This window comes from Melozone crissalis, unplaced genomic scaffold, assembly GCF_028551555.1.
Source record: "Melozone crissalis strain CALT ecotype California unplaced genomic scaffold, PUWL_Pcris_2 ptg000056l_1, whole genome shotgun sequence".
In the NCBI taxonomy this organism is placed as follows: domain Eukaryota; kingdom Metazoa; phylum Chordata; class Aves; order Passeriformes; family Passerellidae; genus Melozone; species Melozone crissalis.
The window spans coordinates 10,059,258-10,347,615 of record NW_026535834.1 but is presented as its reverse complement, the minus strand read 5'-3'; the positions used below and the strand labels follow the sequence as shown (position 1 = coordinate 10,347,615).

The 288,358-nt window shown below is 46.8% G+C and overlaps 1 protein-coding gene across 1 annotated transcript; it reads right to left on the bottom strand.

The window, feature by feature from the left end:
• Positions 1-51,624: 51,624 nt before the first annotated feature.
• MDGA2 (MAM domain containing glycosylphosphatidylinositol anchor 2) lies at positions 51,625-268,031 on the bottom strand. Its single transcript, XM_054286873.1, has 17 exons — positions 267,923-268,031; positions 200,481-200,620; positions 181,834-182,008; positions 170,487-170,683; positions 165,809-165,941; positions 148,909-149,178; positions 133,126-133,455; positions 121,820-122,113; positions 102,065-102,334; positions 89,972-90,120; positions 78,274-78,451; positions 75,675-75,695; positions 68,674-68,829; positions 65,694-65,852; positions 61,978-62,108; positions 57,847-57,952; positions 51,625-57,390 (listed from the first exon to the last, which is right to left on the bottom strand). The coding sequence occupies exons 1-17, from the start codon at positions 267,993-267,995 to the stop codon at positions 57,302-57,304; spliced, it is 2,871 nt and encodes a 956-aa protein (XP_054142848.1). The 5' UTR covers positions 267,996-268,031; the 3' UTR covers positions 51,625-57,301.
• Positions 268,032-288,358: the final 20,327 nt, after the last annotated feature.

Below are 288,358 nucleotides of genomic sequence, written 5' to 3'. Positions count from 1 at the left end.
TGTTTGATGTGGTTGTTGGGATGGATATTGGTCCAGGGTTTTGCTTTCTCTTCTTCCTTCTCCTGTCTCCCTCCCCATCCAGATGTGTTTATTTATAGGTTTAAAGTATGTAGGGTTTAGATGTAAAATGGTTTTTCCTCCTTGTGAAGCCTCTTCCAGGGCCTGAAGGGGCTCCAGGAGAGCTGCAGAGGGACTGGGGACAAGGGATGGAGGGACAGGAGCCAGGGAATGGCTCCCAGTGCCAGAGGGCAGGGATGGATGGGAGATTGGGAATTGGGAATTCCTGGCTGGGCTGGAATTGCCAGAGCAGCTGTGGCTGCCCCTGGATCCCTGGCAGTGCCCAAGGCCAGGCTGGACATTGGGACACCCTGGGACAGTGGGAGGTGTCCCTGCCATGGGATGGGATTTAAGCCTCTTCCACCCCAGCCCATTCTGGGATTCTGTGGGGAAGAGGAGCAGTTGTGCCATCCCAAAAGGTGGAAATTGGCCGTTTCATTTCCCCCTCAGTTTCCCAAAGCTATGACTTCTCCTGCAATGAATCCTTGGAGAAAAAAACACCACTCACCAAGGCAGGAAAAGCAAATTTCCTTCCTACCAAACCCTGGCATGGCCCCATGCAGTGGCAGCGCTTAAAAGGTTAACACCCCCATATCTCCCAACATCCATTTAATGTCATTTTCCAGCCCGTTTTTGGAGGGAATGGCAGGGAAATTCCAGGAATCCCGGAGGTGGGTGCAGTTGCAGGGCTCTGACGAGGGAGAGCAGCAGATCCATGCTCAGCTCCTGGCCGGGGGCACCTGGAGCAGCCCCAGGGCAGCATTCCCATCCCTCAAAACTCACCTTCGTTTCCCTGGAATCTCAGAGCTGTAAGGAATTGTTAAGGACTCTGGAAAGCACATTTGAGAAAGCAGAAGGAGGAGGAGATGTTTGTAAATCCAGCAGGGGGAAAAAAAATCCTTTATTTAGCAGCCAGCCTAATGAACGGAATCCTTCTGGAAGCAAAATCCAGCTCCAGGCTTCCCAGTGGGAATTTTGTTTTTATTGGCCCTCCTTGAAAGGTTTGAGGATCCTTTTGTGGGAAATTATAACTCTCATCTCCAAAGGGAAGCTGCTGGCCTTTGCACGGGATTTGTGGTGTATCCAGCAGATTTTGTCTCACTGCCTGCTCAGTCTCCAAGTTGGAAGCCTGGGAATGCTCAGGGACAGGAATTTATCTATCTATCAGACCAATATTTACTTTGGTCTGGCCAAGTATTGTCATTTTTATGTTTTCATAGAAATTTTAATGTTAAAATATTAATATTAGGTTAATATTCCCTAAAGGTTTTGATCAGTTGCTGATAATTTAATGCTTTTTATAGAACATTTCCTAGGATTTTCCAGCAGCTGACCTGGAGATGGAAATAGCTGGATAACCCTGACTGGTCTCCCAGGATTGGAAAAGATGTTGAGGGTGGTTGTTTCATAATTAACAAATTAATTTGGACATCAGGAATTCCCACTCTTCCGTGCAAAAAGAGAAGATTTTTTTAAAATGAGTGATTGGGTGTTTAGGCACCAAAACTCCTGGAAATTCAGGAAGGTGATCCTCATGGGAGCTCCAAAATCTTTATTTGAGTAGAAAATCCATTTGGATTTTTTGATTGAATGTTGGTTTTCTTAAAAACAAACAAACAAAAAAAAAAAAAGCAAAGTGAAATCTCCAGCTCCTCATGAACTCTGAAATGGTGGGATGGAGAGGATTTCCCAGGAATTTACCCAGCCAGAGTTCTCCTGGTGTTTCCTTCTCAAATAAATCAGAGAATTCCAGGCTGGTTTGGCTTGGAGGAGACCAATCCCACCCTGTCCCAATGCTCCTGGAGATGTGGAAAACTTGGGAATTCCTTCGGTATCCTGGTCAGTGCCCACCACCCTGTGGGGGAAGAACTTTTCCCTGAAATCCAACCTAAAAGCCTTGAAAATTCCCCACAGCTGATCTGGAATTGCACAAAGAGAGGGATGAAGCTTCCAAGGAAAAGGAGCATTGAGTAAATTCCATAAAAATCCTTAATTTTCAAACTCTGGATGCTGAAATTTCCAATTATGTCCCTCTTGGTCTGATACTGGAAATGTTTAGGATTTAATTCCTTCCTTGCTGTAATAAAAGGTGGAGGAGGAAGAAAAGCAGCTCTGAAAAAGTGGGAAGAATTTTGGCAGGAGGAATAAAATCCCTGCCTATTTTGGAAGGGCTGATAGGAGCAATCAGCACTTGGAAAGGAGGTGGTGGCAAATAAAAGTCACTCCTGAGATGTCCTGAGCAAATCCCTCCAGGATGGGAACTTCTCCAAGGAGCATCTTAACAAAGAATTTTTATGGGAACAATTTTAAGGATTGGGATAAAAACACACTGAGCTCTTCCAAGCTGAAACCCTGGGAGTGTTAAAGTAACCCTCAGCCAGTGGAAATCTCAATTATTTTTCCTTTGTAGCTTAAGAAATCAGCCCAGGGGCTGCTCCAAGGCCTGGAAAAGTGAACGGGGGATTTCCCAGAACTATCCAGAGAGCTGGATCAGTGCTTGGGACTCAGCTGCAAAGCATTTGAGTTTGTTATTTTTGAGACGCGCCAAAGTAAGATTGAAATATTGGAAAATTGTACCTGGGAGTTACAGCTTGGGGCTCATTTTGATAAGATTTTGATAAGATTTTTGGGACTGATTTTGATGAAATATCCAATCTAATCTGAACATATCTTAATAATGCCAGGTAGGGTTTCACTCCAGGTTTTCCATTGCATTGTTGATCCTGGGATGTGATTTAGGACAAAAGTTCCTCTCTGGAAGCAGGAATTGTCTCCCCAGCAGTTGTCCTGTGTTATTTAGTGGCTGCCATTCCTGAATTTTGGGAATGAATTGTTGGATTTTTCCATCCAGAAGAGAGGGATGGATCTGAGCTCTGCCTCTGTCTGTGCTGAGGGATTACGGGATATTTGCAGGAGGAATTGTTTCAAGGAGAAAATGGAAGTGGCTGCCCAGGGAGGGTTGCAGTGCCCATCCCTGGAGGTGGCACTGAGAGCTCTGGGCTGGGCACAGGGTGGGCATTGGCACAGCTGGGACTCTGATCTTGGAGCTTTTTCCAACCTCAGGGATCCTGGGATTCTGGGATTTTTTGCCTTTAACGACGAGATTTCTTTTATTTATTCAGTGAGTGTGTTAGGGTGGAGTTTAGGGATTTTCATCCAATTTAGGGCTTCAGGGTGGTGGGAAATGTGTGAAGCCCCAGGGAGTCACTCCCTGCCCTAAGGATGTGCAGGAGGAAGGACCCGGATTTTAGGGATCAGTTGGATGAGCACAGATTTCAGAAGGAATAAAGATACAGGGTTGCTTTTGCCAGCTTGGTACCAGGAGGCCCAAAAACTCTTTGCTCCTGAGGATTTTATAGAATCCCAGACTGGTTTGGGTGGGAAAGGACCTTAAATCCCATTCCACTCTGGATGGGCTCCACTGTCCCAGGCTGCTCCAAACCCCAATGTCCAACCTGGCCTTGGGCACTGCCAGGGATCCAGGGGCAGCCACAGCTGCTCTGGCAATTCCAGCCCAGCCAGGAATTCCCAATTCCCAATCTCCCATCCATCCCTGCCCTCCTTCAGCTTCAGACCATTCCCTCTTGTGCTGCCCTTGTGAAAATGTGGGATTTATGCCCTGCTCAGGATGGCTTCTCCTGGTCAGCACTAAAACCATTCCCAGGCTTGATTTTTCCCTTTGTTTTCTCCATTTTTAAGTCATTGACTCCATTAAAATATCTTCAGGAACAAGGGGAAAGGCAAACAGAAAAAACCCACAATGGGAATTAATTATCTGTTTGAAAAATAAGGTGAACTATTTCAAAGGATGAATATTTAAGTGCAGATACAATAAACACCAACTATTAATGCAGGGGGGAAAATCCATTAAAATGGCATTTTTCCTTTACCTGTTTGAAGAAAACTCTCTCCTGATGCCATTCCCAGTGGGGACAGCACTTCCATGGTTTGATTTCCACCTCAAAGGAATCTCTACATCAAAGGTCAAAATCATCAATAGTTAAGCACAGTAATTAATTAGCTCTTAGGATCACTGCTAGTGCACAATTTTAACATCATTTTTCTTTCACTCCCTCATGTCCAGCAGCTCAAGCAACTTTTTTTACAAGTTCTGTGTTCCAGAAATTTAATTGCACTTTTATTGTTGTGTTTGGAGTTAATTATACAGCAAAGCAGGTTTATCTCTTCGATATTAAATCAAGCAAGTGCTCTTGGAACAATCAATTGATATTTAATTACAACAGAGAAGCTGCCCTATTAAATCTAAATTAAATGCTCATTGAAGACTATTAAAGTGTTACCAGACCATCAAACAGCAAATGCAATCCAATGTAGCCCAAAGCCTTCTGTGCTTGCTTTTCTTTGGAATCTTGAGGAGGAGAGCTGACCTGAGATGACACTTCCTGAAAATTTTGGTGAATAAAGAAGGAAAATTTCCTTCTCCGAGTTTGTCTCATTTAATGAAAGGGACTGACAATACTGAGGGTATTTCATGTATTCCAGGGTCGTTGTAAGAGTTTAGAGGGGAAGGATTTGGGAGAAGCTCAAAGAGGAGCATGGAAAAGGCAGGAGACACCTCCCCAGGGATGGTCATGTGTCAGAACCCAGGACATTCCTCTGGCTGCCCTGGGGGACTCCAGACCCTGGCAGGGGCTCAGAGACCTTGGCATGGAGTCACAAACACCTGTGCCTTTGATTTTAGCCCATGGAAACAATTCCCAACTTTGTGTGAGGAGTTACCAGCCACAAGGGTTTGAGTAGAATGACAGTGAATTTATCACAGGGTGAAAATGGAGAATTTTGGGGATCTAGAATGGGGGTTCAGGAGGCAAGATGGAGGAATCTGGGGGTGTCCTGTCCTTCTCCTTCTTCTGGTCCTCCATCTTCTGCTGTGATGGTGGCACTTCTGGATTGGTTTAGAGCAGAGACAAACTGTCTAACATAGGCGATAGGTATTGGAAAATTATTGTAAATAAAGTACACGTAGGTTTTAGTATAAAAAGCCAACACCACCCCAAGTGCGGTCACTGTGCTACAACCCGATCTGCTGGACAGATCTCAGCAGGTCAGAGAAAGAATGTAATGGATAAGAGAAAATAAACAACCTCGAGAATCAGAGCTGAGGCATCCCAACTTCTTCTGTCGTGGGGCTGGGAAAAAAGAGACTCTTTAATACCTCGGGAGCCATTTCAGTAACAACAAACCTGAGAGTCATGAAATCATGGAATGGTTTAATGTCACAGACATCTTTTAAAGGGAACCTCAAATCCCACCCAGAGCCACCCCTGCCATGGCAGGGACACCTCCCACTGTCCCAGGGTGCCCCAATGTCCAGCCTGGCCTTGGGCACTGCCAGGGATCCAGGGGCAGCCACAGCTGCTCTGACAATTCCAGCCCAGCCAGGAATTCCCAATTCCCAATCTCCCACCCATCCCTGCCCTCTGGCACTGGGAGCCATTCCCTGGCTCCTGTCCCTCCATCCCTTGTCCCCAGTCCCTCTCCAGCTCTCCTGGAGCCCCTTCAGGCCCTGCCAGGGGCTCTGAGCTCTCCCTGGAGCCTTCTCCTCTCCAGGGGAACATTCCCAGCTCTCCCAGCCTGGCCCCAGAGCAGAGGAAATCCAGAGCAACCCTTCCTGTTCTCCTCTGGACTTACTCATCATCTCCATATCCTTCTAACTTGGGATCCCAGAGCAGGAGTCTCAATCTCATTATTCCTTCCTCCTTCCTGCATCCACAAGGTCCCAGAGCATCCAACTCACCAGAGCAATGATAAATTGTTAAAAAATCCTTTTCCAACATCCCAGCTCCCATGGCTGAGCCCATTCTCCATCTCCACCCCTGTGAGGGGATCCTGCTTCATTTCCAACCTTTCTCCTGGTTAAGGGAATGGGATTCCTTCTCCCACTCTGGGAGAATTCCTGCTGAGCATTGACAAAACTGTGACAGCAAACCAAAGGTGATCCAAGGAAATTTATTGGTTTATCTTAGTCTGAATTGAAGGCATGATGATAGTTTATGTTTGGACTCAGGTGTTTATTATTTCTTATCAGTGAAACAGTCTCATTACTGTGAGTTCTGCAGCTTTTCATTAGAAAGCACAAAACGGCCAACAATCTCTTGGTACAAGGTCTTTTAAGACAAAACCATCAAATTAAGAACTGACACCTGGATTATTTCCCCTTTTAACCCAATAACTCATCCCAAAGATCTCCCAATGGGGACTTTTCTGCCCAATTACAAAAAGCCACCCAAACCCACGGAGAAGGAGGCAGAAGAAGCATGAAGAAGAATCTCAGGATGACACCCTGTGCCCTCCATCTTGCTTCCATCCACAACACACTAAAAATCCCAAAACCTCAATTTCTCACCCAATGATACACCTACACTGTTCTCTATAATCTATTTCACACTTTTGTGGATTCCAGTCTATCTTGAAGTTTAGAAAACTTTCTCCATGAATGAGGGTCAAAGTCAGTGCTGCCTTGGGGGTCAGGGCACCCCAGAGCAGACAGAGAAATATTCCCAGTGCTCTGGGTTTGCACAGAAACTGAGGGTGCAGGGTTGATTTTGATTAACAGGGCACCACATTTAAACCTGAAAGAGGATTTTTTTTTTTTTATATCCTAAAGCAAACAGTGCTTAAGTTAAAATGCCCAGAGGTTTTCTTGGTGGACGTGGAAGGCATTTAAGTGACAAATGTTTCATCTGGAAAGAGAAACTTCATTACTCAGTGTGAGCCATTACTTGGGTTGAGTTACGGGTCATCCATCAGTCAATTCCATAATGGATCATCCATATTCATGCCTGGTCCTCCTTACAGCAGGGATGTTAATTTTGCTTTCCTTGACTTGTTTTTTATCTTCATTTGCCTCAGCTCCTGATCTGAAGTGAGTGGAGATTCCTGTTTGCTCATTTCTTTAGGATCAGTTCAGAGTGGAAGGAGCTGCCAGCCCTAAGGAACATCTGGAGAACTCTGGGAAGGTTTTCCCTCTCATCAAAGTTGGGATTGGGGTCAGCCAGTTACCAAGGGCACTGATAAAGCACATTCCAGAGATAAGAGAAGGGAACTTCCAGTTTGAGGTGTATTTCCACTCAAAATTAATCTGATTCCAGCAGAATCTTCTGTCTGGCTTTGGGACATGTTGTAGGAATAGGAAAAGGACATAAAGAGTTGCCAAAATTTCCCCTTTCATTTCCTGCCCTGAGATCAGGTTGTTGTTTCATCTCTCACGCTGTGTCAGGAGGGCTCAATTTCTTCCTGGAAAGGGTGGTCAGGCCTTGGAAGGGGTCATCCATCAGCCAATTCCCTAATGGACCATCCATATTCATGCTCGGCCCTTCTTACAGCAGGGATGTTAATTTTGGTTTTCCATCTTCATTCCCCTGAGCTCCCACTCTGAAGTGAGTGGAGATCCCTGTTTGCTCATTTTTATAGGATCAGTTCAGGGTGGATGGAGCTGCCAACCCTGATGAACATCTGGAGAACTCTGGGAAGGTTTTCCCTCTCAGGAAAGCTGGGATTGGGGTTGGGCATTTGTCAAAGACACAGATAGAGCCCATCCCAGAGACAAGAGATGGGAACTTCCAGTTTGAGGTGTATTTCCACTCAAAATGATTCCAGCAGAATCTTCTGTCCAGCTGCAGGTGTAACACAGACGTGTTGTAGGAATAGGAAAAGGAAATGTAGAGTTGCCAAAATTTCCCCTTTCATTTCCTGCCCTGAGATCAGGTTGTTGTTTCATCTCTCACTCTGTGTCAGGAGGGCTCAATTTCTTCCTGGAAAGGGTGGTCAGGCCTTGGAAGGGGTCATCCATCAGCCAATTCCCTAATGGACCATCCATATTCATGCTCGGCCCTTCTTACAGCAGGGATGTTAATTTTGGTTTTCCATCTTCATTCCCCTGAGCTCCTGCTCAGGGAGTGGATGAGTGGGTGGAGATCCCTGTTTGCTCATTTTTATAGGATCAGTTCAGAGTGGATGGAGCTGCCAGCCCTGAGGAACATCTGGAGAACTCTGGGAAGGTTTTCCCTCTCAGCAAAGCTGGGATTGGGGTCAGGCAGTTACCAAGGGCACAGATAGATCCCATCCCAGAGATAAGAGATGGAAAAATACAGGGACTGAGCTGCTGAGCTCAACCATGAGACTCCTGTGCCAATCCCCTTCTTAAACTGAGCCTAAAATGACAGGACAGATTTGGGAGTTTATTGCGTTTACTGCCTTGGCTCTATAGAAAAATAAATTCTTACCTGAGGCTGTCATTACCTGTCTCAATCCCTGCCCCTCCAGGTGTTTCCAGATATCCCAGGAGAAAATTCCCAGTTCCTTGCAATTATCTTGGAGGAATGGTGGTTTCTCCACTCAGGTGTGCAATAACCTCTGCGTTTTTTATCAAAACAGTAAAAATGAAACTTCTTCTCCCAGCATCATCATTTTGAAGTGCCCTGGAATTTGTTTAATGGAAACTGAATGTGGTAATGAGGAGTTGAGTGGGAAAAGAACCCACTTGGGTGAAACAGAAACAGTTTAAATCTTGTGTCTTTCTTTCAGATCTTCTGAAATAAAAAGGGAGATAATTGACAGCAGCTTCTATCATGAAGAACAGGTATTTATGTGTCTACTAATAATTTATGGGATGGAAAATCAGGCTCTGAAAGGGAAGGTGAAGGAATGAACTCCCACTCACTCCAAGAGTTCACACCTTGCTGAGCATATTTCCTTCCAAGCCTCTGTGTGTGTATAAACCTGATTTTTTTGAATTACAGTCACCTGGGGTTTAAAGTCTCTGTGTCACATTCCCCTGTCCACAGCAGATGAAAATATCCCCCTCAGATATTGCCACCAACTCAGCTCATTAATATTCATCATTACCTTTTGCATTCTGTCTTGCAATTAATTTCCAGCCCACATGAAAGTGATTGTGTCAAAGCCCATTTAATTGGTTTTCAGGGTAGACATTCCCTGAGACATTTCTGCCACTTCCCTCTGAAATAATTCAGATTCCTTGAGTTTGCTTTGATAAATCTATTGGACGAACAATCAAGTTGGATAGCAAGGTATCCTTTGGATAAATTCTCCTGTCAATGCCTTGCTGAGCTGCTTAAGAATGAAAATATCTCAATTATTCCGGGTGTGGAAGGAGACTGCCCCAAAAACCTGGTTTGGTGGAAAAGTCTTGGTTGTACTGTCACCCACAGAGCAGGAGGGTTAAATGTTGTCTGAGCCATGGATTTGCCATAAAAACTCATTTTAGATCCCAATCTATGTTTGGAAAAGGAGCAGGCAGAAGGGAAGGGATGGGGAGAAGATCAAAGTGGAGCATGGAAAAGGCAAGAGGTGGCACACCAGGGATAATCATGGAATCATGAAAAAGGTTGGGCTGGAAGAGACATTAAATCCCATCCACTGCTGCCCCTGCTGGAAATGGATGATTCTTAAAATCCCTTCCAACCCAAATCATCCTGGAGTTCTGGGATCAGGTGTGTGTGAGCAGCCATAATGTGACAAAACCATGGAATCAGGAATTTTTTGGGACTTGAGGTGGCTCATAGTTTGGAGAGTGGCAGCAACAGTAAACAAAATCAATAATTTACTACAAATTTCCTTTTTCTTTATTTATTTTCTTTCCAAGTGTGGTTTATTCCAAGTTACAACTTCTTTATTGAGCCCAGTGTGAATAAATTTTACACCCCAGCAACAACAAACTCAAAGCCTGTGGCCTTCCCCAGGGAGCCCAGCCTGGGATTTGCTGAATTGTTGGGATTATTGGAAAAATCTGATGAGGATTTGGCTGGAAATGCAGTAAAAGTTCCTGGAGCTCACTGAGTGATTGTTGCAGAAATAATCCAGGTGGGGCTTTCTTCTGAAGTGTGTGTTTGCTCCTAATTGTCCTGCCCTTCTTCAGCTGGGTTTGATGAGATTTCTCTGCACAATTAAAAGGCCCTCAAGGAAAAGGAAAATAAAATAGTCAGCAAATTAATCTGTAGGACAAGGAAACACTGATCATTCCTAGCACCTTAATTCATTTAAAATTCACTTTTCTTTAAGGTTTTCCCTTCATCACTGTAAGCTAATTAGAAACCACTTCAGTCCGGTATTAATGCACAAAGACTTTTTAGCCCCATCCTGAATTTCTTAATATTTTAGGGAAATTTCCTCAAAATTAGGTTTAAAATTAATTGAAAAATTAATTTCTTATTTCCTTCAATTTTAAGGTAGGGAGTGGTTTCTTTAAGAAGCATGGAATGATGTGGAGGCTGAATCCTCTCTGTTGTGTCCTCACATTTTGGGAAAACAACTGGATGGGGCTGAGGGACTCTCACCAATGCTGCTGCTGCTGGCTGGACATCCCACTGGTTTTTCTGGGATTTGGAATAAGCCTCTCAGGAAATATTTTATTTCTTCGTTATTAAAACCAAAGTGCTGCTAATGTGGGGGGGAAATGGGATTTAAAATCACCATCTCACATGTGCCAAGGGAAATACAGGTTGGATATGAGGAGAAGGTTTTACAGACAGAGTGATAAAGTTCTGGAATGTTCTGCACAGAGAGGTGGTGGAATCACCATCCCTGGGTGTGTTTAACAAAGCCTGGATGTGGCACTGGGTGCCAGGGCTGAGTTGGGGTGTTGGGGCTGGGTTGGACTCAATGATCTTGGGGGTCTCTTCCAACCTGGTCATTCTGTGAATTCTGTGATTCTGATCTTCAGGATTAGAGGATCAGGGATGGATGGGAGATTGGGAGTTGGGAATTGCTGGCTGGGCTGGAATTGCCAGAGCAGCTGTGGCTGCCCCTGGATCCCTGGCAGTGCCCAAGGCCAGGTTGGACACTGGGGCACCCTGGGACAGTGGGAGGTGTCCCTGCCATGGCAGGGCTGGCACTGCAGGGGATTTAGGATCCCTTCCAACCCAAACCATTCTGGAATTCTGTGATCCTGCCTCCCAAGGCTCTCCAGGCCACCAGGCAGGACCTGACATGGGACGGGGATGTCCCTGTGGCTCCTATGCAGGGCGTAAAAGGGGAACTTGGGAAGATCCAAAGGACATGGGACGGTGGGAGCAAATCTCTCCAGGAAAGATCTGGAGATCAGAGGGACAGCATTGGCTGGAGACTCTTCCCAGCACAGAATCCCCTTGGAAGCTGCTTTGCCTTGACCTGCATCCCACTGAGTCTGAGGACATCCCTTCACATCCCTTCACATGTGATGCCATCACATTCAGGGAATGCAGGTCAAGGCAAAGCATCCAAAATCAGTTGAACTCAATGATTTGGAATTCCCAGTTTGCTGGGAATTCAACCGGACACTGGTTATTCATTATTTAATATCAGCTCAATGCCTGTGGGTGCATGAAGAGATGATTCCATCACCGCTCAGCAGGATATTGTTCCTTACAATAAAAAGAGGATTTTAGGGTCTTGATTTTCCTTTTCCCCTTTCCTTGCCCACTTTAACCAGGAGCCAGCACAGTTCAACAATCTTGAGACTCTGAGAACTCTGGCTTTTATTGAGAATTTTCAGCTGCACTTTCAATCAAGCAGATTAGCCCTGAACACTGGTTTGAAAGCTTCAAACCTGGGTTGGTACTTCAGCCCTTGACTAACAAAGGAATTTTGGTTGTGCTATTCTGCCCAGGTGGCTGCAAATTTAACTGATCTATTACCCCGTGTTAATCAGCAGATAATTACACCTGCTCTTTGGCAGCAAAAGGGATTCCTAGGGGCAGAAATTCCATGTTGGTATGGAGGAAAAAACCCCCAAATAGATGAAAAAGTCATGGACAGGCTGGGTTGGGCCCTTTCTTTGTGTTTTGCTCTGACATGGAGAGGTTTTGGGTGAAGAGTGTTTTATTTTCTCTCTGGAAAGCCACTAAAGGTGCAAGAAATCCCTGGCAGTCTATTAATGAATGGTCAGGGAATAAAAATTTGCTTTAAGGGAAGATCCAAGGAAGAAATGACTCCTAGCAGGATGTGGAAATCACTGAGGAGCTCATAGAGCTCAGCACTGAGCTGAGCCCATCCCTGTGAATAAAGGACAAGTGCTGAGCCCCATTCAAATCAGAAATGCTGCCAAAATCTGGAAATACACATTCCCTGAGCTCTAAACATGCCCAGGATGTTTTCCAAGGTGTTAACAACACCGATTTCAGCTGTGGCGCTCATTAGAGAAATAAAGGTGATAAATGTTAAAAAAGCAGCGACCAAGGCTGAGGGCTGAGCGCCCACAAAGCCCAGAACAAGATTTGCACCTTTTCACAGTTCTTCCCCACCATAACCTTGGCATTTGAGATGGGTCAATAGATGCAAAATCACATCGATCCCCTCATTTTTTAAAAGCAAACTTTGCAGAGCAACCGAGCCGCGTGTCTGAGCGAGCGGCGTCGTTAGAAAGGTTAATTGTTGTTTCAAGGCTCTGCCTGCAATCAATAGGACTGGAGCTATAGCTCCAATAGCTCCAATAGCTCCAAGGATTTTGTGGAGAAGCAGCTGATGGCTGCAGCCCTCCCAGCTGGAGTTTTGTTCCTCAGGAAAACAAAGCAGGGACTGTCCAGGGATTTGGAGAAAGCTGGATCAAGCTCCGCAGCCGGCATGGAAAACAAATTATTGTTAATTTTGCAAAAGCCAGAGGAGGTTCAAGGAGGCTCTGTTTACACGTGTAACACCCAGAGCTGCTGGAAAAGCTGCTGCTGGAGGTGACAGGGACAATCCCTCAGGAAACAGGGGCAGATTAATGGATTTCAGCTGCTTCTCCTGAGGGATGGGAATTGTGGCACAGAAAGGGAGGTCATTGCACCTCCCTCCTCGCCCAGGGCCCTGGAAGGGAGCAGAAGCAGCAGGGCTCACTCAGCACAGAATCAGGGAATTGTTTAGGTGGGAAAAGCCCTCTGGATCATCAAATCCAAACATTCCCCAGCAATGCTAAGGCACCACTGCCCCATGCCCCCAAGTACCACATCTCTCGGTTTTCTGTGGTTGAGATGACCCCTGAGGTATTAGAGAGTATTTTTTTTACCTTGGTCTGCGACCAAAGAAGAAGTCAAGATTTGTCGGTTCTGCTTTTCAAGGTTGTTTTGTTTTCTTAGCTATTACATTCCTTCTTTGACTTGCTGAGTTCTGTCCAGCAGGTTGGGTTGTGGCACAGCCACTGCCCTTGGAGTGTTGCTAACTTTTTATACTATGAACTACGTGTACTGTATTTACAATAATTTTCCAATACCTATCGCCTATGTTAGACAGTCTGTCTCTGCTCTAAACCAATCCAGAAGTGCCACCATCACAGCAGAAGATGTAGGACAAGAAGAAGAAGGAGAAGGACAGGACACCCCCAGATTCCTCCATCTTGCCTTTTTAACTCCCATTCTAAAAACCCCAAAATTCTCCATTTTCACCCTGTGATAAATTCACTGTCATTCTACTCAAACCCTTGTGGCTGGTAACTCCTCACACAAAGTTGGGAATTGTTTCCATGGGTTAAAATCAAAGGCACAGGTGTTTGTGACTCTGTGCCAAGGTCTCTGAGCCCCTGCCAGGGTCTGGAGTCCTCCAGGGCAGCCAGAGCAATGTCCTGGGTTCTGACATCATCCACAGGGATTGTAAATTCCCCCAGGGATGGGCACTCCACCCCTGCCCTGAGCAGCTGTGCCAGGGCTGGACAAACCTTTCCATGAAGGAATTCTTCCTAATATCCAAATTAAACCTCCCCTGGCCCAGCCTGAGGCCGTTCCCTCTGCTCCTGTCCCTGTTCCCTGGAGCAGAGCCCGACCCCCCTGGCTGTGCCCTGCTGGCAGGAGCTGTGCAGAGCCACAAGGGCCCCTGAGCCTCCTTTGCTCCAGGCTGAGCCCCTGCCCAGCTCCTCAGGGATTCTGCAGCCCCTGCCCAGCTCCCTCAGGGATTCTGCAGCCCCTGCCCAGCTCCTCAGGGATTCTGCAGCCCCTGCCCAGCTCCTCAGGGATTCTGCAGCCCCTTCCAGCTCCTCAGGGATTCTGCAGCCCCTGCCCAGCTCCCTCAGGGATTCTGCAGCCCCTGCCCAGCTCCATTCGCTTCCCTGGACACTCTCCAGCCCCTCCATGTCCTCCTTGCCTTGGGAAGCAGAGAGCCTTGATGTCCCGGAATCTTTTCCTCACCTTTGCCACGTCCAACAATGGCTGGAGATTCTCCTCATCCCTCCCTTTGTTGCCGAAATATTTACAGGAATATTTTTAAGGTCCTTTCTGGCAGTATCCACATTAAATTCCAGCTGTGCTTTGCCCTTCTGATTTCCCCCTGCTTCGTCTCCTGACATCCTTGCCCTCCTGACTTACCTGCCCTTCCTTGCAGAGTTTAAAAACCCCATATCCTGACTATTTCATGCTGTTTACACAGCCCATGGCCTCAGTGTTCATGAGAATTCCATCCTGGCTCGGGGTGGAAAACAGGACACCATTTCCTGGAGCTGAAGGGAGTGCTGGCTGCAGGGTGGAAGTCACTCATAAATGAGTAAACTCTGAGGGGAGAAAAGCAAAATTTTTTTCCTCTCCTTTGCACATGAAGAAATGGTGACTCAAAGACTCAAAGGGATCCCAGGAAAAGCATTCCCTGATTTTGGGTGCTGTTTTTGACTCTGATTTAGTTCCTGTGCTCAGGGCTCAGCTCCTGCTAGTCCCTTTCCCTTCCCTCAGTGCCAGATCCAGGAGAAAAATGTGACAACAGCTTTGAGAATTCCCAGATTTCAGTGCTAAACCGTGACAAGAGTTTTGTTCAGAATACAAGTGTGACTCTCTGGAAAGATGAAAATTAATTAATTATAAAGTTAATGCCAGCAAAGCAGGAAGAGGAGATTCTGAGAGACTCCCAGTCCAAAGCAGCCTCTTGGAGCTGTTCCTTTGTCACCCTCCCACCATGGGGCCATCATTTGAGCGGTCCCAAAACTTTTCACCCCAGGAATTCCCCTCTGAGCATCCCTTTAACCAGGAATCCAACCTCCCCCTTTCCCACACTGATCTCATTGAGCTGGAAGGATACAAAACTCCATTTGCCTGAGCTAATCTAAATAATCAGAATTATTTAACACCATTTTTCTCTCTGGACTGAGCACATGCAGTGACTTTTTATCCCCAGGTATCTCCCAAGGACACCTGATGAAAGCTGCTGAACACCAGACTGAATTGCAATAATTGCTAGAGCCCATTGAAACCTCAAATAAGAGATTTAATTAGATCCTGCTGATTAGAACCAGTTCTGGTGTCCCTGCCTTTATCCCTTTCCCCTTGGGATTTAACAGTAATTTGTATTTTAATAGACCAATATTGTCCTTTTTTACAGCTCTATAAGCTCTACTCGGATTTCAGCCATCCCCCTTGGATGGCAAGAAAAATCCCCCAGGATTGTCTCCATTCAGACAATCCCTGGATTTCACTCCTTGTCCAGGACATCCAGCTGCCCCAGGAATGCCCTGAGTGAAGATGGGGCCTTCCCAGTAATCCCAGATGTTCTCTGTGGGAGTGAATGTGCTGCTCATGCAACCATGGAATCATGGAGTCCTGGAATCCTGGAACCATGGAACCAGGGAATCATGGAATTGTGGAACCATGGAATCCTGGAATCATGGAATCATGGAATCATGGAACCCTGGAATCCTGGAACCATGGAATCATGGAATCCTGGAACCATGGAATCATGGAATCATAGAACCATGGACTCATGGAACCATGGAATCCAGGAATCATCCTGGAACCATGGAATCCTGGAATCCTGGAATCCTGGAATCATGGAATCATGGAACCATGAAGTCCTGGAATCCTGGAACCATGGAATTCTGGAACCATGGAACCATGGAATCCTAGAACCATGGAATGGAATCATGGAAACAAATAATCATGGAATCATAGAACCATGGAAGGAGTCCTGGAACCATGAACTCATGGAACCGTGGAATCCTGGACTCATGGAATCATGGACTCATGAAATCATGCAGTCCTGCAACCATGGAACCATGAAGTCCTGGTATCCTGGAACCATGGAATTCTGGAACCATGAAACCATGGAATCATGGAAACATGGAAACAAAGAATCATGGAATCATAGAACCATGGAATTGTGGAATCCTAGAATCATGGAATCATGGACTCATGGAACCAGGGAATCCTGGAACCGTGGAACCATGGAACCGTGGAACCATGGAATGGTTGGAATGGTTGGAAAGGATTTTAAGGATCTTCAATCCCACCCCTGCCATGGCAGGGACACCTCCCACTGTCCTAGGGTGCTCCAACCTGGCCTTGGGCACTGCCAGGGATCCAGGGGCAGCCACAGCTGCTCTGGCAATTCCAGCCCAGCCCCTCCCAGCCAGGAATTCCCAATTCCCAGTATCCCATCCATCCCTGCCCTCTGGCAATGGGAAGCCATTCTCTCTTGATCCTTTGGGGTTTCCTCACTTCTCTCCTTTGAGTTGTCCATATTTTTTTTTCTCTGGACAATTTCCATGCCCTGGATACCTCAGGGTGCTGTCACTGCCAGAACAGACCTGCCCCATTCCTGGCTCTTTTCCCTCTCCCTTTTGCTCCCATATTTTCCATCCCTCTTCCTGCTCCCCTGGTTCCTGCACCTCCAATACAAAATATTTTCTTTTCTCTCTATTTTCACCTCTGGTCTCTCTCTGTTGGCCTCCAGCCCACTCTGCATTCCCCTCCTGCCTTCCAGGCAGGAACAGAAAGCTGGGATTTGCTGCAGGAATGTTTTAGGGGCTTCTCTGCATCTAAAACACCTAAAATGGGACCCAGCATCTTCCCACTGCCTCAAACTGGAGTTGGAATAAACATACCCATGAATAATCCAGTCCCCCAAGTCTTGGATGCTAACTTTGGGAATTCCCAGCTCTGGCATGGCCTGGAAACCCCATTTTTTGGGTGTCACCATGCACAGAAGGTGAATTATTCCCTTCAGTGCACACCTGAGCCAAGCAGCAGCTCTGCAGGAGTTTGGGAGAGGGTGGGGGTGGGAACAGTGGGATTTTAGGAGCCGCCTCAGGCAATGTCACCGGGAAGTGACTGCAGCTGAAAGTGGAGCAGAAAACACGATGGGACTTGGCCACTGCACACGTCTGGGATCATCTTTTCTCCTGGCATCCGCAGCCTGCACCTTGTCCATGTTTCCTTCCAGTTCATTAAAGGAACACCTGAGCTCTGTCCTTGTCCAAATCCCTGTTATCCATCCAAAATCCACGGCTGCACCAGAGGTGAGGTTTCCCTCCCTAATTCCAGTTTAATAAGCAACTACCTTTGAGTTCCTGCTGCAATTCTGTGGATTTAGACAATCTTAATTATGTTCATGAAGGAAAAATCACTAATTTGTGGTTTGACCACAGCACTTAATCAGTTTGTACCAATTAATTCCCAGTTATTTCCACTATAATTACACATGTAAAAAACCAGATAATTTTATGTATGAATATATATTCCCAGAACTGTCATTCCTGGTAAAACAAAGGAGTATATTTATATATTCCCCAGCCTTGCTGAGGTGTCTCCGAGTTAGGAATATGCTGAGTTTATAACTGTCTGCAGCGAAATTCCTCTGGGAAATGGCTCAGAGAGAAGTGTGGAATCATCAGCTGCCTCCGAGGCTTGTAAATGTGTCACCTTGTTTTCCAAGGCTTGTCTTACTGACACAGGAACAAAGCAGCAGCTGGGAAAGCGGAATATTTCACTCCCACATAGATATTCCTTTGAAAAATTGGGATTTCACCAGTGATGCCTTGTTATCCAACAGTTAGCACTGGGCAGTGTGGGATCGTTGCTGAAGGATTGGTTGAAAAAGTCACTTTTTTCTGCAAATATTCTACATGGCAAAGTAGGAACAAGAGGATTTTTTTGGTCAAAAAGCCTGGAAGAAATTGGATTTTCTCCACAAACAGGCTGTCTTCAAAGTGATTCCTTCCTGGCTAATTCATGGAGATTCCAGGTAAATGGGTGTGTGAGGAGGAAGGAGCTGCAAACTGAAAGTAGGGTTGGATTACATGGGATATCGGGAATTCCTGGCTGGGCTGGAATTGCCAGAGCAGCTGTGGCTGCCCCTGGATCCCTGGCAGTGCCCAAGGCCAGGCTGGACATTGGGGCACCCTGGGACAGTGGGAGGTGTCCCTGCCATGGCAGGGGCTGGCACTGGGTGGGATTTAAGATCCCTTTAATCCAAATTATTCTAGGATTCTCTGCTGATCTGTACTGTCACCATGGCAGAGCTGCTCCTTTGGATTTATGGTATTTTCAGGTCTCCAAAACAGACCAAGAAAGAGACTCAAAATTAAGGAACCCTCAGATCATGGAAAGACTTTCTGGAGGATCACCCAGGTTTCCTTTGCTTCATTTCTTTCCATTATTTCCTTTTTTTACACCATAAATTTTTCAGGTCATCTCTGCCTTCACCTGGGTGTGGGTGAGCCCAGCACAAAGCAAATGTGGCAGAGGCCTAGATACATTAAAATGGTCCAAATTATGAATAACCTTTTGTCCTGGTTTAGGGCATATGCAGAACACCTTTATAAAAACTATATTTACCCTCAGACATAGCAAATCCATCACATCTGCCCTTGTTTTTCTGCGTGCATTTCAGGAAAATTTTAAATCTTTCCTAAATTCCCTCTGACCTGGTGTTTTCTGTGGGGCAGGCTGTGGGTGCAGCACTACAGCGATGCAAGTTATACGTTGTGTTTTGGGCTGAATTCCAGCAGGTTTGGCATGGTTTGATCCAAGTGGAAAATGCATCCAGAGCTCTGCTTGGGGGATATTTTATTCATGAGGCCTCTGCTGCTCCCAGGCACAGCAAAGGTCCCTCCCCATCACTGATAAACACATTCCACCTCCTCTGAAAGCTTTGTTGGGAGCTCTGTTCTTTCCTTTTCTTCCCTAAAGGTCTCTCATCGATCCCCTCTCCCGGGAGATGCTGCAATCCCAGATTTCAGCTGAGGCAGCAGCAAATTCCAGCTTTTCTTGCAGCATTTGCAGGACTTCAGGTTCATTGCTCCAGGTTCATTGCTCGGGGGGCTGCAGAGGGTTTGCACGTTCCTCAGCACGTGCTTTGCTTCCAGCCTGGAAAAATGAGTGATTCCCGAGCTCTGGGGCTGGATCCTTCTGCTGAGCTGAGCTGGGAGTGCTGCCAGGAGTTTGCTGGGATCTGGGTTGGAATAAGTGGAATAAACCCCACCATGAGGGCATTCAGAGGCAGCTGGAAAAGTCCAGCTCTCTGCAAGGCAGGAGCTCCAGGAGTGCTTTGGAGAGAGAGGGGAAGGGGTTTGAAAAATCATGGAATATCCAGAGTGGGAATGATGCCTTGTGCAGGCTGCCCCAGAGCAGAGGCTGGATGGAGTTCCAGAATAAAGCAGGGATTTATTCACAGCATCTCCTCCATGGATCCACCTTGGGCAGCACCAGAGCCCAGCCAGGGCTGCACCCAAGATCAACCAAAATGGCCCCAAAATGCACGGCCGGGCACGGGCTCTGTCCCTGGGATCAGTTCTGCTCCATTTGCACCTTGCAGTTCATTGTCCCATTCCAGCTTTAGCCCAGGCAGTCCCACCCTGCTTGTTTTTCTCTCTGCAGCCCACGGTGTTTGTGCTCTGGGGCTGAGATTTGGGTCATTTGTCCTTGGTGCCCAGCTGGAGCAGGAATTGTTTTGTCTCCCTGCTCTGTGCACAGAGCTCACCATCCCATAATATGAAGCCCAGATCCACACACTAAAGCAGCACAGAATGTGAAAAATAGAAAAGCTGAAACTGAGGCATCAGGAAGGGACCACAAGGATCATCCAGCCCAGCTCCTGGCCCTACGCAGACACCCAACAATCCCACCTGTTCCTGGAATGTTTTCCAAACTCTCCTAGAGCTCTGGCAAGTTTGTGGATTTAGGCCTCCCCCTTGTCTCCTGTCATTGATTTGGGTCCTCCTGGATTTCCCTGGGTCATCCTGCTCTCTCTTTCCTCATTCTCTCTTGGTGGAGCATCTCATTTCGGAACCATCTGATGGGTCATCAGTTGGTTTTTTTGCCCCCTTTACAGAATCCCGGAATTATTTCTTTTGGAAAAGCCCTTCCAGCCCATGGAGTGCCAGCTGTGCCCAATGCCCACCTTGTCCCCAGTCCAGAGCTCTCAGTGCCACCTCCAGAATTCCTGGGACACCTGCAGGGATGGGCACTCCCAACCTCCCTGGGTTGTTCCAAGGCCTGAGCCCCCTTTCCATGGGGAAATTCCTGCTGTGCTCACCCTGAGCTGCCCTGGCCCAGCCTGAGGTTTAATGGATTGATCCTCCAATTCTCTGGACTCACTAAAATCCCTTTGCAGACAAAAGCAGGACTGAGATGTTTTGTGGAGTAAACCATATCCTGCCTCATCCTTCCACAGAAATGGGATCTACACAAAGGGAGTGGCAGGAAAAGCAGAAATAATAGGGTTATTAGAATTCCACGGTGAAATTTAATCTTTTTTTCCTGAAAAAAACCAAAATAAAAACATTGGGACACTGTGAGACCACAGAATTAATGGAGAATTCCCTTATTAAATGCAGGAATTTATGGAGGACCACAGCATTGAGCACAGATAAAAACACATTCCGAGCCAATCACAGAGATGTGTGGAGCTCATGGAATCAGTCAGAGGCTTGGACTGGGCAACAGTGCAAAAGGAAACAAGGCACAGGGAATCCTGGCTACTCCTGGACTGCCTGGAGCTGAAGCTGTGCCCAGGGAACAGGAGTCAGCAGAAGGAGTGACCTTCACTAGCCCAGTGCTGACCAGGCATTCCTGGGGCTGCTCTCCAGAGAGAAACGTCAGGGAAAAACCTGTGCTTGGAATAAACAGCGATTCCCAGCCTGTGGGAACGGGCTGGGCTCAGAGGAGGGTCCTGGCAGCCTCTGAATGACAGAATTTGCACTTTATTGCTGACTCCCTGGCACGTTATTGACTCCATTTAACCCCCAGCTCTCGAAGGGGAAAATGGGTGGAATAATTCTATTTTTCTCACAGATTCTGTGCTATCCATTGGGCTTGACAGGATTCAGTGCAGCAATAAATGGTTTTTCTTTTTTCCTTGTACTGGGCACATAGAGAAATTCCTTGTCTCGGGTGATAAATAATTGTCAGGTTTGTTTTTCCCTTGCCTGACCATTGATGTGGAGTCATTTTGGGGTGACAGGCATGGCCCTGTCTCGCTGTCAGCGCCACCCAGAGCTCCCAGGGATGCAGAGGGTAAGTTGGGAATCTCTCTGGGATAAATCCCCTGGAATTAGAGCATGGATCAACATGTTCATTGAGGTGGCAATGCAATTATTGCTGATAGGGAAGGAATTTTATTCCAGAATTTATTCCAGCCCAGCTGTACAATCTGAGGACAAGGGAAGGGGAGCTGCTTGGGGAGAATTGCTACAGGTGATTCCCAAAAAATGGTATCGGGGCTGTCTGTCAGGACAAGGGAATGGAAGTGGAAACTTCCCAGAAGGGCGCTGGCAAAGGGAACGCTGGAATCTCCCAGGATACTGGGGGTTGTGTCCAGATCACTGCCTGGAACAATTGGAATTATTCCACAGGTTTGTGCTGTGCATTTCATTCCTCACTTTCCATGGAGACCTGGAGCACAAAATCCTTTTTATGAAATTCTTTCACCCTTGAAGGCTGCAAAGGCTTCTCTGTTTTCCCTGTTCCCAGTGAGGAGGTCCCTGGTGGTGGCATATCTTGGACAAATCATGGAATGGTTTGGGGTGGAAGGGACCTTAAATTTATCTCATCATGGAATCATGGAATGGACCTTAAATTTATCTCATCCCGCCCTTGCCATGGGCAGGGACACCATTCTCTATCCCAGGTTGCTCCAAGCCCCATTTAGAGACAAGCAACATTCCTAAACCCCTCCCCAAGCATAAACCCAAAACACTGCTGAGTTTTGAAACTTCTTTATGCAAAAATATGAATCAGTAATTTAAAATCATAGCTTTGCTCATTTTATTTCTTCCACAGATACCAGAATTTTAGGATCAACAAAAAAATGAAGGGTGAAGAAGCAGAGTTCCATGGATGGCGAGTACCCCTGGATTTTCAGGAATTCCTCATTAAATTGAATTTCTGACAGTGCCTCCTCCCCAAGATGCACATCAAGGACAACATGATGGGAGTATAAAGATGTGGGTGAACCATGGAATTACCAAGGTTGGAAAAGCCCTCCATGATGGAGTCCAACCCTTCCCCAGCATTGCCCCATGTCCCCAGGTGCCACATCCACAGGAATTTAAATCCCCCCAGGGATGGGGACTCCATCTCTGCCCTGGGCAGCTGTGCCAGGGCTGGACAAACCATTCCATGCAGGAATTCTTCATAATATCCAAATTAAAGCTCCCCTGGCCCAGCCTGAGGCCGTTCCCTCTGCTCCTGTCCCTGTTCCCTGGAGCAGAGCCCGACCCCCCCGGCTGTGCCCTCCTGGCAGAAGTTGGAACATTTCTTATTCCCATTTTTCCAACTGTCACGGACATATTTTATGAAAAATCCTTTTGCTAGGATCCTTTCTCCTGAGAAGCTGGGAGGCCTCAGGAACAAAATGTAAACAATGGTTATCTGCTGCTGTGGAATGCAGCAGGTGCATCTGGGATTGGTCTCATGTGGTTGTTTCTAATTAATGGCCAATCACAGTCAGCTGGCTTGGACTCTCTGAGAGTCACGAGCTTTTGTTATCATTCCATTCCATTCCTTGCTAACCTTCTGATGAAATCCTTTCTTCTATTATTTTAGTATAGTTTTAATATATCATTTTCTTTTAATATAATATATATCATTAAATAATAAATCAGCTTTCTGAAACATGGAGTCAAGATTCTCATCTCTTCCCTCGTCCTGGGGCCCCTGTGAACACCCCCACATCCAACCTCCCTGTTTCTCAAACAGATCCATTTATGATCTCCGAGACCTTCTAGAACCAGCAGCGCTGTTCTGTGAGCACTTTCAGCCTGGTACAAACACCAGGCTGCCTTTCATCATGGAAAATGTCTCATCTCTCTCTGCTGAGTGCCATTTTTATCTCCCTAAATGTTTTATTTCGCAGCCTGGGCTGTTGCATCCGATGGCAGAACAGCTGCTCAATTATTTCCTGCTGTCAGCAGCGATGTGAAGGGATTCAGGAACTGGACATTAAACAAAATCTGGACAATGCAGGATTTGGCTCATTTGTGTAGAGCATGCCAAGAACGAGCCCCAGCTGCACTGAGCTGTTAATTTAGGTTATTTTAATGAGGAGAGGGAAGAAAGGACCTGAGGTGCAGCATAAACGTGGGAAAAAATCTCCTCCAGGTGATGCCAATGTTTGGTGGCCTCAGAGCTTCCACCTGGAGCTTCTCCCTGTGCTGGTCACGGCCTCAGCTGGCTCTGATTTGGCAACTTTGTTTGGCTTTTAGCTCATTCCCTTCCAAATCCCACATAAGTTCCTCTGAAAAGGCCAAGCAGGATAGGTTGGGGAATGGGACAAGAGCAGGGTTGGCTGTGGTGGGATCAGGACCAGTTTCTCGTCATCTCTGCAATATCAGGTTTGCTCTGTTGCTGCTTCTGCACTTTTTTTCCATATTTTTCCCAGTGTGTTCTCATCAGTCAGGAGCTAAAAAGCCTGTTAGGAATGAAAATGAAAACAGAATTTGATTATCTTCCATGGTTTCCCTCATGGAATTTGTCAGGAGCTTGCAAAAAACTCCTGAGCAAGGAAAGTCCTGAATTTAAAAAATTCTGCTGTGCTGTTGTGTTTTTCAGCTGCTCTGAACACAAAGATCTTCCCAAAAGGGCTTAAAAACATAAAGCTACCTAAAAATCCTCTTTTAAATACAAATAAACATACATTAAATCAATTTTCATTTCAATTTTTGCAGTTTCCATCCATAGAAGGTTAATTGGGGATCAATGGGGTTTGATTAGCTCCTGCTCACTTTGGAGTGTCTGTTTCAGGCAGATAGAAGGATTTGTAAAAACTCACATTCTCCAAGGTGGAGCCTGTTCCTGAATCCTCTGGGGAGGCTCATGGGTCATGAGAGGTGAAAAGGGAGGAATTTGGTTGTGTTTTGATGCTGGGGTGTCCATAAACCAGGAATTTTTGGGACAATTATCCATCTTTGTGCAGGTTGTGTCCCTTCTGTAGGAAAGTACAAAGCATTGGCCGGACTTGGAGCAGGGATTTAAATATCAGAGGAGAAAGAAAGTTTTTCACTTAGAGGGGCTTGGATAGAATTCCCAGAGCAGCTGTGGCTGCCCCTGGAATGTCCAAGGCCAGGTTGGACACTGGGGTTTGGACAGTGGGAAGTGTCCCTGCCATGGCAGGGGTGGCACTGGGTGGGATTTAAGGTCCCTTCCCAACCCAAACCATTCCAGGGTTCTGTGCTATCAAACCCAGGATCAGATCAGCAGCTCCTGATCATCTCTTTTAAACTAGAAATTCAATATTTTTTTACTTAATGGGAAGATTTCAGCAATGATGGATTCAACGTTTCCTGTGCTGCTCCTTTTTGGGGATGGTTCTGTGCAGGGCTGGGAGTTGGGCTCGAGGGTCCTTTCCAACTCAGCTGATTCTGGGATTTTGAATGGAAATTGGGATTTTTGGAATGCAAGAAAGGCCATGCAGGGGCACAGGTGGGATCTGGGGCTTCCTCTCACGGCTTGGCCCCACTCCAGGAGCTGCTCAGGCTGAATTCTGGGATTTTGTGGGATCTCAAAGCACAAAACTGTGAGAAATTCTGGATTCCAAGTCCAAACCAGAATCCCAAAGATTTTCCAGGGGAGAAGCTGCAGCCAAAGGTGAGGCTTTGGTTGCTCTAAATTTACCTTCAGCAGCTGCCCCCAGAGGTGCCCTGAATTTTAATTCTGTACCTAAAAACCTCCCAAAGCTTCATCAGATGAGGATTTATTGCTCTTGGCTCATGTTCCCACCAAGAAGTGCAGGATGGATGGGAATCTCTGCATCTCCCAGCCCCACAGGAACATTTTTACCCCAGAATTTCCATGACACCCCTCATTTCTTTCCATGAAGAATAACATTTCCACCCCGGAACATTAAAAATTAAAATTCATTAGCTCAGGCACCCATTCCATTACCAATATTTCCTCTGTGTGAACTAGGGATTATTAGGATTTTTGTGGGGAACCAGCAGCTTTTCCATTCCCTGCTTCCCAGAATTCCCTGTCCCTGCAGTTCCATTACAATCCAGTTTTTGTGCCCCATTTGTCACCATGGGAACAGCTTTGAGATCCCATACCTGGGCTGTGGCATTAATGAATAAATAAGGTGGAAAGAGCACTGATGAAAAAAAAAATAAAAAGAAACATTCAAAAGCTCTGCAATCAGCAGAGATAACAACAGAAAAATGCATGACAGGTGATAAATGAGAAAAATTCTCGTCTGCAAAACTCAGCTCAGGTTCCTGTGCATGAATCCAAGAGGAATTTTCATGAGGAGAAAAATAGCTGCTGATCAGATCTTCATTTAGAGGCTGAATTCTCATAACATTTACCCAATATCAGCTTCCAAAATCTCCCCGAGGAAAACATAAACCTGGAAATGACCATGAACAGAAATATTTTCCTTTCCCCGCTGCACTTTTCAATACTTAATTTTGTTATTATTATCACTTGATGGAGTGAACAGAAGCCAAGGAGCAGCCTCAGGCTAAAATGGTTCCTTACCTCAAAGAAGTTTTATAGGATCAGATTTCTGCTGGCTGGGAATGTGTCCCTTGTTGGGGCAGGGGTTGGAGCTGGCTGGGCTCTAAGCCCCTTTCCAATCTGTTCTGGGATTTTAGGATTCCCTGCTGTCCCTCCAGCCCAGACCTGTTCCATCTGCCTGTCATTCCAAAGTCCAGCATCCAGTGCGGGGTTCACAGCATGGATTCAGCCACTTTTCCCAGCTCTTTTTAGGGATGAAGACTTCAAATCAAAATTTGAATCTGGAAGTTGGGCAGGATAAACCATAAACTAAAATGTTTGGCTGCCATGGCAGACTCCAAATGGTGTCCCTTGGGAAAGGCCAGGGATTTCAGGAGAACATTGAGGTCAGCAATCCTGAAACTCAGAGATGCCCAACCAGAGAACAGGAGAGCAAAAGCAGCTTCCAAGATTCTGTAAGAAGCACCAGGAACATGATGGAATTCTGTCTTCCCTGAGTTTCATTAACAGTTGGTGTTTGTGCTGGTGTTCACAGGGGTCTCAGGTTGAGGGAAGAGACGAGGATCTGACTCCATGTTTCAGAAGGCTGATTTATTATTTTATGATATATATTACATTAAAACTATACTAAAAGAATAGAAGAAAGGATTTCATCAGAAGGCTTGAGAAAAGAGCAGAAATGGAATGATAACAAAGGCTTGTGACTGACCGAGACAGTCCGGACAGCTGGACTGTGATTGGCCGTTAATTAGAAACATCCACAAGAGGCCAATCCCAGATGCACCTGTTGTATTCCACAGCAGCAGATAATAATTTTTTACATTTTGTTCCTGAGGCCTCCCAGCTTCTCAGGAGAAAAAATCCTAAGGAAAGGATTTTTCAGAAAATATCATAACTACAGGTGTTAATGAGAATCAGGCGTCCAGGAGCTCCAGGAAGTCTTTCCATTATCTGAGGGTTCCTTGATTTTGAGTCTCTTCCTTGGTCTTTTCTGGAGACCTGAAGGTGCCACAAACCCAAAGGAGCAGCTCTGCCATGGTGACAGCACAGATCAGCAGAGAACCCCAGAATAATTTGGATTAAAGGGATCTTAAATCCCATCCCGTTCCATAGCAGGGACACCCCCCACTGTCCCAGGGTGTCCCAATGTCCAACCTGGCCTTGGGCACTGCCAGGGATCCAGGGGCAGCCACAGCTGCTCTGGCAATTCCAGCCCAGCCAGCAATTCCCAATTCCCAATCTCCCACCCATCCCTGCCCTCTGGCACTGGGAGCCATTCCCTGTGTCCTGTCCCTCCATCCCTTGTCCCCAGTCCCTCTGCAGCTCTCCTGGAGCCCCTTCGGGCCCTGCCAGGGGCTCTGAGCTCTCCCTGGAGCCTTCTCCTGTCCAACATCTGGAATAACTCTCTGTCAGTATGGCAGGGAAGCAGTGATCTCTCATGGTTTTTTGCTTTTCCATGATTTTTGGGTGAAGAAAGGAACAGGAACGACCTTCAGCTCTTGTAGGGAAAAGCATTTCCCTCAAATATTTAAACACAAGAGAATGTTGAATTATCAGCGCTGGACAGAGGGAATTCTGCAATCCACAGGCAATTATATCAATCAAATATGCAAATATCCATATTTTAGACTTCCCTTTAAAGAATCCAGCCTTGGATCCTCCTGGGAATCCTATCACTGAGAGAAGAAATGGGACTTTAGTTCCTCTTACTTTACACTTGATTTGTTTTGAAAAACTCTGATTTTTTTCCTCCTGAGGGTTCATTGTTCTTGGATTTCTTGTGGATTTTTTTCCCAGCTTCCGCAGAGACTCTGCTCTCTGCCAAAGCTCCATTCTGGGCTCCCCTGACAAGTGCCCTTGGATAAAGGAATTTTGGATTTCAACTGGAAATGCAAATAAAAATTTCATTATTTCTCTTCCTAACTCCTTCCTCACCCTTCAATCAATTCATTTCCTCTTCTTTATCAAGAGGTTCCAAAGAAATCCAGGAATTTTTAATTGCTCAGAATTTGTAATAACTTTAATTTGGCGTAAAAATCTGTCAGTGATGAAAAGGAAGGCTTGGAATTTTCAGAGATTTGGGAGGAGCTTTCCCATCTCTCAAATATCCTGGCATGGATCATGGAAAGGTCCCACTCCCTAAATTACCTGGAAGGGACCAGCTGAGACCTTTTGTCCATGAACTTTGAGGGTAAAATATGACTCTTGTCAATATTTTTTCAGATTAAGAAATTAAGAAACAGGAAAACCACCTTAATTTTTTCCCTATTTTAATTTCATGGCATATTTTTTCCAAGGAGTCATTTTTCCTTATACTTCTAAATTATCTTTTTGGCATGAATTTTTGCAGGTCCAGTACATAAGAAATCAAACTTTCCACTCTTCACAACAGCAAATTCATCTAAATTAAATTTATGTGAAAAAAGGAAGAAATTATTCAGATCGAAATAATAGTCTTTAAGTAGAAACCTTGATGCCAAAGATATTTTAAGTTACAAAATGATTTCTTTTCATTATTTACAGCTGAGCCACGAGTTTGAGTTGCATAAATTTCCCCCAAATATGAGTTTATAGAACATCCATCACAGCAGAAAAGATAAAATCAACTCATTTGACCATTATTAAAATGTGAATTACAAGCAATCCCCTCTCTCTTTTTATTGCAGTTCTTTTGTATTTCTCAAGCCACACGGAATTTAATAAATCTCTGAGGGACTTAATAAAGAGCAGGAGATTTATGCAGGTGCTGAGATATTCATTGAGTCCCCACTGCCCGTGGAATTGATTTTCATGGGTTCCTCAGCACTTTCTGGAGTTCTGGAATTCTCCAATTTTTTCCCAGAGCATGTCCAGGGAATGTTCTGGTTGTGCTGTGTGGAATTTTTCTTCAGTCGGGGTCACCAATTGTGATGGTGTTCACGGGGGTCCCAGGATGAGGGAAGAGATGAGAATCTTGACTCCATGTTTCAGAAGGCTGATTTATTATCTTATGATATATATTACATTAAAAGAAAATGATATATTAAAACTATACTGAAAGAATAGAAGAAAGCATTTCATCAGAAGGCTTGAATGGAATGGAATGGAATGGAATGGAATGATAACAAAACTCATGACTCTCAGAGAGTCCTAGCCAGCTGACTGTAATTGGCCTTTAATTAGAAACAGAGACCTTGGCCTTTAATTAGAAACAACCACATGGACCAATCAAAGATGTGCCTGTTGCATCCCACAGCAGCAGATAACCATTGTTTTTCTTTTCCTCTGAGTCTTCTCAGCTTCTCAGGAGAAAAATCCTGGCAAAGGGATTTTTCAGAAAATATCATGGTGACAGTGCTGCTGTGGTGTCCAGAAGATAAATCATGGAATTATGGAACTGGTTGGATTGGAGGGGCCCCAAAGCCCATCCAGTCCCACCCCAAGCTCCCACTGCTCCAAGCCCCAATGTCCAGCCTGGCCTTGGGCACTGCCAGGGGTCCAGGGGCAGCCACAGCTGCTCTGGCAATTCCAGCCCAGCCAGCAATTCCCAATTCCCAATCTCCCATCCATCCCTGCCCTCTGGCACTGGGAGCCATTCCCTGGCTCCTGTCCCTCCATCCCTTGGAAATTCTCTTTCTCTCCCCGCCTCTTTCCTGGAACTCCTCCAGCCACACTGAACTCACCCCAAAGCTCCTCCTCTCCAGGGGAACGTTCCCAGCTCTCCCAGCCTTTCCTCCCAGCAGAGCTGCTCCATCCTTTGGATCATCCCAGTGCCTCTGGACATTCTCCAGCAGCTCCAGGTCCTCCCTGTGCTGCGATCCCAGGGCTGGACCCAAACCCAGGAGCTCAGCTGGGACATTTGAGTTTCAGCAGTTGAGGGGTTTGTGTTCCAGTCCCTGCTCCTCATTGTGACACAGCTCCTGGAATGTGCCTTTACTTCCCTTTTTTTTTTTTTTTTTCCAGGAAGAGCCCTATTATTTCCAAGAATAACCAGGAATTTCCTAGATTGAAAGGGTCTCAATTTCAGCAAGGTACAAGATACTTGCTTGTACAAGGTGCAAGGTGCTTGCTTTTCTATAACAAAGGTGATTTGTGATGATTCACTCCCAGTTTGTCATGCCCTAATTCCTCAACAATTCCCATGGGAACATTTGTCCCAAAAGGATCCCAAAAGGAAAGAGTTTCTGTCCCAAACCGCTTCCAGCAGGGCTGCCTGTGGGGATGGTCCCAACCTGGGACCTCTGGGAACTATCCAGGGATTTCCAGGAATTAAGTTTTTTGAGCCTGGAGGCTGATGAGGATCTGAGAGATCTCCTTTGGTTTTGAAATTCCAATATCTCCTTAAAACGGGACTTCAGGATAGTCTGAACTCTGGGATAGCCCCTGTGCTCTGCTAACTCCACAGGGAATGGTTCCATTCCAAATTTATGGAGCATGTTGGCAGCAGACACTGGGAGCTCCAGCCTGGCTCCACTGACTGGTTCTTTGACCCTTCTGACCAAGTGTTCACAGAATCCCAGCATCCCTGAGGCTGGAAAAGAGCTCCAAGATCAGAGTCCCAGCTGTGCCAATGCCCACCCTGTGCCCAGCCCAGAGCTCTCAGTGCCACCTCCAGGGATGGGCGCTCCAACCCTCCCTGGGCAGCCACTTCCATTTTTTTTCCTTGAAACAATTCCTCCTGCAAATATCCCGTAATCCCTCAGCACAGACAGAGGCAGAGCTCAGATCCATCCCTCTCTTCTGAATTCCAAAATTCGGGAATGGCAGCCACTAAATAACACAGACCAGCTGCTGGGGAGACAATTCCTGCTTCCAGAGAGGAACTTTTGTCCTAAATCCATCTGAGGATCAACAATGGAAAAAACTGGAGTGAAATTCAACCTGTGCCAGGGCCTCCCCACCCTCCCAGCCAGGAATTCTTTCCTAAATATATCCTGGACTAAAATCTTTATTCCAAGAAGCTGGACCACCTTCCAGTGAAGAATTCCCTTGGAAATACACAAAATTCTTCTGATGGCAGCAAAGAGCGCGGAAGTGACACCACACTTGATCCAAATGCCATTCACCAGTTTTAAAAGGAAATATCCCATTATCTCCATCTCTTTTCCAGACGGATGAAGCCAAGGAAATGCCAACAACACCCTCCAAGATCCCCTGCCCCTCAGGATCTGGGGTCTCCTGTCAGTATTTTCCTGGGACTGGGTGTGAGTTCAAGGGAAGAACATGTAAATCTCTTTTTTGGGAATGCCAAAGTGTGGGATGGTGACTTCCCTTCAAAAACCTGGAAAAAGGAAAAATCCCAGCTAGTCCTAGGGTGCAGAAGAGCAATTTTTGCTAGGGAAAAATCATAATTTTGGAGTAATATTTTTAGTAGATGTGTGTCTTTCTAGGATTTTTTTTGTCCTATTTTTAATTGATGGTCTTGGAGGTCAGGGAAATAGACATTCAGAGGGGAAGGAATATCCAAATGAATTGCTGAACTTGGGGTGTTTTTATGGATCCCATCCATGGCCACATCTCTGCTTTATGGACCTTTTCATTTCAGCCCTCTCCACAGAGCCCAGAAAAATAATGGAAATTATTTTATCATATTTATTTTATCTATTTTAAAAATATTTTATTTGGTATCTCTTTCCCTTCCCCATCTCTTAATTAAATATTTTAATATTTTATTTTTTGTCTCTTTCTCTTCCCCATCTCATAATTAAATCCTGCATTTCCATTAAAAAATCAAGCCAGAATCCCCACAGCCTGCACCTCAATTATTACAGAACTCTCCCCTGGTTTTTCCATTCCCAGCTTTAAAGGTGAAAGGAAAGGCAGGATTGAGAAGAAGGATCCACAAGGTCATTTGTCACCAGCCCTAATTAGTTTGTTCTCCATCTTAACACCTGAAAAACTATTGAAAATTGCTTTGAAATCAGCTTTGTTAAGTAAAACATGAGCTGTAGTGGGGTAAAAGCCACCAAAGCACAAAAATTTCCCTTTTCATCCCTGCAGCCTTCTTCCTTTGAAAATACTTGGAAAAAAATGCAGAGGGAACTACAAAAAAATAGGAATATTAAAATTAGGCTGACCCTGAGACCAGGCTGGACATTTGATCCACTCCTAAAATTCAGCTCCTTCCTGATTCCCTGCTTGTGGCACCTACAAAGGATTAGATTTTTGAGGTTATGGTTTTTTGGTTTTTTTTCCAGGCATTTCATTCCAGCTGAATGAAAAATTGTTTCTCCAGCACTGAAATTATCTCTGGGAATTTCACCCTTCTCCAAATATCAAAGATGAGCTTATTGAGATAGTTATTTTCAGGTCATTGAGAACTGAAATGGAAGATTTAGATTTTTACTTTTCAGCCCAGTCATGGGCTCTGCACCATTTCTGCTCCACGCAATTCCAGAAGTCCCACCAAATTCCCACCAAAATCCCATTTTCCCTCTTTTCCCTGCAACAGAGCCCATTTTCTCTGCCAGATCCCAGCCCTGCTGGGGGCAGCTGGGGAGGGAATCCTGCCTGTCTGGAATGCTGATCCCATCTTCATGGGGGTTGATTTATGTACAAAAAAATGTTAATTTCTAAAGTCAACTCCATCAAAATCCCTTGCTCTGCACCTGAGATGAGTGAGCAGAATGTGGCACCTCATTTATGTACAAAAAAGTTCAAATTTATGAGGTCAGCTGCAACAAATCTCTGTGCACATGAGATGAGTGAGCAGAATGTGGGGGTTGATTTATTTGCAAAAAATTATCAATTTCTAAAGTCAAATCCCTCAAAACCCCTTGCTCTGAACCTGAGATGAGTGAGCAGAACACGAGGGTTGATTTATGTGCAAAAAAATGTTGATTTTCGAAGTCAGCTCCTCCAAACCCTTTGCTTGGCATTTAGGATGAGTGAGCAGAATGTGAGGCTTCATTTATGTACAAAAATTAACAAATTTCTAAGGTCAGTTCCACCAAAAACCCTCGCTCTTCCCCTGAGATGAGTGAGCAGAACATGGGGTCTGATTTATGTACAAAAAAATCAATTTCTGAAGTCAGCTCCACCAAAACCCCTCACTCTTCACCTGAGATGAGTGAGCAGAATGTGGGTGTCGATTTATGTCCAAAAAATATCAAATTTCTGAAGCCAGCTCTACCAAAAACCCTTGTTCTGCACTTGAGATGAGTGAGCAGAACATGGGGCCAACTCCTTGGCTGAGGTTCCCTGGGAAAACTTCAAGCATAAATTACTGAAATTAAGGAAATTTGGGAAGTTTTACAGCAGAACAGGTCTGGGTTGTCTCCTCTGGACCAGCCAAAGCCTTGTGGCTCCTTGCACTGACTCCAAGCCTGGGATCCAGCCTGGAGACTCTCAAATTCCAGGTTGGTTTTATCCAAGCTCTGCCTAAGCACCCCTCAACCACTCATCCCCATCCTCCAGCTCCTGGTGCTCCAACTGAAGGGACTTTTCCAGGGATCTACCTGGGACGGGGTGAGGGACACAGATGGACACCAACCAGGGATGAAGCCAAGAGCTGGCTTGGGATTCCTTGGGAAATCCTTAGGAATTTGTGCCTTGTTGAGGCTTCTCTCAGGATCTCCTCACCTCCACCTTATCTATTATAAAAATATTTTATTTGTAATCTCTTTCCCTTCCCCGTCTCTTAATTAAATATTTTAATACTGTATTTTTTGTCTCTTTCTCTTCCCCATCTCATAATTAAATCCTGCATTTCCATTAAAAAATCCAAGCCAGAATCACCACAGCCTGCACCTCAATTATTACAGAACTCTTCCCTGTTTTTTCCATTCCCATCTTTAAAGGTGAAAGGAAAGGCAGGATTGAGAAGAAGGATCCACAAGGTCATTTGTCACCAGCCCTAATTAGTTTGTTCTCCATCTTAACACCTGAAAAACTATTGAAAATTGCTTTGAAATCAGCTTTGTTAAGTAAAACATGAGCAGTAGCAGGGTAAAAGCCACCAAAACAGAAGGAGGATTGAGGTGCTCCCCACCCTCACCCCAAACTCAGGATGGGAATTCCCAGGATTGCCTCCTGTGTGCTGAATCCCTGTGAAAAATAAACTTTCAAATAAAGCAGGAATGCAATCCCACAAATCTGAGAGGGATTTGCTCCACTCATCTTTTGGTTTTGGGATCACCAGCACAGTACCAGAGCTCCTCTTCCAAGGAAAAACAGCCAAAAAACAAAAGGTGTGCAGGGAGGGAGAAGCCTCCAAAGGTGATTTTCCAGCTTGGTGCTGAGTGATCAAGGATCATCAAGGTTGGAAAAGTCCTCCAGGATCATCAAATCCAACCTTGGACCAATCCCCCTTCTAATCCATGTTGGGAGGCGCCACATCCACTCATTTTTTGGTTTGTTCAGAAGGAACTGCCTTAATTCCTGCATTATTTCCCTCATTCCATTTGCTCTGATTTAATTTTAGACTCAGTCTGAGGTTGAACAAGTTTAGTCCACTGTACCCAGAATTAAACTGGGGTTGCACTGGGGTGTGTTTGTGATTTAATTCCAGTGAAACCTCTTCCCATTTTCCCAAGGTCTGTGTGTCCCAGCGCAGCAGCACTGGAATAATTCCTCACTTTTCCCCAGCAGTCGGAATTACTCTGAAATAAAAATAATCTTCAGCTTGTTCCCATGCTCCTGCTGTTTCCAAGATGGAAACGCCCAGGGAAGCGATTTCCAGTGGCAGAACACTTTTTAATTAAAATAAAAATATTGGGTTTGGAAGCCTGGGGCATCAGCTGAGTGCTGAAACTCAGAGAGGGAAACCTTGAGTTTGGGTTTAGTGACATCTCCAGTGTGGCACAATGCAGTGAAAATATCCCAGAGATCCACCAGGAATTGGGAATTCTCCACTCAATTAAGGCAGAGCATAAATCAGGTTTTTCCAATAAATATTTCAATATTTCAGACTTTTTTAATATTTCTATCAGAAGTGCCCAACTTTCAAAGCTCTGTTTTCTTTGGTTTTGGGATTTTTTCCCCCAGACTTCCTGAGATTTTTCCTGATACAGAAGTCTCAGTTTGGTCTTTTCCCAACATTTTGTGGCTTCCCAGGTGTAGTCACATCCCTGGAAGTGTCCAAGGCCATGTTGGACAGGGCTTGGAGCACCCTGGGATAATTGAAGGTGTCCTTGCCATGGCAGGGATGGAATGGGATGAACTTCAAGGTTTTTCCAACACAATCCAGTCTGGAATTCCATGATATACAGTTAAACAGGAAAAAAAAAAAAAACAAAAACAAAAAAACCAAAAAAAAAACCAAAAAAACCCCCAAACAAACAAACCAAAAACCACAAAAACTGAAGGACTTCTGTTTATAGAAATGTAATTTTCTGTCTGTTGGAACAGATTTTTGGTGAATTCTCTTTACCAGCTTTGCCTGTGCTTTATTCCAGACCAGGCAATTTGTAAATTCCAGGGTTTTCTTGGGAAGCACAGCTTCCCAAGTCCTGTGCTGCTTAGGCTGAGTCCAGCTGCTTTTCCAGGACCTTCCTCCTTTCTAAATCAATACTATAAATACAAATAAAAACATAATAAATAAACCACATATTTTTTACTGAAGTATTCCCAGCTTCATCTTTGTGGAAAAATTCCCTGCTCAGGCTGCAAGGTTTGAGGTTGGGCCACTCGAAGGGATCTGAGGGAATACAATGAATCCATGAGCTGAGGGACATCCTGGCAGCTCCCAAGGATCAATAACATTTATTTCCAAGTGTTTGGAGATCTTCATTTGCATTTGGGGAGGCAATAAACCAACGATTGAATTTTAATTAGCATTTTCATGCTCTTCAGGGAGAAATTCCACAGATATTTCCAGGGGATTTCAGGCAACATTGGAGGCAAAATTCTGACTCTTTTTTGATGTTCTGCCATTCCTGAAGCCACCTCCAAAGCAGAGATTTCCATAAACTTCCCACTGGCAGGAGTTATTCCAGCAGCCCAAGAGCGGCTCCATTGTACTCAGAATTGTTTTGTCATTTTACGTTCCTGGGAGCTGCTGAGAAGGAAAATGGAATAAATAAAAAGCCCAATTTTCTGGGATGAAACCACAGCTTCAGCTGGGAAAATGATTTTATTTTTTTTTTCCCTGCACATAATAACGTTTGGATAAATAGAGCAGCATTTTCTCTGGAATAAATAATTGTGCTAAATGTCCATGTAAATGTTTGAGGTGGGAAAATACACAATGGGAGACAATAAATACTGGGAGTCAGAGTGCTCACGGAATGCAGGATTGCTGTTCATTCCCTGGAAATGTCTTTTCAGGTGAGAAAGGGAGGGAAAATAACCCACAAATATTTTAACCAGACCTTCATAAACCCTCAGCCAGGTGTTTGTGCCCATGGAAAATTGGAATGGCTCCATTTAATGGGATGTTGGAAATGTTTACACAGGATTGAGATATCCAGATTCCTTAATTTTGGCTTTCCTTCCTTCAATCAAAAGTTTTATCTTTATATTCTGGTTGTGGCTGCCTTGCCCTTGGAAATTGTCCCTTTCCATGTTTCCTGGAGGATCCTTCAGGTCCTGGAAGGCCACACTGAGCTCACCCCAAAGCTTCTCCTGTCCATGTGACCAATCCCTGCTCTCCCATCCCTGCTTCTCCATCCCTCTGCCCTGCCCTGGTCAGATCCCACCTGGATTCCACTGGATGGAATTCTGCATCCATCCAGTCTCTTATACCCTTAAGCTCCTGGCTTTTAGCCTCTTGCCCTTGGAAAGGGTCTCTCTGCATTTTTCCAGTGGGATCCTTCAGGCACTGTCACTCCAAAGCTTCTCCTCTCCTGGTGAACATTCCCAGCTCTGCCAGCAGAGCTGCTCCATCCCTTGGATCATCCTGGAGCCTCCTCTGGGATCTCTCCAGCAGCTCCAGGTCCTCCCTGTGCTGGGCCCTGTGGCATTCACATTCTCTGGAAAAATCCCTTTGGCCCAGGATTGTTCTCCTGGGAAGCTGAGAAGCCTCAGAGAAAAAGGAAAACAATTCTCATCTCATTTGCTTCTCCTGTGTTGTGCTCATGTGGAATGTGTTTGGAGATTGTTTACCCACAGGTGATTGTTCCATTGGATTCTGCTGGGAGTTGTTTTCACTCTTTGGCCAATCAGGGCCAAGCTGTGTTGGGGCTCTGGAAAGAGTCACAAGTTTCATTATTATCTTTTTAGCATTGTGTAAGCATCCTTTCTGTGTTCTTTAGTATAGCTTAGTTTAGTATTCTTTAGTACAATATAGTATAATAAAATAATAAATTAGCCTTCTAAGAACATGGAGTCAGGTTCATCATCTCTCCCCTCATCAGGGTTTCCTGCATTTACAACAGGGCCCCAGGGCTGGATGCAGAATTCCAGGTAGAATCTCACCAGAATCCCTGAAGTTCTTTAATTCCTCCATTAAAATCCCACCCAGCTCCAGCCTCCTCATTGCCACATCCCATTCCCCATCTCCCTCATGCTGCCCCCAATAAATCCCATGGTGCTCCAAGGCAGCATCCACCCTGGAAAAGAACTGGAATTATGCAACCAGGCTGGATAATGCTGCTGTGGAGAAACTCCCACCAGTGGGAAAGAAAAGGAAAAATGGAAAAAAATCAGGAAGTGGAAATAGGATTAAAAATATCCTGGTGGATTCTGTCCTGTGGAAAGTAGAGTGACTTCCAGCTCATTTTTAGGTGCTGGAAGGTGCTGGGACATCACAGAGAGCAGGAATGATGTTCCTGCTCCTTGTGCTTGTCTGGAAATTCTGGATTTATTTTATATTTGCTGTTTCAAGGCAAATATTCCATGGCTGGCTGAGACTTCTTCCTTGGAAAGCTCCTTCCTACCCTCCTAGCCAGGAATTCCCAATTCCCAATCTCCCATCCATCCCTGCCCTCTGGCACCAGGAGCCATTCCTTGGCTCCTGTCCCTCCATCCCTTGTCCCAAATCCCTCTCCAACTCCTCTGGAACCTCTTCAGGCTCTGGAATTAAATTGGAACTTTGGGAATCTCGCCCCTTTTATCCCTAATGTAGGACAGAAGCCACTCTACTTTCCCCAGGAGTCCACCAGGATATTTTTAATCTCATTTCCACTTCCTGAATTTTTTCCATTTTTTTCCTCACTAAACCCCCATAGACTCAATTTTGAGCAGTGATGACATCACAGTGATGTCATAATCTCAATTTAAACAATCCCTAATGGATTCTGTAGGAGATCTGGCCTGACATCCTGGGCCTTGGAAAGAGCTATTCCCAAGAATTTTTGTTAGGACTGACTTGGCTGTTTCATGGTTATGGTTTTTTGTGCCACTGGGAAAAATCCCACTGGAAACCATTTTTCCAAGCTTGAAATAAACCCCTGAAAAGCAAAATTTTGCCAATATTGTTTCCATAGTTTTCCTTGGAATATATTCCTCCAATTTTCTTACACAAATATCTTGGAATTTAGGATCCAAAATCTTGGAAAATCAAAATCTGAGATGATTTTTTGTCTTCTCCATCATTTGCGATGTCAGAGAAAGGAATTCAATCTTGCTCCCTACAGTTCCTGACAGAAAGTTAGATCCAAGTGGGAATTGTTCTCCAGGAGCAAGCACCAGTCTTTAACCTCCTAATTATCCCATGAATTCTTTTCCTTGAATCTTTTAATTTCCTTTTCTGAGAAGCTTTGGACTCAGAGCTTGTCCTGGGCTGTGACAAAATCATCCCTTGGATGTTTTTGTGCTGAGAGGGGGATTTGAATTCCACAGGAAGGCAGAAATACTGGGAATTGTGTCATTCTGAGAGAAGACTTGATCCTTTATTTAGGGGACAATTTATGGGATGCTGTGGAATGGAGAAATTTGTGTTGCTCCAGGTAGCACCAGGAAACAGCAAGAATTAGGAATTATCCATAATTTTTTGTTTATTTGTTCCAGGTCTAATCTGGAGTGATAAGAAAAAGCCAGGAATTCCGATCACACCATCCTGGCCTTAGGAACCCTAAAAAACTGGAGGAATTTCATCAATATATGGAGGAAAAATCACATTTTGTCTTCTTGTTTCTCCTTTTAACTTCCTCTGCTGAAGTCATCACGGGGCTGAATTAAGGGCTGCTTTTATCCCTTTCTTTTCGATTTAAAAATTAAATCTCCAGCAAGTAAAAAAAGGGGGAAAAAATCTATTTTTTAATAAAAATCCCATTCAGTCCTGCTTTATTGATGAGCCCTGCAATTCCTGCTGATCCATGGGCCTGTCTCCAACCCCAGCCCCCTCAGCAGAAATAAAAGCAGGAATTTGTCATTAAAACATTTTGCTGAGTCCCGTTGAAAGTTGGCTGGAAAATCTTTCCCTTGCAGGTATTTTCCTTTGGGAATTAGCACAGGCAAGGGAAGTGCTGAAATACCTCGAGCACACAATCCAATAAAACCTTTGGAATATTGCTCCAGACTGCAAGGCAAGATGTGTTCTATCACCATTGGTATGGCAGTTGTCTTCTGTCAAGTGGGCAGTTTGCCTTATCTCTCTCTCTGAGTGACCACATTCACTCCTCCCTCGGGAGGGGACACCTGCTGATAACAGCTATTGAATGTTCCTGCATGGCTGATAAGAACTGCAGCATCCCATTGGCAGATGTGAGCTCAGAGGGAGGAGCCAAGCATTCCTACCTGGATATAATCTGGAGATTCTGGAACACCAGCACGGCTTCTCCACTGGATTCCCCAGAGGAACAGCAGCTGCCTCTTCTTCCCCTGGATCTTCAGAGGCAGAGACTGCACCCTTCTCCAGGATCCCTGCTCCAGCAGAACCAGCCCTGACACTGCAGGAGGGCTGAGCCACAATTCCAATGGGACTGCTGCCAGCAGCCTGACCCACAGGGTGTCAGGTTGGGTTCTGACTCTGGCAGTGTTGGTTTGGTTACTGCATTGTTTATTTTATCCTTTGATTTTCTTCCCTATTAAAGAACTGTTATTCCCTGCTCCCATATTTTTGCCTGAGAGCCCCTTAATTAAAAATTTAGAGCAATTGGGAGGGGTGGGGAGGTTTCATTTTCTCCATTTCAGGGGAGGCTCCTGCCTTCCTTAGCAGGCACCTGGCTTTCCAAACCAAGACAAATATGAACCTTCACCACCAGATCCATTTGTTGGTGGTTGCTCCATGGATTTGCTGGGTGAGGGATGGGAAGCTCTGGACACTCCCGAGGAGGGAAGGATGAATTTCCTCTTCCCATTCACTAAAATTCCCCCTCTGGCTCTGCTGGGCTATGGGAGATGTGCCCGTTCCAGAGCTGATGGAAAGGATTCACGGCCTTCCTGCAATTCCGAGGATTCTTGGGCTCTCCTCCACTTGGAAGATCCAAACTGGAGCAGTTTGGGGGTCCCTGCTTGGGGTTCCTGCTTTTAGTGAAGAGAACTTTGGGGGCAGCACTGAGCAGGGAATATTCCTAAATCCAGGATTCATGGATACCATGCCAGGAGCAGCACCTGTGTCCATGACAGAATTCCCAATTTTCCAGCCTGTAACCGTCCTCTAAACCCCTCAGAGCTGTGCAGACAGTGAGGAATCTGTCCCCAGTCCCTGAGGATAAACCTGGAATGTCAAACCCTGACTGGGACATTGGAGCAGCATCACTGCCTGGAGTGGGGATGTGGTGGAAATTTCCAAGGATTTTATGTTGGGTTTATCTGGGAATACACAGAGAGCTCTCAAGGAGCTCAGATTCCCAAGCTGTGACTGTTCCTCAGGGCCAACAAATTGTCCCTCTTCCAGACTGCAGGGTCATTCCATACTCTTAGTAATAATTTAATTATTTATTGATATAATTCTTATTATTTAATAATAAAAATTAAATAAATAATTATTTAATTATTTAATGGTATAATTTAATTAATTATAATTATGTAAATATAACTAATTTAACTAATAAATATCAATAACACTGATATTAACATCACTAATAATTATAAAGAACTCTAAAATCTAAAGTAATAGAATAATATTGTAATAGTTAGAATAAAATTATAATAAGTAGATCTAGAATTCTAATAATTTTAAGAACTGACCTGTGCTAAGCTCTTCCCAATACACCTTTTCCATACTCTTTTCCAATGTAATAATTCAGTTTTGAAATAATGGAATCATTAAGGTTGGAAAAGACCAGGCAGGGACACCTCCCACTGTCCCAGGGTGCCCCAATGTCCAGCCTGGCCTTGGGCACTGCCAGGGATCCAGGGGCAGCCACAGCTGCTCTGGCAATTCCAGCCCAGCCAGGAATTCCCAATTCCCAATCTCCCACCCATCCCTGCCCTCTGGCACTGGGAGCCATTCCCTGTGTCCTGTCCCTCCATCCCTTGTCCCCAGTCCCTCTGCAGCTCCCCTGGAGCCCCTTCAGGCCCTGCCAGGGGCTCTGAGCTCTCCCTGAAGAACATTCCCAGCTCTCCCAGCTTCTCCTCTCCAGGGGAACATTCCCAGCTCTCCCAGCCTTTCCTCCATCCCTCTCCAGCTCATCCTGGTGCCTCCTCTGGACTCTCTCCAACAGCTCCAGGTCCTTCCTGTGCTGGAATAGCCTGAAATAACTTGTCCTAAAAAGAAACTATTTTCCAGCACAATCCAGAGTCATCCCAAGGCATCATTGGAAAAGACACATTGGAGAAAAGCAGCGAATGCCCTGTGCTGTGTGCTCTGGGATGGCCCTGCTGGAGCAGGGAGCTGGGACCAGATCATCCACTGGGATCCCTTCCAAACTCAACCATTGCACGAATTCTCCTGCCATGATTTCACCTCCTGGCACCAGGATCCCTCACTTCACCTCTTCTCCCAGGAAGATCCATCTCACCCACAAGAGCAGGTTGGAAATGTGGTTTTCCACCTTATCCTCCTCAATCTGATCAGAAGGGGTGAGGAAAAGCTGGATGAAGCTCCCAACAGACAGATTTCCCAGGAAACTCAGGCATGGAATGATGGGGGCAGAGCTCCAACCCAGATATGAGCTGGAGATCTCCTTCATGGGGGATTTGGGTCTCTCTGGGCACCGGGTGACCCCAGGTTTGGGCCATCCACGAGGAAAAATCCCATCTATCTATGGGGAAAAATCAGGTCAGGAAAAATGCCTTGCATGAACTATTATCCTTGAAAATAGTAGAAATAAAAACTTTTCCTTTGCATGTTGGAATTGTTTCTCCAGAAAAAAAGTTAGACTACAATTATTTTAATTAGAAATATTTTTTCTGGCCAATGTCATCTACTGAATTAGTTACAGCTATTTGAAAGATTTTAGAAATTGTAGAAATAAAAAACTAAAAATAGAGTAAATAGTAGAAATAAAATAGTAGAAATAAAAAACTAAAAATAGTTGAAATAGTAGAAATAAAATAATAGAAATAAAAAACTTTTGCATTGCATGTTGGAATTGTTTCTCAAGAAATAAAGTTAGACTACAATTATTTTAATCAGAAATTTTTTTTCGTCAATGTCATCTACTGAATTAGTTTCAGCTATTTGAAAGATTTTACTTCAATCACGTGCTGCTTATTGTTTATACAGTGTCAGCAGTAAATGAAATGTTTGAGTTCTTCACCTTGTGGGATGAGAGCATAGTAAAGAATAATTTTTTAAATCAAGATACAATATGTTGCCTAAAGTAGCTTTTTATCCATCAAAAACTTTAGAGCTTATGAAGAAATTCCTCCTGGTGCCCAGCCTGGAGCTCCCCTGGCACAGATTGAGGCCATTCCCTCTTTTTCTGTTTAAAAATCCCACCCAGAAAAGTCTTCCCTAGGCAGGGCCTCGTGTCAGAGGTTTCTAAAAGCCAGATTCCCATTGGGAATGCATCACACGTTCCCTGACAACATCCCTGCCTTCATCCACCACAAATAAAAATTCCTGCCTGGTTGCTCACATGAAAAATAAACTTCTGCTGGGAGGCAGAGGAGAAATCCCCACTTTGAAGTGCAGATTGAACTCTCCCACCACCTGGAAATCCCGATCTCCTGGCTGGGAGGACACGGAAATCTCATTCTTTGCAGGAGGAGAAGCTGTTCCGTGGCATGGGAGACCAAGAGGCCGTGGCTGCCTGGGCAGGAATTGAGGAGCTGCCCTGTGCCAGGCTGGCCCAGACAATCCCGATTAGTTCCACCTGGCCAGAAATTCCTGCCTGACCTGCAAATCTGCCAAAGCACCCGGAAAATGGGAACAAGAGAGCCTGGCAGGGATCCCAGAGGAGCTGCAGCAAGGACAGCCCATCCAGAGGGGAAATTCCTGCTGCTTCAGCTTTTCCCAGGCAAATCCAGGCAGGAGGAGCTGAGGCAGCTGTGTCTGGAGGGGAATTCCTTCCTGGCACCTGCAAGCAATTCCCTGGAACCAGGAGATGGGATCCTAATCACAGATTGCACATGTTCAGAGATGTTTAGGGCAAGGAAGGCGGAGATCTGTCCTGTCCATGAGGGGTGGGTGAGAGGTCATGGAGAGGACAAATCTCAAGTCAAGGAGGATCATGGGATGGGATGGATTTCAACAGAATCACAGCAGGATTTGGGTTGGATTTGGGATGTGACCCAAGGTACACCATGCACCTTAAACATCATGGAATCATTGAATGGATTGGTTGGAATGGAAACATGGAATGGTTTTGATAGAAGGGACCCTGAAGTTCCATCCTCTACCATGGCAGGGACACCTCCCACTGTCCCAGGCTGCTCCAAGCCCTGTCCAGCCTGGCCTTGGGCACTGCCAGGGATCCAGGGGCAGCCACAGCTGCTCTGGGCACCTGTGCCAGGGCCTCACCATCCTCCCAGGCAAGAATTCCCAATTCGCAATCTCCCATCCATCCCTGCTCCCACACATTCCCTGTGTGGAATGGAAATCTCTTCCTCTTTCCTGCAGCTCCTTCAGGCCCCACTGAGGTCACCCCAAAGCTTCTTCTCTCCAGGTGAGCATTCCCAGCTCTGCCAGCAGAGCTGCTCCTTCCCTCTGCTTGTCCTGGTTCTCCTCTGGGCTCTCCCCAGCAGCTCCAGGTGCTCCCTGTGCCGGGGCCAGGATTGCAGCTGGGATCTCACCTGAGGGGCAGAGGAGCAGAATCCCAACCCCTTCCTGCTGGAGCCAGGATTGCAGCTGGGATCTCACCTGAGGGGCAGAGGAGCAGAATCCCAACCCCTTCCTGCTGGAGCCAGGATTGCAGCTGGGATCTCACCTGAGGGGCAGAGGAGCAGAATCCCAACCCCTTCCTGCTGGAGCCAGGATTGCAGCTGGGATCTCACCTGAGGGGCAGAGGAGCAGAATCCCAACCCCTTCCTGCTGGAGCCAGGATTGCAGCTGGGATCTCACCTGAGGGGGTGCAGGAGCAGAATCCCAACCCCTTCCTGCTGGAGCCAGGATTGCAGCTGGGATCTCACCTGAGGGGGTGCAGGAGCAGAATCCCAACCCCTTCCTGCTGGAGCCAGGATTGCAGCTGGGATCTCACCTGAGGGGCAGAGGAGCAGAATCCCAACCCCTTCCTGCTGGAGCCAGGATTGCAGCTGGGATCTCACCTGAGGGGCAGAGGAGCAGAATCCCAACCCCTTCCTGCTGGAGCCAGGATTGCAGCTGGGATCTCACCTGAGGGGCAGAGGAGCAGAATCCCAACCCCTTCCTGCTGGAGCCAGGATTGCAGCTGGGATCTCACCTGAGGGGGTGCAGGAGCAGAATCCCAACCCCTTCCTGCTGAGCTTGGCCCAGGCTCGGGGGGCTCTGGGCTGGGGCAGATCCAGCTCTGCTCCTAGCACCCCCAAATCCCTTCCCAGCTGCTCATCCCAGCCTGGAGTGATCCCAGGAGTTATCCCAGCCCAGGTTCAGCACCAGGACATGGACTGGGACATTCACTCCCCTCAGGCTGTCACTTCTGGTGACAATGGGGGTTGTACCCTGCATGTCCTTGCTCCTCTGGATATTTTCAATATTCCTACCAGGCTGGTCTTCCCATTCCCTTGGAAATTGTCACTGATGGTCTTTTGCACCTTCCCCTCATTTTGTCAGCCTTGGATACACCCTTCCAAGGGGTTGACAATGTCCTTTCCAAGGATTAATAATGTCACTTTCTAGGTTTTAGAGTGCCCCTTCCAAGGGGTCAATAATGTCCCCTCCAAGGGTTAATAATGTCCCTTCCAAGGGGGTAAAAATATGCCTTCCAAGGGTCAATTGTGCCCCTTCCAAGGGGTTAAAAATGTCTCTTCCAAATGGTTAAAAATGTCCCCTCCAAGGGTCAATAATGTCCCCTCTGAGGGGGTAAAAATGTCCCTTCCAGGAGTCAATAATGTCCTTTCCAAGGTGACAATAATGTCCTTTCCAAGGGGACAATAATGCCCTGAACCTTCTTTCTCCTCACAGAAAATGGAGAATGAGACAAACACAAATCCTTTTTTTTTTTTTTTTTTTTGCTACAATGGAGAAAATATTCCCAAACTTTCTCCTAAACCATCTTCCTTGCTAATGGATGATGATTGCAGGCACAGAGAGAGCCCAGCTGGGGCTTAAGCAGCCTCTAAAGCTCTTCCTAATTGGAATTATGGGTCCTGCTGCTCACCCAGCAAGAGTTTTCTCCCTGCTGATCCCATTCCCTGCTGTCTTGGAACACACAGGAATACTGATATGGAGCTAAAGCTGGGGGATTGACCACTCCAGAGATAAGAATGCCTCTGATCTGATTGCAAAAGAAATCAAGAGCCAGCTTTAATTAAAAAGATTTATTTATCAGGACACCTGATGGAAAGAGCAGGGCTGGCATTTCCCATTGGATTCAGTCTGGGGAACATCTGGGACAGCATCGTGTGGGAAACATGGATCCTGGGGAGTTTGCTCAATGTTGGGAATAATGAGGCTGCCTGAGGGGAGCTCAGGATGCAAATTTGGGAACAACAGTGCTGTGAGAATGATGCAGAGCTCGGTGGGACATGGGGCTGCCAGGGGGGAGGCAGCAGCTCCCAGCAGGAGCTTCCACTCTGGGTGGTAAAATCTTCCAGAAAATACAGGGGAATAGGAGGATTCTGGGATTTTACCTTCCTTCTCCAAAGTGGGGTTGTCTCTGTGGGCTGCAGGAGTCCAGGTGTCCCAAAGCCACATGGGAAAGCTGCCAGGGACTGCTTGTGGAAGCAGCATTCCCAGCAAAAAGGGCTTAGGATGCTCAAGGAGCTCGTGTTTCTGCAGGTGTTAGCCTTGGAAGGTTTGAGTGGTGCCATGGCTGCATCCCAGAGTTTAAAATTCCTATTCGGAGCCAATGCAGAGGCACCGGGATGATCCAAGGGATGGAGCAGCTCTGCTGTGGGAGAGCTGGAAGAGCTGGGAATGTTCAGCCTGGAGAGGAGAAGCTTTGGGGTGACCTCTGTGGGGCGGGGAGGAACTCCAGGAGAGCTGCAGAGGGACTGGGGACAAGGCATGGAGGGACAGGAGCCAGGGAATGGCTCCCAGTGCCAGAGGGCAGGGATGGATGGGAGATCGGGAATTGGGAATTCCTGGCTGGGCTGGAATTGCCAGAGCAGCTGTGGCTGCCCCTGCATCCCTGGCAGTGCCCAAGGCCAGGTTGGACATTGGGACACCCTGGGACATTGGGAGATGTCCCTGCCCATGGAACTGGATGGGATTTAAGGTCCTTCCAACTCAAACCATTGTGAGATTCTATTCTCTTCCAGTCCATTCCATATTTTATACAAGAAGATGTCTGCCTGTGGGATTTTCTAGGAAATAAGTCAGGAAAAGCAGCCAGGCAGCGCAGAGGGCCGTGGTTTGTGCTGTCCATTGAGGCAAACTTGGGAACAAAAATCATTCTACAGCTGAGGGATCCCTTCTGGTTCGTGGGAAACATGGACAATCATTCCCACACCTGTTCCAGACCCTTCCAGATTTCCCAGACCCCTCACAATTCCTCTTCTTCAGGTCTTTGTCCTTCCCTGTGCAAAATCCCTTTGGACCCTACCCATGTCCCTTCCCCCCTCTCTGTGCAGATGCTAAAGGCAGAAAATCTCTGGAGCAGGAACCCTACCCGGATTCTGGAGCATGGAGTGGTGCTGGAGTCATTAGGGTGCCTGATTAGCACCTCATTAGCAGTGTAATTAGCTGTGCCTGATCCTCAGCTCCTGATGGATGCTGGGCACTGATTCCAGGAGGCTGAAGGCAAAAAAAGGCGGGGTGGTGGGGCGGAAATGATAATAAAATTCCAAGGGATTCTCACTTTTCCATGGCCACTGTTCCTTCATATCCCTTAATTCCGGATTGGAGCTTTTAGCATTTTCAGGGCATTCTACAGAAATCCAGACTGCTTTGTGTTCAAAGAGACCTTAAATCCCATCCCCATCCCCATCCCATCCCATCCCATCCCATCCCATCCCATCCCATCCCACCCCCCTCTCCAAACATTTTTCCTGGCTGGATTTTTGGTGACCACTAAAAATCCTCCCCGCTCAGGAAATACTCCCTACAAACTCACATTCCCTAGGAAGCAGGAAAAAAATTCTCTTCTCTAATGCCTCATTCCCAAATAAAACCACCCCACCTCCAAATTGTTCTTGTGATCCCAACCGCCCTTCAAGCCCCTTGGAAATGGGACACATGTCCCAAGATTTATTAAAATGAAAGGCCTGAGATCCTGCAAAAATCGATTCCCAGGAGGTTTTGTAATCCTTGTTCCCTGAGGAATTAGGCTGGAAATGTCAAGGATTACTGAACACAGTGAAAGTACAAATTTTTGCTGCATCCCAAAGAAACTGGGATTTCGATCCCTCCTCAAAATGTCATTTTACAGCTATTTTTTATTAATTTTCACTGCATAATTAAGCAATGTGAGAGAAGCATTGTGTTGTGGTGGGATTAGAGGGAATAATGGGGATTAGGAAAGGCCTGGAGCCACTCCAGTAATACTTTAATCCTTGCAAATACACCCCTGGCCTCCTGGCAGCAAAAAAAAAAATAATAAAAAAAAATTTAAGCAATGTGCCAAGAAAACCTCCAACAGGAGTAAAAAATATTCCCTAAGGAGACAAATCTGACAGTCCTGGCACTGCTACATCCAGAGAGCAGGCGTATTTTAACTCCACAAAAATAACCAATGGATTAGGAGCAGGAATTGATTTATCCAGGCATTTTTCAGGCCAGGCTCGATCCCAGTTCATTTTGTCCCAAATTGGTCCTGGTTCTTCACATAAAGTTTCCAAAGATCTGTTAAAATTTATCCCAAAGACAGATTGGATAATTCTGGCTTGGCTCAGAAATTTTTAGGAAAGCAAGGCCAAAATCAAACATATTTTCTGAGGTGTTTCTGTGACCCAACTTCCAAAACCTTTATGGAACTGTCTGGTTTGGGAACACAGAGGTTCAAGTCTTGGGATTAAATCCAAATTATTTATTATAACTCCAAGGGATGGAAAAAAATTTATTAGTTATAATTGGATGAGGCTTGGAGCAACCTGGGATAGTGGAAGGGATCTCTGCCCATGGGCAAACTGAGCTTTAAGGTCTTTCCTAACCCAAACCCTCAGGGATTCTGTGATTCCAGCAGAAATATGGATAACACAGGTTGTGCTTATACCCATGGGATATGTCCTGGGGTCTCTTCCAGGTGGAGCCAAAATCCAATTTGTGTGAGGGAAGGTGAAGCAGATCAATGGGATGAAGAAAGTTTTCCACCCCTGAATATCCCAGGGATAATGGGAAAATGTCCTGTGGAATGACTTCAGGCTGTGAGATCCAATGGGAAAATGGGATATTTTAGGCTGAAAAATAGGAGATGGGAAAGTTCCTCTTTTTTAAGGTGTAAATTCCAGCGTGTTGCTGTTTGTCACCACCTGTGGAGCGCAAGACTCATCTGGGAACTCTGAGTTTTCCCTCAGGAATCCGTTTGGATATGTGCTTACACTGATGGGTGCTTTCCCATGTCTCCTTGTTTCCTGTTTCCCTGCCCTTTTCCATCACAGAAAAGGCCTCCATGATTTTCCACAGGATGTCATTGATCCAATCAGCAAAATGATGGAGGCCATTTTCCATGGTGGAGAGTCATGGAGGCATTTTCCATGGTGGGAAATCATGGAGGCCATTTCCACGATGGAAAATGATGGAGGCCATTTCCAAGGTGGAAAATAATGGAGGCATTTTCCATGGTGGAGAGTCATGGAGGCATTTTCCATGGTGGAAAAAGGCAGGGAAAACAGGAAACAAGGAAACACAGGAAAACAGCACAAGGAACAAAGTGTGTTTTCACTTACATAGTCTCATTTTACCCACAGGAAAAGCAGTACTGGGGGCAGATTTGGCATCTCCAGGTAGAGGACAAAGAGAGGCTGGAGCAGGGAAAGAAGCAGAGCTGGGAAGGGGCTGGAGAATTCTTGAGGGAGCTGGGCAGGGGCTGCAGAATCCCTGAGGAGCTGGGCAGGGGCTGCAGAATCCCTGAGGAGCTGGGCAGGGGCTGCAGAATCCCTGAGGGAGCTGGGCAGGGGCTGCAGAATCCCTGAGGAGCTGGGCAGGGGCTGCAGAATCCCTGAGGGAGCTGGGCAGGGGCTGCAGAATCCCTGAGGGAGCTGGGCAGGGGCTGCAGAATCCCTGAGGAGCTGGGCAGGGGCTGCAGAATCCCTGAGGAGCTGGGCAGGGGCTCAGCCTGGAGCAAAGGAGGCTCAGGGGCCCTTGTGGCTCTGCACAGCTCCTGCCAGGAGGGCACAGCCGGGGGCGTCGGGCTCTGCTCCAGGGAACAGGGACAGGAGCAGAGGGAACGGCCTCAGGCTGGGCCAGGGGAGGTTTAATTTGGCTGTTATTGACAATTTCTTCATGGAAAGGGTGGAATGTCAGGGCAGGGGTGTAGTGCCCATCCCTGAAGGGATTTAAATCCCTGTGGATGTGGCACTTGGGGACATGGGGCAGGGGTGGCCTTGGCAGTGCTGAGGAATTGTTGGACTCAATGACCCTAGAGAATTTTTCCAACATAAACAATTCCATGATTCTAAGGTTTAGTCCCAGTAGAAGAGCTGGACAATACCAGGAATACCCAGGCCACGCCTGCAGCAGAGAATGGATGTCAACCCTAAAAGTCCCGATGGGCACCCTCCACCCTGGGGCCACGTATCCAACAACCAGGAGAAATTTGGGATCATCATGCAGTGATCCAGGCTAGATCTGGGGGTGCTGTTAGAGCTCCATGTGCCCATCCCTCTATTCCCACATGGCACAGGAGGAGTTCTGGGAAACACCCTGCTCTGGCAGGGCACATACGTCTTCATTTTTGGTCACTTCCCAGGGGTTAAATGGGAATTATGGAAAGCCAAAGATTTCGACCCTCAACTGTCCATGAAGCTGGAAAAACTCTGCTGGGACCGGTCAAGGGAAGGCCTGGCCCCAGTAGGGAAGAGGGTGGCCCAGCCTCTTCCTCTCTAATTAAGACCTTTCCATACTTAACAAGAAGTGGAGGGAGAGGGAAGCACATTCCCACATTTTTAGACCTCCCAGGAAGGCAGGGACACATGGAATGAGGAACATCCTCATCCCCCACCAAACCCCATCCCTCCCCTCAATCCCGGTGGATCTGGGAGCAGAAAAAAATTGAAAAGACAGGAAATACTGCTGGCAATGGAAAAGGTACCCAAAAATCCAGAGTGGTTTCTTTTTTTCTTTATAAAATGTACATAAAGAACATGAAACCCTTGAGGTAAAAGTGAGAGCAGTTTGGAACTCAACCAGATACAGACCCAACAATGACCCAAAATCAATCTACAGTGGGGGTGTAGGAAAATAAGAGCGCAAGTTTGGGTTCTGTACAACAGTGGAGATCGTTAAAATGTCCTCGTTATCCTATTTACATTAAATACATCCAATTACAGGTATTTATAGGGTATTTACAGACACAAATACCACGTTTGTCCCCTTTGCAGTTGGAGTGTGCAGCAGATCTGAGCGTTCCTGAGAAGGTGCTGAGGCTCTTCGTCCTTACTCTCAACAATTTGTGTTTCTCCAATCCCTTTTGTGGTCATATCCATCCAAAAATTCCTCAGGCATGGTTGTTGCAGTAATCCCAATTCTCCCTCCTATGTGTGGAACGTGAAAGTTTCCTGCACAAATCCTGGATCCCGAGGCATTGGCAGGAATGTTTCTCCACTTGTAGCCGTGACCTTGGAGGTGAGCAAAGCTCGAGATTCACTAGTCCAAGCAATCAACATTCCAGTCTCCTTCTCACTGGGGAAAAAAATCTTTCAGAGACTGGAAAAGGAAATCAGTTGTAAATCACCTGTCATAGGTCCCCTAAGGTGACATCCAACCTGAATGTGTCACAGAGGAACCAGGCAGGAGAGGCACAGATCCATCCATCCCATCCATCCAGCCCATCCAGAAGGAACACAAATAGTCCTGTTTAGGTTTCAGTTTCTTACCAGGAATCTCAGATGGATTCTATCATTATCAGGTGTTGCTCAGGGCAGTAGGGAATTGCCATTCCTGGAGGGATTTCAGGGCCCTGTGGACGTGGCACTTGGGGACAAGGATCAGTGGTGGCCTTGGCTGTGCTGGGGCATGGTTGGACTCGATGTTCTTGGAGCTAATGCCCAACCTAAATGATTCCATGATTCCATTATGGTGCTTCCAGTGGAAAATGACTGGTGGGTCATGGCTGAACTGGCATGTTTTAGGGAATTTGAGGAGGGGTGCTCAGGGAAGAGGGAATTTCTCCTCACACCTACAGAGTCCATCGAGTTCTCTGGTTACTCCCTCAGTCTGTTCTCACTTGAGTTTTGATGACACACAAGATATCCAGGGCCAGACTGGATGGGCTTGGAGAAACTGGAATAGTGGAAAGGTCTCTGCCCATGGAAGGGAAGGACTGGATGGGATTTAAAGTCCCTTCCAACCCAAACCATTCTGGGGGGGATGCGTTGAGTACAAGCTCCCCAGTCTGACAGATCCAAAGGAAAATGAAATAACATTTTAACAGGGAGCAGCAGGATGTACAATCCCAATTTCCCTGTGTTTGGGATAATGATCACTCCTCTCTTTTATCATACAGAGCACAATTCCCTGCCTACACCAACATTCCCATGGGATCTGGGGGTGACACAGTCAGGGGTTTAGGGACAGATGACAGAAAACTTCTGCACACTCTAAATCCCAAGAATGTGGGATTGCAGGAGCTGCAGGCCCCTAAATTCCTTTGCACAAAGGATAGTCCAATAGTTTCATTCCTTCTGTGCTGACACTGGAATCATGGTGGAGCAGGCAAAAAGGGGAGAACATTCCTGCAGTGATGCTTATTTTCCATAAAAATGTAAAAAAGAATTTGAAATGTAAACTTTTTTATAGCTTTTGATAGTTTTATGGGAAAATCCAAGAATTATTCCAGATGGCTCCCAATCTCTTTATTAGCATGGGAGAGGCAGGGAGTGCTTGTAACTCCAAACTGGAGCCTTTTTTTAATGGAAATGCTCCAAAGAGCCATTTTCCTGATGGATCACACACTTCTGGGGGAGGAAGAGAGTCTCAATTACCCTTCAATATACAAAATAAACATTCCCAGCAGGTAAACTCTCCCAGAATAAAACCAGGAAAGCCTCTTCCACTCAGCATGGAAAAAAATCAGATCCTTCTGCCTGAACTGCTCCCTACAAAGGGAATTCACTGCCCTGACTAGGCAGGAAAAGAGAAAATTAACAAGAAGCTGAAGATTGACTTTGTTTTAAAGTTTGGGGATGCCAATCACCCCAAAACTGATTATTCCATCTCCATGGTGCATGCAGCAGGAATTCCAGTGCTGGATGTCAAGGAAAGCTCTGGGATCAGTGGAGGTTGGGGCTTGCAGAGCCTGGATGGTGCAGCTTCATCACTTTAGGAGGAACCAGCAGTTCCTGTCCCAAATTAAAAGGAAATTTCACATCCCCAGGCATTTCTGGCCTTCAAATCCTAATTGTGCATCCATGGTGTCATTGGAATGGGTTTACTCCCTTCTAATCCATGGTTTTATCCCTCCTTGTGTCCCATCCAGGATCCAGGCCAGGCTGCAGAAGAGGTGGGTTGGTAGCATGGTGAGATCCAAGTGTTGTTTCATGATTTAATGTGGGATTCAGGTTGTCCAGAGAAGCTGCCCCTGGATCCCTGGGAAGTGTCCAAGGCCAGGCTGCACATTGGGGCTTGGAGTTGCCTGGGACACTGGGAGGTGTCCCTGCCCATCCAGGGGTGACACTGGGTGGGATTTAAGGTCCCTTTCACCCATAATTCTACATAATTCTACATTCCATAATTCTGCGATTCCATGATTTCACATTCAATGTGCTTTGTGAAACAAAAAATGAAGTTCTCCAGAGCCATCCTTATGCTCCCAGATCAGCCTGAGAAAGAACTGAAAAAACCTGGAAAACTTATCCTGTGCTCCACCGTCCTCTGCTTTTGGGAACAGCCAGATAATTCCTGCAGCCATGCCATCAAACCCAGCCGCTTTTCCCAACATCCCAGGGCTTCAGTTGCTGCACAATTCAGTATTTGATGTCCATTTTAAAAATCCATCAAGGACATTTCAAGGTTGGATACCCCAGAACTGAATCAGAGGGGTTTCAAATTCCAGGGAACTGCCAGTTCCGACTGCTTTTGATGGCTGATCCAACATTTTCACATCCATTTTCAGTCCAAAATGTAACATGAAATAAAAACCAAGAGTAGGAAATTTATATCTCAATTTGTTCTTCTTATTCATGGCCTGGAGTAAAATCCCATTTCCTTTTCGGTGCTTTATTTTGGGAATGTAAAAGAAGATAGAACTACTCCTACAATCAACATTTGGAAGAGAAATTCTGCTTTTCTTAGCACCTCCTGCAACCCAGAGTAAAATGGGAACAGGCATGGGAATACATTTCCTTTCCCACAAAAACCTGGGATTTTCAGGACACGCAGATTATTCTGCCCTAAAAAAAGACATCTGTGGTCTTTGTCAATTGAAATTCTTTATCAAACATTCCATGGCAGCAAGGGAAAGGAAAATCCAAATGGAAAGAGGAAAGATGGATTTCAGCCTCCAGTTTTGGCTTGAGATCTAAACAATGGAGCAGGATCTCCTGTTCCTTATCATCCAACTCCTTTATCAAAGAGGAATCACAGGGCACTTCCCAAATCCCAACTTCCCACAGAGTTCCCATCATGCCACCACCAGCAGCCCTGCAGCCAGGGCTCTGCCCGGGAAGTTCATCTCCAATGGGCACCTAAGGTTCAATTTGGATTTTTGAGGGAAATTCGAGGGAAAAGCAGGGAAGTATTTTAGAGGCAATGGAATTCTTCCTGTTTTCCTTTCCTTCCTGGTCTGTGGAAGGTGTCCCTGCCCGTGGGGTTGGAATGGGATGAGATTTAAGGTCCCTTCCAACCAAAACCTTCTGGGATTTCCTGTGGAAATGACTGACAGACAGTCACTCTGGCTCCCAGCAGATCCAGCTCTTCCAAAGGGAGTCCTGCCAAAATCACCCATGGAGAAGCCTCTTGGATCACCCCTCAGTTACGTGGCTCTCAGGAAACATCCATGGGAAGATGCACGGTAAGGTTTGGATCCTGAGTTCCAGGACACACCAACCTCCAAAAAAAAATTTGCCTCAGGGTCTCACCATGCCTGACCTGCTCCTCCATCCATCCACAATTGAAATCCAGAGCTTCCAGTGGGAAATTCAGTGATTTGTATTTTTTAAGGGTGTCAAACCCCACAGTTCATCCAGACTCAGAGCTCCCACTTTCTTCCAAATCCCATGGTCCATCCAGATTTGGAGCTTCCACTTTCTTCCAAACCCTATGGTCAATCCAGACTCAGAGTTCCCACTACATTCCAGACCCCACAGTTCATAAGACTCTGCATTCCCATTGTCATCTGAACCCCACAGACCATCCAGACTGTGAGTTCCTAATTCCTTCTAAATCTCACAGACCATCCGGAGTTGGAATTCTCGCAGTCTTCCAAATCCCGCAGTCCATCAGACTCGGAATTCCCACTGACTTCCAAACCACAGAGTCCATTTAAATTTGGAGCTTCCACCATCTTCCAAACCCAACAGGCCACCAGGCTCAGAGTTCCCACCATATTCCAAATCCCATGGTCCATCCAGACTCAGAGCCACTATTTTCCAAATCCCATAGTCCATCTGGATTTGGAGCTTCCCACTTTCTTTCAAACCCCATGGTCCATCCACACTCAGAATTCCCATTGTTCTCCAAACCACACAATCCATCCAGACTTGGAGTTCCCACCATCTTCCAAACCCCACAGTCCATCCAGGCTTGGAGTTTCCACCATCTTCCAAACCTCACAGTCCATTCCAGACTTGGAGTTCCCACTTTCTTCCAAACAGAGCAAGGTGCTGATAACCCCAAGGTTGTGGTTTCGATCCCCACAGGGACCATTCAGTTCAGATTTGGACTCGATGATCCTTGCAGGTCCCTTCCAGCCCAGAATATTCCATGATTCCAGGGATGAGCTTTAATGTCCCTTCCAACCTAAACCATCCTGGGATTCTCTGAAAATGTCCTGACTTGGAGCTCCCACCATTTTCCAAGAACAGGAACTTAAAGACACCAAAAATGCCTAAAAATCAGAGAGCCAAGAGCATCCTGGGAATGCTCCAGCCCCCAGGCACCACCAGTATGGACCAGTACAACTCCAGCTGACACCAGTTGACCAAGGAAAGCCCTGCCAGCGTCTCAACAAACACACGCACCACGGGGCTGCCTTACCTGGAAAGAGGCTTTATTGAACAGAGCTGGAAAATTATCTCTTCAGTGGAATTACTGAATTTGCACAAACATTTCTCTACAGAATAAAAAAAATCAAGCCTTGTCATTGTTTTACTGCATCTCGTTGTGCTTTTTATACTCATATTTGCAATTATTATACTCATCTTTTGTTTGTTTTCACATTTGTACTCCAATTATTTGCATATCAGGTTTTGCTTTTTAATCCTAGGGTGTCGAGAGAACACAGAATAATAATAATAATTATTATAATTATAATAATAATAATACTCTTCTTTAGACAAAAGTCTTTTTTTTTTTTAAATGAAGTTAAAAGCTGAGCTAATTTAAGGAAAAAGGTCTTCAAATTTCATAACCAACTGGAAGGGAGCTTTACAATGCAGTGGAAAACCGGCACGTGTTCGGGTAGGTCAAACCCATTTTGTACAGCTTTTATTTTTTTTTCCTTGTAAAAGTGGATTATTTTTATTTTTTTTAAACTTTTTTTGTTTGTTTGTTTTTTGAATTTCGCTACAATAACAAAATAATCTTTCGCCCTCTGCACCGAGTCTGGCTCCAGGGCAGAGGCAGAGCCCCCTCGGAGCGTCCGGAGCTCCAGATGTCGGGAGCCATCCCAACGGAGGGGGAGAGTAAGAAAATCATCCTGTGTTTCACCACCTTCTGCACCAAGTGTGTGTCTGAACCACCTTTGTTCCTCTGGTTGACCCACTGGAGAACCTGAAACGATGACGACAACGACAACAAAAGGTGCTGCTCCCACGGGCAGCACTGCCGGGAGCTGTTTCGAATGGATAAGAAGTTGAAAGGCCATGGCTGTCTGCAAGGTCACACAGCACGGATCTCATCCCAAAGGCTTTCCACAGCAGCTTAGGTCCATCCATCCTTCTCCAGAAGCGGCTCCATCTCCTTGCCTGCACATCCAGGCTCCAGAGTTTGTTTAGAAAAGACTTTGCACAGCCCACGTTTTCAGCGGTGCAAAGCTTCCGCATTGAAATCATCGTTATTACATTTATTATAACTTTTTTTTATTTTTTATATATATATATATTTATATATATATATATTTTGTTCGGTTTTTTTGTTTTTTGTTTTTTTGAAATCAGGCTTGTTTCATTGAAGGCACTTGGTTTCCATGGCAATTTATAAAAGACGGTGGTTTGGTTTCTTCACTTCCATAGAGCTGATGACTCCGGTGGGGAGGGGAGAGGGATCTTCCAGCGGCCGCGAGCAAACTCCCAGTGAAGCCTGTGACAAATGTAAGCCCAGGTGGCACGTCCTGGGTGGGAATGCATGCAAAAGGAGACGGCACACAGTCACCAAGCAGAGCCGTGAGGAATGAAACGGGAATGTCTGCAAACAGCTCCGATTCCGGGTTGTCCCCGAGGGGAGGTGACAGCCGAAGTAGAAAGGGCCGACATTTGTTTAACTCTACGCTAAAAACCTTCGGGAAGGGAAAATGAATGCCAGCTCTTCACGTACCCTGTTTACAGTGAGGTGTTTCTCTATCTCTCTGTGTTTGTATTTCCTCTCTCTCTCTCCTTCCTCTTTTTTTTTTTTGGCAGGCCATTCGGTTTCCATGGTAACAAGCAAACGATTCATTTGAAACAAAACCAGCCATGACTTTGTGCTTTGACAAGGGTTTCTAGAGCTCTTTGCCGAGAGTTCAACCAGATGATGCTGAATTCATCAGTGACCACAAAAGCACCTGAAGGTCTCTTCCTTACTTAGGCCAGATCTCGGTCTCAAGCTTGGTTCTTAGTGAGTTCCACTCCCGTGATGCCTTTTCAAGTCCCCAGTGCTTTCTTAATCCGCTTTTTTTAAATTTTTAAATTATTTATTTACGTATTTATTTAACTTTCGAGTCAGTCAGTGGAGGAATCTTTGGTAGTTTGTTTGGAAATGTCCATTTTACAAAGACTCTTTCTTCATGCCAGTGCCTGGTGAATCTTTTGTAGCCTCTGCCAGGATAAGGTCACCTCTGATGACTTAAGACAGACATGAGGATGAGGAGTGTGAGAAGTCGTATATGTGCTAATGGCCCAACAGCACCTGATCGTAGATCTACAAAAAGGGAAAAAAATAGAATTAAAGAGGTGCCCAGACCCCCTCAGCATTGCTACAGTGTTCCAACAAGGACAACTCTCATCAATGGGATAGAGCAGGAACTGGGATGAAAATCCACCTGGCTATGTGGTTACCTCTGTTTTAATGGGTGGAGGGGTGAGACAGAGCCCTCAGGGAATCACAGCAGAGACTTCCATGGATTCCACATTTTTTGGGTCTCCTGAACGTTGTTTTGATGTTGTTTTACCTGCCAGAGTATCTCAAATCCAGCCCAACCCCACCCACCAGTCTCACCTCTGCCTCACACCCATCAAGCATCTGAGCAAAGCATTCCCCAGGACAACATCCCACTTTAAACCTTCCAACTGACCTAAAGCAGGGATTGTTCTGTGGGGAAAAAACCCATTTGGGAAGGGGAAAGATAGGAAGGAATTGTGGGAAAGGAGCACTCACTGTTGGCCGGTTGGTCTGATTTCATACACTCTCCTTCCACAATGGACACGTCGTCAATAGCAATGTCCCCTTCGATTCCAGGGCCACGGATCCCTTCAAAGATGAGCTGGGAAAAAGGAGATCAGGGGGTGGTAAATTAAAAACATCCAGCGGAGCAGAGGGGGATGAATAAAAAATGTCCAGAAGATCAGATCTTAAAATCAAAACCAGCACAAAAAAAAAAAAAAGGACTTTTCTTAAAATTAAGACATTCAGGTATCTAATTTCAGATTGTGGAAGTAAATTCCATGCTAGGATCTGTTTTTCCCAACATGTGGGTTCTCATCAGGCTTTGAAGCTTTGATTCCATCTAGGAATGTTTTTTTCAGAAGAATTGGGATGAGTTTTATCACAGTGAGAGACACAGTAGAGATTTTACTGCAATTTATGATGAACTTCAACCTCTGCTGAGTGGATGACTGCGATTTTAAAGTCCTGTTGGCACTTTTCTCTCTAATATTCCTTGTCTGAAACCAAACTGCTGGAAGAGGAAACAGTGCTTGGATCTCGAGAGGAAAACCTCTCCTCCCCCAAAATCCAGCCCCTGCTCCTTGGCAGCAGGAACAACACCAATCAGTGGAGTTGAAAGTCCAATTTTTCCTGACAATGGAAAACAATTTCCAGTCTAAAGGGCTCTGTCCAAACACAACAGGCAGCATTTAATTAAAAGCTGCATTTGGCAGCGATTTTGGTGGCCCTCAGAGAGGGGTTGCTCCACACTCAGAACAAATCACAGCACAGGAGTTGGCAGGGCACGGAGCAGAACCCAGCCTGCAGCTCCCAGGGATGGCAGGAGGTGCCAATTGAGCAGAATTCCCTATCAGTATCCTGAAAAAAAAAATCCCTATTATGCTTTTGGACAGCTGTTGTTAAAAACACTGCATCAGACTGGAGAATGGGGGTTACAGGAAAGGTCACTCTGCTCTTAATGGAATGGAATTATGATCCTAAAGAGCCAATCCTGAGGGTTTTGGGGGGATTCAGCTTCTGCCTCACCCCTGGAAGTGTCCAAGGCCAGGTTGGACAGGGCTTGGAGCAGCCTGGGATATGGAAGGTGTCCGTGGCCATGGCAGGGGTGGAATGAGTTGATTTTAATCCCTTCCATCCCAAACCAGTGTGGGATTCTCTGATTTTTCCACAGAATTTCAGGCAGATTTGCACCCTCCCTGTGAGCTCCCCTCACCCTGCTCCCTTTCCTGCTGGGCACTGGGGGTGTCCCAGGACAATCCCACCAGGTGGGGGGGTGCAGGAGGGGCTTCAGGGCATCATTAACACCCCCAAAAATGGGGAGCTGAGAGGTCTCAATTTGGTGCACATCGACCTGAAAAAGGAGTTAAAATGCTGCTGGAGACTGGGCCAACTGGGACAAACAGGGACAAACTGGTCTCCTGATATCCCCTCTGTCAGGGAGACCTCCAGCCTAAAAATTGGGAATATTCCCTTTTGGATGGGGGAGTGAAAGCACTGAGATCATTCAAACACAGAGATAAATCCCAAACAATCCACAAGAGTTTTGTGATTTGGGATTGGGAATCCTGCAGGGCCAAGGGCTGCAGACCTGGATGTTCCCAGCCCATCCTGCTGATGTTGGAATTCTTTGGACACAAAGTGACCAAATCTGGGTGGGCTGAGCCCCACAACAAGGGGCTGGCACTGACCCAAACCAGAGGGACCAGAACCTGCTAATCCCAATACTTTGGGATAAATCCTGGAAATTTTATTTGGATACTCCAATATTTAGATCCGAAATTAGCAATAAATCCAATCCAAATCATCCATACCATCACCATGTCCTGCTGCTCAAACCTGAACTAAAATTGACATTTTCTGGATCACAGAACCAACATGTCCCTCTCTTTTTGGGGTTCTCTATTTTTGGGGTGTTCATTCTTTAAAAATATTGAATATCTGAGATAGATTTATGCACTTTTTTGAGATTTAAAGCACTGCAGTCCTTCCAGATCCTCATGACAAAAGCTTTGTTCTATATCACAGGGACTGACAAGGTATAAAATCTTTTATCCCTATAAATTACCCTATAAAAAGTTTTAATTTCCATGACACTGCAGTGTTTTACTGCAAAGATTCACTTCAATTCCCTCTCCTTAAATTTCACTTGGAGCTTTATATTCCTTCCTACTTAAACTCCTAAATGGAAAATGAAATTTGCTGTGATGCAAGAGATGCTAAAAAAAAATAAAGATAATTTAAGGCTCCAAGAGTTCTGACATTTATTTGTTATATTTGGTCAGAGCTTTACATTTATTTTATGTTGAAACCTTTAAACACAACAATGTAAAAGGTGAAAAGCAGCCAAGGAGAGGAGCTTCCTTCTGGAATCTCCCTCCTCCACTCCTCTGGATTGCTGCTGCCAAATCCTTTGCATTTCCCTGCCCAAGGGTTTGATTCTTCCCTGATTTTCTAAAGCCCTTCCCAGATCTCCAAAACCCCCTCAAATCCATCTCTTCCTTCCCTTTCCCAGGGCATTTGTTATGTTCAGACATTAAATTATTTCTCTCTCCTTCACTCTTCAGAATTCTTCGATTTATCTTGACTTCACCAATGAAAAACTCAACCACTCTGATTTCCCGTGCCTGACCTGGGCTCTGAGCGTTCCTGAGGTCTGCAATTCCTCTTTTCCCCATTCCTGACACTTTTTTCCCATCAAACCTCCCAGACTCCCAGCCTTGAACCCTCCCACTGTCCCAGGGTGCCCCAATGTCCAGCCTGGCCTTGGGCACTGCCAGGGATCCAGGGGCAGCCCCAGCTGCTCTGGCAATTCCAGCCCAGCCAGCAATTCCCAATTCCCAATCTCCCATCCATCCCTGCCCTCTGGCACTGAGAGCCATTCCCTGGCTCCTGTCCCTCCATCCCTTGTCCCCAGTCCCTCTGCAGCTCTCCTGGAGCCCCTTCAGGCCCTGCCAGGGGCTCTGAGGTTTTCCTGAATCCTTCCCTTCTCCAGGTGAACATTCCTAGCTCTCTCACATCCCACCGTATTTCACATCTCCCTCTCCCTCAATTTTCCTGTAATTCCCATCATTGGAATTGCTCTGCAATCCCACAGACCAAACCATTTCTCTCCTGCCAACGCCTCTCATATGTGGAAATGAAAACAAAGGGTCAGGATCAGGAATTCCCTGGAAATACAGGAAGTGGAACCTAATGTAGGGTTTTAGAAGAGCAGTTTGGGTTTGTGCTGAAGGAATCTTCCAAGGGCAGGTTGGACATTGGGGCTTGAAGCATCCTGGGATAGTGGGAGGTGTGGAATAGGATAGGGATGGGATTGAATGGAATGGGATTGAATGGGATGGAATGGGATGGGATGAGATGGGATGGGATGAGATGGGATGGGATGGGATGGGATGGGATGGGATGGGATGGGATGGGATTGAATGGAATAGGATTGAATGGGATGGCATTTAATGGGATGGCATTTAATGGGATGGGATTCAAGGTCACTTCAAACCCAAACCAGCCTGTGACTTTTTCCCAAAAATACATTTTCTCCCCTAGGAGAGCTAGAAGTGACAGAGGGCTCAGGGGAGAACCCTGCACTGAGGGCACGGCTCGTGACTCCCACATTCCCTGAGGACATTCCCAGCCTCACCCACAGCAGGATGTGCTGGCAGCAGCTGCTGTTTTGGGAGTGTTCCAGTTCCAAGCAGCTCCCAGTGTGCCTGGGAACTGCCCCTAAAGGTTCATCAGCACCTCCCTGTCAACCCCAGCAGGAAATGTGTGAAAAGCCTGTCACAGCCCCCTGTGTGTCATGCTCCCAGATCATTCATTTCCCACAGAAAGTCCAGATATTTCCAAAAACCTCTAACACAGGGGCCCTAAGTAATTTCTCCCAGTGAATGATTTTATATTCCCCTTGCTAATCTGAAATCAAAACCTGCTGGAATCTCTCCCAGTATCTTTGGGAGGCTGGAAGGTGTTTTGAGTTCAAGCATTATTAAGCTCCGTGGTGCTCAAGGAAAGCAATGATCTGTCCATGAGCAGCCTCCAGAGCCGGGAAATCCCAAAGAAAAGGGTCAATGTTCCCAGTCTCCCTCCCAGCCCTGAATTCCCAGCTCCTGGAGGTGCCAGCCTTACCTGGAATGAGGTGGGGGGGTTGATGTTCACCCGGGCTTGGTTCCAGTGCTGTCCCTTATTCCCACTCGAGGACCACAAGGGGTTCTCTATGGCAGTCTGGCCTTTGAGCCTCAGGTAAACGTTCAAACTTCCTGGAAAAGAGCAGGAGAACTGCAGTTGGGAGGGCTCTGCCTGGATGCTGCAGGACCCTCCTCACCCATTTTCCACGGATTTGAGGTGTGGAAGTTTCTTGGTGTAAATTCAAACCCTTTTAAATTCAGGAATTCTGGGAAGTGGTGATGAGAACTCCCAGCAGAGGGGAACTGAGCACCCACCCTGCAACTCAGGCCAGGCATGAGAATTCCAGGGAAAACAGGCAAAAAGGAATTTTCTGTGGTTTAGAGCAAGAAATTTGCATTAGACCCCCTTATCCAGGACAAAATCAGCAATTTGGTTGTTTTGTGCTGAATTCTTGCTTGTTAAACCTGCCCAGCTTTCCTCTGCCCATTGCTGAACTCTCGGAGTTCCCCAGAACCCGGCAGATCCATCTCAGGGAGAGACCTGATGCCATTGGGAATATTTCTGGAGGACAACAATATCCTCAACATCTTCTGAGTACAAAAACCTCCAAAATCTTTCCCTGTGCAGGAAAACCCCCCAGAGCTGCACCTTTGCCCACACCCTTTTTTCCACCTTTGCCAGCACAGACATTTTTGACACCAGGATCACCTGTAGGCATGAACAGAACCAGATTCTCTTGGTGCACCAAAAAAATAACAAATTTCATTTCTCTGGGCTCATTAATTCACAGGACTTGGGGAGTTTTGGTGCTATTTGCCACCGTGGTTGCCTGCAGGTGTGTGGGGCAGTGAGGTCTCTTTGTGCTCTGTAAATTCAGTGTATTTCTCTTAATCTGAGACTTTCAGACTGCCAAATTCCCACAGGAGCAGTGTTTTTTGGGATGCCTGGCACAGCAGATCCCAGAAATTCCAAGGGAAGCTCCCAGATCTGAGGCAGCTGCACATGCTCTGGAACAGTTCTTACTTCTAGCAAAAGTCAAACTTGGACCCTTGGAAAACATCAGGCTGGAGACTGAATGGAGGAAATATTCCCCTGTTGGCCTTTTCACCAGGGTGAGAGAATAGGAGTGGAATGGGACTGGAATGGGACTGGAACGGGATTGGAATGGGACTGGAATGGGACTGGAATGGGATTGGAATGGAATCATCCATCTTCCCTGAAGGAGCTGGGAAAGAGAATGAGGAGCAGCTCCATGATCCCCCCATGAATGCAGGGAATGGGCACAAAGGAAATGGAATCTGGAGGGGAAAGTCTGGCTCTGCCTCCACACAAAGCAGGGAGAAACCTAAACCAGAAAGGGATTGCAAAGGGATTCCTTTAGCCCAGCCCAGCTGTTCGGAGCAGGGCTGGGAATGCTGCTCAGCCTCATCCCTCCTCCAAATATTTCTATTTATTTCTATTTATTTCTATTTATTTAAAATATTTGTATTTATTTTTAATTTTTATTTAATTTTGTTTTATTTATTTATATTTATTTATATTCATTTCCATATTTACATGTGCAGAGGTTTTGGTTTGTTAATTTGAGATTTTTTGTTGTTTTTTTCTTAATGAGTGTGGGGGGTTTAGTGCTGGTTAATTGCTAATTTACATACTTTTGCTGCGAGGTAGGATTAGGAGAAAGGTAAAGTAGGCTTAAAACTTTAAAAGGGTATAAAGAAAAATTTATTAATAGTAATTAAAAGGAGGAATAATAGGAAGTAGAATTAAACTTTTAGAATACTTTCTAACTTTTAGAATACAGAAACACTCTTTGACCCTTGATGTTTGTAATTTGTTCTTCATAATTCACCACAAATAAATGACCAGAATATGACCGGATATTGCAATTTCTAGATTTTCTCTCAGCACTGAGTGGCTGAATCCCTTCCTTCCAATAAAAAACCCAGCACAGAGCCAGGAGAATTCCAACCTGGAGCTGCATCCACCTTCCTGCAGCACAGAGACAAAAAAAATAATAACCTGAGTGCTCTTGTCTGCTCTGCTTAAAATCTGAGCTCTGCCTGGGGGCAGGGGGAGCTCGGACAAAGCAAGCACCAGAACTCTCTGGGAGGATGGGTTTGCCCTTGAAACAGAGATAAAAATACATCAAACCAGGTCACTTTGACATTGGAAAAACTCTTGGCACACTGGGAGCAACGAGAAACCCGCAAAGGACTTCCAAATTATGGATTTTTGTTGTTTGGGCTTTTATATTTTCCCACTTTTTTTTTTTTTTTTGTACCACAAAAAGAAATTAAATGTGGGTGTTGAAAGAGGCAGGATTAAAAGTAGACTGGCAGGTACCCTTTGAAAATTCGAATTCCTGCTGTGTGTGAGCAGATTTGTTGTGATTTTTCCACAGGAAACACGTGAGGAATGCAGCGGTTCCCTGCCTGATCCCAAATCCATCAGGAATGCCTAAAACACTCACATATATTCCTTGAAAATCTGCGTTCCTGTGGCTTTAAAGCAAATTTGCCATGAATTTTCCATGGGAAATGTATGAGGCATGCTGCAGATCCCTGCCTGATCCTGAATCCAGTCAGGAATACCTAAAGCACTCACAGATATCCTTTTAAAATATACATTCCTGCAGTTTGAACAAATTTTCCTTGACTTTTCCATGGGAAATACATGAGGGATGCTGCTGCTCCCTGCCTGATCCTGAATCCAGTCAGGAATGCCAAAACCACTCAAACTACTCCTTGAAAATCTGTATTCCTGCAGTTTGTGAGCAAATTCTCCATGGCTTTTCCACAAGAAATATATGAGGAGTGCTGCTGCCTGCCTGATCCTGAGTCCAGTCAGGAATGCCTAAAACACTCACAGATACTCCTTGAAAATCCACATTTCTGCAGTGTTTGAACAAATTTTCCATGACACCTAAGAAATGCAGCTGCTCCCTGCTGATCCTGAATTTAGTCAGAAATACCTAAAGTACTCACAGATATCCTTTTAAAATCTACATTCCAGCAGCTTTTGAAAAAATTTTCCAGGACTTTTCCATGGGTAATAGATGAGGAGTGCTGCTGCTCCCTGCCTGACATGGAATCCAGTCAGGAATGCTGAAAACACTCACAGGTACTCCTTGAAAATCCAAATACCTGTGGCTTTACTGCAATTTTTTCCATATGTTTTCTATGGGAAATGTATGAGGAGTGCTGCTGCTCCTTGCCTGATCCTGAATCCATCAGGAATACCTAGAACACTCACAGATGTCCATTGAAAATTCATATTCCTACAGTTTTTGAGCAAATTTTACATAAATTTTCCACAAGAAACACGTGAGGAATGCTGCTGCTCCTTGCCTGATCCTGATTCTACTCAGGAATGCCTAAAACATCCCGTTAGAATCAGGAAAAATCCTTGTTAAAATCAACTTTTCCCATTCCAGGCTCTAAAATTCCCATTCAGATCAATGGGATTCGCATGCAATTCCCTGCCCAAAACCTCACTCATGCAGGAAACACTTTCCAGCTGCAAGAGGGAAATTCCTCCTTCCTAAAACTCCCTGATTAGTGGAAATCAGGATGTTGCCACAATTTGGATGCCCTCAAGCACCTCCCTGAGTTATGCCAGGCTCTCAGAGGAACTGGCACTTTTCCCATGCTTTTCCTCCAAACAGGAGGATTTTTTTCCAGCTATCTTTCCCAGAGGAATTGGCTTTCTCTCACCTATGTGCTGTCCATACATGTGATAGTAGAAGCTGAAGCAGTAGGCCGTGTTGGTGGCTCCGTAGGGATTTTTGGGAGCAACGCTGAAAACGGGACTGACGAGCCGGGCCTTCTCCCCCTCCAGCCTGGGCCGGGACGTCTCGATGTACATGTAAAAACCTGGGAAAACCAAAAGAGAAACCATTGGGATGAGGCCCTCAACACCTGTGTGCCTGTGAAAACCTGGAAAAATACAAAGGGAAACCATTGGGATGAGGCCTTCAACACCTGAGATGTCTTCATGTACATGTAAGAACCTGAGAAAATCCAAAGGGAAACCATTGGGATGAGGGCTTCAACACCTGTGTGCATGTAAAAACCTGCAAAATACAAAGGGAAATCATTGGGATGAGGCCTTCAACCCCTGTGTGCATGTAAAAACCTGGGAAAATACAAAGGGAAATCAGTGGGATGAGGCCTTCAACACCGGTGTACATGTAAAAACCTGGGAAAATCCAAAGGAAAATCAGTGGGATGAGGCCCTCAACACCTGCGTACATGTAAAAACCTGGGAAAATCCACAGAGAAATCAGTGGGATGAGGCCTTCAACACCTGAGATGTTTCAATATACATGTAAAAACCTGTAAAAATCCAACAGGAAAACCATTGGGATGAGGCCTTCAACATCTATGTACATGTGAAAACTTGGGAAAATCCAAAGGAAAACCCTTAGGATGAGGCCCACAACACCCAACACAGAAGAAAATCCTTAGGACGTGACTTTCAGCACCTGGGACATCTCAACGTACATGTGAAAACCAGGAAAAATCCAAAGGCAAATCCTTAGGATGAGGCCTTCAACACCTGTGTATATTTGAAAACCTGGAAAAATCCAAAGGGAAATCATTGAGATGAGGCCTCCAACACCCAAGATGTCTCAATGTACATGTAAAAACCTGGGAAAATCAAAAGGGAAATCACTGGGATAAGGCCCTCAAAACTCAACACAGAAAGAAATCCTTAGCGTGAGGCCCTCAACACCCGGGACGTCTCGATGTACATGTGAAAACCTGGAAAAATCAAAAGGGAAACCATTGGGATGAGGCCTTCAATACCTGGGATGACTCGATGTACATGTAAAAACCTGGAAAAATCCAAAAGGAAATCACTGGGATGAGGCCCTCAACATCCAGGATGTCTCGATGTACATGTAAAAACCTGGAAAAATCCAAAGGGAAACCCTTAGGATGAGGCCTTCAAAACCAAACACAGAAGAAAATCCTTAGCATGAGGCCCTCAACACCTGGGACGTTTTAATGTATGCAAGAAAACCTGGAGAATCCAAAAGAAAATCATTGGAATGAGGCCTTCAGCATCTGGGATGTCTCAATGTACACTGAAAGATGTGGAAAAATCCAAAAGGAAATTATTGGGAGGAGGCCTTCAACATCCAACACAGATGGAAATCCTTAGGATGAGGCCAACACCTGGGACATCTTAATGTACACATAAAACCCTGGAAAAATCCAAAAAGGAATCCTTGGGATGAGGCCTTCTACATCCAACACAGATAAATGCAGGAAGACCGTGGAATTATCAAGCATCCTGATAAAGTTCTCACTTCCATCTCTGACCATGTCATTTTTGGGACTCATTTTTTCCCTCATGAAGCCCCTGTGTTTCCAAAAGCTGTTCCAAAGCTGTGTTTTCCCTGAAAACTAAAATCCAGGAAGTAGGCCAGTGCTGGAAAACATCTCCAAACTGATGAACCTTTGCACAAAGTCTGAGGGGGTTCAGCCTTCAGTCCTGAGGGGGAAATTTATCCCTGGAAACATGACTTGTAAAATAAAGGGAAAATATCATGATGGACACCTTTCAAGGAATATTTTCAACTTGCCATGTCAAACCCAGAGAAGACAATATCCCTTTATTCCATTCCTGGAAGTGCCAACCACAGAGATTTTATTGAATTAATTCAACCAAATGAATATGGTGCAGGATGAATTTTTCCCCTTGGAAGTGTACACAATAAAATAGCAGGAATTACTGCAGGTCTGGATAAATTCAACTCCATGTGTTGGACTTCTCAAATGCAAATCCCCACTGCAGTCAGGAGCACACGTTAGCAGGGGTAGCAGATTGAAAATTGCACATTTGAAAAATAGCTAGAGCAAAAATGGGGCAAAATCCCCTCACTGAGAGAGCCCAAGGGAGAATTTAAATTATGTAAAGCAGGAGAATGTTTTAAGATGAGCCAGATTGCCCCAGTAGAGTTTAATGTGAAGGGAATCACTTTGAAAACGGCACAATAAAGATGAGGCAAGGTGGGAATGGCACCATCAGGGGTTGTGTTTTGGGACCTGTCACTCCTCAGCACCGGTAATTCCTTCTGGTAGTCCTTGAAGGATCTTGGTCTGAACTCAGAGCCCCTGGCAGGACCTGAAGGGGCTCCAGGAGAGCTGGAGAGGGACTGGGGACAAGGGATGGAGGGACAGAAGCCAGGGAATGGCTCCCAGTGCCAGAGGGCAGGGATGGATGGGAGATTGGGAATTGGGAATTGCTGGCTGGGCTGGAATTGCCAGAGCAGCTGTGGCTGCCCCTGGATCCCTGGCAGTGCCCAAGGACAGGTTGGACACTGGGGCTTGGAGCAGCCTGGGACAGTGGAAAAAGTTTTTCATGGAAAGAGTGATAAAGTTCTGGAATGGCTGCCCAGGGAGGTGTGGAGTCCCCATCCCTGGGTGTGTTTAACAAAGCCTGGATGTGGCACTGGGTGCCAGGGTTGAGTTGAGATGTTGGGGCTGGGTTGGACTCAATGATCTCAAAGGTGTCTCCCAACCTTGAGATTCTGTGATTCTGTGTTCCTGCCATGGCAGGGGTGGGACAAGATGAACTTAAATCCTTTCCTATCCCAATCCATCTGGGATTCCATGAGCAGGAAATGGCTGAAGTGCCTGTCCTGGACAGTTCCTTTATCCCACATTCCTCACTGCTGGACCTTACCCTCCTTGGAGCCGGTGCGGTCAGCGTTGGGCCCTGTGTTGGGCGTGTATTTTGTGTCCCTCGTGGCAGTGCTTTGTTTTGTCCAGTCAAAGTTGTCGGTGTCATCTTGAGTGAAAAGGCAAATGTTCCCATCCTCAAAGCCACAGTGGAACTCTCCTGCCAAAACAAATAACAGGAATTTACTGGCCAAGGTTTGCCATCCGATCCTTATTTTTCAAACTCCTTGTGAATTACCCGCAGTTTTCTTTAGCAGCAAGCTCAACAAAAAAAAAAAAAAAATTAAAAAAAAAAAAATCAGGGTCATCGATTTGTGCTGGTGAAATTGAAATTATATATATATCTTTTTGTAGAGCTCCTCCCCATCTATTCAGATTTATACAGTGGTTTTTAGAGGTGTTGTCTCTTTTCACATTTCTAAAAAGCTGGGGAGAACAGAATCATTCTCATAAAACATTAAATATGGCGGGGGGGGAGGGGGGGAATGTGGGAAGTGGGTTAATGTGGTTTAGGAATAAGAGACAGCAGTTTTTCAAATTGTAAACATTATCTCCAAGTGGCACCTCCTAAATTATCCTTCGTTTCAATAGGGATGGAAACGGAAGTGGCTAAAATGAGGCAAAAGTGCTTTGGGATAGACATGAAGGAAATGTCTAAAAATCAGGACACTGCAGCACATGGAGGGATACCAGGAGGAGAATTGAGTCCCCATCACCAGATTATTGTAACAAATTCCTGAATTCCTGGGAGGAATATCTGAATCCATATGGGAAGGAGAGGTGACTGTATGATGTCCTGGACACACCTCCTGGATTTTCATTGAGATTTCTGTGATGTATTTGAAGAAAGTGGTAAACACGTAGGTCTAAAGAATAAAAATTGCCAAGAACCCCAAGGAGGATTCCTGGGATCCTCTCCTGCATGGAATTGTGAGACCCCAGTGATCCCAGTGATCTGCCCTGCTGGGTGATGATGGGATGAGAAATTCCTCCTGTAAATTAAGAACCAAAACAAAGCCCAGCTTGGAGGTTCAGCTCTCACTCAGAGCATTACAAGGCCCCGTGGAGTAGAGCGTGCAAAAGCTGAATTTCACTGCATGAACAATTCCTGCTGAGTTTAGTCTTTCTGCAAAGTCCATTGATTTATCTGAGAAAAGAAGGAAATCTCCCTTCTCCAGGGAGAAGGCAGCTGCCTGCACACGGTGTCAGCTTGGAGGGGTGCAATTTATATTCATTGCTAGGAGAAACTCAAACCCCCCGGTGTCGGGGGATTGTTCGTCCCTGTTAAACTGAGAAGGTGGATAAATGTTTGCAGGTTTGGGCTTTTGGGGAGCTCTAAATCCACTTAAGCCACTGGAGCTTCCGTGTTAATCAGTGAGGAGAGAGGGACCTGGAGCTTAGTGCTGCAACACTCAGGTGATGCTGCAGGCTGAGAAATAAGCTTGGAAATTTCACTGCAAACCTCTGAATGGACTCGGAATGATTTCCAAATATTCCTGGTTCTCCTCCTGCCTTTAGAAGGAACAACACAAAGCCAAAGGGGTCCAGGAGGGAGCAGGGAGGAGACTGGGGGGATCCTGCCCCTCTGCTCCGCCCTGGGCACATCTGGAGTGCTGTGTCCTGCTCTGGGATCAGCAGGACAGGAGGGACCTGGAGCTCCTGGATCTGGTCCAGAGGAGGGATGTGAGGATGAGGAAGGGCTGGAGCATCTCCATGCCCAGGAAAGGCTGAGGGAGCTGGGGCTGCTCACCCTGGAGAGAAAACCCAGCTGAGAGAGGCCTCAGTCCTGTGTGTCCCTGTGTCTCCCTGTCTGTCCTGTCAGTCCCTGTCTGTCCCCGTGTCCCCCTGTCTGTCCCTGTCTATCCCTGGCTGTCCCTGTCTGTCCTTGTCTGTCCCTGTGTGTCCCCCTGTCTGTCTCCCAGTCTGTCCCTGTGTGCAGAGGTCAGAGCAGGCCCAGGCTCTGCTCCAGGCCCAGCAATGGCCCCAGAGCCAGGGGCAGGGATTGATCCCAGGAATTCCCAGGCACAGGAGGCAGAACTCCTGCCCTGGGCAGTGCCCAGCCCTCAGCAGAGCCCAGAGAGGGGCTGGAGTCTCCTCCCTGGGATATTCCAGAGCCACATGGACACAATCCTGTGCCCTGGGCAGGGACTGGCACCAGTGACCCTCTGTGGCCCCTTGCAGCCTGATCCATCCTGGCATTCTGTGTCCCTCCAGGACCATCAGTATCAAACACAATCCTATAAAACCAGGTTAGCACTGGAATGCAGTTCCCAGAAACCTCCTTGTCTCTCAGCACCTCGAGCAGACTGGTTTGGCTTCCCAGTAAATCCATCAACATCATCAAATCCCCCAGGAGAATTCATTCCCCAAGAACAGCTCCTTCACTGCCGACCTGAGCAGGATGTGGGATTCTGGTTATCCCTGGGAGCTCAGCATGGTGGGAGCTGCTCTGGGCACCAGGGAGGGAATTCTGCCTGGGAGGGGCTGGGCTGGAATTGCCAGAGCAGCTGTGGCTGCCCCTGGATCCCTGGCAGTGCCCAAGGCCAGGCTGGACATTGGGGCTTGGAGAATCCTGGGACAGTGGGAGGTGTGGGATGGGATGGGATGGGATGCGATGGGATGGGATGGGATGGGATGGGATTCAAGTCCCACCAACCCAAACCAGTCCCTGATCCTTTGATGGTTCCATGATTGCACCCAAACCCTTCAGGAGAGACGTTGACCAATCGACATCTCCTCTTTATCCCAATACTGGGAAGGGAATTCCAAGACCCCGCCAAGGCTCTTGAAGAACGTTTGAAGGAGCTGGGGCTGTTTATCCTGGAGAAGAGGAGGCTCAGGGGTGCCCTCATTGCTCTCCACACCTTCCTGCAGGGAGGTGCAGACAGGTGGGGTCGGTCTCTGACAGAACCACAGCACACAGTCTGCAGCTACGGCAGGGAGGCACAGGTTGGATATCAGGAAGAAATTTTTCACCCAAAGAGTAATAAAGCACTGGAATGCTCTTCCCAGGGAGGTGGTGGAATCACCATCTCTGGATGTGTTTAATAAACAGACTGGACAAGGCACTGGGTGCTATAGTCTGGGTGAGGTGTGAGGGCACAGGTTGGACTCAATCTCAGAGGTCTCTTCCAACCTCATCATTCTGTGATTCTGTGAATGTCCCAGGACTCAAACAAAGCTTCCTGAACAAAGTGCCAGCTATGCCTCTCCAAGAATTCTTTTTACACCACCTGAGCTCCAAATTCTCTTGGTTTACCCCACAATATGTGGATTTTGCTTCCACCTCCACTGTTGCATCTTTCTGCAACATGGAAGTTGCTGCTTCTACACAAAGGGATGAAATTAAAAGGCAAAATTTGAACGAAGGAGAAAAGTTTTGATTCCCAGATCCAGTCCTGGAGCAAAGTGAACAAAAGAAAGAATTTTCAGCCATTCAGCACTTTCTGCACTGCCCCTCCAGTGTCTTAAAAGCTGCATAAATGTCTTCTGCCCTCAGAGCTTCATTAAAAAATTCCATATCAGCAGAACAAAAGATTTTTTTCCTGAGGTGAAGAAAAAAAATAAAATAAATATTCAAGCCATGTGGGGAAAAAAAAAGAAGAGTCAAAGTTTGCCATTTATTTAATAGTCAAACATTGATTTCATGTGGAATACCTTGGAAAAGGTTAGTGCTAAATGTTCTTGGCACTGAACACTCCTTAAAAAATGACAGAAGAAGAAAAATGGGAAAAAGCTCCTCAGGCTTTGCTCCATACTTTTGTGGGAGCATTTAAACAGATTGGGATGCTCTGGAGCTGTTAATTGCTGGGCAGGAGGAACGAGCAGCTCTTCCACAGGTGCTCCAGCCATGGCCCTAACGATGGTGCTAATTAACATTAATGAGAGTGGTGGTTTTTGTCAGCGCACATGGCAGCTCTGGAAGTGGATTCAGGTCATTAATAATTTCCTTGCCAATTAGAGCAAAAGCTGAAGCTGTTCGGGAGGTGAAACCCTTCATTGTAGCAGGGATTTGTGTCATCCATTCCCATAAAATCCAAGCTGGATGTGACTCCCGAACATCTCCTCTCTTCTATTATTCAGGCGTGACTTCTAATTGTACAAATTGATCTAAAATCCTTCTGGTTTACATTAAATGGTTTCTGTTAGGTGGTAAGAAATGAAGTGGGGAAGTGAGACTCCACCTCAGAGTTGAAATCTTTTGATGCTTTTTGTGGAGATTGCATCCAAAGGCAGGATTTAGGGAATGGGATTATTCCAGAATTGAAGCAGGAAGAGCATTACTTCAGCTTCCAGTCAGGAATCTTGTCCTGGTTGGATACAGCTCCTCCTCTTTGTTTGCATAAATAAAACCAGAAATCTGCCCAACAGGTTTAGGGACAACAGGGATTTTGTAGGAAGCGTAGACAAGGGAACTGGGGAAGGGTCTGGAGCCCCAGGAGAGGCTGAGTGAGCTGGGAAGGGGCTGGAGAATCCCTGAGGGAGCTGGGCAGGGGCTGCAGAATCACTGAGGGAGATGGGCAGGGGCTGCAGAATCCCTGAGGGAGCTGGGCAGGGGCTGCAGAATCCCTGAGGAGCTGGGCAGGGGCTGCAGAATCCCTGAGGAGCTGGGCAGGGGCTGCAGAATCCCTGAGGGAGCTGGGCAGGGGCTGCAGAATCCCTGAGGAGCTGGGCAGGGGCTGTAGAATCCCTGAGGGAGCTGGAAGGGGCTGCAGAATCCCTGAGGAGCTGGGCAGGGGCTGCAGAATCCCTGAGGAGCTGGGCAGGGGCTGCAGAATCCCTGAGGAGCTGGGCAGGGGCTGCAGAATCCCTGAGGAGCTGGGCAGGGGCTGCAGAATCCCTGAGGGAGCCGGGCAGGGGCTGCAGAATCCCTGAGGAGCCGGGCAGGGGCTGCAGAATCCCTGAGGAGCTGGGCAGGGGCTGCAGAATCCCTGAGGGAGCCGGGCAGGGGCTGCAGAATCCCTGAGGAGCTGGGCAGGGGCTGCAGAATCCCTGAGGAGCTGGGCAGGGGCTCAGCCTGGAGCAAAGGAGGCTCAGGGGCCCTTGTGGCTCTGCACAGCTCCTGCCAGGAGGGCACAGGGACTGGAGGAGAAGGAACAGCCTCAGGCTGGGCCAGGAGAGGCTTAAATTGGATATCAGGGAAAATTCCTTCATGGAAAGGGGGCTCAGGCCTTGGCACTGCGCAGGGAGGTTTGGAGTGCCCATTCCTGAGGGATTTCAAGCCATATGGAGGTGGCACTTGGGGCTATGGGGCAGTGGTGGCATTGGGGAATAGGGATGGGATACAGACCGGGATTTCTTTCCTACCAAGAGATTGCAGTCAAAAAGTCCTCAGGGAAAACAAGCAAAGCAGAATTCTACCATGGCTTTGGGCACCTGAAAGGAGTGGCCCTGGGGACCCTGCAGCTTTGGTGGAAAAATTTTCCAGTCCTTCCCTTGAGTCAACACATTCCTTATTCCCATCTGGATGCCACCCACATTCCATCATGATCCTACAAGACTCTTGGAAAATTAGTTTGAGATCTTAAAATCCTAGAGGAGCGTGAAGCACTTGGGATTGTATTTTTCTTCCCATCAGAGCCTAGATTTAATATATTAATTAGCAAAAGTCTCATTCCCTGCTCGTTAAGACTTCATGGGAGAGGTTCCTGCAGATCCCGGCAGTTTTGAGCTAAGCCCTGCTTAATTATTAACATGTTGGACAAGATCTTCTGCAAATAAGTTTAAAATTTACACAAAGGCTTAAAGTTAAGTCTGAGGGAGGGAGCAGGGTCTGCTCCTTGCCTGATGGCTCCACCTTGCAGCAGGAAAAATGGGAAACCCGACCTAATTCCTTAGGTAGGGAATAATTTGGGATGTGTTATTAAAAACAAGAATATGTTGTCACAGAAAATATGGATTTGTTGGGGTTTGGGAGAACATGATGGAGTAGGGATATGTGGGACTGTGGGAACAGGGTGGTTTTACTGGGATGTGCCAACTCTCCAGCCCAGTCTCCTTCCTGGATGTTTGCAGGGATTTGGTGCCCATGGAAAAGTGGAAGAACAAAGTGTGACTTTGACATTTCCAGCCTGGGACACCCCTGTGTCAGAGTTTGTATTCCCAGTCACGCCTGAGTGTCCCGAGAATTTGGGGAGAACCAAGATCCTCTTGGGCTCTCCCCATTTCTCTGTGCAATGATTCTGTGATTCCTGGATCTCTGTGGGGAAGAACTTCCTTCTTTTTGGTTTCCATCTGCCCTAAAAAACATGCAAATAACTCAAGAACCACAAGGAAGGCTCTGGGGAGACCTTAGAGAACCTTCCAGAGCCTGAAGGGGCATCAGGAGAGCCGGAGAGGGACTGGGGACAAGGGATGGGGGAACAGGACGCAGGGAATGGCTTGAAGGGGAAGGAGGGTGGATTTAGGTGGGATATTGGGAACTGGGAATTCCTGGCTGGGCTGGAGTTGCCAGAGCAGCTGTGGCTGCCCCTGGATCCCTGGAGGTGTCCTAGGCCAGGTTGGACATTGGAGCTTGGAGCAGCCTGGGATGGTGGGAGGTGTCCCTGCCCTTCCATGATTTCCCAAGGCATCTCCAACACCTCCTGAGCTGCTCCACCACAGCTGGATCTGAACTTCAACCCATGAATATTTTCCTTTGGATGAACTCTCTGGGGCAATGAGAAAGGTGAGCTGGAGCTGTGATTTTCCTTCCTTTATCCTTGTTGGAACAAGAGCAATCCCTAATTACACCTTCAGGTTGTTCCTGTTACCCATGGGCTGCAACTGGAAGTAAAATACTTCAAATTCAATTTTCAACTGGAAGCAAAATACTTCAAGTTTAATTTTCAACTGGAAGCAAAATACTTCAAATTTAATTTTCAACTGGGAGTAAAATACTTCAAATCTACTTTTCAACTGGAAGTAAAATACTTCAAATTTACTTCTGAACTGTGAGGGACAACCGATGCAAGAACTGTTCTTCATGGCATGGAAGATAAAATAATAAATAATTAAAATACTTACGGAGATGTGGATTCACCGGAGCTGGAAAACATAGGGAAAATAAAATTATTACAAAGAAAACATTCTAATTCAATATTCAGATTATCCTAAATTTCCCCTTGCTGCATATTGAAATTCATCTACTTTATTCCTTAAAAGGCTGGAAGAGAATGAAATCCAAACCTTCACAATGTCCACAACATCCTCAGCATGGGAATGGCTTCCCAGGTTAATCCAGAGGAATCTGTGCAAAGCTAAAACCTGGGAATGGGATTGAAGGAGGGATCATTCTGTGGCTCTGTTTGCAGAAGGAGAAATTTGAGGAGGGATGATTTAGGAAAAGGCCCTTCTGCTACAGCCCCACACACGTGGGAAGCAGAAGGAGGCTGAGATCGGGGCTGGAATTTAATTTTATCCACAGAAAATCCAAAATTAAATTTTATCCCCAATTAACGGGGACATCTGACAATGCCAGAGCATCACTCCAGGTTTTCCTGCTGCCCTTCCTTGCTTTAAACCCAGCCTAAAATTCAGCAAAATCCCAAATTCAATCTGGATTTTCCACACCAGCTCTGAATCAGCACCACTTTACCTGAAACACGAGCAGTGATTTGCTCCAGTGTCATCTCCCCGAGAAACCCAATCTTTACATCTTTTACCTACAAATTACCTCTGATTCTCCAAAAAAACCTCAATTTTACAGGATCCCTGAGTGATTGAACCTGGAATTAGCTGCACTCGCTGGCAGCTGCATTGACTGAGGCTTGATTTGTAACTAAATGCAGGGCTTTGGATGGAAAATCTCATCAGGTGTCACCTCGAGTCACACGGTTTGGATTGTTCCCAGCAGAGCAAAACCAACGCTCTGTGTCACACCCAGGCACAAAAGCAGACAAGAAAACGAAGGTGGTTAAGCTGAATTTATTCAGCATCATAAACCTGGGGAAAAAAGCCCTCCAAAACAACCAGAAAAAAAACCCACAAAAATCCCACTTTTGCAGCAGCACAGCTGCAGGACAAAGTGTAAAGGAGGTTGAGGGATCCTGGAGCAGTTTGGGATGGGAATGGGATGGGTTTAGGGGAAGTTTTTTACCATTTTGGTGAGAATTTTGTGGCAGGAAGATGGTGATTAACAAGGAATTATGGAAGCGTCACATTTAGGGATTCTTCAACCTCCTCTTTAAGGTCCTTCTTGCTCATTCATTGCAATTTTTACAGCAGAAAAAAAAAACCCCAAAAAAAGAAATTCAATTATTCATAAAATAAACACCCCAAAAAAGGTATTTGGATGGATTTAACAGAGCATTGAATTTCTGGGAATATGGGAAACAGGATGTATGGGTATTGTGGTTTTCTTTTATATGTAAGTGGATTAATCTTTGTCAGAGTGACCTTTTAGAGGGAAATTTATAGAGCCCTTCCATTATTCCTTATATAAATTTATAGATTATATAATCTTCCAAAGGACTACAAACAGTCGCTGTTTTTTCAAAGACAATAATTCACATTAAAATCAAAACTGCTCATTCTGGGGGAAAAACCAACTTTGTCTGCAGATTTTTCTTCAAAGCTCATCCTTCAAAAAAAGAATCAACTCTAAATTTGCCATTTGATGAAGCTGGCATTAATTTATTCCAATTTTTCCTTATTTCCCACAAAAAAATTGGATGGGATTTTGGGGTTTGGCTGTTCAGAATTGTTTTGTTTGGCTGATTTTGTTGTTATGAGAGGTGAAGATTTTCCTCTCTCCCCATTTCTCCCCTTCATTTTGGGATGATCACACTCATGACGTGGGAAATTCATAAAGCCTTTCCATTATTTGTTATATAAATTTATAGATTTTATAATCTTGCATAGGAGCACAGTCACTTTTTTTAAAGACAATAATTCACATTAAAATAAAAACTGTTTGTCCTGGGGAAAAAAAAACCTTTGTAGATTTTCTTCAAAACTCATCAAGGATCAACTTGAAATCTCCAATTTCATGAAGTTGGCATTAATTTATTCCAATTTTTCTTTATTTCCCACAAAAAAACGGATGTGATTTTGGGGTTTGGCTGTTCAGAATTATTTTGGTTGGGCATTTTTGTTGTTATGAGAGGTTGTGATTTTCCTCTCTTCCCATTTCTCCCCTTCCTTTTGGGATGACCACGCTCATGACGTGGGAAATATATAAAGCCCTTCCATTATTTCCTATGTAAATATATAGATTTTATAATCTTGCATAGTAGCACAAACAGTCACTGAGTTTTTTTAAAGACAATAATTCACATTAAAATAAAATGAATTCTGCTCATTCTGGGGGGAAAAGCCTTTGTAAATTTTTCTTCAAAAGTCACCAAGAATCAACCTGAAATCTCCAATTTCATGAAGTTGGCATTAATTTATTCCAACGTTTCCTTATTTCCCACAAAAAATTGGATGGGATTTTGGCTGTTCAGAATTTTTTTGTTGTTACGAGAGGTCATCATTCTCCTTTCTCTCCATTTCTCCCCCTTCCTTTTGATGACCACTCTCATGACCATGCTCATGACATTATCCCAAGGCTGGGAACAGCGGTGCCATTCCAGGTGACCCGGAACATTCCCAACCTCCTTTTCCTTGGGTTTGGGGTCCTCACCGCTGTATTTGATGACCCGGATGGTGGAGTCCCCCTCCCCAAACCGGGTGATGGGCGTCAGGCGGACCTCGTAGGCCTCGGGCTTGATGAGCTCCGTCAGGTTGTAGGTGATCAATTCCCCCTTCTGGATGTTCCCGTTCACCGTGATCTCCTGCTCCCACCAGCGCTGCTGGCCGGCCTGCAATCCAAAAAACCCAAAAGTCAGACATTTGGGGATTTGGTTTCACCTTAGAAAGCAGAGCAGACCTGGGAAACCTTCAAAATTCCAGAAGAATCAACAAGGAATACAACACAGAATTCAACAAGGGATGAACTTGAACTGTCGCACCATGGAGTGTTTCTGTAACAAACCACACCAAAAATTGGGAATATTTGTTCCAGAGGCCACTCCTTCCATGTCAGCTGCCCATCCTCTCCCCACAGAAATCAAACATCACTTGGATGGATTTTGGGGCAGGAAAAGTGTGTGGGAGTAGAAACTGGGCAACCTTCAAAATTCAAGAAGAATTAGAGAATGAACAAGGAGGAATGATCTTCCTGAGTTATCCCACTGTGGAGAATTTGTGTAACAAACCACACCAGAAATTTGAAATATTTCTTCCAGAGATCTGATGGCCCACTTGGATGTGTTTTGGGGTAGGAGTTCCCCCAGTTCCTGAGGATTTTGGATATTCAGCAGGCAGGGACCACGGCCAAGGACCAAGAGCCAGATTGTGGTGACCCAGAAACACCCAGTGGGTTTTTTGGCATTTTTAAAATTTTAAATCCTCATTTTTAAAAAAAAAATCTCTGTTTTACACTTAAAATTGGCTTCTCAAAATCTGAAATAGCTTTCCTTTTGAAAGGAAAAACAATCTTTCTTTTCAAAATTGTTGTCCAGCCCGGAATCCAAAGGATTCAAAGGCCAGAGATTTTGGGATTCATCTTCACTTTAGAAAGCAGAGCAGACCTGGGCAACCTTCAAAATTTGAGAAGAATTAGAGATGCAACAAGGAATGAACTTCCTGTGTTGTCCCACTGTGGAGAATTTCTGTAACAAACCACACCAAAAAATTGGGAATGTTTCTTGCAGAGGTCCAATGGCCCTTGGATGTGTTTTGGGGCAGGAGTTCCCCCAATTCCTGAGGATTTGGGATGCTCATCAGGCATGGACTACACAGCCAAGCAGCAAGGGCCAGTTTGTGGTGATAAAGTTTTAAAAAATAAATAAAATTAGGATTTTAAGGCCAAGTTTTATGTCATTATGTTAATGATATCTGTGAACACTGTAGGACAAATATTAAAATATTCCCTATTCCACCTCATCTTTGGATAAGGAACCGCAGAAACAGAGATTTCCCAAAGAATTTCAATAATTAACAAGGAAAATTTCCAATTACCCAAAACAGACATGAATTCCTATTAAATTCAGCCTCTGCTTTGAATTCTTGCCCTTCTTTCCAGAAGCAATAAAATCTCCATCATTTTCTCCTTTCAGAAAGGAAAACAATTATATTTTTCCTTTCAGTATTATCCCTCCAAAACCAGGGTTGGGTATTGATATTTCTCCATAGGAAACAACACAGATTTTGATTTTTTTTTTCCCCTCGCAATCAACACCAGCTCTAGTCTAATCCTTATTTTTCACCATGGAAACCAGAGGAAAAAAAATCCAAAACAACAGAAAATTTTCTCTCTGTTGGATGGAAAATAACCCTGATTTTCCAGCTCTGCTGTGGAATAAATAAATATATTAAAATAAATAAATAAATAAATAAACAAAGCTACAGATATATAGATTATACAAAAATAAAACATACAAATAAAAATAAAAACAAATATAAAAATATGCAATAAATGTATCAATACATCAAAATACAAATATATAAAAGTAAATACATAAATAATAAATATATAAATATATTGATGTAAATAAAGAAATTCAGGATCTGCCACACCCAGCTTTGGTTTTCCCACTTGTAAAACCAACCCAGCATTAGAAATGGAGCCATAATCCCAGAAGCTGCTTCCTAAACTTTGGAAACATCAACAACCTGGGATGAAAAATATGAAAATAATTGAAAATAAATGGAGCTCAGGATGCCCTAAAAGTAGGATTTAATTCCTACAATGCCTTGGGGTGCTGGAAACTCCCAGCACTGAGCTAATTTCAAGCTGGAAGCAACCAAGACTGTTTCCCTTGGAGATCTGGGAATCACCTTGGCTCCCCAGGATGGGAAAGAGTCAAATCCTCATCACCACTTCCCAAAATTCCCTGTTCAGCCCATCCCTAACGTTGAGCCTGTGCTTTTTTCCAAGAAAAAAACCAAGATTGAGGCTCCCAAGAGAAAATCCACAAGGAACAACCATGAAACACAACGCTGTACCTCAATCCCTGTGTCCAGAGCTGGAATATCCATTAGAACCAGGATTTGGTTGGAAAAGGAATTTTTGAAAGGAAGAAAGTCTCATAATCAAAGCCCATTTTCTCACAAAGATAAGGATGAAAATCAGGTGGGGAATAACCTCTGGCCAAGCTGGAATTACAGTTTTCCAACAGTGAGGAATTGACTTTGACCAAGCTGGAATAGCAATTTTCCAGTGGTTTGGGAATATTTATGAAGCTCTGAGGAAAAATGGAAGCAATCCTGGAGCATTTTTTCCGTTATCCTGTAATTAATTAAGCAGAGAATATCCACACTCTGGCAACTTGGAGCACTGAAAGTTTGTCTGGGACAGGACTCCTTGTTTCCTTGGAATGTTTAGGAATCTTTGTTCCCAAGGGAGACAGAAAAGAAAAAGGGGCTGTAAATGGGGCAGATTTTCATTCCAGAAGGTTGGAACCACCCTGGTGTTTTTTATTGTATTTATGTGGTACTCTTTTATTTTATGGGGTGTTTTTTTCTTTTATTTACACCAATAAAAGGAGGTTTATTCCATGGTTTTTGTCGGAAAACTCTATTCTCTTAAAGTCTTGGAATTCTGGATTTCCTGAGGAGTTGATCCTCTGGGATGATTAAAGATTGATTCCTTGTGTGCTCAGATATGTTCATAAAAAATAAACAGCTCCTCACTCTGTTGTTCATGGCCTATTGATTCTCAGCAGAAATTCCTTCACTGACTCCTCTAGCTGGACAAAATATCTTTAATTAATGACAACCTTAATTGAAGACAAAAAAATTAAAGATTAAGTCAACTAATCCATTGGATACTCCATAAAAAACTGTGGCAGTGTTTACAGTCATTTCTTTGCCATTTATAACCACACAGATTGATTTTCCTGAAAAAATAAGAGATTTCTTTGGAAGTTTTATAACTAAAATTGGGCTGCTCAGTTCATGGACAAATATTCCATTTGCACATCACAGAGGGAAAATTCCTAGGGAGTATTTGTGTTATTCCTGCTTTTCTTTCATGATTCTGACTGGAATAAATTCAGAGTTAACCAGGTGAGAATATGAAATTAAGGAGTGGCTCTTGTGTCATTCCCAAGGATGGATTTGGAATGATTCAGTGACAAATATCTGGGATTCAGGCAAGCTGTAAAGGATGGTCTGTTCTTGCTGGCAGAGAATCAGGGAATCCTGGAATATCCTGAGTGGGAAGGCATCCCAAGGATCATCCAGTGCAGCTCCTGTACCTGCCCAGACCCCCAGCGATCCCACCCTGGCCATCCCTGAGGGTGTTGTGCTCTCTCCTGGAGCTCTGGCAGCCTCAGGCCGTGCCCATTCCCTGGGCAGCTTTTCCAGTGCTGATTCCACCCTCTGGGGGAAGAACCTTTCCTAAAATCCACCCTGAACATTCCCTGTCCATTTCCTGGGTCCTGTCCCTGTCCCAGGGAATGGAAATTGGAGCGGCCCTCAGGAGGATGTTGAAGACCACAGCAAGGTCTCCCCTCAGTCTCCTCTTCTCCAGCTGCACCATCCCAGTGCCCTCAGCTGATCCTCACACAATTCCCCTCATTTTCCCTCATTTATCTCCTTAATTAATATTTTCACAAGCAGCAGAACCCCAAACCCTGGCTGTGTTTCCGTGTGGAGCTGGTCCTGCCTCCCTGCTCTCCTACAGAGGAGGTTCCCAGCTCCTGTGGATCCAACAGGGACCAACAGCTCCAACCCAGCCCAGATTGGGCAGGTGAGCCTTGGCTTGAGCCAGGGACAAACTGATCCAAAAGTGTCCCAAGTGGGAGTTGGGCTCTGCTTCTAGGGAACAGCAACAGGACAGGGGGAAATTCAGACATTCCAAGGGAGGTTTAGGATGGATTTCAGGGAAAGGTTCCTCCTCCAAAGGGTGGAATCAGCACTGGAACAGCTCCCCAGGGAATGGGCACAGCCCCAAGGCTGCCAGAGCTCCAGGAGCTGCCAGGGATGCCTAGGGTGGGATTGCTGGGGGTCTGGGCAGGGAAGGAGTTGGGCTGGATGATCCTTGGGATGCCTCCAACTCAGGATATTCCATGATGATATTCCAGCTGCATGATAAAGCTCTTTCCCTGCCTTTTCTGCTCTAAAGCCCATTCAACAGTGGGCACAGTCTTTCCCAATTAAACCATTCCTAATCCAGGAGAACAATCCTGGGCATGTAATCGAATTTCTTCTTGCAGGATTATATCAACAATCCTCCTGGACTTGCTCCTCCCATTCATTTTTATTATTTCATTACTTTACAACATTTATCATGTATGTAATTGGCTTTGTGAGACACATCCATTAAAAAAATCTCTTTCCCCCCCTTTTTTTAGAAATTAAAACTCTCAAGTCTTTAAGAATAAGGAATCTGAAGCCCAAGGAATGCAGAATGTGTTAAATACAGATTTTATGGGCTACAAATTGACAGCTGAGAAATTCAGGTGTCAGAAACAGCTGGTCCTGAGCCAGATTTATTGTCTGAGATCTGAGGATGAAAGGCATGGGAACACTTCAGGGAAAGTTGAAAAGTTGAGGAAGCCACAGAGCCAACAATGAAATCCTCTTGAAATGTGGAAAACAGCTCTGGGATTGAAGGCAGAGTGGGAAATGGTCACTGAGAGAGGGATCCTTTTATCAGAGTGAAATCCAACTCCAGCACCAAGATCTGCTAGAATCTGGAGAATTAGGATAGAAACCACTCTGCCTCCTGGATTTCCATCCCAAGGGATGATAATAAATGATTTTGGAAGTTCTGGGTTAGAATATTTCAGTCCATTTGGTAAATAAATGGGAATTTGGGGGATTGCAGAGCTGGGATGGGGATGGTGTTTCCTTGCTTTGAACAACTTCAAACCCAGAGAGAGAGAGAGTTTGGATAAAGGCCTGGAGAGCCAGGACAAGGAGAATGGCTTCAGACTGTGAGAAAGTAGGGATAGATAGGATATTGGGAAGGAATTCCAGGCTAGGAGAGTAGGAGAGGGGCTGGGCTGGGATTGAGCAGCTGTGGCTGCCCCTGGATCCCTGGCAGTGCCCAAGGCCAGGCTGGACACTGGGGCTTGGAGCAGCCTGGGACGGTGGGAGGTGTCCCTGCCATTGAAGGGATGGGATGGGATGGGATTTGGGCTCCCAAGCCACAACATTTTGGGAATCTGGGATTCTTTAATAAGAAACAAAATAGATGTACCCCCACTCCCTTTATCCATAGCCATTTATCCAAGGCTGTGGGATCTGTGCCATGGGCAGAAAATTCCCGTCTCTGTTTTCAGGCAGTGACTGCTCAGCCTTCCCAGGAACCTTTCCCAGGATATTTGAACCCACCTGTCCCTGCCCACTGCTGAGTGACAACAGAAGTCAAAAATCCACTCAAATCCAAAGGGTGACCAGGAGGAAGCACCAGAGCCGTGCCCTGCTCGGGGCTGTTTGAAGAGATCCTCATTCCCAACCCACAGACACCGCAGGCTCCTGGGGCTGGGAATAAAGGAAAGGTGGGAGCTTGAATCTTTTATGTAACAAGCTGGAACAAGCTGCTCTCTGGTTTACAGGGACCAGCTGAATTTTTATGACTCCTTCACAGCGGAACCGCTCCTTTTCTAGGTCACCGTGGCTGCGGGGACGCGGCTGTCACCCGCTGTCACCTGCTGAGAGCAGCCACCGCGGAGATCAGAGCTGCACGCCCTTCCTGGCTGCTCTGGAAAAGTCTCCCTGGTTCCATTTGCTTTCATCCTGCTGACAGGAAATATCAGAGCCAGAGGCGCCCACCTGGCCCTGCTCGGATGCTGGGAGTCACTAAACGTTGGAAGAAATGCGAATGTGGCTTTGGGGAAAGGCAAAGTGTGGGAAGGGAACATCTCCATGTGTTGCCAGAGGGAGCCAGAGGTGGTAGGAGCAGCTGCAGGAATGGAGCCGCTCCAGAATCTCCAGGTGAAACTCCTGGAAAAGCACAAGGATATATCTTCCTGGTTCCATTTGCTTTCATCCTGTTGACAGGAAATATCAGAGAGCTGGGGGCACCTGCTTGAATGCTGCGAGTCACTAAACATTGTCGTTTATTGGGAAGAAATGGGAACGTGGCTTTGGGGACAGGCAAAGTGTGGGAAGGGAACATCTCCATGTGTTGCCAGAGGTGGTTGGAGAACCTGCAGGAATGGAGCTGCTCTGGGATCTCCAGCTGAAACTCTTGGGAAAGCACAAGGATATTCACAGCTGTTCCAAACTGAACTCCGTGAGGCAGGAGCTGGAAGGGGAGGTCCAAAAGTGGTTTTGTCTGGGTAGATAAACTTCCAGGAATAGAGAAACCCTCTGAGGGACATTTGGGACCATTTTTTACATGCTTGGAAAACATTTTCTTGGAACTTCAGCCCAGGGAAGTGCTGGAGTTGCCATCCTGGAAGTGTGGATGTGGCACTTGGGGACGCGGATTGGATTTGCTGGTCTGAGAGAGCTTTTCCAACCTAAATATTCCATGATTGAAGACTTAATAAAATCAATTTCTGGAGTGTAAAGGCTGGCCAGGGAATACACACAGGGATGCTTGGAAAAGGAAAAAAACCTGGATGAACCTGGGTCACTGATTTCAAAGCCATATCAAAAAATGCATCATCGAAATGCAAAAATGCATCCATGAAATGCATTACTGTTGGAATATTCTTCAGAGGGCTCTTAAGGAGATGGAAAAATGTCCCTTCTGTGCAGGAATGTCTTGGCACACCTTGGCACATTCCCAAGGAAGCTGAGGCTGACCCGATCCAGGCAGTTCCCCTGATGGGACACCGAGGTTGTCTCCATCCTTCAGCTCCAGATGATGGGCTGTGCTCAGCAGTGCCCCGAGGAATGGAAATGCCCTGTGCTCCACACTCCATTTTCCATCAATGCTCCACTCAGGAGGATTTGGAACCTCCTGAGCTGCTCTAGGATCCCGAGCAGATGTCCTGACAGTGCCACATGTCCCAGTTTTATGGCTGATTCCTTTGGCCACCAAATGAATCCCAAAGCAAATCCCAGTGTGCCAGTGGCAGAAGAAGTGAGGTCCCAGCAGGAAACTCACAGAGCCCAAAGGCTCCCAAAGACAACTCCAGACTTGGACTTGATCCTGGTGGACCCCTTCCAGCTCCTTTTCCATAAATGCTCCATGCAGGTGGACTTAGAACCTCCTGAGCTGCTCTAGGATCCAGACCTGGGATTCTGATGGTGTCACATGGGAATTTTACAGCATATTCCCCATGGACATTTGAGGAGACCTTAAATCCCATCCTGGATGGGCAGAGACACCTCCCACTGTCCCAATGTCCAGCCTGGCCTTGGGCACTGCCAGGGATCCAGGGGCAGCCACAGCTGCTCTGGCAATTCCAGCCCAGCCAGGAATTCCCAATTCCCAATCTCCCATCCATCCCTGCCCTCTGGCAGTGGGAGCCATTCCCTGGCTCCTGTCCCTCCATCCCTTGTCCCCAGTCCCTCTCCAGCTCTGCCTGGAGCCTTCTCCTGTCCAGGGGAACATTCCCAGCTCTTCCAGCCTTTCCTCACAGGAGGTTCAAGTCCCAGCTCTGAACTCCTTAAGTCAAAATCAGCAAAAATTTAATTTTCAGCATGATCCATAAATATTTCCCTGATCCACCTGAAGCTTAGAACCTGTTTTAAGTGGGCGGGAGCAGACCTGGTCCAAACCTCACCTTGCTGTTTGCAAATGCAGCCTCAGAGCTGTGAAGAAGCAGCACAGGAAGAATCAGCCCTGAGAAGTGGAAATTGGGAATCACAACCATTCCTGTTCTAATTTAATTTCCCAATGCCAGGAACATCAATGAAAAACGTGTCCCTGCATGTCACAATCTCTTTTTTTTTTTTTTTTGGCAAACTTTTTCTCCCTCATTCCACAAAAAATCCAAAGCCTCTTTAGATTTCCAAAATCAATGCGTGCAGGGAAATCTTTGGGACATAAAATGTTCCCTTGGAGGAGAAAAATTAAAATCCCTTATGGGAACAACATGAAGAATATGCCAATAAAAATGTGGAGTTCCAACTCTCTTCCCTCACTGAATTAATTGCTAGAATTGTAATTTTTGTGACTAGTTCTGAAGAAAACTTTTGGTATTTTTCATGTCCTAGAGCAAATCCAATGGATTTGCTGGAAATTCCCAGCTTGGCAGCATCTTTCCCTTTGGAGCAGATGTGATCCCCGTGATCCTGAGAGAAGGAATCTGCAGAATTCCTGCTCTTCAGGTGGGGTCTGAAATAAAATGAATAGTAAATAAATCCATTTCTCCTGGGGCACCTCAGTTCCCACTTTCCCATTTTTCCATTCATGTTCCATAAGTGGAAAAGTGACAATTCCCTATCTTTGTGACTTCTTTTCCCTCCCCTCCTGGCTTCCCTGATTTGTCATTAAGCCAAGCTTCATTATTTTATCAAATAATATTTATAACATTATCTGTGATTTTTTTTTTTTTTTTTTAATTCTCCTTAACCAATGCTTGGAATGCCAGAGGTTTTCCCTGTATTCTGCTTTCCCAGCACTGAATCTTTCTTGGGGACAGGAATTTCTCTCAATTCCAGTGACAACAGAGAAGCAGGATGTGACAGGAATGTGTCACAAGGTTCTGTGACTCAGCCAGGATTTGTGGGATATGGGGAAGGAATTCCTGGCTGGGAGGGTGAGGAGAGGCTGAGATAGAATTCCCAAAGAAATGGGGCTTTGGAGAGGAAAAATGGGAATATTTGGATTAGTCTGACACAGAGTAACTCTGTTAATTACATAAACAGATAATTCAAATGAAATCAAAATTGAATGGGAAAAGCAGCTATAACTCCTAATGCAGTTCATTCCATCAGAAATTTCTTTCCTGCAGCAAGTTCCTTCCAGAATTTCCTGATTCCTCCCAGGGCCTGGGACCCCCAGAGCTCATTCATGCCCAGCAGTGCCAGGAGTTGCACAAACACAGATTAAACATCCCTTGATGAGGTCTCTGGTGTCGAGATGACCCTGAGGTGTTGGAAAGTCTCTTTTTCCCAGCCCCAAGACTGAAGAAGAAGGCAGAATTCCTTGTCTCTGGTTCTCAAGGTTGTCTATTTGCTGTTATCTCTATCATTTTTTCTCTAACCCACTGAGGGTGTTCCAGATTGCAAGGCAAGATGAGTTCTATCACCATCTGTATGGCAGTTGTCTTTTGTCAAGTGGGCAGTTTTTCCTTATCTCTTTCACATTCACTCCTCCCTCTGGGGAGACACCTGCTGATAACAGCTATTGAATGTCCCTGCATGGCTGATAAGAACTACAGCATCCCATTGGGAGATGTGAGCCCAGAGGGAGGAGCCAAGCATTCCTACCTGGATATAATCTGGAGATTCTGGAACACCAGCACGGCTTCTCCACTGGATTGCCCAGAGGAACAGCAGCTGCCTCTCCTTCCCCTGGATCTTCAGAGGCAGAGACTGCACCCTTCTCCAGGATCCCTGCTCCAGCAGAACCAGCCCTGACACTGCAGGAGGGCTGAGCCACAATTCCAATGGGACTGCTGCCACCAGCCTGACCCACAGGGTGTCAGGCTGGGTTCTGACTCTGGCAGTGTTGGTTTGGTTACTGCATTGTTTATTTTATCCTTTGATTTTCTTCCCTATTAAAGAACTGTTATTTCCTGCTCCCATATTTTTGCCTGAGAGCCCCTTAATTTCAAATTTATAGCAATTCAGAGGGGTGGGAAGGGTTCATTTTCTCCATTTCAGGGGAGGCTCCTGCCTTCCTTGGCAGACTCCTGGCTTTCCAAACCGAGACAGTCGGGTTGTGGCACACTGACCACCTTGGGGTAGTGTTGGCTTTTTATACTAAAAACTACATGTACTTTATTTACAATAATTTTCCAATACCTATCACCTATGTTAGACAGCCTGTCTCTACTCCAAACCAATCCAGAAGTGCCACCATCACAGCAGAGGATGGAGGGCAAGGAGAAGAAGAAGAAAGACAAGACACGCCCAGATTCCTCCATCTTGCCTCTTCAACCCCCATTCTAAAAACCCCAAAATTCTACTTTTTCACCCTGTGACAAATTCTCTGTCATTCTACTCAAACCCTTGTGGCTTGTAACTCCTCACACAAAGTTGGGAATTGTTTCCATGGGCTAAAATCAAAGGCACAGGTGTCTGTGACTCTGTGCCAAGGTCTCTGAGCCCCTGCCAGGGTCTGGAGTCCCCCAGGGCAGCCAGAGGGATGTCCTGGGTTCCAACAATCCCTGATTTCATCTCAAGTTTCTGGGATTCAGGAAGATCCCAGCTCCAGTCCCACCAGGCACCAGAGCCCTTCCCTGGGCGTGTCTCAGGAACTCCACAACTTCCAGGGAAGTCACCCATGCCCAAATCCCAGTAAACAAAACACTAAAATTGAGGATTTGTTTTCCACAGCTCATCCTAGTGGGAAATCTGTGGGATAACAAAGGATTTTCTTCCTTATATTTTTCAGAATATCCCTCTGCAAAATCCACTGGAATCCTTCCACTGGATGTCCCACCCAAATTATTTTTCCAGGTGCTGCATATCCAAAGAAAGATTTTTGGGATCAATCTGTTGGGGGATTATTTGAAGGAAAAACTCAGTGGGAGGCTGGCAAAATTCCTGAAAATTATCAGCTGGATGCTCCCAAGGAAGGAGGCAAATGGAGAAGGATGACTTAGAGGAGGATGGGTTGTGGAAATGGACTGGTGAATAAAGTAAAATAAAACTTAAAGTAGAATAAAATAAAAAAATATAAAAACATAGAAAGTAAAATGAAATAAAAGGAAGTTTATAAAGAAAAATAAAATTAAATTAAATAAAAAATGAAGTAAAATAAAATAAAATAAAATAAAATAAAATAAAATAAAATTAAAATGAAGTGAAATGAAATGCAATGAAATACAAAAAATAAAAATAAAATAAAAATATAAAATAAAAATAAAATAAACCTAAATTAAATAAAATAAGATAAAAATAGAATAAAGAAAAAATAAAATAATATAAAATAAAATGAAATAATATAAGATAAAACAAAGGTAGAATAAAATAAAATTAAAAAATAAAAAAGTAAAATGAAATAAAATGAAATTTCAAAAGGAAAATAAAATAAATTGAAGCAAAATAAAATAACATAAAATTAAATGAAACAAAAAATAATTCATGTAAAATAACATGGAATGGAATGGAATGGAATGGAATGGAATGGAATGGAATAAAATAAAATAAAATAAAGTAAAATAAAATAAAGTAAAATAAAGCAGAGTTCCCTACCAGCCCAGCAGCTCTCCCAGAGCCCAGAGGCCCCAGATGCAAACGCCCCCATGATCCCGTCTCACCTGGCGGATGCCCAGGCGATAGGCCAGGATCCGATCCACGGCGCTGGGGTTCATCTGCGTCCACTGCAGGCTGTAGGAATAGACCCGCGGCCGGTTCTGCCACAGCGGGTTGTAAGTGTCGTAGTAGAACTCCGGGGCGTAGGCTTTTCCTGGGGAAAAGATGGAATTAGGGAAAGCACTGATGCCTCACGTTTGAGCTTTTCTATTTTTCACATTCTGTGCTGCTTTAGTGTGTGGGTTTGGGCTTCATATCAGGGGACAGTGAGCTCTGTGCACAGAGCAGGGAGACAAAACAATTCCTGCTCCAGCTGGGCACCAAGGACAAATGGTCCAAATCTCAGGCCCTAAACTAAAGCTGCCTGCAGCAGCTAGGACCCTGCAAGTCCTTAGAGCCCCAAAGGCCACCTTTCATCTGATCCCCAGACCCAGGGGAAATTACTTCTTTTTCCCATGGTAAATGGTCTCTGGTTGTGGCCACTCGCAATGTCCGACTGCGATATTCCATGCATTAAATTTGCAAACTTTGCTGAATTCTCCAAAACTAAAGCTGCCAGCAGCTAGGACCCTGCAAGTCCTTAGAGGCCCAAAGGCCACCTTTAATCTGATCCCCAGACTCTGGGGAAATGACTTCTTTTTCCCACGTCAAATGGCCTCTGTGTCCACCTGCCCTGACCGACTGTGGATGCCAAGCGAGAAATTTGCAAACTTTGCTGAATTCCTCAAAACTAAAGTTGCCAGCAATGAGGACCCTGAAAGTCTTTAGAGCCCCAAATATCAACTTTAATCCGACACCCAGACCCTGGGGAAAGGACTTCTTTTTCCCATGGAAAATGGCCTCCGTTAGCAGCGACTCGCAATGTCCCTGCGAGTGGTTGCTAACTGCGACATTCCATGCATTAAATTTGCAAACTTTGCTGGATTTCTCCAAAACTAAAGCTGCCACCAACAGGGACCCTGCAAGTCCTTAGAGCCCCAAGAGCACAAACATATCAAAACAGGACGACCCCTGTGGTGTAGGAGTGTGCCCCTTGTTGATGGAGTGACAAAACTCTCCTTTGTCCCTCCAGAAAGGAAAGAAGTCCACAAGTTTCTCTCCTCAATTAGGTGAAGAGACATCTCATAGGCCCAGGAGACTTCACCACAAAACTAAGGATAGCAAATTGGACAAAAGCCAAAAAGTCCTGCCTGGGCAATTAACTAGAAAAAGGAGTGAACAAAGAAACCAATCACTTTTGTGAGGGGTTTTACTAAGAGCAAGAATGGTTGGCACTTATCTCAGTTTTTATCTGTTTGTTATTTTGCCTTTTATTAAACTTTTTTTGTTTTCAACACCGCAACAGAAGACATCCTGCTGATTTTTTATGCCTCCAAGAGCAGCTGAGTTATCTTAGGTGTGTTATAGGCCTCAGAGAGCTTATTAAACCCAGCTCAAGAGGTTGCTGTATCACCATGGCAGGGAGAAAATGATGCATCTGACTCCATCTTATCAGAAGGCTAATTAATTACTTTATTATACTATATTATTCTATACTATATTACACTATATTATATTACATCTAAACTGAATCTGCTCACACTGCCTAGAATCTCATGTGTGTCCCCCTCAGTCCTGACACACACACACGCACACACACCTGGCCCTGACAGGCCAAGGAACCAAAACACCATCACTGTGGGTAAACAAACTCCACATTGCATTCTGCTGTGGCACAAACACAGCCACAGCAAATGATAAGAATTGTGTTTTCTTTCTCTGAGGTTCAGAGAAAGTGAGTCTCAGAGATATTCTTGGGCAGAATTGTGCCTTGCTTTCCTCTGTGAAGAGAAATGTGGCTACATAGACAAGGGGGACTGAAGAGAGAAAAACAAGCAGGGTGGGACTGCCTGGGCTAAAGCTGGAATGGGACAATGAACTGCAAGGTGCAAATGGAGCAGAACTGATCCCAGGGACAGACCCCCTGCCTGCTCGTGCATTTTGGGGCCATTTTGGTTGATCTTGGGTGCAGCCCTGGCTGGGCTCTGGTGCTGCCCAAGGTGGATCCATGGAGGAGATGCTTTGAATAAATCCATGCTTTATTTTTTAAATTCATCCAGCCTCTGTTCTAGGGCAGCCTGCACAAGGCATCACCAGAAATCACAGAATGGCCAGGCAGCCAGGGAATAACTCAGCCAGCCAAGAATTCACCCATCCATCAGGAAAAGGAGGGAAAACACACAGAAATTATCAGGAAATAACTTCAGTGGGGCATTTCCAGATCCAAGGGTTCCAGCTGGAGCCACCCCTCATTCCTCGGATCCAAAGGCTGAGATCCAACTGCAGCCATCCCTTCATTCTCAGGATCCAAAGACTGAGATCCAACTGCAGCCACACCTCATTCCCAGGATCCAGTGGCTGAGATCCAACCCCTCATTTCCAGGATCCAGGGGTTGAGATTCAACTGGATCCAGCCCCTCATTCATGTGATCCAAAGGCTGAGATCCAACTGCAGCCAGCCCCTCATTCCCAAAATCCGGTGGCTGAGATCCAACCCCTCATTCCCAGGATCCAAGGCCTTGAGAGCTTTCTACTTCCATATGTGCTTCTGCAGGGATTCGGCAGTGGGAATAATTGAGAAAGGGCTGGAAAAACCTGGGAAAACATGGCCTGCTTGTCACATGGAATATGGGAGGGATATGGATTCATTACTCCCTTCCCTCAACTTTGATTTCAGGAGTTTGTGACAAAACAAACACTGAACTTAGGGATTTTCTCCTCAAAACTATCCCTGAAGGTGGAAATAGAGAGGGATGAGAGGCATTTCAAATTCCAAATGGGACAATTTCCATCAGCAGAAAAGCCGTGAGAAGAGGAGGAAAAAATGCCTTGAAAGCCCCCCAAATGCAAAGGAACAAAGGCAAAATCCTGGGAATAAACAGCAACACGGCACCTATTGATCCAGCTTTTCTCTCCAACCACGCTTTTTTTTCCCAAGCATAAAAAGCCCTTTTAGCTAAGATATTTTTCCCAATTGCCTGGGGAAGGAGGACCTGGAATTAGCCTGGAGTGGTGGAGCAAACAGCAATATTCCAAGGAGAGGGAGCAAAGCAAAACCACTGCTGGCAAAAAGGAACTGCAGCAGGAATAAAAAGGGAGCAGCGGTCAAGATGATTTGTTTTCCTTGTTCCTGAGAAGTGGGAATAATGGGAAAAGCTCATGCTGGATGCAAATTATCCTCTTCCCACTCCCACTGCTGTTGGATGTAATGGGATCTCTGGGGGGGACTGAGAGGAGCCATAATGAGCCACTTGTCACAGGAGGGGCACTTGAACAACACCGGCACCTTTGGGGCAATAATGAGGCTCCTGAAGAGCTGCATTATCCCAAATCCCTGTGAAAACAACCCCGGGAATGGAGAGGCTGCAAATTCAACAGCATAACACTGAGAGCTTCCCTTGTAAACTTCGGGAAGCAGGGATGTGGTTTGGAGTGCAGGGAAAGCAGAGGTGGCTTCTGTAAGTGTGGGAGTTATGTGGAAAATGGAAATGTCCCTTGTCCCCAGATCCCTTGGCTCTGGATCTTGGGAGAGTGTAGGAGTGCCAGGGGGTAGGACAGTCAGGAAGGACGGAGATCAGAGATCTCTGCAGCCAGGTCATGGAACTTGTGGTTTATTGCACAGGGCCTGGGTGCAGGGCCCTGCTGGGATTTGGGGTTTATTGCACAGGGCCTGGGTGCAGGGCCCTGCTGGGATTTGGGGTTTATTGCACAGGGCCTGGGTGCAGGGCCCTGCTGGGATTTGGGGTTTATTGCACAGGGCCTGGGTGCAGGGCCCTGCTGGGATTTGGGGTTTATTGCAAAGGGCCTGGGTGCAGGGCCCTGCTGGGATTTGGGGTTTATTGCAAAGGGCCTGGGTGCAGGGCCCTGCTGGGATTTGGGGTTCATTGCAAAGGGCCTGGGTGCAGGGCCCTGCTGGGATTTGGGGTTCATTGCACAGGGCCTGGGTGCGGGGCCCTGCTGGGATTTGGGGTTCATTGCACAGGGCCTGGGTGCGGGGCCCTGCTGGGATTTGGGGTTCATTGCACAGGGCCTGGGTGCAGGGCCCTGCTGGGAGCTGCCAGCCACAGCTCAGAGCAGGCCTGAGAGAAGAGAGGGGCAGAGAGGATGAGAGAGTAAAAGAGAGGATAAGAGGGCGGGGTTCCTCTTACAATACAATAAATCTTCTTCTGTGCTGAATATTCTAATTCTCACTAACCAATCCAGTACAAGACACAAATCCTATAGCATTTACACATAGCCTATAAGAATCATTACATTACCACACTGTGTTACATTTTAAACCCTAAAAACTCCTCTTTGGGCCCCATCTGCCAAGTTGTAGGGTCTGCTCTGACCCTTGGGCCTGTCTGCAAGCAGAGGGTGTTGTTCCATCAAAAGGGGATCACCTTCAGCTGGCCACACCATTGTTTTACAGTTGTTCAGTAACTGAGGGATCTCAAATTGCTTTCATTTCAATGTCACTTATAGTTTCTATATTCTCAAAATCTTTTGGCAGACAATCATATTGATAAGGCTTTCCTGGTTCAGCTTCCCTAAAAGGAGAGGAGGGACCTGGAGCTCCTGGATATGATCCAGGGGAGGGATGTGAGGATGTTGGCTTGTTGGTTTTCTCTGAGGCTTCCCAGAGCTTTGAATGGAAGCAGGAGTTGGGTTGTGTCACACAGGAAGTTCTGCACGAGGTCGGGAGCCTGGAGGTTGGCACAATGTGGATTTTGGGGTGGGAAGATCATTTTTAGCTGGGATGACAGGAATGGGGGAGGTTTCTGGGATCTCAGCTCTTAATGGGCCTCACACCTCACAGCCCAGGTGGTTCAGGGTTTGTGGAGTTTCATCCTTGGGGATCCTGTGTCCAGCTCTGGGATCAGCAGGACAGGAGGGACCTGGAGCTCCTGGATCTGGTCCAGAGGAGGGATGTGAGGATGAGGAAGGGCTGGAGCATCTCCATGCCCAGGAAAGGCTGAGGGAGCTGGGGCTGCTCAGCCTGGAGAGGAGCCCCAGCTGAGGGAAGCCTCAACCCTGGGTGTTCTATTGTGTCCTTGTCTGTCCCTGTGTCCCCCTGTCTGTCCCTGGCTGTCTCTGTGTGTCCCTGAGTGTCCCTGGGTACAGGGCCTTGGGCACTGCCAGGGATCCAGGGGCAGCCACAGCTGCTCTGGCAATTCCAGCCCAGCCAGGAATTCCCAATTCCCAATCTCCCACCCATCCCTGCCCTCTGGCACTGGGAGCCATTCCCTGGCTCCTGTCCCTCCATCCCTTGTCCCCAGTCCCTCTGCAGCTCTCCTGGAGCCCCTTCAGGCCCTGCCAGGGGCTCTGAGCTCTCCCTGGAGCCTTCTCCTCTCCAGAGGAACATTTTCAGTCATGAGCATTTGTTGTGCAGCATTCAATCCCTCCAGGCAGTGCATCCAAACATCCAAACATTTTCCACCAGCCCTGTACCAGTGTGAGGTCAAAAATGGGACGAAATCTCTGTGGCACTGAATTAGAGAAACCAAGCAAAGGGAAAAAGTCACTTCAGCTGCTCCATCCCAAACTCCACTGGGATTCAAAAACTGGAGAATTGTCCTGAGCAGAAGTGGAGTCATTCCCCTTGTCCTGGCACTTCAGGTCTTTATCCACAGTCCCTTTCTCTGTCCCTGGGTTTGAAGTTGTTCAAAGAAAGGAAACAACATCTCCGCCCTGCCAAATTCCCATTTATTTACCAAATGGACTGAAATATTCTAACCCAGAACTTCCAAAATCATTTATTATCATCCCTTGGGATGGAAATCCAGGAGGCAGAGTGGTTTCTCACCCAGTTCTCCAGATTTTAGCAGATCTTGGTGCTGGAGTTTGAATTCACTCTGATAAAAGGATCCCTCTCTTGGTGACCATTTCCTACCCTGCCTTCAATCCCAGAGCTGTTTTCCACATTTCAAAAGGATTTCATTGTTGGCTCCGTGGTTTCCTCAAATTTTCAACTTTCCCTGAAGTGTTCCCATGCCTTTCATCCTCAGATCTCAGACAATAAATCTGGCTCAGGACCAGCTGTTTCTGACACCTGAATTTCTCAGCTGTCAACTTGTAGCCCATAAAATCTGTATTTAACACATTCTGCATCCTTGGATTCCACATTCCTTATTTTTGAAGACTGGGGGAATTTGTGCTTTTAAAATAAAAGGAAAGAGCTTCAGCTGGTCCTTTTTAGAGAAAACAATCACCCAGAATTCCTCATCCTGTGATCCATTGGGATCACTCAGCCATTGATCCCTGAGGAAATTAATCCCTTAAAGGAATTGTTGTGGACTGGGCACTGCAAATTCCAGCTGGGATGAGAGCAGAGCAGCACAGGGACCTCAGCAATGCCCCAAACCCTGTGTCCCTAAATGTCCCAGATCCCAGAGGGTGGGATTGGTGTTGGCTCCCTGTCCTGCAGGAACAAACAGTGGGAATTTTGTGGACATGGAGCATTCAAGGAATCATTTCCTTATCTGTTTCCTCCTTATTTTCCCATCAAATTCTGCCAATTCCTTGGAGTTTTGGGAATTGCAGCAGCTCTGTCCCACGTTTGTGGCACTGCTGGTGACAGGAGCTGGCTGTGAGCTCTGAGCAGAGCAGCTCCCACTCTATCACGCTCAGGGAAAGGAAATAAAATCAGAGATTTATAAATGCTTTCCCTCGTGGCAACCTCAGCTCCAGCCCTTTCCATCTTTACAGTGCTGGGAGAGGATAAATCCTGAATAAAACCCTGCATTTAACTGTGTGAAATAGTGGGAGACACTAAATTTATGGAAAATGCTGCCCCTTCCGTGCTCTGCTTTATTCCAGGATCTCTATTTTATGGAAAGGTTGCAGGAAGAAAGAGAAGATGTTTTGTTCTTTATTTGCAATTGGGAAAGGCAACATCTGTCTCCTCCTGGATCTACTTCTCATCCCAATCCTGCAGCAGGATCATCCCAGTCACCTCCTGCCTCCCCATAACCATGGAAGCTGAAAATCAGGGTATTATTTGGTTTGGAAGGGACCTTATGGGTGTTTTTTCATTTGTGGTCTTCCCTTAATCCCCCAGGAATGTGTTCCAGGGCCTTCCCTGTCCTCCAGGAATTTTTGGCCATTTTTAGGAGAGGCTCTGTTGGAATACACAAGGTTTTTAATTAAAATAAAAAAACCCTTTTCCTGGCAGATGAATGGAAAAGGATTTTTGCTGCTGCTCCAGTTGGAATTTTAAAGCTCACACAAGTGGCAGCCACAGCTTCTCTGGGAATCCTGTACCAGTGGGAATTTGGAAATGATTCCAAATAATTTCTGAGGACCACAGTGCTACCAGGGATGGTGGCAGGAGCACAGAACAAACACTGAGAAATTCCTGAACGAAGCACCTGGAGAGGTGCCTGATCTTGAAAAGGGAATCTCCCAGGGAATTGGGAAAAATGGGAGGATCACATCCAAGCATTCATCCATCATAAATGTGGAAAAAACTGAGGATGGTTTCCCAAAGAGAGGACAAAACTTTCCCAAATCCTCTAAATCCGAGTTCAAGTTGACTTAAATCCATGGAGAGGGTTTGTCAAGGGGTGGGGTGGATATTCCATCCCTGGAATTGTCCAAGGTCAGCTTGAATGGGGCTTGGAGCAACAAGATTTCATTAAGAATGTCCCTTCCCATGGCCTTTTCCAAACCAAACCATTCCATAATTCCAAGATCTTTTATGGAACAAGTCCATCCTTGGACCTGTTCATCCTTTCCAAGGTCCATCCTTGCCCCATCCATATGAAACAGGATGGGGGCAAACCCAATCCAGGGTTTGCTGTGCTCCATTTTGCCACTTAAAATGTCAAAAAATCAGGGAAAACCTGGAAAAAAAACAAAGTATTTCTATGTGTTCTTCTCCTGGAAAGGCCCAAAAGATGATTTTTATTAAAGAAAAAATGAGTTTCCAAAGAGCTCTTTCCAGAGGTGGATTCTGGGATCATCAGAAGGGATGATCCACTGTCCATCTCCTCAAATCCCATTTTTCTGGGATAAGGGAAGGCAGGAGATGTGAGGTACCTGGGTGTCCCATGGATTAGTGGTGGAAGATTGGACTGGATCATCTCCAAGGTCTTTTCCAACCTGAATTATTCCTGCCATGGATGGGGATATTCCCTTCTGGAGGTGTTGGCAGGGAAGGAATGTTTGGATTGTCAGGTTTCAGCATCACCAGCCCCAAAGTTTCCAAGAGCTTCAAGGAAAGGGAAAGCTCTAATCACGAGCTAACAATTAAACCCTCCCCAATTAGCCCTTGATTGGCTTGATGTTGCACTTGGCTGGAAGCACTGACGGGGTGATGTAAGACAGAGTAAATAATTAAAGATGAGCTCGTTAATTAACGCAATATCCCACGGCAAAAATATTCCGCAGGCCAGAACAACACAGAATTAATATTCCAAAGTGTCTTCCCTCGCTGGTGGGATCAGGAGTTGGTTGATAAAAGGAATTAAGTCCATGGAATGACATTAGAGCTTTGTTTAGTCGTACCCAGGGTGGTGATGAATAATTGAAATTTTGAATTTTAATATTAAATCTGCAGCCCTGCCAAGCCAGCCCCATCCACTATGGACAGAGATTCCTGGTGGAAATTCAGGAAGGAATCCCCCATGGATGTGTATCCAGCCCTGATTAAAGAATTTCATGGAGAGGGAAAAAAAATATTGTCTAAAAAAATTGAAAAATCCCTCTTTGGACGCAACTCTGGGGACAAATTCAGCCCCAGCAGAGAAAATTCCAGCTCAAAGGGGTCAAACTTCCCAAACTGAGGAGAAATTTTAAACCAGGAGTTGTCAGGTAAAATCAGTTCTAGGTAATCCTAATCCTAAATGGCTTCCTGGGGGCACAGAGAATCATGGAATTGTTCAGGTCGGAAAAGACCTTTAGGACCATCAAGTGTGGCTGTCAATCCTCTCCCCTACAGTCACCACCATCCCATGGCCTCCAGAGCCTCATCCATGGGTTCGGGACAATTCCAGGGATTGTGACTCCACTGCTGCCCCTGGCAGCGTCTGACAGCCCTTTGCTGGAGGAATTTCCCCTGATATCCAACCTTAACCTTCCCTGGGGCAACCTGAGCCTTTTCCCTCTTGTCCTGACACTTGGAATGATGCAGAAAAATAACAATGAGGAAGATGAAATGGAACGAGAAGAAGGAAGAGGAGGAGGAGGAAAAGCAGGAGGAGTAGGAGGAAGAGGAAAAAGAGGAAGATGAGGAAGAAGATAGAAGGGAGGAGGAGAAGGATAAGGAGGAGGAGGAGAAAAAGAAGAGGAAGAAGAGGAGGAGAAAAAGAAGAGGAAGAAGGGGAAGGAGAGGAGGAAGGAGAGGAAGAAGAAGAACAAGAAGAACAACAACAAGAAGAGGAGGAAGGAGAAGAAGGAGAAGGAGAAGGAGAAGGAGAAGGAGAAGGAGAAGGAGAAGAAGAAGAAGAAGAAGAAGAAGAAGAATTCTTCATCCCTCCTTTGCAAACTGGGAACCTGCAAAACACAGAGACCAGCCCCCCCCCTGCCTTGAGAAGCCACGCCACAGTGACAAAGCTGCTCCTGGGGTGTCCCCAGCTGGTCAGGCCAGGCCAGGCCGTGACCCAGCAGGGCTCAGGTGTGTCCTGGAGGAACCTCTGCCACCTCAGCAGCTGCTCCAGGGAGGGAGAAGCTCCCTGTGCTCATCCCCCTCCTTCTCCAGCACCAAATCCTCCCTCAGGGAGGCTCCTCTGCCATTCACGGATCTGTTTGATTTATTTGCTCCCAGCCCTGGCAGGGATTTCCTAAGCCCCAGCCTGGAATGGACTTCTTGTTGCTCTCTGGATATGATCTGGCCCTGAATAAAATCTCGAGGTGGTGAAGCTGTGAGGAGCATGAACTCAGCTCTGCTTCCCCACAAACACAATTTGCCTTGTCACTTCTTATTTATTTTGAAGAGACTGGCAGGTTACATCTGCCTTGTGTAGGCCCAGATGCTATAAATTAACCCCTTTTCCATGTGTGATTTATTTGGCTTTCATCTCCTCCAATCTGGCTCAAAATATACAGGAGAAAAAAAAAAAAAAAAAAAAAAAAAGGAGATTCTGCAGGCTCAGGGGTCAGAATAAATCTTTAAAGCAGGCTGCATGAAATGCTGTACTGAAAAGCTTTCTCTGAGCATACCAATGGTTTTCTGCAGCCCCAGTCCAGCACATTACTATTTTCTTGCATGAAAAACCAGAAATAAACCAGCTAAAAATGGGTTACAACAACCCATTATTCCCCCCCAAAACAAAAGCTCCACACAACTGCCACATTCCTGCCTTGCAGTTATTTATTGGGCTTTTTTTTTCCAATTATGCCTAAGAAGTGCCCAATTTCTTGTCTCTATTCACATTCCCAGTGAAATCCAAGCCTCCTTTTTAACCATTTCATCATTTTTTTCAGCGTTTTCAGTTCCCTGGGACTTTGACTCCATCTGTGCTGCTGAGATTCAGGAGCACAACAGAGCCACTGCTCTGAGAGCAGTGGAAAAGAATTTATTTGCTAAATATACTCAGCTTTAACTTTAAAAGGCTAAGAAAAGCCAAAGTGTTACTTCCAGCATCCTTAATCCACCATAAATTACCAGGATGGGATGAACCCTAAATGAGCACAGGCAGAGGTGGGAAATGGAAAACATCATAAAATCATTTTAGGACTCATTTTCAGTTTTGTGGTTTGCTAAAATCACTCCAGTTGCCCCAATCCTAGCAAAATGATTGCCTTGGAATAGATTTCCACAGTCTGGGATCCAAATCCTGATGAATAGATTGAACCAAATTTACTCATTTGAGGCCAAACAGTTTTTCTGGTTTCCTTCAGAGCTGCCTTTGGGATTAAAATCCCAAGATTTGGAGAAGTTGGTGGCTGTGAAAACCCCTCCAGCAGGCTCTGAATGGTGTCAGCCAAAGGTTGGGTCCCATTTGGAAGGAGAAGAACCATCCAGAACTGTGGGATTTGCTGTGTTCCCACCACATTTGTGCTGTGAGAAATTCCTGCCAAGGGGATGTCATCCCCATCACGTCCATTTATCTCCTGGCTACTCCCAAACCAGAGATTCCTGTCACCCTGGTTTTTTAGGCTTTTCTAAGCCTTCTGATGTTTACGTTCTTGTAGCGAACTTTCTCACACACTTTATGTAAATTATTTATTGTTTTGCATTCTTTATAGAAGAAGAAAATTCTGATGGACTGTTGGTTTGTCCAGTGTCATTGGAGAGGTGGCACTGTCACCCTCCAATCCACTGTCACTTTTAGAAATCTATAAATGTTGGAGTCAGAAAATAAACTTCCCTTTTTTACCTTGAAAACAGCAGGGTGTGGGCTCATGTTATTTTGTGTCCTATAGTGACAGATTCCAGATTCCTATAGGGACAGATTCCCAACTCAAAATTCCTATAAGTGACAGATTCCAGATTCCTGTGGTGACAGATTCCAAACTCAAAATCTTGGAATCTTCCTTTTGTTGCTTGAGCTCTACCAAGCCTCACCCAGCAAAACCCAAACACTCCATGAACACAGTTTTGAAGAGAACCTTCAGATTCCAAACTCAAAACTCCCATAGTGACAGATTCGAGATTCTTATAGGGACAGATTTCAAACTCAAAATTCCTATAAGTGACAGATTCCAGATTCCTATAGTGACAGATTCCAAACTCAAAATTCCTATAAGTGACAGATTCCAAACTCAAAACTCCTGTAGCGATGGATTCCAGATTCCTCTAGGGACAGATTCCAGAGTCCTCTAGGGACAGATTCCAGAGTCCTCTAGGGACAGATTCCAAACTCAGAATTCCTACAGTGACAGATTCCAGATTCCTATATAGTGACAGATTTGATACTCAAAATCTAGACTCTTCCTTTTGTTGCTTGAGCTCTACCAAGCCTCACCCAACAAAACCCAAACAACTCAAACAATTCAAACACTCCACAACCACAGTTCTGAAGACAAACTCCAACCCCCTGGGAAAACCCAAACAAACTGCCTAAAACCCCTTCAAAAACCATTAAAAAAACCAAACTAAGAAGCGGCTTCATTCCCAGCTCCACTCCTCCTACCTGTGACGAGGAAGCTGCAGCGGCCGGCACCCGCCTCGTTGATGATGTTGCAGTTGTAGAGGCCGTAGGAGTCGCGGGAGAGGCTGCTGACGGTGAACTCCGTGGAGTCCTGCAGGTCGAAGTGTCCCGAGCGCAGCAGGCGCCCGCCCAGGCGCCACTCGTAGCTCAACACCCTCGTTGGGTACGCGCGCAGCACGCGGCAGCTCATGGTGACCGCGCGGCCCTGGCCCTGCCGCAGCTCCAGGAACGCCGGCTCCACCGCCGGGGGGTCTGCGGAGACACAGACCGGGTTAGAGGAGGGGAGCCAGGCCTAGGGACAGGGTTAGCCAAAGTTTGTGTTTAGGAGCTGTCCTAGAGACAGGATTGATTGACAGCTGTCCCAGAGAAGGCAGGCCTAGGGACAGGGTTAATTGAGGTTTGTGCTTAGGAGCTGTCCTAGAGACAGGATTGATCCAGGTTCTTGTGTGGGACATCTCCTAGGGACAGGATCAACCAAGATTCTTGAGTGGGGCCCGTCCTAGAGACAGGATTGATCCAGGATCTTATTCAAGATGTCTCTTAGAGATAGGATTAACCAAGGTTCTTGTGTGGGCCCTCTCCTAGAGACAGGATAACCAAGGTTCTTGTTTAGGACCTGTCCTATAGACAGGATTGATCCAGGTTCTTGCTTAGGATCTCTCCTAGGTCTGTGGAGACCAGGGCAGCAGGGTGTTAGAGGTTTGAAGCCAGACCTAGGGACAGGATTAACTGAGGTTTGTGTGTGGGGCTTGCCCTAGAGACAGGATTAACCCAGGTTCTTGTACGGGACTTGTCCTAGAGAAAGGATTGATCCAGGATCTTGTTCAGGATGTCTCTTAGAGATAGGATTAACCAAAGTTCTTGTGTGGGAACTGTCCTAGAGACAGGATTGATCCAGGTTCTTGTTTAGGACGTCTCCTAGGTCTGCGGAGACACGGCCGGGGCAGCAGGGGGTTAGAGAGGGGAAGGCAAGCCTAGGGACAGGATGAACTGAGGTTCGTGTGTGTGGGATGTGTCCTAGAGACAGGATTAACCCAGTTTAGGAACCATCCTAGGCATCTAAACTAACCCAGGTTCTTGTTTAGGACCTGTCATAAGAATCTAGACTAATCCAAGTTCTTGTTTGAGACCCATCATAGGAGACAGGACTTACCCAGGTTCTTCGTTAGGACCAGTCCTAAAGACAGGACCAACCCAGGTTCTTCTGTAGGGCCCATCCTAGGACTCAAGACTAACTCAGGCTCTAATTTAGGACCAGTCCTAGGAGACAGGACTAACCTGGTCTCCTTCTGCTGCAGAAGGCCAGCTGGGTTCTTCTTTGCACATCCTAAAAACTAATCATGTTAAACCCAGGTTCTGGTTTAGGATCCATCCCAGGAAAGTCAACCAACCCAGGTTGGTGTTTAGGGCCTGGCTTAGGAGACAAGACTAACCCAGGTTCTTGTTAGGAGATCCCTTGGAATGACACTGAATAAAACCAATAATCTTGTCTTAACTGGGACAGTGCTTGGAGCAACCTATGGAAGGTGTCCCAGCCCATGGCAGGGGTGGAATGAGGTGGCCTGGGAGGTCTCTTCCATCCCAAACCAGCCTGGAATTCTGGAACTTTCTCTGGATAAAGTGCACCAGGCAGCAACACCCCGGGCACAGAGCTGGGCTGGTGACTCTGTACTCACAATAATAAATCTTGGGAATAATAAATATGGAATAATTAAAAAAAAATCTGGGGAATAATAGATCTGTGCTCAATGGTGACTTCACATGTGGGCACATTCCTGAGGCTGCCAGAATGTTTGGACATTCTGCTCTGGGAATGTTTGGACACCAGGGATGCACAGGCTGGGATTTTTGGGGTGTCTGTGCAGGGCTGGAAGCTGGGCTCCTTCCAACTTGGAATATTCCATGATTCCATGAAGTCTCCATCCCAGGAGCTTCACCAAAAATCTGGCTTCCCCAAAAATCATCACCTCTGGATCTCTTTTCTCCATTCTGGTGGAGGTTTTGCTGTCCCAGTTCCCCACACCCAGAACAGCCTGTTCTGCCCTAACTCCAATAAAAGTGGTTTTAAATAATTCACATTCACAGCTTCAAACTCCACCAGAATTTTGATTCTAGCAAAATACCAAATAAATAAAATATAACCAATGTCCAGTGTGTGTGCAGAGACCCAACTTCCCGCTGCCATTTGCCTTTGGAAAACTTCACCATGGCTGGAAAATAAGGATAATCTGGCTCAGCAATCGTTTGTGCTCAGCTCTCCAGAGCCAGGAACATGCATAGAAAATGTCTTCCCAAAGGGATGAAAACCAGGGAATTCTGGCTCTCTAAAGAACTCAGCTCATTTTTTAACCTCTGAGAAGGAAGAATTCCTGAAATTCTCCCATTCCATGGTGGCACAGGGAGGTTTTGTATCCTTACGAGGTGTTTTACATAAAACATTAAAATGCTCCTGCTTCTCCAAGTTTCCCAAGGCAGCAGCTTTGCAGGGAAGTGTTGGCTTAAAGACAGGAATTATCCTTGGGAAAGAAAATATTCCAGATCCCTGCTGCCTTCTTAGGGAGAGGTGGGAGTTGCCTCTCCCAAATCTCCTGTTTTCCTCTGACCATCCTGTCTTAAATGATTTCTGCTTCCCCAAAAATTCCCAGATCCTCCTATATAATGGATATCAAAGGAATTATTAATCAGGTTTACGAATATTTACTATTTTCAGGGCATTTTTCCGTAAGTTGTCCAGGGGAAAGTTCTCCATGGAAAAGCTGGAAAACATTGGAAAAGGGCAGTGGAGTCCCTGTCCTGGCAGGGATTTAAAGCCCTGTGGAGGTGGCACTTGGGGACACGATCAGTGGTGGCCTTGGAAGTTCTGGGAATGGTTGGATTTCATCTCAGAGGGCTTTTCCAATCTAAAGCATTCCAAGATGCCATGAACTCTCCATATTTTTATGGATCGTGATCACAACAAGGCACCCACTGCTGTTCCTGGTATAATTTGATCTTTATAACAAAGCCAATTTTATCTGAAATAAATATTTGATTTTTAATTGGAAATTCTCTATTTTTTTCCCCATTCCAGCCAGGATAATTCCATATCCATCACCTCTCCAGCCCTTCCAGCCCCACCAAAATACACCTTAAAATCCTGGGAAAATTCTCCCTAAACTTTGAGAAAAGCACAGAAGAATCTCTAAAATAACAACAAAAAGATGCTCAAGTAGCATCAGCTGAAGAGTCTCCTGATCCTGAATCCCTGAGGATGAGCACAGGAATTTTGGGACTGGAGTATCACAGAGTCTCTGTGTTTGAAGTGTTAAAAAACCTTTATTGGATGATTTTTCCATCATTTTCTTCTCTCGCTCATAAATCCCTGGAATGTTTGAACATCCAAAACTCATCTCTCGTTTGGAATAATGTTCCCTCCTTTGTTTTTCTTGCTGCTTCCACTGAATGGTCCAAATCTAGGGAAAGATTTCAGGGAATGATTTTAACCGTCCTGATCCAATGTCCTGATCCTGAATCCCTGAGGATGAACACAAGAATTTTGGGACAGGAGTATTCCTGAAGCTTCATGTTTGAGATGTTAAAAACTCTTTAATGGATGATTTTTCCATCATTTTCTTCTCTCGCTCATAAATCCTTGGAATGTTTGAACATCCAAAACTCATCTCTGGTTTGAAATAATGTTCCCTCCTTTGTTTTCCTTGCTGCTTCCATTGAATGCTTCGAATCCAGGATATGATTGCAGGGAATGATTTGGACCCTCCTGATCCAACGTACTGATCCTGAATGCCTGAGGATGAGCACAGAAATTCTGGAACAGGAGTATCACGAAAGTTCCATGTTTGAGGTGTTAACACGCCTCTAATGGACAATTTTTCCATCATTTTATGCCTTTGCTCATAAATCCCTGGAATGTTTGAACATCCAAAACTCATCTCTCGTTTGGAATAACGTTCCCTCTTTTGTTTTTCTTGCTGCTTCCATGGAACGCTGCAAACCCAGGGAATGATTTCCCTTTCCGTGGCTCCTCAGCTCAACAATTTTAACGGGAATTTGTATTCAGGCCCTTCTCTCTTCTCCCCCTGCTTTATTTACTTATCAAGCTACTTTAGCCTTGTAAACAGCTTTTAAATGAATGAAACTTTCCCCTGCCTTTAAGGTCAAAAAAGTCTTTAAACCCCACAATTCCCATTTATCCAGGGGCTGATGATCCCCAGTGACAGGAAGAGAAAATTAACTCGGGCTGCTCATTCCTGAATCCCACTTTTGCAGGTAATAACTTTAATGGGAAAGGGAAGGGCTGATAAAAGCCCCTACCAGAGTTAACACCTCATTTTCCCATCATTTTTTCCCATTGTTTTTATAGGATTGTGACTACCCAGATGAAAAACTGGAGTTGTTTGTGACTCCTCTGCGTTGAACTCATTTGCATCAGCTCTTCCCCAAGGCTTTGGCAATTTGATTTAATTTACTTTTTCCCTCCTTATTCCTTTCATAATTCCACTATTAGTTTTGGAAAAATCTCCAGCAAAGCTGCCAAGGGAGCACGGTTCATTCTCTCCCACAATTATCTTTGGGAAGCAAACGGGGCTGGAGTTAAATCAGGCTCTCTATTAATGTTTAATGAAGTTTTTTAGCCTAAGTACATTCATGTTTTAAGGATTAGGAAACAGAAAAAGGAAAGTTCTGGAGCTATCCTGAGAAATGACAGCGAGATGCTTGTTTGCTTTGAATCACACAGCTGTTCCTCATGGTGAGGGTCAAATCCTGGTTTTTATAGCGGGATTTGTTAGGGAGAAAATTCATGGAATTTATTTTCACCCTGATGCCCGAGCAGAGGCTTCACCTGCTGGTTTGGCCTCTCCAATTTGCATCTTAAGCTAAACAAATAATGAGTTTTTTTCTCCCAGCTCCAGCAAGGGGAATAATAAATAAATAACAATAAAAAGTGGCGCCTCTGCTCACTTTCCATTGGGTTTGTGGCCACTGCTGGATTCACACAACAGGAATGTTATCCAGCACTTCTGAATCCATCTATTCCCAGACTCTCCACTGCAGCCACATTTCCAGGTTTTTAGCTCCTGAGGTGGGTCTGGAGGTGCCTGAATGGAGACATGGAGAAGCCCAGACAAGATGGGATTTAGGAGCTTTGGAAGCTCCAGCGCACAGGGATTGTGATCCCTGTGAAATGACTACAACAATTTTCCATCCAAAGTTTGGAATAGGGGTATCACACCTTGGATAATGGATTTATTCCAGTGAAATGAAACCACCATGGCCAGAGATAGAAAAAAGCCATTTGCACATTTAGGAGTAAATTAAAACAAGTGTGCAAATCCATCCTGGAATTGTGCATTCCAAACCCTGCTTTGCACAGATATATCCATGGTACAGTGAGGAAAATCCCTATTTTATTAAACCCAGGAATGCTGTGGGATGAAAAGGACCTTCAATCCCATCCAGTGCCATGGCAGGGACACCTCCCACTGTCCCAGGGTGCCCCAGTGTCCAGCCTGGCCTTGGGCACTGCCAGGGATCCAGGGGCAGCCACAGCTGCTCTGGCAATTCCAGCCCAGCCAGGAATTCCCAATTCCCAATCTCCCATCCATCCCTGCCCTCTGGCACTGGGAGCCGTTCCCTGGCTCCTGTCCCTCCATCTCTTGTCAGAACTCCAAAGATTCTCGCCATGGACTCCTAATTTTTTCATCTTATCCCTGGCAAGTTCCTAATTTTAAGTTAGAGGGATTTTGATGGTACCTTTCAGTGTAAAATTGTTATTAATTTCATTCTCTTCTGCATTCTGTGTCCGTGCCTGCTTTGCAGAAGGGTTTACAATGGAAAATCCCAGTCCCCACTCTCAGGAATTTGCTAACTTGGATTTTGTGCTTCAAGTTGTCTCCCGTGTCTGCGGAATTTGCTGGGATTTTCCAGGCTGGTGCCTCTGTCCTGGTTTGGCTCCTTGACAGGGCATTAAATTCTCTGGAAATCCAGATCCAGCCTCACCCAGCAACTCCCAGGTTCCTGAGCTTCAATATTCGTGCTGGAGCACGTGCAACGTTTGCAAGTGATAAATATTCAGATGAGTAAAAAACAAATAAAATAAAAACTTTGAGGCAAAGCTGCACCATTCATGTCCCTCCATGTCTGCAAATCTTGATTTGGTTGATTTGTCCAGCTGGGGCCAGAAGGGGATGGGTGAATAATGAGGAGCTTCCTTAAAGAACCATGAAATGGGAATAATCCATGGGTTTTTAAAAGTGTCTGCTCTTCTGAGCATCCTTTATGGGCTCTGCTGCTGCTGTTCCTTGGATTTTATGGAATTTAAATTGTCCTGGCTAGAATATAAATCAATGAACAGCAGTGAACAACATTTTAATCCTACAGAGTTCACAAGGGGAGCTGTGGCTGAGCTCTGGGTTAAGGGTCCTGCTCTATGGGCAGGTCCTGCATCCCAAATTTGTCTCTTCCACACCCAGGATTAAGGAATGTCTCTGGAGGTGCAGGGACCCACTGGTGACCTGGGAATAAAACCCTCTGCACTCATTCTAAAGCATTTTCCAGCTAAAAAATCACAGAGGCAGGTTAGGAATGATGGAGGTGCTCATCTGGAGAAGGAAAGAACCCAGGGAAATCCTTCCCAGGCCTGAAGGGGCTCCAGGAGAGCTGCAGAGGGACTGGGGACAAGGGATGGAGGGACAGGAGCCAGGGAATGGCTCCCACTGCCAGAGGGCAGGGATGGATGGGAGATTGCGAATTGGGAATTCTTGCCTGGGAGGATGGTGAGGCCCTGGCACAGGTGCCCAGAGCAGCTGTGGCTGCCCCTGGATCCCTGGCAGTGCCCAAGGCCAGGCTGGACATTGGGGCACCCTGGGACAGTGGGAGGCGTCCCTGCCATGGCAGGTGTGGCACTGGATGGGGTTTGAGGTCCTTTTCAACCCAAACAATTTCTGTATTCTATTTGGGATTTGAACCAACTCTTCTCCCTTAGGGATCCAGCTAGGGCTGCAACATCCTGGCTCATTCCTGGAGTGACTCACACCAATTCCTTTGGAATGTTTAGTCGGAAAATAATTTTTTTTACTCATTCCTGCAGCACACATTCCATTATTTGTGGGGCTGAACTCCTCTGGACATGAACAGGGCAGGGAAGAGGATGGAGACTGGGTTGGGATGGAATGGATATTAGGGATCATCCCATCCCACCCCTGCCATGGCAGGGACACCTCCCACTGTCCCAGGGTGCTCCAGCCGGGCCTTGGGCACTGCCAGGGATCCAGGGACAGCCACAGCTGCTCTGGGAATCCACTCCAGTCCCATCCCCACTCTCCCAAGTTCCTCCAAGGACACTCAAATACCCAGGAAGGGAGGACAAATCAAGAAAGTTTAGAAAAGCACACAGGAAATTCGAGACAAGGCTCCTATCAGCACAGGGGAAGTGCTGGATTCTTCTCCTGGTTCCCTTCAGGTTGTCCCTGACAGGTGACACTGAGCCAGGTGGTGACACCTGCTCTGATCTGCACACAAAACTGCTAATAATTAATGGGGCATTTTAAACGCTCTCCCACTCCTGAAACCTCTCCCAGAGTTCCCTGCTCCTTTTTTTACTTTTCCACAGTAAAACAAACGAGCTGCAGCCCCTGGAGAAGCCTCATTATTCCAGAGAGAATCCCAGAGTAGTTTAGGCTGGAAAAACCCTCAGAGATCATTGACCTCAACCATTCCCAGCACTGCCACAGCCACCACTGCCCAGGTGCCACCTCCACGTGGATTTAAATCCCTCCAGCGATGGGGATTCCACCACTTCCCAAGGCTGGACAACTTTTCCATGGAGGAATTCTCCCCAGTATCCAACCCGAACTTCTCCCGTTGCAACCTGAGGCTGTTCCCACTCATCCTGTCCCTGGTTTCCTGGCATAAGAGCCCCATCCCACCTGGCTGCACCCTCCTGGAGATGCCACCAGTGCCACCCAGCTCCAGCAGAGCTCGGCCAGCCCAGGTGACCTTTGGATTCACAAAGAGTTCTTTAAATCTCACAAAGATGGTGGATGAAGGTATAGACATGGAGGAAGGTTTGGAATTAAGACCTTGGAACACACAAGACTTTCTCGAACAATGATTTGTAATTATTATCAGGCGTAATTAATGCCCTTTGAACTGACTGGACTTTCACAGCATTAAGTTGTTGTGTTGAAATATAGCAATGCTTAGTGCCAGCAAGACAATGCTTTAAGCACGCAATATGCAGAAATACTATAGTAAGGCTACGAAACGCAAGTAATAAATGACATGATTATGAAAGTTTCTTTTTGGGTGAACAGAGAGGGGGGATTGTGGGAATTCATAAAATTAGAGGGTTTTGGGAAGGCTGCAAAAGGCAGGCCCCAGAGACAGCAGAACCTGTGATTAGAGCTAAGCAGCAGCCATGAGATTGGTCAGCAGAAAAATGATTTAAACTGTAGAAAAGCAAGGGCAAATAGAACTATGGTCTGTGCATTAACGCTTGTCTAGAATAACTCCCTAAGCTACAGAAAAGTTTATCCAGTGAGATATTAGAAAGTTCTAAGCTTAACAATGGAGCTGTGTGCGTTGTGTTTGAAGGCTCACAAACAGGGATTGTATTTGAAATAAGCAAGCATTGTTTAACCAAAGGTACCTGTGCTTACAGTGGTTGGATGGAACTACTGTCAATGTGCTTTTGCTTTGTGTGATTGGTCACAAAACTCATAAAGTGAGTTGTGACATTGAGTTCTGTGTCTGCTGCCTGGGATGTGAGCTGGTGGCATCTTCCCATTGTCATCACCATGGAATGAGATTGATGCTGGAAAATCAAACAGCTCAAGGCACGTGCCCAGCAGTCCTGTCCTGTTGGGGATTTGTACAGACCCCAACTGGTGACAACCTTCATCCCAGGGTTGGGGTCACCCCATCCCAACCATGTTCATGCTCCCAAAAAGTGATGGACAAAGAGGTTCCAGCCTCAAGTGCCAAATAAACCAGGGATAAACATGGAAGGACCGAGCAGAGAGAGGAGCAGAGAAACTGGTAACACCTGGGGGAGATCTCAGCATGATGGCTTCAAATAAAAAGTATTTTTTACTCAGACAGGGGAGGCAAAGAGATGTTGTGAGGAGAGCAGAAAACACAGAAATGTGCACATAAAACAAATGTGTGGACTTCAAACAGCACCAAAATCCCATTTTTACTGCTCTTCTGGACAGTGTTTGCAACAAATTTTATTTGCCTTGAAATAGAGATCAGTTCTCACCTCTGTATTTTATTTCTCCTGTGGACAAGGTCACTTTAGACCCAAAGGGGGTTTGCTTTTGTTGATCAGAGCTGAGAATTACCAATAACCCCCCCCCCAAATTTCTTTCTTTCTCTGTCCTTGGGAGATTTGGAGCCTGTTTTATGTGCAGGAGTCATGGTTTTAGGTTAAATTATGCATTTACCTTTGGGCTGGGGGAGGCTTTCATCTCCTTTAGAACCTGGGACTTAGAACAAACCTCAGAAACCGGAATTTGTTGAACTGCCCCTATTTTTAAGCAGCCAAGGTCAGGGCTTGAAACTTTGGGGTCAGGGATTGAAACCCTGGGGATGGCTCAGCCTGGGATCCGTGGAAAATGAGAAGGACTCAGCTCAGAGCCAGAGGGCAAATTGTCCTCAGGTTCCGAAATAAAAAAAAGCTTTGGGAAGGTTTAAAGAAAATAGAAAAGAAAGTTAGGGCCAGAAGAGAACAGCTCAGAGCAGCAGGACAGGGGCAAAAGGGGAATTTATTGGAGCAAATTCTCAGCCCAGAGTTTCTGCATGATCATTCCTGGTGTCTGCTGAGAAGGACAAGCAGGACAAGGAGCCCCCAGCTGAGGCAGAATGAGCAGGTTGGGAATACAAACCCTGCTTCCTTCCCTTCAGCACTGCCAGCATTCAAAAGGGATCAAGGGATTTTAAATCAAGGGATTTTAAAGGAAGGAACATTGAAATTGAGCATTGGTGGGGGCACCAAATAACACTGGAACAACAATGGGATAAAACTTTTCCCATGGATTTCCTGGGGGAGCTGGGAATGTTCCCCTGGAGAGGAGAAGGCTCCAGAGAGAGCTCAGAGCCCCTGGCAGGGCCTGAAGGGGCTCCAGGAGAGCTGCAGAGGGACTGGGGACAAGGGATGGAGGGACAGGAGCCAGGGAATGGCTCCCAGTGCCAGAGGGCAGGGATGGGTGGGAGATTGGGAATTGGGAATTCCTGGCTGGGCTGGAATTGCCAGAGCAGCTGTGGCTGCCCCTGCATCCCTGGCAGTGCCCAAGGTTGGAGATTGGGACACCCTGGGACAGTGGGAGGTGTCTCTGCCATGGCAATCACTGGATGGGATTTAAGATCCCTCCAACCAACCCCAAAGTGCCCCAAAGTTCACTCCTGTGTGTGGCCACAGGGAAAGAAGGAATTACAACTCCTAAAATAAAACCACCCCATGATATTCCCCATTTCAGATGTGTCCCAATGTCCAGCATTAAAGCAGAGCCCTGCTTTGAAATGAAACTGCCCTGAGTAGATGTGATGTAAAAAACCTCTGAGAAACAGGGTTTGAGTCCATTTGGATTTTCCTGGTCCTGAGTGCTGGGAGTAGTTGGATCCCATTTGGAAGATTACAAGGACTCAGGCCTGGCTCATCATCTTTGAGCCTGGATTTGTATTTAGGCTCTACTCCAACTGAATAAAAAACCTCACAACTAAATAAATAAATGCCTAAACAAGGGGTATCACCTCTGTTTATGGGGCTGCTCTTAGAGCAGATGGATTTGTCTTCTGTGTCCAACGATTTCATGCTGAATGGAATAAACTCCAACATTTCCTTGTTTTCCTCCTCCCACAGGACTCTCTAAAATTCTATATTATTGCTTCAAAGTCTGCTTTTCCCTCTCAATGTTTTACACAGAATTGCCATTTTGTTTCCAGTAAATCCAGATATTGCTCCTCTCCTTCTTCCAGCTGCTTCCTCTCCTGTTGGAGTTCATCTCCCCCCTCAACCAATTTTATCAAGCCCTGTTTTATCTCCAAAATTGAATTTCCAAGGTTATTGAAGGAATATCTTTTTCTCTCTTTTCATTTCCTCCCCAAACTCCATCAGGGCTCCCCTTGGATATATCTGGGAGCGCTGCATAGTCAGTGGGGTTGCCATGAAAAACATCCTGGAAGAGCCTGAATTCCCCGTTTTCCTTGTTTTCCCACCATTCCCAATCCTCTGGGATAGTGGGAGGTGTCCCTGCCCTGACAGGGCTGGAACTGGGTGGGTTCAAGGTCCTTTCCCACCAAATCCTTCTGGAATTCTGGGATTCTTTTCCACACCAGCCAAAGCCCAAGCCCACGGGACAGAAATCAACTACAATCTATGATTTATTCCTGGAGCAGGGATCCTGGTGGCTCCAAGCCTCATCCAGCCTGGACTTGGATGGATCCATGAAGTTTGGAGAACCCTGAAGGTCAACAACAACCCACGGCAGGGATGGAACTGGAGGAGCTTTAAGGTCCCTTCTGACCCAAACAATCCTGGGATTTTATGGCTTTCCAATTCCAAGAGAGATGTGGAAGCCTTGGCCGTGCTGGATATCCTGCTGAGCTCGATGATTTTTCCGACCTCAGCCATTCCATGGGTTCATATCTGGTCTTCCAGGTTCCAAGTGAGGGATTTCAGCTTGCAAAGGACAACAAAACCCAGCAGGAATAGGATCCTCAGGGAATGGGCACATTCCCAAGGCTGCCAGAGCTCCAGGAGAGTTTGGACAATGCTCTGAGGGTCAGGGTGGGATTGTTGGGGTGTCTGGGCAGCACCAGGAGCTGAACTGGAGGATCCTTGGGATCCCTTCCAGCTCAGGATATTCCAAGATTCCAAGATTATTTCAACAGAGGTGATGTAGAGATGTTGCTGCTTCTCCTTCGTGGCTCCCAATGTCTTGAAGGTGCCAAACCCAACATCCAATGGATCATTCCAGAAATTACCATGAAACTTCTTGGAATGATTTTACATTGCCCAGACAAATCATAATTATCCTGATAAAACAAATTGCAGCAGAGTGTGAATCTGTAGCCTCTCCACTGCAAGCCAGGATGTTCCTAAAAGGAAAAATCACCATCCTTTGTTGGAAAAATCAGTCCCAAATCCTGTCATTCTATGGAAATCCCATCCAGGAATGGGAATTCTTTGTGTCTCTGTCCCTCTCTGCAAGCCAGCCCTGCCACAGATAAGAAAATGAGGATAGGATCAGTCTGTTCCTTGATAGAGAATAAAATGTTCTAATAATCCATTGGAATGATGGAATAAATCCAAATAAACTGCCCCATCTGGAGGAAAACACTCAATGAGAGCAGGGAGAAAAGTGGCTTTATGATAAAAATATCTATTAATGGGCACTGGAACTGCAATGGAGCCTGGAAAATGAGGAATTTTTATCAGTTGAGAGGGATATGAATCAATTGTGAGGAGTATGGATCAATTTTGAGGGATATGCACCAATTTTAAATGGTTTGAATTTATTATCAAGGCTCAGAACTACCTGGAGATAACAATTCCTCTAGAAAGAATTAGAAAGTCCCTGCTTTGGTTTGCCAAAACAATAATAAATGGAAGGTGTGGAAGTTCCCTTTATTCTGTGGAAAGCTTCTGAATGCAAGGAAAGTGTGAGAAATCCTGTCACAAGGAATTTCCTCTATCAGGAATTTCCAGCAGGGAAGCTGCTCATGGAGCCCCTTCCTAGGAGATGAATGTGGTCTCCACAGAGAGGAGTTCCAGCAATTCCATGGACTATGGATAATGACGGAGTGATCTCCAAGGGAATGGTGGTCCATGGAAGCTCCCCCAGGCAGGTGGAAGAGCTGGACAACACCCAGGGGGAGATCCATGTCCTACCAAGCCAAGGACACAAAATCAGAACCTTCATCTGCTGGGGTACCTCCAGTCCTGGGGTGAATTGTGGGAAGATCTGGTGGGGCTGGAGAGTGTCCAGGAAAGGGAATGGAGCTGGGCAGGGGCTGCAGAATCCCTGAGGAGCTGGGCAGGGGCTGCAGAATCCCTGAGGAGCTGGGCAGGGGCTGCAGAATCCCTGAGGGAGCTGGGCAGGGGCTGCAGAATCCCTGAGGAGCTGGGCAGGGGCTGCAGAATCCCTGAGGAGCTGGGCAGGGGCTGCAGAATCCCTGAGGGAGCTGGGCAGGGGCTGCAGAATCCCTGAGGAGCTGGGCAGGGGCTGCAGAATCCCTGAGGAGCTGGGCAGGGGCTCAGCCTGGAGCAAAGGAGGCTCAGGGGCCCTTGTGGCTCTGCACAGCTCCTGCCAGGAGGGCACAGCCGGGGGGGTCGGGCTCTGCTCCAGGGAACAGGGACAGGAGCAGAGGGAACGGCCTCAGGCTGGGCCAGGGCAGCTCAGGGTGGGCACAGCAGGAATTTCCCCATGGAAAGGGGGCTCAGGCCTTGGAACTGCTCAGGGAGGCTTGGAGGGATTTCCAAGCTCTGTGGCACCTGGGGACAGGGTCAGTGGTGGCCTTGGAAGTGCTAGGAACAGTTGGATTTGATGATCCCAATGGGATTTTCCAACCTCAGTGATTCCACTCAAGACTCCTCTTGCCTTCAGTGATTTCACTCCTGATGTGGTTCCTCAAAGCCTGGTGGAACCCAAAGGAAATCTCTCCAAAAAATCATCATTTTCCACGTTCCCTGCATCCAGGACCTCCAATAGTGAACCCAACATCGTCTGCCCATCCCTGCTGGAAAACCTGATTTTGTGGGACACAAAGAGCTCTAATTTCATTCCTGCTGGAAGGAATCTTCCTGCTGACACTGTTCCCAGCTCCACAGGCAAAATGATTTGCAAACCTCCCTATTAACAGCTGCAGACAGGCCTGAATAATAACAGTGGAATTGGGAATAGAATCCAAAGGATTTGGGAGGGAGCAGGGGGAAAGTAGCAGCTTGTCTTTAAATCTGTGCACTGCCTTCCAAACTCTGTTTTATGAGGCAATTACAGGTACAAAGTTGAATATTGGAAAGTGAGGCAGGAGGAGAGGGATTTATGGAGCTAAAAAATCAGCTGGGATGAATTCCAGCAGCATTCATGGACAGCGTTATTTGTGTCCTGTGTCAGTCCAAATAATCTTAATTTTTAATGCAGCACTTTGCAAGCAGAGTTCTGTCAAAATCCATATTTTGTGTAATTATGGGAATTAATCTCCTAAGTATTACAGGACAACAAAGGAATTATATTTACTCAGCATCTTCTGCTGTTAAAAATTAACTACACGGACAAGTTAATTATTCCAATTTACCTTTCCCTGGCTGGTGTTGAGTTGTCCTTGGCTTTTGTGACTCCTTTATATTCCAGTCACAACATTCCCTCTTATCCTGCTGCTCACCTTCTTCCCATGGTAACTGTGGGGATGGATATCCCTGAATTCCACAAGGTTTACAGAATAATCTCATGAGTTTTCCTCAGCCCTTTGGGGCTGGAATTCCCATTTTCCCTTCAAATCCAACCTCTTAACCTGTTATGAATTGGGAATAGAAGAAGCTGTGGCTGCTCCATCCCTGGAAGTGTTCAAGGTTGGATGGGGTTTGGAGCAGCCAAAGCTCTGATTCTTCCTACTTTAAATATGGATATGGAATATTTACATCTCTTTCCACTCATTTTTTCTTCTTCCAAAACCATTTTTGTTTGGAAGACTCTTTGCTCCTGCCCTCAGACAGTGCAGGATTATCCTCTCCAAGACCAATTCCCAGAAAACCCCAATATAAATAATTTCATTTTGCCTCCCTCAATAACATCTCTGTTTATTCAGGTTCTGGAGTGCTCTGGGTTTTTTGCAATTTCTGACAAGAAGGCCTGTCCAAGATAATAATTTTAGTAAAAAATTATGAAAAAAATTCAAATTATCTGGTTGTCATCTAAATTTTCTACAGGGTTTGCATATTCATCACCTCCCTGGGTCACCAAACTCACGCTGTCCTTGACCTTGCTAAATGTCAAAAAGCTCCTGGGATTTCTCTTTCCTGGTCCAGCCATCTGTGATTTCCCTATTTTCTTACCCGCCCTGCTCCATGTGGATAAATTACACCCAAAGCCATCCTTGCCTCTGGGTTATTCTGAAATCAGCCTCGATCAGATGAGGATCTTAGAGAATAGATTTTGCTGTTTTACAATTTTCTGGGAAGTTTCTGGACTAGGAATTAAGGAGTAGGGAAGGATCCATTGGTTAAAAACCCCAACATGGGAATTATCTATCTGGAGTGCCTCAATCTCTCTGTATTTATATATAAAATAAACATAGCAATAAATATCCCCAAAGGAAGGTCCAAGCTTTAAGCTCAGTTTAGCAGCATCGACCTCTGCCATATCCTGGGAAAATCCTTTTGGGCAGGAAAGTGGAAAAACCCAGTTTGGAAAGCAAATCAAAATTATCAAAGCAATGGGAGCACCATTATTTTGATATTTTCAAGTTGTTAAGGTCATTACATCATTGGAAGAGAAGGAAAAAATAGCTAAAAATTTTAAAAAATGGACCCTGTTCTAAACTTGTTTTTAGGCTGTCCTTTCTCCCCCCACAAACAGCCCAAATTAAACCCAACTTTTATCTCCAGAGAAAGAATTCATTCAGAAAGTGATAAACGCACCAGCCTGGGAATGGATTGGGTTATGTAATATTTGTCCTGAATATTAATCAGCTTTTCCCACTCAAATCTTCAATCATAAAAGGGAAAAAAAAAAAGGATGTAAATAATATTAATATTAAATGCAAATTCTGATTTCCTTCATCATTCCAGCCTGCCCAAGCATAGATTTATAAGAGATTTGTTTTAAAATCCAGATATTTGCCCCACTTGATTTCTCAGATTGCTTGGTTATCCCTTTTTAATGAGTTTTCATAATTAAAATTTTATAATCTGGAAGATTTCACTTTTTGGGAGTTTTACCACACTCCTGATCTGCATTCACAAGACAATTCCATGAAGTTGGTAAATTCCCACAGGGATTGGCCACCCTACCTGTTCAAACATCTTCTCCTAATGACTTTCCTAAAATTCCAAGAGTTTTTAGCTCATTAATCTCAGTCCCATTTGGGATAGGGAACGCTCCCTTCTCTCACAACAATTTTTATTTCATTATTAATACAATATTTGCACATAAATATTTAATTAGGCAGATATTTCCAGAGCAGACCCAGCATATTCCTGAGCTACCAAATTGCCTTTCCAAGGCAGAAAAATTCCTTTTCCCATTCCCAGTTGCAAAGAAATCAAAAATCAAGGAAAGAGGACTCAGGGTTGGATCCTCCAGCTGATGGAAAATGGGAATAATGCATTTCTGCTGCTCCCTCAGCACCTGAGAACATCACTCAGCCTCATCTTTCTCCTTAATTAGCTCTTTTCCATTCTCAATCTAATCCCTGCAGGATGAGCCCCTTTTCCAGAGTTATTTGGGATTTATTACCAAGGAAGAATGGCACAAACAAAGCTGAGCTCCAGCAGAACAGGAAATTCTGGGGCATCCCAATGTGGCCACCAATTCTCTGCCAGCCAGGCTTCCATGAAGTATCTTGGATGTTTTAAGAGGCTTTCCAAGGGTTTGGAGATGGATGAGTTTGGGAAGGGGTTTGGGCTCTAAATAGGATTTTATGGAGTGCAGAAAGAAAAGGGAGCTGGGGAAAACAATCCCATCCTCACTGCTCTGATCACTTGCGATGGGACATGATGGAAATGCTGCCCAAGGTGGCACCTGGTGGCACTTTTACACCCCCACCCTCTCCTGCAGGTGGAAAAGTGGGGCTGGCAAATTGTCCCTGGGTTGGGCCCTGTCTGCCACCAGCAGGGTTTGATTTATTCCTTAAAAATTCATTTATCCACAATTGCAGCTGGACGATCATAAAATGGAATGCCAGAGTGGCTTGGGTGGGAAGGGACCTTAAATCCCACCCAGAGCCAGCCCTGCCATGGCAGGGACACCTCCCACTGTCCCAGGGTGCCCCAGTGTCCAGCCTGGCCTTGGGCACTGCCAGGGATCCAGGGGCAGCCACAGCTGCTCTGGCAATTCCAGCCCAGCCAGGAATTCCCAATTCCCAATCTCCCATCCAACCCATGATGGGAAATCTCATCTTAGAGCAGCCTGGGACAGTGGGAGGGGTCCCTGCCCATGGAGGGGGTTGGAATGGGATGGGTTTGAAATTCCCTTCCAACCCAAACCATTCTGTGACTCCAGGATTTTCATTTTTCTAGAGAAGTTTTAGGATTTAAGGTAAACACACACACATAAAAAAATCTTAAACCACAGTTCAAGGACAAACTGAGCAAGACCAAAATCCACAATTTTCCTGGAGAACTCCCAGGCTGGGATCCTGACATCACTGAGATGGGATAAAGGGATCACAGCAAAGAGAGGTGAGGAAAACAAAAACTCATTGGATGAGGGGGTCAAATTAAAAAAAAAATCCTTTGTATTTGAATTTACTTTTCATTTTTCTCTAGCTTGACCCAACAGATGTGGCCTGGAGCAGAAATTCCACAGAAGGATTTGCCCTGCGGAACAGATTCCCAAGGAATGAGCACATTCCCAAGGCTGCAGAGAGTGGGATTGTTGGGGTGTCTGTGCAGGGCCAGGGGTTGGATTTGTGATCCTTTTGGGTCCCTTCCCACTCAGGACATTCCATAATTCCTTGAAAATAGATTAATTAACCACTTTTAGTGAGTGTCACAAGGAGAACCTTCCCAAGAATGGGAATATTCTCACTCAGCACATCCACAGTGAAATCCATTAGTTATTCTCTAAATGAAAGTGTTCCATTAAAAATCTTTCCCCGCTCATCACTGCTGGAAGCATCCAGGATAAATATTCCCAAATTCTGAAAAGAACTGGTTTTTATGACAATTGGTTAAATGCCACCGTCGGCACAGAAACGCTGCTCAAGTCGTTGGGAACAAAAACTTTCCTCCCACAGGAAAAATAATCAAAGCTTTCCATAATTTTTCTCCATTCATCTCCAATTTGTCACTTGCCAGGATGGGAACAAAGGGAGCAGAATTCTAAACACGGAGAGATGAAAGGGAAAACGCCTGGAAATACCTGTTGAACTCCTACTTCTTGGAAGCATTTTCAGGTTGTGCCTCTTCTTTCAGAATTAGGAAAATTCTGCATCTCAAGCAGAATAAAAATGAATCAAAGGAAGGGGTTTGGCAGCAGGAAAAGGTGGGAAAATAACAGTGACCCCAGCAAGGCACCCCCAGAATCTGAGAGTCAGCAGAGTCATCCCATGGGATCCACCAGGAACTGCCTCAGGTCCTGAGGAAGTGCGAAGCTGTTGGAATTCCTCAGACACAAAATATTTTCTACTTTTCTCAGCAAATTCATACCAGAAAAAGGAGAAAGAATTTACTTCCCCTCTCCTTATTTAGAAGGATCAGCACTCTACTGTTTCTGTGGTGGTTCTCATTCCCAGATTCAGAGAATCCCAGGATCATTGAGGTTGGGAATGAGCTCCAAGATCAGAGTCCCAGCTGTGCCTAATGCCCACCTTGTCCCCAGCCCAGAGCTCTCAGTGCCACCTCCAGAAATTCCTTGGACACCACCAGGGATGGGCACTGCAACCCTCCCTGGGCAGTGCCAATCCCTTTCCATGGGGAAATTCCTGCTGTGGGTTCAATGAATCCAAGCAATGCTGGGCTTGGGCCCCCTGAGCCTCCTTTGCTCCAGGAAAAAATGACTGAGCCAAGGACAGGAGGCACAGACCTCTCACTCTAATTCCAGCGGGATGAACCCACTCCTAACACAAGAGAAACCCACAGGGGAGAAGATTCCATCCTCCCTTCAGCCTCAACTTTGGGATTTAAAGCTGGAGTAGCAGGAAGAAGCTGGGGTGGAAGTCCTGCAGATCCCAGCCATGTAATCAATGCATCTGTTACAAAGCAGAGCCAGGAAAAACAAATCAGTTGCTTATCAGCACTGAGGACGTGTGAGGAGCAGCTCTTCCCTGGAGGCCCCGAAAGAGGTCACTTGTGCTGAGCACAGACCGCTGCTAAAAAGCCAAGTGACAGAAGATTGGGGCGTCTGAAGAAATGAGGGCTGCACTTCATAAAACACCCAAATTAAGTCCTGACAGAGCAGCAGAGGCAGGGAAGTCACTCAGCCCAAAGAATGGCTCATTATCCCCCCGTTATTCCCCAGAAGCCACCTCAAACCAGGCTTTCCGTGCTCTGACAACAAACACCACACGTTTCCAAAATAAAAAATAACTGATTCCCCCCTTTTCCCTCCCCATTCCCGAGGCTGGCTGGCAGAGCAGAGCAGGCTGGATCTGGATGCGGATCAGCTCCCAGGGAACAGCTCTTGCCCTCCTTTTCCCCTCCTTGTTTTACACAGCAGCAACAAATGAGCACAGGATCAGCTCAGCATTTAGAGAAATACGTGCTCACATCTCATCTGCTTGTTCGTGTGTCAAGGAATTCAAAGCTGTGGGGAAAAGTATGATTGCCTCACACTTGGTTGGGATTTTTTTGTTTTGATTTTTTTCTGGTTTTTCTTACCAGAAATGAGACTCCTATGTCGTTTTTACTTCCACATTTACATGGAATTCATGGATTCAGGGAACTACAGAGACAAACAACCCCACATCAAATATGTAACAGCCATAAGACTCTTGCCGCTGTTTGTTTAGGTGAGGAATAAATCAGCTTTTTCTCAGCGCAACAAAGAGAAAACCAAGGGAAAGCAAGGCTTTACTCACACTGCACGATGAGCTGCACCAAGGCCTCTCTGGGCTTGACATTGAACCCGTTGTACTGGCTGGTCTGGCACCGGTAGGTCCCGCTCATTTCCCGGGAGACGTTGACGATCCGCAGGATCCCGTCGTAGCTCTCGGTCTGCAGGGCCCCGTCGGGCATGGCCACCTCCTTGTCAGCCCGTGACCACAGGATGATGGGCTTGGGCTTCCCCGTCACCTGGCACTGCAGCTCGATGGTGTCCCCTTCCCGCGTCACCAGCGGGGACTTCTCCTGAGGCACCGTCAGGTTGGGGGGCACTGCCAAGGAGAGAGGAGAGGGGTCAGCAATCAGGCACCAGGAATAGATTTCCTGCCGGGATCATCCATGGAAAAGGGGATTTATCCACAGCAATGTGTGGGTTGTGCTCTTTGGAAGATCCCACATTTACTTCTCAGCGGCCTGGAGAGCCTCAGAGGAGATTTCCCAGCTCTGCTGTGACACTCGTGCCCTCCCAGAGCTCCCAGTACCCTCCCACCATCGCTCACTCCCCCACTGCCAGTTCTGCTTTCCATTAAAGGCCCATTTGGCACTAAATCCCATTTTTTTAGAACAGCCTGGCTGCTGATTTTTTTTATCCAGCGCATGGATAAATGGCTGTGGATGAGGAAGGGTTGTGGCAACTGAGAAATCACCTCAGAACTGGAGGCCTGACCCCAAAATGCAGCTGGGGTCCGTCAAGTGGTGTTTATTCCATGTAGACAGGAATTAACAATTCCAAAAAGGACGCTGTAATTATTCCCAGCAGCCCCATGGAGCAGGAGCACCTCACAGTGAGCAGGTGATTGCCAAGGACACCAAGGATGTGGATGCGGGGCAGCAAATCCAGAGGAGCTCCTCTAAGGGCTGGAGCTGCTCTGGAGCCAGGCTGGGAGAGCTGGGAATGTTCCCCTGGAGAGGAGAAGGCTCCAGGCAGAGCTCAGAGCCCCTGGCAGGGCCTGAAGGGGCTCCAGGAGAGCTGCAGAGGGACTGGGGACAAGGGATGGAGGGACAGGACACAGGGAATGGCTCCCAGTGCCAGAGGGCAGGGATGGATGGGAGATTGGGAATTGGGAATTCCTGGCTGGGCTGGAATTGCCAGAGCAGCTGTGGCTGCCCCTGGATCCCTGGCAGTGCCCAAGGCCAGGCTGGACATTGGGGCACCCTGGGACAGTGGGAGCTGTCCAGCCTTGCTTGGAACACTTTTGGAATGCTGCGGTGTGCATGGAGAGATGGAAAATCCTGATTTAAACACTGCCCACCCTCCTTTTCCCTTGGTGCCTCCTGAAAACTCATCTTCCCTGATGGATCTCCTGTCCTGCAGCAAGGGCAGACATTCCCTGTGGGAACACAGTCCCTTCAGGAGCTTTTCCTCTCCTCCCTGCCCTTCCCTCAGCTCCTTTCCTGGAATGCCAGGCCTGACAAAACCCAGCCTGCACCTCCCTCCTGTCTGCAGAAAAATTATTCCAAAGCAATTTTCAACCCCCAGGGGACAGAAACAACAAACTTGTCCCAGTGAGAAGCAATTCCAGCTTTCCCCTGGGATCTGCTCCCTGTCTCCAGCCCTGACAAGCCTGGTAGGAATCAGAGTTGAAATCTGGGCCTTTCACAGGAAGCAAAGTGCTGCTTTCAGCTGTTTTGAAGGCTTTAATAGCTCCTGTCAGGTGGGACAGGCAGACATGGGAAGAGCTTTTTCCACAGGGAAGGGAAGGAAAAATTATTTTATATTTTAAAAAAATCCAGAAAAATTAAAAAGAAATAAACAACAACTGCTTAATAAAACATTTCCAATATGAATAAAACATTATTAATTCTCAGTTATGTGGTTTTGTGCCACAGCATGTTCTGTGCACAGGAAAATTCCCAGAGGAGCTGGAGCACTATGAAATCATGGACCAAAGTGGAGGAAAGGTGCTGTTCCAAGAAGGAAAATACAGTTTATAGGGAAAGGTGTCCACCTGCAGCCAGGATTTTCCAGCTCCCCTGGCTTGTGGCTTCTCAGCTGAGGGCAAATGTGACAGAACCCTTTGTGGATCAGGAAAAATCCTGGATTTGTCCTTTCCCAGCCTGTGCAGTGGATCTGCTCCCAGCTGGGACTGTTGGATCCATGCCTTTCCCAGCTGGATGGATGCTGGAGGCTCCTCAGGCTTCCCTGGGAATCTCAGCCTGCCCTGGCTCAGGGATTCACTGCCCTCCAGAGATGAGGGGTTACTGGGATGAGATCCCTGATATCCTGAGGTCCCTGTGATCCCAATGTCCCAAGGGAAAAGCCCTGGGCCAGCCCAGCCAGCTCTGCTGCAGCCCCAGCTGGGGCCTGGATGGGAATTCTCCCTCTGGGAATTGTCCCTGTGGAGCTGTCCCTGGATAGGTGGTGCTGACAGCCTCTTCTAGATCCCAACATTTCCAGGCTGTGCGAGAGCAAAGGGTGAGCAAAAAATTATCCAATCCCAGTCTGGGGATGCAATCCCGGTCTGAGCTATCCAATGGCAGTCTGAGTTATCCAATTCCAGTCTGAGTTATCCAATCCCAGCCTGGAAAAGCAATCCGAGTTTGGGAATGCAATCCCAGTCTGAGCTATCCAATCCCAGTTGGGGAATGCAATTCCAGTCTGAGTCATCCAATCCCAATCGGAATTATCGAATCCCAATCTGAGCAATCCAATCCCATCCTGGGAATCCAATCCCAGTCTGAGCTATCCACTCCCAGTTTCAACTGTCCAATCCCAACCTGGGAATCCAATCCCAGCCTGGGAATGCAATCCCAACCTGAGAATCCAATCCCAGCCTTGGAACCCATTCCCAGTCTGAGCTATCCAATCCCAGCCTGAGCTATCCAATCCCAGACTGGAAATCCAATCCCAGTCTGAGCTATCCAATCCCAGACTGGAAATCCAATCCCAGTCTGAGCTATCCAATCCCAGTTTGAGAATTCAATCCCAGTCTGAGCTATCCAATCCCAGCCTGGGAATCAGCCATTCCAGCTGGGACAAGGCAGGAAATTTGGGAAAACACAAGAAGCACGTCCATGTTTGGAGGGGGAAAAAAGCAGATCCACGACAAAAATCCCCTGTGCAAGTGCAGTAACTCCCCCTCTTTTCCCACCAGTTTTTCCTGAAAAAGCAGAGATAACGGCACAGCAGAAAAAGCTGCACCTCGCTGAGATAAGGAGCAGCACCACGAGGGTGGTGACAGCTGATAAGGAAGGCTCTGTCAGTGTCCCAGATGGAAAGATCCCCTCCAATCCCTGACTCCTCGTCTCCCGTGACATTTTGCAGTGCCTGTCACTGCGAGGCAGCTGAGAGCTCGTTATGGTTCCCAGGATTTATTCCTGCTGTTCCTGGAAGCAGCACAGGGGACAGGAGAGACAAGGCCATCCATTAGGATGAAGAATTCCAGGGACAACGCCATCAATCCAAAGCCTGGCTGCACCTCTGGGTCACTTTTGAGTAACAACGAGGTCCTACCAAGAATTTCTCTGTCCCCCACCCCATTCATGGCCCCAGCTCCCCCAAATTTAGACCCTCTAATTAGGGGGATTCTCCATTCTCTAATTAGAAGGAGAAAAAGCCCCAAATCTTTGCTCAAAGATGAAAAATTCTAGGGACAATGCCATCAATCCAAAGCCTGGCTGCACCCCTGGGTTACATTTGAGGAACAATGAGATCCCACCACAAATTTCTCGGTCCTCCCCCCATTTATGGCTCTAGATCCCCCTAATTTGGACCCTCTAATTTCTTTAATTAGGAGGATTCTCCACTCACTAATTAGGGGGAGAAAAAAGCCCAGACCTTTGCACAGAAGGGTTTTTGGCTGGGTTTGGCAGGGTTTCCCCTTTCCAGCCCAGCTATTTGTTGTCACAACCTCACAGGTATTTAATTATGAGCTGTCTGTTCCATTGGTAAATGTAGCTGGAATTAGCAACAGGCTGAAAAGATAAATCCCTGTTTTTGGGGAAGGGTGACACAGCAGGGGCACGTGGAATTTGCCTCCATGAGCAATGCATCGCAAAAGGATTGAGGAGAAAATAAAAATTAGAATTTTTTTTCCCCCAAACATTTTGGGAGACCCCAGAGCAGGGAATGGTGAGTCTGGATGAGCAAGGTTAGACACAGAGAATCATGGAATTGTTCAGGTTGGAAAATCCTCTGAGATCATTGAGTCCAACAGTTCCATGGCCACCACTGCCCCAAGCGCCACATCCAGAGGGATTTTAAATCCCTGCAGGGATGGGGACTCCACCCTTGCCCTGGAAAGGAAAATTCATTTCCAAGCAGGAATTCTCCCTGATACCCAACTAAACCCTTTCCAAGCAGGAATTCTCCCTGATATCAAACTAAACCCTTTCCAGGCAGGAAAGTAATTCTCCCTGATATCCAACTAAACCCTTTCCAAGCAGGAATCCAACTAAACCCCTCCTGGCACAACTTGAGGCCATTTCCTCTCTTTCCACCCCTTGTGCAAAGATGAGCAGGCAAAGGTGGCTCCAGGGGCTCAAATGCATGAGGAAAGGAGCAGGGATGAATCAAGGGGGTGCCAGCCAAGTTGGGATGGGTAGGGAAGGGTGCCAGGCAGGTGTCACCAGGCTGTCACCAACTGTGCCAGGCTGTCACCAGCTGTGCCAGCTGCTGTCTCCCAGCAGGTGCTGCTGTGGCACAAGGAGAGCCCTGGAGGGCTCAGCCTCTTCCTGAGTGCTCCTGCAGCTCCAAGGAAGGGGCAGCTCTGCCCCTGTCTTGCAGAATGAAAAGTTACCCAAATCCTGGATGGAAACAAGAAATGTTCCCTCATTCCTGCAGCCCACTGCCCAGCCTGGAAAAGGACAAATCCATGCTTTTTCCTGATCCTAAGCTGAAACAACAAAGGTTCTCTTATTGCTGTACCAAGGGGCTTTAAAATAAATTCACACCCTCAGCAGTTTCCTGAAGTGGAGGGTGACACCTGGAGAACAAAAGGCACTTTTGTGACACTTGGAAAAGTGACACCTGGAGAACAAAAGGCTTTGGTGAGAGAGGACAAAAAGCTTTGGTGACACCTGGAGAACAAAAGACTTTGGTGACACTCGGAGGACAAAAAAGCTTTGCTGACACTTGGAGATCAAAACTTGGAGAGCAAAAAGGTTTGGTGACAGTCAGAGGACAAAAAGCTTTGGTGACACTTGGAAAAGTGACACCTGGAGAACAAAAGGCTTTGGTGACAGAGGACAGAAAGCTTTGGTGACACTCAGAGGAAAAAAAGCTTTGTTCATACTTGGAGAACAAAACTTGGAGAGCAAAAAGCTTTGGTGACACCTGGAGAACAAAAATCTTTGGTGACACCTGGAGAACAAACAGCCTTGGTGACACTTTGGTAGCACAGATTTAAAGACACATTGTCACGCTGTGAGTGGGCAGTGGCCCGTGGTGAGCAGGTTCTGCTGATCTGTGTCCAACCCTGGTTTTAAATAAAATATCTGAGACAACTCAGCCTCCCTGGGCTGCTGATCCAGCACGAGGTGAGGTGGCAGCAGGTCACTGCTCTCCTGTCCTCTGATTCTTTGTTCTGCTCCCCAGACAGACATTCCTGCTGCTGGAGAGAGTAAAACCAGACAGGAACTCTTCCAGCCACTCTCCTGTGGCACTTCCAGCATAATTCCGGAGGATCCATGATCCAACATGGTCTAGAGGAGAACAGGGACAGGACAAGACAGCTATTTCTGAGAAAAAAACCCCAAATTCCTGAGCCTAATATGTTTATTCCTTGTGTATTCTGGGTGTTGTTAGTTCTACTCGAGCTCTCTAAAGACCTGATGGATCAAATTCCAGCTTAATTAACGGATCAGACAGATTAATTAAATGCCAGGGAGCCGTTGGCAGAGGCAAGAAGCTGCAGACAGAGAAATCCTTCAAAGGCGCTCTGATCCCATTAAAACCTCCCTGCCCATGGAGGCTGGACGGGCTCTAAAAAGAATTCCATTATTTCCATGATTCCAGGACAATCAGAGGGGGACAAGAAGCCCCCACAAGTGGTGACCTCACACCTGCTGAGCTCATCCCTGGGGATTTTGGGGGTTGCTGTCACTTCTGTGTCCTTGGGAGCCCTCAGGAAAACATTTCCTTGGAGCGATCCCTGTCAGCAACAGGGTAAAATCCTGAGATAATGTGGCCAGGCTGCTTCGCACGGATTGATCCTGATAATTAAGATCAAGCACAGCAAAGGAGTGTTTGCACAGCACATCATGAAATCATCCAAACTGGAGATCACCCGGAGAGAATCTCCCCAAGGAGCTGTTGGAATTCACATTATCCAAGGAATTCAAGCCCAGCCTGGCTCAGGAATATTGAGGAATCCACGCTGCGCCGGCTGGAAGGGAGAACAAAGTTATTTGTGTGTCCTACTTGTGCAATATTTATGAATTTGAAGGGCTGAGTGGCCAGGATTAATCATCCTCTGCCTGAGAGCTGCAGTTTGGGCCCAGCTCATGATTCATGCCCTGACGTGATGCTGGAGTTAAGACAGGGCTGAGCCCGGGCACAAAATGGATTTGAGCAAGATCATTCCACCCAGGAAGGGCAGCAAGGGATAATTATTCCTGAGGGATAATTATGCTGCTTCTGTCTGTAAACAGAGACTGGAACTGCTCAGCTGCTCTGGTTTTTTGGGAGGAATGTTGGGGAACACTGAGGAGCTGCTGCTGGAAGGGACCCAGAGGTGAGAGAAGAGCCCGGGGGGAGATTTGCTGATCCAGGAAAATGATCGGAAAAGCAGCTGAAGCCAAGAGAACTTGAGGGAAATTCCTTTACCCTTTCATGCCCGTGGAAGAGGGTCCATCAAGGCCCTGGTGTGGAAGGAAATGGAGCGGTCTGTCAGGAATTCCTGGGATTTCACAGGTCCTTTCCCACCATGCCAGCTCCTGTGTCCCCCCAGGCAAGGTCCCAATTCCAAAGGGGAAATTCCATGTTTTCTGGGGCACAAACCACTCCTAACTGCACATGAGGACACAAAATCCACCATGGATTTTCTGTAATCACAGAATCCTTTAAATTGGAAAAGCCCTCCAAGATCACCAAGTCCAACCATCAACCAGCACCACGGTCGCCTCCAATCCATGGCCCCAAGTGCCACATCCACACATCTTTTGAACATTTCCAGGGAAGGGAACCCCTCTGGACAACCTTTCCATCCTTTCTGAGGAATAATTTCCCGTAAGATCCAATTTAAACCACTTCTGAGGCCGTTTCCTCTTGCCCTGAAATGATGGTGAGGCCTTGGACAAAGGCTCCAATCCTAAGGGTTGGGATGATCCTGATTTTTGGACAAAAAATCTGCTCAGGCAGGGAAATAATTCCAAGATCAGTGCTTGGAACACAGAACTGAAGCCCTAAACCACCACCTTGGTCTGCAGCCAGAGGAAAAAGGAACATTTAAAACCCAGAACATTCAGAGCCACCGGGAAATCAGGGAAATGAATTCCAGCGCTTTTGTAGGAGCCGTGCTGAGGAGCATCCATGGATGAGGAGAACCATGGGATGAGGAGTCCGTCCACAGCCCTCTGGAGAAGAACAAAAGGATTCTGCCACACAGAGAGTGTCAGCTCCCAGAAATCCTGCTGGAGTCAATCCATGGAGGGTGGATTTATCCCAGAGAAATCATATTCCCCAAGGGATTGTGAGCAGGACAGAAAGGGGCTCCCAAAGATGGAATCAGCAAGAAAAACTGCACATTCAGCACAAAATCAGAACTATAAAAGACAGAGATTTGTAACAAAATGCAGCATTTTGCTGTCCCTTCTGCTCCCTGCTCCTTCCCAAGATAAATCCCAAGGATAGCAGCTCACCAAACCCATCCATTTGCTGCAATAACCAAAGGCCTCTGCCATCAATGACCGCTCTGGACGGTGCTTAAGGTTTACAAATATCTTAATTAGCCATTAATTACCTCCCCAACCCCACATCCTCGTTATGCAACGTCTGTGATTCCAATAAACATTTGGAGCTGGAATCAAGGTCCCTTTCATATCTCATCAAAGCAGGACCAGGATGATCAGAGGAGTCCTGTGGCGCCACTGGATCAAGGCTGCAGGTCCTGGAACAGCAGCCTGGAGCTTTAATTACTTCATTATTTAATGGAGAGCTGATTAGCTTGACAGGGAAGCCCTTTTCTTATTGCAGAGCCTCACATGGAGCAGCTCTCCAGGAATTTCTCTGCCTGGATGTAGCAGAACTTCTGGAAAGACAAATTTATCCCTGGAATTGTTGGAGCAACCTGGGATAGCAGAAGGTGGCCCTTCCAACTCAAAGATCCCTCCCAACCCAAACAGCTCCTTGATTCCATGACTCCATGATTCCATAATTCCAAAATTCTGTGATTTCATAATTGCATAATTCTCTGATTCCATAATTCCATGATTCCATGATTCCATGATCCCATGATTCCATGATTCCATGAGATCTGGAGGCTTCCAGGCCACCCTGTGCTCATCCAAAATCCACGTCCTGCTATGGGATGCTCCCATCCTGAGGTGGCAGAAGCTCAGCACATCCTCAGGCTCATCCCAAGGGCAGGAATTTTTCTGATGTTTTTCCATGTGGGACATCTGGCTGTGCCCACACGGGGTGGGGATGAGCCACAGGAAGGTCTCCCATGGGAAAAGAGGGATCAGCACTTCCTCCAGACCTTCCTGTGACAATTCAGAGTGGCAAAACCAGAAAATAAAGGAAAACACCCCAAAATAACAAATCTCTTCCCTGCTAAATGATGTCTCCAGGGAAAAGGTGGAAAGGGAATGAGGCAGAAGGGATAAATGCTGATTTTTGGGAATAAAAACAGTGTCCTGAATAGAGCAAACCATCCCAATCCCAAAGCTGATTCTTCCTGCTTAAATCCAACATTTGAGGCAGAGAAAAAATCCCTTGCACAGGCTGACACCCTCCAATCCACCTCTTTTTTTTCGCTTACCACAAACCCACTTTATTGAGGTTTTCGTTGCTTTTTTAACATCTTGTTGCTTTTTTAGCGTCTTCTGCCTCCAGGTTTCCATGGCATGATCCCACATATCCCGAAAAACCCAGCCTGGCTCTCAGTAACATTTGCCCAGGGTGGGTTTTATGGATGACAGGGTTTTTCTAGGGCAGATATTCCACGTTTGAGTCTCGATTCCCACTCTTCACTGACCTATTTTATTGAGATATGGGGGGAGCAGTGAGGGGATTACTTCAGGTCCATTTATGTAAGATACTCAGGACATAAATCCCTGATTTTTCCTGCTGAAAATGTCAAGGGAAAAAAAAAATATTCCTGCTAAACAAGGGCAATTCCAGAGCCACACGTCCCTTCCCAACCTCCTGGATAATTCATGGATTTCCTCCTTCCTTAGGATTTGACAGCCCCACTCCTGGAGGAGCTGCAGAAACATCAGGAAGAGGAAATTCCCCCCCATCACAGACATCCAGAGGGATGTTAATAAAGCCCTGCAAGTCGTGGCATTTGGGAAATGTGTTTGTGCCTGGGCCTTCTGTTCCTAATTAGCAGAGCAGTAATGAATCTTGATGAATCAGTAATGACCTTCAAAGCACTGCAACTATTTCAGCTTCCACTTGGCTGGGTAATGAAGTCATTCCAAGAGCAGAATTCCTTTTAGGATGCTGCAAAAGGCTGAGCTCAAATTCCATTATTTTTTTCCCCTTTCCTGATTTTCTGGAGAGTTCCAGGACGGGAAGTTTAAGGGGTGACAGAATTCATCATTTTCTGCAGGGATTGTGATGAGCTGATAGGAATGGCCAACTAATGGCTGTCTCCAGGAAATCCTATCAGTTTTCCACAGGATTCCCAAGGAAGTCCAGGGAATTCAGTAGTTATTGGATGCATGAGTGCACACCCTGCACTGGTTGTTCCACCTGGGCAGGAAGGTGACAAAGTCTGCATGGAATGCTCATCCATCATTCCAAACTTGCCTCTTCTCCTCTAAGAATCCTCCCAATTCTTTTCCTGATAGTAAAATCATGGAATCATGGAATGGCTTGGGATGTAAGAGACACTAAATCCCATCCAGTGCCACCCCTGCCATGGCAGGGACACCCCCCACTGTCCCAGGGTGCCCCAGTGTCCAGCCTGGCCTTGGGCACTGCCAGGGATGCAGGGGCAGCCACAGCTGCTCTGGCAATTCCAGCCCAGCCAGCAATTCCCAATTCCCAATCTCCCACCCATCCCTGCCCTCTGGCACTGGGAGCCATTCCCTGGCTCCTGTCCCTCCATCCCTTGTCCCCAGTCCCTCTGCAGCTCTCCTGGAGCCCCTTCAGGCCCTGCCAGGGGCTCTGAGCTCTCTCTGGAGCCTTCTCCTCTCCAGGGGAACATTCCCAGCTCTCCCAGCCTGGCTCCAGAGGGGCTCCAGCCCTGGAGCACATCCATGACCAAAAATGATCCAACAGGGAACTTCCTCAGGTTTCTGTTGTTTGACCAAAGCAACTCAGCCCCTGATCATATTTGAGGAACAGTGACCAAATCAATGAGGTCCCACCAAGAATTTTTCTGTCCTCACCCCATTTATGGCTCCAGATCCCCCTAATTTGGACCCTCTAATTTGTCTAATTAGGCGGATTCTCCACTCTGTAATTAGGGGGAGAAAAAAGCCCATACCTTTGCACAGGAGGGTTTTTGGCAGGGTTTCCCCTTTCCAGCCCAGCTATTTGTTGTCACAACCTCACAGGTATTTAATTATCTCTTAGCTGTCTGTTCCACTGGCAAATGTAGCTGGAATTAGCAACAGGCTGAAAAAATAAATCCTTGTTTTTGGGGAAGGGTGACACAGCAGGCACTGGCAACCTGGGCACATGGGATTTGTCTCCATGAGCAATCCACCTCAAAAGGATTGAGCAGAAAATAAAAACTGGATGAAAATAAAACCAAGAATTTCTCTGTTTCTCTGATTCCCTGATCAAGGGTCAGGGAATCCCGGAGTGGTTTGGGATTAACACTGATCTCATTCCAACCCCTGCCATGGGCAGGGACACCTTCCACCGTCCCAGGCTGCCCCAAGCCCTGTCCAACCCAGTCCTGGGCACTTCCAGAGATCCAGGGGCAGCCACAGCTTCTCTGGGAATTCCTTCCCAGGGCCTGCCCACCCTCCCAGCCAGGAATTCCAAATTCCCAACATCCCACCTAAATTTCCCCTCTTTCCCTTTGAACCCACTCCCCATTTCCTGCCATCACCTCTTGATGAACATTCCCTCTCCAGCTCATTGCAGCCCCTGGAATGTGCTGGGAGCCCTCCCCACCACGAGGTGCCTTCAGCCCACAAATCCAGCCCAGGAGCTCCTCCTCACCCGTGCTGCTGGAGATGTTGACGTCGATGCTGATGTCCGAGATGCCGCCTCCCTTGAGGGACGCCACGCAGGTGTAGGTCCCGAAATCCGTGAACTTGAGGTCGATGATGTCCAGGTTGGTGGTGCCGGGGGACACGTCGGGGTCGGTCTGGGTGATCACCATCCTCTCCGAGCTGCGCAGGGGCCGCCCGTTCTTGAACCAGCTGAAGGTGAGCTCCTCCGGGGGGATGGCTTCCACCTGGCACGAGATCTTCACCTCCCGCCCGATCTGGATGTTGTCGTCCTTGTGGTATGGGTCGGGGGTGATCCAGAAGCGTCCTTTTTTTAAGGCTGAAACACAAAAAGGAAAGAGAAATTTTATATAATAGAGTGAAAATTTGGCTTTGCTGGTGTTGCTGTAGGACATGAAATAAAATGACGCAGACACGCAACTCTCCAAGGTAAAAAAGAGGGCGAGTTTAATTTTGACTCCAACATTTACAGATTTCCAAAAGTGACAGTGGATTGGAGGGTGACAGTGCCACCTCTCCAATGACACTGGACAAACCAACAGGCCATCAAATTTCTCCTCCTCCAGAAAAGAATGCAACAAATAAGTTATTTACATAAAGTGTATAAAAAAGTTCGTTACAAGAATGTAAACATCAGAAGACTTAGAAGAACTTAAAAAACTGGGGAGACACACTGGAGGCCTAAATATGATTTTCAGAGGGGCAGCAGCCACAGGATTTGATTTTACTCCCAGGAATCTGCACGGCACCAACTTGGAATCACGAGGATGAGCCAGTTGGAAACTGGCACGGAAAAACTCTGAGGCAGAAACTGAGCTTTATTTTGTGTGCAAATAAACAAGATATCAGGCAGAAACGGATTATATTATTTTTATATATGAAATATATAATATTTTATATAATATTTTAATGTATGAAATATGATTTTATTATTTTTAGGATGAAACACTGGCATGGGTTCCCTAGAGAGCCAATGGAAGTTCCATCCCTGGAGAAATTCATGGCCAGGGGTTTTTTTTTTGGAGCAACCTGGGATAGTGGGAGATGTCCTTGCTCCTGGGATGGAATAGGATGAACTTGAGGGTTTCTTCCCACCCCAATAATTCTGGAATTTTTTGGTGGAACTCCTAACCCTAACCCTTGCACCTTCCAAAGCACATGTTAAACGCATGGATAATTTTTCCTAGGAACTGAAATCCTGATTAAATTCCATCATGGATAAGGCAGATGTGAGTGCTGTCACCTCCTCAATGAAAACTAGAAAGTCCCAGCCCCTAAATCAGGCTGAGCTGCTGCCAACCAAAATAATTCCTGAGATTTCAGGGGTTGTTTTCCACCTCTGGAGGGATTTCCAGGCTTTTCCTCATTCCTGCCCTGTCAGAGCACCAGAAAAAGGGAAATATCACCCTAAAATCACTGGCACAACCAGTGGGGTCACCTCCAATCCATCTGGAATCTCTCCTGCATCCAAGACTATCCAAACCTCCAGTACAAATCCAATTAATTCTCCACCTCCCACCAGAGATAAGGAAATCTCAGGGTTCCACATGGGGATTTTTTGAGGGATAACCTCCAGAGCAGGGACAAAGCAGCTCTGGAAAACCTCATTTCCCACCATCTTCCTCACAAAGGAGCCTCTTATCCTGGCATTCCATCCTCAGTCTCCAGGAATAAAATATTCCTGCATCTCACTCACCTCAATTTTCTATAAATCAGCCTGAAACTCTCCAAAACTCCACCCCCATTGACATGAACGGAGGGTTGGGATGATCCTGATTTTTTTTTTGGGGGGGGGGGGGGGGGAGAATGCTTCAGGATCAGGCATTTAACCTTTCAAGGACAGAGATTTTTTTGATGAACTGAATAGAAAATGCTCCTGACACAATCCAAAAGTCCATTTTTTTCCCCCTATAGAGATGTGCCAAAGGATGTTTGTGAGTTTATCCAAGTGGTTTTTTCCATCTGGATGGACCCAAACCAAAAATATTGGTTAGAAATTGTACAGATCCCCAGGCTGGGTAGAAGTATATCCACCATTTATGGAGATTTCTACTGAGATGTTTCCCAATTCCCTGGGTTCCTCTCCCCTTTCCCTCTGTCCTGGATCCATTTCACAGAATCCCACTATGGTTTGGGTTGGGAGAGACCTTAAATCCCATCTCATCCCATCCATCCCATGGCAGGGACACCTCCCACTGTCCCAGGGTGCCCCAGTGTCCAACCTGGCCTTGGGCACTGCCAGGGATCCAGGGGCAGCCACAGCTGCTCTGGCAATTCCAGCCCAGCCAGGAATTCCCAATTCCCAATCTCCCACCCATCCCTGCCCTCTGGCACTGGGAGCCATTCCCTGGCTCCTGTCCCTCCATCCCTTGTCCCCAGTCCCTCTGCAGCTCTCCTGGAGCCCCTTCAGGCCCTGCAAGGTTCTAGAGATTCCATACTTTGGACATAACTAAAAAGATCTATATACTCCATCCACGAGTGGTGAAAATGTGAGTTCAGATTCAGTTTTGCTTATTCCAGCTCAATTTTGTCAATTCAAACTCAGTTTGCTAATTCCAACGCAATTTTGCAAATTCTGATGCAATTTTGCGAATTCGAACTCAATTTTGGTAATTCCAACTCAGTTTTGCTAATTCCAACTCATTTTTGGTAATTCAGTAGCTCCTTAAACAAGGACTTGCAAATTCCACACTGAACGAGCACTCCCAGCACCTGGAAAAGAATTAACACTTCCAGAGCTTGGAAAAGAATTCACTCTCATTTATTTATTTATTTATTTGGTTGTCTTTTCAAAGTGGGGGGACAAAGCCTAAATTTGAGCTATTTACCCTCAGTCCCACAGGGGTAGGAGAGGCTTCTTCCATTGAGGAAGGCAACATTTTTAAGGAGAGAATGGAAAATTCGGTATTTTTCTAGGAAAAGCGTCACTTCGGATGCTGCTCCTCAGTTCCAACCACATCCTAAAAGCATCCAACTGGTTGATTTTATTTATTCATTAATTATTTAATTTATTTACATTATTCATTTACTTATATTTATTTAAGGGAGTTCCATGGCTTTAATCAAGAATGGAATTTTTTGCACTCCTCTTTGCCTAGCAGTTCTCCATCCCTTTGGGAATTCTCAACCAATTCCCAGGAATCAGCACTACCAAGTTGGAATCACGAGGCTGAACCAGTTGGAAACTGCCAGAGAATTAAACTCTGAGGCACGAGCTGAGCTTTTTTTTGTGTGTGTGGAAATAACAGCACAAACAATGCTTACACACACAAAAACCCCTCAATATTTTATGCAGATCCTTTTCAGGCAGGGGAAAACCAAAAAAGAACTCCATGGGCACGACCAGAGCGACGTTTCAGCCCAAATTAGTTGCTCATAACCTCAATAAACTATTTTTATTTCTGAGTTTTCAGCAGTTTCTCCTGACTAGAACTGAACAAAGTCTAGCAGGGAAGTCGGGGTAACTTTCCTTTGTGGAAAAGCACAAATTCCAAGGTAAGAAAAGGGGGCAAGAACCTCAAAGTTTGGGTCAAAGTTGTTTCTTGCAAGCAGAACTGGGTTGGAAGTGGTTGGTCTTTAAGGTTCTTCGAACCCAAACCATTCCATGACTCTGGATGAGGTCTCCAAAATCCCTTCAGAGCTTCCTGATTTCCACCACGTTGAGAACACCTGAACTGAGCTTGATCCAAACCCACCAGGTAAAGGAAAAAGGGGTTTTTGTATCATTTCCTCTGTCCAGCAATCCCATAAAAGAGTGGCTTGGGTTTTCCTCAGCTGTAGATTCCTGCACCTCTGTTTCCAGGAGGGCATTCCAAAATGCCAAGAAAATTGAGCCATGCCATGGATTTTGTCTCTATGGTATCAGTTATGCGCTGAGAAGTTTTCATGGGGTGCGACACAGAAGTGAAAAAGAAATTAAAGGTTAAGGGGTTTTCACACAGGCAGAGACAAGGGGGAATGGTTATAAACGTAAAGAGATTTAATGGAATATTGGGAATTGGGAATTTCTGGCTGGAAGGGTGGGATGGCCTGGGCTGGAATTGCCAGAGCAGCTGTGGCTGTCCCTGGATCCCTGGATAGCCAAGGCCAGATTGGACATTGGGGCTTGGAGCAGCCTGGGACAGTGGGAGGTGTCCCTGCCATGGCAGGGATTGGATGGAACCATCTCCAAAGTCACTTCCCACCCAAACCATTCCAGGATTCTCAGATGAACCAGCAAAATGTGGGAGATGCTGCTGCAGACCCCTCCCAGTGGATTTTTGGGAACGTCACCAGCCCACGGAGCTGCAAAGGAGCAGCAAATGTGCAAATAAATCTGAAACTGTTCTTTGAGACTCAGCAAAGTGCCAGCCTCACTCCAAAGAGACCCCAAAGAACGGGGATGTGATCAAACAATCCGAGATGAAACAACTTTTGTCCTCAAACTCCTCACAAACAGTCCCTGCCCTCCCTCATTAATTATATTTTCAAAGTAATAAAATGCAGTTCAGGATCTCAAGCAAGGCCTATTTGCATTCATCAGGTTCAGTTGTTTTTTTTTCCCATCCCCTCCCTGATCAACCCCAAATTTTCCTTTAATGCCTCAGAATGTTCCTGCCTCACCTATTTCCAATGACTCAAACACCACCACTAAATACATCAAGCTCTGCACTATTTTCAGCACTATTTTTAGGCTTTAACACCAGAATTATGGACCCCTGGCTGCTTCCCCAGTGGATGCAGGACAGGGAATGCTCAGATATGTGGTTGCTGATGGTTTTTTTCCATGTTTTACCTGTGACATCAGGGCCATGGAGCAGCAAAACTCCAAATTTCTGGCTTTAACCTTCTTTGAGCAGCCAGAGGCCCCTTGAGGCACCTTCTGTGCTCTCCCCAGAGGAGGTTTGGAGTCATTTTGGTTGTTTCCCTTCACTTTTTGTCAGCGATTTTGTTTTGAACCATTCACAGTGAACCAGAGAAGAACCTCGCTCAAGCAGATGTGGAGCCCTGCATGGTCTTGGAGAAGATGTTGGAGGTTTTGGGAGCTCAGAATCCAGCCTGGCCCTTTTCCTGAGCTCCCAGAGTGGGAAATTTCCAATATTCCAATAATTTCATTCCCAGCCACACCCCACTTCCAGAATCCTCAAAAATCACAGGGAATTCTGTGATCTCCTGGATCTCACTGTCGGCTGGGGCAGAGAAGCCAGGAAACCTTTCCTGGTGTCCAGGTGCTCCTGACCCCTTCCTGTTTCCTTCTCACATGTGGGGAAAAGAGTTTGTGATCCTGGGAAAGATTCTTCAATTATTTTTTAAGGACAATGGACTACAGAGACACAGCAGGGAAATGGCCTAAGATCCCAGAATTCCAGGATGGATTGGATTGGAAATGAATTTAGGGATTGCCCAGTCCCAACCCCATGATCAGGGACATCTTCCACTATCCTAGGTTGCTCCAAGCCCCATCCAACCTGGCCAAACCATCCTGGAATGATGTGATAATGGATGGAACAACAATATCTGCTCCTGTATCCCATATGGGAAGAGCTCTGCAGTCCATATTTATTTTTGTCTGGAATTCCAGCCTAAATTGATCCATTTGCTGCCCAAAACCCTCATTCCCACTGAATAAAAACCCACAGAAATCTTTCTCTGCTGTCTTGGCAGTAACTTGTCCACTGCTATCAGATCAAGAGAAGGAAAATCCAAGTTTTTATCCCAAGCTCCTAAGAGACACCAAACTTTTGTTTATTTTGGCTGTGGGCAATAAAGTTGGGTCTGTCTTTAACATTCACCAGGATTCCCTTAAATTCCCTTATCCAAACACTTTAACAACTGTCCAAAAGATCTTTTTCAGTGGTGATTATCTCAGTGCGGTCATTAAACTTCATTCTGTACATGAAAATACATTTTGGCATAGTTCTGTGGAGAAAAAATGGGAAAAACTCAGATTCGTGGTTGCCAAAAATTCGCATTTGCCGTCATGGACCAGGAAAATATTGGAGAGGAAAATAATGGAGAGGAAATTACAGATTTCTGGTTTAATTGTAAAACTTAATTATGAATAGAAGACCAAAACCACACCCCAAATAATAGAGTTTGTGGATATCAGCTCAGCATAATCAAAGTGTGCACAGAATTCCAGAATTATTTGGGTTGGAAGTGTCCATAAATCCCATCCAATCCTACCCCTGCCATGGCAGGGACACCTCCCACTGTCCCAGGGTGCCCCAATGTCCAGCCTGGCCTTGGGCACTGCCAGGGATCCAGGGGCAGCCACAGCTGCTCTGGCAATTCCAGCCCAGCCAGGAACTCCCAATTCCCAATCTCCCATCCATCCCTGCCCTCTGGCACTGGGAGCCATTCCCTGGCTCCTGTCCCTCCATCCCTTGTCCCCAGTCCCTCTGCAGCTCTCCTGGAGCCCCTTCAGGCCCTGCCAGGGGCTCTGAGCTCTCCCTGGAGCCTTCTCCTCTCCAGGGGAACATTCCCAGCCCTTGGAGCAGCTCTGTGGCCTCCTCCAACACATCCACACCTTCCCTGCCCTGAGAAGCCCAGACCTGGATGCAATTCCAGTCATAAGGACCAGTCTGGGTTGGAAGGAAATAAAAAGTAATTCAACAAACATTTGAAAAGAGAGTAATGTAATAAATAGCCCGAGTTTTTAGGGACAACACTCCAACTTGGACCACTCATAAAATTCAAATACCTTAAATTGGGCATTTAGAATCATGGAATTGTTCAGGTTGGAAAAGTCCTCTAAGATCACGGAGTCCAACCACCAACCAGTACCACCTCTGTGGTCACCACTAAACCTTGTCCTCATCCACACATTTTGGGCACAATTCCAGGGATTTTGACTCCATCCCACCCTGAGCAGCCTCTTCCAACACTTCCCAATCCATGAGGAAAAGACTCTGAGGTAACTGAGAAAATGCTGCTTCCCCAGAGTTCCCTCTGCATCCCAAGAGAGGCTTGAAGCAAATTCCTGCTAAAAAAAGCTCCACATTCCCAACATTTCAGCACCAGCTCGTTCTGCTCCTGTCAACACGATTTGAGCTGGAAGATTTTAAAATCCTGAACTTCCAGGAGATCACCGAACAATTAAGATGTCAAACGTCTTCTCCTAAAACATCTCCAAACTTTTTAACATCAAGTAATTATTTGGCACTTCCAAGGCCAGATGCATTCCCACTTCCAATTTAAATGCAAATCCCATGGAGAGACTTCAGGTTTTGTCTCTACTTTTAGAAACTGCTGCTAATTTTGCAAAGAAAAGGGTTTTTTATTCCTGTTTTTCCATGTGCTCGGCTTAATTAGCTCCCGGCTCCTTCGGAGCTGCTCTTTTGAAGGAGGGGGAGGTTTGGATTCCTTTGAATGATGAAAATTTCAGTTTACAACTTGCTCCAAATCTGATCCGTTAAAGAGATGAAGGGGAGATCAAAGGGGGAGAAACTCAGCGTGGTTCCTCTTTTAGCGGCTTTTAGAAGGAAAGATTCTATGGAAATCAGCGGCACCGGGAGGAAAGACGTTGGGGGCTGGGAATAGATGATCTCTAAGATCTCTTCCAGCACAAACCACTCCGTAATTCCAAGAAATAGCCAGGTGGGATTGAGCTCAGGGTGTTCCTTCTCCGATCTCCAGCTCATACCACGCGTTTTCCAAGGACTGAAGACCTCCAAGGATGGAAATTTCACAACCTCCTACCCTCCGCTCCCAGGAAAAGCCAGGAGCTGTACCAGTGGTGTCATGGGGTTTGGAGGCAGAAATTGCTGTGTCCTTCCATTTTTCCTGATGGAAAGGTGTTTCCTCCCTGATTTGAAGGGGATATAGATGATGGATCATGGATGAGATCCCAACATATTCAAGTGAGGGTGAAATTTCCAAAAACTGCAGGAATTTGACCAAGAAGAAACAGGGACAACTTAGCAGCTGGAATTTTGTCACTTTTAAAACCCCAAGCATAGGAAAAAGGGTAAAAAAGCCAAAATATTTCCTAAGCTCCAAAATTCCAGCTTGACAAGGCATGAAAGGAGCAGTGGATTGGGGCTGCCCCATCCCACAAGAAAATGGGAATTCAGGACTCTTGTCACAAGCCAGACAAGGACTGGGATACGAATGAAACCCTTCAGAGAAGCTGCCACAACCCCCAGTGGGCTCTGCACTTGCCAAAGAAATTTTAAATTCTTGGAATGTGGCAGCTGAATGTTCTCCAGGGCCTTTAAAAAGTTTAATTCTTGTGTCAAAGCCATCCTCCAAAGAAAAACAAAAAAAGGCATGCTGAGTTTTCCTGCCCCAAAGTGATCCTTTGAAAATCTTCCCTCTTTGTACATGAGACTCAGCCATTCTCCCAATCCCAGACAAACCCCCCATTCCCAAGGTTCCACACTGGATTATCCCCATTCCTGCTTTTGGTGTGGCTCAGAAGCTTTGTTGGAGTTCAGGATTTCCCTAGAGCCTGGACTTCTGGAATGCATATGGAATGCATTTCCCTCCAACACTTTTTCTCCCGCTCTTAAACACCTCAAAACTACATCAGGATCCCGTAAAAATTGCCAAAATTACTTATCAGACTGGACAGAGAACTAAAAATTCCAGTCCCAGTTGCTTGATGCAGCAGGAAAAGTGTCTTAAAACACATTTCAAGGACAGCAAAGCACCTTGGGAACAGAAGAAACCACTTTGAGCTCATCCTTCTCTTCTTGGTCTCCTCCTCCTCCAAGAGGAGAAAAAACTTGGAAAATTTCAACTTTTTCTTTGCCAAAAAGAAAATGTTGGTAAAAGTCCCCAGACCTTGTCGTGTGTTATCAGCCAGGATCTAAAACAATATTTAAAGTACAGCACAAACCCTGCCAAAACAATTATCAGCTTTAGTAATTAATAACTTCTGCCAATCAAGAGTAAGAATAACCTTTATCCTTGTCTCCAGTGGGATCCCAGAATAATTGAGGATGGGAAAGAGCTCCAAGGTCAGAGTTCCTGCTGTGCCCAAGGCCCACCTTGTCCCCAGCCCAGAGCTCTCAGTGCCACTTCCAGGAATTCTTTGGACACCTCCAGGGATGAGGACTCCAAACCAGAGGACAGATATTCATGGAATCATGAAGGTTGGAAAAGACTTCAAAGTTCATCCAACCATTCCCCAGCCCTGCCAAGGCCACCACTGCCCCGTGTCCCCAGGTGCCACATCCACAGGGATTGAAAATCCCTCCAGGGCTGGGTACTCCACCCTGTACCTGTGCCAGGGCTGGGGAACCCTTTTAGGGAAGAAATTTCCCCAAATATCCAATCTAAACCTCACAGAATCCCTGAGGTTGGAAAAGAGCTCCAAGATCAGAGTCCCAGCTGTGCCCAGTGCCCACCTTGTCCCCAGCCCAGAGCTCTCAGTGCCACCTCCAGGGGACACCTGCAGGGATGGGCACTGCAACCCTCCCTGGGCAGTGCCAAGGCCTGAGCCCCCTTTCCACGGGGAAATTCCTGCTGGGCCCACCCTGAGCTGCCCTGGCCCAGCCTGAGGCCGTTCCCTCTGCTCCTGTCCCTGTTCCCTGGAGCAGAGCCCGACCCCCCCGGCTGTGCCCTCCTGGCAGGAGCTGTGCAGAGCCACAAGGGCCCCTGAGCCTCCTTTGCTCCAGGCTGAGCCCCTGCCCAGCTCCTCAGGGATTCTGCAGCCCCTGCCCAGCTCCTCAGGGATTCTGCAGCCCCTGCCCAGCTCCTCAGGGATTCTGCAGCCCCTGCCCAGCTCCTCAGGGATTCTGCAGCCCCTGCCCAGCTCCTCAGGGATTCTGCAGCCCCTGCCCAGCTCCCTCAGGGATTCTGCAGCCCCTGCCCAGCTCCTCAGGGATTCTGCAGCCCCTGCCCAGCTCCTCAGGGATTCTGCAGCCCCTGCCCAGCTCCTCAGGGATTCTGCAGCCCCTGCCCAGCTCCTCAGGGATTCTGTAGCCCCTGCCCAGCTCCTCAGGAATTCTCCAGACCCTTCCCAGCTCTGTTCCCTGCCCTGGACACGCTCCAGCCCCTCCAGGTCCTTCCAGAGCTGAGGGGTCCAGAACTGGACACAGCCCTCGAGGTGCTCCAGCAGTTTCCAGCACAGGGGGCAATCAGGACAATCCCTTTCATTCTCCTGCTCCCACACAATTCCTGATCCAATCCAGGTGCCTTTGGCCTCTTCCCACCTGGCCACATAGGGAATGTCCAGCCACTGTCCCCAGGACCTCCAGGACAAAATTGGGAAAAATGTATTCATCCAAACCCAAGGAGAGGGCTCAGATGAATCCCATCTCCTGAATTCCCTTCTGATAAATCCTTCCAGACACATGGTGCCCAACAGGCTCCTCATGATGTCCTCCAGAGCAGCAAACTCCCTTCAAAATCAAATTCCTGCTCAGAAAAATTCCAGGAAGTCCTAATGAAAGGGCAGAAGGATCAATAAACCATCTCCGTTTTTATTGGCGAGCCTTTTATGAACTCATCCATGACCCTCCAGCCTGGGAAGAGCTCACAGGCCTGAGCCTGTGGCAGATAATAAAAATAAATGGATTTATTCAACTCCAAAGCTCCCCTTTTCCCCACATTCATTCCCAGAGCTGTAAGCTTTTAAGGAGCACACTGGGAATTTATGGCTGTAGGAGCACCCTGGATGAGGAGATCAGGTTTGCTTGGTTAAAACCTTTTGAAATCCCATCACAGAGGGCATCTCCCCATGGAGGAGATGCCTGAGGATATTTGCCAAGGCCTTTGGAATTCTCCAGCCAGGAAAAAAGATGGAAAATCAGAATTATTGAGGCTGGAAAAGGCCTTGGAGATCACCGAGCCAAGGTGTTATCCCAGCACTGCCAAGGCCACTGTGGACCCACACCCCAAAATTTATTCCATTCTCCCATTTGTTGGGAGCTTTTCCCAGGATACAGAGAGGAAAAAACAGATGGAAATAACTCCTCCTTCTCCAATGTAATGGAAGATCCAACATTTAGGATTTTAGAATTCCCAACCAACCTCAGAAGATTCCATGCAGTGACCACATGTGCCAGACCCACATCCCAAAATTTATTCCATTCTCCCACTTGCTGGGAGCTTCTCCAAGAATACAAAGAAAAAAACAAGGATAGAAAAAAAGCACCCCTTCTGCCATTTCCATGGAAAAATGAACATTTTAGGATTTTAGCATTTCCAACCAGTCCCAGATGATTTCAGGCAGTGACCACACATGCCAGATCCACATCTCAAAATTTATTCAATTCTGTTTCCTAGGAGCCCTTCCCAGGATACAGAGAGGAAAGAAAGGATGAAAAAAGATCCTTGTGCCAGTTTCATGGGAAATCCAACATTTTAGGATATTAGAATTCCCAACCAATCCCGGAAGATTCCAGGCAGAGACCACAAGTCCAGATGAGCCACGGCTCACCCTCCTGCCAGGAGTGACCTGCTGGGTGACCAAACCCCAATTCCACCTCTGGGAAAAAATTCCAGAGCCTTTCCCAGCCTCTGGTGCTCAGCAGCTCATGGGAGCCCTGCTCACATTTCAATTGATGCAATCTGGGGCCATTCCAGAGGTGCTGATGTCCAACCAGCCTTAATTTTATCCTTTACTCCTCTAAACCCCAAGGGAAATTCCTAAAAATAGCTTTGGAATAAAGAACAGGAAAGCAGAAGGAAGGCAGGTGTAGAGAACAAAATCCCAGGATTTTTATTTAATTAAAAAAGCAACAAAAGTTCATTAATTCATAAAAGCAACATTAATTTCCCAATCTGAGCTTCCTCCTTCTGTTTTTATTCCTTAATTATTTTTTTTAGCAGCCACGCCTACAGTTCACACACAGTTTTTAAAGGGATAATCCAGAGGTACTTCCAGCAATCCTGGCCTTAAAAAGGGATTTCCCTGGAGAGCTTTTTGTCCAGGAAGAGCTTTTGTGCTGCTGCTGAGCACGGTCATTATTTTCTATTTCAACTGATAGGGAATCCCACCCCTCGGAAAAATTAACTCCAAGGATGAGGTTTCCACTTCCCAGAAGGTGAAAGTCACACAGGCAGAGTCCAATGGAATTAAAAATGTGCTGCTGTTACAATGGAAAAGAAGGAGGGATCCGATAAAGATTGCAATGGGATTCCCTCAGGAGGGAATCAATGGAACAGGATGTCCATGAATGGGATGGAATCCCCATTCCTGCAGGGATCTAGAGCCCTGTGAATGTGGCACTTGGGGACACAGGGCAGTGGTGGCCTTGGCAGTGCTGGGGGAGGGTTGGACTCAATGATTTTGGAGGATTTTTCCAAGCTCAACAATTCTCATGTTCCATGATTTTCACACAGCCTGACACCCTTCCCAACCTGCCAGTGCTCTTGACTTTAAGCCCTGGAAAATGTTTCAGTGGCTCTCCCTGTGCCCCAGTCTGATGTGGAGGTGTTCCTCAAGGATGCTATCCAGCATTTTCCTCTCTTACTGAATGGAGGAGCCACCTTGGAATCAGAGAATCCTGGAATGGTTGGGGTGGAAGGGACCTGAAATCCCATCCCATTTCCATCCTTTCCAGGGACACGTCCCACTGTCCCAGGCTGCTCCAAGCCCCGTTGTCCAACCTATCTATTGGACACTTCCAGGGATCCAGAGGTGCTTGGATCCCAGGTTCTCTGGGAATTCCGTTCCAGCCCCTCCCCACACTCCCAGCCAGGAATTCCTTCCCAATATCCCATTTAATCCACCCTCCTCCAGTTTAAAGCCATTTCCCCTTGTCCTGTTCACTCCAGCCAGGAATTCCCAATCTCCCACCCATCCCTGCCCTCTGGCACTGGGAGCCATTCCCTGGCTCCTGTCCCTCCATCCCTTGTCCCCAGTCCCTCTGCAGCTCTCCTGGAGCCCCTTCAGGCCCTGCCAGCGGCTCTGAGCTCTCCCTGGAGCCTTCTCCTCTCCAGGGGAACATTCCCAGCTCTCCCAGCCTGGCTCCAGAGCAGCTCCAGCCCTTGGAGCAGCTCTGTGGCCTCCTCCAACACATTCACAGCTTCCCTCTCCCAAGTCCCTCTCCACCTTTGGAGTCAGGTGTGAGTGGCCAGCAGCCACAAAAACAGGAAAACATCCAGAAAAAATTCATGGAGATGCTTCACTCATGGAATGGAGCACAGACAACAAAGACACGCTCAGATAAAAACACTGACATTTAGAGAAATTTAAAGGGAAAAAATTTTCCTCTGGGCCCTGCTGGTGCTTTGAGGAAAGATTTATTTCTGGGTCAGACTGGGGGATTATTGTTGAATCCTGGGATTCGGGGTGCACCTGGCACAAGATGGGAACTCCATTTACCAAATGCTTTTCCTGCCTGGCATGGAAGTTTCTATTTCCAGCAAATTCTCTTCTCTCCTCAGCTGCTGTGTGAAAATCCTGACCTGCAACAGCCAAATGAGCTGAAGTGAGAGAGAAATGAGGCAAAATGCTGAGAAATAAACACACAAAGTCAACTCAAACTCTGCTTTTCTCTCACATTTCACTCCTCAACTCAGCATCACTTGCAGCAAAGATAAACCCAAGAGTGGAATGGAGATTTTTTTCCTTCTAAAGGAGAGTTTTTCCCATTTAACAGAAATAATAAGGATGAAATAATAAAACTGGGGCTGGGAAGGAGCTGAGCTTCATTTATTTAATGGGTTCTTCTCATTGTGGTCCCTTCTCAGCATTAACGGGGCCATGGAAAAGAGAGGGAAAAGGGGAAAAAAAATCACCTGGAGTGTTACAATGAGACTTTGTTCAATATCTAGCAGCTCCCAGGCATCATCTTCCATAAATAAAAATGGGAGGGGATATTATTATTATTTTTATTATGATGCCATGACTCATGGAATTTGTGTCCTCAGGGATTTAGGGATGTGGTTTTTCCTGAGGGCTGCCTGGCACTGTCTGCTGGGTCAATGAAAACATTGAGGTTTCTTTTCACACCAAGTTCTTCCTCTCCTTTCCCTTATTCCAAGCTGTTTTTCACTCCCAATTCCCCTTCCCCACCTCATCCCCATGTAAATCCCAGCAAAATAATATTCCTGAGCTGAGGAATGACAACAAAACCTCGGAGCCGAATGTCAGAAATTCAAATTCAAACGCAAAATTCCAAATAAATCCACGCCCATCTCCTGATCCAATGCTCTGGCCCTGACCCCCAGGACAGAAATAACTCCCAATTCCTCATCCTGCTGGAGAGCAGGAGATGCTGGGGAATAAGTGAGCAGGGGTTGAGGTTTCCATGAAACATTCCCACACAGACTCTTTATCCATTGGTTTTTCCTGAGTCTGATTAATCCCAGGTTATTCTTTCAAATTCCTATAGCTTGGAATTTATGTTTCACTGCCATTCCCAGATTAAATTGTGGAAAATGAGGCTAGGATGAAGTGTTTGGTTCAGGGAGGTAAATCCTCTCTGATGATGCCAATCCAGCTCTGTATCCAAACCAACTGTCTGTGTCCCAGGGGTTTTCCAGAAGGGATTAAATCAGCAGGGAAAGATTCCCTCCAGCTGTGAGCAGTTTTTGTGCAAGCCCTCCTCTTTCATTTTCACCTCAGACAAACACTTCTCCTGATATTTCCTGGAATTCAAGCACAGGGATCCATCTCAAGCTCCCCACCAGGGAGGACATTCCCAGCCCTTATTTCAGGAACAGCTTCAGATAAGGAGGAAGGAAGAGATGAAGGAGGCAATGAGAACTCCAGGAGCTTGGGATGCATCCAAGGCCTTTGGAGATCTTTTCATAGAACCATGGAATATCCTGAGCTGGGAGAGACCCACAAGGATCATGGAGTCCAAATCCTTCCCTGCACAGACCCCCCAACAATCCCACCCTGGGATCCCTGGAATTGCTGTCCAAAATCTCCTGGAGCTCTGGCAGCCTCAGGGCCGTGCCCATTCCCTGGAGAGCCTGGGCAGTGCCAGCACCCTCTGGAATAGTGGAACCTTTCCCTGAGATCCAACCTCAGCCTGCCCTGGCCCAGCTCCAGCCATTTCCTGGCTCCTGTCCCTGTCACAGGGACCATCAATCAGAGCTGCTCCTCAGGAGGATGTTGAAGACCACAGTGAGGTCTCCAGTCAATGCCCTCCAGGCTGAACTAACCAATTTCTCTCCACTTTGCAAGGAAAAGCTGCTGCATCACCCCAACACAAAAAGGCACCAAACCACCCTTGTTCCACCTCAGGGCTTTGATCCCAGGACAAGAACTCTGGAAGTCTTGGAAACCAACAATAATTCATCCCATAAATGATTAGAAGTGTTCAGAAATCCTGGAGTAAGAGAATTATCAAGGCTGAAAGAGACCTTCAATATTTAGTCCAACCAGGACCATTTGGAAACAGAGGAAACACCCACTGCTGAACATTGAACATTGAATGTTGACCATTGAATATTGAATGCTAGATATTCAATGTTGAGCATTAATATTAAATGTTGAATGTTAAACCTTGAATGTTGACCATTGAACATTGAATTTTGAATGTTGAACATTGAGCATTAGATATTTAATGTTGAACATTACACATAGAATGTTGAACAATGAACACTGAATTTTGAATGTTGAACATTGAACATCAGATATTTAATGTTGTGCATTGAACGTTGAATATTGAACGGTAAACCTTGAATGTTGAACATTGAATTTTGAATGTTGAACGCTGAATGTTGAACATTGAATATTGAATGTTGAGCAATGAACATTGAATGATGGATAGCGAACATTGAATGTTGAACACTGAACATTGAACCCTGAATGTTGCTGTCCCACGGGATTAGGACTGGAATAATCTTCCAGGCGAAAAGTCCATGGTTTTCCAACTGAACTCACCTCTTACGATGATGTTGGTGGACTTCTTGGCGGGATTGCCGACGTTGTTGTTGGCGATGCAGCTGTAGGTGCCGGAATCCTCGGAGGTGATGGCGGGAATGGTCAGGGTGCCCCCGTTCAGGACAGTCTTGTTGGGCAGGACCCCCACAGACCTCACCCACGTCAGGCTGGGCGCCGGCTCCCCGCCGGTGGTCACACACACCAAAGTGATGGCTTCTCCAGGGTTCACCACGATGGGGTCGTCCACGAGGAGCTTGATGGAAGGGGATGCTGCAGAACAACAGGGATCACAGAATCAGGGGATGGTTGGGATGGAAGGGATCTTAAAGATCATCCCACCCCTGCCATAGGCAGGGACACCTTCCACTATTCCAGGCTGCTCCAAGTCCCAGTGTCCAACCTTGAGCACTGCCAGGGATCCAGGGGCAGCCACAGCTGCTCCGGGCACCCTGTGCCGGGGCCTGCCCACCCTCACAGCCAGGAATTCCTAATTCCCAAAATCCCATCTATCACTGCCCTCTGGCAGTGGGAAGCCATTCCCTGTGTCCTGGCACTCACTGGTTTCTTGTTCCAGCTCTGACTGGTGGTTCCAGTAAGGAAAGGAGAAGGAGATAAAGAAAAGCAGGGACACTTAAAGCCATGGAATCACAAAATCATGGAATGGTTTGGGTTGGGAGGGACCTTAAATCTGATCCAGTGCCACCCCAGCCATGGCAGGGACACCTCCCACTGTCCCAGGCTGCTCCAAGCCCCGGTGTCCAACCTGGCCTTGGGCACTGCCAGGGATCCAGGGGCAGCCACATTCCCAGGGCGTGCAGAGGCAGGTAGGGATGGATGGCTTGGTAGATGGATGGATGGATGGATGGATGGATGGATGGATGGATGGACAGCCCTGCAGTTACAATTGGGATGGAACACGCCTGTGTGTGGGACAGGTGCCGACTCACTGGATTGGAAATCTTGGAAAAAGGAATTAGTCGAGAATTTGTTTGGCATGGGAAGCCTGTTCTCCTCAAGTCAGATCCTGCCACTCATCCATCCTTCTCCATCCACCTTCTCCCCAGTGAACTCCTGGGAACTTGGCTGCCAAGTGGGATGAATCCCTGGAGTTGGAATGCAGAGAAGCATCTCCCTTGGGACATCATCTCTTTGTATATGGAGAGACTGAACCACCCTGGACAGGGGCGTTTTTTCCTCTCTGGGATGTGCAATCTTCAGCTCACACCTAATTCCCATAATTCCCATAAAATTCCAGGTGTAGCAGCAGCAGTCAGCACAGGTTGATGGGGAGATGCTGCTGACCTCGGAAAGAAGTGATTAAATTTAATTCTCTTTTCTTTTCTCTCCTTTTCCATGAAATATTTCCATGTAATAGAAGACAAGTAAATGCTCAATAATAAGAGACAGGGCAGCAATTAATTGGAGATTATAGATATAAGTATAATAGAAAGTATAAAAATAAAATAAAAATAAAAATAAATAAAAACCTATAAATATAAATGTAAAATCCCACTCTGAACTGTGACATCCTGTGTCCCCTGGGGAGAAGGATCCACCCTTGCTGGATCCAGGCTTTGCTCCAAGGCATCCTTTAAGCTGCATAAATGATGAAGCAATGTATAAATATCCATTGCTAGGCCAGGAAAAGCAGCAATTCCGAAAAAAAAGCCAGGAATGAAGGTGAAGGATTGACTTTCTGGGCCAAGAATGCCAGCAAATGTGGTAATAAAAAGGGAAAGGCAATAAAAATGTTACATTCCAAATCACATTCCCATCCTTGTTATTACAGGGAGATATTCCCGGGTGTTCTGCTTTAGATAGGAATCTTATTTCAATATTAAAGGAATACAAACCAAGCACTAGAGGCAAATACAAGAATCTGCCATAAAATCAGAGTTTGCTTCATTTGGGCTTCACCCAGGAGGAATTTGCTTTGTCTGCATTTGGAAGCAGGAACAAAAGAAAAATGGGAAGATCTTCCTTTGTACCTGTCCTGGCACTGGGAGAACTGGGAACATCGCATTCATGGAATATCCTGAGTAGGGGGGTCCCACAAGGATTATGGATCAAGCTGCTGTCCCTGCCCAGATCCCCAACAATCCCACCCTGGGCATCCCTGGCAGTGGTGCCCAAACCCTCCTGGAGCTCTGGCAGCCTCAGGGCTGTGCCCATTCCCTGGGGAGCCTGGGCAGTGCCAGCACCCTCTGGAATAGTGGAACCTTTCCCTACTGTTCATCCTATCCCTCCTGGACAGCTCCAGCCTCAGTCCAGTCCTTGGTAACCAGAGGAAACTCTTTAGGAGAGCAGAGATTCACAATCCAAGCCCTCTCTTCCTGTTCCTCCCATTTTTGGACTTCTCAAAGCCTTCCCAGCATGAATTCCTTGTTCAGGTAATTTAAAACCAAAGGAATTGGGCTCATGGCTAAAAATCCAGACCCCAAACCAGTCAGCTCTGCCATCTGTGCCAGGGTCTCTTTGCTCACAACCTCTGAGCTCTTCTTCCATCAGCTGATGCCTCCAGCAGCTGATGGATCCCTGGTTTGGAATTCCAGCTGGGAAACTGGGAATTGTGCCATGTTTTCTGCTTAAGGAGGTTTATTTTTGGAAGAAGGTGTCAAAAACAGGGATCCAGGTACAACCAGATCCTGTGGGGTCATCACCAACATCCAGCCGGCTCCTATTTCCCTCTCCCTTCCTCTCTCCTGGGTTTCATCATTTTTCCTGAACAATTCCAGCAAGGAGCTGCTCTTTGCTCCCACTTCCCATCAAATCTTGAGACAGGGTACAAGGGAACCATGGATAATCCTTCAAAACTTGAAGCAAAAGATAAAAGCACCGACGTCAGCCCAAGCTGGTGGGGCCATTTCCATAATCCTGCAGATGAAAGGGAGCCCTTTGCCATCCTTCAGGAGCAAAGTGGGATGGGATAAAAAGGCTGGGACACATCCCTTTCATCCCGACACTCCAGACAGAGAGAACATGGAAATGAGGGTTTGGATACAGCAGTTTCCCTTTATTTACACCACAAGTTTCACTTTCAGCTCCAATCCCAAAAAAGCAAACAGAAATCTCTGGATTTCTGCAGCCACAGACATGGCAAATCGGATTTAATCTAAAAAATATTAAGAAATTTAGGAAGATTGTTGAGGTTTTCAGCAAATAGGACTCAGTGGAGCAGATAAATGGTCAAACCACACTTATGAAGGGAATATTCCCAATATTCCCAATATTCAGGAATGGGCCTTTACATTGATATTTCTCTGCTAAAGGAGAAAAGAATAGGGAGTTACAGTCAGGGAATCATGGAATCTTGAAATGGTTTGGGTTGGAAGGACCGTAAATTCCATTCAGTGCCACCCCTGCCATGGCATGGACACCCCCTACTGTCCCAGGCTGCTCCAAGCCCCAGTGTCCAGCCTGGACTTGGGCACTGCCAGGGATCCAGGGGCAGCCACTGGAACATGGGAGAGGTTCATGCATGAAGCCCCATAAATTCCAGGAATTACAAATGAAACCTGAAATCCCATAAATTTCAGGAATTACAAATGAAACCATCCTTGCCAGAAGGCGTCAGGACTAAATGGGGTTTGTTATCATTCTCAAAGCCTCTTCCCAAGCCAAGGTCTGTCCTAAATGACTTCCAGGATTCAGGAGGGGAACACTGGGCCATGGAGCTTTGACCAGCAAAGCTTCACCCAGCCATAACTTCCACCCCAGCAGAGCCTCAGCCAGCCAACATTCCCAGTCAAAATCTCCCTTGGACTCTGTTAGGAATAATAAAAATCTTCACCAAACAATAGCAAGCTCTGGGAAATACTCCCAAAACTTTCCAAACATGCCATTTGCACATCACGAGAATGCCTCCATGTTCTGAGGGCTCCGCGTCTCCCCTGCCCTTTGGAATTGGGGTTTCCCAGCACCAATCCACATTTTGGAGTCAGGCTTGGCTTGGCAGGGGAGTGTCAGAACCCAAGACATTCCTCTGGCTGCCCTGAAGGACTCTAGACCCTGGCAGGGGTTCAGAGACCTTGGCACGGAGTCACAAACACCTGTGCCTTTGATTTTAGCCCTTGCAAAAAATAATTTCCAACTTTGTGTGAAGAATTACAAGTCAAGAGAGTTTAAGTAGAATAATGGTTAGTTTGTCACAGGGTGAAAATGTAGAATTTGGGGGTTTTTTTAGAATGGGGGTTCAGGGGCAAGATGGAGGAATTTGCACGTGTCCTGTCTTTCTCCTTCTTCTTGGCCTCCATCTTCTGCTGTGATGGTGGCACTTCTGGATTGGTTTAAGGTAGAAGCTCACTGTCTAACATAGGTGATAGGTATTGGGAAGTTATGGTAAATAATGCAGACGTAATTTTTAGTATAAAAAGATAATACCACCCTGAGGGTGGGCAGCGTGCCCCAACCCAACCTGCTGGACAGACCTCAGCGGGTCAGAGAAAGAAAGACAGAGATAAGAAACAATAAACAACCTTGAGAACCAGAACAAAGGAATCCTGACTCCTTCTTCGAGGGTCGGGCTGGGAAAAGAGGCTTGTACGTATCTCAGAGTCACTGTGACCAGCAGAGATTCTAAGAGGGCACAAAGAGAGCGGCAGAGCCCCTGGGAGCTCCTCCCCTGGCAGAACAAGGCCCTACTGATCAGAGGGAATCCGCCCCACTCCCATTCACGCTGCAGCTGCAGCCTTGGGAAAGGAGCTCCCATTCAGAGCTTCCGTGCGGGAGCCATGGACGGGGGTACGACGATCGGGATGGACAGAGACCAGAGATCTCTGAAGCCAGGCCTTGGAACTTGGGGTTTATTACAAAGGGCCTGGGTGGTTTATTGCAAAGGGCCTGGGTGGTTTATTGCAAAGGGCCTGGGTGGTTTATTGGAAAGGGCCCCAAGCAGGGCCCTGCTGGGAGCTGCCAGCCACAGCTCAGAGCAGGCCCCAAAAAGGGAGGGAGAGGTAAAGACAGTGGTAAAGAGAGAGAAGGCAAGAGTGTGTGTCAGAACCCAGGAAATTCCTCTGGCTGCCCTGGAGGGCTCGAGACCCTGCTCGAGGGTCTCAGTGACCTTGGCACAGAGCCCAAGACCCCTGTGCCTTTGATTTAGCCCTTGGAAAAAACAATTACCAACCTTTATATGAATAATTACAAGTCAAGAGGGTTTAAGTAGAATAAGGGTTAGTTTGTCACAGGGTAAAAAAAAGATTTTTGGGGTTTTTTAGAATGAGGGTTCAGGAAGCAAGATGAAGGAATTTGGGTGTGTCCAGCCTTTCTCCTTCTTCTTCTTGGCCCCCATCTTCTGCTATGATGTTGGCATTTTTGGACTGGTTTAAGGTAGAAGCTCACTGTCTAACATAGGTGATAGGTATTGGGAAATTATGGTAAATAAAGTACACCTAGGTTTTAGTATAAAATACAACACTGCCTCTGATGTGGCCAGCGTGCCATGGACTGACCTGTCAGACAGACCTCAGTGGCTCAGAGAACGGATGGTACAGATGAGAAATAATAAACAACCTTGAGAACGAGAGCAAAAGAATCCTGACTCCTTCTTTGACTGCCCAGCTGGGAAAAAGAGACTTGTACACATCTTGGAGTCACTCTGACCAGGAGAGATTCTGAGAAGCGTGGTAAAGAGGATGAGAGAGTAAGGAAGAGGAAAAAGAGAGTGAAGTTCCCATAACAATACAATAAATCTTCTTCTGTGCTGAATATTCTAATTCTCACTAACCAATCCAGTAAAAGATACAAATCCTACAGCATTTAGGATCAATCATACAGCCTGTAAGAATTATTACATTACCACACTGTGTTACATTTTAAACCCTAAAAACTCCTCTTTGGGCCCTTCTGCCAAGCTGTGGGGTCTGCTCTGACCCTTGGGCCTGTCTGCAAGCAGAGGGTGTTGTTCCATCAAAAGGGGATCACCTTCAGCTGGCCACACCATTGTTTACCAGTTGTTCAGTGACTGAGGGATCTCAAAGCTTGCTTTCATTTCAATCTCGCTTATAGTTTCCATATTCTCACAATCTTTTGCCAGGCAATCATATTTATAAGGCCTTCCTGTTTCATCTTCCCCAGCATCACATCCCGGGATTTCAGAGCTGCCTGGGGAGCCAACAGCACTGGTGACAAAGTGCTCTTGGAATTATGGTGGGTCACAAAGCCCAGCCCTGCGGCTCCAGGCACTACCAGGAATTCAAATGGGAATTACATCCATTTCTGTGACCGTGTGTTAAAGGCAAGCCAGGCACCAGTGGCAGATGGATGGAGATTGATTAGGAAATTAATAATTAATGGCTCCAACATAGCCCAGTCCTCACAAGGTGCTAAACCAGCAGGAAACACACCCTGAGCTTGATTAATGACAGGGGCAAGGCTTTCTCAGACTGAGCACAAACCAAGCACTCTTTAGGCCATCATTAACACACTTAATTAGACCAGGCTGCCAAGCACTTGGGCCACAGAAGCTGTGGCTGCTCCATACTTGGAATGTTCCAGTTTTGATGGGTGCAACCTGATCCAGTTAGCAACGTGTCCCTGCCCTGCAGGGCGTGGAATGGGATAATCCTAAACCAACAGGAAACACACCCTGGGCTTGATAAATGACTGGGGAAGTCTTTCTCAGACTGAGCACAAAGCAAGCACTCCTTAAGTCATTGCTAACATGCTTTATTTGACCAGGCTGCCAAGCACTTGGACCAGAGAAGCTGTGGCTGCTCCATCCTTGGAATGTTCCAATTTCAATGGGGTTTGAGCAGCCTGACCCAATGCAAGGTGTCCCTGGCCTGCAGGGCATGGAATGGGATAATCCTAAACCAGCAGGAAACACACCCTGGGCTTGATAAATGACCGGGGCAAGACTTTCTCAGACTGAGCACAAAGCAAACACTCATTGAGTCATCCTCAACACTCTTAATTAGACCAGGCTAATTAAGGCTAAGCACTTTGGACCAGAGAATCTGTATTTGCTCCATCCTTGGAATGTTCCAGGTGGGATGAGTTTTGGAGCAACCTGGGAGAGTGGAAGGTTTCCCTGCCCTGCAGGGAGTGGAATGCGATAATCCTGGAGGTCCCATCCCACCCAAACCATTCTGGGATTTATTCAAGGATCAGATGAAGATGTTGAGGGAATTTGAAGGGGTGGAGTGTCTGCCGCTGCCTGGGATGGGGAGCTGAGGCTGGGATCGCACGGGGAGGAAAATCCATCTGTCATTCTTGGAGCAGCCCGAAAAAATCCACTGCCAACGTGTCATAATTACAGAGAGACAAATAGAGGTATTTAGGCTGGATGTATGGAATTGAGGAAATGTCACAATTGGCTTTAGGGATTACTGGAAATGCAGAAGAAACCCAATAATTTAATAGCAATATCAAAGTACAGGCAGCAAGTCATGTCCTTGACAAGGCTCTCAGCTGTGATGAATGGAAATGAAAGGACATTATTTCCTCCAGTTTGGGGCATTATTTGAAAGGCAGAACCGAAGTAATAGAACATAATTGAATTATATTTTTATATCCATTGCTCTGTGTGCATCCATTTCATTTACAGCCAGCATTTCTTGCAGGAACACAAAGCCAATATTCCTAACGAGACACGCAGCGCTCAGAGAGGAAAGGTTTGAGCTCCCTGCTAGGCTGGAAGCAGCATTCCTGTAACTATTCACTCCAGGAAGTTCAAACAAGAGCGGGTTGGAATTCCCAGATTTCGAGTTAGGATCAGAAAATCACAGAATGGGATTGGGAGGGAGCTTAAAACTCATCTTGTTCCACCCCTGCCATGGCAGGGACACCTCCCACTGTCCCAGGGTGCCCCAATGTCCAGCCTGGCCTTGGGCACGGCCAGGGATCCAGGGGCAGCTACAGCTGCTCTGGCAATTCCATCCCTGCCCATGCTCACCCTCCTAGCCAGGGATTCCTTCTGTAAATCCAACCTAACTCTCCCTTCCTTCATCTCCATTCCCTGTCATCTTTTTTTTTTTTTTTACTTTTATTTTACAGAGGAAAAATCAACATTTTGTTGCTCACCCTGCAATAGGGCAGGTGCTTACTTTTCATCATCAGGCCATCAAAAAACTCAAATTATCCCTAAAAAATATAAACCCAGGGAAAAATAAAAGAAAAACCCTAAAACTGTGTTTATCCTCTGCTGCTACAGAGAGATCCCAGTGGAAGTTGCACATCATGTGAAAAGAGGAGAAAATTCTTCAGCTAAACAGTTCCAGAGTTCTAGAACAGTTCTAGTTCTAAAAATTTGTGTTTAGGCCACATAAAAACATATTCATCTTAATCTCATAATTTCTTTTTCACTTACTCTCTCTTTTCTCTTATTTCCTTTTCACTGCCTTTAAATTTCCAGCACTTTCAGGTCAAGAAGAAATAAAGAGAAGCTTCTCAAATCCCAGATCTTTCAGGTTTGTGTCCTTTTTTTACTTGATACATGGAATGACTGAGGTAAAATATTCCCAGAGCAGCTTTAAGCATTGCAGTTTCTTTAGGATCATCATGGAATGGTTCCTCATGGAATGGTTTGGGGTAGAAGAGACCTCAGAGATGATCTAATTCCAACCCCTCATGTCACAGGCAGGATTTAAGGTTTTCCCTGGCACACAGGAGAGATTTCCATCTGGTAAAATACCTGGATCTGTTTTGGGACAAAGGATTGGCTCCCCCCAGCCAGGGCAGGTGTACCTTGATGGCCAGAGCCACCCTTGTCTGTGTCCCTGAACCTCCCGCTGGGGTCCCTGAGCAGTCACTGCTCCTGTCAGGGATTAAAAAGAATAAAAATCCTATTTTTCAATCTGCCCTGAGCCTGTCCCTGAAATAAAGAGGCTTAAAGTTGAGGCAAGAGCAAGATCATTTTGTCTGGGCACCCTGTCAGAAATGGAAAATTCTGAGGTTCAGGGAGCAGAGTGGGGAGTTACAGGATAGAAATAAAGGATGGAATTACCAGAGAATTTTAAATTGGAATATCCTGAGGGAAAGATCCACAAGGATCACAGAGCTCAACCCCTGTCCCTGCCCAGATGCCCAATAATCCCACCCTGGGCATCCCTGGCAGCTCCTGGAGCTTGGGCTGTGCCCATTCCCTGGGGAGCTCAGGCAGTGCCAGCACCCTCTGGGGGAAGAACCATTCCTTAAAATCAAAAACTATAAATAAATATAACAATAAATCACATTTATGAAGGTTTTTCAGCTGAGCTCAGTCCTTATAAATTCCCGAATCTCCACACAAGCCAATCCAGGTATCCCTATTCATTCCTCAGTGGAATTTCCCTTTTCCCTCCTCCTCTAGAACTTTTCCAGAATCCCTGTGCTTTTCCAGCCTGGGGGCTGCAGCTCTGCTGACTCACATCTTTAAGCTCCTTTTTCTCAGGATTTCAGCTGCTCAGAGTAACCCCAAGATGTGTACGTCTCTTTTCCCAGTCTTGCTGTCGAAGAAGGAGTCAGGATTCCTCTATTCTCATTCTCAAGATTTTTTATAATTTCCTATCTATAACATTCTTTCTCTGACCTGCTGAGATCTGTCCAACAGGTCAGACAGAGGCACGCGGCCTGTCCTTGGGGGGGTGTTATCTTTATATATATATATATATATATATATATATATATATATAAACTATATAAATTAAGTGTACTTTATTTACCATAACTTCCCAATACCCATCACCTATGTTAGACACTGAGCTTCTACTCTAAACCAATCCAGAAGTGCCACCATCACAGCAGAAGATGGGGGCCAAGAAGAAGAAGAAGGACAGGACACCCCCAGATTCCTCCATCTTGCCCCTTGAACCCCCATTCTAAAAACCCCAAAATTCTGCATTTCCACCCTGTGACAAATTCACTACCATTCTACTTAAATTTTTCTGGCTTGTAAATCCTCATATAAGGTAGGTAATTTTTCTAAGGGCTAAGCCAAAGTCACAGGGGTCTTGGGCCCTGTGCCAAGGTCTCTGAGCCCCCTGGCAGGATCTCGAGCCCTCCAGGGCAGTCAGAGGAATTTCCTGGGTTCCACCTTTTTTCCTGGGTGCTTTTCCTCTCCCTTTCCCAGAACTTTGCTGCCTCGTGGGTGGGCTCATGCTGCCATTCAGACACAGAGGTGGCAATGAGTATTACAGCAGGAGGAAGGGAGGCGGATCTCAGCTTTTCAAGGCGCTTCCTCACTGCTTCTGCTCAGGACAGGCTACAAAAGCTCCCAGCTCCCACACTGCAGATCCCAGCTCCCACACTAGAGAGATTCATTCCGTGGGGTGTAAGAGCCTAAATGAGGGATGTGGGACTCCAGGAAGCTCTTCCTAATGCAGTTTATTGCATCTAAGACATTACAGCAGTCCAGGGTTATGGGTGACCGAGCTGTGCCCACAGCTGTCAGCTCCAGCTGCAGGCAGGCCAGGAGTCCCCCATCCCTCATTCAGGCCCTGACTAATGGTGCCCCAGATTGGACGCCACTGTAAGAGCCTGAATGAGGGATGTGGGGCTCCAGGGGCTCTCCAAAATGCAGTTTATTGTATCCAAGGTGTCACAGCAGCCCAGGGCCATGGGTGACAGAGCTGTGCCCACAGCTGTCAGCTCCAGCTGCAGGCAGGCCAGGAGTCCCCTATCCCTCATTCAGGCCCTGACTAATGGTGCCCCAGATTGGACGCCACTGTAAGAGCCTGAATGAGGGATGTGGGGCTCCAGGGGCTCTCCAAATGCAGTTTATTGTACCCAAGGTGTCACAGCAGCCCAGGGCCGTGGGTGACAGAGCTGTGCCCACAGCTGTCAGCTCCAGCTGCAGGCAGCCCTGGACACCCTTAGTTTAGGTTCCAATGCATTATAGACTTTTCTGTGCTGAGCATCTTCATACAGCAGAACCAATCTACACCTTAACTGTTACCTATAGCCCATCATAACTGCTGTAATTACCATATTCATGTCACTGTTCTCCAGTCACTAACAGTCAGTGCATTACAGTTTCAGGTAGAAGTTGTTTTTCAGTTTTCTTGCAGTGGAAAATTCTGAGACCTTTTTTCTACTTGCCACATTTGCTGCCTTGTTTGCCTGTGCTCTCTTTGTGCTTGGTAAAAACATCTTCTTGTTTGGGGTGGGTTTACCCTGTGCTCTAAGCCATAAAAACCCCTTGTAACTAACACACCCTTTGCCTCCTTGGTTATCCAGTGAGACTGGCTCAGCAACTCTTTTCTTCTATATCAAAACTTGCTTCCATCTCTATTCCATCTTCAGATTCTACATTCAAAAATCTTTCTGCCAAGCACACACATCTGTAAGACTTTCTTGTCAAACTTTCATCCTTCCCAACAGTGGGAATTTGATCCAGAGGCACTGAGGGAAGCAGGATCCTCCCTTTGGCAGCTTAAACCCATCGTGGAATTGCCCCTTCCCTGCTGAATTTAGATGCATGTAGGATTAAATCCATGCAGGATTAAATCCATCCCAGCCAGGCCAAAGTCAGGCCTGCAAGCCGAGGTCGTGGATCTAAGAACCCCTAGAGCACAATTCCTGCTTTCCAAAAATAGAAGGGATGAGTTGTTCCTCAATTCCCCGAGTCTAGCTCTGCCTGAACAGCTCCAGACACCTCAGCCCAGCCCTGCTGCAACAGCAACATCCTAATTAGTGGATTAGGGCTGGCTGCCTAACGAGGAGCTGCCAAGGAGGGACCCTCAGGCTTCTGGAGGACACAGGAACAAACATCAGCAATGTGCTCAGGAAAAGGGAGCTGGGATCCAGGGATGTAGTAAAAGGGAATTTTTTGGGAATGCAGGGGAGCAGCTCTGGTTGGACCTGGTGTTTGTGGGGCTGGGAACGTGGAGAGTTCTGCATGCCCACAGGGTTGAGCTTCTCCAAGGAGATCAGCAGGACCTGGGGACACTGGGATGATGTGAGCCCCAGGGAATAAAGGAAATGTTCTTTATACACTCATGGAATTGTTAGGGTTGGAAAACACCTCTAAGACATTGAGTCCAATCATTCCTGCCAAAGCCTGACCTTGTCCCCAGGTGCCACATCCACAGGGATTTAAATCCCTCCAGGGATGGGCACTCCAAACCTCCCTGGGCAGCTGTACCAGGGCTGGGGAACCCTTTCCATGAAGGAATTTTCCCAAATTCCAGCCTGACCCTCCCCGGGTGACACTTGAGGTCATTTCCTCTGATCCTGGAGGTTTTTACATGGAAAATGGGAACCCGACCCCCCCGGCTGTGCCCTCCTGGCAGGAGCTGTGCAGAGCCACAAGGGCCCCTGAGCCTCCTTTGCTCCAGGCTGAGCCCCTGCCCAGCTCCTCAGGGATTCCTGAAACAAGACACTCACACTCCAACAGGGAAAATCCTGCTGGAAAGGGAAAGAGGGAAAGGAAAAAAGGGAAAAGGAAAGAGGGAAAAGGAAAGAGGACAATCCCTCATTCCATGCCAGGACCATATTCCCTGTGAGCCCTGCAGGGAGCCAAAACCAGCCACGATAACAGGATTGGTAGGGCAAGGTTTAGACCTAATAAGGAACAGGACTGGGGGATCATTTGGGATCCCTTCCAGATTTATTTCTTATTATTCCTAAAGAATTATCCTGGAAAAGCTGTGGCTGCCCCTGGATCCCTGGAAATGTCCAAGGCCAGGATGGACATTGGGGCTTGGAGCAGCCTGGGAAAGTGGGAGGTGTCCCTGCCCATGGAACTGGATGAGATTTAAGCTCCCTCCATCCCAAACCATTCTGGGATTCCATAAAATCATCCACCTGCAGTGCTCAGCTTGGAGCACCATCAGGATTTCCAGCCCCTTTCATACAGATCCCAGTCACCTCCCCCCAGGAATGCCAGGAAATGTGAAGAGAAATATTTTTTCCACCTTCCATAATTCCCTTTGCAGTGCATTGTCTGACTGACGGGAAACAAAGCAAGTTTATCATGACAGGCTTCAGCCTAATCGAGGGATTAAAAGTGAATTAAGCCTTTTTTAATTTGTCTCCCACCACATGCCCCAGACAGAGCAGCAGCTTCAGCTGTGATTTCAATGAGCTGTGGCAGGCAGCTGAAAAATCACGGATTGAAAGACTCTTCTTGCTCGGGAAAAGTTCCTGGGCTGGTTTATTTTCTCCTGGAAGCTGCCAAAGCTCAGCCTTAATTTATGGATTAATGATCACCTGCACTAAACTGGCTGCTAATAGACAAAGTAATATCATTTCCAAATGAATCAGTGCCACCCAAGCTGCTTTGTGGAGCGAGATAAAAGCCTGATTTGCCTTTCCTCAATCATATTACAGGAGCTATTCTGAGGAGCCCAGAATTCCCGTGGTTTTCTGGGTAAATATCCTGCTTTTTCTCTGGCATTTTGAAACAATGAACGCTCTTGAAAAGCTCCATTCAGGTTATTCTTAGCTCGGAGTGTTGCATGTGCCATTTAGCAGGAGCTGGGGGTAAAATTCCCTTTTTTTAGTGCCTCCCATGAAAACTGGTGACACCATCAGCTGTCAGTAATTCCTCTTTGACACTCAGCTGAGCTGGGCTTGGAACAGCAGATCCAGAGATTTCTGCATGGGAAGAATTTGTTGCTGCTCAGAGAAACCTGAGCAAAGCACCATGTAGGTGGAGGCAGAGAGAATCCCAAAATCATGGAATGGTTTGGGATGGACGGGCCTTAAATCCCATCCCATCCCAGCCCTGCCATGGGGCTGCTTCCATTCAAATTTCTTATCTATTAAGAATTTTGCAGATTAATTGCTGCCTTTAGACACAAAATCAGCCTCAACAAGCCCCTCTACCTTCAGCTTCAAATTATTGTTTTTGATTGTCACCTTGGGCTTTGGCCTGTGCACAGTGACACTGCTGGAGTGGCCTCAGCTGCTCCATTTTCAGGACCCACTTTGGGTTTTGGGGTTGGCTTTGTGTTTTAAACTGGTCTGTTCCAGAAAAAAAGAAATGTTTTTGACTGAAAAGGGAGGTCACAGCATTGGAGGAGGGGGCTGAGGATGCAGGGTCTCATGGAACAACTGGAGAGAGGGAAATGTCCCCCTCTGTCCTGTCCTTGGAAGACTCCACCTGAGAAATTCCAGTTCTGGAATGCTCAGCACAAGAAAGTTGTGACTTTGCTGGAGAGATCCAGAGGAATCCACAGAGCTGCTCCAAGGGCTGGAGCTGCTCTGGAGCCAGGCTGGGAGAGCTGGGAATGTTCCCCTGGAGAGGAGAAGGCTCCAGGGAGAGCTCAGAGCCCCTGGCAGGGCCTGAAGGGGCTCCAGGAGAGCTGCAGAGGGACTGGGGACAAGGGATGGAGGGACAGGAGCCAGGGAATGGCTCCCAGTGCCAGAGGGCAGGGATGGATGGGAGATTGGGAATTGGGAATTCCTGGCTGGGCTGGAATTGCCAGAGCAGCTGTGGCTGCCCCTGGATCCCTGGCAGTGCCCAAGGCCAGGCTGGACATTGGGGCACCCTGGGACAGTGGGAGGTGTCCCTGCCATGGCAGGGGTGGCACTGGGTGGGATTTAAGATCCAACCCATACCATTCCCTGATTCCATCAAATGCAGAACAGCCAAATTTCCCCATTCTGATCCCACAAAATGCAGCTGAATTAAACACAGAACCACAGCAGTGACAATAAATCTGGGACATCTTTGCACCTCGCAGGTGTTCCTGGCTCTCCTTCCCATCCCTCCAGCTTCCAATTAAATCCCATGGACAGGACAGGACTGAAACAGCTTCAACTTCTGGCTCTGATTTTCATTACTTTGGATTTATCCTGGATTCCTCTGGATTTACAATTTCTCTAATTTCTCCCAAGTTACACCAGCTGAAGTTCAACTGAAGAACTTCTGTGAGGTAAAGTTTTGCTAAATGAGCAAAGTTTTAGTTTAGAGTCACCCCCACGTCAGTCCCTGTCCTTAATGAGGTCCTGCATTAATCACTTTGCACACCTAATCCCACTGTTGATGCTTGTGATCAAATTCTTAATGGAAAAGAGGGAATCTTTGTTATTTTCCAGGTTTGTTTGCTTGGGAAATTACTCCAGAAAAGACAATTTTCTCCCCAAATAACCTTGGCATGTGTAAGGTGGCAATAATTCCTTCTTTTGGCGCAAAATTGCCCCAGGATCACCCATCCTGGGCTCAGGCAATGAGAGTTTGCTGCTCCCCAAGTGCTGGAACATCAATTTCTTTGAAGATGAGGCTCAACACGACCTGAGACTGTGCTGGCTCCAACAGCAAAGTAATTCCAAGGAAAAATGGGAGCATGATCAATTCCCATGCTCTCTTGCCATGGATGAGGGTCAGGAGTTGCTCCCAACTCCCAACCCCACCTCTCATGGCAAGGATTCTCCTGCCAGGAAAGCAGAGCTCCTCATGAAGTTCAAACCTCACTTCAGGGTATTTTTTTTCCCCTGGAAAAATTTATGGGAGTGTAAATAAAGGCCTTTTAATAATTTTCCTGGATATCTTTGGAGAAAACCATAATTCCTGGTGGAGCTGATTTCAGGCGTTGTGGACAGCAGTGGGAAACCACAGCTCTGCTGTCCAATCAGCAATTCCAAAAAAGCTGGAGGAAACTCCTTGGAATAAAGCCCTGAGGATGGGAATGATGGAAAATATGGAAGTGCAAATAAAATTCCTCGTTGATACCAGCCACGCTCAGCATTTCAATTTTGTGTTCATTTTCTCCCTGATTTCAGACACAAATTATTAAGGCTAACCCACCCTAATCTAACCTGAAGTCTCCAAATGTTCCAACACTTCCTGTGGGATTGTTTTCCAAAGCACATTGCCCTGAAATTCCTGATTAGTCAGAAATCCAAGCTCAGTTTGGCTCTTTGGTGGGAGGTTCAGAAACCATTTCAGACACGTCCTGTGCTGATCCTGGACATGGAGCCTTTAGGAGAGGCAAAATATGGGATTTCCATCCTCCCCCAGCATTCCCAAGTGCATTTCTTGGGATTGACCGTGGGGTTACAGCCACAACGAGAGGGAGAGACACAACTGACTGATCCATGGGGGATGAGCCCAAAAACCAGAATAAATTCACAACAAATTCCAAAAATAGAAACAACTTTTCCATGGATTCTACCTGAAGGCGTAGAGACCTTCCCAAAAACGGATTTCAACACATTGGAAATATCCAATAACCCCTCAGATATTCCCATTTGGAACAATTAAACCCGAAAGGAAACATTTTGGTTGGAATCAATGAAGGAATTGATGTTTAGGTCGATGTAAGAAAAGGTCAAATCAATCCCTGAAATCGATGCCAGAGTAGAGAAAGGTTGGGGTTTTCCCATGAAATATTTTGTAGAATAAAAATTCTAAAGTTTCAACAGCTCAGGGAAGACAAGGAACTACTGGAGGGATTCCAGAGGTGATGGAGCTGCTCCATGGAGCCCCTCTGCCCCTCTGGGGCCAGGCTGGGAGAGCTGGGGGTGCTCCCCTGGAGAGGAGAAGGCTCCAGGGAGAGCTCAGAGCCCCTGGCAGGGCCTGAAGGGGCTCCAGGAGAGCTGCAGAGGGACTGGGGACAAGGGATGGAGGGACAGAACACAGGGAATGGCTTTTAGGTGGAAAAGGGGAGATTTAGCTGGGATATTGGGAAGGAATTCCTGGCTGGAGTGACCAGGACAAGGGGGAATGGCTTTAAGCTGGAAGAGGATAGATTTAGATGGAATATCAGGAAGGAATTCCTGGCAGGGAGGGTGGGAGGGGCCGGGATGGAATTCCCAGAGCAGCTGTGGCTGCCCCTGGATCCCTGGCAGTGCCCAAGGCCAGGTTGGACATTGGGGCTTGGATCACCTGGGATAATGGAAGCTGTCCCTGCCCATGGAAGGGGTGGGAATGAGATGGACTTCAAGGTTCTTCCCACCCAAACCATTCCAGGATTCCCTGGAAGAGCCTCAGATTCCAGAGCTGAGTGCAGCCAGGGCAGGAGGTGCTGCTGGGACTCACCAGTTTTGTTGGAGAGGCGGAAGGACACCATTTTATCCGGGATGCTGCAGACATTCCGCACTGAGGCGATGCAGCTGTAGTTGGCGTAGTCCTGAGGTCGCAGATTCTTCAGCTTCAGGATCTTGGTTTCTCCCTGGAAAAGGAGGAGAGAACATCAGGAAGGGGCAGAGGAAAAAAGGATATGGATCTGGGATTTCCATCCTCCCCCAGCATTCCCAAGTGGGTCTCTTGGGATTGACCTCTGATGTTATATCCACAAGTGTCACTGTCAAATTTTCTGAAAAATCCCTTCACCAGGATTCCTTCTCCTGGGAAGCTGAGAAGTCTCAGAGAAAAATGAAAATAATATTATGTCATTTATTTCTCCCTGTTTTGCTGCTTTGGAATGTGGTTGGAGATTGTTTATCCAACATGTGAATTGTTTTGACTTAATGACCAATCATGGTCCAGCTGTGTCAGGACTCTGGAAGAGGTCACGAGTTTTTCATTAGTATCTTGTTAAGCCTTCTGTCTGTATCCTCTCTCTATTCTTTAGTATAGTTTTAGTATAGCATTCTTTAATATAATATAATACCGTAAAATAATAAATTAACCTTCTAAGAACATGGAGTCAGACTCATCATTTCCTTCCTGCCACAAAAGACCCTGAAAATACCACACACAAAATACAACACGACTGGTCCAGAAGGGATGACCCTAAAAAAAGGAGTAAATTCACAAGAAATTGCACAAAATAGAAACAGCTTTTCCAAGGATTCTACCTAAAGGCTTCGAGATCCTCCCCCAAAGGATTTCCAAAGGATACAGTGAATATTAACACTGAAAAGTGAGGGGGAAATTGCTCTGATGGAGTCCCTCAAGCAGCAAATTGTTCAGAATTATTTATTATAAGGTACAATTTCCATGAAGAAAAAATCCCACGGTACAAAATTCCTCCTGTTTTCATTTAAAAATGAGAAGCTGATGGATTCTATTTTTAGCCAGGGAGCAGGGATGGAGCAGGGAGCTGAGCGGGACATGGAATGTCAAATTCCTTCAAAAATGGAAAGCAGAAAATAGGGAAATGGGAAATGTGAGATTCCCCCTGCATTGTTCCAAAAGAAAAATGTGGGAAATGTTCATTATCCGGTGTCCCAATAAATCTAAACAACTTTAATATTGGCACAGCCTTAGGAAGATATGGAATTATTTTTAACAATATCAGTGGATAAACTGCTTAGGAATGTCTAGGGAAAATATGGAAGTTTGAAAAAATGTATGTACAAAACTAGGAAAAAAATAAATCCATATAAAAATACAGCTGAGCAGGGAAGAAAGGCAACAGTCCTTGAAATTTTGAAGAGATTTTGGGAATGTTGGGATTTAAATGATTTCCATGGACAACCAATCCCATGGAAATGATGGGATTAAAATGAAGCCCATTGCAAGGCCAAGCCTTGGAAAAGCTGACCCTAAAGATCAAATTCCTGCTTTAGGAGTTTTCTTTGGAATTGGGAAGGGCCTGGGAAGGCACAGCCTTTAGGAAGACATGGACACGGATAAACTGTCCAGGAATGTCTAGGAAAAATGAGGAAATTTGAGAAAATGAATGCATAGAACTGGGAAAAAAAGAAATCCACCAAAAAGATACAGCTGAGCAGGAAAGAAAAGAAGCAGTCCTTGAAATTGTGGAGAGATTTTGGGAATATTGGGATTTAAATTATTTCTATGGACAAACAATCCCATGGAAATGATGAGATTAAAATTAAGCCTTGGAAAGGCTGCTCCTAAGGATCAAATTCCTGCTTTAGGAGGTTTTTCTGGAATAGGGAAGGGCCTGATCCAGGCTGCTAAAGGCATTGAGTTCTGGAAGCATGGAGCAGCTTCATCCCAGCATTCCCTCCTTAGCTCCAGGTTGAACTTGGGCTGAACTCCCGATGGAATTCTGGATGCTGTCCCCAGCTCGCAGAGGTTTATAAAAAATGTACGTATTTTCCTCACTGGTTGGGATAATTAGTCTAATTATGTCTAATTGCATAATTATCGTAAATACAGCAAATTTAATCTCGTGCTCAGGCTGAGCAATTCCAATGAGTGACGAGGAGGATGAGAACTGTCAGGGAAAAAATCTCCATCGAGATTTGGGATTTGGGAAGTTCATTTTCCCAACACTTTTGTGGATAAGGATGGGCAGGTTTGCTCTGTTTTTCTCCCCATGGGTGCTGGAACAAGTGGCTGATGCTTCTTGATTGACTGGAAAAATCTGAAGATATTTAAGGAATTTGTTTGGATTTGCCCAGTTATCCAAGTGTCTCCTGTGATTTAATTGCTGACTGGATTTTGGGATCATCCCAGAGTATGGGCAAAAAGGGAAAGAGGAGGGATTCTGCCCCTCTGCCCCACTCAGGTGAGACCCCACCTGCAGAGCTGCTCCAGCTCTGGGGACAGAACAGGACATGGACATGCTAGAGTGATCCGGAAGAATCCATGGAGCTGCTCCAATGGCTGGTGCCCTTCTGGAACCGGGCTGGGAGAGCTGAAAATGTTCCCCTGGAGAGGAGAAGGCTCCAGGGAGAGCTCAGAGCCCCTGGCAGGGCCTGAAGGGGCTCCAGGAGAGCTGGAGAGGGACTGGGGACAAGGGATGGAGGGACAGGACACAGGGAATGGCTCCCAGTGCCAGAGGGCAGGGATGGGTGGGAGATTGGGAATTGGGAATTGCTGGCTGGGCTGGGATTGCCAGAGCAGCTGTGGCTGATCCCTGGCAGTGCCCAAGGCCAGGTTGGACAGGGTTGGGATTCCTGGGTTGGAAAGGGATGAGCTTTATGGTCCCTTCCCACCCAAAGCATTCCAGGATTCTGTGTTTACCAGAATAATAAAAACATCATAATAAAACCTCTTTTTAGAGGGTAAAAAACCTGAGAAATTTTTTTTCTCTTTCCATTCCATTTCACTTTCAGATTAAAATTCAACTTCAGAACCCTCAAGAAAAACATTCCCTCTCAAAATTCCCAAGTCCTGATCCTCTGAAGCCAAATCCCCTCTGTCCCTCTTCCCATCAGCTCTCCCTGTTTCCATCCCTACCATGAAATGAACTAATTAAGCAGAAGATGTTGATGACTCTTGAACCTTTAATTACATCTTTTCCTCTCATAAACACAGAGCAGATCTTGCCTGCACGGATCCAGGCCATGCTAATTCCAGCTGCCCTCCAATAACTGGAGAAAGGTTATGGATAAGATTGGAATATCACCAGGACAATCTGATTTATTCGTTAATTAAACCCACAGCGAGATTTTAGGAAGTATGATCTTAATAACCTAAAAAAAATAATCTAATTTCATGAGACACATTTTAGTAGATGAATTCTTAGATTTTAGCGAAGGCAATCCTCAGCATTTCCATTATGAAATATAAAATAAAAAAAAAAATCCGCTTTCCCTTTTTAATTAAAACATTTCGAAACTCCAGTTTACACTCGAGTCCAAGCAACCAAGCAAAACCCCAGATTTGCTAAACTGAGTCCGTTCATGTTAAATTAAATATAATCTTATTACATTTAGGACACCAATAACTTGGCTCTGTGATTTAATTCCCATCTCTGCAAGGTTCCGGGCTCCACATTTCTCCGGAAAACACGGAGCTGTTGGAGCAATATAAAGCTGTCAAGTACAATAAAAAGCCACAAATGAAGGTGCTCTCAAATCATTAACTGAAAATTATTTATGAAAGTCGCAGTTGCTTTCTGCTCTGAACACCAAATTACCAAGCAGTTTTCACCTCTGTCTTTCCTTGTTATTCCTTCAGATTTTCCAAACCAATTTTCCCCCTCTTTTTTCCCCTTTTTCTTTTTAGTTTTTTTTCTTCAAACACCATCCCACACTTTTGGCCACAGACAATGGGATTTGCCACCTTTTTTCATCCTGCCTCGGTGCAAATGTGTGCATGATAAATTAATCTCAGCTTATCTGACAGAGCCAGGATTCCTTCGGGGCTGGGAATGGGAGCAGGAGCACTTTGGAAAAGGTTTTATTTCGTTTTTTGACACCTCATTTTTAAGGGGGGGAATTGTGAAATGAAACCTTATATTTAAAGATAAGAGAGGCAGGAAAAAAGCAGTATAAAAACCGACATGGGGAGCTCCCATAGAGTCGGGAATCATGGAATTTTTAAGGTTGGAAAAGCCCTCCAAGAACATTAACTCCAACCAACAACCACTGCCATGTTCTCCATGAATCCATGTCCTCAAGTGCCACATCCACACTTGATTTTTGAATACTTCCAGGGATGGAGACTCCACCCCTCTCCTGGGCAGCCTGCACCTCTTCCATAAAGAAATTTTTCCTAAAATTTAATCTGCCTGAAGAGATTTTTAAGGTTGTAATTTAGGCTGAGTGTGGAATTGCTGAGTTGCATCAGGAAGGATGAGGAAATGGGAATCGGAAGTTTGGGCTTGCAGGATCCAATAAAAATTCCTTTAAAAGGCCTCCTGTCGATATCACTCCCCCATCATTTAATAATTCACATTTTTACAAAATCTAAATATATTTTATGCCAGCAAATCTATTAACAACACCAGGAGCATTTGGGTGGGGCGTCACCATCTGGAGGCCATCCCCAGTCCCCACCCCACAAACCCAGCAGGCAGATCCCATTACAAAGCCTCAAGATGGGAAAAAAAATTCCCGTTTTTTAGTCCTACCTGGGTAAAGAAGGGCTCGTAGATCTCCACTCCCTTGTCGGAGCCCTGCAGCAGCACCTCCTGGCCGCGGCGCCAGCTGTAGCGCACGGGCGGGTTGGAGTTGGCCACGCACCTGAGGAACACGGTCTTCTCATAATAAAACTGCTCCTTGGCTTCCCCGATGCTCTGGTGGACTGTGACTATGGGATCATCCAAATCTGGGGAAAAAACAGGCAGGAAAAAGCAAGTTTAAGCCAGGCTTTAGTCGACTCCATGACAGCGCGGCACCGGGAATTTCCCGCAACGCCTCATAACTAGCCATGGGTAAAAGAGAGACAAAACAGCATGAAAAGCCCCAGATTTTAGGAATTTTGCAGCAAAAGTCAGGTTTAGGATTTATTTCCTTCTCCCCAACTGGATTTCCTTCAAAACTCACATTTTTAGGCAGAACAACGCAGCCAATCTCATGCAAATGTCAATCATATTTCTATTATAGTGCGATGATTACTGCGGTTTCGTCTGGTTCGCAGCTTTACTCCTTGTTTCTTCTAACTCTTTTCCACAAAATTATAAAGCTTTGGCAATAAATAGACAGACTGATTTGCATCCAAATGGCAGGATCCAGGAGTCCATGGATCATGTGCACGCAGCTGTTTGCTTTTAAAGCTGCAATTTAAGGCAGCAATTTAATGCAGATTCCCTGCTTTTAGTTACAGGCATTTAACTTCCAGCAGGTAAATTCATCCCGGGCTTTGGAACACATTTCTCTTGATTAAAATACAGATATCGGATAATTACTCCCACTGCAGCAGCTCCAAGAAAATGAGATGCCCACAACGAGGAATTGGCTTCCACAAGGAATAAAAACACAATAGCCCTTGGAATATGAGGATATCAAAGTAATTAATTTGGGCTTTATCCCACCAGAAAAAAAAAAAAGATTCCTGATCTGGGGTTTTTCTGAGCTTTGTCTGGAGGGACAATTTTTGTTTAGGAAGGAAAGAAATGAAACAAGGAAAAACAAGGAAAGCAAGGAATGTTTTTGCTAAGTACTGGTTAAAAACACACAACTTCCAAATGGCCACTCTCACAGCCAGGAATTCCTTCCTAATATCCCATCAGTCCTGGCTCCCTCCCAGTGGAAAGTTATTCCCCCTTCTGCTGTCCTCCCATCCCTGGAAGCCAACAGTTTCAGTGGGAAGAACCTTGAAGTCCATCCCATCCCACCCCTGTTATGGCAGGGACACCTCCCACTGTCCCAGGCTGCTCCAAGCCCCAATGTCCAACCTCCCCTTGGATTCTTCCAGGGATGCAGGGGCAGCCACAGCTGCTCTGGCAATTCCAGCCCAGCCAGGAATTCCCAATTCCCAATCTCCCATCCATCCCTGCCCTCTGGCACTGGGAGCCACTCCCTGGCTCCTGTCCCTCCATCCCTTGTCCCCAGCCCCTCTCCAGCTCTCCTGGAGCCCCTTTAGGTACCCTCAGCTCTCCCTGGATTCTTCTCCTTTCCAAGGGAACATTCCCCGCTCTCCCAGCCTGGCTCCAGAGCAGCTCCAGCCGTTGGAGCATCTCTGTGATCTCCTCTCCAACAATTCCATGGTTGTTTGTGTGCTGGAATCCTGGACTCAGCATTCCAGGTGCGCCCTCCAAGCAGACAGGAACACAACATTCCATGTGCAGCTCAGCCTTGGCTGCAGCCATTCCAGAACCTCCCAGGACTGCTTGTTCCTAAAAATTCCTTAAAACCCTTTGGGTAGGGGTTTATTATTCCTTTATCCTAGATTTAACCCTATATTTGCAAAGTCTGGTGTGAGTAATTATCAAAATATTGGTTCATCAGGTTTATTTGAGGTCAAATTTCTATGAAATGGAGAACAAGGTTCTCAAATCTTCACGTGACCAAAAGGAACCAGTCAAAGGCACCCTCAAATCCCTCTGCTAAGGTGGAGAATCCTGGAATCATTGAGGTTGGAAAAGCCCCCTGAGATCACCAAATTCAACCATCAACCACCACCATGTTCACCACTAAACCACGGACTCATGAGCCATCTCCACAACTGACTGAACATTTCCAGTGGTGCTGACTCCATCCCTTCCCTGAGCAGCCTCTTCCAAAGCTTGACAAACCACGGAATTCTTAAGGAAGAATATTGTTAATAAAATAAATAGATTAAAACACATGAAAATTCCATGTTGAAAAGCAATTTCCAGAAAAAAATGCCAAGCCTAAAAAATTCATCTTAAGACTAAAAGTTCATCTTGAGCTGCTCCATTTCTATTTGCATAAGAAGACCGAAGCTGGAGAGTCTCTTGATTAATTGGAAACAAAACTCTTCCAAAATTCCCAACAATTCCAGCAATAATACCTCATAATGGGGCACAGGTTTTTAATAAATGTTACCTTCATCCCCCCCCTTCCAAAACATTTAATTTAAGATCACAGAAGAAAATTATGGATCTGCTGCTCCAAATTAGGATGGCATTTCCTAATGAGATTTCAGTTTTGTTCAAAAGGTTATTTGAAATCACGGCAGTGCTTGAAAAGGGTTGAGAGTGCTCAGAAATTCTGGTTTCTCTTCATGAGGTTGAAAGTAAAAAGGAGAAAATCAACTTGCTGCAATTTTTGGGGTCGAACTCCTGAGTTGTGATGGAGAACAGAACGTTTCCCACATTAATTCCCAGGTTATCCCTATTAAAGCACATCCCTGGACGGCAAACAAGGAGCCCTGAGTTCCATCACCGAGCCCAGGGATGTTCTTCCAATCTCTGACCCTCAGATGAGGGTGAATCCTTGGATAAAAGACCTGAGGCATCCAAATCTGGGCTCAGTTTCATTTTCATGGAGTTACTCAAGACAAGGCACAGGAAATCCCTTAATACCTGGAACCAGACCTAAATCCATGTCCACTCCTGGCTGCAAGAGAGCTGTTTCCAGGGAAAAATTCCTTCTCATCCAACCCATCCCTGTGAGACAAATTCCTGAGCACCCTGTCCAGCTCCAGACATGGAAAAACTGGAACAATGCAGGGAAGGCCCCCTGGAGGCCATCCAGATCCAGAGAGAGCTGGGTTTGGCCAACCTGGAGATGGCTGGATGAAGGGAAAATCCAATTTCTGTCTTCAAATACCAACTCCTGGAGAAGACGAAGACAAAGGAGAAGCCAGGATGAAGAGCAGATGGAATTTCTGTCTTCAGCTTGCTACCAGAAAGTTCTAGAGAAGATGAAAAGCTCTTCTTGGAGGTGCAGAAGAAAGGACCATGAGGTTCAGGCTGCACCAAGAGAAATTTCTCTGGGATATAAGGAAAACAAATTCTCTGTGCAATCGACCAAGTGTCCAGAGGGGCCATGGGATACTTGGAGGCATCCAAAGCTTGGCTGGACAGAGTCCTGAGGAATCTGACCTTGAAGGTGGCCCTGGTTTGAGCAGGGGCTTGGGACAAGAGGTCATTTTAGATAAGTGATTCCAAATCACCCCGTGATTCCAGGAGCTGTGATGCCATCACCAGCTTGTCCAATCTGCTGCCTTGGAACAGGTCCATGCTGGATCATGGAAACAGGGAATGGTTTGGGTTGGAAGGGATCTTAAATCCCAACCCATTCCAGACCCTTCCATGGGCAGGGACACCTTCCACTATCCCAGATGGCTCCACGTCCCATCCAATCTGGTCTAGGACATTTCCAGGGATCCAGGGGCAGCCACAGCTTCTCTGGGAACTCCATCCCAGCCCCTCCCCACCCTCACAGCCAGGAATTCCCAATTCCCAATCTCCCATCCATCCCTGCCCTCTGGCACTGGCAGCCATTCCCTGTGTCCTGTCCCTCCACCCCTTGTCCCCAGTCCCTCTCCAGCTAATCCCTTCCAAGCAAGCACTGAACTATGGCAAGGGATGGATTTTGACAGGAATATCAGGAAAGCTCCAAGAAATCCAAGTTGGGAATGGAACTGCAGCAAAGCCTCTGCCAAAGCATTTCATAATGGTCAATTAATGGAAAATTCCCACTGCAGAACCTGATGGAATTTTTTTTTCCAACAGCAGTACTGGAAAGATCCGGACAGCTGCAGCAAAGCCAAAACAGAAGCGCTACCAGGAGAGTGAAGTATGCTCCCAATTTTTGGGAGATTTCCCTGAACATTCCCAGTGTTGGGAATGTGTGACTGGGTGGTTACATAAGGCTGGGCTTTGCTCAGGCCATGTGAGGGCTGGAAAAGAGAAAAAGCAGGGAAAATGTGGTGTTGGGACAAAGGATTCTACAGGGATATTGCAGGGAAACTCCAAAATTCCCTGCCTTTAGCCAGGTAGTTTAAAGCCACCTGATCCTGGTGCTCATGGAAGTTCTCCAGAATTCCAACTTCAATTCTGATTGAATCGGCACTAATTACTTTTCAATTTTCTAAACAGAATTTAAAACCCCTCTTTTTAATGCTGGGGGTGGCTGGGGGTGGTGATTCTTTCCCAGCATCATGGGAATATCCAGAGGCTTGGAAAGCAGGGAGAGAAGGGAAGAGCTTGAAATAGTCACCCAGAGAAGCCCCTAGATCCCTGGCAGTGCCCAAGGCCAGGCTGGAGGAGACTTGGAGCAGCCTGGGACAGTGGGAGTGTCCCTGCCATGGCAAGGATGGGATTGGATGGGATTTAAGGTCCCTTCCATCCCAAACCATTCCAGACACTATAATTTCAAATACCACGCAAAAACAAACCTATGAAAATTTAACATTGGGAAACTCCACAAGATGAATCTCCTCACTGTTTTACAAGAAAAGGAAAAAGTATCCCAAAATATTCTGTTTGGGTTGATGAAATTATGAGGAGTCACCAGATGAATCAATCTTTAAATCAAGCTGAAGTCATGGGTTCTGTTATGCAGTTAAAGTCTCTTAATCAACCTGAAAATAATTAGGGAAAGATGTTTCCCACAGAGGTTTATGCCACCATCAGGTTCAATTTCTCAGTCTTTAAACTCTGAATTGAACCAAGCACTCCCCAAAACCCAGATGGGCCAGGCACGGTAAACACCGGATTGGAAGAATTCCCCTCACACATCCCTGAGCTCTTGAACAAATGGAAAACTCATCCTAAGCTGATCAAAACGGGGCTAATCCAAACTCCCTGGGAATTGCATCATCGTGCTGGAGTGGAGGTGCACAGAAGTGCGGCAGACACTGTTCAAATCCTCGTTGTGCAGAATTCCAAAAGCTGCCTGGGAGAGGGAAACGGGGATCACGATCCCCTCCTGACCTGAGCTCCGGGAGCGTCACAAAGAGGAGCAGCTTGGCAGGATCCAGGCTGGATTTGCTGGATCATCTCCTCCCAGCTGCTGGGCCTGCAGTTTGCTGATTTCATTTGTTAATTAGCTGCCTTTGTCTTCAGATGTTGGGAGCAGGCGGGATAAGAATAAAACACATCTGGGGAAGGGATGGGAACGGCTTCATCCCGGCGGGCAGAGCGGAGACAGCGGTGACACATCGCTGAGCAGGAGCTGTTCAGCTCCTGAGTTATCCCCAAATGTGAAAGCCATGCTGTTTCCATGTTATTTTTCCTCTGGGAGTTATTCAGCTCCTAAACTGTCCTTAAATGTGGAAGTCCTCTGTTTTCCAAGCTGTTTTCACCACTTGACCCAGCACAAGTTTTCAAACACAGAATCATTGAGGTGAAAAGAATTTAGGATCATTGAGTCCAAGCTGTGCCCAATGCCCATCTTGTTCCCAGCCCTGAGCTCTGAGTGCCAAGGCCACCACTGCCCTGTGTCCCCAGGTGCCACATCCACATGGATTTGAAATCCCTCCAGGGTTGGGGACTCCACCCTGTACCTGTGCCAGGGCTAGGGAACACTTTTAGGGGAAGAAATTTTCCCAAATATCCAATCTAAACCTCACAGAATCCCTGAGGCTGGAAAAGAGCTCCAAGATCAGAGTCCCAGCTGTGCCCAATGCCCACCCTGTCCCCAGCCCAGAGCTCTCAGTGCCACCTCCAGGGATGGGCACTGCAAACCTCCCTCCCAGCTGTGCCAGGGCTGGGGAACCCTTTCCATGAAGGAATTTTCCCAGTATCTAACCTGGGCCTCCCTGGGTGACACTTGAGGTCATTTCCACTGATCCTGGAGGTTTTTACATGGAAAATGGGAACCTGACCCCCCTGGCTGTGCCCTCCTGGCAGGAGCTGTGCAGAGCCACAAGGGCCCCTGAGCCTCCTTTGCTCCAGGCTGAGCCCCTGCCCAGCTCCTCAGGGATTCTGCAGCCCCTGCCCAGCTCCTCAGGGATTCTGCAGCCCCTGCCCAGCTCCCTCAGGGATTCTGCAGCCCCTTCCCACCTCCCTCAGCCTCTCCTGGTGCTCCAGACCCTTCCTCAGATGCTCCTCATAAGAATTATTCTCAATAATTCACAGAATTCTAGAAGGGTTTGGGTTAGAAGGAAGGAACTTAAAGCCCATCCAGTGCCACCCTTGGCATGGGCAGGGACCCCTTCTGCTATGCCAGGATGCTCCAAATTCGATCCAACCTGGCCTGGAACACTTCCAGGGATGAAGTAGTCACAGTTTCTCCATCAAGGCAGCTTTGAAATGCTTTGTGTGGGATATAAACCTCAAAAATCCAATTAATTTCTCTATTTCTTGCATCCTACAGAAAGGAAAACGAGCTCTCCCGCTCTCCAACCCTTCACGTGTCCAGTGTGGACACACAACAGCTCTAACCAAGCTGGAAGGACGGGAATCAAGTTATTCCCAGCTCTCTGTGAGCTATTTTCCCCTCTCCAAGCCTTTCAAAGAGATTTATTCTGCATCTGCAGTGCTGCATGTGCAGAACAGCCCCGGCACTGAGAACAAGCAGCATTTCCAGCTGCTGGAAGGAAGCAAGCGTTCCCTCCCTGTTCCCACGATGGAGAGCGTGACCCTGGGAGCCCCCTGAGGAGCTGCCATCGATTTCCAATGGAATTTCGGGAGGATCAGAGCCCTGCCAGGAGCCTGTTAACACACTCCAACACAAAAGGACAAAGCAAATGACTTCAGTGTCAACAATCCCCACACAGCTCCAGCCTCTGATGCTTTCTCGAGGGTTCAGGCTACAACAAAATTCCAAAAGGAAAAATATAATGAGCTCTCGGGGATGGGGTTTTATGGAGAAAATGTTTTCTCCCCTCTTTTAATGAGGTTATAAATACACCTGGTTGGAAATATGAGCATGGCCTGGTGACACCAGGGGGAGGGCATGGTGGGAAGCAGCACTCCAGGAGGGTTTCCCTGCTCCAAGGACACCAATCAGAGCCAATTCCCATCGTTTCTGAGGCTGTATTAGCACTGGAATCACCAGGGAGCAGGCAGAACAAAGAACAACATCCAGGAAAATGCTCGACCTCCATAGGGATGGGAGGAGCCCTGAGGAGAAGGATTGGGAATGTTGGGGGATCAGAGGCTCGACATGACCTGGAATTGTGCCCTGGGCTGATCCCTCACCATGGGATTCTGCCCCTCTGCCCCTCTCAGGTGAGACCCCACCTGCAGAGCTGCTCCAACCCTGGATCCAACAGCAGGAGGATGTGGGGTTGCTGGAGAGATCCAGAGGAACCCATGGAGCTGCTCCAAGGGCTGGAGCTGCTCTGGAGCCAGGCTGGGAGAGCTGGGAATGTTCCCTGGAGAGGAGAAGGCTCCAGGGAGAGCTCAGAGCCCCTGGCAGGGCCTGAAGGGGCTCCAGGAGAGCTGCAGAGGGACTGGGGACAAGGCATGGAGGGACAGGAGCCAGGGAATGGCTGCCAGTGCCAGAGGGCAGGGATGGATGGGAGATTGGGAATTGCTGGCTGGGCTGGAATTGCCAGAGCAGCTGTGGCTGCCCTGGATCCCTGGCAGTGCCCAAGGCCAGGCTGGACATTGGGGCGCCCTGGGACAGTGGGAGGTGTCCCTGCCATGGCAGGGGTGGCTCTGGGTGGGGTTTAAGTCTCATTCCAACCCAAACCATTCCATGATTCTTTGGGCATATGCACAGATGGAAAAGGATCATTGGGTTTCCCCAGTCAATGGATTCTCCCAATCACCAGGAGTCAGAAACTCACACAGAACGAGGCACATCCATGAATTCTCAGCACTGGGGAATGGCCTGAAACTGCCCCAGGCATGGCCTGAAACATTGGAAAAGTCTGGAATAATGGGAATTTCTGGGATTACTGTGCAGGAAGGATTTCATTTACTCCCACACTCAGAATCAGTGATTCGAGTACAGGATCTTAACCTGGTCTTGTGTTTTTAAGCAACATTAAATAATTAAAGGGCAACAAAAATGTATTAATTAAAGGGCAAGTAAAAAAAAAAAATTAAAGGGCAAAGGAAAGTCCAACAGGAAACTCTTCCACACTGGAAAATTAGCTCAGGATCTGAGTTTGCTTGAGAAGATGTTGCAAGCACAAAACATTGAATTTCTCCAAAGAGAACACTTAATAATTATAATTTTGAATAAAATTGCAAAGTTAAAAAAAATTAAAGCAAAATTTTAAAAGTAAAAAATAAGTTTAAATTTATTTAAAATTAAATAATTTTATTTAAAAGTAAATTGTAAATGAAAATAAAATTAATTATAAAGAAGTGATATGTATAATATATAGATTATTATTGGCTGTAAGCACCACATGAGGGAAATCAGTACAGAAAAGCTCTTTGGGCTCCAGGGAATATAAATATAAGAAATAAAAATAGCTGAAAATGGAAGGAAACCCAGTTCAGTTTGGGGAAGAACCAGACTGATTTTTTTTTTTAGAAAATGAAGCAGCTGAACAGAAAAACTTGGGCAGAGAGAGGATTCCTCAAAGCTCCATGATCAGATGGTTTTGAGGGAAAAAAAAAAGTCATTAAATTGATTTTTAATAGAGCAGCAAAGGAAAAATCAACTCTAAGAAGCAGTCAGAGCTGTGAGACAAAAGAGGTCAAACTAAACCTGTGGTGTGGTCAATTCCAAGATGAAATTCTGTGGAAAAATGCAATCAGAGCTGATTAAAAAATTCCAGATGATTATCATTAAATCAAGCACACTCGAATCAAGACATGGAGTCATTGAAAGCATTTTTAATCCCACTTCCCTCAGGCTGTTCCAGAGTTCACTTTGGATCCCCACCGTGCTGGAAAATTCATCTGGACCAGGAGCACCCACCAGAAAAATGTGGAATAAACAAGATTGAATCCCACTCTGACACTGCAGGGACTGAGGTTTTCTAACAGTAATTTTGGGTTATTAATTCCCTCTGTACCTGCATCATTTTTCCATAAACAAAGCAGGAAAAATGGATTTCCCAAGCCAGGAAAAACAGGCGTTGATGCCAAAGGCCACCTGACGTGCTCGACGTGGAATAATTGTTACAAATTGGGAGTATTAACATCTTAAGTCAGTAATTATTGGTTTCATAATCCCAAACCTAATTAATGCTCGTTCCTCCACTTCTTAAATGACAGAAACTTAATTTTGTGGAATTAATGAACAACAAACTGGGTTAGGAAAGTCTGGTTTTAGAGCACATCCATCTCTACTTAGAGAAATTTTTTCCAGAGGCTCCATAAGAGGTTTAAATAAATCCCTGTTAAAAGAGAAATTCGGAATTAATTGAGTGTAAATAACGAGGAGGGGCTCCTGGTGAGACCCCACTGCTCTCTCCATGCCCTATTCTGGATTTTAAATGGTCTAAAAGGGAAATAAATGAATAGAGAAATAAATAGTTGATAATTTCTTCATTTATAATAAACAAGGGAGTGCAGAGCAGGTGGTGGAGATGATCCAAGGGTTTCAGCACTTATCCTATGATGAAAGCTTGGGAGAATTGGGATTATTCACATGGAGAAGGCTCCAGGGAGAGCTCAGAGCCCCTGGCAGGGCCTGAAGGGGCTCCAGGAGAGCTGGAGAGGGACTGGGGACAAGGCATGGAGGGACAGGAGCCAGGGAATGGCTCCCAGTGCCAGAGGGCAGGGATGGGTGGGAGATTGGGAATTGGGAATTGCTGGCTGGGCTGGAATTGCCAGAGCAGCTGTGGCTGCCCCTGGACCCCTGGCAGTGCCCAAGGCCAGGCTGGACATTGGGGCACCCTGGGACAGTGGGAGGTGTCCCTGCCCATGGAAGGGTCTGGAATGGGTGGGATTTAAGGTCCCTTCCACGCAAACCATTTCGGAGTTCTGGGAGTGAACCCAAAGCAAATTTGACAGTCTGGAGTCCAGAGGAGGCTCCAGGATGATCCAAGGGCTGGAGCAGCTCTGCTGGCAGGGCTCGGAATGTTCACCTGGAGAAGAGAAGGTTCTGAGGAGACCCCAGAGCCCCTTCCAGAGCCTAAAGCAATCCAAATCCTTTGTATTCCTCACCACAATCCCAATCTTTCCAATTTTTTCCTGCAACCAAATCCTTCACATTTTCACTGAAATTCAAATATTTCTTATTTTTCACCACAATCCAAACCCTTCACATTTTTTCCTTGCAATCCATATCCTTCAGACTTTTCTCTGGAACCCACATCCTTTACATTTTCACTGTAACCCCAGCCCTTCACATTCTTCACCACAATCCAAGTCTTTCACATTTTTCCCTACAATCCCAATCCTTCACATTCTTCACCATAATCTCAATCCTTCACATTTTTCCCCTCCAGTCCCAATCCTTCACATTTTTCATTCTAATCCCAGCCCTTCACATTTCCTTTGCAATCCAAATCCATCACATTTTTCACTCCAATCCCAATCCTTCACATTTTTCACTATAATCCTAATGCCTCATATTTTTCACCACAATCCAAATCCTTCACATTTCCCTGCAATCCCAACCCCCCACATTTTTCATTGTAATCCCAATCTATATTTTCACTCCAATCCCAATCTTTAACATTCTTCACCACAATCCCAATCTGTATTTTTCACTCCAGTCCCAAACCCTCACATTTTTCACTCCAATCCCAGTCTTTCACATTTTCCTTGCAATCCAAATCCATCACATTTTTCATCACAATCCCAACCTTTCACATTTTTCACTCCAATCCCAATCCTTCTCATCCTTCACCACAATTCCAATCCTTCACTTTTTTCACTCCAATCCAATCCTTCACATTTCCCTTGCAGTCCAAATCCATCACATTTTTCACCACAATCCCAATCCTTCACATTTTTTCCTGCCATCCCAATCCTTCACATCTCCCTTGCAATCCCAGTCCTTCACATCCCTCACCACAATCTCAAACTCTCACATTTTTCCCGGCAATCCCAACCCTCCACATTCTTCCAACCATAAAAACTCCGCGAACCCGCGGCATCCACCATTAAAATTGGGATTCCCGAGGAGCTGAATGTTTCTTGGGAACAGCAGATATTTTAAGGCATTCCTAAAGGAGCAAAGGCAGAATTCCAAGGATTTACTCACAGTACACGTCCACTCGGATGGATTTGATGGCCGGGGAGCCCAGGCCGTTCTCAGCCTTGCAGTAGTAGCGGCCTCCCTGGTGTCTCTGGATGTTGGAAATCCTCAGGGTTTCGTTGAAGACACTGGAATCTTGGAATCTGTCAGAGGCACTTCCTGCTGTTTTGGTCCACCTGATCTGAGCAAGCACCAAAAATCAGGATTACCTTTAGGCCTGGAAAATGGGCACAGTCTTAAAGTCAGCACCAAAATCCAGAATTACTTCAGGTCTGGAAAATGGGCACGGTCTAAACCTCAGCATTGAAATCCAGGATAACTTTAGGTCTTGAAAATGGGCACAGTCTAAAACTTGGCTCCAAAACCTGGAATAACTTTAGGTCTGGAAAGTGGGCAGAGTCTAAACCTCAGCACCAAAACCCAGGATTACCTTTATGTCTGGAAAGTGGGCGCAGTCATAAACTCAGCACCAAAACCCAGGATTACCTTTAGGTCTGGAAAATGGGCAGAGTGTAAAACTCAGCACTGAAATCCAGGATTACTTTAGGTCTGGAAAATGGGCAGAGTCTAAAATTCAGCACCAAACCACAAGATTTGTGTGAATGGTACCAGGATTTCACCTTGGATGATTCAAGGAAATTCCCAAGAAACTCAACAGTTCATGGAACAAGCGCTTCATCCAAGAGTCCCTGAGGAGCTGCATTTCATGGGATCATGAAACAGTTTGGGTTGGAGGAGTTTAAAGATCCTGTTCTAGGCCCTGCCATGGCAGGGACACCTCCCACTATCCCAGGTTTCCCCAAGCCTTGAACATTCCCAGGGATTTCTGATCCATGGGATTTGGGGCTGCCTGTGCTGGGTCTGGGAGGAGAAATTAATTCATATTTCCTTTTTTCCTTTTTTTCTGATGGTTTTCTTATTTTTGTAATCACAGAATCACAGAATGGTTTGGGTGGGAAGGGACCTTAAATCCCATCCAATTCTGACCCGGGAACACCTTCCACCATGCCAGGGTGCTCAAACCCCAGTTCTCCAGGAGAGTTGGAGAGGAACTGGGGACAAGGGATGGAGGGACAGGTCACAGGGAATGGATTTAGGCTGGAAAAGGGGAGATTCAGGTTGGATATTGGGAATTAGGAATTCCTGGCTGGGAGGTTCCAGAGCAGCTGTGGCTGCCCCTGCATCCCTGGAAGTGTCCAAGGCCAGGCTGGACATTGGGGCTTGGAGCAGCCTGGGACAGTGGGAGGTGGAATGGGATAGGGGCTGCAACGGGATGAGATTTAAGGTCCCTTCCAACCCAAACCATTCCAGGATTCTGTGATTCCCTGATCCAAGGGAATGTTCTCCCACTTCCAGAGGATAAATTGCCTTTATGGGCCAACTCGTGCCCTTGGGATTGCACATCCCAACACTTCCTTTTTCCCAGGGAAACACAATTTTTCCTGATCCAAGGAAAAGCCAGCAGTGACAGAAGCTGTGAACAGACAGGACATGAGCATCCACATTCCGTGCCAAGGATCCCAAGGAAATTGCTCTTTTCCAGCTCGGTTGTTGTAACACATTGCGAAAAGGAGATTTCCTTTTACTTTCCAGCAGAGGAAAACTTTGGAAAATAATGAAAAAAATCAGCTGCAAACCCACAAAGCTACAACTCCTATGGAAAAGTTTCAGGGTTTTTTTCACTTTATTCCCAAAGATTCCAGAGTAATTCTGAAACTGGAATCTGGGGATGCCTCCAAAAATAAATAAAATCAATTAAATAAAATCAAATTTAAAACTCCATTCTTTCACACTTGAATTCAGATTTTACACATTGGCATCCAAACTCTGGAAAATCAGGCAGGTATCCAAGAGGTGTGAATCCCAAAAATTTGGGATTTGGCTTTGGAATTGCAGAGGAAAGTTTCCTTACATTTCAAGGCTGAAAGTCCAAATATTACTGGAAAAAATAAAGGGATTTTAAGGATTTGCTAAATAATTTAAAAGGGTTTTAGTGAGTGGATCCTGAGGAAAAAAATATTTAATTCTTAGGTAGGTCAGTAAAACTTCAGGTAAAAAATTGTTAAAAATAATAAAGTGATAAAATTCCTTTATCCTGCTCAGTTTGATCAGTCTTTTTTAAATGGAAAAGCAGGATTTAGGGAAATACCCACAAATTCTTTCCCAAAAAACCTTGGAATAACCTGGCCAATGATTAATTGCAGCAATTAATCTTTGATTACTTTGGATTACTTTGATTCCAATGTTTTTCCTTATGACTTTCAGAAGTTTCCCTGCTTCCAAAAAATTAGCACTTTAATCCTGAATAATCCATAAACATTTTTTCTATCAATATCCCACTGAAGAATGATGGATTTTCCATCCTGCACAGCTGCAAAATGCCTTTTTCAGCATTAACTGGGAGCTGAGGTCAGAAACTTCACTGAGTTTTTCACAGGATTTTTGGAACCTTCCTGGTGGGAAATTCTGGACTGGCACCTACCTAAATTATCCCAGGAATTTGAGGAAACTATCTGAACAGCTCCAAATTTTGGATATTTTTGTTTATTTCTCCCTGCTTTTTTATTCAGCAAATTTAATAATTTTTTTTTAATTCACCTTCACAATAAAGATTAATAAATAATAAATAATTAAGGGCAGAAAGAAGCAGACAAATCTCCACTGGAATTCCTAATTATTCCTTTTTATGGAGGCTTTCCAATGCTACAATTCCATGTCACACCCCTGGAATCACAAACACATCCTAATAACTTCAATGCTTGGGAATCCCCTGGAATTCTTGCAAGGCAAATAAATACAACACATTTTGTCATTTTGAGCTTCTAAACCAGCACAAAATCTCAAGCCTGGGGATGAGAACTCAAAAAAATCCAAATCCAGACTCTTATTTCCCTTGTGGACCTGTCTAAATCCTATTTTTATTTTTTTTTCCCAGGGACAGAAGTTGCTGCTGTTGGTGCCATCCAGGTTCAGGAACTGATCAAATCCTCACATGTTTGGGAAAAAAAATAAAAGCTGGGGTTTAATTAAACCCACAGGATTTAGGAGCTGTTCCACAAGATAGAGCTGAAAACCAGGGAGGATGGGCACTGGGAGAGCTGGAAAGAAGGGATTTGGATCCAAGGATGAGGCAATTCCAGGAATTCCGGGCAGGAGTTGCCACCCAGGAGCCAAAATGGTTCAAAAATGCACCTCTGCTATGGAAACAGGATAACTGGGAGTGTTCCCCTGGAGAAGGGAAGGATTCAGGGGGACCTGAGTGCCCCTGGCAGGGCCTGAAGGGGCTCCAGGAGAGCTGCAGAGGGACTGGGGACAAGGGATGGAGGGACAGGAGCCAGGGAATGGCTCCCAGTGCCAGAGGGCAGGGATGGGTGGGAGATTGGGAATTGGGAATTGCTGGCTGGGCTGGAATTGCCAGAGCAGCTGTGGCTGCCCCTGGATCCCTGGCAGTGCCCAAGGCCAGGTTGGACACTGGGGCACCCTGGGACAGTGGGAGGTGTCCCTGCCATGGCAGGGGTGGTTTGGAATAAGATGGTTTTTAACACCCCTTCCAACCCATTCCAGAATTCCATGGAAAGAGCTGGGAATGGGGAGGTGATCCCAGTGCTCTCCAGTGTTCCCCAGTGCTCCATGGCGAGCACTGCTGCTCCATGTCCCAGCACTGCTCTGAATCCCCAGTGAGCTAAAAAATTCATTTTTGTTCCATAAACCAGAAAATAATCAGAGTAGGAATTTCCCATTCCCTCCCTCTAAAGCTTCTACAATTCCTTTGGATTAAAATCCAAGGAAAGGGCCCTCTCTGAGAGGTAGATGATGAAGACGTAGAATACCGTGGAAAGGTCTGAAAGAAACCTCCAGAACTCATTAAAATAACAAAAATTTCTTCAGGACAGTAAGGGATAAGCTCAGCAATGGCACAGTATCCCAGGAAAAATAAGGGAATAACCATCAACAGGTTTAAAACATCCAGAGGGGAGCAGAAATTGATCATGGATCAATTTCCAATATAAAAGGCAAAGTTAAGGAAGTAACAAAATGGATCAGGAATCACTTCCTGTTTGCTCAGCCCCAAATGTTCATGTAAAACTTCTTCATCCCATTCTGTTCCATCAAATCAGAGTCAGCACTTCCAAAGGATATTTCTGGGAATGCTGGAAGTTTCAGGATGGACCCAGGGACTGGAAATCTCCTCCTCAGCACCAGGATCAGCTCCATTAAAACATTCCCACCTTCAGGATTTCCACCACTCAACTGCCACCAATGCACCACCCTCAGTGTCCAAAGGGGCAAATCCCAATTTTTCCCTAAAAATCATTGAGCATTCCAAGTTTTCCCAGGAATTTGCCTCCCTGGACAACCTCTGAGGTCTCAGTTTACCCCATGCTGTTACCCCAACCAAGAGGTGATGCCTTCACCCCCTTGGGGAATGGGATCTTTGGAGGATGGAGATCTTTGGAGCTGCTCACTCCCACCCTAGCAGGACTGGGAAACCAGGAGCCTGCTGTTCCCGGTTCCCAGAGGGATTTGTTTCCCTCAAGAGTAAAAAGGCATCGAAATGTGTTTTTGTCATTAAATTTGAACACTGCAGTCTAAACAGAGAGGGGAAAATGCCTAACACTGATTTTTTTCCATTTCAAATTCACTCCTCGGAGCAGAATCGTGGTTCAAAGTGACAAAGCCATAGTGAAACCCAGGCAGCTCAAATTGAGACTTTTTTTTCCCTCTTAAAACAACAATTTCAGGTGTTGTTTCTGCTTTTCCTTCTTCCCATCTGCACTCATTTTATTCCCCCTGAAGGAGTAAAAAACAGGGAAGCAGCTTCACAGAGCGTTCCCAAAATGCTGTCAGGGATGACAACAACTCAACTGAGCTCCACACCAGGAAATGTTTCTTCTCTAGCCCTTCAGCAATAAAAATCTAGACTCCATTACTTGTGACAATCCTTAGAGGAGGGATTTTGGGACTGACATGAAGATTTAGGGCTGGGAAGTGCCATAAATAAAGGAACACAATAAAAACTCCAAACAAACTAAAAGGTAAAACAAAACCAACCAAGCCCTTCTTCAAAAACCCCAAATTGGTTTTCAGGAGATTCCTGTCCCTCATAATTTCACAGAATCATGAAAATTGGAAAAATCCTCCAAGATCATGAAGTCCAACATGGCACTGCCAAGGCCACAGTGCCCCATGTCCCCATATGCCACATCCACATGGATTTAAATCCTTCCAGGTTTGGGGACTCCACCCTGTACCTGTGCCAGGGCTGGGGAACCCTTTTACAAAATAAATTTTCCCAAATATCCAATCTAAACCTCACAGAATCCCTGAGGTTGGAAAAGAGCTCCAAGATCAGAGTCCCAGCTGTGCCCAGTGCCCACCTTGTGCCCAGCCCAGAGCTCTCAGTGCCACCTCCAGGGGACACCTCCAGGGATGGGCACTGCAACCCTCCCTGGGCAGTGCCAAGGCCTGAGCCCCCTTTCCATGGGGAAATTCCTGCTGTGCCCACCCTGAGCTGCCCTGGCCCAGCCTGAGGCCGTTCCCTCTGCTCCTGTCCCTGTTCCCTGGAGCAGAGCCCGACCCCCCCGGCTGTGCCCTCCTGGCAGGAGCTGTGCAGAGCCACAAGGGCCCCTGAGCCTCCTTTGCTCCAGGCTGAGCCCCTGCCCAGCTCCTCAGGGATTCTGCAGCCCCTGCCCAGCTCCTCAGGGATTCTGCAGCCCCTGCCCAGCTCCCTCAGGGATTCTGCAGCCCCTGCCCAGCTCCTCAGGGATTCTGCAGCCCCTGCCCAGCTCCTCAGGGATTCTGCAGCCCCTGCCCAGCTCCGTTCCCTTCCCTTCCCAGCTCCAGCCCCTCCATGCCCATCCTGTCATGATTGGTCCCAACTGACCACAAGATCTTAGGTGGGTCCTCACCAATGCCAAGCTCAGTCTCCAAAGTTTCATCCATCCCTGGTTTTTTTCTCCATCAGGCCCACCCAATATTCCCACCCTCCTCCAAGGCAGATTCCCCAGGAAGCCAGGCTGGTTTTTGGGAAGCCTCTTCTAGGTCAGATTAAATCCAGGTCTGTGGAGCTCCCCCAGGCTGGGTTTAAGGGATCTGTTCCCATCGCGTTGTGCTCTGGAACATCACCGAGGTTATTGATTCTCTGCAGATCAAATCAGCCTGTTTGATTAAACCTGTCCCCATTTTTAAAACTCCATAAAAAAAGTCCAGAAAAATCGTGTTGTCCTTCAAACAGTGCCAACAGCAGAGGAAGAAACTCTAGGAAAATTCCTAAATATTGGGAGTTGATGCACCCCAGGTTATGATCACATCAGAGCTTGTTGGTATTTCCAGAATATCCTGGTGAGACTGAAAAGGAACCCCATCCTCCTTTTCAGGAAATTTCCTGAATTAAATCCCAAATCTCAATGATCCAAACCCTGAATTAGTCAGTAATGCAAACCCTAAATATCAATTAACCAAATCTTGAGTTTCCCAGTGATCCTAACACTAAATCTCAATGATCCAAATCCAAATCTCCCAGGGACCCAAACCTTAAATGTCTCAGTGATCCAAACCCTAAATCTCAATGATCCAAACCTTAAATTTCCCACAGATCCAAACCCTAAATCTCCCAGAGATCCAAACTCAAAATTGTTCAGAGATCCAAACCCTAAATCTCAAAGATCCAAACCTTAAATTTCCCCGTGATCCAAACCCTAAATCTAAATGATCCAAACCCTAAAACTCCTAGTGATCCAAACCCTAAATTTTCCAGTGATCCAAACCCTAAATTTTCCAATGATCCAAACCCTAAATCTCCCAGTGATCCAAACCCTAAATCTCAAAGATCCAAAATTTAATCTCCCAGTAGCCTAACCCTAAATCTCCCAGAGATCCGAACCTTAAACTTTCCAGTGATCCAAACCCTAAATCTCCCAGTCATCCCAATCAGCTGTGCCACATTTTCCTCCCACAGGATCCCAATTCCTCCCAATGCTTTCCCTGATCCCAAAATGGGAGTGAGAGTCTGAGCTGCCATCGGGTTCAGCTGTGGTGACAAAGAAAGGAGCTGACATCTGATTTTGCTGGAAAAGTGAGAGAACTGGGGAGGGGGAGCAGAGAAAAATGGGAAAAGGGTGGGAATCTCCTTAAGAGGGATTTGGCAGCCCAGCTTGGCCAGGCAGGAGCAGCAGCTGCTGAGAACCAGTCACAGATCCTGCAAAAACTCCCTGATTCCTTAAAAAAAAATCAGATATTCCATGTAAAAAATTCCTTAGAAAATCAGGAATCAGACTAACTGGCTGAACAAGGGTTATTTGTTTGGGATTTTTCCTAAAAAATCCCTTTTTCCTTTCAAATGATGAGGTCTTGATGGTCACAAAGTATTAAAAATGTGATGATACAAAATTCTGGGATCTAAACACATTCCAAAAAGGAGATTATTCCTTGGTGGCAATATAATCCATCCTTACCTTCTTATCCCAGTCATTGGATGCAACTTTTCCATCAGGCTATTCCAAAATATCAGCCTGACCATGTCCTACCTGCACACTCCAGGTGTTGGAGACAGGACAAGGAATATGTGGAATCAGTCAGGATGGAAATTCCAAAGATTTTGATTCAGTGTTTCCATGGTTTTTGCTCTGTGAACACCGATTTTCCCTTTTTTCCGGAGGCTAAACTGGCAAAGCCTCCTCCAGGCAGGAAAACACCTCAAACAATGTTAAAAAACACTGGAAAAGGATCAAATCTCTCCTTCCCTGAACCTGGCACGGCTTGAAAAGATCCCAGCAATTCCTTTGTTCTGAGAAAAGGGATTGGAAAGGTGTTGGCAACCCACTGGGTGAGATTCCAGCTCATTTCCAATTCCAGGAGAAGAAAAACTCTGCAAACTCCAGTAATCCCAAATAGCATCATTCATGTCTTGTGGAGCACTCCTGGCACACCTTCCAACAACTCCCACCAGTGCCAAGGAACGGAATCTGGGAACGCTTCCCACATTTCAGGAGAATTGCAAGGAGATGGAAAGGAAAAAAAAATTAAAAAGGTCTGGATCGGCTTGCAGCTAGGAATAAAACCAGGACTAAGGGTTGGGATTAGAGGTTTGGAAAGGCAGGGTTAAGGGAATCAGCACAATGGGAAGCAACAATGGGAATTTCCAAAGGGAAGGGAAGACAGCTAAAAATCAGGGAATTTTTAAAACTGGATAAAACAGCACTGGGAAAAGGGGAGAAGCCACTAACCCATAACTGCCTGAGAGACAGGAGCCAGGGAATGGCTCCCAGTGCCAGAGGGCAGGGATGGATGGGAGATTGGGAATTGGGAATTGCTGGCTGGGCTGGAATTGCCAGAGCAGCTGTGGCTGCCCCTGGATCCCTGGCAGTGCCCAGGGCCAGGCTGGACATTGGGACACCCTGGGACAGTGGGAGGTGTCCCTGCCATGGCAGGGGTGGCACTGGGGGGAATTTGAGGTTCTCCCAGCCCAAACCATTCCAAGACTCCACAACAGCTGATGGCTCTTCCCAACAACACCATTCCGACCCAAATCATCCCAGGATTCCATAGCACTTAAAGGCTTTTCCCAATTTCACTATTGCAGCCCATCCATTCATGAAATGGCGTTGTTAGGAACCCAACCCATCCATTCCATGATCCCACTGCCTTTAAAGGCTCTTCCCAACTTCCCATTCCAACCCAAACCATTCCAAGATTCCCTAGCACTCCAAGGCTCTTCCCAGCTACATCATTCCAACCTGAACCATTCCAAGGCTCTTCCCAACTACTCCACTTCAGTCCAAATAATTTCAATTCCCTTCATGGGGATGGCTCCTGGACTTTCCAGACTTCAAGGGGTTTTTTTTTTCTCTTTTACTTAATTAATCTTCCTTTGGTTCTGGCGCAAATTCCCTGGATTTCTTTTCCACAGTACTCCACAGCTGATGGATCTTTCCAACAACACCATTCCAACCCAAAACATTCCAAGGTTCCATGACACTTAAAGGCTTTTCCCAGTTTCACCATTCCACCCCATCTATTCAGGGAATGGTGTCGTTGGGAACCCAACCCATCCATTCCATGGATTCCCCTGCACTTAAAGGCTTTTCCCAACAACATTCCAACCCAAACCATTCCATGATTCCATAGCAGCTGAAGGCTCTTCCCAACAACACTATTCCAACCCAAATCATTCCAAGATTCCATAGAACTTAAAGGCTTTTCTCAATTTCACCATTCCTGCCCATCCATTCATGGAATAGTGTTGTTGGGAACCCAATCCATCCATTCCATGATACCACTGCCTTTAAAGGAATATTCCCAACCACACCATTCCAACCTAAATCATTCCAAGATTCCATAGCACTTAAAGGCTCTTCCCAGCTACACCGTTCTAATTCCCTACATGGGAATGGCTCCTGGACTTTCCAGACTTCAAGGATTTTTTCTCTTTTACTTAATTCATCTTCCTTTGGTTCTGGTGCAAATTCCCTGGATTTCTTTTCCACAGCTGATGGCTCTTTCCAACAACACCATTCCGACCCAAATCATCCCAGGATTCCATAGCACATAAAGGCTTTTCCCAGTTTCACCATTCCAGCCCATCCATTCATGGAATTGTGTTGTTGGGAACCCAACCCATCCATTCCATGATTCCACAGCACTCTAAGGCTTTTCCCAACAACACCATTCCAACCTGAACCATTCCAAGATTCCATAGCACTCAAAGACTCTTCCCGACTACACCATTCCATGATTCCTGAACAGCTGAAGTCTCTTCCCAACACCATCATTCCAACCCAAACCGTTCCATGATTCTGTAGAAGTTGAAGTCTCCTCCCACTACACCATTCCAGGATTCCTCAAAGGTTGAAGGCTTTTCCCAGCACCACCATTCCAACCCAAACCATTCCAATTCCACACACGGGAATGTCCCCTGGATTTCCCAAACTTGCAGGATTATTTCTCTTTTGTTGTAATTCCACTTTCTTTGGCCATGGTGCAAATCCCTTGGATTTTGCCAGCGCTTTCTCCTTAACGATGTATTTACCTCATTAGCATAATTGTCTGCAATTATGTAATTAGCGTTCATATGTGTAATCATTGGAACATGTAATTAGCCCTAATTACACCATTAAAGCCTGCGAGTCAGAAATATCTTTATCATTTTGATTGACAGGCATATGGGAAGGGGGGGAAGGAAAAAAATCCCACTCGTTATTTTTATCTCCTTGAATCACGAAATCTGCAGGAGGATCCAGGATTCAACCCAGAATGGCACTGGAATTATTTTAAAATCTGATAATATTGATCAAAATCATATTGAGGTTATTCTACTGGAAGAGGAGGAGAAAAACTACTTGAAAATAAGAAAAAATCAGGGAAGTGCAGCAAAATTTCTATGGAAAAAGAAATAAGGATTTATTTTGAAATACTTGGAATTTTTCATGTCTAATATCCTAATATGAAAACTCAAGAAAGAGTTTCCACATGCAGCAGAACTTTTCTGTAAAAAGAAATCAAGAATTATCAAAAATGAGGAGAAAAATTCAGGAAAGAGGTACCAAGTGCAGCAAGATTTCTCTGTAAAAAGAAATTAAGAATTACCTGGAAATATTTGATTTTTAATTCTAATATCACTGGATTTGAGGAAGAAATATAATACAGGAAAAGAGAAAACAGAACAGCAGTGAGATTTTTCTGTGAAGAAATCAGGAACTATCTCAAATTACTTAATTTTTATTTCTAATATAACTGGATTTGAGGAAGAAAAATAATACAGAAAAGGAGAAAAACCCTACAGAAATTGTTCCACGGAGATGCGGTTGCATCCTAGAAAAGGATTTTAAAATTCATTGGATTTTTATCCCCTCTGAGAAAACCAGATTTATCAGAAAACTCAATATTTAGATTCAGTTTGTTTTATTTAACATCTGTGCTGGAGGCCTGTAGGACAGCACTAGAACAAACATCTGGCATGGAATAATTTAATTGGGACAGCAAAAATTATGATTTAAAAAATTATTTTTAAATAGTATCAATTTAATTTTAAATATTACTTTTAAATATTGACCCAAATTAAATATTTGAATTTATTTCAACTTCTGCTCTTCTAGTTCAGTGTTCTTGGGTTTTTTAGAAGTTTATTTTAAATGGCCAAAACAAAATTAAAAATCAAGTGGCTGAGCTGCCCAAAACCTTGAGAGGAGTAAAGGGGAAGCCTTTAAAAGAGGTATTTGGGAATAAATCTTAGTTGGGAATATAAATATTTCTGGATAAAGACTTTCCAGCCTGATGAATTCTACTGCAGCATCCAAGTGTTCAGGTGAAAGGCAGCAAAATCCACCTGGAGATTTCCAAACCATTCCCAGCTGCCAGAGGGAGGAGAAGAGCTCAATCCAGGAGAAAATGTTATCCATGGAAACGTCAGCATGGAGATTAAAACATCCCAGAATGATCCTGAGAGGTCGTTCCCCCATCCCAGCAGGAAAATCCAAATTTGTTCTGATTCTCCCCACCAGACACCTCAGCTGGGTGAGGTTTTAGGAGCAGAATTTCTTCCCTTAAAATATAAAAGCAACAAACTCCAGAGCTTTAGGAGTTTGTGGGATCACAGGATCCTGGAATGGTTTAGGGGGGAGGGATTTTAAGGATCATCGCACCCCTGCCATGGCAGGGACACCTCCCACTGTCCCAGGGTGCCCCAGTGTCCAGCCTGGCCTTGGGCACTGCCAGGGATCCAGGGGCAGCCACAGCTGCTCTGGCAATTCCAGCCCAGCCAGGAATTCCCAATTCCCAATCTCCCATCCATCCCTGCCCTCTGGCACTGGGAGCCATTCCCTGGCTCCTGTCCCTCCATCCCTTGTCCCCAGTCCCTCTGCAGCTCTCCTGGAGCCCCTTCAGGCCCTGCCAGGGGCACTCAGGTCCCCCTGAATCCTTCTCCTCTCCAGGGGAGCATCCCCAGCTCTCCCAGCCTGGCTCCAGAGCGGCTCCAGCATTTGGAGCAGCTCTGTGGATTCCTCTGGATCACTCCAGCATCTCCATGTCCTGCTCTCTCCCCAGATCTGGGGCAGCTCTGCAGGTGGGATTTCATGGCCAACATTCCTTCCACAGCAATGGGAAGGTTTCCTGATTATCCTCCAGAAAAAGCCTCTCGAGCGTTTCCTTGGGAGATCTCCCTCCAGAGCCACCAGCACCGCCTGATCTGCATCAGCTGCTGGTTTCCCTGGTTACCAAATTATCCATGTACTCATCAAACCCATTCCTTCCCAGGCACACCTCCCAGCTCCAGCCTTTATTCCAGAGCCACCCCCATCCCTGTGCCAGGAGACAGGAATGGTTTTCCATGTGGCCATGGAAAAGCAGCTCCTGGTGCTTTATCCCAGAGCTGCTGCTCCAGCCTTTCCTGAGCCCGTCAGGAACAGGGAAATACAAGCTGACAGCGCAGAGGGAAAACAAAACACTGCAGAGCTTTGGGAGGGATGAAAACAGATGGGAAATAGTCAGAGGACAAGTGTCCATATTTCAGGAAAACTGGGATTTTGTCTTGTTTTTCTTAAAATAATACAAGTCCTGCTCTGTGGGCACTGGGAATTTTCTGCGTGGGATTTCTGGCATATTTAAGCTGCCCAAATGTCAAAATGAAACTGCTCTGGTGCCACTCCTCAACCCTGATGTCATTCCCAGCTCCATGAGATTCCCTCCAGGCTCATCCCAATGATTGCTGAGGCTGTAACAAGACTGGGCTTGGATATTCCCAACTGAGGGAATGTGATTGAAACCCAAACTTCCCTTCCCTGCTGCTGCTTTTTTCCAGGATTTAACCTCTTTGGACTGAACCTCTTTTTATCTGGATTTGACCTCCTTCCCTCAGCACTTCCAAGCCTTTTTTAGGAACCTGCAAACACATTCCTTGTGGAGAGACGAGCAGCCACCTGGAAACAGGAAAAGTGGTAGGAACTGCTCAAATTATTCAGGATAAAACAGGAGTTCGAACAGGTGAATTAAGAGCAGTTAATTGCTTTTATCAGCTTGCAAGCCATTGGAATCATGGAATGGTTTGGGGTAGAAGGGACATTAAAGATGAGCTCAGAGGCACCAGTGGCTCATTCCCAAAGATCCCGGGGCAGCTCCAGGAGTCCCTCACTCCGTACTGTGGATGCTGTGATTCCTGCCCTGGATTTTTGGCACAATTCCTGCTCCTCCCTCCTGGCAGACAGAGAAGGGCAGGCTCGGAGCCGTGCAGAGCTCTGCAGAGGTGTGAATTCAGGTGCTGTGCTCGGGGGGGAGAAAAACATCAAATAAACTCCTCGGAGCAGCACAAACGTCATGTGAAGCCTCACCACAGATTGCTTTTCATGCCAGAGCAGGATGGAAACATTTTTCCTTGCTAAACGGGAGTCAAACATTCAGGAAAGGGTTTTCTCCAGCATAAAATCCAGGCTAATTTAGTCATGAGTCAGGCTGGGTTTTGTCAGGTGCTCAGTGAACATTTGTAAAGTCTTCCCGTGAACTGAGGAGTGTCAGATGGAATCAGCATCAATTTTCCTAACAAGGCTCCAATTACTGCTCCAAGGAGCTGCAGAGTGGGGTGGGAAAACAGCTGCTCCCGTGTGAGGGACCCCCATCCCCCTCTTCCCTGGGCTGCATCAGCTCTTGATAAGAATTCTTATCAATTAAAACCAAAAACATGGCGTCCACTCTGCCCCAAAAGAGCCTTTTATGTCTGACTCAAAGCTGATCACAGAGAACAGAATGTGGGGTTTTTGTTGGGGGTTTTTTGGGAATGCTGCCTTTTCTGGCCTAATGGATGCAGTTCCAGGGAGTGGGAATTTTTCCTTTCCAGGCATTAATTAGGAAAAGGCAGGGTCCTGTTCTGCAGTGTCAGAGGAGGCTCCACTAATCACGGGGAGTAATTAGGGGGATGCATTTGAAATAATTAAGGGGTTTTTATTTTTTAGTGCCACAGTTACCTAGGTCTGTTCATGGGGAGAGCTCAGTGCTTCCCAAGGAGATTATGAATGACAGGATAATGGCTATAAACTGACAGGGAATATTGGGAAGGAATTCCTGGCTGAGAAGGAGGTGAAGGGCTGGGATGGAATTGCCAGAGCAGCTGTGGCTGCCCCTGGATCCGTGGAAATGTCCAAGGCCAATTTGGAGCAGCCTGGGACAGTGGGAGGTGTCTCTGTCCATGGCAGGGGGTGGCACTGGATGGGCTTTAAGTTCCTTCCCATCCATTCCATGACTCAGTGAATTCCATATATATAAATATTATATATATATATATATATATAACATGTATAATATATATATTCTATAATATATATATTATAATACATATAAATATGTATATATATATAATATAATACAAATATATAAATATAAATATAAATATAAATATAAATATAAATATAAATATAAATATAGATATATATGGAATCATATATAATTATGAGCTTCAAGGCTCCTTCCAATCCAACCAACCATTCCCTGCTTTTTGTCACTTGGATCCCCTCCTTTGGCCACCCCAATTCCCAGCAGGCAGGATGTGTTTTTCCAAGCTCACACCCCTCTGGAGCAGCATTTCCCTGCCTCTGCCCCGGGTTCACAATCCCAGGAAACCACCGGGATCTCCTGGCAGCTCCAAGGGGAGCAGCTCCTGCTGCCTCAGTGGCATCAGCGCAGCACCCAACTCCTACAAGTGGGAAGAAAACACAACCAAACAGAGGCAGGGAGAAATTCCAGAGCTCCTAAAAGCAGATCCTCCCCTGCTTTGCTTCCCGGGAAAGCCACGGATCCATCACATTCTTCACACCCCAGCAGCACCGTGAGCACTCCTGGATTTTTCCGGGAGAAAGGGATGTGCTCTGATGGCCCTGCCTGGAAGAAGGGTGGCAGGAGGATGTGAGGAGGAGGTGGGATCTCGTTAAGATGTGCTGCAACCTCCAAACAGGAAAAAAAAATCCCGGAGTGTGCAGCTTCCAGATGGTTGGAATGACGTGTGGCACTGGCAGCTGCTCCTTCCTGAGCCTCCGGAATGAGAGTGGGGAGGCAGCACCTGGGAGAGGGGGGGACATGGTGGGAGGGCCAGAGGTCACCCTGCAGCACTGGGAGGGACTGGGGAAGGACTTGGACACTGTCCCCTGTCAGCTCTGCACGTTTTGCTGCTTGGAATGTGCCATTCCCACCAGGATAATGTGACAGAATGTGCCATTCCCACCGGGATAACGTCACCCGAGGTGAGGCAGCACTTGGGGGTGAACCTCTGGAAAAATCACAGCCAGGGGAAAGCAAAGCCCAAGGAGGGGGAGGTTGGATTGACAAACAAGGCCTTCATAAGCTCCTGGAGTCACTGAGACTGGAAAAGCCATCCAAGATTGAATCCCAGCATTCCCAAGGCCACCACTGATCCATGTCCCCAAGTGCCACATCCACAGGGATTTTAAATCCCTTCAGGGATGGTGACTCCACCACTGCCTCAGGGCAATCTTTTCCATTCAATTTTTCCTTATCTCCAATATAAACCTTCCCTGGAACAACTTGAGGCCAGTTCCTGTTGTTACTTGGGAAAAAAGCCTGGAAAAAAAAGCCTGGACACACCCCCTCCTGTCAGGAATTTCCTGTTCATCCTTCAGTGGAAAACCAGGAATTCAAAATCCCAGCCAATCTCTGCTCATCGGATGGTTCTTCCTCTGCTCCCCATGATCCAAATGTCATTCCTCACTTTGGAAAGTCTCAGGTTTTGTTTCCAATGACTGAACCTGCCTGCATGGGTGAGAATTTCCAAGAAAAATCAGGAAAAAACACATTCCTCAAGGCTGGGCAGGAGATTGTCACCATTGGGGATAAAATGTCACTTCTTAGCTACTCAGTCCAGGAAATCCCTTATTCCTGTCCAGGGATAAGTGGCCTTTGGATATCCTGGCTCATCCCTCTGGAGCTGGAGAGTAGGGACAGCCCAACTCCGGGATCCTGGATAAAATCTGGAAAAAGGACAGGTCCCCACAGTGTGATCCTCCTCCAAACTTTGCAGGATTTCATCCAAAAATCAAACAAACCTCTCCTGACAGCTGCAATTTATGGGAAAAAGGGCTGCATTCACCTCACCTGAGCGGGGATAAAGTGCTTTAAAAATTCCAGCCAGGAAAATTATTTCTATGGCAACTAATGGTGCATTCCAAAGCTGAGTGTGGGAAGGTGGGAAATCGGGAATAACAAATATTAATCACATGGAACATCTCAAAATCACTCCATGAATAGCAAGCAGACATTCAAGGATGTGTTGGGGTGCTCAAAGTCTTGTAGCTAATTAGGAGTGAGGTGAATTTTTGGGATTAACAGAGTGATTATTTTTAATTCTCCTTCTTTCTGATAATTCTTATATCCCTTTATTATTCCTCCCAAAAACCTCACTGATGCTGAGAAGACTCCATGAAAATTTAGAGGAGAAATTCCAGAAAATTTCCAGCAATTGGAAAGTGCAACCACCACTCTGAACACAGGAATTTCCCTGCCTGGAAATAACCCTAGGGAAAAATTTTGGTGGGAAAGGCAGCAAAGAGAGCTGTAAAAATGGGAAGATTTGATAAATCTGAAGATCTGTGTTCAAAGGGAGGCCCCCCAGAGTGGCATCACTGCAAGGATGACTTGGAGCAGATCAGAGACATCCCTGAGTCATCAGACCCCAAAGAACGACATCCATTGATCATAAAGTTAAAAGAACAAATGTTAGAAAGACAAAAAAGGCATAAATGTGTGCTTTGGTAAAGCAGGAAGGAGGAGTAACAGAAAGAAAAGGAAAAAAAAAAAAAGAGTTTTTTCTCATTAATTCATTTCTCCTCCCAGAGCCATCACGGGCAGCCTCAAATCCTACAGATTAGAAATCCCTGGGAATGTTCAAGGCTTGGAGTGGAAAATATTCCTGCCCATGGGAGGGGTTGGCACTGGTTCATTTTTCATCTCCTTTCCAGCCCAAACCATTCCACAATTCTGTGATTTTACAAATTCCCAATCCAGGGTTGTTTAATTCTTCCAGTATTGAAACCAAAAGGAGTTTCCATGACAAGAGCAATTGGAAAATTTGAGTCAACGTGGAAGTGTGAAAGCATTCTTGGAATGCACAATTCCATATTTTATAACCTCATTCCCCAGCATCTGATCAAACAGCAGCTGGAAAACAATTTCCATGCAATTTGCAACCCAAATCTGAGAGCATCCTGTGGAAAGATCAGGAAAAACTTGGAATACTGGAAACACCTTCCCTAAACCAGCACAGAATAAACTTCCACTACTTTAGCTTTAAATCTTCCCCTTAAATTGGGAACAATCATGGAATGAACAACAGAGAAACAGCAATCCCCTCCTTACTGGAAGAGCTCACACTGATGGTCTCTGAATTCCCTGTTCCCAGTTCCTGCCTGTTCCTTGCAATTTCAAAAACAAAGGGTTTAATTCATCACCTTGGAAAGAAAATTCCTGGTGATTATCCTAATTAAAAATAACTGATTAACGAGGTGTCCTGGCCCAAGGGGGTCACGCCAGGGAGGTGCAGCAGGAGTTGCCAACAATCTTGAGCTTGATAAAATAAGGTTAGGCCTGGAAAAAGCTGATTTATTCCCAGGTAATTCTGGTTTATCCAGCTGTAACACTGGGGGTTCCATGACATCGCTGATCCAGGCAAACAAGATTTCCCAAGCTCTTGGGTTCCCTGCTCCAGCTGTTCCCTCTTCCAGAGCTCCAGCTGGATTTCTGAGGACTGGAGTGTGAAGATCCCAGACAACATGACAACTTCAGGGATTTTCATCCAACAATTGTCACCCTTAGAATTGTTTTCCTTCTCTTTTACCAACCTCCATGGAAATCCAACACACCATGAATTTAAAGCACAATATTGCTGATTCTGACACCAGATTTTCCAAGAAAACTCTCCAACAATTGTCACCCTTATAATTGTTTTCCCTTTCTTTTACCAACCTCTTAAGGAAATCAAACACACCAGGAATTTAAAGCACAAATCCCAGGTAATTCTGGTTTATCCAGCTGCGACACTGGGAGTCCCATGACATCACTGATCCAGGTGAACAGGGAGACTTTCAAAAGCTCTTGGGTTCCCTGCTCCAGCTGTTCCTCTTCCAGAGTTCCAGCTGGATTTCTGAGGACTGGGGTGTGAAGATCCCAGACAACATGACAACTTCAGGGATTTTCACCCAACAATTGTCACCCTGAGAATTGTTTTCCTTCTCTTTTACCAACCTCCATGGAAATCAAATACACCAGGAATTTAAAGCATAATATTGCTGATTTTTACAGCAGATTTTCCAAGAAAACTCTCCAATAATTGGCACTCTTATAATTGTTTTCCCTCTCTTTTACCAACCTCCATGGAAATCAAACACACCAGGAATTTAAAGTGCAAATTTAGGAATTTACACTTGAATAAACCCAGGAATTTAGGGTGCAAAAATCTGATTTTTACACCAGATTTTCCAAAACAAATCACCACCATTCCTGCTGTTGATGTTCCTCTGGAACACCCAATATCCACCCAACAGCTGGGATGGATCCCCCACCTGGATCCCATTGGATCTTGCCCACCGCGCAGACTCTGAAGGTGAACCCGGCTTGTGGAGGGTCTGGGGGTGTGGAGGGGACAGGTGTGGTGGGCAGGGACTCACCTGTGGCCGGGGGTGGCCTGTGACCAGGCAGGTGAGCTCCAGGGTCTCTCCCTCGCGGATGGTGTAGACGCGCTCGGAGTAGCGCTCCTCCTCGATGTTGCAGGCCAGGCCCGAGTGCACGATCCGCACCGTGGGGGGGGCTGCAAGGCCAGCAGAGAAACGGGATCAGAAACACATGGATCATCAAATCATGGGATGTTCCAACTTGGAAGAATCCCACAAAAATCACATCCAACTCTTAAGGGAATCAAACGCGACCTTGGCATTCTCAACTCCAAGATCCAATGAACTGAGCCATCTCAGACCACTGAGCCTGGCCATGAGCTGGGGGGCTGCAAAGCCAGTAGAGAAATGGGATGAGAATCACATAGATCATGGGATTATTGGATGTTTTGGGTTGGAAAAAATCCACAAGGATCAAGTCCAGCTCTTAAGGAAATCCAATGTGACCTTGGCATTCTCAGGTCCATGATCCAACCAACCAAGCCCATCCCAGACCACTCCACTCCTGAACATGGCTATGAGCTGGGGGTGCTGCAGTGCGAGCAGAGAAACAGCATCAGAACGACATGGATCACCAAATTACGGGATGTTTCAAGTTGGAGGAATCCCACAAGGATCAAGCCCAGACCTCAAGGAAATCAAACACAACCTTGGTATTCTCAACTCCAAGATCCAACAAACCAAGCCCATCCCAGACCACTCCACCCCTGGGGCTGACCCTGAAGCAGGGGGCTGCAAGGCTAGCAGAGAAATGGGATGAGAACCACATGGATCACAGGATTACAGGATGTTCTGAGCTGGAAAAGCCACAAGGATTGAGTCCAGCTCTTAAGGGAACTGAACCTACCTCGGCATTTTCAGCTCCGTGATCCAGCCGACCAAGTCCATCCCAGGCCACCCCAGCCCTGGAACCAGCACTCAGCATCTCCCCCACACAGTTACTCACTGTTTACTCAGCACATACTCATCACCACAAGAGATTTCCATGGTTTTTATTAATCCTTGTCAATCCCCTGGATGAAACCTTCAGCACCCCCCACTTGCATTCCAATTTTTTTGTTTCCATTTCCAAAATGAACTTGGCATTATTGTTTTTATTCTATATCTTCCTAAATGCATTATCACACTCGTTATGCAAATGAAAAGACTTAATTAAAGCAGGAAAATTAAGCAGGGGAAACAGTGGCACTGATGCTGCTGCTTCCTTTCCAAATCCCGTCAGCGGGATCAGAATTTGGAGCAGGAGTTAAGTTCAGGCAGAACCTTGCTTTAATTTCCTTGTTGGTACAACCTGTAGTACAGGAATTACTCAGATTTACACGTCGTAAGTGTAAGGAATGCACGACATTCCTGTTATTACACCTGCATAAATCCCAGCTCCATTTCCACAAGACTCCAAAGTACATTCCACGATTTCGCTTCTGAACCGTGAAATTCACAGCTATGACAATTTCCAGGGAGTGGATCAATAGGAGAAGAAACTGATTTACTGACCCTAATAAAAGCACAGAAACTAAAGGGCACAAAGGATAAAATTGAATTCTGTGGGATTTAAACACCTGGAATTCCATCCTTTCTGTTTATCCATGTGATGCCATTGAGCTCCCAGCCCCATTTCCCATGGAAGAGCCTCAAAGCTTCTCCCCAGGCCCTTTGCAGCAACTGGATCCCCTTCCCAGGGCTGCATTGCAGGGAAAGCGCTGCACATCACACCAGCCCTGCTTCTCTGATCATTCTGCAATTCCTCTGCTAGGATCCACATGGAATTCCTGGGATGCAGGGCTCTGGCATCCCTTCAGACCCCCTCTCACCGTGGCATTCCTGGTCCAGCCCACACACAGCTCCCTGTGGACATAGCCCATCATGGGATCCTGATCTGAAGGCCTGGGATTGATCCAAACCTGCCAAGAATTCCAGTTTCTGAGTCTGGCTCTCCACAGCCTGGAGAAAATGAGGCTTGAGCCAAGGAGGCAGAAGAGGCAGAGGAGGAGCAGGGAATGGATGTTTCCTCCATAGAAACATGGAATGGTTTGGGTTGGAAGGACCTTAAATCCCATCTGATTCCAACCAGCACATTCCCAGCACATTCCACTGTCATAGGCTGCTCCAAACCCCATCCAACCCTGCCTTGGACACTCCCAGGGGTTCAGGGACAGCCACAACTTCTCTGGGAATTCCATTCCAGAGTCTCCCCACCCTCCCAGCCAGGAATTCCTTCCCAATGTCCCTTCCAGCCCCACACTCAGTTTGAAGCCATCATTCCAGCAAAGCCTCCAGCAAGCTCTGCTCTTCCAGCCACCACATCCCATGTTCCAAAGCCCCAGGAACTTTCCCTCCTCGCTTTTCCAGAAGGTTTAGCAAAGACCAACACAGCCCTGCTCCAGCCAAAAGTGGTCCCAATTACTCCAAGTCCAACACAATGATGGAATAAAGGTGCTTGGAGCAGCCTGGGATAGTGGAAGGTGTCCCAGCCCTTGGCAGAGGTGGAACTGGGTTTAAGATCCATTCCAATCCAAACCCCTCTGGGATTCCATGATTCCCTCGTCCCATAGATGCAGGGGGATCTTCCCATGAAGCTCCTGGAATGTCCTTGGTTAGGAACCAGGGCCATGTGTCACACTCTAACCTGGAAACAATCCGTGAATTCCTGACTATGATTGTTTTTCCAAGTAGAACAGCAGCACCAACACTCAGTGTGCTGATTTTTCCCTGGAATTCCTAGGAATGCTGATCCCCCTCCACACTCCTCAGGAGTTCAGCATCCCAAGGACATGGAATGTGCTCTTTGCTCTGCCATTTCCAGGGCTCTGAGTCACCACTGGGACTTCCATCATCTCCCATACCACGGATTCCAAAATGCAGGAATGCTGAAGCAGAGCCACGGAGCAGAAAGGTAAGCGAGGGTTCAGCACGGCTCATCAAACTTGGGACCAAATTAGAGCAGTCAGCAGCAATATTCCAACATCCTTTTAAATCCATATTCCATTAATATTCCATTCTTATTCATGTTATATTCATCTAACTCCAAATCACAGCTGAAGTGTCCTTCATTTTAGTGGCTGTGCCACTCTCCTGAATCCATTAAATTTGGGAAGGAGCAGGAAAGGGAAAATGCCCCCCTGGGTGTTGTTATCTCCAAGGAAAACACTGCTTTGAGAGGAGATCAAACCAATCAAGGGAAATAGCAAATATTCCTCTTCCAGTAAGTGAAAAATCTTATGGTTCAGGAGACATCCCATAATTATGAAATGTCACCTCCCTATTTCCTGCAGGAATATTCATCCCAGCTCCTTCTGAAAGCTACCTCCAGGGATTCTATCATTAAAACAATATCAGCTTAGTATTGATTTTGCTTGTGACATTTGAGGAATATTTGGCTGGGGATTGCACATGGAAAACGCTGCGTGGATCCTTCCCTGTGCCATTCCCAGCAAGGCACAACCAGGAGCAAGGAAAGGTTCTCCAAGGAAAAGGTAAAACAACAAATCCAAGCACAACCCCCTCATTCTGATGCAGGAGTTGTGTGATCCCGCAAGATTCCCTCTTTCCACGAGAAATGGAAAGGTTCTCCTTTCTGTGTCTCCTTTCTTGGCTGTTGTTTTCCACCAGTTCCAAGTTTAGGTGGGATACTGGGAAGAAATTCCTGGCTGGGAGGGTGGGGAGGCCCTGGAAGTGATTTCCCAGAGAAGAAGTGATCCAAAGTTCTGACCCAAAGGAATTCCAATGGAATTTGGGTGTTTTCTCAGCTTGGAAATTCCTCACTGGAGTCACACTGGGAGGCTTGAGGATGATCTGGTGGTCCCTGAGCTGAGCTGTTAGACTGGGAATGGTTGGGAATTTCCTCTGCTCCAGGTCCTCATGCTGATTTTTTTTTTTAATTGAAAATGTTATCAGGATCCTTTGAGAAAAGTGGGAATGACGTGGTGTTTTGGATTGGCAAAATGGTGGGAAGTTTGAGAGGACTTTGGGATTCATTTCAGCTGGAATGAGAAGAGTAGTTGGGAGATGGAAATTCGTGGAGCTGGGAATGGGAATGATTCCATGGAGAGGGACTTGGGGACAAGGGGTGGAAGGACAGGGCCCAGGGAATGGTTCCCACTACCAGAGGACAAGCAGAAATGGGATATTGGGAAGGAATTCCTGGCTGGGAGGAGCTGGAATGGATTTCCCAGAAGAGCTGTGGCTGCTCCTGGATCTCTGGAATTGTCCAAGGTGAGATTGGAACAACCTGGGATAGGGAAGGTGTGGATTCCAGGGGTGGAACTGGATGGGCTTTAAGGTTCCTTCCATCCCAAAACATTCCAGGATTTCGTTCCAGGATCCCTTGGCACAGCTCTTTCCTGGTTAAAAGTTTTCCACACACAGAGATTTGGTCGAGTCCTTGTTGGAAAATAGGGAATTAAACTCTGACCAACATCAGAACTCGGATCCTGGAATGGATTCCCTTAATCTGAACAGTACCAAGATCTTCCTGATTCATGGAATGTGTAGGATTCCTTAAAACTTAATTAAAATGAGAAATTTCCTTTTTTTTTTTTTTTTTGGAAATAGGAGATCCATGATGGACCTGCTAGAAAATGCAGGATGGATTTGCCACGAATCAAATCCCTCTCCCCTCCTGCAGCCTTGAGCTTTCCCCTTGAAAATTAATTAGCAGGAGTGAAGCCCCTGTGAGTTTTGTGCAGTTCTGCAGCAGAACAAGGAGGAAATAATGTGATTTTCTGAAGAAAAAGGAGATTTAAAGTAATTGCAGGCACTTGCTACTCTCAGAATTCACTTTTCCCATATTTTCCCAGCTCTTAATTCTCCTAAACTGCAAATGGAATGACCAGGAATCTCTGAGGTATTGCCATGGGAATGCACTGCCTTCATCAATGCAGAATTTGGAGCATTTTACTGCAGCTAATTTGGGATTTGGGGCTATTTTTCCAGCTGGAGGTGAGGCCCAGTCCACAAATAAATGGAATATTGAAACAGGTATTTTTTTATTTCTTCCCTAAGTGAGTTTTTCTTTGGGGAAATTCAAATGCTACACAAGTAGCTTCAATTAAACAAATATTCCATTTATGGAGAAATCTTTCATTTTGGCTCCAAGCTGAGCCAAATCCCAGGTGCCTGAGAGGAAACTTCCAGGTGTGATGCTGACCAGATTTCAGACCAGTTGTGTCATTCCTGGATCATTCCATATAATTCCTAAATATTTCTCACCTGCTTTCACCTGATACCCACGGGAATATTTATTGGGCACTTTTCTCTGAGCTGATCCTGGGCCAAACTTCCCCATCAAACAGGACAAAGTCACCTTTTATCCCATTGGGGCTGATTTTTCCATGTTGCTCAATATTCCTGCCTATCCTGGTGTTTGTGGAGCTCCATGATTGATGGCACTGCCATCCCAAGGCTCACAGATAATCAAATCCCACTGCTGCTTCCCAACACTGCTGCCACAAAATTAGGCCTGACCTAATTTTGACGCTACAAAGCTTAGCAGTGCTGGGTATATTGGGTTTGGGCTGTCCTAATGCTGTTTCTCCAGGAACAGACAGATTTATGGCTTTTTTCCCACCCTTTACAACTCCTCTCACTGCTGGTTATTGTTCCTGCTGCTGGGCAGGTGTAAAAACTGCTGGAGTTCAGAGAGGGATCAGAAAAAGGCCAGGAGAGCTCCTCAGACATGGATTTGGGCTAAGAATATAAAACCATGGAATGGTTCTCAAGGGAAACTTGAAGATTATCCCATCCCACCCTTGTACTCCAGTCACTGATTCTGAGTGTGGGAGTAAATGCAATCCTTCCTGCACAGTGATCCCAGAAATTCCCAATATTTCAGGACTTTTCTAATGTTTCAGGCCATGCCTGGGGCAGTTTCTGGTCGTTCCCTGGTGCTGGGAGTTCATGGATGTGCCTCGTTCTGTGTGACTTTCAGACTCTGGGTGATTGGGAGAATCCATTGACTGGGAAAATCCATTGATTGGGAAAATCCACTGATCCTTTTCCATCTGGGCATATGCCCAAAGAATCATGGAATGGTTTGGGTTGGAATGAGACTTAAATCCCAGCCAGTGCCACCCCTGCCATGGCAGGGACACCTCCCACTGTCCCAGGGTGCCCCAATGTCCAGCCTGGCCTTGGGCACTGCCAGGGATCCAGGGGCAGCCACAGCTGCTCTGGCAATCCCAGCCCAGCCAGGAATTCCCAATTCCCAATCTCCTACCCATCCCTGCCCTCTGGCACTGGGAGCCATTCCCTGGCTCCTGTCCCTCCATCCCTTGTCCCCAGTCCCTCTGCAGCTCATTTCCTTTGGAAGCACTGGGATCCTGAAGTTCTCCATGCCTGGGAAATCACCAGTCTCCCACTCAGACTGGGGCTGTCTCACCCTCAGTTCATTGCAGGAGCACAAGTAAAGAATATCCTCTGCAAAACCAATTTTTTAGGGAAGTCAGAGAAGGAAACATTTCCTAAAACCACGGGAATTTGGTTTCTAGCTTGCTGTAATGATTCAACACCTCCCTACTCACTTTTCATCAGCTTTAATTTGTCCTTAATTGTTTATCCTGTGGCCCAAAGCAAGCCTGCTGACATTCCAGTTCCTTCATGCCCTGGAACCGTCCAGGTTGGAAAAACCCTCAGATCCCATCAAACCCAACCATTCCCAGCACTACCAAGGCCACCACTGCTCCATGTCCCCAAGTGCCACATCCACAGGGATTTAAATCCCTCCAGGAATGGGGACTCCACCCCTACCCTGGGCATCTGTGCCAGGGCTGGACAACCCTTTCCATGAAAAAATTCCTACAAATATCCAAATTAAACCTCCCCTGGCACAGCTTGAGGTCATTTCCTCTTGTCCTATTGCTTGTTCCTTGAAAGAAGCCACCAATCCCCACTGGGGTAAAATCCCATTTTAGGAAGTTGTGGGAGAAAATCAAACATCAGGAACCCCTTTTCCTGCTCCACACTCATTCCCTGTGGGAATGCTGCCTCTTTTTCCTCCAGCTGAGCCCCAGACACGTCCTTGCAAGGCCAATTCCTGCCATTTCCACAGGAGCAAAGGTCTCCCAAAGATTCGTGTGTCCCTGCCCAGACAGACAATTAGGGATAATTCCCTCTGTGCTACTGCAGGGATTTATTTCCTGATTTAACTCCTGCTCTTTCTTTCTCTCATCGAGTTCAGCTCCAGGTGAAGAGCTGCTCTTCTCCGTGCCTGGTGCCACAAATGGATTTATGGATTTTGGGTGCCACGGTTTTTCACCCAAAAGAAATCCAGGGATAATGTGGGTATCCTCACTTCCACCATGTGTGGGACACTCTTGGCCAATAACCTTGGAATTAAAAATTTAATTACCTGGAGCATCAGCACTGAGAAAATATCCCTCTGGTCTGGGAATTCCAGGCAGGGTTTCAGAGGAATTTTAGGATTTTTGTGCTGTTTTTAAGTGAGAATAAAGTCGCTGAGAGATGCTGCCTTGCAATTTTTATTTCTGCTTGAAAGCCTGAAACTGTGATTTCTTTCAGCTTTTTGTGCTTAAATAACAACCTGGGAAATTGGTGCTTTTGAATTTCCCAGCCCCTTATTCCAGCATTTCCAGAGAATGACACTTGGTTAACTCACAACATTCCGGGTTGATCTGTCCCTCACACCCAACAAAAAAAGGGCATTTTCCATTTTCCCCCAACTGATTAAGGGGGAATTACAGAGATGAGCACAGAGGGAACCCTTCCCACACTCCACTCCCTCCCTGAAGTGCTCCTGAAGCCGTTGGCATCCCACAGATTGCCGGCAGTGGGATCAAGGAATCTGCTAAAATAAGGAATTGTCAACAAGGGAGGCCTTAATTGCAGCAACACTTTGTTGTTCCTGGCATCACAAAACTGACAACGGTGCCAGACCCTTTTCAGCACCATCACAGGCTGGCAGCAAACACATCTCACTTATTTGGGAGCGCACAAAAATGTGGAGTTTCCCCCCACTGGAAAAGACAGAGAGGGGTGAAAATCACGCATGTTAAAAATCACCTTGTCAAAACAACTCCTGAATTCTAAAAGATTCACACAGGTTGGTAAAATTCCTTTTAGAAATGCATTTTTAACTAATTTATTTTTTAATTTTAAATGTAATTTTTAACAATTTTTTTTTTCCTTTGCAGGAAGTGCTGGTGGAGCAGTTCCTGGCAGGCAACAGCGAGGACATGGATTTATCCTGAAGGAAAAAGCACGTACATAAAATGAAGATGAGAGGAAACGCTCTCAAGATGTGCCAGAGGAGATTTGGGTGGGATATTGGGAATGAATTCCTGGCTGAGAGGGTGGGGAGGGGCTGGGCTGGAATTGCCAGAGCAGCTGTGGCTGCCCCTGGATCCCTGGAAGGGCCCAAGGCCAGATTGGACGTTGGGGCTAGGAGCAGCCTGGGACAGTGGAAGCTCAAAAAATTCTCTGGGATTATCCTCTAAATCCAATCATATCCCCACTCAGCATGAGTTCAAGACAGATATTCATGGAATCATGGAAGCATTACGGTGTGAAAAGTTCATCCAACCATTCTCCAGCACAGCCAAGGCCACCACTGCCCCGTGTCCCCAGGTGCCACATCCACATAGATTTGAAATCCCGCCAGGCATGGGGACTCTACCCTGTACCTGTGCCTGGGCTGGACAACAAATTTAGGTAAGAAATTTTCCCAAATATCCAATCTAAACATCACAGAATCCCTGAGGCTGGAAAAGAGGTCCAAGATCAGAGTCCCAGCTGTGCCCAATGCCCACCTTGTCCCCAGCCCAGAGCTCTCAGTGCCACCTCCAGGGATGGGCACTGCAACCCTCCCTGGGCAGTGCCAAGGCCTGAGCCCCTTTCCATGGGGAAATTCCTGCTGTGCCCACCCTGAGCTGCCCTGGCCCAGCCTGAGGCCGCTCCCTCTGCTCCTGTCCCTGTTCCCTGGAGCAGAGCCCGACCCCCCCGGCTGTCCCCTGTCACCATCATATTTTCTTAAAAATCCTCTGTGCCCAGGATTTTCTCCTGGGAAACTGAGAAGCCTCAGAGAAAAATGAAAACAATAATTATGTCATTTGCTTCTCCTGTGTTTTGCTGCTTTGGGATGTGTTTGGAGATTGTTTATCCAACAAGTCAATTGGTTTTACTTATTGGCAATGATGGCCAAGCTGCGTCGGACTCTGAAGAGAGAGTCACAAGTTTTCATTAGTATCTTTCTAGTCTTGTCTGCATCCTTTCTTTATTCTTTAGTATAGTTTAGTATAGTTTTAGTTTAGCATTCTTTAATATAGTATAGATCATAAAATAATAAATTAGCCTTCTAAAAACATGGAGTCAGATCCATCATTCCTCCCTTCATTGGGTGACCTCAGAAAATACCACAGCCCCCTCCTGGCAGGAGCTGTGCAGAGCCACAAGTGCCCCCTGAGCCTCCTTTGCTCCAGGCTGAGCCCCTGCGCAGCTCCTCAGGGATTCTGCAGCCCCTGCCCAGCTCCTCAGTGATTCTGCAGCCCCTGCCCAGCTCCTCAGGGATTCTGCAGCCCCTGCCCAGCTCCCTCAGGGATTCTGCAGCCCCTGCCCAGCTCCTCAGGGATTCTGCAGCCCCTGCCCAGCTCCCTCAGGGATTCTGCAGCCCCTGCCCAGCTCCCTCAGCCTTTCCTCCCATCTTTCACCCTCACCAGCCCAGGAAAAGCCCTAAAAATAAAATTTCTGAGGCTGTCCCAAAGCAGGAGGAAGTGCTGCAGGTGCTACAAACCCCCCTATGCAAATTCCAGCAAATCACCCTGAGAAAAACCAGTCCTGGTTTCAGCTCCAGAACAAAAATTCCACTGACTATGGAATGTATACCAGTTTAATCTGCTGCCTGAAAAATGCACAGTTTAATATTAAAGAGGAAATTTAAAACACTGAACAGTTCCACGAATGCAAATCAAGAAGGAAATGCCACTTTGGAATGTTAAATGAAAATAAGCAGCTTTTTAAACAACGATTTGCAGTTCTTGGGAGCCAGCACAGATCTGTCCCGAGCAAAATAAGGAAAACAAATCTCTTTTCAGGGAATAAAATGATTTCTTGAATTAAAGCCGTGTTTGCTGTACTTCAATGTCTCACACCTCGTTCTCACACCTTTGTTGTCAAACACGGGTGGAGAAGGAGCAGCTGAATGACTGGAATGGATTCCCTTTCTAAAGCTGGGAATTTATTACATGGATTTTGTGTTTTCCAGGCTGCATCAACATTTATTTCTGGGAATGGATCTTAAAGCTTATCCCATTCCACTTGCAATGACACTTCCCACTGTCCCAGGCTGCTCCAAGCCCCAATGTCCAACCTGGCCTTGGGACTTCCAGGGATCCAGGGGCAGCCACAGCTTCCCTGGGAATTCCACCTGAGGGTTTTACCACCCTCCCAGCCAGGAATTCCTTCCCAAAATCCCATATAACCCTTCCTTCCACTTCAGCTCCAAATGTGCTGCATCAGGGCTACCACAAAGTGCTTTAAGTGCCACATCTGGCATTTAAAATGTCATTCCAAGATATTCCAACCACTGGAAAATCTGATTTGCCTTAAAAACTCCCATTTCCTTCAGGCCCTGGCATCGGGAAAAGAACTGAGGGCTCTGTCAGCCCTGAATCTTTTCCTCCTGTGGAAAAATTCTGGAGCACCAAGCTGGGAATGCCTGAGAGCTTTTTAAGGGAAATTCCACATTTTCACAGCATCAATCATCCCATTCCCAAATTCTGGGCCAACTCAAGGTAGATAACCAGATGTTTTCCTTCATTTTAGTAAATCCCAGGCTGTGCTGGGCCAGAAAACAGCAGCAGAGGAGCTGAGGGGACAGACATCTTGAGGGGTCCTTGCTGCTTCCATGATTTCTGTGCCAACTTCCCCACAACCAAGAGCAGAGCATTGGATCAACCCCTCCAGGCTGCTGGGAAGAATTCCACCAGGAATTATGGAGAGGTTTAGCCCAGTTTCCAGGGAAATGCTGTGGTTGATCCAAGCTCTCCTGGCACTGGGAATTCATAACAGCTCTCAGTCCATCCCTGCCCTCTCCCTTTCCCAGTTCTTCGATGGATACCAGCTCCCATGGCAATATTTCTCCTGGATCACTCCTTTGTGTCCAACCATTGGAAATGGAAACAATTCCACGACATTTGTGGGGCTGAGCAATTATTGAGGCTCCTCCATATTGAAGAATATCAATGTTCATTAGGAATTGGACTGACACAGAGTCCAGCAGAAGCATAAATTATCTCCCTATGGATCTGATTCCTTGGGAATCCAAACTAACAGCTCGGTATTGATGTGAACAACTCCAGAGCCTTTCACTCCTCAGCATTCCATGATTTGCTTGGACAGGCATCAATGAGCTATCAACAAATCAATAAAAATTAATGAGGAGAATTAATAAACTCCCACCTGGGTACTCAGACACTGTCAGGTCAGGTGTTATTGTTTATATGATTTTCTAGCCCTTTTCCAAAGGCTCCAATCCTATTAACAGAGGGCAATTAGTCATTAACTTCCATTAGGGAGTCGCTCCCTCCGTGCAAAATTTGTGGGAGTGGGAAAAGGATCTCACATTTACCAAAATTCATCACCCAGCTCTGACAGCAGCAGCAATCCCACACCTGATCCCTGTCCAGCAGCAGTGGCTTCCCAAGGGCTGGGAATGGTGGAGAGGAGCTGCCAGCTCCTCATGTGTGGCATTTGCTGGGTCCCCAGGACGAAGGAGGAACTGAGAATCTGACTCCATGTTCTTAGAAGATTAATAAATAATAAATAATAAATAATAAATAATAAATAATAAACTATATAATTATTCTAAGAAGAATAATAAACAACTTAAGAATATTATATTATATTATATTGTATTATATTATATTATATCATTACATTACGCTATACTAAAACTATATACTAAAGAATAGAGAGAGGAGACTTACAAAAGGTTTAACAAGATACTAATTAAAACCTTGTGACTAATTAAAACCTCGTGACTCTCTCTTCCAGGGTCCCAACACAGCCTGACCATGATTGGTCATTAAATTAAAACAATTCACATGTTGGATAAACAATCTCCAAACACATTCCAAAGCAGCAGAACGCAGGAGAAGCAAAACAGATAATTATTGTTTTCATTTCTCTCTGAGGCTTCTCAGCTTCCCAGGAGAAAATTCCTGGGCAAAGAGGATTTTTCAGAAAATATGACTGTGACACTCATGGATATGCCCATGGATGCAAGGGAAATGTTATCCACAATATCTCAGCTTTTCCAGAAAAATCTCTGCTCTGCCGGAATCACCAGCTCAGCACGTTCATAAAACATTAGCACCAAGATTTGAGAATACAAAGAAGGAGGTAAGGGGAAAAAAGAGTGTATTCCTTCCATCTTTCCCTATAATCATCAAAACCCTCTGGCATGGAGAATACAGGGATTTGCTGGATGGGATTTTCTAATCCTCAGTTTCCAACAAGGAACCCCACATCCTCAGTGTCCATTAAGGAATTCCTCAACTCCCAACAAGGAGCCAAGGCAGTGGATGAAGGCCCAAAGGGGGATTCTCCTTCATGCCTGGCTGCTTTTGGACCTCCCAGCAGCTCCACTCTTCTCCAGGGCTTCTGTCCTTTGGTCATTTCAGACCCCAAACTTCCCTTGTCCTTCCATGTGGGAACAAATCCATTCAAAAACAGCAGGGAAAAGAAGTGGCAGAAAGAAGAAAAAACCCAAAAAACACTGTTGCAAAATATTCTTTCTCATCATAAAATCACAGAATCATTAAAGCAGGAAAAGACCAGAAGACTCCAGCACCACCACTGGGGTCACCACTCATCCAAGTTCTCAGCTGCCACATCCACAGGTTCTCCTTGGACACCTCCAGGGATGGGCACTCCAACCCTCCCTGGGCAGCTGTGCCAGGGTTTGACCACATTTTCCATGGAGAAATTTTACCAAAATCCACCCTGATCCTCCTTTGCTCCAGGCTGAGCCCCTGCCCAGCTCCCTCAGGGATTCTCCATCCCCTTTCCAGCTCCCTCAGCCTCTCCTGGTGCTCCAGGCCCTTCCCAGCTCCATTCTCTTCTAAAAACCTCAAGTTCTGAACTTAATTTTAAATCTCAAACATGGTGATTAACCTTTGGATTTGTCAGATTGCTGATTTGTTTTAAATCAGCTTTGGGAATGATCTCAAAATGTTTTTCATTTTTTAATTGGAATTGAGAACACTTCCAGCAGATGAGTAATGAGGAAGTGGCATCTGCCTGCCTGGAATTCTCACTGAGGAACAGGGATACAGCAAGTCCCCTCAGAGGACAGCAGAATTAGATTCCAGCCCTTTCCAGATCTCCATCCCAAATTAGATTCCTGCCTTTTCCAGATCTCCATCCTGAATTAGATTCCTGCCTTTTCCAGATCTCCATCCTGATAACTGATTTTTCCACCAAAATAAAGAAGAAATCCCTTTGTATTTTTCTATCAACACAGGTATCACCACCAGGAAATAATTTGCAGTCATTTCCACATAGAGCAGATCCTGGTGGCACTCAGGGTATTCCCAATCCCATTTCCCTCCATAAATCCATCCCAAAATATTTTTCCAAGGCCTTGGCTTGGTGAGTTTAATGGGGGTTTTTTTTTGCATTTTTCCCCAGGCAATGGGGTTTTTTTGCATTTTTCCCCAGGCAAAACAACAAATTCCTGGTACAGATCCAACTTCAAGGCCCAGGCAAGGGAAGAACTTCACACAAGGAAGATGAAGCCACAGAGGATTAAATGTTTAAGGCTGAGCTTTGGGACAGGATCCTACATTGGAGGAATCCAGCAGCATCCAAGAACTTCTATTTCCAGGAGCTGTCAATCCTTCTACTGATCTCAGCAAAGAAAATACTTGAGGAAAACCAGATAAAAATGGGAAGGGTGGAAAGAAGATGCCTTCAAAATGCAGAGATTATGGCTTTAAACACATTCCTAATTAATGGATCATAAGCTGTCCTTAATACATCCCTCAGCACAGCAAACTCTGTCAGATTCCATGGACTCCTGGAATTGGAAATTAATTGGAAGGGCTAAAGATAGCGATGAAGAATGAAAAATACTCACAGATGCTTTCAAACGTCCTTAATCAAAATAATGATTGCATAAATCCTTCGTGCAAGCTCAGAAAAAATAAAATATTGCTACCTAATATCCTCCTCATTATCTGGGCCCCAAAGTGTTTGATAGCTTTAAATTAGAGCCGATTTCAGAAGTGTCTGTTGAATATTAAAAACAAGATCCAAAAGGTTTAACATCTCTCCACACATCCATGGGAGAATCCATCCACTCCGAGCAGGATGTGGGCGAAAAATCAAGGTTTAAGCTCTTGCTCAAAGCTTTGATCAAACCACATTAAACTGCAGGCAAAAAATCAGACATCAAAGGCAGCTTTAACTCCCCTCTGTGCGAGTGGTGGCACTTGGGGACATCCCAGGACCCGCCAGCTCCAGCTGGGCCAAGGTTGGACACTGGGCTTGGAGCAGTCTGGGACAATGGTGTGTCGCTGCTCATGGAAGGGGGTGGCACTGGGTGGGATTTAAGGTCTCTTCCCATCCAAACCAAACTCTGGGATTTCCCAAAGGTTGGAACTGGCCCAGGGACCCCAGGCTGGCAGCATCCATGGGCTGGGTTGCTCCTCATCGGGAGAAGTCACCCAGAGGAGAATCAGCACCGTGGCAGGACTTATTCTGGATTTATTCCAGGTTTTGTTCCCTCTGGAGCAACAACAAGAATTCCTCTGAGGATGAACAAGCTGGGATGGGTTCTGGATGCAAAATATGGGAATGGGATGCATTAAAAACAGAATCATGGAATGGTTTGAGCTGGAAAGGACCTTAAATGCCACACAGGGCCACCCCTGCCATGGCAGTGACACCTCCCACTGTCCCAGGGTGTCCCAATGTCCAACCTGGCCTTGGGCACTGCCAGGGATCCAGGGGCAGCCTCAGCTGCTCTGGGAATTCTGTGCCAGGGCCTGCCCACCCTCTCAGAAATTCCTGGGATGCTCAGAGGATGAAATCAGCCCCTTCCCGGGGACTACTGGAGTTTGCTCTGGAGCTTCACAGGGCCCATGAGTCCAACCTGGGCCAGTCCAACTCCTCTGCGTACTGGCTGGGAGAATGGACACAACTGAGTGCCACCTCCAGGAATTCCTGGGACACCTCCAGGGATGGGCACTGCAACCCTCCCTGGGCAGTGCCAAGGCCTGAGCCCCCTTTCCATGGGGAAATTCCTGCTGGGCCCACCCTGAGCTGCCCTGGCCCAGCCTGAGGCCGTTCCCTCTGCTCCTGTCCCTGTTCCCTGGAGCAGAGCCCGACCCCCCCGGCTGTGCCCTCCTGGCAGGAGCTGTGCAGAGCCACAAGGGCCCCTGAGCCTCCTTTGCTCCTGTCACATCTGACAGCAGCTCCTGCAGACAGCCAGGCTTTGTTCCACTCCACATCCATCCCTCCAAAGGAATTCTCTTTCCATGGGCTTTCACCTGAGGCATTTTGTCCTGGGTTTTGGGTGTTTGCAGACAGCATCGATTTTCCAGACAAGGCTGAACAAGTTTGGATGATGGAGAAATGCGATCCCAACATGCTTCTGCCTGAGTTCCTTCCCAGAAGGAAAAGCTGCCTGCCATTTACAATAGAGATGCTGATCAGAAAGCTCTCCCAAAACAGATCCATGAAGGACAAAACTGAGACAGGGAGGGTTAGGGTGGATATCCGGGAAAGGTTCCACTATTCCAGAGGGAGCTGGCACTGCCCAGGCTCCCCAGGGATTGGGCACAGCCCAAGGCTGCCAGAGCTCCAGGACCTGCCAGGGATGCCCAGGGTGGGATTGTTGGGGGTCTGGGCAGGGACAGGGCTGGGATGATCCCTGTGGGTCCCTTCCAGCTCAGGACATTGTGGATTCCATTATTCTATTCTTGAACAGATGAGGGGATGCCGGGATGATATCCCAGGACAGGCGATTTGCCCATCCCTTCTGCCACATTCTATGGGCTTCCATCCACACATCCAGGACAGGATCTTCCCAAAGGATGCTCCACCCTCCACCCACAAGCCTCCCCATGTCCCCTGAGGGAGAAGGATTTGGGACAACACTCAACAAAGAGGTAAAAGATTCCTTCAAATCTGCCAGAGGAATAAAAGTTTTTCAGAAGAATCCAGACCTCCATGGGAGAGGCTGAGGGTTATTTTCCACGAGCACAGCATGTTCAGGGCTGGATCCTGCTTTTCTGGGAATGTGCCTCATGATTTCAGGCAGAGCTAGACCCAGATTTCCATGGCACTGCTCAGTTCCCATGGAATGTGCAAACCCAGTGCCAACCTCCAGCCTGGGATGTTCTCCCACTCCTGATTTTCCTGCCTCTGGATGCATTGAGGCCAAAGAATCATGGAATCATTTAGGCTGGAAAAGCCTCTGAGATCATCAAGCGCAAGCATTCCCCAGCACTGCCAAGGCCACCACTGTTCCACGTCCCCAAGGGCCACATCCATGGATTTCAAACCTCTCCAGGAAGGGGAAATCCAATAGAAACCCAACAGAAACCAAATTCTGCATAAGACACAAGCCTAGAGTCCTTCAGGACTAGAATTACAAATATCAGGAGTTAGTAAAGAAAACGCTTGGAATACTCAAATCCAGTGTGTCCATGTCTATCACTGCCAGCAGAAACCCAGACTCTCTTTCCTTCCAAATAACCAACCCAGGGATGTTTTCCATCCTCTCATCCGTCACCCTGCCCCGCTGCTTGGGGAGCCTGCACTTCACCTGACCCTGCTTCCCAACAATTCCCTTCCACATCCATCCAGATCCCAACTTTCCTGCTTCCCAGGAGCATTTCAGTCACTGGAATGTGGGATATTGAAGGTTTCTCTTCCATCTAAACAAGGGAAGAGCAATTCCTGATCCAATTGTTCTGGAACCTTCTTCTGTCCCCTTTTTCCCTAGTCCACAGAAGCTGCCCTGGATCCCTGGAAGGGCCCAAGGCCATGTTGGATTGGATTTGGAGCAACCTGGGACAGTGGAAGGTGTCCCTGCCATGGCAGGGAGTGGGACTGGATGCGATTTAAGATCCCTTCCAACCCAAACCATTCTGGAATTCTCTTCCAGCTCAGACACCTGAATATTCACTCTCACATTGAAACCTACTCAACTTACCCCCTTAAAAACACAGATCCAAAAATCTGAGTGCTAAAAGGGCCAGCAAACCCATATTTTACCACAGGATGCATTAGGATGTTCATCATTAGGGATGTAAGATCACTCCAGAAGGATTTCTGCCCAGATCCTTCGGTGTGGGCTGGAGCCAAATGGCACAAAACCCTTTTGGAGCTGCACAGCATCAGCCTGTTAATGTTTTTGAGAATGACTTCAGCAAGTTTTTGAAGGGAACAACTTTCTGTGTCTGCCAAGTGATTGCTACCTCCACCAGCTCGGCCTACACTCAGTGGCAGAACTTCCTCTAAAAACCACCAATCCATTTCAGAATGGTTTGGCTTGGAAAGGGCTTTGAGGATCATCTCATTCCAACAACTCCATGGGCAGGGATGCCTTGAACTAGAGCAGAAGGATGTCAAAATAATAAAAAAATAAATAATTCAGGGCTGCAGATCAACAAATATTTAAATTATTTAGACAGGTGTCACTATAGGACACAAAAAAAACCAAGCCACAACGCTGTTCTCAAGGTGAAGAAAAAGGGAAGTTTATTTTCTGACTCCAACATTTATAGATTTCCAAAAGTGACAGTGGATTGGAGGGTGACGGTGCCACCTCTCCAATGACACTGGTCAAACCAACAGGCCGTCAAATTTCTCCTCCTCCATAAAGGAATGCAAAACAATGAGTTATTTACAGAAAGTGTGTGAGAAAGTTCACTACAAGAATGTCCACATCAGAAGGCTTAGAAAATCTTAAAGAACCAGGGTGACAGGGAAAAGGGAAGCCTTGAACTTGAGTGCTGCTCCAAACTCACATTCCAGAGCCTGGGAGCTTCCCACTCTGCTGCTCTGCCCATGGAGTCAAGTTCTGAGGAAGGTAATTATGAGTCAATAATAATATCACACAGTTCGTTAGGGATACAAACCCTAATGAGTGCTAATTAAGGAAGCAGCCATAACACAACAATTACTGACACACAGGGCATGGCTGAGCACTGCCCACACTCAGCACAGCAGGGCACACGTTCCTGGGAACTTGTCCATGAACCCATGGAAAAGCAGCTCTCGGATAAGGGAATGAGAGAGCTCCCAACTCCCTTCTGTCAGGATCCAGGAACACAAATGGGAGTGGCTGAAATCATCTCCTCCAAATGCTCAAGGAGAAATGAATCACCAAAATGAATCTTTAAATAAATCCCAATAAACAAACTTGTGCTGACCCCAAGCTGTTTACACACAATTAATGAGCAATCAGGGGAAAAAAAATAAATAAAAGCAAGCAGAACATCTCTCATTAACTTCAACAGGCTCTAGACTGGAGAATGAGTTGAGAATTCCAATGTTAACTGAATCCCAAAATCCCTGGAATATTTAGGTTGGAAAAGAGCTCCAGGATCAACCTGTGCCCGATCCCCACTTGTCCCCAGCTCAGAGCTCTGAGTGCCACCTCCAGGAATTCCTTGGACACATCCAATGATGGGCACTCTAAATCAGAGGACAGATATTCATGGAATCATGGGATCATGAAGGTTGGAAAAGACCCCAACCATTCAACCATCCTGCCAAGGATGGTTCATCCAACCATTCCCAGCCCTGCCAAGGCCACCACTGCTCCGTGTCCCCAGGTGCCACATCCACATGGATTTGAAATCCCTCCAGGGCTGTACCCTGTACCTGTACCACGGCTGAACAACAAATTTAGGGAGAGAATTTTCCCAAATGTCCAATCTAAACATCACAGAATCCCTGAGGTTGGAAAAGAGCTCCAAGATCAGACTCCCAGCTGTGCTCAATGCCCACCTTATGCCCAGCCCAGAGCTCTCAGTGCCACCTCCAGGGGACACCTGCAGGGATGGGCACTGCAACCCTCCCTGGGCAGCCCCAAGGCCTGAGCCCCCTTTCCATGGGGAAATTCCTGCTGTGCCCACCCTGAGCTGCCCTGGCCCAGCCTGAGGCCGCTCCCTCTGCTCCTGTCCCTGTTCCCTGGAGCAGAGCCCGACCCCCCCGGCTGTGCCCTCCTGGCAGGAGCTGTGCAGAGCCACAAGGGCCCCTGAGCCTCCTTTGCTCCAGGCTGAGCCCCTGCCCAGCTCCTCAGGGATTCTGCAGCCCCTGCCCAGCTCCTCAGGGATTCTGCAGCCCCTGCCCAGCTCCTCAGGGGTTCTGCAGCCCCTGCCCAGCTCCATCCCCTTCCCTGGACACGCTCCAGCCCCTCCCTGTCATGAGGACCCAGAACTGGACACAGCCCTCGAGGTGTGACCTCACCAGGACAAAAGTGAATTCCTCACCCAACTGCATCCACGCTTTTAGACAACACCTGATGATTCTCTATCGTAACCCTGCCACCAAAAATCTTGGAAAGTTAATTATTTTCAGACAAACCCATCACTCCCAACATGAAGATAAATGCTGGGATGCTTCCAGAAAATAAAATTGACATAGCAAATTGTACAAATTATGATGTTTCTTAAAATTTGGAAATTTCTTTTTAATCAAATATAGACATCTAGACTCAAAATATAATTTTTTTCCAAAATAAGAAATTTGTTTTCACTGATTTGCAAAATTCTTCCAAACAAAATTTCAAAGTTCAATAATATTATTAATAATTACCAGAAATGTTCCTCATTGGTAGAGCTCCCAAAGCAAAAGTAAAACAGGAGTAAGATTTCTGACTCCAATCAATGCAGGAGATGTATCCCCAAAGGAATTCCCTGTGCTTTATCCCAGCTATATCCAACTGGTAGGACACAGGGAATGGCTCCCAGTGCCAGAGGGCAGGGATGGGTGGGAGATTGGGAATTGGGAATTCCTGGCTGGGCTGGAATTGCCAGAGCAGCTGTGGCTGCCCCTGGATCCCTGGCAGTGCCCAAGGCCAGGCTGGAGAGGCTTGGAGCAGCCTGGGACAATGAGAGGTGTCCTTCATGGAAAAGGGGTGGAATGGGATGGGATTTAAGGCCCCTCCCAACACAAACCATTCCATGATTCCATTAAATTACCTCAGGATAAAAGTGAAAATGTTTCTACTCATCATCCAAGCTCCTGAATTATCCTGGCAAGAACAGGAACAGGCACGAGAGAGAAGGACAACAACCTCCAGCTCGGAATTTAATAAATTAATAAAATTAATTACCCGAGACAGCTGCCTGCAATAAAAACCATGGGAATTCACAACCACCATTCTGGCTCCATTTCTCCCCAACTTCTCCATCACTGGAGTCCTGCAAGGAGCCTCCCAGACACTGAACCTGCCAGGACCTGCCAGTTTTCCTGAAGGATTCATCTCCACCCTGGCACCTGCGGCGGCGCTTGGCTCACACTCCTTGGAGCCTCTCCCACTGTGCCTCCAGGTGACCCTAAATCACCTCTCCTCTTGTTGCTCCAGTGCTCCCATTATCCATCATGGCAATGGCGAGGGGTTTTGTCGCCCTTCCAAAGGTAATTGTTATTCCACGGGAAAATTTACATCCCTTTAAAGTCAGGGGATAATGGAAAAGCATCTCTGATCGTGCTCAGCTGGCAGGGGAGAGGGAAAACATCTCCTGACTTTTATAAATTGGCTTTCTTGATTTTTTTCCCCCCCTCACACAAATATCAAAGAGTAGCTTCCACCCCAATCCCAAATTCCAACCTTGTTGTCCCAGAGTTTAACCCTGATTCCACACATTCCACACAAAACACATCCCAAAACGCTGGAGGTGATTTATCCCGACAGCAGCACATTCCCATTGTTTTACTGAGGCATAAATCCCAATTAATCACCGAGATGTTTGTTTGGATGCTTGGGAATATCACACACAATTAATTTATCTGTAGGAATTACTGAGCAGGGCGCTCCGGGCATAAATCAGGAATAATTCCAGTGGTGTGACAAATGACCTCCCTTTTACCACACAGGGACAGGATAAAGACATAAACTCTCCATTTTTAATGAATTATTTACTCTTCCCAGGGCAACAAGTGGTGCACCTGGAATTGGGTTTGGTTGGAGCATCTGGAGGATGGATTTGGAAGCAACAATTATTGCTTACAATGGATAAAATATCAATAAATACAACGCCACAAGATTCAACATATATACAGAAATACAACAATTCCCAAGATCCAGACAAGCTGGAGAAAGGGCTCAGCACCAGCAAGGGAGACTCTGGTGTGAAAACTTCCACCCAGTGGCTCAGGATCATGGAATTCTGGGATGGTTTGGGTTGGAAGGGGCTTTAGGGATCATCACACCCCTGCCATGGCAGGGACACCTCCCAGGGTGCCCCAGTGTCCAGCCTGGTCTGGGCACTGCCAGGGATCCAGGGGCAGCCACAGCTGCTCTGGCAATTCCAGCCCAGCCAGCAATTCCCAATTCCCAATCTCCCATCCATCCCTGCCCTCTGGCACTGGCAGCCATTCCCTGGCTCCTGTCCCTCCATCCCTTGTCCCCAGCCCCTCTCCAGCTCTCCTGGAGCCCCTTCAGGCCCTGCCAGGGGCTCTGAGCTCTGCCTGGAGCCTTCTCCTCTCCAGGGGAACATTCCCAGCTCTCCCAGCCTGGCTCCAGAGCAGCTCTGTGGATTCCTCTGGATCATTCCAGACGCTCCTGGATGCTGGAGCCAGAGCTGGAGGCAGCTCTGCAGGAGGGGTCGCTTCCCTTCCAGGCAGGAAACCCAGGAGAGCAGATCCCTCTCTGAGGAAAAAAGCTGATCCCTGTTTTCCACCAGCACTTGGAGCAGCAGGTTTGACCTTGGAAAGCTTGGAAGCAACTCTATTCCTACTGAAAAACTCTTCCAAACCTTCTCCACCCTGTTTGGAGACTGGAAAAAAACCTTAGTGGTTCAAACCCAGAAATTTTCCTATATTTGTGCACAAATCCGAGCTCAGGCTTTTTATGGATAAATAATCCCTGGGTATTTATAGCATCCCTCACAGCCAAGAAATTTGGGAATTTTAATGGTTCTGCACCATCGGAAAATGGGATTTTAAAGCCACTCCCATTCCCACTGAATGCTCTGAGCCAGATTTGCCTGACAAAATCTAAATATTGACCCCTTTTAGTTGCTCCAGAGTCCAAAGTCATTGATACCTTAAATTTCATATCGCTATTTTCTGAAATTCCTCATTTCCTTAAAAAAATAAAATAATTATTGCAACCATTTATCCCAAGGGTGGGGGGGGGAACCTGTGGGCACCTTCCTGTTATTATTTAAATTACTTTAATATCAAATATTCCTGAGGTTGAACTCTACAGACAAAAACACCCTGGAGTTTCCAGGGAAAAAACAGCTTTATCAGGATTTACAAGATTATCACTTGTCTGTTGTTCCTCCCAGCTGTGTTCCATGTTATTCCTGATTTTCCCTCGAGGGCTGATGACATTCCGTGGTGGCTCCAAGGTACTTGAAAAGATAACACAGGAACAGAACACTGGAGCTCTAAAACTTGTAATTCCCCAGGGAGAAAAGTTCCATTCAGTTCATATAAATCGGGTTTTTTTGGCTTTTTTTTCCCTTATTTTTAATAAATCTCTGGATTCTCCGGCAAAAATAACACAGCAAGAAAATCCAGCAGATTTTGTTATTCCTGCTGCTCCTTTGAGGAGTTTTCTCCTTAAAAGCCAAGTCAGGCTCTGTTCTAATTCTTCCATGAGATCCATTTTGGAATGGGCAGGGGTGGAATCCCCCATTCCTGGAGGAATTTAAATCCCTGTGGATGTGGCACTTGGGGACACGGGGCTGTGGTGGGAATGGTTGGACTGGATGATCTCAGAGGGCTTTTCCAACCTCAACAATTCCATAATTCCCTTGGCATTTCCCATAATTCCCATCCTACACAAACCCTGTAAACCCAGGTTGCCCATGCCTGAAAATTCCATGATCGTGGAGTCAGACCAAGGAACATCCTCATGTCCTTAAATGAGAGAATTCCAGGATTATTGAGGTTGGAAAAGCTCTTCACGACCACCAAGTCCAAGCTATGCCCAATTCCCACTTTGTCACCCAACCACATCCAATCATTCCTTGGACACCAACAAGGATGAGGATCCACCCTTTCCAATCCCTGACAAATCCATTGAAAAATTCTTCCTGAGAACAAACTCCTCAGCAGCTCCCAAAAAGGACTGCAGGCATTTTGTCTTCTTCCCATCGCTGCATTTTTCCCATAATCACACAAAATCCTCCCAGGATCTGGAGCCCAGGACAATGGAGGGAGGACTTTGAATTGGGAATACCTGAGGTGAAATAATGACTCTGCCAGAACTGGGGAAAATTTAAGATCTGGATTAAATATCAGTGTTGGAAAAGGAATTTTCTCCTAATAAACCCCATCTTTTCCAATCAGCATTTGTGAGGGAGTCAGTGGGAAACAAAACATTTGAGCTATTAATGGTCTTTTCCAGGAGCTTTGGAATCATGGCAAATTAGCAGCTGGTATTTGGGATGATCCCAAAGACTTGGAGAGGGAAAAGAGGGGGTTTTTCACAGTTTGGTAAATATTGAGGTTCAGATTCCTACACAGGAGAGGGTAAACCACTCAAATCTGCTGGAATTCATCACCTTTTCCAATCAAATCTGGGATATCTCTATTCCCTAAATCCTCTGAGCCCACCAGAGCCACTGGACCAACAGGACGTGCACGATTAAGTACACACTGAAATCATAAATTACAGAATTCCCTGCTAATTAAACATCCCACATCCCTCAACAATTAATTACCAGAGGTTTCTCCTAATCCATCAGCACTCCAATGGAGTGAGACATCCCTGGAGCATCCCTCACCTGGAGTTATCCAGAATTCCAGAGATTTTCCTCATAAATAGAAGATGATGAGCAACCTGAGAAAATTCCCAGGTTTTTTTGTGGTGCTCCTGATCCAGCCTTGGCTGCCACCACGTTCCTAGGTTTCCCTGCCCCTTGCTATTAATTAGGTACTTAATTAGGATTTATCTTAATCAACAGATTATCTTAATATATTTTATATTTCTCTTCTCTTGGACAGCATCAAGAAAGGCTCCTGGAAAAAAAGGGATAGCTAAAAGAAAGGATGGCTAAAAAGAAAGGATGACGGAATCTTTCCTCCCTTTAAATCTCACAGAATAATCCTTAAAGGAAAATTCTCATCCATGGGAACTCCATAAATCCACTCCTAATGAGAGGAAAACCCAGGAAACAAAGCCAAGGTCACTAAGAATTGGGTTACCTGGGAATTCAGCAAGTGGAAAGGAGCATGGAGGGACAGAGACTGAATATATTAATGAAAGATTTATGTGAATGTGGATAAAAGTGGCTGCCCCATCCCTGAAAGTGTCCATGGACAGGGCTTGGAGCAGCCTGGGATAATGGAAGGTTTTCCAGGTGGAATGGGATGGGATTTAAGGTCCCTTCCAACCCAACCCATTCCATGATCTGCTCCCCATGGATTCCTACAGCTCCTCATGGACAAAACCCCAAGGCTTCTTTTCTTACTCTCTCTCCAACATTCCTGAACTTCCTTGCATTCCCCTCCCTCTCCTTTACCCCATATTTCTCCAAACCGAAAAACTTCCCTTCAATCACTGTCCACGATTTTCCTTTCCAGCTTTCCCTAAACACAAACAGAGTTGCTCAGCCCTGGGTTAAAAAAAAAAAAAAATAAAAAATCCAGGAGGTTTTTTCCACCAAGGAGGAAAATTCCCAGCCTGTTTTCCAGCCTGGTCTCCCAGCCTGAGAGGCAGCACACGACATTCCCTATTTTTAGCTCAGCTCCGCAGGTACAGAATCCAGGGACACTTATGAACCCTGACATCCCAACGGGGCTGCAGGGCACTGAGCTCACAAGTTGTTATTTCCCTTTGGACGAGGAGAATTCCAGAAGAAAACAAGTCATTTCCTGGCTTTGATAGGAGGAGAATTCCAGAGGAAAGCAGGTCCTTTCCTGGCTCCAAACTGAGGAGAATTCCAGAGAAAAATGGGTCCTTCCCTGGTTCTGAGAATTCCAGAGGAAAACAGGAAAACAGGTCCTTCCCTGGCTCTGAACTGAGGAGAATTCCAGAGGAAAACAAATATTTTCCTGGCTCTGAGAATTCCAGAGGAAAGCAGGTCCTTTCCTGGCTCTGAGAATTCCAGAGAAAAACAGGTCCTTTCTTGGCTCTGAGAATTCCAGATGAAAACCCCTGAGCTGAAGAGAATTCCAGAGGAAAACAGGTCCTTTCTTCGCTCCAAACTGAAGAGAATTCCAGAGGAAAATGGATCCTTTTCCTGGCCCTGAACTGAGGAGAATTCCAGAGGAAAACAAATCTTTTCTTGGCTCTGAGAATTCCAGAGGAAAACAGGTCCTTTCTTGGCTTTGAAAGGAGAATTCCAGAGGAAAACAATATTTTCCTGGCTCTGAGAATTCCAGAGGAAAACAGGTCCTTTTCTAGCTCCAAACTGAGGAGAAATCCAGAGGAAAACAGGTCCTTTCCTGGCTCTGAACTGAGGAGAATTCCAGAGGAACAAAAGTATTTTCTTGGCTCTGACAATTCCAGAGGAAAACAGGTCCTTTCTTGCCTCTTCCCTAGGAATTCTACTCCAGGGCCTCCCCACCCTCCCAGCCAGGAATTCCTTCCCGAAATCCCATCTAACCCCACTCTTTTCAATGTGAATCCTTTTCCTATCACTCTGTGTCCCTGGGAAAAGCCATTCCCATTTTTAAGCCCCTTTAAATACCGAAATCCACATAAATAGTCAGGAATTATAAGATTATTCCCTCACTTCTCCCAAGAGGATTCCTGAGGGTCACAAAAACCTCCAAAAACCAAGAAAAAGGATGAAATATGAAAGAAATTATGATCCTGAGAAGAAACACCCAGGAAGATGGAAAATGGATTGGGAAGGCCCATCAAAGCTGAGCTGGATCTCCAAAGGCTTTTCCAGCTTTCTTCCAGTCCCAGACTGCAATATTCCCTCTGGAGAGCTCCAGGACTGGATATTTATCCATCACATCCACATCTTTAGGTCATAAATAAATGGAATATCTGGAGCTGGAAGGGTTTCATTAGGGTGGCTCATTAGCAGCCTGATTTTAGGCAGTCCTGACCACAGAAAGCTCCTTAAAAACCAAAATAAATCCAGATTTTCCTATAAAAACAAGAATTTTTCATGGATAAGAAGAAACAAAGGGAGAAAATAATTAAGGAATAAAATAGATATTTTCTGATTGCTGCCAAGACCCCATGAAGCTCTCTCATGTTTCAGGAATTATTTTTGATTACTTAAAACAGATTAAATTTTTTCCCCATGTTCCTTCCACTGTTTGGCCATTAGGAATTTTTTTTAGGAGGTTTAGGCCTGACTTAAATTCCCAGGGACATCTCCAAAGCCCAGCAGCACCACAGATGCACCAGAGCAGCTGCTGAGCAAAGCCAAAAGGTGACTGGAGACGGGAATGTCATCCTGACCTTACATAACATCTATTTATAGCCCAAATTCCCAAAATATTCCTGATTTTCCTGCTTAAAAAGGGATAAAATTGCTGGGGCGCAGGGCTGCCTGCTCTGATGTGGTTTTCACACAATTCCCAGGAAAGTTTTTCGTGTGGATTTGGCTGGAAGTTGATTTATATTGGGGATATTTGGTGATCTAATAAATGATCTAATTAAGGGTATTTATTTAAATATTTATATTTATAAATCATTTGGCTTTGGAGAGAAGGGAAGGGCTCAAACTGTTCCTGGCTGGTGATCCCAAAATCTGCCCCTTCTCCTGCTCAGGGGTGACCACAGGCAAGGGATCCATTATGGGATCTCCCTAGAAAATATCCTTGGGTAACAACCATTCCCAGAATTCCTTCAAAAGCAAGGTGGGAGCTGACAGTTCCCAAGTTTTTAGGGACAACCAAGTGGTCCACGATGATAAAGGAGGTGAGGTCCTCACAGGATGTCCAGAGGTGCTGTTCTGGGACACTTCCCACTGTCCCGGGCTCCTCCAAGCCTAGGAAACTTCCAGGGATCCAGGGGCAGCCACAGCTTCCCTGGGAATACTGTTCCAGCCCCTTCCCATCCTCTCAGCCAGGAATTCCTTCCCAATATCCCATCTAAATCTCCTTGCTGTCAGTTTGAAGCCACTCCCTGTGTTCTGTCCCTCCATCCTTCGTCCAAAGTCTTTCTCCACCTTCCCCACAGCTCCTTCAGGTCCTGGAAGGCCACAACAAGGCCACCTCAAAACTTCTCTAAGATGAACATTCCAAAATAATTTCTCACGCACTGAGCCAACTCTTAGCATCACTTCCAAACTTCCATATCTCCAAAGGAGACCCACCTTTGCCAAAAAGGAAAATTCCAAGCTCACAACCAACCTCAAACCAGAAACTACCATGGAGAAAAATTCCCTGCAATCCAAGATCTGTTTGGGCTGTTTGGCTGAGGAAAGGAGAGGGAAAGGGGAGGGAAAGGAGCATCAAAAGGAGATGGAGCTACAGGAAAATTGAAGACAACGTTCTCCATTTCTTCTCCCACATCCAAGACTGTTCCATCCAGCTACCTTTAATTGGTTAACCCTGCACAAAATCCTGGAATGGTTTGGGTTGGAAAGGACCTTAAATCCCATCCAGTGCCACCCCTGCCATGGACAGGGACACCTCCCACTGTCCCAGGCTGCTCCAAGCCTTCCATATCTCCAAAGGAGACCCAGCTTTGCCAAAAAGGAAAATTCCAAGCTCACGGCCAACCTCAAACGATAAGTTACCAGGGAGAAAAATTCCTTGCAAACCAAAATCTGTTTGGGCTCTTTGGCTGAGGAAAAAAACACCAAAAGGAGATGGAACTACAGGAAACTTGAGGACAACATTCTCCATTTCTGCTCCCAGATCCAAGACTGTTCCACCTAGCTGCCTTTAACTGGTTAATCCTGCACAAAATCATGGAATGGTTTGGGTTGGAAGGGACCTTAAATCCCATCCCCTTCCACGCCTGCCACGGGCAGGGACATCTCCCACTGTCCCAGGCTGCTCCAAGCCCCATCCATCTTGGCTTTGGACAGTTCCAGGAACATCCACAACCTTTCCTTGTAACCTCTTCCAAGCACTTTCAGTGCCTTTAAAACAGTGATAAATCTGAAAACTGCAGCTTTAATTCTGTTTTTCACACAGCAAATCAAACGATCAGTTGCCCAAAACCCAAGAGCCTCGTACTTTCCAAGGGGCTGGAATTCACACAACAGCTTTTAAAAAATATTTTGTTACTTTCTGGCAGACACAATCCATGTTTTCATCCCCTATTAATTGCTAAATTTCCACCTGCTAATTTAATTTTGCACCACTATCCAAGATTTGGATTTTTCCCTTTTTTTTCTATGGCTCATGTTTTGTGTTCCTGCAGCTCTGGCACCGCCTTTGGCTCAGCTTTGGGCTTTGTTTCTTTCTGCTGAGATCTTTGTGGCAGCAATTCCAACAGACCCCTCTCCATGGGATGCATTCCAAAATCTCATCCGAGTGCTTCCCAGTTTGGGTGGCAGGATGGGGATTAGCGGGGAAAGAGGCCAAGAAGGTGGAAGAAAAAGAGGGGACTTTTCTCCTGAGTGTGGATTCACCCCTTGATCCAGAGAATGGTCGAGGCACCTCTGGAGATCACCTGGACCAAGGTCCTGCTCCAAGCAGAGTCAGATTTTGAATAAAAGGAATTCTTGGAGATGAGAGGCACAGCTGGCACTTTGTTCAGGCAGCTTTGTTTGATTCTGGAACATTCACAGAATCACAGAATGATGAGGTTGGAAGAGCCCTCTGAGATCATCGAGTCCAACCTGTGCCCTCACACCTCACCCACACTATAGCATCCAGTGCCTTGTCCAGTCTGTTTTTAAACACATCCAGAGATGGTGATTCCACCACCTCCCTGGGAAGAGCATTCCAGTGCTTTATTATTCTTTGGGTGAAAAATTTCTTCCTAATATCCAACCTGTGCCTTCCCTGCTGTAGCTGCAGACTGTGTGCTGTGGTTCTGTCAGAGACCGACCCCACCTGTCTGCACCTCCCTGCAGGAAGGTGTGGAGAGCAATGAGGGCACCCCTGAGCCTCCTCTTCTCCAGGCTGAGCACCCCCAGCTCCTTCAAATGTTCCTCAAGAGCCTTGGCAGGGTCTTGGAATTCTCTTCCCAGTCTTGGGATAAAGAGGAGATGTCGATCAGTCGATGTCTCTCCTGAAGGGTTTGGGTGCAATCATGGAACCATCAAAGGATCAGGGACTGGTTTGGGTTGGTGGGACCTGAATCCCATCCCATCCCATCCCATCCCATCGCATCCCATCCCATCCCATCCCACACCTCCCACTGTCCCAGGATTCTCCAAGCCCCAATGTCCAGCCTGGCCTTGGGCACTGCCAGGGATCCAGGGGCAGCCACAGCTGCTCTGGCAATTCCAGCCCAGCCCCTCCCAGGCAGAATTCCCTCCCTGGTGCCCAGAGCAGCTCCCACCATGCTGAGCTCCCAGGGATAACCAGAATCCCACATCCTGCTCAGGTCGGCAGTGAAGGAGCTGTTCTTGGGGAATGAATTCTCCTGGGGGATTTGATGATGTTGATGGATTTACTGGGAAGCCAAACCAGTCTGCTCGAGGTGCTGAGAGACAAGGAGGTTTCTGGGAACTGCATTCCAGTGCTAACCTGGTTTTATAGGATTGTGTTTGATACTGATGGTCCTGGAGGGACACAGAATGCCAGGATGGATCAGGCTGCAAGGGGCCACAGAGGGTCACTGGTGCCAGTGCCTGCCCAGGGCACAGGATTGTGTCCATGTGGCTCTGGAATATCCCAGGGAGGAGACTCCAGCCCCTCTCTGGGCTCTGCTGAGGGCTGGGCACTGCCCAGGGCAGGAGTTCTGCCTCCTGTGCCTGGGAATTCCTGGGATCAATCCCTGCCCCTGGCTCTGGGGCCATTGCTGGGCCTGGAGCAGAGCCTGGGCCTGCTCTGACCTCTGCACACAGGGACAGACTAGGGGACACAGGGACAGACAGGGGGACACAGGGACAGACAGGGGGACGCCCAGGGCTGAGGCCTCTCTCAGCTGGGTTTTCTCTCCAGGCTGAGCAGCCCCAGCTCCCTCAGCCTTTCCTGGGCATGGAGATGCTCCAGCCCTTCCTCATCCTCACATCCCTCCTCTGGACCAGATCCAGGAGCTCCAGGTCCCTCCTGTCCTGCTGATCCCAGAGCTGGACACAGGATCCCCAGCGATGAAACTCCACAAACCCTGAACCACCTGGGCTGTGAGGTGTGAGGCCCATTAAGAGCTGAGATCCCAGAAACCTCCCCCATTCCTGTCATCCCAGCTAAAAATGATCTTCCCACCCCAAATTCCACATCGTGCCAACCTTCAGGCTCCCAAACATGAGCTGAACTTTCTGTGTGACACAACACAACTCCTGCTTCCATTCAAAGCTCTGGGAAGCCTCAGAGAAAACCAACAAACCAACATTTCCAGCTGATATTTTCCTTGACTGTCTCAGGAATGATTTTTTTCGCCCCAGCAGTAGAACAACACAATCATCTCTATTTTTATGGTGACCTTTTCTTGTCTGTCACCCAAACAGCTCTGAGGTCACTTTTGTCACACAAGTGGCTCCTGCAGCCGAGTTCAGACTCAATTTTCACTTCTGCTGAACACCTGCCACATGTGGCTGAGCGGTTTTGGCTGTTCTTTATTCTCTTCCCACCTTAAAGCTCTCTCAGGACCAGCAAAGCAGCCTCAAAGTCAGAAAATGACAACTTGAGCTCATTTGGAACTTTTTGATGCCCTCAAAGACAAATCAGCTCTAAAAATGAGGCAGGGAAGGAGTGGCTCTTGGTCTAAGAAGTTCTGTAATGGTGGAGGAATGGGGAGAATTCATTAGTGGGATCATCACCCTGAGGTCCCTGAGCAGTTGTGGGTTTTCAGGCAGGTTAAATATGAAAATTTATGGTTCTTGTTCAGCATTCCCAGCTCAGGTCTGGAATTTTGGGTTGTGGTGAAACCCCATAGAAATTGCATTGGGAATAAAGTCTAGGTCTTAGGCTGCTGGAATTCCATGTTTTCCAGGGAATAGTTCACATCTGTGGGATTTTCAGGGTGCCCAGGATGAAGGAGGAATTGATGGATCTGACTCCATGTTCTTAGAAGGCTTATATTATATTATATTATATTATATTATATTATATTTATACTAAATAGAGAAAGGATTCTTACAGAAGGTTATAAAGAATGATACTGAAAACTCCTGACTCCTTCCAGAGTCCTAATGCAGCCTGACCCTGATTGGTCATTAAGTAAAAACAATTCACAAGAAACCAATGAAACAATCACCTGTGGGTAAACAATCTCCAAACACATTCCAAAGCAGCAAAACACAGGAGAAGCAAATCAGACAATTATTGTTTTCATTTTTCTCTGAGGCTTCTTAGCTTCCCGGGAAAAGTCCTGGAGAAGGGATTTTTCCAAAAAATATGACAGTGACACACATGGAAACAAACTGGGAAAAGAGGAGCACCAGAGCCTGGCTGAGGTGAAGAAAGGTTCCTGCTCTTCCATGAGCTTTTCACAGGACCTGGCTACAGGACTAAACCCACCCAGGAATCTCCAGAGGAAATGGGGAATACTCATTCCAGACATTTCCTGCAATCCTACCAGCACATCGGACCTCACTCCAAAATTTATTTGGTTAAATAAATTTTTTATTTAACCAAGAATTAAATAATATTTAATTATTTTAAATATTTTTTTTAATTATTTAAAATTTCAATCAGGGAGCAGCAGAATGAGGAGCCAGAGGATTGGAGGCACAGAATCCAGGGAAGTTGCTCCCACTGCCTCCCATCAGGGCTTCTCTGGGAGCCAATTCCCTCATTTTCACCCTCCTCAGGAGAGCAAATCAAGAGCAGTGGGGGAGGAGAGAGGGTTGCACATGTTCTGTGCACGAGACAAAGTCAAACTGTGTAAAAAATTTCTGTTTTCAGCTTTTACAGTGACCTCGGGACCTCCAGAGACATCCCAGGAGCTGCAAACAGCATTCCACACTCGTTCATCCATGTCCAGCTCCTCCAAAATCCTTTGGGAAAGGAGATGTACAAGACCCATGAGCCCAGGTGGCCAAGAAGGCCAAAGGCACCTGGAATGGATCAGGAATTGTGTGGGAGCAGGACCAGAGCTGGGATTCTCCTGGTCCCCTGTGCTGGGCACTGGTGAGGGACTTCATGGGTTGGGTCCAGTTATGGACACCTCACGAAAAGAAAGACCTGGAGGGGCTGGAAAGTGTCCAGGAAAGGGCATGGAGCTGGGAAGGTGCTGAAGAATCCCTGAGGGAGCTGGGCAGGGGCTGCAGAATCCCTGAGGGAGCTGGGCAGGGGCTGCAGAATCCCTGAGGAGCTGGGCAGGGGCTGCAGAATCCCTGAGGGAGCTGGGCAGGGGCTGCAGAATCCCTGAGGGAGCTGGAAGGGGCTGCAGAATCGCTGAGGAGCTGGGCAGGGGCTGCAGAATCCCTGAGGAGCTGGGCAGGGGCTGCAGAATCCCTGAGGAGCTGGGCAGGGGCTCAGCCTGGAGCAAAGGAGGCTCAGGGGCCCTTGTGGCTCTGCACAGCTCCTGCCAGGAGGGCACAGCCGGGGGGGTCGGGCTCTGCTCCAGGGAACAGGGACAGGAGCAGAGGGAACGGCCTCAGGCTGGGCCAGGGCAGCTCAGGGTGGGCCCAGCAGGAATTTCCCCATGGAAAGGGGGCTCAGGCCTTGGCGCTGCCCAGGGAGGGTTGCAGTGCCCATCCCTGGAGGTGTCCCCTGGAGGTGGCACTGAGAGCTCTGGGCTGGGGACAGGGTGGGCATTGGGCACAGCTGGGACTTGGTGACCTTGGAGCTCTTTTCCAACATCAACAAATCCATATAAACCTCTTCAAAATCCACAAAACTTATGGCCCTCCTCAGTGCCATGCCCAGTCAACCCTTCCACAGTGAAATTGCTCCTCTCCTTCCTTTCCCAAGTTCCCAGCATTTCCAAAATCGCATTTTCCCTTTTCTTTTCCTAACAAGCCTCCCAGCATTTTCCCAAAGCAACAAATTAGAACCCACAGCCTTTCCCATGGGAGACAGCTCTCTCCAGGCAGGAGGGAGAATGAGAAGGTTGGTGTTGACCTTTTCACTCATTTTCATCCCAGTGGGCGCTGCAGAGATCCCAAAATTCCCTTAAACACCGCTCCAAGAAGGAAAACAAGATGGAAAAATGAGACCACCACCCCTGAGGCTTTATTAGAGCTCCTCCAAAAGCTCCAGGAGACTGAGGCTGGAATGACCCCTCCTGCAAATGAAGCAGGAGCCTTGGGAGAGCTTGGAATGGTGTCTGAGAGAAGCAGCAGCCTGGAAAGTGCTGGAAGTACAGGAAAGGCATGGCAGGAAGCAATGGGGGAAATTATTTTAGGGAAAATATCCCACAGAGAAAAGGTGTCCTTGCCCATGGCATGGTGTTCTGAATGAGGTGATTTTAGGATTCTTCCCAATCCAAGTAATTCTGGATTCTGTGAGTTAAACTCGTCCCACCTCCTCCTGACTTTAATATCTGATTTTCAGGAGAACAAGGCTAATTTTGGGACTAATTCCAGGCAGGGATGGAGGAGGTGGTGGAAAAGCCACGCAGAGGAGTAAATCCACCCCACAGCAGAAATTCAAGCTCAAAGCTCATTCCAGAAGATGGATTTTGAACCTCATGGATTCTGAGCTCTGGGTAACTGGGAAGCACAGCTGGATCTCTGGGAGGTTCAGGATTCCATGAGCTGTGTGTGGGAGACTCCAGAAATTCAGCCTTGTTTTCCTAGGAAATTGTTTCCTTCCAAGAATAGGCCAGTTCCCATTAAAAACAAAACAAACAAACAAACAAAACATCCACAGCCTCTTTTTCTATTTCTTTCATTCCAGCAGAACAAGAGAGTATTCCAGAGAATGTTTGGAATATCAAAACCTGGTCACACATTGATAAATAAATGGGAGTGCAGACAAAACCCAATTGAGGGAACGTGACACAGACAGGATTATTATGTACATCCAAATATCCAAATAACACCACAGCAGCCCTTTCCTGGGAAAACAAATCCTGACCAATAACTTGGATTTAAAATGTCTCACATGGAGGATGCCCCTGGATCCCTGGAAGTGTCCAAGGCCAGGCTGGATGGAGCTTGGAGCAGCCTGGGATAGTGGAAGGTGTTGCATTAGAATGGGATGAGCATTAAGGCCCCTTCCAACCCAAACTATTCCATGATTCTGTGATTAATCCAAGCTTTTTTTCCCCCACAACCAATTTACAAAGGAAAAATTTCAACAAAACTCTCAAGGAGAAAAAAAGGAAAGGGAGCAGAAAGAAGGGAATTACTTTTCCACCAGCCTGTAATAATCATGGAACACTGGCATGCCATGGGGCTCTTGATGAACCAGGCTTCCTGGATTTGGGATCCAGATTGGGATCCACCGCATCAGGAACTGCTATTCCACCTTGACCCCCCATCTCCATTTCTCCAGCCCAACAAACAGCTCCAATCCCAATTTCCCAGTGGGAATCCTATCAGCAGATCCATGATAAAAAGAACCTGGGCTGATCCCACACCAAACTTTGATACCAACAAATAAACTTTTCCTGGAGCGAACCCTTTTCCTTGCCCCTGGGAGCGCCAGCAAACTCCAACATTGTATCTCTCCACAACAATCCCCAAAATCCCCAACTTTTCCATGAAAAACAAACAGATGCTTTTCCTTCCCTCCCAAGTCTGTTTGCAGTGTAGGGCTCTCTCTTTGTCGCTTTTCCAAGGACAAGGAAGTGACAGTGTCACCCCCAATCCCAACTCAGAATGCCTGATCTTCCCTCAGCTTTCACTTCCCACGTGTCCCAAGAGCCACATCCAGGTAGAATTCTCTCATTTTCATATCGAACAGGAAGATAAAAGCACATTTTTTGGGACAACGACGCTCTGAGATGGAGATTTCTCAGAGGTCTCAGAAAATTCCAGCATGGAAAGAGATTCACACAGAATAACACCAACTTTTTCCATCACTCCATAGTTTTTTTCCCAGAGCTGGAACTAATCTAAAGAGGGACAAAGCAAAGGCAGAAGTGTTTTCCCAGAGGAAACCCCAAATCCCGGGATTTTGCAGGTGTCTGGGCTGCTGTGCAAGGACTGTCCTGATATAAACCCAGAGCTTTCCAGTCCCAACCAGAGGATGGGAAATCCATCAGGATGGATTCCCATCATCACACAGGATCTCAGAACCATGGTGGCTGCTCCCCTCACCCCTAACTGGTGTTACTGGGCAGCTCTGGAAGCCTTCCCTGCCACCCCCTTGTAGAGCTGCATTTTTGGGAATTCATTGGATTTCCATGATCCTTGTGGGCCCCTTCCAGCCCGGGATATTCTGGGATTCTCCAGACAAAAGCACAACTTTCCACTCCCCTCAGCCAAATCCTTCCCTTGTGGGTGTCCTGCCTTTCCTGATTTAAACAGAACCTGGAATGTGGAGATTCCAAATCTTAGCTGCTCTGTAAACCCCTGGAGTGCAAAGCCTCTGTGAACCCAGCCTAACTTAGGCCAGGCTTTAATGTTCTCTTTTGTCACTGCAATGAACGATGGATATCAGTGACGGCATTTTAGAGACAGCAGATCCCCAAACCATCCCACAGAAATGCTGGATAACCTCGGCCACCCCTCAGGTTTTGGGATGGAATTCCCACTCAGCTGCCTTAGAATCCCTGGATATCTGGCTGGGAATGGACCTTCAGAGTCCACCTTGTCCAAGCCCTGCCGAGGGCAGGGACAATCCCACAGGACCAGCTTGGTCTTGATGTTGATCCTAAAAAATTCAGTCCATCCTTAACTTTAAGGATTCCCTCCTCCACGTTTTTCCTTATTTTGAGATAATTATTCACACAAACCTCCCTTCACCTCCTCTGCTTCCTCTCCAGAGCTGCATCCACCACATCCACAAGATCCTAACTTCAGACACGCTGGGATGAGCTTTTCCCACCGATCCATTTTCTTCCCATCCTCTGGAATGACTTCAGAAGCAACAACACAGCTCCTAAAAAACCAGAGATGCAGGTTTCTGCCAGCTCAGCTGACCTGAGCCAAAGGCTGGATCTCTGGGAAGTCCTGCTGGATTTAGGAACACTCAGAACTGCTCAGCAAATTCAGATGTGGATGCTGCACACAGTGACTGAGGTGAAGGACGTGAGCATTCCAAGGTCAGTCCAGGAATGGGAATTTCTGTCTTGGGTTCAGCAGAGCCAGACAGAAATCCTGGAGGCAGACAGAGGACCTGGACATCTGACAGCTCCTGTTTTCCAGAGGCTCAGACAAATTGCTGGATTTAAACCTGACCTACTTCAGTGGCTGCTTTATATTGGATTTTTTTCCCCTTCAGGATTCCAGCTTTTCTTCTGGGATTTTTTTTTCCCCACCCTCAGAAAAGCATTTTTTATACCTAAAAATAAATGTGAAAACAAGAAACCAGCCATGCCACTCTAATTAGGTAATTTTCCAGGTTAAGTTGAAGTAATCGAATTTTTTCCCCATGAAAAATAAAAAAGAAAAAAATCCAGAAAAAATCTACACTAATTATCTCCATGGTCAAGTTGTTTAACACAAGAAAATGAACAAATTAAATAAGGACAAACCTTGAAAAACAAAATATTCCTGAGTATTTACAACAACCTGGCAATCACAGGCTACTTAAATGTGGGAATAATCATGGAAATAAATTTTGCTTCATCAGAGCACCAGGAAACCCAAGGACACAAGGTTGGGACCATTCCCTCAAGGATCATCCCATTAATCAAAGTGGGATGAGGAGGACTTTATCCCCCTCTATTAATGCCACTGGATAAGGAAAAACCAAGCCATTGACAGCAGTGATTTTGTTCATAGGAATTCCAGTAAAATATGAATTATCCACAGTTTCTTATTGGAAATAAATATAAATAAATATCATTATCTTTAATTAAAATCTGGCCTCCACACGTTTTACCAAACAAACAGGAAAATGGAAAGACTCAGGCAAATATTTTTCTCTTTCTAGGCTGAAGACAAAAGATCCCAGCAGATTCCCACAAAGATGATTCCATGTGCCCTGGGAATTACCCAAGTTTGACTCAATTTTCCAACTTCGGCCCAAAGAGCAATCCTAGAATTCCAGAAAGGTTTGGGTGGGAAGGGACCTTAAATCCCATCCCATTCCACCCCTTTTCCATGGCCAGGGACATCTCCCACTGTCCCAGGGGAGGTGCCAATGACCAACTTGGCCTTGGACATTTCCAGGGATCCAGGGGCAGCCACAGCTGCTCTGGGAATTCCAGCCCAGCCAAGAATTTCTCCCTCATATTCAACTTCAACTGAATTTTGGTCGGTTTGAATCCATTTCCCCTCATCCTATCAATCCATGCCCTTCCCAGAAACGCTTCCAAGAGTGTCAGGGTGTTGCTTCCATAGATTTTTCAGCAGGGGAAGGATTTGGGCTGAATCCTTGTCAGCAACAAACAGGAAAAGCCTTCCATGTGCTCTCCTGGAGGAAAATGGGGATAATTAAAGCTGAAAGGAGATCAATGGCATTGATATTTTGGGAAGTGGTTCCTGGAGAGAGATGATTGCACCTTTCCATGAACGAAGCTCATCCAAGGACTCAGACACCTTCCTCCAAACAAATCCAACCCCTGCTGGAATCTACGCACCTGGACTGAACAGTTTTCCTAAAAATGCACCAGCCAGGCTGGAAAAATCATTCCCAGTGACCCAGGGAATGCAGGAGAAGGAATCTGTGATATCCTGGGAGAGGAAAATCTTTTTGCAAGACCAGGGATGGGCACAACTATAAATAAGGAAATCCAGGGAAAGCACCAAATCCTGCAGGAATGGAGGGAGGAATGAAACCAGCAGGGCTTTGGGGATTTATTTTTGATTTTCTCCTCCTCATCAGCTGAAGGTGGAGGAGCCCCCTCGGTGCCTGGCTGGCTCCACACTCCCCATCCTGCTTTTCCAACTTCTCCAAACCTCCCTCAGCTGATGAATTACGGCTGAGGAAAAACCCCGCAAATGAAAAACGAGCAACAGGAGCGACGGGGAGAGGGGGAGAGGAGGAACAAATGGGTTTGGAATGGTCTTCCCGAGCTGCTAATTAAAGCCTGGATGCTCCTGCAGGTGGGAGAGGATTGATTGCAGCTTTCAGACGTCTCAGTGCAGGGGGGTTCGTTAGGGAGCGCTCGCTAATTATTCTTTAGGTCCGGGCGCTTGAAGCCTTGGTGGAAACAGTAATTAAAGGTAAAGGAGAAAAGGAGCTGGAATGAGTAATTAGGGACACGTGGGATGGGCACAGAGTGGGGATTGGAGAAACTCTGGATAGAGGAAGGATCCTCGTCCATGGCAGGGGGTGGGGTGGGATTTAAGGTCCCTCCAATCCAAATCATTCCATGGTTCCATGGATTATAGGGAGGAAATCCTACGAGGAGCAGCTGGGGTGTCCCTGATAGAGGAAGGACGTGAAGATGTTGGAGTGATCCAGAGGAATCCATGGAGCTTCTCCAAGGGCTTGAGCCAGGCTGGGAGAGCTGGGAATGTTCCCTGGAGAGGAGAAGGCTCCAGGGAGAGCTCAGACCCCTGGCAGGGCCTGAAGGGACAGAAGAAGTTGCTGATGGTGCCACCCAGGTTCAGGAATTGATCAAACCCTCACATTTTAGAGAGGAAAAAACAGCTGGGGTTTAATTAAACCCACAGGATTTAGGAGCTATTGCACAAGAAAGAGCTGAAAACCAGGGAGGATGGGCACTGGGAGAGCTGGAAAGAAGGGAATTGGGTCCAAGGGTGAGGCAATTCCAGGAATTCTGTGCAGGAGTTACCACCCAGGAGCCAAAATTGTTCAAAAATGCACCTCTGCTATGGAAACAGGATAACTGGGAATGTTCCCCTGGAGAAGGGAAGGATTCAGGGGGACCTGAGTGCCCCTGGCAGGGCCTGAAGGGGCTCCAGGAGAGCTGCAGAGGGACTGGGGACAAGGGATGGAGGGACAGGAGCCAGGGAATGGCTCCCAGTGCCAGAGGGCAGGGATGGGTGGGAGATTGGGAATTGGGAATTGCTGGCTGGGCTGGAATTGCCAGAGCAGCTGTGGCTGCCCCTGGATCCCTGGAATTATGCAAGGCCAGGCTGGATGAGGCTTGGAGTGACCTGGAATTGTGCTGATTTTCCTGGAAAAGGGAATTCCATTGCTGGAATCATCATTCAGTGCAAAAGGGACACAACAAGGAGGAGCAGAGAGAAAAGAGGGCACAGCTCAGGCCTGGAATTAATGAAGAGGGAATAAAAGTGGGAGCTTTGGGAGTTGGCAGAATTCCATTTCTCCCTGTGTCACCTGGTTTTCCCCCTATGTTTCAGGAAACTCCTGATCTGAGCTAACAGGAATAAATCATGGTGAGATTTTGTGAGGTTTCTTCAGGAGAGCATTTCCAAAAAACCTCCCAGCTCTGATCCCACAGCCTGGGCCAGGATTCATCCAATCCCAAATTAATCAATAATTGATAAATCCATTAAAAATGCGGCCTTGCAGCCTTAGTGATGAATCCCTGAAGGATTTGGGGTGGAAGGGACCTTAAATCCCATCCCATTCCACACTTCCCACTATCCCAGGATGCTCCAGCCCCCCATCCAGCCCAGCCTTGGACATTCCTGGGATGGATCAGCCACAGCTTCTCTGGGAATCTGGGCCAAATACACTAAAAATTACAGAAAATTCCATTTTTGAGCAAATTTAAGACATTTAAGCCCATTTTTGTCCCATCCTCCATCACTGTGGCTCCGATTCCTACAACAATTTCCAGGAAATTCCTTTTTTCCCACCTCATCCTGGTCCAAAGGGATAAATCCAGAGGTTTTAAGATAAAATTATTCCAGAAGAAAAGCAATTCCCAGTGGAAACACAACATTCCAGGCTTTCCATCAAATTCCTGCTCATCTCCTCCAGTGCTTTTCCAATCAATCCCATTTTCTGGAGGGGATTGGGGAGGTCAAGGAACTCTGTCTCCGTGCTTAATTAATATATTTGGCTAAAGCCAGCCATGATTTCATATTAATTAAATTAACTAACATTACTTTAGTATTTATAATTAAATATCATTTCAGTTCTATAGAACTTATAAATTATGTTGCTATTATACTGATTAAATATAACTTTAATTTAATCAAAACAAACAATAACTATTATTCTTACTTTAATATTGATTATTACATATAATATCAATTATCTATAAACTATACAAGATAATATTTTTAAATAATATAAAAATTATATTAATCATTTTCTATTAAATTAATATTACTTTCATATTTACTATTAAAGGTAATACCTATTCTACCTAACCTATAAATGATATATAGTTAGTAAATGATTAAGTTAGTATTATTTTAATATTTATAATTAAATATATCAATTATATGGAACCTATACATTCCATTATTCATTTTGTATTGATTAAATTAATATTAACCTTATTTTATTATTAAATACAATATCAATTCTATAAAACCAATAAATTCTAATAATTGTGTATTGATTATAATATTACTTTAATATTCATTAATAAATATTATATTAATTCTATAGAATTTACAAACTATATTAATAGTTTCATATTGATCAAATAATATTAATTTAGTGCTTATAAATAAATGTATCAGTTCTATAGAACCTATACATTCTAATAATAATTTGATATTGATTATAATATTACTTAATACTCATTATAATATTACTTAATATTCATTAAGAAATATTATTCTCCAGAACCTATAAACTATATTAATAGTTTCATATTGATTAAAAAATATTAATTTAGTATTTATAATTAAATATAATATCAGTTCTATGGAACCTCTAGATCATATTATTGATTCAATTCATAACACTTTATTGTTAAATACAATAATCCCAGAGCACCTATAAATGCTAATAAGAATTTGATAATAATTAATTAAAATAAGCACTGTTGGGTTATTAGAGGTCATTATTAACTCCCGACCTTGGCGGCTCCTGGAGCGCGTCACCGCCGGCGCCTTCGGATCAGAATTGTGTGAAAATAGAAACTGTGTCAGCCCCAGATTAACGTGAAAAGCTCCACGGGCTAAAAATAATGAACTCATCTCCATTTTCCCAATGCAGAAATCTGGGATGGCTTTTAATCCCTTTTCCGGGTGGGGAGGAGGAAGTTGGAGCCTCAGTTTATATTCTAATTTTTTTTTTTTTTTTGCATTTTTAAGAATAGAACCACAGTTTTCTCTTCAGCTCATACATCCCAGCGATCCAGATAAAATGGGCCTAAAACGGGCCTAAAACCTACAACATCCAGCCTAATGAGTTTGCACTTAAGCTCAGGTCTAAGAGCAAATAATCGAAGCTCAACAAGGCTGAACTGGGCTGGAGGTGGTGCCAGGCACTGAGGGGAGGGGACAGAGGTGACAGATGAGCCTGGGGGTCTCCCAGACTGTGCCGTGAAAAGCTGGAATTCCAAGTGGGACATTCCCAAAAGAATTATCCCAGAAACATCCAGGGATTTATGGCCTCAGGTAATTCCAGTTCTCCTGGAGTGAGTCCTGCCCCAAACTCCCAGGGACAGCGAGCAGGGGACACACGTAAGGACCTCAAAGCTTCACCAGCACCTTGGATGGAGAAGTTCTACCAAAGTCCGCTTTTCCTGAGGAATTCCCTGCATTTCCTGAGGTGCCAAGCTCAGAGGGATGAGCTGAGGAACATCAGGAGAACTTCCCAGCAATTCAGAGCATGGGGATGTTCCCATGGGAAGCAGTGGGAGGCCAATCTTCAGGGAAGCAGCACAGAAAACTTCCCTGGAAGAACATTCCAGACAATCCTCGCAGCCCCAGCTCAGAGCAGGGATGGGGAAAATGAGTTATTGGACGAATTTGCCCAGTTTAACCCCAAATCCATGTTTCCCAAACATCCAGGCTGAGAAAGGGAAGGATGAAAATTCCCCAATTCCAGCAATTCCCTCATCCAGAGCTGCTCTTCACCATCACACCTTCCCCAGCTCAGAGGTGTGCAAATTTCTAATCCCTAATTTGGGCTGAGCTCAATTAAACTCATTAGCAGCTCCCTAAATGAGGAATATTCCTGATGATGTAGGAATTATTTATTCCAGAGTTGTAGCAGGACTGATAGGAACGGGGATAAAGGGATTGGATTATTCCTTCTGGGAATTGTTCTGGTGCTTCATTTTCCCAGCCCTGCCCCAAAATGGGAGAAATTTCTCCATGGAAAGGGTGGAATCCCTGGAATGTCCAAGGTCAGGTTGGACAGGGCTTGGAGCAGCCTGGGATAATGGGAAGTGCCCCTGCCATGGCAGAGGGATGGAATGAGATGACACTCAAGGTTCCTTCCAACCCAACCCATTCTGGAATTCTGTGACCAATCCTGTCATGGATTCCATAATTCCTTGTGTTTCTTTCCAGCCCTCCAAAAATAAAAGAAAAAAAAGGAGGAGTCAGCCCTAAAAAAAAAAAAAAAAAAAAAAACCAAAAAAAAACCAAGAAAAAAAGACAAACAAACAAAAGAACCAGGACAGAAGCCTCCAAAAAACCCAGAAGGATCCAGGCCCAAAAAAGATGGATCCAACCCTCCAGAAAAACAAGGATGTTTCTTTTCCAAGTGTTTATCTTCCTGGTTTTTCCCCTCAAAATCTGTCCCAGTGATGCTGTCCCAGCTCCAGAGCTCATCCAGGAGAGCTGGAGCTCCTTCCTCCAATTTGAGGAAGGAAAGGCTTCCCAAACAGCCCAAATTTTCTATTTCCCCTAATATTTCAGCTCCATTTTCCATAGCTGTTAATTCACTGCCACCAGCACCCTCAGCAGGGATTTTCCAACCCTTTCCCACATGAATCCACCTCAATCCATGACTTATCCTCACCTTCCTCCCACCCTTAGGGATCCATATCCATGAAACTGATTTTCCTTCATTCCATGAGAAAAAAAAAAAGGCCAAAAAAAGGCCAAAAAAAGGGAAAAATCCAGATTTTTCTCTGTTGGAAAAAGCTGAGAGGGAAGAAAAAAAAACACCGGCAGAATTTTCTCCTCTCTCCAGCCTTCAGGAGAATTTTCCATCTCTGGGATAATCCCAACCCCAATTGCAGCTGGCACCACTCTGGCTCCAAACTGGGAATTGGGAGGAGCCTTTCCATTCTCATGGATAACAAATCTGAGAACCACAGGAATTCCTTCAGACTCAAAATTCAGTGGATTATCCCCATAATCCTGACAGGATTCCCACCAGGAAGGAGGAGCAGGGATCAGCTGAAATATGGATCCTCAGGCAGCAAATAATTTTTCCAGAAGGGGAAGAAGAAAAATAAATTGGAAAAAATGAGGTTTTGGTTTTGAATTTCTTGGATTTTCTGTTGGATTTTTAGATCCCAAACAGGAAGTTCTGAAGGAGAACCTCGTGTCCAAGTGGAAAAGTCAAAATGTTCCCATTAGGAAATGGGAGAGTGGAAAAATCCATAAAAAAGGTTTCCAGTTTCAGGGGTTTTGTCTTCCAAAGTAGCTCAGGATTTCAAGATGGATTCCTAAATAATTCAAAGGAATTGATTGCAATGTTCCACCTCCCCCTCTGGATGGGTTTGAAGCTCCACACGGAGCTCCAGCCCAGCTCAGATCCCATTCCATGAAATCTCAGCCCAAAGGGGAAGGAGGACGTGGTGACCCTGCTGGGGAAGGGCAGGGACAAGGCCAGGAGAGCATCCCAAAATAGCAGCTAAACAGGGAAAATGTGGGAATGAGGAGAACCAGAGACAGGAAATCTTAGTGTGGGAAATAAGGGGTGGAAGCAAGGAGCACCCATGAAAAAATAAAATAAATCTTTAGTTTAAAGCTTTTAGGAAAGTGGGATCACTGATGATTCCAGGGCTGGAGCCAGGCTGGGAGAGCTGGGAATGTTCCCTGGAGAGGAGAAGGCTCCAGGGAGAGCTCAGAGCCCCTGGCAGGGCCTGAAGGGGCTCCAGGAGAGCTGGAGAGGGACTGGGGACAAGGGATGGAGGGACAGCAGCCAGGGAATGGCTCCCAGTGCCAGAGGGATGGATGGGATATGATTTCCAAAGATCAGGAAAAACCAATCCAAGGTGGAAATGAAAATGTAACACCAACTCAGGGAAAACTGCAGTTATGGAATTCTGATTTTTTTTAATGGGATTTTTTTTCCATCAATCCCACAAAAAGTTAGCCCAGCAATTAAACCACTTTCATGTATTTTATCCAAGCCATTTTCCCCCCAAATCATGTCCTCTGAAATGTCTGAGGATCCAGGGAATTAAATATAATCAAGATAATCCAAATAATCATCAGCAGCACTAATTGGGATTTCCCCCTCTTCCAAGCCCCAGTGACGACAATTCCAAGCTTATAAATTTGGGAGCAGAGGGGTATAAAAACCACATTCCATGGGTTTTTTTGGGATTTTGGGACCATTTGGCAGTGCTCAAATGGTCTGAATTCCCAGGAATTGCTAGGAATATCAACAGCGGAACTTAGGATTTCCAGAGGAATCCTAAAATTACTTAAGTTGGGAGAAACCTTTAGTATCAGAGTCCAACCATGTCCTTAAGTGCCACATCCACATTTTTCTGGGATTATTTCCATGGATAACGACTGCACTACTGCCTGGGCAGCCCATTCCAAGCCTTACTGGGATAAAACAATTCCTGATTTCCAGTTTGAGCCTCTCCCAGTGTCCCTCGAGGCCAATTGCTGGCGAAGCCGCTCTCCCGCTTTCCAGAGTTTCTTGGAAAATTTTCCTCACTTCCTTTGATCAACTGGATCCAAAATAAAACCTTTTCCCTAAAAATAGCTGGGACTGGAAAACTCAGCTGATTTTGGAGGGAGCATTTGTGGAGCTGGAAATAAAAAGACCCAGCAGCACAAATCCCTGATTGCAGCATCACACACAGGGACAATTTCCCCATTTTTCCTTCCTCAATTCCAAATTTTTTGTGGGAAATGTTCCCTTTGTTGCACAGCTGTAGAAGGTGCTGAAATAATTCCTGCCATTCCCATTTTCTGGATAAAGGATGGTTTTCCCACCTTCTGCAGCCATTCCCAGCTTTCTTGAATCCCTGCTGGTTTGGACAAAATTCCAGAGGCAAAATCCAGCCTTGGGGACATGTCCAATGAGGTTTTGTTGGTGGAATCAGCTGGAAATGGATCCCCAGGGACTGGACATCCACTGGTTCTGTTTTGGGATCTTCCCCAAGTGCTTAATCTTTAATTTAAAGCATCAGGAAAGAGAATTCCAGGAAATCCCAAATTGCTGCACCAAGAGGTGACCTCCACAAACCACCCTGGGATCTCTCCATAATTCCCAGCCCAAAGTTCAAATCCTTGGAGAAAGCACAAATCCCACAGGAGACACTTGCAGTGGCTTTAACTCTACCCAAAAATTCCTGTGGGAATTTCATTCCTGGGACACTACAGCCTTAGGGAAGAAAGGGCTAAAAACTGGGATAAAAACAAAATAATCCCAAACATTTAATGGAAGGGATTTTACATTTCATCCCATTCCAGCCATTTTCCATGGGCAGGGATCTTCCACTGTCCCAGGGTGCTCCAATGTCCAACCTGGCCTTGGGCACTGCCAGGGATCCAGGGGCAGCCACAGCTGCTCTGGCAATTCCAGCCCAGCCAGCAATTCCCAATTCCCAATCTCCCATCCATCCCTGCCCTCTGGCACTGGGAGCCATTCCCTGGCTCCTGTCCCTCCATCCCTTGTCCCCAGTCCCTCTGCAGCTCTCCTGGAGCCCCTTCAGGCCCTGCCAGGGGCTCTGAGCTCTCCCTGGAGCCTTCTCCTCTCCAGGGGAGCACCCCCAGCTCTCCCAGCCTGGCTCCATGTGAGAAACCTCTTCAAATCCTGAAGTTTATTCCATTTTTCCATGATACCCAGGTGTTAGGGAACACTGCACCACCTCAGGATCAAAGCTGGCTTCATTGACATTCCCAGGATTATTTGCTCACTCACACCAGGTCACCTCCAAGGGCACAAATCCTTGGAATCAGGATTGATTATCACTCCACCAAATTAAATCCACAATAAAAATAAAAACCAGGATCATGAACTCCTTTTGCCACTGGAATAAATCAATCTGGGCTCCATTCCCAGCTGCTTTAGCCAAGAAATTTGGGATTTCAGATGGAGCAGCCCCACACACTCAGAGAACACCCAGAGCTAAAACCTCCAATCCCAGTTTGAATTTCCAGACTTCCTTAATCATCTCCCCATGACTTGGTTGCCTGGAACATCCCAGCAATCCAAATTTGCACTTTTAAAACTCCCAGGTCTCTCATCCCTCTGCCAAGGAGGGACAATTTGGCTGCCAGGGATCTCAGAGCTCCAGCAGAATTTTGGGAATTCAGCACCAAACAGGCCACTCTGGAATTTGGATATGGGAACTAAGATCTCCACCAAAAAAAATTGGGAATGCAGCACCAAATGGGCAACTCTGTAATTTGGGCATGGGAACTCAGAGCTCCAGCGGAATTTTGGGAATGCAGCGCCAAATGGGCCACCCTGGAATTTGGGCCAAATGACTCTGAGTGCCCTCAGTGCATTTTGGTGGGAACAGCACATGGATCATCCGGGCTGCGGGGAAATCTGGGAATGCAGCAGGCACTTAAGGAGCAATTCAACTTTCAGTGGTTAATGAAGCATTTCTGCAACATCAGCACCCCTGGCCCTGCTGGTGGCAATCAGGAGAGGGAAAAGTGGCTCTTAGTGGGGTCTCCAGGGGAAAACTCCATTAAAACTGTGGATTAGAGCCATTCCATCCTGGATTTGGAGGGATGAGAGGAGGTTGGGCGGTCGCTCGGGGTTCAACCTCATTTTCTCAGCTCCCTCTCCTGGAACATCTCATGGCTTGGGTTGGATTTTGTGTTTGGAAATTTGGGAAGGAACAACATGGGGAATTTGTGGGGAAAGGTTCTGGTTGCACCTCCTGGTTTTCCTCCAAAAATGTTTGGATGGACAAATCCATGCAAAACAGCTCCTAAGAAAGCTCTTGGGAGAGAATGTGGCTGGGGCTGAGGGAGAAATCCCAAATTTGATGGGGAAAATGAAATTAAATATTCCCAGGAACAGAAATCCAGGAGAATTCATGGATTTAGGGAAATTGAATATTCACAGGAGACATTCCCTGCAGCCCAGACCCACATTCCCAGCTCCACTGAAAGGAAAGGAATTGTTTTCTGTCCATTTCCCCCAGGCATGGAAATCCTTGGGTGCAAAGGGGAATGACAAAGGCCTGGAAAAAGGGAATTATTTCCCAATTTCTAAGGGTTACGGTGATCCGTAATCCCTGCAGAAAATCATCTGGAATAAACCACAGACTTCTGATCCAACATAAATTCCCAGTTCCCAGCAACCCCTACAATCCATGGAAAAATTGCTGATCTCCCAGCATGGACACAAGAGCACATTCCCAAGGAAAAATAAGGATTAATGTTGGAATCAGCATTCCAGTCAGGATCTGAGATCCTCCAACATTCCTGGGCTCATCCTGAAAATAACTGGGATTGATTCTGCTGTACATGAGCCCAGCAGTGCCCATTTAATAGGAAAAAAAAAAAACAAAACAACAATGGGAATGCAGCATTCCAAGGAGACACAGATCCATCCCTTCATCCATAAAAGTTGGGATTTGATTGGAAGTCCTTGGCTGCAAAGGGGGAATTACACAGTCACAGAAAAAGGGAATTTTTTCCCTACTTTTTTAAACATGATCCTGATCCATAATCCCTGCTCTTCTCCCAGCATGGACACAAGAGAACATTCCTAAGGAAAGATGAGGATGAATGCTGGATTCAGCATTCCAGTCAGGATCTGAGATACTCCAAACATTCCTGGGCTCATGCCTGAAATATCTGGGATTTGCTGTACAAGGGCTCCTTTGAAAAAACAAAAAAGGGAATGCAGCATTCCAAAGAGACACAGATCCATCCCTTCATCCACAAAAGTTGGGATTTGATTGGATTTTCCTCTGGCCACAAATCAGCCTGAGCCACTGGATGCAAAATAAACCCATAAATATCCCAGGAAAGGGAGGATGATTCTTCCTTAAGGAAAACAGGCTGTTTATAAATCCTCCACATGGAAGTTGCCATCCCAAAAAAAGCTCCCAACCCTTCCCCACAGCTCCATTTGTCTTCCAAATTATCTGGGAGGAACAGGGAAAGCTTGGAGCAGATCAATGCTGGGTGCAAGGCTGGGATGTGGCCAAACCTTCACTCCCTGCATGGAAAAACCCATGTTTTCCCCCAGGTTGCATTGGGAAGGGCTGGAAGTGCCAAAGCAGATCATTCCCTAAAATTGGGATGAGCTGGAAATTGGCTCAGGGGTGAGGAGAAGGAGTGGAGGTGCTGGAAGTGCCTCAGACTGAAATTCCCCATTCCCTGGGCTGATCCCGCAGTGTGGGAAAGGGGAAAGGGGGAATTCTGCCCCCTCTACATGGAGCTGCTCTGGAGCCAGGCTGGGAGAGCTGGGAATGTTCCCCTGGAGAGGAGAAGGCTCCAGGGAGAGCTCAGAGCCCCTGGCAGGGCCCGAAGGGGCTCCAGGAGAGCTGGAGAGGGACTGGGGACAAGGGATGGAGGGACAGGAGCCAGGGAATGGCTCCCAGTGCCAGAGGGCAGGGATGGGTGGGAGATTGGGAATTGGGAATTGCTGGCTGGGCTGGAATTGCCACAGCAGTTCCTGGAGCCCTGGCAGTGCCCAAGGCCAGGTTGGAGAACGCTTGGATCCACCTGGGACAGTGGGAGCAGTCCCTGCTTGGTCCCTGGATGACCTTTCCAAGTCTCTTCCCAATCCCAACCATGCCATGATTTTATGGAGTGACATTCTGGGCACAGAGGAAGCACCTCCATATTCCTCCAGCTCCAGGTGCTGAATTCCAGCAGCTCTGTGATTGCTCCTTCCACCGCACAGCCACACATCCCATCAAGCCTGAGTTTGTATTCCCAAAATCCCTGAGCTCACAAAATCCCTCCAGGATTCAGTCCCAGCTGTGCCCAATGCCCACCCTGTCCCCAGCCCAGAGCTCTCAGTGCCACCTCCAGGAATTCCTGGGACACCTCCAGGGATGGGGACTCAAGCCAGAGGACAGATATTCATGGAATCATGGAGGTTGGAAAAGACCTCAAAGTTCATCCGACCATTCCCCAGCCCTGCCAAGGCCACCACTGCCCCGTGTCCCCAGGTGCCACATCCACAGGGATTGAAAATCCCTCCAGGCATGGGGACTCTACCCTGTACCTGTGCCAGGGCTGGGGAACCCTTTTAGAAGAAGAAATTTTCCCAAATATCCAATCCAAACCTCACGGAATCCCTGAGGTTGGAAAATCCCTCCAAGATCAGAGTTCCAGCTGTGTCTGATCCCCACCTTGTCCCCAGCCCAGAGCTCTCAGTGCCACCTCCAGGGGACACCTCCAGGGATGGGCACTGCAACCCTCCCTGGGCAGTTCCCACCTTTCCACAAATTCCTACAAATCTCCCCTTCCTCTCCCCACGCCCCCAATCCCAGATCAACAGGAAAGGAATTAAACAATTGGAGTTCGGCAGGAGGAGGACTTCCAGCTCTTCCCGCTGCCACTGGATGGCCCAGAAATAATTTCATTTAATCTCTTTGTGACCCAGTTCTGGGCAAACACTGATTTATTTTTTTTATTGTTGTTCACTCGCCAAAATGAAAGGGGAAAAACATGAATTAAGCCAAGATGAAGCAAAGTGATTTTGTTTTCACTGCTGGGTTTTGGATTTTGTTGAAATATCAACATTTGGGGTGTTTTTAGCCAACCCAAAATATTTATCGTGTTGTTCTTTGCTTTAATCAGTTCATTAAATATACAAAACCCCAAATGAAAATATTGAGATGACAACAACATTTTAATAGGGGAAACCTTAGAGTTCTCCAAGCTTTTTCCCCCTTTTCTCAGATGTGGTTTTATCCAAGAGCTGTTTCCACAGGAATGAATTATTCAGGATAAATTAAATAAAATAAAATAAAACAAAATCAGAGCTGAACTCAGCCCTCATGATTCAAAGGAGGGGGAAAAATTGTTGGATAAACCTTCTCTTGTTTATTTTGGTCTGACACCCTTGGATATGGGAATGATGTATTTTTAATGGATAAAGTCTATTATATTTTTTTACTATTTATAAAAAATAAATAAGGATTTTTTGGTGTGTATAAAGCATTTTTTTAAGATTCTGGAACGACTCCAGAGGAGGTCACAGAGCTGGGAATGTTCCCCTGGAGAAGAGGAGAATCCAGGGAGAGCTCAGAGCCCCTGGCACGGCCTGAAGGGGCTCCAGGAGAGCTGCAGAGGGACTGGGGACAAGGGATGGAGGGACAGGAGCCAGGGAATGGCTCCCAGTGCCAGAGGGCAGGGATGGGTGGGAGATTGGGAATTGGGAATTGCTGGCTGGGCTGGAATTGCCAGAGCAGCTGTGGCTGCCCCTGGATCCCTGGCAGTGCCCAAGGCCAGGTTGGACATTGGGGCATCCTGGGACAGTGGGAGGTGTCCCTGCCCATCCAGGATGGGATTTAAGGTCCCTTTCAACTCCCCCCCAAAAAAAAATCATCCCCCCCACATCCAAACATTTCTGGTTTTTCCATGTGCTGGGAGAGAAGGAATGCCCCACTCGAATTTATGGGAAGGAGAGAAAAGCAGGGAAGCAGGAGGCTGGAAAATGGCATCAGAGCTCCTGCTGGACTGGGATTTTTGGAAGAGCTGCTAGGTGGGAAAGTAGAACTTCTGGCAATGGCTGTTTAATGTCTGTTGGGAAGGATGCAAGTTTGACAAGAAAGTCTCACAGATGTGTGTGCTTGGCAGAAAGATTTTTGAATGTAGAGTCTGAAGAAGGAATAGAGATGGAAGCAAGTTTTGATATAGAAGAAAAGAATTGCTGAGCCAGTCCCACTGGATAACCAAGGAGGCAAAGGGTGTGTTAGTTACAAGGGGTTTTATGGCTTAGAGCAAAGGATAAACCCACCCCAAACAAGAAGATGTTTTTACCAAGCACAAAGAAAGCACAGGCAAACAAGGCAGCAAATGTGGCAAGTAGAAAAAAGGCCTCAGAATTTTCCACTGCAGGGAAACTGGAAAACAACTTCTAGCTGAAACTGTAATGCACTGACTGTTAGTGACTGGAGAACAGTGACATGAATAAGGTAATTACAGCAGTTATGATGGGCTATAGGTAACAGTTAAGGTATAGATTGGTTCTGCTGCATGAAGATGCTCAGCACAGAAAAGTCTATAATGCATTGGAACCTAAACTAAGGGTGTCCAGGGCTGCCTGCAGCTGGAGCTGACAGCTGTGGGCACAGCTCTGCCACCCACGGCCCTGGGCTGCTGTGACACCTTGGGTACAATAAACTGCATTTTAGAGAGCCCCTGGAGCCCCACATCCCTCATTCAGGCTCCTATAACGTCCCCATTAATTGTCACGTGGATTGATTCGAAGAGGAATTATTTTTCCTAAAAAATAATCATGGATTAATTTTCCCATCATTTTTGCTGAAGCAGAGCTGCCTCCTGCAGGGATGAGGAGTCTGGGGGATGCTTTGGTTGTGGATGGGACCCAAATTTAAATCCAGGCCAGCCCACAGTGCAAAATTCCTCAAAATTATCCCAAAAACCCTAAGAAGGGAGCAAAACCCTGCTCGGAGATCCAGGAGATGAGAGGAAATTCCAGATTGAGCCTAAAATGAAACCCCAAAAGCAAATCCCAAAGGGAATTGTTTCCTGACACGTCCCAGATCTATTTTAGCTTGCAGGGATCAGGGAAGAGATCCCAAAAATCCACACCACGACAGCTCTGCCAGCTTTGTTTTAGGTTTCTGTTTTTTCTTTCATCCTTTTAGAGCCCCTGGAATTCCTCCTGGATTAAGTGTGGATGCCCCTGTGATGTTTTCCTTATCCCTGCCCCAATTTTGGACATTTTTTGGCTCTCTAAAGCCTCACACTCTTCCAGTTGCTCCCAAAACCCCACAGAGGTGCCCAGAGGAGGGAAAATTCAGGAAGGTTTTTCCACAGGCAAAAGATTCTGTCAAACTCCAACATCATGGAAAAAATCTGAAAAAAACCCAGATTTTTCCCTGGAAAAGAAATGTTGGATAGCATTGGAGCAACCTGGGATACCTGAAATGTCCCTTTGCAAGACAAGGATGAGCCTTGAGCTGCCTTTTAATTCAAACCTTTCCAGAATTCTGAGATTCTAAAAAAATTCCATTTTTGCCTTAAGATAATTAGGGAATATCCTCAGCACCAACTACCCAGGATCCAAATGAGATTCCCAGACTCTGCCCCAAATTCCCACCTCTCCCTCTGCTCGAGTTTGGGAGGATTTACTTGGATTTCTTAGATGCACTGAGGAGAATTCCAAGGAAAATTTAGGCAGCACCATCCTTTGATCTCCAGTTCATTTCTCCACAATCCTCATTTTCCTCTCCCCATTTAAAGAGGCACCAAGCTGACGAGCCCATGCCATGTTTTCTTTAAGTTCCCAATTTCTCTGCATTTTTCCTTGAAATAAAAGTGGGAATTATTTCCCAGCACCTCCTGGAAATGCTCCTGGGTTTGGGCAGCTCAGAGCTGCTGGAATTCCCACTAAAAAGAGCTCCTGGGATCAGATTTCCTGAATTTTCCATGAAATCCAAATGATCCTTTAATGCTTCTTACAGTAATTAATAATCTCTCTCCTTTTGTTGGGATTTTTTTTTTCTCCCCTTAAACTCAATCCAAGCATGGCAGCTTCCTCAGGACATGCTAATTATGATGACTATTATTATTTCCATGGCCAGAAATCCTTGGAATCTGTGCCAGGAGCTGAGATCCCACTGGGCCAGGTGATGCACAAACCCACCCTAAAGGCTTTGGAGGCCAAGGAAAGCTGGATCCAAGTGGGGATAAAAAAGAAAACAGCTTCAATTTCCACTCCCTGCCAAAGGTGTTTATTCCTTGGGATTCTCCATTTCTCCCATTCCATTCCCAACAGAAATATTCCCATCTAACAACCTCCTGTTAAATTCAGGAATCATCCTTCTCTTCCCACAGTTTGAGGGTTTTAATGCGCCAGGAATCCTGAATTTTCCTGGCTGTGAACCTCCAAGATCAGGCACCTCTGGAGAATCCAGAAAATCCAGGTCCATGCATAAAAAGACCTTGATTCCAGCTGATCCATAAAAATTCTGGGTTTGTGCAGTTTGTGAGGGATTTTAGGAACATTTGGATGTGGAATAAGCTCACAAGGATGAGTTAATTAAAGAAGGAATTTTCTAAAGAGGGGAAATGCAATTCCCTCTCTCAGGGAGGGGCTGGAAACTCTAAGCCTTCATGGACAGAAATCTCTGAGGGGATCGTGCCTCCACCCAGGATTTTGTTCCCACTTGGAATCATTTGAGGTGGGAAAAGTCCTCCAAGATCAAATCCAACCATTCTCAGCACTGCCAAAGCCACATCCACATGGATTTCAAAAATCCCTCCAGGGATGGGCACTGCAACCCTCCCTGGGCAGTGCCAAGGCCTGAGCCCCCTTTCCATGGGGAAATTCCTGCTGGGCCCACCCTGAGCTGCCCTGGCCCAGCCTGAGGCCGTTCCCTCTGCTCCTGTCCCTGTTCCCTGGAGCAGAGCCCAAATCGCAGCTGGATACAAACTCCCAGGAGCTGATCCCAAATGAACTCCAAATAGAAACTTTTACCATCAGGATCCGAGCAATTCTGGGGATTGGAGCCTTTGGGAATGTTGGAGGTGTTCTGCAAAGTTTGGGAGCAGCAACCAAACTTCCTGCAGGAAAATCCACAACATCCCATTCCAACTCCAGCACTCCCACTGTCCCAGGGTGCCCCAGTGTCCAGCCTGGCCTTGGGCACTGCCAGGGATCCAGGGGCAGCCACAGCTGCTCTGGCAATTCCAGCCCAGCCAGGAATTCCCAATTCCCAATCTCCCACCCATCCCTGCCCTCTGGCACTGGGAGCCATTCCCTGGCTCCTGTCCCTCCATCCCTTGTCCCCAGTCCCTCTCCTTGGAATCATTCCCATTCCCAGCTCCACAAATCTCCATCTCCCAACTCCCCTTCCCATTCCAGCTGAAATGAATCCCAAAGTCCTCTCAAGCTTTCCACCATTCTGCCAATCCAAAACACCACCTCATTCCCACTTTTCTCAAAGGATCCTGATAACATTTTCCATAATAATAACCGATCAACACAAGGACCTGGAGCAGAGGAATTTCCCAACTGTAGCCATGATATTTTCTGAAATATCCTTTCCTTACGATTTTTTCTCCTGAGAAGCTGGGAGGCCTCAGGAACAAAATGTAAACAATGGTTATCTGCTGCTGTGGAATGCAACAGGTGCATCTGGGATTGGTCTCATGGGGTTGTTTGTAATTAATTGCCAATCACAGTCCAGCTGTCCAGACTCTCTGTCCCAGACACAAGCTTTTGTTATAATTCCTTCTTTTTCTAGCCTTAGGATTTCATCAGAAGGCAAGCTTTCTTCTGTTCTTTTAGTATAGTTTTAATATCATATATATAATAAAATAACTAATCAGCATTCTGAAACATGGAGTCAGATCTTCGTCTCTTCCCTCATCCTCAGACCCCTGTGAACACCGTCACACCCAACCATGGCCAATCAATCAGCACAGCTCAGGGATCACCAAATCATCCTCAAGCCTCCCAATGTGAGTCCAGTGAGGACCTTCCAGGCTGAGAAAACATCCAAATTGCATTGGAATTCCTTTGGATCAGGACTTTGAGGACATCCAATAAGCCCAGAAAGGCTCATCCCATTCCAATCCAGGAACACCTTCCACCATTCCAGAGTGCTCCAATCCCATCCAACCTGGCCTTGGGCACTGCCAGGGGTCCAGGGGCAGCCACAGCTGCTCTGGCAATTCCAGTCCAGCCAGGAATTCCCAATCTCCCATCCCTCCCTGCCCTCTGGCACTGGGAAGCCATTCCCTGTGTCCTGGCACTCCGGGCCTTTTCCAGACTGGATTCTCCCACACCCCTGATTTTTCCTGACCAAACTTCCAACTGCAGAGTCTGGATAAGGAAAAGGTCACTGGTTATCCAGGGCTCACCAGTTTATCCCATCCTGTCCCAGTTTTCCCATCCAAAAATCCCCAAACAGCTCAGGCAGAGCACATGGAACCTCCATTTCTCCCAAAAAATCAGCTGGAAAATCCCACCCAGGAGTGAAGAACGCCACAGCTTTCCCGGGAAACAAAAAAAAAAGCAAGGATCCCATTTATTCCATAAACACCCTCATTTAAAACCTGCCTTCATTCCTACAATATTAGGATTGCCAGGAGTTGGATTTGATCCTCGTGGATTCTTTGCACCTTGGGATATTCCATGAATGGTTTGTGCCAGCAGAAAATGGGACTGAAATGATGAATTGAGAAGTTTTTTCCAGATTTATGGGGTGGGGTTTACCCTGGGTTGGTATTGTATCATTCCTACAATTTCCCACAAACCCTAAAAAAAATATTCAGGATCTGCCTTCCCTCAGCACATCCAGGGAAGGGCTCTTGGGGGAGGAGGGAAAACCCAGAGGAGAAATCCCATTGGATTTCCCCAGGTGGGAGTTTGGTTCCAGGCTATTGACACTGCACTTCTAAAAAACACAGAATTTTGAGGGATTTTTTTTTTTTGGAGCACGGAGTAGCTGTGGGCAAAAAATGTTCTTTTTTTCAGGATTGGGATCCCAGCAGGAGAATTCTGGGGGTTTTGGTGCCTGAGGTAAAGCTAAGCTTTGCTATGAGGCAAAAAGAGTTTAATTAAACTGATGAGATCCAATTAGTGCTCGTAGAGCTTGGAGCAGCCTGGGATACAGAGAAGCTTCCCTGGTTGTGAGAATGGGATGGGATTTAAGGTTCTTTCCAACCTAAATCATTCCAGGGGGATTTTTCCCTCATATTTTATTATTTAAAGGCTTTGCTGAGCGCAGATTGCTGGGATCTGCTGGTGTGTGGAATTCTGCCCTTGGAAAAGAGCTGGCACTGCATGGATGTTCCCAGGAATCCATGGATACCAACCCAGGGCCAATCCCACCCCATAAATCTGGGAAAAAACTTAATTCACCATTTCAGTCCCATTTTCTGCTGGTACAAACCACTCATGGAATATCCCAAGGTGCATAGAAGCCACAAGGATCAAATCCAACTCCTGGCAATCCCAAAATTCCAGCTCCATCAGCACCCACATCCAGGTGCAATTAATTAACTAAATCAATTAATTCACATCCCAATACAACAAATTTATTTTGAATAGAGCCCAGCTGAGATCAGGAACCTCTGGTCAAAAATCCCACAAGGATCAAATCCAGCTCCTGGCCTTGCACTGGAAAATCCCAACAAATCCAGCTCCATCACCCAGTGGACATTCATTAGCTGATAATTAATTAATTGGTGTCCCAATACAAAGCCTGATGGAGCCCAGGAACCTCTGGTCAAAAATCCCACAAAGATCAAATCCAACCCCTGGCCGTGCTCAGGAGAATCCCAGAAATTCCAGCTCTGTCAGCACCCACAGCCAGATGCAACTAATTAACTGATAATCAATTAATTGGTGTCCCGAAACAACAAATTTAGGCTTGACAGAGCCCAGGTGGGGTCAGGAACAGATCCAACAAGGATCAAATCCAGCCCTTGGCCCTGAACAGGAAAACCCCAACAATTCCAGCTCCATCAGCCAGGTGACATGAATTAACTGATAATCAATTAATTGGTGTCAAAACATAACAAATTTAATTTTATTAGATCCCAGCTGGGATCAGGAAGCAGGCCAAGGAGCAAACCCAACCTTCCTGATCCCAAATAAATCACTCCAAAGACCTCCAGCTCCCTTCCTGCCCATGGCACGTGCACAGCCTGGTTTAAAAAAACAGGAATTCCTGGGAAAATCCAGGATTCCTCCCATTGAAATGGGGAGCAGCTCCTTCCTCACCCACCCAAGACGTGGCTCCATCCTTCCCTCTCCTCCCACCCAGCTTTTGTTCCAGCAGGAAAAGGGATGGATTCCAAAGGCTGACATATCCCATGAATTCCTGATTTTTGAATTACTGGAAAACATCTCAGTGTTGTGACAGCTTTGAAGCAAAACTCTTCAGATTTGAAACTTCTCTTCTGTTTTATAACAGAGAACTCGTGCAGGAAAATAAAAACACCAAATGCTCAAAGCAGAAGAACTCCCAGCACATTCCCATTTTTCCAGGTGATTTTTCTGGTCACCTGGGAGAACTCTCAGAAATCACAATTTACCCCAAATCCCACAATTCTCCCGTTAGGTTCAGCTTCAGGAATCCTAAATCAGCCAAATCCCAAAGATTCCCAAATTCCTTAAAACCTCATTTTTCTCCTTCATTTCCTGGAATTCACTTGATCCACATGGGATACCCTGGAAAACACTGGATTTTCAAAAACTCACTTGGGATAACTCTTGGAAATCATAATTTATCCCAAACCCCACAATTTTCCTCATTAGGTTCAACCTCAGAAACCCTAAATTAACCTCATCCCAGAGACCCCAAATTCCTTAAAAAAGCTGCTGCAGGACCTCTATCCCCAAAAAAAAACCACCCAAAAAAAAAAATGGAGCACAATGGGGAAATCCCCTCCCTATTCCTGTTTTCATTTACATGTAATTGAATTTTGTTTCCTCGGAAAACAGTGGATTTTCCAAAATCACCTGAGATAACTCCTGGAAATCATAATTTATCCCAAACCCCACAGTTTTGCTCATTACGTTCAGCCTCAGGAATCCTTAATCAGCCTCATCCCAGAGACCACAAATTCCTTAAACCCTCCTTTTTCTCCCACATTTCCTGGAATTCACTAAATCCACACAGGATAACCTGGAAAACCACATGGGAGAACAACTCCAGAGGCAGCCCTGGGAGCAGAACCCCCTTCCAGCCCCATAAAAGCTGCTCCAGGACCTTTATCCCAAAAAAAAAACCCAAAAATGGAGCACAACAAGGCAATCCCCTCCCTATCCCTGCCTTCATTTACTTGGAATTGAATTTCTTTTTCTAGGAAAACACTAGATTTTCCAAAACTCACCTGGGATAACTCTTGGAAATCACAATTTATCCCAAAGCCCACATCTCTCCCCTCAGGTTCAACCTCAGGAATCCTAAATCAGCCTCATCCCAGAGACTCCAAATTGCTTAAAACTTCTTTTTTTCCTCCCTGGAATTCCATCAATCCACGTGGAATAACCCAGAGGCAGCACTGGGAGCAGAAACCCCCCTCCAGCCCCACAAAAGCTGCTCCAGGACCTTTACCTCAAAAAAACCCCAAAAAATGGACCACAACAAGGAAAACCCCTCCCTGTCCGTGTTTTCATTTACTTGGAATTAAATTTCTTTTTCTAGTGAAACACTGGATTTTCCAAAGCTCACCTGGGATAACTTTTGGAAATCACAATTTATCCCGAACCCCACAACTCTCCCCCTTAGGGTCAACTGCAGGAATCCTAAACCCCCTTCCAGCCCCATAAAAGCTGCTCCAGGACCTTTAGCCCAAAAAAAAAAAAAAAAAAAAAAAACAAGCAAAAAAAAAACCAAAACAAAAAAAAAACAAAAAAAAAAAAAAAAAGCACCAAAAAACAGAGCACAACAAGGCAATCCCCTCCCTATCCCTGTTTTCCTTTATTTGGAATTGAATTGCTTTTTCTAGGAAAACATTGGATTTTCCAAAGCTCGCCTGGGATAACTCTTGGAAATCATAATTGATCCCAAAGCCCACATCTCTCCCCTTTGGTTCAACCTTAAAAACCCTAAATCAGGCTCATCCCAGAGACTCCAAATTCCTTCAAACTTCTTTTTTCTCCCTGGAATTCCATCAATCCACATGGGATAACCCAGAGGCAGCACTGGGATCAGAAACCCCCTCCAGCCCCACAAAAGCTGCTCCAGGACCTTCACTCAAATACCACAGAAAAACCTGGAGCACAACAAAGAAACTCCCTCCCAAATTTATTCCAAATTTCACATCTAGGAAAACCCTGGATTTCCCACCCTCTCAGATAAAGGAAGGATTTTAATAAAATAAAAACTTACATTGGGACAAGCAGGATAACAGGAACAACCAGCTCATTCCCAGGTGGTTTTTGGGAATTAAACCAAACTCCAGCTTTACATAATGGTCAGGATTAGCTCCAGGTGGGAGGAGTTTATAGAAAATGGAGTGGGAGCAGCTCTGGTTGGTTAACGAGGTGCTCCAGCTGCAGCAAATTGGGAGAATTCCCGTTTTCTGCATCTCATCCTCCAGCAGGGACAGCTTAGAAAAAAGGGAATTACTTTGTGCCTGAGGAGAACAAATTCCAGCTTAAAATCTCTCCCCCAAACTCCTGTGGCAGCATTCCCATGTGGATTTGAGCTTCCCTAATTTCTGGATTGCTCCATGTCCCATCAAAGGAATGCTAAAATTCAGGAAAATGGGAGGGGAATCCAATATCCAGGGAGCAGAGTTTCCGTTTCCAGGGAAAACAGCCTCCAATCCCAGGGTGATCCCAATTCCTGAACCTCCCCTCCCCTGGGATATTCCCTTAATTCCTAACTCATATTCCAGAGGTGCAAACTCTCCCAGATTTCAGCTCAGGGGGAAGGTGAGAGCTGCTGATGGAATATCTGGGATGGGATCCATGAGTGGATGGGATGCAGTGGGAATTTGGGAAGGAACAACACCCATCCCATCCTTTTCCCTCCTTCCTCGTGCTCCTCACTCCCATTTTCCCATTCCCAGCACAAAAAGCCATGGATGGCACAGTTGAGATGACAAAAATCCCTTTTTATTTTTTTTTTTTATTTTTTTTAATCCTATGGAAATCCAGGAATTTTTCAGGCATCCAGCTCCATTTTTATCAAAGATTCTCATAAAGCGTGTAAATAATTTTCTTGGGAAAGGGGTGATATTTATGGGATAAAGGGATGGAAAGGCAGGAGAGGCTGGATAAAATGGTGTTAGAAACATTCCATGATTTGGGAATTTCATCAGTTCCTCAGATTGGATCATCCTTCCCAAAAGGTTGGATTGGAATGGAAACCACCCCAATTCCCTGCAGGCACATTCCAGCTCCCATCACTTCCCAGCTGAAAAATCCTTGGGAAAATCCTTCAGAAGGATCTCCCTGATGCCAGAAATTCCCAGGAAAACCTCACACCCTCCCAGGGGGGAGATCCCTGCAGGATCCTTCTGGAAGCTCCTGATTATCCCAGGATCATCCAGGGCCTGCCCAGCCACCCCAACAATCCCACCCTGCACATCCCTGGGGATATTTTCTAAATGTTTTCCAAATCTTTTCCAAATATTCCTGGAATTCTGGGAGCCTCAGGAATGTGACATTCCCTGTATTCAGAGCCCAGCACCCTCTGGGGCAAGAATCTTTCCCTGAGATCCAACAAAAAATTCCCGTGAGGAATTTCAATTTCAAATTCCTCCTTCAATATTGCATGGAAGGAGGAATCTCATGGACAGCCTGATCCCACAGCTTGGGAAAAATTCCTCATCCCAAAAGAGCCCAAAAATCCAAAATCTGTCTGGGAAGAGCCAAGCCAGTGCCCTCCATTCCCAGCTATTTTGGGAGAGGAGATTATTTCTGGAAAAGGCAGGAAATAATTCCTCTGGATCCAGACAGGGCTCAGAACTGGAAAGAGGGGACTAAAAAGATCAAGGAGTTGATGGGGTGGGATTTGTCAGGAATCGAGGGAAGGGTGATGGAGCAGCAGCATCCCAAATATCCAGCATGTGATGGATCCCAAAATCCCCTTTCTCCAAAATAAAAATCCTTGTCAACTATAAAAAATATGGGAAATGAAGAATTTTGTCCCTTAGCCCATCCAGGTTAGGAAGAGTGGGATTATCCCATCCCAAAGGGATTTTCCCACTGGAGGAAGGGGATTTGATGCAGGAGACCCCATTCCCTACAAGAATACTCCTGGATATAACCCATATATGGACAATATAATCCATATAATAATCCTATATAATCCATATATGGACTGACAGGGATCAATCAGCCCTTCCCTGGTGGAAATCCCAAATAATTTTGAGGAATGTGGAAGACGAACACCCAACATGTGACCAGGTTCCCAAAATCCCTTTTCATAAAAAAAAAAGAAAATTCCCTCACAGCTATTAAAAATATGGGAAATAAACAATTTTGTCCCTGAGCCCATCAAGATTAGGGAGAGTGCTTCCCAAATCCCAAAGGGATTTTCCCACTGGAAGAAGGGGATTTAATGCAGGAGACCCTATTCCCTACAAGAATACTCCTGGATATAATCCATATAATAATCCTATATAATCCAAATATGGACTGACAGGGAGCAATCAGTCCTTCACTGGTGGGAATCTCAAATAATTTTGAGCAATGTGGAAGACAGAACTGAACTTTAATCCTTTCTGTTTCATCCCAAATATCCAGCATGTGATGGATCCCAAAATCCCCTTTCTACAAAGAAAAAAAATCCTTCTAAGCTTTAAAAAATATGGGAAATAAACAATTTTGTCCCTGAGTCCATCCACTTTAGGGAGAGCGGGATTATCACATCCCAAAGGGATTTTCCCACTGGAAAAAGGGGATTTAATGCAGGAGACCCCATTCCCTACAAGAATACTCCTGGATATAATCCATTTAATAATCCTATATAATCCATATATGGACTGACAGGGATCAATCAGAAATCCCAAATAATTTTGAGGAATGTGGAAGATAAGAACCGAACTTTAATCCTTTGTGTTTCATCCCAAACATCCAGACCCCATTCCCTACAAGAATACTCCTGGATATAACCTATATGAGGACAGTATAATCCTATATAATCCTATATAATCCATATATGGACTGACAGGGATCAATCAGCCCTTCACTGGTGGGAATCACAAAAAAATTTTGAAGAATGTGGAAGACAGAACTGAACTTCAACCATTTCCATTTCCTACCTCTTCCTCACACAGCTCAGAATTTAACTGGATTTTGCTCTTCTGAGCCCCAGGAATTTTAATTTTTGGTGGTTTAAGAATTTCCTTGCCAGATTCCCTCCAAATTACCCTTCCATGGAATCAAAGGCGACATTTCATGGGAGGCAGAGCTGGGATGCAGCTCTGGGCATTCCAGGAGGATCCTTGGAGCTCTCCACACATCCCAGGATCACCAAACCTCAGGGAAGTTTAGGCTCAGCTTAAATCCCACACATTTACCGAGTTTAAATTGGATTGAAACCTCAACATTTGCACCCCGAACCCCAAATCACCACCTGGGCCACAACCACACCTGAACCCACAGAATTCCCCCTGCTGGAATTCCAGAATTCCCAGTTCCTTACCCTGACCACAACCCCATCCATGGGAGCAGATCCCAATCCCTTGGCTCTCCAGGGATTCTTCCCTTCTCTGAGAGCTGAAGCTCACCCCAAAAATCCCCGTGAGGAGGAGGAGAAGGAGAAGAAGGAGAAGGAGAAGGAGAAGGAGAAGGAGAAGGAGAAGGAGAAGGAGAAGGAGAAGGAGAAGGAGAAGGAGAAGGAGAAGATCCTCATCCAGGGTTTAGGGAAGAGTTAAAATTCCCAAGGGTCCGCAGGGATCCCGGAGCAGGCGGGAGGAGCGGGAGGAGCGCAGCTGCCCCTGCGGCAGCGCATAATCCCTGCCCTGTTCCCAGGGACGCTTCTCTGGCACAAAGTCGGGAATTGTGCGGGGTTAAAGCGCCCCGGACAAGGCCGGCATTCACCCAGCGAGGCCGGCAGCACCATGGAAATATCCCCCCGGGAAATATCCCCCCTGGAAGTACAATCCATGGAATATCCTCCAGCTGGGACCGCTGAGCCAGAGGTTTCCCTCCCTTACAGATCCAGAGGTTTTTCCCTCTCCGGTCATCCAGAGGTTTCCCCTCTCCTCTGATCCAGAGGTTTCCCTGACTGATCCGGATGTTTCCGTCCACTCTGATCCAGAGGATTTTCCCTCCCCTCTGATCCAGAGGTTTCCCAACAAGGAGCCGACACTTCTAAAGAGCCAAATGCCCTCCCAGTGATTTTGTTTTCCCAGCCCTCCCCTCATCCCTCCAATCCACTCACTGGATCTGTAAAAATGTTGGGAAAGGCCAGGTCAGAGGCCACTCCCAGCTCCAAAGGCAGCGCTCCTTAAATCCCTCCGGGATCGGAGCTTGGGGGAGTTATCCCAGCATCACAAAGAGGCAGGAGTGGAAGATCTTTCCTAGATCTTTCCCAGAACATTCCCAGATTTTCCCAGATTTTTCCCTGATCTTTCCCAGATTTTTCCCAGATCTTTCCCAGATCTTTCCCTGATCATTTTTCCCCAGATTTTTCCCAGATCTTTCCCTGATATTTCCCAGATCTTTCCTGACATCCTCCACCCCTACTCCAACCTCCCCTGGGCTCCAAGCAGCTCCAGCAGCCCCACTCCAGCTGGATCCTGGGAAAAAGGGGCAGCTCCAACCTTTGGGATGCCCAATTCCAATGTTCTTTGGAAAACCTGCAGCTGCAATGAGGGCTGAGGCCGTTGGATGACATTTGGTGCTTGGATCAACCAGGACAAGTTCCCTGGAATTTAAGACCTTAAATACCTTCAATTGCGGGCATTTTGAACCAGCAATGGGAAAACTCCTGGAAATCTCACTTTTCCCAGTGGGAACACTCCTGGAAGCCTCGTTTTTCCCAGTGGGAATACTCCTGGAAGCCTCATTCTTCCCAAGGCTGTGGATGCTTCTCCCAAAATTCTGCACGCCCAGATTTGGTGCAGAGCCTGAGGAAGGCTCTGATACTCCTCCCTCCATGAGTGATTCCAGGAGAAATTCCAAGCCATCCTGAGGTTTTCCATGGCTGCAGATGGGATGCTGAGCCCTGTTCCCTGCAGGAGCTGGGGTGGCACAGAGGGGTCACTGTCACCCTCACACCCCTCCTCTGTCACACCTGGTGCTCCCAGGAAGCATCCTGAGGGTCTGCCCTGCTTAATTCCAGCTGAAATCATGGAAAAATTCCTAAAATCTTGGTGAAGGGTGGATAAATCCCAGCCCAGTGAGCCAGGATCTCAGAGGGGGCTGTGACACCAATCCCACCCAGGGGATCCCACAGCTGCTCCCAGATTCCTGTCACCACCTGGAATCAGCTTCCCAGGGTCAGGAGGTGTTGGCTTTGCCCCTGGAGCAGGATTGTCACCCCAGCAGAGCCTCACTCCAGCCAGGTCCCCCCCATTCCCAGGATTTTTCCAGCCCCCACCCCAGAGGTACTGGAAGCTTTCAGGCTCTCCAGGCTCCTGTCCAGGAATTCTCTGGGCTCTTCCTCACTCCGCAGGGCACAAAATCAGACCCCAAGTCCCTGGTGAGCCCCTCCAGCAGAGGAAGCTCAGGAACAAACCCAAAAATCCCTTCTCCACTCTCCCAAAATTCCCATTTTTTTTCTGATCTGTCAGAAAAAAACTCTCCGTGCCCACCTTGGCCTCTTTGCTGAGCTGTTTTTCCCCTCTGGAAATTGGAAGTTGGGTGAAAGGAGAACCACCATGTCCTGAATCCCTACATTTCCTGCTTTGTTAGCAGTGCAAGTCATGCACCGCTGAAAGGGGAGGAAACGTGCACAGATCTCGAGTTGTTCTCCATCTCTGGCCAGGAAATCGGGGAGAGCTGAGGAGCTGCACGAATTCCCAAGGATTTCAGCAGCTCTGCTCTCCCCCATCCCCTGAGGAAGCAGAACGCGCCAGGGCCTGCCCTGCTCCCAGTTCTCCCAGTTTCCCTTTAGGATCCCAGTTTTCCATCCCTGCTGTAGCATTCCGCCAGAACAGAGGGAAGTTGCAGAGGTGCTGCCCAGCACGGCACCTTAACCTGGAGTTTAAACGAGCTCACAATCCACAAACTGAGCATTTATTTTGCATTTCAAGGCGCCGGAGCTGCTCCCCGGGTGGGCACGGGCGGTGCCGTGCCAGGCTCTGTGCCAGCCCCTTCCCGCACCTCCGGGAGCATCCAGGGCTGGAAAACAGCCTGGCAGAGCCGTGCCGTGCCAAGGACAGGTGGGATGAGCCAGGGAGGAGCCTGAGGGACGGGTCTGAGCCACCTGCAGGGCTGGGAATATCAACAGGGAGCAGCAGGGATGGATTCCAGGCTGCTCCTTCCTTCCTTCCCCTCGCCACCTTCCTCACGGAGAGGCTCTGGAGCTGTGCCCGCTCCCAGAGAAGCGCAGGAACCAGGAACAAGTGTTAACATGGCAAGACACCTCCCCGGCAGCACCACGCTCGCAAGCAGAGCTGCCAGGCTCTGGAAATCTTTAAAAAAAAGGCAAAAAAACTTGTTAAAATCCCACAAACCGATTTTTCCAAAGCAGCGAGATCCTTTCGCAGGCTGGGGCTCACTTTGGATAATCTGCAGGCTCCAGCCTTCCCATCCTCCTTTCCCCAAAATGGCCCTGCTGCTGCACCGGGGGCTGCAGGCACACCCCGGGCTTGGAATATTTTTTATCATTTGTCCACATTCCCGAGCCGATGAAGGCACCCAAGATTCCCGGGGCACCGCTCTGGAGCACAAAGCACGGCTGAGTTCACAGCGCTCTCAGCTCTCAGCCTAAATCAGGCGGAGAAAAGCAGCAGCACCAAAGTCTTTACTCCAAAGCCCAGAGCCCGGAGCTGAGTCCGCATCTCCTCCCTCCAGCCCCCACCTCGCTCTTCCTGAACAAGCCCTCTCCTGTTCGCTGCTCTTCCCGAGCATCCAACAATATGTGCCTGTGTGCCGGGGGAGGCAGGAGCCGCTGCCAGCTCCGCACCAGCCGAGCCTCCTCCGCCCGCCCAGCCCCTCTGACATCCGCGGCCACGTCCAGATTTTCCAAAATTAAAGAGGAAAGAAAAGGGAGAGTGAGTCTCTGAGTCTCTAAATGAGGCTCCGTTCCAGGTGGGAAGCGAGTGTGGAAGTGTGGGAGCGGACGGGCTCGGAGGAGGCAATGTCACACCAAGCATTTGCTGGGAGATTCGTGAATCGCCTTCCTCAGCCCCGGGCGCCGGAGCTGCCGGCGGCACCGCACGGCGCCGAGCCGCTTACATAACCCCCCCGCCCGGCCGGGCAGCTCCGGGAACCGGGAGCACCGGGAACCGGGAGAACCGGGAGAGAGGCAGCACCGGGAATGGGGAGCATCGGGAGAGGGGGAGCACCGGGAATGGGGCATCACCGGGAATGGGGGAGCATCGGGAGCGGGGCAGCACCGAGTACAGGACATCGCCGGGAACGGGGCATCACAGAACCGGGCCACCATCGGGAAACGGGCAGCATCGGGAAGGGGGCATCGCCACAGCCAGGGCAGCACCGGGAATGGGGCAGCACCGGGGACGGGGCATTGTCACTACCGGGGCATCTCCAGAACCGGGGCATCGCTGGGGCTGGGACATCACCGGGAACGGAGCATTGCCACAACCCGGGCATCGCCACAGCCGGGGCATTGCCACAACCCGGGCATCGCCATAACCGGGGCATCACTGGAGCTGGGACATCACCGGAACCGGAGCATCGCTGGCACCGAAGCATTACCACGGCCCGGGCAACATCGAGACCGGCCACACCGCGGCCAGGGCATCGACAGAACGGGAGCATCACCGGCACGGAGGCAGCACCGCGGACGCGGCAGCGCCGGCACCGGGGCACGGGGCAGCATCCCGGCCGCTGCCCCGGCGGAGCGCCCGGTTCCCCCGCCCCTCCGGGCTCCGGGCAGCGCCGAACCGGGGCCACCTCGGGGGCGCGGGGGCGAGGGGGAAGCAACAAGAGCGCGGCCCCAGCGCGGAGCGGGAGCGGACCCGCTGGTGATGTGCAAGTCACGGGCGGGGGGCAGCGGGGCCGGGGGAGCGGAGCCGCCCGCCCGCGGGGTCCGCGCGCCCCCGGCGGAGCCCCGGGAAGTTTGCGGCGCCCGCCTTCGCCCCCGCCCCTGGCTCCGCGGCCGCGGGCGGCAGCGCCGCCGGTAACAAGTGCGGCGGCCGCGGGCGCTCCGCGGGCGCGGACGAGCCCCGCGGAGGCGGCGCCCAGCGGCGGCCAGCGCGGCCCGGGACCGGCTGCGGACCCCCCCGAATCGCCCCCCCGCCCGCCCCCCGGCCCGGTTATCGCCGTGAAATGTCAGCGTCTCATGGCAACGGCGCTGCCTCCGCTCTGCCTCCGCTGGCTCCCGCGGCGCGCAGCGGGGCCACGCCGCTCGCCCCCACCCCCCCATCCCCCCCCCCGCCCTTCCGCCCCGGCGACAGTCGCGACAAGGTCACGCGGCGCCCCGCACTCACCGTACACCCCTTGGCCGGAGCTGCCCTCCAGCAGAACCGTCAGCAGCCCCAGCAGCCCGATCGCTACATCCATCTTCACGTGAGCATCCACATATCCAGCCCGGCGGGGCGGGGGGGGGCAGCGCAGCGCCCGCCGGAGCCCCGCGCTCCGCTGCGGCCGAGCCGCGCACGCCCGCGCAGGCAGGGCGGCGGGGGCAGGCGGCGGGCACCGCGCCGGTCCTCCTCCTCCTCCTCCTTCCTCCTCCGCCTCCGCCTCCTCCTCCTCCTCCTCCTCCCGCTGCGCAGCGGGCGGCGCGGGGCGAGCCCCGCTCAGAGCGAGCCCCCGGCAGCGGCAGCCCCCGCACCCGCTCCGGGCCGCGGCGCCCTCAGAGCTCCGGCCGCCGCCGCCGCCGCCTCCCGGGGCCGCCGAGCGCCGCGCGGGGCCGCCGCAGCCGCCTGCGCCCCGCGGCCATCAGAGGCCACCGCGGCGCCGCGGCCCCCGCATGGTGCGCGGGGCTGCCCGCGGAGGGAGCGGAGCGGAGCGCGGAGCGCGGGGGGCGGCGGGGGCGGCGCGGGCGGGGGCGGGCGCGGGGCCGCGGGGAGGCTCCGGCTGCGGCTGCGGCGCTCCGGGAGCGGCTCCCCCTCCTCTCAGCGCGGCTGCGGGGCGGCGGCCGGGCCCATGGCGGGGGCGGCGCGGGGCTCCCGCGGCCGCGCTGCGTGCGGGTGCGCTGCCGAGCGGGCGCGGGGGAGCGGGCGCGAGTGGCGGCGGCGGGGCCGTCACGTTGTGCTATACGTGCGGGGCCGGCAGCCGCAGCCCGGCGACGTCAAAGCTGCGTGGCTGCTGCCGCTGCTGCTGCTGAGCGCCTTCCTCCGCCTCCTCCTCCTCCTCCTCCGCCGCCGCCGCCCCCCGTGGCCCCGCGGCTCCGCCGCCGCCTCCGGGCGCGCGTGGCCGCGGGCGCTGCCCGGGCGGGATGCGCGGGGTGACCGCGCCGCTCCGGGATGCGCGGAGCGCTGGGACTCGCACGGAGCCGGTGCGTGGGGGCCTGGCCCGCTCCCTCCCGGGTGCACGGGGTGCTGTGAGCCGGGATGCGCGGAGCTGGGCGGCTCGCACGGAGCAGGGATGCGTGGAACGGTCCCGCTCTGTCCCGGAATGTGCGGGCGGTCTCGTTCTGTCCCAGGATGCGCAGACCGATCCCGCTCTGTCCCGGGATGCGCGGGCGGTCCCGCTCTGTCCCGAGTCCCGCTCTGTCCCGGGATGCGCGGGATGTCGCGCTCTGTCCCCGGTCCTGCTCTGTCCCGGGTGGTCCCGCTCTGTATCGGGTCCCACTCTGTCCCGGGATGTCTGGGCAGACCTGCTCTGTCCCGGGATGCGCGGGATGTCCCGCTCTGTCCCGGGATGCACGGGCGGTCCCGCTCTGTCCCCGGTCCTGCTCTGTCCCGGGATGCGCGGTTCGGCTCCGCTCTGTCCCGCTCTGTCCCGGGATGCGCGGTTCAGTTCCGCTCTGTCCCGGGATGCGCGGTGCCGCGCGGTGAGGTGCGGACTGTGAGGGGCGCCCTGAGCCCGCGCTGCGCTCCCGGCCCGAGGGTCCGTCCCGGGCTGCGCTGCCCGGCTCCGAGCCCGCTGTCCCCCGCTGCCCCCCATGCCACCCCGCTCCCTCTCTGCCCTGTTCTGGGGCAACCCCGGGCTCAGACCCCGCCGCTTCCCCAGCCCCACGGGTAAAACCCCAATAAAACCCCAACAAACCCCAGTGCTTGGTCCAGGTTGTGTCCCAGGTCACCACCCTGGAGTGACAGAGGGCACAGGGAGGTGACAAACTAGCTGCTCTCTGTGTCTGATCCAGCTGAGGCCGCTGGGTTTTTATCGGGTTATTCCCTCTGTAGGAATCTCAAATACCTGAGAGCCCCGACTGGTTCCCAGCCCCTTCCCAGCCTCCCTGATGTCCCCACGTTTTGGGATCCTATGGGATCTGTGCTGGCCAAAGTCTCTTCTCTCCAATTCCTCAGAACAAGTCAAGGATTTCTGTGGAAAAGGATGCCCCTGTCCTCTGCCCTTTTTCCTTGATTTCCCCAAGGATTGCCCCAAACCCGTGGGCACCTTGGGCACTGATCAGCTCCCTCTGCCTGCCCCAAAAGGATTTGTGCTCCAGGCCAGGGCAGTGACAGATCTCTGGAAGGGACAATTGCACTGTCAGGGTTTGCGTGACACCACAGGACACTGACAACAAGGCTGGGACGCTTCCAGAGCTCTCCTGACAGGGGCTGAGCCTTTCCATCCCTTCCGTGAGATGATCCAGCACACCGAGGGCTTGGGGCATCCAATCCATCACTGGAATTCCAGCAGGGAGCTGAATTCCCTCCCAGCTGGGGCTGTTCCCCATTCCCAGCCTGGTGAGGATGTGGGAAGTGGGAGAAGGGATGGGTGCCGCCCTTCTCTGTGCCTTTCCCGTGCCCCCAGAGCTCAGGCTGGCACCCAGCAGTGCCCAGAGGGTGCTGAGGGTGACACTGAGGTGGCCCCGTGGCTGTGCTCAAATCCCATGTCCCCCTCAAGGGACACTTCTGTGCCATTCTGGCTGCCTCCCATCCCCTTCACTGCTTGGTCTCCTGTCTGAAGGGACTCTCAGGTGGCTTCTCTGAGTCCACCTGATGCTCCTTTTTCTCTGGTTTTCAGTTCCCAGGAGAATTTGGGGACATCTCCAGAGGCTGCACTCCCAGCATGACCTTCAGCTCATCACCTTCAACCTCCAGCTCATCACCTTCAACCTCCAGCCCATCACCTTCAACCTTCAGCCCATCACCTTCAACCTCCAGCCCATCCCTTCAACCTTCAGCCCATCCCTTCAACCTTCAGTCCATCACCTTCAACCTCCAGCCCATCACCTTCAACCTCCAGCCCATCCCTTCAACCTCCAGCCCATCACCTTCAACCTCCAGCTCATCACCTTCAACCTCCAGCCCATCCCTTCAATCTTCAGCCCATCACCTTCAACCTCCAGCCCATCACCTTCAACCTTCAGTCCATCACCTTCAACCTCCAGCCCATCACCTTCAACCTCCAGCCCATCACCTTCAACATTCAGTCCATCACCTTCAACCTCCAGCCCATCACCTTCAACCTTCAGCCCATCACCTTCAACCTCCAGCCCATCACCTTCAACCTCCAGCTGCATTTTGGCTTTTTTCTACCTTCAGCCCCTTCTTTTTCCCCTTTTCCCCTCTTTCTCTGTGCCCTCCAAGCAACATCTGGGCTGTGCCCATCCCAACCCAGAGCTCTGGTCCCTTCCCAAGGATTTTCCCCCCAGTTTCCTTTCTTCCTCCTCCACCCAACCACCCCACAGCACAAATGTGGCCACGCTCCAAAACTTTTTTGGCCTCTGTGTTTTCCTCACCTGTAAAGTTCCATCCAGGGCAGGTTTGGGAGGAAAAGCTGGCATTCCTCTGGTGGAAATGGTAGGAAAGTGCCAGGCTCCCTTTTGGCTGCTCTGTGTGTTGAACATCAAGAACAAGCTCAAGGGCCTTTCTCTCCCTGTTTCCAACCTTCCCATGGTTAATTCCAAGATCCTCCCAGCACAGCCAGATGTTCTTGGATCCTGGAGGCTGGAATCATCACCTGGCTGGAACAGCCCTGAGGAGGGATGCTGTTAGCAGGCTGTTAGCACACCACTGACAGCATTCCTTGGAAATTCAGCCTTTGGCACTGCAGAGGAGGAAACCTCACGAAAAAAAATCACTTGGAGTTGGGGAAGATAATTCCCAGTCTGAGTTTAAGCAGGTGCACAAATCTCTTTGGGCTTAGAGCCCAAATTATTTCCACCTGAGGTGTTTTTTTAAAAAGTATTTGTTCTTAAAAGTTTAAATATTGCAGCTACTGCTGAGATTTGCTCGAGGATGTTCAGCTGTGATCCCAAATCCAGGAATATCTCTGGACAGGGAGGAGAAAGGAGGAATTAAAAGAACTCACTGAGTCAGAGCCGATTTTCCTGCGTGTCCCAAATCACTTTCTGTGATGTTAAATATGGAGTTGCTCCCTGCTGGAATCATTTAACTGGGAATTGTGAAATTCAGCTGGTCCCAGGAGCAGGACTGGGGTTTGTGGTTGGGCTCCAGCATCTCCAGAACTTGTGGGAAAACATTTCCCAGAGAATGGGAAATTCAGAGCCTGCAAACCCCCCTGGCTGCATTTCACTGGGAAGGCTCATGAGGCTCATCCAGCACAAAACAAATCCCTGGATTTGTCCCTGCTCCCACATCCATGAGATTTGTCCTCTCACTCAGCCAGGGCTGGCAAAGTCTGTCCAGAGGGCCACCACACCTGGGATGGGATCCAAGGGGAAAAGAGCTGGGAGAGCAGCAGGTGAGGATTCCCAAATTCTGGATCTGCATTGGGAATCCCTTGGAGGGAATCAGGAGATTTGGGATCCATCCATGCCTTGCAGAGATGCAGCCAGGGGCTCACTGGGGGTCTTGGTCACAGGCAGAGCTCTCCAAACTCACGATAAAAGTTGATTTTAAAAAAATCCAGGAATTTTTTGCCATCCCTTATGCACAAGGAAGAATGGAGAAGCTCCAGTGGGATTTCCTTTTATTCAGGGAAATAAACTCCCTTTCATTGCCTTATTCCAAAGAATTCCCAAGCTTCATTTCCATACTGCAACAGGGGCAGCTCCAGCAGCATGAGTGATGTGGGTTGATAATCTCATTTACCCTCACAAGAATTCCCTATTTTCCTGATTTTCCTGCTAATAATGCACAAGACACTCATTATTTTTGGAATGTCAGCCATGCTGGAGTTATCCTTGTTGACTCCTTCTTTCTCCAACAACCAATCTTTGGGAAGGAACACATTTTCCACATGTGATCTCTTGAAGATTTCCAGGATGGAAAATTCAAAATTGTGGCCACCCAATGGACTGAGCAGCCTCGTTTGTCCCTGGTTAATTAAATGTGACCCATTTCTGCAAGCACTAGGATGTTCTTAGTTTATAAAAGGGAAAAATGAAAATATTTTTAGCAGGCACTGGGATTTGCTTTTAACTTCTTCACTTTAGCCATCCCTCACATTCCAAGGATTGTCCAGTGGATGACCACATCTGGAATGGTTTCATCCATCAGAATATCAGGGCTGGTTGTTGTCTTAGTTTGAAAAGCCAGGTGTGTACTAAGGAAGGCAGGAGCCTCCCCTGAAATGGAAAATGCGAACCCCCTCCCTCTGAATTGTTATAATTTTGAAATTAAGGGGCTCTCAGGCAAAGATATGGGGGTAGGAATGACAGTTCTTTATTAGGAAAAAAAATTAAAAATTAGAAGACAATATAAAAATATAAATGTAATACAAAGCAGCAGTGACAGAGCCAGACCATGCCCTGCCCCCCTGTGTGTCAGGGGGTGTCCCAGCCCCATCCCAGGGGGGCTCAGCCCTCCTGCAGTGCCAGCTGTGGCTCTGCTGCAGCAGGGATCCTGCACAAGGGGGGAGTTTTCCTCTGCAGCTCCAGGGCTGCTGCAGATGGGCCTGGGCTCCCTCTGCCCATGCAGGGCAGCAGAAAGCTGCTCCTCTGGCCATGCAGGGGGCAAAGGCTGCTGTGCTGTGCCAGGCTCAGATTGGATCCAGGGAGGAATGCTTGGCTCCTCCCCTGGGCGGAGCATCTCCCCATGGGATGCTGGGATGGGATCAGCCCTGCAGGGACACTCAGTGGCCATGGACAGCAGAGATCTCCTGGAGGGAGGGTTGGCTGGGGGAGAGATAAAGAAAAAACTGCCCCATGGACAGCACAGAACTGCCCCAGCTCTGACAGGTGGTAATTAAAATACAAACCCCCAGATACATTTTGCATTTCCAACATAAGACTGGGATAAAAACCCTTGGATCCCAAGGATTTCACCCTCAGCCCTTCCCTGTGGGGTGTAGTGGCAGAGTTATTCCTGACTGTGCTTTCCTCCCCTCAGCAATGAGGAGCCACTGGAACTCTCAGATCCAGAGGATTGTGCAGAGGTGTGGAGGGGGGACACAACCTCCATAAATTGCTATAGGAAGGAACAAATTGCAGCTAAATAAAACCAACTTTAAACTTAAAAAACACAGATAAATCAAATCAATCTGAATTCGTTTTAGTCAAATAACAAAAATTCCGGGGTTTTAATGCTTCCCACATTCCAGCAGCCATTTCTTCCAGGAGCTCTTGGACAGCTTTTCCATTTTACCCAGCACCAATCAGGAGCAAATTATTTTCTCTCTCCCTGTTGGGAGCAAGTCCACAAATAATTGAGATTTGACTGAAGGAGACCATTAAGCACCATTAAAATCCTGAGTAATTCCGTGGTGTGGGTGAGCTCTGTGGTGCTGTATTCCCTCCTTTTCCCAACTTCCAATAAAAACAAAGGGAAAACTCAATAATTTCACTTGGTCTCATAATTCTGATGGATTTGGGGTGTGTTTGGAGTGGGAACATTATAGATAATTAACAAATCATCCCAGAATGAGGTGGGGAAACACTGGAAGTGGGAAATTGTGAATTCCCCATTCCTGGAGATGTCCTGAAAGGGCTTGGAGCAACCTGGGATAGTGAAAGGTGTCCCAGAGGGTGGGATAAGAAGAGTTTTAAGATCCCTCCCACTCCAAACCATCCCAAAATTCCATGATCTGAAATGTTAAATGGAATTTTTCCTTTTCTCACAGATTTTTCCCTTTCAAACCAGCAGAGGATCAAATCAAGAGACCAAACACCAAACCCTCTCCTTTAGGCCAGCACAGGCTCTTCCCAACTTTATTCCCAGCCCTTGGATTTCAGTCCATCCCAGAGAGATTTTCCTTTTTTGGGGCAGATGCTGGGATTTCAAATCACCACCAAAGGCCCATTTTAAGTGGCCCCAGCTCTTCCAAAGCTTCCAGCAGCATCTGCCTTGTGCTTTTCCCACCTCTCCTGCTGAGCTGGAGTTTATCCTGGAAATTGGAACCATTTTTAGAGCCAAGCATTGTAGGAATGGAGTTTTGGGATAAATAACAGAGTGTGACAGACCTGTTAGCCACACCTGTTTTCTTCAGTTGTGCAGTTCAAATCTCAGAATTATTAAAAATTACATCAAACCTCCTTTCAGCCCAGCTCTGCTCCCCAGGATTGCTTGGAATCAAGAGGAATCCTCCTGATATTTATATGGATGAAACAATTTGTGCTGCTGGTGGGATATACAAACGTGTAAGGCCAAGCTCAATGTTAGGTTGTGCCTTAGGCTGACTCTCCCTGTGAGGTTTCCCTTTTTTCCCAGATCAAAACATCCCAGGATAATGTCAGGGGTGGCAATGATGTCAAGGTCTGTGGGATGTTCAGTGGCTGAATTTGTTTTTGGGGTTGTTGCTTTGCATGCAGGAATTCAGGATTCGGGTTTTTCAGGAATGGCTGAGAAAGGCAACTCTGAGCCCAACCGCTGGGAATGCCTGGGAAAATCATGGAATGGCTGGGGTTGGAAGGGGCCTGGAATTCCATCCACGGGAGGGGCAGAGGAGACTTTCTGGCTCTGACAACTCCCTTGTCCTGGTGCTGGCTGTCCATATAAAAATTCCCAGTTCCTCCTTTTTAGAAGTGGGGTCGGGCTCTGCTCCCAGGGAACAGGAACAGGAGCAGAGGGAACGGCCTCAGGCTGGGCCAGGGCAGCTCTGGGTGGGCACAGCAGGAATTTCCCCATGGAAATGTGGTTTTTTGTTGATTCCAGAGAGGCAAACCAGCAGCAGATCCAAGAGTTCCTGGGGGGCTGGGCATGGGGTGACCACAAGGAACATTCATGTTCCATGGAATCATGGAATGGTTTGGGATAGAAGGGAACTCGAATTATCATTTAATCAAGCCCCTCCCATGGGCAGGGACACCTCCCACTGTCCCAGGCTGCTCCAATCCCCAATGTCCAACCTGCCCTTGGGAACTGCCAGGGATCCTCTGGGAATTCCATCCCAGCCCCTCCCCACCCTCCCAGCCAGGAATTCCAATACCCCAATATCCCATCTAACTCACTCTCTTTTACTTTAAATCATTCCCCCTTTTCCTACCACTCCATGCCCATGGAAAATTCCCTCTCCATCATTTTTATAACTCCTGAAAGGCCTCAATGTCCTCAGAGTCCCTTTCACCCCCAGCACCTCCTGCCTGGAGCTGGGTTATGGAACCCCAGAATCCCAGTTTGGCTTGGATGGGACCTTGGAGCCCATCTCATCCCAAGCCCTGCCAAGGAAGGATGGAATTGTTCAGGATTTGGCTCCTGACCACGGTGCTGCTGTTCCTCAGCACGGTGTGGATGTTCCTGTTGTTGGTTCTCTGTGTTCTCCCCCAGCTCTGGCTGCAAAACTCAGCCCTGTGGTGTCAAATAATCAAAATAATCTCGTGCCCTGCTGTGCCAACATTCCCTGGCATGGGAACAGCGAATCCCTGGGGAGAATGGGAAAGAAATGGGTCACATTTAATTAACCAGTGACAAACAAGGCTGCTCAGTCCATTGAGTGGCCACAATGATGGCAACGAAATTTGAATTTTCCATCCTGGAAATCATCAAGAAATCACATGGAAAATGTGTTCCTTCCCAAAGATTGGCTGTTGGACAAACAAGGAGTGGACAAGGATAACTCCACCATGGCTGACATTCCAAAAATAACGAATGTCTTATCAGCATTATCAGCCGGAAAATCAGGAAAAAAGGGAAATTTTGTGAGGGTAAATGAGATTAGCAACCCACACCACTTGTGCTGCTGAAGCCACCCCTGTTGCAGTATGGAAATGAAGCTTGGGAATTCTTTGGAATAAGGCAATGAAAGGGAGTTTATTTCCCTGAATAAAAGGAAATCCCACAGGAGCCTCTCCATTCTCTGTCACTCAGGGGGAAACAATTAAATTCTTCCAGGAGCTCCTGACTGCAGCCACTCCACACTGAGCACAGGGGGGATTTTATCAGCAGATGTTTCCACAGGCATGGAATTTCTCTGGAGTGGTTGTGGGCCAGGGGACCCAGCACCACCCAGTTCTGTCCGTGCTTCCCAACCCCAAATCCATGCAGGAACCAGTTCCCCTTCCAGGAGAACGCACTGAGATCAAGGATGAAAAGGAATATCTTTGTTTTAATCCAGTTTTGAATGGGGCTGATGGGATGCTGGGACTTTCCTCTTGTATTACATGGGATGGGACCTCTTGGGAAGGCTCTAAGGAATCAGTCTCACACTTCCCAGTGTCACAGATGTATTTTATGAAAAATCCTTTCCTTAGGATTTTTTCTCCTGAGAAGCTGAGAGGCCTCAGAAACAAAATGTAAACAATGGTTATCTGCTGCTGTGGAATGCAACAGGTGCATCTGGGATTGGTCTCATGTGGTTGTTTTTAATTAATGGCCAATCACAGTCAGCTGGCTCAGAGTCTCTGTGAGTCATGAGCTTTGGTTATCATTCGTTTCTTTTTCCAATCTTTGTTAGCCTTCTGATGAAATCCTTTCTTCTATTATTTTAGTATAGTTTTAATATATCTTTTTAATATAATATATATAATAAAATAATAAATCCGCCTTGTGAAACAGGGAGTCAAGATTCTCATCTCTTCCCTCGTCCAGGGACGACTGCCAACACCACCACAATTGGTGACCCAAGTGAAGAAAAATTCCACATCCCAGGAAGCTGGAGAGGAACAAATCAAATTTTCCCTGGGCCATTGCACTGTGAGTGTCACTGATGAGTGCTGGCTGTGGACCGGGAGCTTAGAGGTGTCTGGAGGAAATGTTTTTGAAATTCCAGCAGGGTGGACTCTGCTGACCTGGATTAGGATCTGGAAGATTCCCAACTGAGGTGGTGTAAGGTGTGAGGGTGGTGAGGCCCTAGAACTGGTTCCCCAGAGAATTATGGAATCATTGAGGTTGGAAAAACCCTCCCAGCATGAAGGTTGGAAAAGTTCATCCTGCCTTTTCCCCAGCCCTGCCAAGGCCACCACTGCCCCATGTCCCCAAGTGCCACATCCACAGGGATTTAAATCCCTCCAGGGATGGGCACTCTACCCTGTACCTGTGCCAGGGCTGGACAACAAAATTAGGGAAGAAATTTTGCCAAATATCCAGTCTAAACCTCATGGAATCATTGAGGTTTGAAAAGTCCTCCAGGATTGTTGATATCAAGCTGTGCCCACCTTGTGCCCAGCCCAGAGCTCTCAGTGCCACCTCCAGGGGACACCTCCAGGGATGGGCACTGCAACCCTCCCTGGGCAGTGCCAAGGCCTGAGCCCCCTTTCCATGGGGAAATTCCTGCTGGGCCCACCCTGAGCTGCCCCGGCCCAGCCTGAGGCCGTTCCCTCTGCTCCTGTCCCTGTTCCCTGGAGCAGAGCCCGACCCCCCCGGCTGTGCCCTCCTGGCAGGAGCTGTGCAGAGCCACAAGGGCCCCTGAGCCTCCTTTGCTCCAGGCTGAGCCCCTGCCCAGCTCCTCAGGGATTCTGCAGCCCCTGCCCAGCTCCTCAGGGATTCTGCAGCCCCTGCCCAGCTCCTCAGGGATTCTGCAGCCCTGCCCAGCTCCTCAGGGATTCTGCAGCCCCTGCCCAGCTCCTCAGGGATTCTGCAGCCCCTGCCCAGCTCCCTCAGGGATTCTGCAGCCCCTGCCCAGCTCCTCAGGGATTCTGCAGCCCCTGCCCAGCTCCCTCAGGGATTCTGCAGCCCCTGCCCAGCTCCCTCAGGGATTCTGCAGCCCCTGCCCAGCTCCCTCAGGGATTCTGCAGCCCTTGCCCAGCTCCTCAGGGATTCTCCAGTCCCTGCCCAGCTCCTTCAGGAGTTTTCCAGCCCCTTCCCAGCTCCCTCAGCCTCTCCTGGGGTTCCAAGGTGACATCAGTGCCTGTGACCTTCTCCTCACCCCTCGTCTGTCCCACAACAAAGGGACAAACACCGAGCACGGCCCTCACCTTGACAATCACGGACAGTGACCCTCGCTGCGCTCTGAACCCAATTATTTTTCCTGATCCAGAGAAAGGGTGTAAAATGGAGTGGAGTGAAGACCTAAAATGGTCTGAAATGGAGAGGAATTTGGGATCAGGTGCATTTCCTGGCATTCTGGGGGTGAAACCAACGGGAACATCCCCTGGCTCAGACACAGGGTTGCAATTGTGTAATAAGCACCGAGTTTGCTGCAAAATCTGCCTTTTAATTCCTCTCCAGTTTATGAGGCACTTCATACACCTGCCTAATAATTTGAACAATAATAGCTCGCGGCGACGAGATTTGCAGGTGAATTCCAGACATTAATTGCTCCTTTTTCAGCTCTTTTCAGCCAAGATGTTTTTCTATTCCTGTTCCAGATGAGTCAGGCTTTCCCTTCTCCTTTTTAATGCCTCTTTTTCATCTGTGCAAGCTGGGCTCCAAAGGGAAACCTGTTTCAGTTCAGCTTGGGTGAAAACGAGCTCCACTTGGACATATTTTGCCTCATTTTCCCATTTTTCCAATGGGATGAGCAGGGAGGAGCAGCCCATGATGGACATTCTGTGTCAATATGAAGGGAATTTTGGATTTTTGCAACCAACAATTTTCCTGGAGAAACTGGAGAAGGAATTGGTGGTGGATGTGATGGAGTGTGAAGGGAATTTTGGATTTTTGCAACCAACAATTTTCCTGGCGAAACTGGAGAAGGAATTGGTGGTGGATGGGTGGATGTAGTGGAGTGTGAAGGGAATTTTTTGATTTTTGCAACCAACAGTTTTGGATTGTTGCAACCATAAATTTTCCCAGAGAAACTGGGGAAGGAATTGGTGGTGGATGTGATGGAGTGTGAAGGGAATCTTTGATTTTTGCAACAATCAATTTTCCTGGAGAAACTGAGGAAGGAATTATTGGTGGATGTGATGGAGAGCCAGGGATATGGCATCTCATGGATGCTGCTGCAAGGAAATACCCAATAAATTAAAATATCAAATATCCTAGCAATCTTTTTGACATTCTACCCAATCCCTGCATTTTGAGGGCAATGCAGATTTGGCCACTTCATTAACAAGCTATCAATTATTTATCTAATTCCTGTATTATTCATAAAGCAGAAAAATAAAGAGGATTTCCCTCCTGAAATGCACTAGTGGGAGTAGAAAGAAGGAAAAAATCCTCTCCCATACAACAATTATTTGAGGATAATTATGGAACTTTAAAGATCCCATTTCACATGGGTCAACTCTTCATTCCACGAGAGATGGTTTGGATTATTTTCACTCAGAACTGGGAGTTTCCACCCAGTTGCTGGGGTGAAAGGGTTAAATTTGGGATTTGAGCCAGACTTCAGAGGCAAAGGGCTGGGATTTTGCTGTCCTGATTTAATTATTCAGCTTTGCTCTTGTTTCAGAAATGTTGGATTCTTGTCAGGTTTTGCAGCCATCAGTGAGGTCAAAGAGGCACCACTTTGAGGTGGTTTGTGGGGTAGGGGTGCTCCTTGTCCAAAGGGGCAGGAATTTGGGATAGAATCCAAGGAAGGTAAAATCTGGAGTCACATCTGGGCCAAGAATTCCTGCAGGAAACCCAGAAAGGGCTGAGTATCCCAGAGATCATTGATGCCCAAGAGCTTGGAATATCACTTGGGGTGGTTCCTTTGTCAAGGAACACAGAAATTTGTGGATATGAGGAGTTTAACCCATCCCATTCCCATCATGTGGGATTCACTCTAAACTCTGTCCCAAGCTGCTCCAAGCCCTGTCCAGCCTGGCCTTGGGCACTTCCAGGGATCAGCCACAGATTCTCTGGGAAACCTGGGGCCTCCCCGTCTTCCCAGCCAAGAATTCCTTCCTAAAATATTCCCCTTAGGAGATGAAGCACCCTACAGGTGGCTGGGGATGAGCAGAGAATTCCCAGCCGGGAATGTCTGGAAAGTCCAATTTCCACACTAAGAAAGGACAAAAGGAAAACAAGAGTGGCCAACAGGTGACGTGGGTCTGCACATAAAAAAGGGTTAAATAGGATGAAAATTAGAGATAATTGAGAAAACCCAAATGTTGGGTGAATTTCCCTTTGTTTTCCAGAAGGAATCCAGGAGTGGAACCCTCCATCCTTCTGGAATGAAAGGAGAAACAAGAAAATCTCCAAGTGCTGCATGAGGAGAAGCTGCATTTTTAATTTTTGCTGCATTTTTCACTCCTTTGGTACTGAAAAAAAAATAAAAAACAAGAGAAAAAAACCACCACTCTCAAGATCTTGATGGGTTTGAAATATCCAAAAAAACCCAAAAAAAAAAACCAGTGGGAAGGGCCTGGGAAGTTCCAAAATGGATTGGATAACTCAATATTCTGCTCAGCCTCCAAATTCTTTCCTAAGGAAAGAGTAATTAAGGCTGTGGAAGCAAAGGATAATTTCCATCCTGGTTTTATCTCGGATAAATTACAACACCTTTTTATCTTTCAGATAAGAGAACAGGTTCTTAGATAAGGGAAATGGAGCAGATCCAAGTTATCTCGTTTAAGGAGAACATCTGAGTTTGTTCCCCACAGGGAATTGTCCTTAAAGGGGGAGGTCCTGGGATTGATCCCTGATTTGCAGCTGCTCTGGAATGTCCTGGGTGCTGCTCTGGAATTTCCTGGGATGCCAAGGGGAGTGCTCTGCCTTGGAATGCTCCTATTTATTTTGAGAATTAATCAGAGAAAGAACTCCAGAGCAGAAATGTGGGATATAACAGGTGCTTGTCCCAAGGAGTTGAGCTCCAGAGAATCCCAAATTTGTTTGGGTAGGAAAGGACTTTAAATCCCAAGGGCAGAGACACCTTCCACTGTCCCAGGTTGCTCCAAAATTCATCCAGCCTTGGACTTTTCCATCTGCCCTGGAACTGGGCAATAATGGAAATGGAACTGGGCAATGGAAAAAATGAACTAATCCTTGATGGATTTATTTAATATTCCCCAAACCCCACATGAAGTAACTTCATCAGGATTTTGCCATCCTCAGTTTTTGACCAGGTTTTAAATTCTTGGAATCAGAGCTTAATTTCTTTTGGAAGGGATTTATGGAATTCCTTGGACCCAAGCTCCCTCTCAAAGCAGTGGAAAGTTAAATGAGGCAACCCAGAGTTCAGGCCAGTTTATTTCTGGATATCTCCAAGGATAAAGATCCCTCCTTACAGTCAGGAGAAATTCACACATTTCTCCTTCTAGGAACTTTTCCCACTTCATCTGTTTGCACAATTTTCCCAAGGAGCCGGGACTTTATTCACACCCTCTAAACCATTTCAATCTTAAATAAAATCCCCAAAACCACTGGGAAATGGGAGATCAGAGCTGGCTCCAGCAGGGTGAGGCTTGGGAGATAAAAAGGCCAAAATAAAATTATAATTGTTCAGCCCTGATAATTATTTCCTTTGGCAAGAGTCAGAACTCCGTGTCTTGGGAATTTCTGGAGCAAGTGGAAGTTTCACACTTGGAAAATTACTAAAACCTCCCACACCCACCAGTGAGGGTGGTGCAAAATCCTGTAAAACACTGAGTTTCCTTCAGGAATGGGCTGCTCCAGCCTGAATTACCTGGAGGGTCACAAATCCTCCAGCAAACCTGGGCTCCTCTGTCCATGGTCCTGACAGGACCCTCCTCCAATCTGGGCTCCTCTGTCCATGGTTCTGCAAGGACCCTGCTCCTCTCTCCACGAATCCTGTCAGGACCCTGTTCCTCCTTCCATGGTCCTGCCAGGACCCTGCTCCAGGGTGAACTCTCCTCTCCATGAATTCTGCCAGGACCTTGTTCCAGGCTGAGCTCCCCTCTCCATGGTCCTGCCAGGACCCTGCTTCTCTCCATGAATCCTGCCAGGACCCTGCTCCTCTCTCCAGAACCCTGCTCCAGGCTGGACTCCTCTGTCCATGGTCCTGCCAGGACCCTGCTCCAGGCTGGGCTTCTTTCACCATGGTTCCTCCAGGACCTTGCTCCTCTCTCCATGGTCCTGCCAGGACCCTGCTCCAGGGTGGGCTCATCTGTCCATGGTCCTGCCAGGACCCTGCTCCTCTGTCCATGGTCCTGCCAGGACCTTGCTCCAAAGTAGGCTCCTCTGTCCTGCAAGGACCCTGCTCCCGGCTGAGAATTTCCATTGGATTCTCCCCCTTTTCCATTCTTTCATTCCCAAACCCTACCAGTGTTGCTGCTGGGCTCAGCCTGGACCTGGAGCCGGTGGAATTGGCTCCATCAGGAATGGGAGAAGCTTTTGTCACCTTCCCACAGATCTCTGCAGCCCCACCGCCACCAAAACCCCAAAACACGGGAAAATAAAACCCCACTGCCACCAAAACTCCCAAAATATGGGAAAATAAAACCCCACTTCCACCAAAACCCCAAAACATGGGAAAATAAAATCCCATTGCCACCAAAAACCCCAAAACATGGGAAAATAAAACCCTACTGCCACCAAAAACCCCAAACACAGGAAAATAAAACCCCACTGCCTCCAAAACCCCAAAACAAACACGTGAAAATGAAACATTTTTGGGCAATGGTTCCTGAGAGCTGTGCTGCTCGTGGAGGTTCTTGGTGCATTCCTCATCCTGGGTCAGAGAATCCTAATTAATGATGGTTAATTATGTTGCTCATCAATCCTCAGAGATGAAAACAAATAAATTTGTGCAGCTGTGGCCCTGAACCTGCTTCATTTCTGGCCCACTCTTGGTGTGACACCAAACCTGTCCCTCTGCCTCGTGGCTCAGTTTCCCCTCGCAGCCAAAATCACACAAACCTCATCAACCTTAATGAACTCATTAAGGACAGCACTCAGGTGATGGTGGTGATGAAGGCTGTGGAAGTTCCTAAATTGATTAGGGGGAGCTGATTTAGGGACTTGGTTGAAATGTGGCTCCCATTTCTTCCCCAGGGGCCTGGAATTGTCTCTGGGGGCTGTTCCTCAGGGAATCCTGTCAGAATCACTTTTCCTGTCAGAATCCTGTCAGAATCACATCTTTCCCTGGATCCTCAGTGAATTCTGTCAGAATCACATCTTTCCCTGGATTATCTTCCCCTGGAAGTTGTGGTGGTTCACAGGATGAGGGAAGAGATGAGAATCTTGACTCCATGTTTCAGAAGGCTGATTTATTATTTTATTATATATATTATATTTAAAAGATATATTAAAACTATACTAAAAGAATAGAAGAAAGGATTTCATCAGAAGGCTTGAAAGGAATAGAATGGAATGGTAATAAAATCTTGTGACTGACCAGAGAGTCTGAGGAAGCTGGACTGTGATTGGCCATTAATTAAAAATAACCACGAGACTAATCACAGATGCACCTGTTGCATTCCACAGCAGCAGATAACCATTGTTTACATTTTATTTCTGAGGCCTCTCAGCTTCTCAGGAGAAAACTCCTAACAAAAGGATTTTTCATAAAATGTGTCTGTGACAGGAAGTGAACACAGATTAGTGTTACAACTCCAAAACCTTTTCTCTGCTTGGCCATGGATGAGGGAACTCAGGGGCACCTTCCAGAAATGAAGATCCTGTGAAATCCTAAATTATTTTCTGCTCTGCTGGTACCCTTTGGAATAAAGATGGATTGGAGTGGGGACAGGGCTGTGTCAAATGTCAAACAATTCCCTGAATGGGAAAGGCAGGAGGGTTTTCATGGGAGTTTTCACACTCATCACCCCAGACCTGGAGTATTTTCTGAGTCCCCCATCATTGGGAGGAATGATGAACCTGGCTCCATGTTCTTAGAAGGTTATTATATTATTATATTATTATTATATTTTATTTTATTATATTATATTATATTATATTATATTATACTAAAGAACAGAGAAAGGATACAGACAGCAGGCTAAAAAGATAATAATGAAAACTTCTGACTTCTTCCAGAAGAGCCCTGACACAATCTGACCATGATTGGTCATTAAGTCAAAACAATTCACATGAAACCAATGAAACAATCACCTGTGGGTAAACAATGTCCAAACACATTCCAAAGCAGCAAAACACAGGAGAAGCAAATGAGATAATTATTGTTTTCGTTTTCTCTGAGGCTTCTCAGCTGCCCAGGAGCAAAGTCCTGGGCAAAGGGATTTTTCAGGAAATGTGACAGTGACACAGACCTGCTTTATAAAGTTAATATTTTATGCCTCTGAATCTCACAGCAGCACAAACCAAGAGCTGTGGGTCAGTCAGATGGAGAAGTCACTCAAAATGAATCCATGTGGGACAGAACAGGGGAATTCCTGTTATTTGTGGGATCAGCACAGGCATGGGGCCAGGCCTGGGCTCTGTCCCTTGGGCAGGAATGTCCATCAGCACTTAATCCAGCTTTGGCTCAGCTTCCAGGTTCCCATAAAATCCAGGTGGAGTTTCAGCTGCTGGGATGGGGATGGACTGCATGGAAGTGTCTCCAGACTGTCTCAGTGTGACTCCAGCCCATGGAATCATGGAGTCATGGAATGGTTTGGGTGGGAAGGAACCTTAAATCCCACCCAGCGCCACCTCCCACAGTCCCAGGGTGCCCCAATGTCCAACCTGGCCTTGGACAACACTGCCAGGGATCCAGGGGCAGCCACAGCTGCTCTGGCAATTCCAGCCCAGCCAGCAATTCCCAATTCCCAATCTCCCATCCATCCCAGTCAGGAATTCCCAATTCCCAATCTCCCATCCATCCCAGTCAGGAATTCCCAATCTCCCATCCAGCCCTGCCCTCCAGCAGTTTAAAACATTCCCCCCTTTTCTGGTGCTGACTATCCATATAAAAATTCCCTCTTCCCCCTTTTTAAAGTGGGATTTGGGCTCTGCTCCAGGGAACAGGGACAGGAGCAGAGGGAACGGCCTCAGGCTGGGCCAGGGCAGCTCAGGGTGGGCACAGCAGGAATTTCCCCATGGAAAGGGGGCTCAGGCCTTGGCACTGCCCAGGGATGTTTGGAGCCCCCACCCCACCCAAGCAGGCAGCAGAAGATCCCAAGGAATCCTTCTCAGGAATGACAACAGCACCTTTATTTTTATACATCAGTTCCATCAGCACTTGGAATGACCATTGGGCACAACTCTTCTGCAACTTCCCACCAAATTTAATCCTCCTTTCATCCCCTTGCTTCTTTTTTTTCCCCCTTTTTCCCACACTTCCTGCTTATTAATGATCAGAGGAACGATTTTATTTGCTTGTGACTCTAGAAATTTTCAATTATCCAGCACGACTGGCTGCACGTGGAGAATAATGTAACATATGCTAAGTGTATGCATGACCTATTTAAAGGCATGGATAATTTTCCTGGTAAAACTCTTTTAATGGGACGTGGCTGCCACACTTCAGTGAGTGGAAAATTGGGATTTTAAGGAACGTTACAGTTGGTGCAGGGAGAGGAGCAAGGATAAAAACAGGAGCCAGGTGTTTATCTAATAATAAAGTTCATTATTTGGAACACAGTCTTTGTGGAAATTACCTGGAATGTTGGAGGTTTAAGGATCAGAAACCTGGACAAGACCTTTAGGAATTTTGCCAGTATGGAGGCATTTAACCAGGAGTTGAAATATTCAGGAAAAATTGTTGTTCTAATCTTGGGTATTGCTGAAATCCAAGGAAAATCCTCAGGAGCTGAAATATTCAGAAAAATTGTTGCTCTGACTTTTTGTCCACTGCTGAAATCCAAGAAAATTCCTCAAGTTTTGCTTTCTTCAAAGCTCAGATTCCTTAAATGCATCACAGGTCTTTATTTTAAAATATTTGCTGTATTATTTAAATTCCTCTGATTTAAAACTATTAAAAGTGGGTCATTTTGGAGGTCAGAGGTCACAAATTAAAAACCATCATTTGAGCTGAGCTGGTCCATGGGGTGGATTCTCTTCTTCCCCTCTCAGAGCCCCTTCCCAAAAATTCCCACCTGGAGTTCCTGCTAAATCCAGAGCTCCCACCGGCAGATCCAAACTGGATTTCAGGCCTTCAAGTGGCACAAGAACCATGGAAGATCTGAGTGGAGAATTCCACCTCTGGTTAAAAATTCCACCTCATTTCCAGGCTGAGTTTTTCCTGGTCTGGGTGCTCAATATTATCCTGAATGATTCCTGGAGGGAAGAGGCCTCTCCTTGGGAATGGTGTCACATGGAGGTTCTTGGGAATGGTGAGAACACCCTCACAGATCCATCCAGCCTCACCTCCAGTGGTTCTCCAGCTCTTGTGCTCCTGGTGTCCATGAATTTCCACTGTAGACACCAAAATTGGGTGAGATCAGTGGCAATGAAGTCATTAACACAGAATTCCAGAATTTTTGAGGTTGGAAAATCCCTACAGGATCAGAGCCCCAGCTGTGTCCAATGCCCACCTTGTACCCAGCCCAGAGCTCTGAGTGCCACCTCCAGGTGACACCTCCAGGGTGGGCACTGCAGCCCTCCCTGGGCAGTGCCAAGGCCTGAGCCCCCTTTCCATGGGGAAATTCTCCCTGATTAATTTTAATTATTTAATGAATTACATTGATGCTGGCTGTGAGTGTGACACTATCCCTGATCTCCTGTCCCCTCCTCTCCAGGTCACCTGGAGGTGCTCAGTGGCATTTTTTGGGATATTGCTTTGCAGAACTTGGTCTGTTCCACCTGCAGAAGGGTTCAAATACTGCTGGAGAGTGGGAAAACTGGGACAAACAGGGACAAACTGGTCTCCTGATATCTCCCCTGCCAGGGACACCTCCAGCCTGAAAACTGGGAATATTCCCTTTTGGATGGGGGAGTGAAAGCACTGAGATCATTCAAACACAGAGATAAATCCCAAACAATCCACAAGAGTTTTGTGATTTGGGATTGGGAATCCTGCAGGGCCAAGGGCTGCAGACCTGGATGTTCCCAGCCCATCCTGCTGATGTTGGAATTCTTTGGACGCAAAGTGACCAAATCTGGGTGGGCTGAGCCCCACAACGAGGAGGTGGCACTGACCCAATAGAAGGGAGATTCTAGATTCTGATCCCAATCCTTGGTGATAAATCCTGGAATTTTATTTGGATACCAATTCCCTGCTGTGGCCATTCGCTTCCAAGACACACAAGGACAAGGAAAAGGCACAAACTGAAGGAATTTGCCCTCCAGCACAGAGAGAGTCCAAGTTTCCCCCAATTCTTTCCCATCCAACCTCTCCAGACCTTTATCTTCCTGATAAGGCAGCAGCTGCAACTTGCTCAGGCACCACTTAATGCAGTCCCAAAGGGCAGGAGGAATTTTTTGTAGGGATCACTACTCCCAGCTCATGGAAGAATAAAGGGCACCTGAGGATGAGGTTCAGGCAGGCTGGATATTTTTTTCCATAATGCTGATTTTCTTCATAAAATAAAATTGACATTTTTTTTTCCCTGTCTGGTGCGCAGACCAACTTCCTCTGGTTCAGCTGGAAGCCTACGAAGGAGAGAGGGATTTTGTGGGAAAACCAAGAGGGGAAAGGGATTTTTTCCAGGGTTTACAACTCCAGAAGGAGAGTGCACAGCTCTGGGGGGCAAGCTGGAATAATTAATGGAGCAGAAATTCATCAGGAGTCCCTGGCTATGCAGACACCTCTTGTTCTGCCAATCC

Coding starts and splice junctions, on each gene's coding strand:
- MDGA2 (XM_054286873.1), bottom strand. CDS start 267,995: ATGGATGTAGCGATCGGGCTGCTGGGGCTGCTGACGGTTCTGCTGGAG. Junction 133,456..148,908: donor CACCAACATCATCGTAAGAG/GTGAGTTCAGTT, acceptor TTTGTGTTTCAG/CCTTAAAAAAAGGACGCTTC. Junction 90,121..102,064: donor CTGCAGCTTCCTCGTCACAG/GTAGGAGGAGTG, acceptor TCTTTTCCCCAG/GAAAAGCCTACGCCCCGGAG.